Below are 288,358 nucleotides of genomic sequence, written 5' to 3'. Positions count from 1 at the left end.
TTGTACTAGTGGCCCCACATGGGCAGCACCAAAGGTGTAAGGTCTAGCCGTAGGGCATGGCAGCAGCACCCTCCCCCCAAGACTTTCCAGATAGTGAGCATGTCCAGCATGAAGGGGGAAGTTAAAAAGAAATAAAATTAAATATTATGAGCACATTATATGATACACCTTCAGAATTTAGGAAACTATATCATTCTTAAGAAAGATATATTTTCTTGCTTATTACACCAACCGTATCCCAATCACTATCCACTTAATCTTATATGTCAGCCAAGCAGGCAGACAGAGCATACACTAGATCATCTGCAATCACAGGCTAAGTGGCAAAGTCATTTTCATATATGCAAATTATTTTGCATCTTATTCATTATGTCTATAAAAAGGACCACATGTCCTCAAACAAAACAGGCCCCACGGGTGCATCGGACCACCGGGAATCTTCCCTGTGGACCCTATGGCCAAACCGCCTCTGCATATGGGTTTTTCTGTTGATTTTATCTACTACTTTTTTTCAAATGTTCTGATGCTACTTGATCTTTATCATTCATCTATTGTTCCATTTTTCAGAAAATGTAATGGAGTTGGGTGGGTTGACTCAGGATGAGCATGTGGGGTACATGTTGATCTAGGACAAGGGATTCCCTTCCCCGGTTCCAGTTTATGGGTCCTAAAATACCTGGGATTACAAACAGTAAATGTATCATGGGATTCCAAAATTACTGCACTGGGCCAGGAGGCCCGTATTGTCTAGTTCTCTACTAGCTGTCCACAGTAGAATAGAAGGAATTCCATGATGGGCCTGCTCTCAGTCAGTAATAGGCTGGGAGCATACCATGTGGTAACGTCATCACCACGCGGCGCACTCCCAGCGACTAGGGACTTGGAACTCCAGCTTGTCTACTGATGCAGGGCCTGGGCGGGGGGCTGCTTAACGCACCTGCTGAACAGAGAAGCTTCTTCTGAACACAACTGTGTGAATAAGGAAAATGAACGGGGAGGATAAGGGCGGTGGTTTTGGGGGGTGGTAGAGGGTGGAATAGCAGAGAGGACATAAGGGGGAGAATGATACAAGGTAGAGAGGAGGGGAGAGATGGGTTGCAGGGAGGATGGGGGGGAGATATTGGTTTTAGGGAGGACAGGAGGGGGATAATAGGGACGACAGGAGGGGGGTGATGGATAGCAGGGAGGACAGGTGGGGAGAGATGGATTGCAGGGAGAATAGGTGGGAGGCATGGATTGCATGGAGAACAGGAATTGGGAGAAGGATTGCCAGGATGGAAAGGTGGTTGGATATGGATTGCATGGAGAACAGAAGGGGGAGATGGATTGCTGAGAGGAGGGTGAAGAAGGATAGCAGAAAGGATAGGATGGGAGATGGATAGCAAGGAGGACAGGAGGGGGAGATGGATTACAGCGAGGTCAGGAAAGGGAGATGGCTATTAGGGAGGGCAGGAGGGGGAGATGGATTCCAGGGAGGACAGGAGGGTGAAAAAGGATATCAGGGAGGACAGGAGGGGGAGATGGATAGCAGGGGAGGACAGGAGGGGCAAATGGATTGCAAGTACACTAGACGGCAGAAGGATATTAAGGAAGATGCATAGTAAGGAAGACAGGAGGGGGTAGAAGAGTTGCAGGGAGGACAGGAGTAGGGTATTTGTGGCATCCCACTGCAGGGACTATGAGGCTGTGACTGTGCTCCATGCCGCTTGTGAACTTATTAGGTTGTGACTGTGGGGACTGGTGTCCTTCACCTGGTTGCTAGGCAACCCTCTCTTCCGGCAAGATGTAATCTGGCGGGTACTGAGACCCCGCAGAGAGGACCAGCCTGGAAGGAGAGAGCGGGAAGGGAGAGAACAATGAGATTGGCTAGAGAGTGGTGTGATGTAGAACAGCAGGGAGAGAGTGAGCAGAGTGAAGGGAGCAGCACTCACATGCGCAAGAGAGACGCTCTGCTGGAATTTACCGCGTGTGACTGGACAACCAGCTACTCAAGCTGCGGTTGAAGTGATCATAGGGGTGCACCTTGTCCGGTGACCCCGCGATTGTGGAGAGGGCACTTGAGCGTGGCATGGTGGGGAATGGACAGCCATACGGAGGAGAGTGCCCAAGAGCTTGACGGAGTGCGCAGCTGCAAGTGACACACAGCCAGACCAGCAGCTGCTGCGGACAGGCTTTGGAGGCTTCCGACACCTAGCACAGGCTGATCGTGTGAGGCCTGTGGTCCGCAGAATGAGGGGAACGTCCGGCCACGTGAGTGTGGGCAACTATAGCCTGGAAAGACACTGAACTGCACTGCATGATTGAGACAGCCTGGGATAGACTCTCATTGACCTTAAGCAGGCTGAAGCTGGAGGGGTATAGCTGTGTCACTCCCTATCATTAACCAGCTAGAGACAATAGTCCCGGCTGTATATACATATAAAGACTGTAGAAAACACCCCACAAATTCCTCAGTTGCATCCCCTGTGGAGTACCAACCGCGAGGGTCCTATATTAATGCACATTCCTAACATTACAAGACCACCTACATGGAAGAAATTCACCAAATCTCTGATACCCTTATTTATGAGACTTGTATTGAATGCCTCACCTGACAAGAGGCTATAAAAAGGAGGCCTTTATCCCTCAATTAGAGATTAACAGAGAGGTTACACTATCTAGTGACTGTTTTTGGAATCATTTACACTGCAAAGAAAGATTCAATATTGAACCCCGCTCTCCCTACTTAATACATTTCCCTTGTTTGAGAATTGTTGACTTTGATTCAGCCGGACAGTATCCTGGAAAGATTCCTCAGTTAGTTGGAAACCGGAACTACTTCACATTTATTACAAGAGTAAATCCTGTGGACAGGTCACGTCTCATATTCGAAGTTCAAAACTGATAATCACATTCGGGTACCCGATAACAGAGTGATACACTGTTTACAGTTGTAAGTTATTGTCCAATGTATATTGGGGGTCATTCCGAGTTGTTCGCTCGTTGACGATTTTCGCTATACTGCGATTAGTCACTTACTGCGCATGCGCAAGGTTCGCAGAGCGCATGCGCTTAGTTATTTTACACAAAAGTTAGGTATTTTACTCACGGCATAACAAAGCTTTTTCATCGTTCTGGTGATCGTAGTGTGATTGACAGGAAGTCTGGGCGGAAACTGGCCGTTTTCTGGGAGTGTGCGAAAAAACGCTGGCATTTCTGGGGAAAACGCGGGAGTGTCTGGGCGAACGCTGGGTGTGTTTGTGATGTCAAACCAGGAACGAAACTGACTGAACTGATCGCAATGTAGGAGTAAGTCTCGAGCTACTCAGAAACTGCTAAGAAATTTCTATTCGCAATTCTGCTAATCTTTCGTTCGCAATTCTGCTATGCTAAGATGCACTCCCAGAGGGTGGCGGCTTAGCGTGTGCAATGCTGCTAAAAGCAGCTAGCGAGCGAACAACTCGGAATGAGGGCCATTGTGCGAAATTGATAGTGTTAATAATAGCTTCACTGTATTAACCAATAATACACGTGTCGTCAGTAAAGCTAGTGTTTGCCTCTGGTGATATTGCTGGCCTGCACACGAGTAACAAATTCCGCAAAGTGGAGTTTATACTCATCTGGGAAACTGTTTGCTATCTCACACCCAACCAGTGTATCCAGCTGTACCATATGAGAAATAACCCTATTGTGATTAACACCCAGTGTTACCGTGACCATTACTTATAATCATACTTGACTGTTGCATTATCATTTGTGTTCGTGACTCATTACCTGATTGTCATTGGAATTAAGAAATTACTTTCTACTCAGATGTGATATTATTTGCCTTTGCATATTGATGATTGAATTGAGTACTATACATACTGTTTATTGAGTTGAATAAACTTGAAACTTTGGAAATTGTTGTCTCCCATCAATACAAAGGGAAAGGTGCGAGATTATTATACTTACCTCTCTGTGAAGAAAACTGGACACCAGCAGTCCAAGTACGAACGGTAAGACCAGGAACGTCACATAACTCTTTAGAGCAGGCATGTCCAAACTGCGGCCCTCCAACTGTTGAGAAACTACACATCCCAGCATGCCCTGACACAGCTTTAGCATTCTCTGACAGCAAAACTGTGGCAGGGAATACTGGGATACGTAGTTTCACAACAGCTGGAGGACCGCAGTTTGGACATGCCTGCTTTAGAGTGTCACAGAGATGGATAGCAATGAGGACAGGAGGGGCAGATGGATTGCATAGACAACACACGAAGGGGTAGATGGAGTGCAAGGAGGACGGGGGGGGGGATAGCAGGGAGGACAGGAAGGAGGAGATGGATAGTATGGGAGGACAGGAGTTCCCAATGGATTGCAAGGTGCACACTAAAGGGCAGAAGGATAGTAAGGAAGATAGGTAATAGGGGGGACATTAGGGGGAGATGGGTTGCAAGCAGGACAGGATCAGGGAGATGGATAGCAGGGAGGACATAAGGGGAGAAGGATACAAGATGGAGAGGAGAGATGGGTTGTGGGGAGGACAGGAGGGTAGAGAAGCAAAGCTGGGAGTACAGGAGGTCAATAGTATAGCAGGGAGGGCAGGAAGGAGCAGAAGGATAGCAAGGAGGACAAGAGTGGGGTAGATAGCATACAGGACAGGAAGGGGTAGATGGATTGCAAGGAGGACAGGATAGAAAAGACTGATAGCATGGATACCATGAGAAGGGAGATTGGAGGGAGGAGTTAGATAACAAGGGAGAACAGGAGGTGCAAATGGATTGCAAGGAGGACATGCAAGGCCAGAAGGATAATAAGGACAGGAGTAGGCAGACTCATAGCAGGGAGGACAGGAGGGGGAGATGGATAGCAGGGAGGTCAGGAGGGGGAGATGGATTGCAGGTAAGACAGGATGGGGAGATGGATTGCAGGGAGTACAGGAGGGAGAGATGGATAGCAATGAAGACAGTAGGGGGAGATGGATTGCATAGACTACAGGAAGGGGAAAATGGGTAGCAGAAAGGTCAGGTGGGGAAGAAGTATAGCAGGGAGAACGGGAGGGGGAGATGGATTGTAAAGAGGACAGGGAGGGGCAGAAGGATAGCAGGGAGGACAGGAGGGTAGAGAAGGATAGTGTCACAACTGAGGGCCTGAGCTGACAGGAGGAAGCCTCAGTTGTAGGGGCTGAAGTGAAGCTAAACTTCGGAGGTTTAATCAGACCCCTGGACATATGAGTAAGCTGTAGAAAGGTTGCCCGAAGGCGTGACCACGACAACCAGGATTAAAAGTCAATAAAAGTTTATTAACAGAACTCCATGTATTCACAGCAGTGATAAATGAATGAAGATATACAGCAGATATGATAAAACAGTTCCTGGATAACTATGGGTTTGGCAATGGCCACAGGGTACTGGTAGCAGTAGGTACAGTTCTTAATGTCCCAGAGATGGAATGTCCTTACCAGACCCGTCCGTAGTATTAAATGTAGCCAAGGAACACACCAGCTGATGTATCACTGGAAGCCGGTAACACTGTATTGAGGTAGCTGCTGTGGACGCTGGATGGAACCAGCCAGGTGTTAGAACATGGAGTGGATGCTGGATGGAACCAGCCAAATAGTAGAATGAAGCTAGGGAGCAAGGATATAGGAACCGATGGTGTGCAGGTACCGATGGTTTGCGGGTACCGATGGTATGCAGGTAACCGCTGGAGAAGCACCGGCTCTTTAAGGAAGCTGATCACTGCTGGAAGCTGACCGCTGGAAGCAGATGAAACTGTAGCTGGAAGCTGGAGCAAACACAGAAGACTGCAAAGTCAGGCTGCACCGCAAGGTGGTAAGCTGGTGCGGGTCTCTTAGTGGTAACTGGAAACAGGAGCTGGAAACCTGGAATGAAAACAACCACAGGAGAGAGAGACTGGAAACAAGGTTTGACAACCAAAGCACTGACGATTTCCTGGTGCAGGCTCAATCCCTTTATACCCTTAGGTATGCAGGGATTGGATGAGCAATTAGGCAGACTTCAGCGGAGCTATGGATTGGAGGTCAGGATCATGTGACTAGAACTAAGATGGCTGCGCCCATACCGGCCAGTGGAGGGAAACCTTGTTTGTAACACCACATGGAGATTCCTCTGTAATGGCGGCGGTGAACACAGAGAACGCCGACTTGCGTCTCAAACCTCCAGCATGGATGGCCGCGGCCGCAGTAGGTGAAGAGTGCCACATACCCTGTAGTGCATTGAGAATAGGAGACGATGCCCGAGGCCCCGCCGGCAGGTGACGCCATGCCAGTCGCCCGGGCATTGGAAGGGCAATATCCACGGATCAGCAAAGGTGAGACATGACATATGAATGCTAGCAACATAGCTGGGAACCGGGCCTAGGACGCTGAGCCAGCCTTAGGAGACACCTGAAAGACAAATAATGGCGTCCAGATACCCGGATCGTGACAGCACCCCCCCCTTTAGGAGTGGCCCCAGGACACTTCTTAGGCTTCTGAGGAAATCTGGAGTGGAAATTCCGGACCAAGGTAGGAGCATGGACATCTGAAGCATTGGTCCAAGAGCGTTCCTCAGGGCCATAGCCCTTCCAATCAATAAGATATTGTAACTGACCATAACGGAATCGTGAATCCAGAATCTTGGCAACTTCATACTCAACTCCCCGTTGAGTCTGGACTTTAGGAGCCGAAGGTAGTGCAGAATGGAATCGATTCAGGATCAGCGGTTTTCAGAAGGGAAACATGGAATGTCCTAGGAACTTTCAAGAATGGGGGTAACTGGAGTTTGTAAGCAACAGGATTGATAACTTGTTCAATTTGAAAAGGACCGATGTAACGGGGCGCAAACTTCATGCTTGGAACTCTCAATCTCAAATTCTTTGTAGACAACCACACACGATCACCCACTTTGAGGGCAGGAACTGCCCTACGCTTCTTATCTGCAAACTTCTTGTATCTAAATGATGCTTTGAGCAGGGCCGCTCGAACATTTTTCCAGTTGTTTGAAAACTGGCGCAAGGTGATATCAACTGCTGGTACAGAAGTCGCTGGAAGCGGCTGGAATTCTGGAACTTTAGGGTGGAATCCGTAGTTGATGAAGAATGGTGTTGAAGAAGATGAGGAATGATATTGGTTATTATGGCTGAACTCGGCCCAGGGAAGAAGTTGAACCCAGTCATCTTGAGAGGAAGACACATAGATGCGGAGGAAGGCCTCCAAGTCCTGATTCACCCTCTCAGTTTGACCATTGGTCTGAGGATGGTAAGCTGTAGAGAACTTTAATTTGACTTGGAGGGCTTGACACAAACTTCGCCAGAATTTGGCTACGAATTGTACTCCTCTATCAGAGATGATCTCCTTGGGAAGACCGTGTAGTCGGAAGATTTCCTGAATGAATACTTGAGCCAACTTGGAAGCTGACGGAAGACCGGTGAGGGGAATGAAATGTGCCATCTTGGTAAACCGGTCTACCATTACCCAGATGGTATTAAACTTGTTGCACATAGGCAGGTCTGTGACGAAGTCCATCGACAAATGGGTCCACGGTCGACGGGGAACAGATAATGGAACCAGTTGCCCCGCAGGCGACTGGCGGGATACTTTGTGTTGGGCACACTTTGGGCAAGAAGCAATAAACTCCATGACGTCCTTCTTCAGAGTTGGCCACCAATAAGACCTAGAGATGAACTCAAGGGTTTTCTGAATGCCTGTATGTCCGGCAAAACGGGAAGCATGTGCCCAATGCATGAGCTTCTTCCTTAACACCGACTTCACAAAACTTTTCCCTGGTGGGGGCGTAGAGTCCATCCTTACCGTGGAGAATGCCAACGGATTGATAATAGGATGCTTGTCAGAAGACTCCGACTCATTTTCTTGCTCCCAAGAGCGGGAAAGGGCATCGGCCTTGCGATTCTGAGAATCCGGACAAAACTGGAGTTTAAAGTTAAACCTAGAAAAGAAAAGTGCCCATCTGGCCTGACGAGGATTAAGACATTGTGCGCCTTTCAAATACAAAAGATTCTTGTGATCGGTAAGTATGGTAACAGAATGAGAAGCTCCCTCCAGCAGGTATCTCCACTCCTCCAAAGCGAGTTTGATTGCCAGCAACTCCTGATCGCCAATGGCATAGTTGCGCTCAGCTGGAGAAAACTTCCGGGAGAAGAAGCTGCAAGGATGTAGATGACCATCTTTAGCTCTCTGGGATAGCACCGCCCCTACTCCAACGGAAGAGGCATCCACCTCAAGGATGAAAGGTGAGTTGATGTCGGGCTGTTTCAAAACCGGAGCAGAGATGAATCGTTGCTTTAATAGATGAGAGGCTTGCATAGCTTCTTCAGACCACTTGGACGGGTTAGCACCCTTCTTGGTTAACGCAGTGATAGGTGCCACAATGGTGGAAAAGTCTCGTATAAACTTTCTGTAATAATTGGCGAAACCTAAAAATCTCTGGACCCCTTTGAGGGTTAAGGGTATCGGCCAATTCTGGATTGCTTGTAGTTTCTCAGGATCCATCTCTAGTCCGGAACCGGACACAATGTAGCCTAGAAACGGAATGGATTTAACTTCAAAAACACACTTCTCCAATTTGCAATAGAGATGATTGACACGGAGTCAGGATAGAACTTCCTTTACCCAGAAACGATGTTCTTCCAGATTGTTGGCAAAGATAAGTATATCATCCAGATAAACCACGACATGGCGATATAAGATGTCTCTGAAGATCTCGTTCACGAAATGCTGGAAGACAGCTGGAGCATTACTTAATCCGAAAGGCATGACGAGGTACTCATAATGTCCATCACGGGTGTTAAATGCGGTCTTCCACTCGTCACCCTCTCGGATCCGGATGAGGTTGTAGGCACCCCTCAAATCTAATTTCGTGAAGATGGTTGCTCCGCTAACTCGATCGAAGAGTTCTGTAATCAAGGGTAAAGGATATCGGTTCTTGACAGTGATGTCGTTCAAGCCTCTGTAGTCGATGCATGGCCGCAGGCCACCGTCTTTCTTCTTAACGAAGAAGAAACCTGCGCCAGCTGGGGAGGAAGAAGGTCGAATGAAACCCTTCGCCAGATTCTCCTTAATATATTCTTCCATAGAATGCGTTTCTGTTAAAGACAACGGATAGGTTCGGCCTCGAGGTGGAACCTTCCCCGGGATGAGATCGATTGGACAGTCCCATTCCCTATGAGGACGAAGGATATCGGCAGAAGCTTTACTGAACACGTCCGTGTAATCTTGATACGGAGGAGGTGGAACATCAAACGACTTGGAGGAGGAAGAACATACAGGAAGCACTTTGGACAAACAGGTCTCAGTACGGGAAGGACCCCATGCCAGGATTTGAGTAGTCGTCCAGTTAATCGATGGGTTATGGAGACGAAGCCATGGAAGGCCCAAAACCACTGGATGTGTGGCTCTTGGAATAACTAGAAAAGAAATTAATTTTGAGTGAAGAACTCCTACTCTCAGACGAACTGGTAGAGTTCTTAAAGAAATAACTGTATCAAAAATCTTACTGCCATCCACGGCAGTCAAAGATATGGAAGAGGAAAGTCTCTCAGTGGGTAGGGACCACCGTTTAACATATACTTCAGTTATGAAATTCCCAGCTGCTCCGGAATCTAGGAAGGCAATGACGTTCCTATAACGTTGAGCAATTTGAAGCGAGACTGGGAGATTACAATCCTGAGGAGATGGAGAGGAGAGCATTACTCCTAGCCGGCCCTCTCCTTGGCGGGCTAGGACTTGAAGTTTCCCGGACGTTTGGGACAGGCATTGATTGCATGAGACGGAGCTGCACAGTAAAGACAGAGGGACTCAGAAAGACGTCTTTGACGCTCAGCTGGAGATAGACGGGAACGACCAATTTGCATGGGCTCATCTTTAGATGGAGACGGTTGACGAGGAGGAGGAGCAGAAGATTTTGGGATAGATGACCTTCCCCGCTCAGTTGCTCTTTCTCTGAACCGTAGATCAACTTTTGTACATAGAGATATTAGCTCATCCAACTTAGAGGGCAAGTCTCTGGTAGCTAATTCGTCCTTGATGCGTTCAGATAAGCCATGCCAGAATGCAGCATACAGGGCTTCATCGTTCCATGCCAGTTCGGATGCCAGGATCTTGAACTGTATTAGGTACTGTCCCACAGTACGCGTTCCTTGGCGTAAACGAAGAATCTCAGTAGAAGCTGAAGTTACACGGCCTGGCTCGTCGAAGATGCGCCTGAATGTCGTTACAAAGTCAGTATATGAGGACAACAGGGTGTCGGATTTCTCCCATAAAGGTGATGCCCAATCAAGGGCTGAGCCACTAAGGAGGGAAATAATATAAGCAATTTTAGTGCGTTCACTAGGGAAACTGCCAGGTTGTAGCTCGAAATGTATTTCACATTGATTGAGAAATCCCCTGCAAGATCTTGGAGATCCATCAAATTTTGCTGGCGTTGGAAGATGAAGACGTGGAGCAGAAATGGGCAAGGTGGGTGGGGTCACAACTGGTGTCACTGTGGTGGACGCACCGGACGCCCCTGATCTACGGAGGGTCGTTTGGATCCCATCCAGCCGAGTAGAGAGATCCTGGAGACAGCGGATGATGTGGCCTTGTGCAGCCTCCTGATGTTCGAGTCTGGCTGCCAGTTCATGCATTGGCCTGGCCGCTTGATCCTGGTCTCCGGCTGGATTCATATGGTCAGTGCTTACTGTCACAACTGAGGGCCTGAGCTGACAGGAGGAAGCCTCAGTTGTAGGGGCTGAGGTGAAGCTAAACTTCGGAGGATTAATCAGACCCCTGGACATATGAGTAAGCTGTAGAAAGGTTGCCCGAAGGCGTGACCACGACAACCAGGATTAAAAGTCAATAAAAGTTTATTAACAGAACTCCATGTATTCACAGCAGTGATAAATGAATGAAGATATACAGCAGATATGATAAAACAGTTCCTGGATAACTATGGGTTTGGCAATGGCCACAGGGTACTGGTAGCAGTAGGTACAGTTCTTAATGTCCCAGAGATGGAATGTCCTTACCAGACCCGTCCGTAGTATTAAATGTAGCCAAGGAACACACCAGCAGATGTATCACTGGAAGCCGGTAACACTGTATTGAGGTAGCTGCTGTGGACGCTGGATGGAACCAGCCAGGTGTTAGAACATGGAGTGGATGCTGGATGGAACCAGCCAAATAGTAGAATGAAGCTAGGGAGCAAGGATATAGGAACCGATGGTGTGCGGGTACCGATGGTTTGCGGGTACCGATGGTATGCCGGTAACCGCTGGAGAAGCACCGGCTCTTTAAGGAAGCTGATCACTGCTGGAAGCTGACCGCTGGAAGCAGATGAAACTGTAGCTGGAAGCTGGAGCAAACACAGAAGACTGCAGAGTCAGGCTGCACCGCAAGGTGGTAAGCTGGTGCGGGTCTCTTAGTGGTAACTGGAAACAGGAGCTGGAAACCTGGAATGAAAACAACCACAGGAGAGAGAGACTGGAAACAAGGTTTGACAACCAAAGCACTGATGATTTCCTGGTGCAGGCTCAATCCCTTTATACCCGTAGGTATGCAGGGATTGGATGAGCAATTAGGCAGACTTCAGCGGAGCTATGGATTGGAGGTCAGGATCATGTGACTAGAACTAAGATGGCTGCGCCCATACCGGCCAGTGGAGGGAAACCTTGTTTGTAACACCACATGGAGATTCCTCTGTAATGGCGGCGGTGAACACAGAGAACGCCGACTTGCGTCTCAAACCTCCAGCATGGATGGCCGCGGCCGCAGTAGGTGAAGAGTGCCACATACCCTGTAGTGCATTGAGAATAGGAGACGATGCCCGAGGCCCCGCCGGCAGGTGACGCCATGCCAGTCGCCCGGGCATTGGAAGGGCAATATCCACGGATCAGCAAAGATGAGACATGACATATGAATGCTAGCAACATAGCTGGGAACCGGGCCTAGGACGCTGAGCCAGCCTTAGGAGACACCTGAAAGGTAAATAATGGCGTCCAGATACCCGGATCGTGACAGCACCCCCCCCTTTAGGAGTGGCCCCAGGACACTTCTTAGGCTTCTGAGGAAATCTGGAGTGGAAATTCCGGACCAAGGTAGGAGCATGGACATCTGAAGCATTGGTCCAAGAGCGTTCCTCAGGGCCATAGCCCTTCCAATCAATAAGATATTGTAACTGACCATAACGGAATCGTGAATCCAGAATCTTGGCAACTTCATACTCAACTCCCCGTTGAGTCTGGACTTTAGGAGCCGAAGGTAGTGCAGAATGGAATCGATTCAGGATCAGCGGTTTTCAGAAGGGAAACATGGAATGTCCTAGGAACTTTCAAGAATGGGGGTAACTGGAGTTTGTAAGCAACAGGATTGATAACTTGTTCAATTTGAAAAGGACCGATGTAACGGGGCGCAAACTTCATGCTTGGAACTCTCAATCTCAAATTCTTTGTAGACAACCACACACGATCACCCACTTTGAGGGCAGGAACTGCCCTACGCTTCTTATCTGCAAACTTCTTGTATCTAAATGATGCTTTGAGCAGGGCCGCTCGAACATTTTTCCAGTTGTTTGAAAACTGGCGCAAGGTGATATCAACTGCTGGTACAGAAGTCGCTGGAAGCGGCTGGAATTCTGGAACTTTAGGGTGGAATCCGTAGTTGATGAAGAATGGTGTTGAAGAAGATGAGGAATGATATTGGTTATTATGGCTGAACTCGGCCCAGGGAAGAAGTTGAACCCAGTCATCTTGAGAGGAAGACACATAGATGCGGAGGAAGGCCTCCAAGTCCTGATTCACCCTCTCAGTTTGACCATTGGTCTGAGGATGGTAAGCTGTAGAGAACTTTAATTTGACTTGGAGGGCTTGACACAAACTTCGCCAGAATTTGGCTACGAATTGTACTCCTCTATCAGAGATGATCTCCTTGGGAAGACCGTGTAGTCGGAAGATTTCCTGAATGAATACTTGAGCCAACTTGGAAGCTGACGGAAGACCGGTGAGGGGAATGAAATGTGCCATCTTGGTAAACCGGTCTACCATTACCCAGATGGTATTAAACTTGTTGCACATAGGCAGGTCTGTGACGAAGTCCATCGACAAATGGGTCCACGGTCGACGGGGAACAGATAATGGAACCAGTTGCCCCGCAGGCGACTGGCGGGATACTTTGTGTTGGGCACACTTTGGGCAAGAAGCAATAAACTCCATGACGTCCTTCTTCAGAGTTGGCCACCAATAAGACCTAGAGATGAACTCAAGGGTTTTCTGAATGCCTGTATGTCCGGCAAAACGGGAAGCATGTGCCCAATGCATGAGCTTCTTCCTTAACACCGACTTCACAAAACTTTTCCCTGGTGGGGGCGTAGAGTCCATCCTTACCGTGAAGAATGCCAACGGATTGATAATAGGATGCTTGTCAGAAGACTCCGACTCATTTTCTTGCTCCCAAGAGCGGGAAAGGGCATCGGCCTTGCGATTCTGAGAATCCGGACAAAACTGGAGTTTAAAGTTAAACCTAGAAAAGAAAAGTGCCCATCTGGCCTGACGAGGATTAAGACATTGTGCGCCTTTCAAATACAAAAGATTCTTGTGATCGGTAAGTATGGTAACAGAATGAGAAGCTCCCTCCAGCAGGTATCTCCACTCCTCCAAAGCGAGTTTGATTGCCAGCAACTCCTGATCGCCAATGGCATAGTTGCGCTCAGCTGGAGAAAACTTCCGGGAGAAGAAGCTGCAAGGATGTAGATGACCATCTTTAGCTCTCTGGGATAGCACCGCCCCTACTCCAACGGAAGAGGCATCCACCTCAAGGATGAAAGGTGAGTTGATGTCGGGCTGTTTCAAAACCGGAGCAGAGATGAATCGTTGCTTTAATAGATGAGAGGCTTGCATAGCTTCTTCAGACCACTTGGACGGGTTAGCACCCTTCTTGGTTAACGCAGTGATAGGTGCCACAATGGTGGAAAAGTCTCGTATAAACTTTCTGTAATAATTGGCGAAACCTAAAAATCTCTGGACCCCTTTGAGGGTTAAGGGTATCGGCCAATTCTGGATTGCTTGTAGTTTCTCAGGATCCATCTCTAGTCCGGAACCGGACACAATGTAGCCTAGAAACGGAATGGATTTAACTTCAAAAACACACTTCTCCAATTTGCAATAGAGATGATTGACACGGAGTCAGGATAGAACTTCCTTTACCCAGAAACGATGTTCTTCCAGATTGTTGGCAAAGATAAGTATATCATCCAGATAAACCACGACATGGCGATATAAGATGTCTCTGAAGATCTCGTTCACGAAATGCTGGAAGACAGCTGGAGCATTACTTAATCCGAAAGGCATGACGAGGTACTCATAATGTCCATCACGGGTGTTAAATGCGGTCTTCCACTCGTCACCCTCTCGGATCCGGATGAGGTTGTAGGCACCCCTCAAATCTAATTTCGTGAAGATGGTTGCTCCGCTAACTCGATCGAAGAGTTCTGTAATCAAGGGTAAAGGATATCGGTTCTTGACAGTGATGTCGTTCAAGCCTCTGTAGTCGATGCATGGCCGCAGGCCACCGTCTTTCTTCTTAACGAAGAAGAAACCTGCGCCAGCTGGGGAGGAAGAAGGTCGAATGAAACCCTTCGCCAGATTCTCCTTAATATATTCTTCCATAGAATGCGTTTCTGTTAAAGACAACGGATAGGTTCGGCCTCGAGGTGGAACCTTCCCCGGGATGAGATCGATTGGACAGTCCCATTCCCTATGAGGACGAAGGATATCGGCAGAAGCTTTACTGAACACGTCCGTGTAATCTTGATACGGAGGAGGTGGAACATCAAACGACTTGGAGGAGGAAGAACATACAGGAAGCACTTTGGACAAACAGGTCTCAGTACGGGAAGGACCCCATGCCAGGATTTGAGTAGTCGTCCAGTTAATCGATGGGTTATGGAGACGAAGCCATGGAAGGCCCAAAACCACTGGATGTGTGGCTCTTGGAATAACTAGAAAAGAAATTAATTTTGAGTGAAGAACTCCTACTCTCAGACGAACTGGTAGAGTTCTTAAAGAAATAACTGTATCAAAAATCTTACTGCCATCCACGGCAGTCAAAGATATGGAAGAGGAAAGTCTCTCAGTGGGTAGGGACCACCGTTTAACATATACTTCAGTTATGAAATTCCCAGCTGCTCCGGAATCTAGGAAGGCAATGACGTTCCTATAACGTTGAGCAATTTGAAGCGAGACTGGGAGATTACAATCCTGAGGAGATGGAGAGGAGAGCATTACTCCTAGCCGGCCCTCTCCTTGGCGGGCTAGGACTTGAAGTTTCCCGGACGTTTGGGACAGGCATTGATTGCATGAGACGGAGCTGCACAGTAAAGACAGAGGGACTCAGAAAGACGTCTTTGACGCTCAGCTGGAGATAGACGGGAACGACCAATTTGCATGGGCTCATCTTTAGATGGAGACGGTTGACGAGGAGGAGGAGCAGAAGATTTTGGGATAGATGACCTTCCCCGCTCAGTTGCTCTTTCTCTGAACCGTAGATCAACTTTTGTACATAGAGATATTAGCTCATCCAACTTAGAGGGCAAGTCTCTGGTAGCTAATTCGTCCTTGATGCGTTCAGATAAGCCATGCCAGAATGCAGCATACAGGGCTTCATCGTTCCATGCCAGTTCGGATGCCAGGATCTTGAACTGTATTAGGTACTGTCCCACAGTACGCGTTCCTTGGCGTAAACGAAGAATCTCAGTAGAAGCTGAAGTTACACGGCCTGGCTCGTCGAAGATGCGCCTGAATGTCGTTACAAAGTCAGTATATGAGGACAACAGGGTGTCGGATTTCTCCCATAAAGGTGATGCCCAATCAAGGGCTGAGCCACTAAGGAGGGAAATAATATAAGCAATTTTAGTGCGTTCACTAGGGAAACTGCCAGGTTGTAGCTCGAAATGTATTTCACATTGATTGAGAAATCCCCTGCAAGATCTTGGAGATCCATCAAATTTTGCTGGCGTTGGAAGATGAAGACGTGGAGCAGAAATGGGCAAGGTGGGTGGGGTCACAACTGGTGTCACTGTGGTGGACGCACCGGACGCCCCTGATCTACGGAGGGTCGTTTGGATCCCATCCAGCCGAGTAGAGAGATCCTGGAGACAGCGGATGATGTGGCCTTGTGCAGCCTCCTGATGTTCGAGTCTGGCTGCCAGTTCTTGCATTGGCCTGGCCGCTTGATCCTGGTCTCCGGCTGGATTCATATGGTCAGTGCTTACTGTCACAACTGAGGGCCTGAGCTGACAGGAGGAAGCCTCAGTTGTAGGGGCTGAGGTGAAGCTAAACTTCGGAGGATTAATCAGACCCCTGGACATATGAGTAAGCTGTAGAAAGGTTGCCCGAAGGCGTGACCACGACAACCAGGATTAAAAGTCAATAAAAGTTTATTAACAGAACTCCATGTATTCACAGCAGTGATAAATGAATGAAGATATACAGCAGATATGATAAAACAGTTCCTGGATAACTATGGGTTTGGCAATGGCCACAGGGTACTGGTAGCAGTAGGTACAGTTCTTAATGTCCCAGAGATGGAATGTCCTTACCAGACCCGTCCGTAGTATTAAATGTAGCCAAGGAACACACCAGCAGATGTATCACTGGAAGCCGGTAACACTGTATTGAGGTAGCTGCTGTGGACGCTGGATGGAACCAGCCAGGTGTTAGAACATGGAGTGGATGCTGGATGGAACCAGCCAAATAGTAGAATGAAGCTAGGGAGCAAGGATATAGGAACCGATGGTGTGCGGGTACCGATGGTTTGCGGGTACCGATGGTATGCCGGTAACCGCTGGAGAAGCACCGGCTCTTTAAGGAAGCTGATCACTGCTGGAAGCTGACCGCTGGAAGCAGATGAAACTGTAGCTGGAAGCTGGAGCAAACACAGAAGACTGCAGAGTCAGGCTGCACCGCAAGGTGGTAAGCTGGTGCGGGTCTCTTAGTGGTAACTGGAAACAGGAGCTGGAAACCTGGAATGAAAACAACCACAGGAGAGAGAGACTGGAAACAAGGTTTGACAACCAAAGCACTGATGATTTCCTGGTGCAGGCTCAATCCCTTTATACCCGTAGGTATGCAGGGATTGGATGAGCAATTAGGCAGACTTCAGCGGAGCTATGGATTGGAGGTCAGGATCATGTGACTAGAACTAAGATGGCTGCGCCCATACCGGCCAGTGGAGGGAAACCTTGTTTGTAACACCACATGGAGATTCCTCTGTAATGGCGGCGGTGAACACAGAGAACGCCGACTTGCGTCTCAAACCTCCAGCATGGATGGCCGCGGCCGCAGTAGGTGAAGAGTGCCACATACCCTGTAGTGCATTGAGAATAGGAGACAATGCCCGAGGCCCCGCCGGCAGGTGACGCCATGCCAGTCGCCCGGGCATTGGAAGGACAATATCCACGGATCAGCAAAGATGAGACATGACATATGAATGCTAGCAACATAGCTGGGAACCGGGCCTAGGACGCTGAGCCAGCCTTAGGAGACACCTGAAAGGTAAATAATGGCGTCCAGATACCCGGATCGTGACAGATAGCAGGGAGGACAGGCAGGGGGAGAAGAATAGCAGGGAGGATAGGAGGGTGGAGAGGAATAGCAAGGAGGACAGGTAGGGGTGCAGATAAGTATAGAAGAGAGAACAGGAGGGTGAAATGGATTGCAGGGAGGACAGGAGTGGGTAGATGGATAGCAAGGTTGACAGGAGGGGAGATGGATAGCTGGGAGGACAGGAGTTCAATAGCTGGGAGGACAGGAGGGAGATATCGATTGCATAGAGAACAGGAAGGGGGAGATAGATTGCAGGGTAGACAGGATGGGGAGGAAGGATAGCAGGGAGAACTGGAGGCAGAGAAGGATAGCAGGGAGGACAGAAAGGGGCAGAAGAATAGCATGGAGGACAAGAGGGGGATGGATAGCATACAGAACAGGAAGGGCTAAATGGATTGCAAGGAGGATAGGATGGAAAAGAAAGATACTGTAGCAGCGAGAAGGGAGATGGATTGGAGGGAGGCGTTGGATAGCTATGGAGAACAGGAGGGGCAAATGGATTGCAAGGAGGACATGCAAGGCCAGAAGGATAATGAGGACAGAAGTAGGCAGAATACCAGGGAGGACAGGAGGGAGAGATGTATAGCAGAGAGGACAGAAGGGGGAGATGGATAGCAATGAGGACAGGTGTGGTAGATGGATTGCATAGACTACAGGAAGGGGTAAATGGATTGCAAGGAGGACAGGAGGGAGGAGAAGGATAGCAGGGAGGAACGGTGGAGGAAGAAGTCTAGCAGGGAGAACGGGAAGGGGGGGGGGGTGGATTGCAGGTAGGGCATGAAGGGGCAGAAGGATAGCAGTGTGTGGTCTAATGTAAATACAGAGCAATATGGTGTGGTGTAATGTGAATAAGGAGCAATTCAGCGTGATGTAATGTGAATAAGGGGCACTACTGTGAGGAGTAACGTATATAATACTACTGTGTTATGTAACGTGAATTCGGGACACTATCACTTGATAAAATGTGAATAAAGTTGCAGTAATTTGAATTGGGGTGCTATTGTTTGGCCATGCCCCTTCCCAGCAAGAACATACCCCTTCTTGGGCTGCAGAGTGAATGTGCGCACTGTTACTATTTAAAATATAGGGGGTAGCAACACCAACATAAGGACTGCTATGGGTGAGGGGTGATGGTGCTGGGAAAGGGGCGCAGGGACAGAGGCAGAACTAGCTGTGGTGCCAGAGGGCACCAGCCAAAATCTTGCCTAGGGCATCATATTGGTTAGGCCCCACTCTGCGCGCAGGACCTGCTCTGCGCATGTGCAGGCAGGGAGATGCGATCACATCTCAGTTATGTGAATGCCTCTGTCTGATTGACAGGCTGAGGCATCGCGGGGTGGTACTGGGTGGTGAGGCGGCATTGCGAGGGCAGTGACGCAGCTGTGGGGGACGTGGTGACAACAATGGGGATGGGTTCGGGGTGGACGCATGCTGTCACATTCACCATCTGCGACCTGGAAAATGGCAGGGGCACATCCACAAATCAGTGATCGGGAAACTGTATAGGACCCTTTCTGCGCATGTGCAATACTATGAATGTCTCTGCCTGATTGACAGGCAGAGGAGTTCAGGGGGAGGGATGGGGGTGGCCAGCGTTGCCAGAAACGGGGGGGTGGCCCCCATTTTCTGGGAGGCCAAGGACTGTGTTGCGAGCCGTAGTTTCCTTGGCCTCGCAAGCTGCCCTGTGATGACCAGCTTGTTTAAGCTGAGGGCTTACTCAACTTGCTGTTGCAGATGACCATCGTGACCGATGGTCGCAATGTTTGATCAGTCGCAGTGCTGCGATCATAAATGCAGCAAGGAAGTGTGTTACACCTCCTACTGCATTTGCATTGCTATGGATTGCATTTGCAATGCTGCTGCGAGCAGCTTTACAAATGCGATCCATACTAAATGAGGGCCTAACATAAGAAATCCAAGGTGAGTTTAAATTAAATAGGGGTTTGGGCCAAAATCAAAGTAGTGATCTGTAAGTGAGGAATGCTGTGCCGGATGTGCAGATTTATTCACCATCACAAAATATAAAAATCAGCTGCATATATGGCTAAAAACACCAACAATAATAATTATTTATAAATATAAAAAATATTGCCTACAATTATAGAATAAAAAACTGAATTCAAATAATGTTAAATAAAATAAGGGTGCACAGTACTGATGATTGGTAGTGGAATAATATATGTGAACCATCTTGAAGTCATGCACAGATCTACAGTGGTAGAATGGGAGTGTAGTTAGCTTCAATTTTGAAGTTAACGCACCCATTACCTTCCCAAGACCACTGCTTCTGGTTGGATATGCTATGACTCCATGACTATTATGGTGTTCTGTTATGGTGTCACTGCCCGTGTCAGTATTAGGTTTATATTATCTATGTCAGTGGTTCTCAAACACGGTCCTCAGGATCCCACACAGTTCATGTTTTCAAGGTCACTTGTGAATATTTAAAATGTGACAGTTGGTGATACACCCCTGTCTGTCTGCGCCTCCCCTTTAGAATGTAAGCAGGGTCCTTTTCCCTCATTGCCTTTCCTTCTCTTACTTAAACCATCTTCTACTTCATGCTCCCCTCGATGGCACCAAATCCCTTGTTTTCTGCCACCCTAATACTTATTTCAGTGTCTTCTGCTGATGCAACTAGATTTATATACCCTGAAATTGTCCTATTCTGTCTTGAACTGTAAGTCACTGTTTTCTAGTTTTGCTTATTACCGTATGTACTCTGTAACTGGGCGTCGCAGATCCCTTGTGGTGCTATATAAATAAAGGAAAATTATAATAATACACGGTGCACTTGCTGGGTTACCTGGAAAACGTGAACCATGTGGGGTCCTGAGGATTGAGTTTGAGAACTTGTGATCTATGTTGATTAAGTAGAGGTGTAGTCACTTCTTAGAATGACCTAAGGCACCTGTAAGTGCATCCAGGAATTTAGAAACCCCAGGCAATTATGGACATAAGTGTGTGAAAAAAAGCATAAAGTGATGCAAAAAGACAGATTTTTGTACTTCATCAGCCCCTTGTATATAACCTCAATGACAAAAACAAAACTGAACATTACCTAGTGGAAAATTATATACTGTAGCATAGCAAGCTATTACAGATTTGTCCACATACACCTATCCTCAAATTGTATCAAATAACCGTATTTGGTATGTTATGGACTTTGCGATTTGCCACTAATAATACTATATTAGTGCATTAGTGACCTGATTCAGAGGTGGACACATGCATGGCTGTAGCTGTGGGGGTCATTCCGAGTTGATCGCTCGCTAGCAGTTTTTAGCAGCTGTGCAAACGCTATGCCGCCGCCCACTGGGAGTGTATTTTAGCTTAGCAGAAGTGCGAACGGTTGTATCGCAGAGCGCCTGCAATACATTTTTGTCTAGTTTCAGAGTAGCTCAAAACCTACTCAGAGCTTGCGATCACTTCAGACTATTCAGTTCCGGATTTTACGTCACACACCCGCCCAGCGTTCGCCTAGCCACGTCTGCGTTTTACCTGGCATGCCTGCGTTTTTCCGAATTTCCCTGAAAATGGTCAGTTGCCACCCAGAAACACCCACTTCATGTCAATCACTCTGCGGCAACCAGTGCGACTGAAATGCATTGCTAGACCCTGTGCAAAACTGCATTGTTCGTTGTGTCAAACAAATGCAGCTAGCGATCAACTCGGAATGACCACCTGTGTCTTTTGGTGGTCACCCATCTGCGACTTTATGCAAATGCTGCTACAAGGCCCAGTGTGTATGAATGTGCAAGGACTGAACTGTACACTGTCAGTGTCTGTACATGCTGTAATACCGCCTGGTGTGTCTTTTAACGCCACCATCTGTCGCACCACATAAACTGGCAGCAGCCCAATGCATAGATGCCTACCCTCCCGCATTCTACAGGAGACTCCCTGAAATAGTAGCAATGTCCCTGACTCCCTGAATAGACCAGCAATCTCCCTGATTACACCCTACCCCATACTTGCCTACCTGGCCCTCTCCATGAGGGAGAAAATGCTCTGTTCCTGGACTTTCCCGGTAATGTATGATTGCCATCACCTGTGGTGAGCTAGTTAATTGATAAGAAAGGTGTTTCACCACAGGTGATGGCAATCATACATTACCAGGAAAGTCCAGGAACAGAGCATTTTCTCCCTCATGGAGAGGGTCAGGTAGGCAAGTATGCCCTACCCCATTATGTAGCTGTTACATTCTTGGGGGGGGGAGAAATCAGTGATAATACATTCAAATGTGTTCATCAGTGCGATTTCCCTGCATTGGTTATAAGGCACAATAATGCCTATGGCTACATGCAGTATATGGAATCTCTCGTAAAACACAAAACACTAACAATTCCTAAAAAATATCAGTGTCTTTTATTCGACAAGTGGCTCTTACTAACTTTAGGGCTCATTTTCATTTTGATGTAAGTTATTTTCATGACACGCCTCTCAGATGTAGCAGTACACTTCCACGCTGATGGGTGTTGCTTTCACAATCTCCCTGAAATGCTGTTTCAAAAGTAGGCAAGTATGGCCCAATGGCAGGTGCAGATGTTCAGTCTGAGGGGCCGATTCAGACCTGATTGCTAGGCTGTGTTTTCTCACAGCCTGTGATTAGATCTGAACTGCACATGCGTATGCACTGCAATGCGCAGGCTTGACGGTCCGCAGCAACGGGGTTCGCTGGTCAGCGACGGGATGGTGCGAAAATTCTGAATGAACCAGCGATCGCAAGGAGATTGACAGGAAGAGGGTGTTTGTGGGTGGCAACTGACCGTTTTCAAGGAGTGTTCGGGAAAAACGCAGTTACCAGGTGTTTGGAGGGAGGGTTTATGATGTCAGCTCCGGCCCCAATCATAGCAGTGGCTGAGTAAGTCCTGGGCTGAGCAGAAACTGCACAAACTTGTTTGTGCAGTTCTTCTACACATGCGATGCACACACTCCATACCCTCCCCCTGTAGGTGGCGACTACCTGATCACAGGGATGCAAAAAAATGCACCATAGCGATCAGGTCTGAATTACCCCCTAAGTGTGGTCTACAAAGTGAACTACTGAGCATCTGAGTGTGCAAACACTTCAGCAGTAAGCCAGTAACATTCCCATATCACACCCAGAAGATGGACCGTTTGTGTAGACACCTCCCAGTCACCGCCTAGGTACTCTTCCAAGACACTTTCTTGCTGTTTCCTAAAGTGTGCTAGCAACAGTTCCATTGTAAGTACATGCTGTGTGTCAGGAGTTTCTAGATCAACATGAACATCTGAATCAGACCCTAATACTGATATTTGCAGAAATAGTCATGGGCCTAAGTCGCTGCAAAGTCTCACAGTGCATGCTTCCCATGTACGCACAGAGCCACAGGTACAATGAAGACACACAGGTCCAGATTCAAATGATATCGCACCCACTATCTCCTGTCTAAAGTTACAGGATATAGAGGGGTGATATTCAAATGTAATCTATTATCGCGCCGATCGCGCTTATTATAGTCTGGTTTAGGTGAGCCAAGAGCCTAAACCCAATTAAAGTAATGGGTGCGATTGTGAAGAGACCCGTTTGGGCGCTCAAACGAGTCTCTTTACACGCATTTCAGCTCTCTACCTCTGGGGGTTAGCGAGCTGAAATGACGTTGTCGCGCCCGTCGCTAGTAACATTAGAATACCACCGGCAGGCGCGATGGCGGGCGGGAGGGGGACGGAACATTTAAATCCGGCCCACAGTATCCTAAGTGTCTTGAAAATGTGATGGGCATCCTAGGCAGTGACTGAGAGGCGGCTATTCAGATGCACAAAGATGGTCTTATGGTTGTGTTATGGGAGAATCACAGGGGTGTTGTTGGACTAGTGGTGAGCTCAGATGCTTAATTGCACAGATTCTACATTTAGCATGGGGCTGGTGTTTAGATGCTGTCAAGAATGGTAGTCATAGGTCTTTTTAGGGGTTTTCTAAAGACGCATCAAGCAGTACTGTATTTCAAATTGAGCATCTTAGTCGCTACACGTGCAGAGGCAGGGATGTACCCCAGGGAAGGAATTGTAGAAGCATTAGCATTTGTCACACTTGCTACACTTATGCTTAATCTGCTACTTTATATCAATTCCCAGGCCATCCCTGACCAACTTGATTCCCTAGGCAGGATTTTAACTGGTGGCCACTATAACACTTACTCACACTTATGCCTGGAGAGACTGGACAGGGGAGGAAAGCGACTGTCTAAGGGGCATATTCATTATCACTAAAATTTCACAATTTCTACACTCCGCAGGAAATGTAGAAATTGTGACATTCATCAAACTCCGGAAAAGCATTTTTTCCGGAGTTTGATGGTGAAACTGTTCGCCATCTTGAGATGGCGAACAGCTTCCGAATCTCAGCACAAGCTGCTGTTTACACGGCAGCTAGTGCTGCAGGGGTCACTTAGCAAAGTCATCCAGCTACCTCATTGCACCTCTTTTTCTTCTTTTCATGATGTGCTGTTTGGTGCCTTTTTTAAATCTGCCAACCTGTCTGACACTGCAGTGCCACTCCTAGATGGGCCAGGTGTTTGTGCCGCACACTTGTGTCGCTTAGCAAAGTCATCCAGCTACCTCGGTGAAACCTTTTGGCCTAAAAACAATATTGTGAGGTGTTCAGAATAGACTGGAAATGAGTGGAAATGAATGTTATTGAGGTTAATAATACTGTAGGACCAAAATTACCCCCAAATTCTGTGATTTTAGCTGTTTTTGTGTGTTTTTCAAAAATCATCCAGATCCAAAACCCGAAAAGGGTGATTTTGGCAAAACCAATCAAGATCCAAAACCAAAACACGAAACGTGCCCACCGCACATCTCTAATAATTATCACTTTCCAAAAAACTGTCTTTTCCAAAAGCACCGTTTTTCTGAAGTGATACTTTTCTCATTGGGGTATATTGAATACTGAAAAAATTGTGAGAGAATTCACTGAGAACTGAAAACTAAAAATTCTCATTGCACAATTTTTTCATGATGAACATGCCTATTCATATTCAATATCCATCAACTGTTACAATTTCTACACTCCCCAGGGAATGTAGAAATTGTGACATTCATCAAATTCCGAAAATACTTCATTTTTTAAGTTTGAATAAGAAACTTTTTGCCATCCTGAGGTTTACACAGCACCTTTTGGAAGGGGAGTGACTGTAGCCCTGACAATGCAATGCGTGCGGCGGATCCATTGTGCAGCCAGGCTGCAATGGCAATTTGGAGCTGTCGGGAGTTGGGGGGTTCAGGTGCCGCTACAAGTGACTCTGTAGCCAGGCAGCACCAGCAATTTGGAGCTGACACGAGGTGGGAGTGGGGGAGAGATGAGATGGGGGGGAGCTGCAGTGACTGTAGCATTCCAGCTCCGGTGAAAAGATGCAGCCGGTGCCTGCGGGGGTTGGGGGGGGGGGCTATGCATGCTGCGGCTCAGACACATGCACAATGCGTGAACCAACCAATTTGCATACAATTTTCCCAGAGGGAACATAAATATATAGTAATGCCGCATAATAATAGACATATACAGTAGTGTCTCACATTACAGCAATATATAGTAATGCTCAATAATAATATACATATAAGTAGTGTCCCACATTACAATATAAATATATAGTAATGCCACCATGATAATAGACATATATATTAGTGTCCACATTACAATAGAATTATATAGTAATGTCCCATAGTAATAGAAATACATAATAATACTCCTATAATAGACATATATAGTAGTGTCCCACATTACAATAGGAATACATAGTAATCCCCCATAATAATAGACATATATAGTAGTGTCCACATTGCAATAGAAATATATAGTAATGCACCCATAATAATAGACATATATAGTAGTGTCCACATTACAATAGAAATATATAGTAATACCCCATAATAATAGACATATATAGTAATGTCCACATTACAATAGAAATACATAATAATACCCAATAATAATAGACATATATAGTTTTGTCCACATTACAGTAGAAATATATAGTAATCCCCCATAATAATAGACATATACTGTATAGTAGTGTCCCACATTACAATAGAAATATATAGTAATGCACACATAATAATAGACATATATAGCAGTGTCCCACATTACAATAGAAATATATAGTAATGCCCCATAATAATAGACATATATAGTAGTGTCCCACATTACACTAGAAAAATATAGTAATGCCCCATAATAATAGACATACAGTATATATTCAACTCGCTGGGGCCGGCAGCCAATCGCTCCATTAGGCACCATCTGCTGGCTGCCAGCACTAATAACAACTGAATTCCCCTCACGTTTCTAATTAAGCAATAATCTCCTGCAGCAAAGGTTCATAATTACACCTGCATTTGAGAAGTCTGTGAGAGCCTGGGTTACAATAGCAACATGCCATTATAATATTACATATGCAGGGGCATAACTAGAACTTTGTGGGCCCCATAGCAAACACTTGAAAGTCCCCTATGAAAACAAATAGGATTTTAATTGCCTACCAGTAAATCCTTTTCTCGTAGTCCGTAGAGGATACTTGGGGTCCATATTAGTACCATGGAGTATAGACGGGTCCACTAGGAGCCATGGGCACTTTAAGAAATTGATAGTGTGGGTTGGCTCCTCCCTCTATGCTCCTCCTACCAGACTCAGTCTAGGAAACTATGCCCGAGGAGACGGACATACTTTGAGAGAAGGATATAAAAGGATAGTGGTGAGATTCCGATCCAGCACACACAAACTAGCCAAGCTAACCAAACTTTAAAACAGGAACAGCAACCGCTGAACCAACAATACTTAACCAAGTAACAGTGCAGGAAGAAACAAAGCACTGGGCGGGCGCCCAGTATCCTCTACGGACTACGAGAAAAGGATTTACCGGTAGGTAATTAACATCCTATTTTAACTTACATCCTAGAGGATACTGGGGTCCACATTAGTACCATGGGGATGTACCAAAGCTCCCAAACTGGGTGGGAGAGTGCTGAGGTTCCTGCAGAACTGATTGACCAAACTGAAGGTCCTCAGAGGCCAAAGTATCGAACTTGTAGAACTTAGCAAACCTGTACGAACCTGACCAAGTAGCTGCTCTGCAGAGCTGTAAAGCTGAGATACCCCAGGCAGCCACCCAGGAAGAACCCACCGACCTAGTAGAGTGAGCCTGTATAGATTTTGGACACGGCATACCTGCTGTGGAATAAGCATGCTGGATAGTAAGCCTGATCCAGTGTGCAATTGTCTGCTTTGAAGCAGAACAGCCATTTTCATTGGGATCTTAGAAAACAAACAGCGAGTCAGATTTTCTGTGACGAGCTGTCCGCTTCACATAGATCTTCAAAGCCCTCACAACATCCAAGGACTTTGAAGTAGCAGAGGTGTCGGTAACCACCGGAACCACAATAGGTTGGTTGATATGAAACACAGACACCACCTTTGGAAGAAATTGCTGACGAGTTCTGAGTTCAGCCCTATCTTCATGAAAAATAAAATAGGGGCTTTTGTGAGACAACGCCCCCAGCTGCGACACATGCCTCGCAGAAGCCAAGGCCAACAGCATGATGGCCTTCCATGTAAGAAACTTGACGTCAACATCCTGTAAAGGCTCAAACCATTCCGAATGCAGGAACTGCAAGACCACGTTGAGATCGCAAGGGCTGTTGGATATGCAGAACCCCCTTCAATAATGTCTGAACCTCAGTGAGAGAAGCCAATTGTTTCTGGAAGAAAATGGATAAGGCCGAAATCTGGACTTTTATGGAGCCCAAACGTAGGCCCACATCCACACCTGACTGCAGAAAAAGGAGAAAACGTCCCAGTTGAAATTCCACCACAGGAAATTTCCTGTACTCACACCAAGAGATGTATTTTTTCCAAATACGGTGGTAATGTTTAGACATTACCCCCTTTCTGGCTTGGATCAGGGTTGGAATAACCCTATCCGGGATCCCTTTCCAGGCTAGAATTTGACGCTCAATCTCCATGCCGTCAAACGTAGCCATGGTAAGTCTTGATAGACGAACGGCCCCTGTTGGAGAAGGTCCTTGCGAAGAGGTAGGGCCACGGGACCTCTAGGAGCATCTCCAGTAGATCCGCATACCACGCCCTTCTTGGCCAGTCCGGAGCAATGAGAATTGCTTGAACCTTTTCCCTTTTTATTCTTTTGAGAATATTTGGGATCAATGGGAGTCACCAGAGTGTCCACCGCCACTGCTTGTGGGTCCCTCGACCTGGAACAATACCGATTGATCTTCTTGTTGAGACGAGAGGCCATCATGTCAATTTTTGGCATTCCCCACTGACATGTCAAGCACCTGAACACCTCCGGGTGAAGGCCCCCTCTCCTGGGTGGAGGTCTTGTCTGCTGAGGAAGTCTACTTCCCAGTTGTCTACTCCAGGAATGAAGATCGCGGACAATGCCACAGCGTGTCTTTTTTCCCAGAGGAGAATCCTTGTTACCTCTGACATTGCTGCCCTGCTCTTCGTTCCGCCTTGTCGGTTTATGTACGTTACTGCCGTCACATTGTCCGACTGAACCTGAATGGCTTGATCTTCAAGAAGATGCGATGCCTGTAGAAGGGCGTTGTATATGGCCCTTGGTTTCAGAATGTTGATTGAAAGAATGGCTTCCTGACTTGACCATTTTCCTTGGAACTGTTCCCACTGGGGGACTGCTCCCCAACCTCTGAGGCTTGCGTCTGTGGTTAGCAGAATCCAAATTTGAATCTCGAACCTTCGGCCCTCGGTCAGGTGAGTAGTCTGAAGCCATCACAGAAGATAAATCCTGGCTTTTGGCGACAGACAGATCCTCTGGTGCATGTGAAGATGCGATCCAGACCATTTGTCCAACAGATCCAGCTGGAAGGGCCTTGCGTTAAAATCTTCCGTACTGCAAGCGGCTACCATCTTTCCCAGAAGATGAATGCATAGATGCAATCGATGTCCGGGTTTGTCTTAGAGCATTCCACACCATTGACTGGATCACCAATGCCTTTTCCAATGGAAGGAATACCTTATGCACCTCCATATCCAATATCATCCCCAGGAACGGAAGCATCCGTGTTGGTTCCAGATGAGATTTTGGAAAGTTCAAAATCCACCCGTGATCCTGGAGTAGTCAGGTTGAGAGGGCAATGTTGACTAACAGCCTCTCCCTGGATGGTGCTTTTATCAGCAGATCGTCCAGGTACGGTATTATGTTCACTCCCTATTTGCGGAGGAGAAACATCATCTCTGCCATTACCTTGGTGAACACCCTCGGTGCCATAGAGAGGTCAAATGGCAGGGCCTGGAACTGGTAGTGACAGTCCTGTAATGCAAACCTTAGATAAGCCTGATGAGGCGGCCAAATCGGAATATGAAGGTACGCATCCTTGATATCCAGAGACACCAAGAATTCCCCCTACTCCAGACCTGAGATCACCGCTCTCAGAGACTCCCTCTTGAACTTGAAGTATGGATTCAATGACTCGAGATTTAAAATAGGACATACTGAACCGTCCGGTTTCGGAACTACAAACAGATTGGAATAATAACCCTGGTTTTGCAGCTGAAGTGGACCTGGAACAATGACCTGCGTCTGTACTAGTTTCTGAATTGCTTCCTGTAAAGTCATACTTGCTTCTTGAGAAGCTGGTAAACCTGATTTGAAGAATCTGTGAGGTGGGAGTTCCTGAAACTCCAGTCTGTAGCCCTGGGCTATAAGAACTTTGACCCAGGGATCCTGGCATGACGTTGCCCATATGTGACTGAAGAATCTCAAACGGGCTTCCACGTGCCTGTCTTCCAGGCAGTGCAGTCCACCGTCATGCTGAAGACTTAGAGGAATCAGAACCGGGGTTCTGTTCCTGTGAACTTGCAGTTGCTGGTTTTCTGGGTTTACCTCTATTGCCTTTGAAGGCCGTAGAAGAACCTTTGGTTTTGTTTCTAAACTTCACTGTCCGAAAGGACTGCAGAGTTGGAGCAGTGTAGGATTTTCTAGCCGGGGGAGATGTAGAAGGAAGGTATGCAGACTTACCCACCGTAGCCTTGGATATCCACGTATCCATTTCATCTCCAAAAAGGGCTTCACCTGTGAAATGTAGGCTTTCCACGCCTTTCCTGGAATCCACGTTTGCAGTCCACTGGCGTGCTGACACTGCCATGGCAGTGGTGCATGCATTGTGTAAACCAATTTCCTTTATGGCCTCCACCATAAAATCCCCCCTGGATAAGGAATCTAACCTGTCAATTAGATTACCTGACCGTTTTGCAATGGCCCTAGAGATCCATGCACAAGCTATAGTGGGTCTCTGGGCCACCCCCGCAGCTGTGTACAGAGATTTGAGAGTGGTCTCAATCTTGCGGTCAGCAGCATCCTTCAAGGAAGCTGCCCCAGGAACAGGTAAAACTATCTTAGGTGACAGCCTAGAAACCGATGCATCAACTATTGGTGGGTTTTCCCATTTTTTCCTGTCTCCTGAGGAAACGGGAAGGATGTGAGTAACCGTTTTGGGACCTGAAACTTTTTGTCAGGATTTACCCAAGTTGCTTCAAATAGGGAATTTAATTCCTTAGATGCAGGGAAAGTAGCTGAGGATTTCCTTTTCATATTAAAATAAGATTCCTCCTCGTCCTCTGATACCTTATCAGGGATGTGCAGGACATCTCTAATAGCTTCTATCAGGGCCTGTATTCCCTGTGACAAAGCTGCATCCCCTCCTCCCGAGTCCAACTCACCCTCCGGTTCTGATACATCATCATCATCGGTATGAGCCTGCATGATTTGGGCCAGAGTACGCTTCTGTGGACAAATGGTAGGGGTCTGAGACGCTGGAATGACCACTGAATCTCTATTCATCAGGTCATCAACAGATTGCCTTAAGTATTGCTTTTCCTTCTCATTTTGGGATAATTTATTCAAAATATTTGAAATCCTCCCTTTTAATGAATCTAACCATACTGGTTCAGATCCACTAGCCTGAGAATGTGTACTGTCCTGAGTACACGGCAGTGATCCCCCAGATTGAGAAAAACACTCTGCTGTGCATGATACACACTCCTTTGACGTAGTAAATGTGAAAGAATACACACACACACAGCCAGCAAAATAGGGTAAAACACAGTTGACCCACACAGAGCCCTCTAGGGAGACACAGAGTATAATGGGGCCAGCCACAGCACCCTATAGCTAAAGTACAAGTTTAGCTGGGTCACAAACTAAGTATCCTTAATAGGGTTTAGTACACCAAATGTTGCTCCCCCCCCCCCCCCCCCTTCCTTGCTCTGACCCCCTGGTACGGCTGAGGTGCTCTGGAGTCCTTGTGGAGGAGCTGCGCTTCCATGCCAGTCTGCCTGTGTATAGCTGCAGAGGGAAAATGGCGCTGGTGAGCTGCTGGATCTGCTCATAGTGAAGCCCCGCCCCCTTAATGGCGCGCAGTCTTCCCATTTTTTTTATACTGGGTGAGGTAATTTCTGTTCTACAGTGGGTTAAAAACCCCTGTAGAATTGCTGCCAGTGTGGGTATATGTGTGTTGTGGCTTCAGCTCGCCCCTCACAACGGAACACACAGCACCTTGTATGCCTCTGAAGCCTGGATCCGCAGCCTGCTTGCCAGCACTGCGCTCCTGCCCCTTGGGCCGCCATTACAGCCGGTGACCCGCTAACCGGGACGCTGGCCACCTACTCACCACTCTTCTTACTTCTGGCTCTGTTAGGGGAGGCAGCATGTTGCAGGTCTGTACGCTTGCCGTGGTGGGGCTTGCGAATAGGACCCTGATGAGCTCAGCGTCCTGTCAGCGGGGAATGGGACCATTAACCCTAGGGAGATTGGGCCATTCCCCCCCTAAGTCCCACGAAGCAGGTAGTCTGGTGCTAGCCAGACCTGCCTGAAAACAATAAAAAAGAAAATAAATGCAGAAAACTCTTCAGGAGCACATTTTCTAAACTGAGTCTGGTAGGAGGGGCATAGAGGGAGGAGCCAGCCTACACTATCAATTTCTTAAAGTGCCCTAGTGAGCCCATCTATACCCCATGGCACTAATGTGGACCCCAGTATCCTCTAGGACGTAAGAGAAAAACACATTGGCCCAGCGTGTCCATGATTCTGTGCACAACATCCAGAAGGTGAGGATGGAAAGTCACATTTTCGTATGTACTTACCTACATCCACCGGGTCTCCGCTGCGCAGGGTTAACCTGTAGAAGCCTATGGGGCTTCTTCCGCAATGCGATGTAAAGAGGGTTCTGCCACAGAACCCACCCAGCAGGACACTGCTGGTCTGCTCATGCGCAGTTGGACTACCGGGTCACAGACCCAGAAGTCCAGCAGCCGCAGTGCATCGCAAAGGAGAGCTCTGATAGCAAGAGCGTCCCTCCGTAACATTAATCGCATATGTTAGTACATATGCAATTAGGTGCAGCATGGTGTGTGGCGGGATCTACTGCAACAGGTTTGTACATCCAACCCATAAAGAGGGGACAAGGGGAGAAATGGAAGCCATGGGGAGGGGGGAGATGTGGTATGAGAGCAAAGTGATACAGTGGATGAAGAATGATGGGGAACAGAGGGGATAGGGAGAAAGATGGTATAATATGACACAGAGGCATACTTACCGACTTTGCAGCTGCTCTCTCCGGGAGAGAGCAGCCAGGTCAGATCAGCAGGGGGCGTGGAAGGGTAGTGACTAGGAGAGGGGGCGGAACGGAGGTGGAAAGGAGGTGTGGTAGAGGTGGGGTGGGGGCGTGGCTGAGGTATTGCGTCATTTAAGCCATGCCCCCTACTGCATAATGCCGCTATTTCCGGCATTATACTGCAAGGGGAGTGGCTATGATGACGCGATTCAACAAGAATCACGTCATCGACTGCCCAGACCGCCCACTTTACTCACTAAGTGGACGGCCGGGCGGGGGGGAGCACAGGAATCGGGAGACTTGCCTGCTTTTCTGGGGGACTGGGAGGGTCACCCGATTTTCGGGAGCCTCCCGGCCATTCCGGGAGAGTAGGCAAGTATACACAGAGGAAGAAAGTAATAGGCTGCTGTGGAGTGAAGGAGGGGCAGAGACACATGTGGGAAGTGGAGAAAGGACAGAGACACACATGAGACAAACATGTGGTTTGGAGTAGGAGGCAGAGACACATATACTAAACTGCATAGTATAGGGATAAAGACGAGGAGACAGGGGCAGACATGCAGGGCGGTAGGGAGGGAACATAGAAATGCAGGGCAGTAGGCAGGGAATAAAGAGATGCAGAGAGGTAGGACGGGAATATAGAGACGGAGGGAGGATATATAGAGATTCCAGGGTGAAAGAGAGATGCAGGGTTTTAGGGAAGGTATAAAGAGATGCAGGGTGGTAGGGAGGGCATAGAGAGAGGCAGAGTGATAGGGAGGGCATATAGAGACGCAGGGTGGTAGGGAGGGGATAGAGAGATGCAGGGGAGTTTGGAGGGGACAGAGAGACGCACGGCGGTTTGGAGGGCATAGAGAGGCGCAGAGTGGTAGGGAGGTCATATAGAGATGCAGGGTGGTAGGGAGTGGATAGAGATACGCAGGATGGTTGGGAGGGCAAAAAGAGATGAAGAGTGGTAGGGAGGGCATATAGAGACGTAGGGCTGTAGGGAGGGGATAGAGAGGTTCAGGGCAGTAGGGAGGGGATAGAGTGATGCAGGGCAGTAGGGAGGGCATAGAGAGACGCAGGGAGGTTGGGAGGGCATAGAGAGACGCAAGGTGGTAGGGAGGGGATAGAGAGACGCAGTGCGGTAGGGAGGGCATAGAGAAATGCAGGGCGGTTGGGAGGGGATGGAGAGACGCAGGGTGGTTGGGAATGGATAGAGAGACGCAGGGTGGTTGGGAAGGCATAGAGAGACGCAGGGTGGTAGGGAGGGGATAGAGAGATCCAGGGCGGTACGGAGGGCATAGAGAGATGCAGGGCGGTAGGGAGTGCACAGAGAGACGCAGAATGGTAGGGAAGGAATACAGAGATTTAGAGATGCAGTATTTTTCTTGGGCTGGGTGCCTGAAAAAAGTCCCCACTGAGGAAGCTGAGGGAGAAGAAAAGGGAAAGTAATGGAGGGGGTGGGCTCTGGGAGCAGAGACCTAGTGAACAGAGACGAGTAACCGATTAGATGGAGCAAGATCAGCACACTGCGCTTAGTCCTGCGGGAACCTGAAACTATGGTGGCCCTGGTGGTTGTGACCAGCGGTGGAAGTGGTGACAATCTGACCCCACGTACATCAACAGTGTTCAGGGTGTTAGTATGTGTGCCCCCAGCAGTGCTCTTTCCTGGCCCCAGTTCGCACCTGACAATGCACAGCGGAACACTCTCACCTTTAAAATCTGTGCAGCGTCCAGACATAACACGCTGCGGGGTCACCCACTCTGCCTGTTCCATTGCCCGCCTCAGGGTTTTCGGGCCGCCTAGGTGCTGTGTTGTGGAGCCTGGGAGTGGGCCTCTGGAGATCTGGGCGTGGCTGTGGTGGGGAGGCGGGCACCTATGTAGCGTGACGTGCGCGGAGTCCCAGTGAGTATGCGGCGCAGGGATGGCTATGAAAGCTTTCAGCTGTGCCGCTATCATAGACATCTGCAGTATGCCAGCGGCTGCAGCAGCTGTTGTTCCACAGGCACTATGGCTGGGGAGTGGGAGTTGTTGATGCCGAAGGGGACAGCAGGGCCTAGGATGCTGCTATAAAAGGATTTTTATTTCCCATTTACAGCTCAGAAACTCTGTCCATATGCGGTGGGCCTATTTTGGAGTGGTGGCCTGGAGCTGCAGTTCCATCAGCCCCATTATTAATCTGGCCCTGGACCCATGGGGCCCCGTACGGTTGTCCCCTTTGTCTTCCCCTGTCACCGGGCCTGCCTGTAGCCCTGACAAAGTGGGAGATACTGTCATGCTGCTGAACACCATGGTCTTGTTGCTCAGCAGCCGGGTCCCGCTGCCACAATTCCTGCCGCGTTGCACCGCCGCATGTGCCCGCTGGCCAGCGGATCCTGGATCCGCTGGTCCAATCGCATCTGCGTGTCTGACAGGGGCATGCTTTCAGGAGATCCGAATGCACGTCCCTGACATTGAGGCAAAAATAGGATTTTAATACCTACCGGTAAATCCTTTTCTCCTAGTCCGTAGTGGATGCTGGGGACTCCAAAAGGACCATGGGGTATAGACGGGATCCGCAGGAGCTTGGGCACACTACAAAGACTTTGATTGGGTGTGAACTGGCTCCTCCCTCTATGCCCCTCCTCCAGACCTCAGTTATAGGAACTGTGCCCAGGAGAGACGGACATTTCGAGGAAAGGATTTTTGTTTAAACTAAGGGCGAGAAACATACCAGCCCACACCACAAACATACCGTACAACTGGAGTAGTATGAAACCAGATAACCGTATGAATTAACAATAGCAACAAGCTGAATAAAACTAATACACAACCCATGTGTAAACAAATACAACCAGTAATAATACAACTGCAAGTAACAGTCCGCACTGGGATGGGCGCCCAGCATCCTCTACGGACTAGGAGAAAAGGATTTACCAGTAGCTATTAAAATCCTATTTTCTCTTACGTCCTAGAGGATGCTGGGGACTCCAAAAGGACCATGGGGTCTATACCAAAGCTACAGACTGGGCGGGAGAGTGCGGACGACTCTGCAGCACCGATTGAGCAAACATGAGGTCCTCATCAGCCAGGGTATCAAACTTGTAATACTTAGCAAATGTGTTTGAACCCGACCACGTAGCTGCTTGGCAAAGCTGAAGTGCCGAGACCCCTCGGGCAGCCGCCCAAGAAGAGCCGACCTTCCTAGTAGAATGGGCCTTTACCGACTTCGGCAACGGTAGCCCAGCCGAATAATAAGCCTGCTGAATCGTATTACAAATCCAGCGAGCAATAGTTTGTTTAGAAGCAGGATTTCCAATCTTGGTGGAAGCATACAGGACAAACAAAGCCTCTGTTTTCCTGGTAAGAGCCGTTCTGGCGACATAAATTTTCAAAGCTCTTACAACATCAAGAGACTTTGGAACCGCCACAGCATCCGTAGCCACAGGCACCACAATAGGTTGTTTAATATGAAACGAAGAAACCACCTTCGGCAGAAATTGTTGACAAGTCCTCAATTCCGCTCTATCCCAATGGAAAATCAAATAAGGGCTCTTGTGAGACAAGGCCGCCAACTCTGACACTCGCCTGGCCGACGCCAGAGCCAAAAGCATGACCACTTTCCAAGTGAGAACTTTAACTCAACCTTACGCAAAGGTTCAAACCAGTGAGACATAAGGAACTGCAAGACCAGTTCAAGATCCCACGGCGCCACCGGCGGCACAAATGGAGGGTGGATATGCAACACTCCCTTCACAAAAGTCTGAACCTCGGAAAGGACGGCCAATTCTTTCTGAAAGAAAATAGATAAAGTCGAAATCTGCACTTTTATGGAACCCAATTTCAGGCCTGCATCTACGCCTGCCTGCAAAAAATGGAGAAACCGACCCAAGTGAAACTCCTCCGCCGGAGCTACTTTGGTCTCACACCATGAAACATATTTCCTCCAAATACGGTGATAATGTTTTGCCGTAACCTCCTTCCTAGCTTTAAGGAGAGTGGGGATGACCTCCCCGGGAATACCCTTCCGAGCTAAGATTTGGCGCTCAACTTCCACGCCATCAAACGCAGCCGCGGTAAGTCCGGAAACATGCAGGGCCCCTGCAGCAACAGGTCCTCTCGTAGAGGAAGCGGCCAGGGATCTTCCACTAGTGAGTCTTGAACATCCGGATACCAGGCCCTCCGTAGCCAATCTGGAACGACGAGTATCGCCTGAACCCCTGTTCGTCGAACGATCCTCAGCACCTTCGGAATGAGAGGAAGCGGAGGGAACACATACACCGACTGAAACACCCACTGCACTGGCCTGGGGGTCCCTTGACCTGGAACAATACCTCGGAAGCTTCTTGTTGAGGCGAGACGCCATCATGTCTATCAGAGGAATTCCCCAACGCTTTGTCACTTCTGCAAATACCTCTTGATGAAGAGCCCACTCTCCCGGATGGAGATCGTGTCTGCTGAGGAAGTCTGATTCCCAGTTGTCCACTCCCGGTAGGAAGACTGCTGACAGAGCGCTCACGTGCTGTTCCGCCCAGCGTAGGATTCTTGTGGCCTCCTCCATAGCCACCCTGCTCCTTGTTCCGCCTTGGCGGTTTACATACGCCACTGCTGTTATGTTGTCCGACTGGATTAGGACAGGGAGACCCTGAAGAAGGTTCTTTGCTTGCAGCAGGCCGTTGTAAATGGCTCTCAACTCGAGAACATTTATGTGGAGTCAAGATTCCTGGCTTGACCACTTTCCCTGAAAATTTCCTCCTTGCGTGACTGCGCCCCAGCCTCGGAGACTTGCATCTGTTGTCAGCAGGACCCAGTCCTGGATTCCGAATCGGCGTCCCTCTAGAAGGTGAGAGCCTTGCAGCCACCACAGGAGAGAAATCCTGGCTCTGGAAGATAGAGTTATTTTCCGGTGCATGTGCAGGTGAGACCCGGACCATTTTTTCAGCAGATCCCACTGAAACACCCGGGCATGAAACCTGCCAAACGGAATGGCTTCGTAAGCCGCAACCATCTTCCCTAGTACCCGAGTACATTGATGAATCAACACACTTGTCGGCCTCAGGAGCTTCCTGACCATGGTCTGGATTTCCAGAGCTTTGACCTCTGGAAGAAACACTCTCTGTATCTCCGTGTCCAGGACCATGCCCAGGAAGGGCAGCCGAGTGGCCGGGATCAACTGAGACTTTGGCAAATTTAGTATCCAACCGTGATGTCGCAGAACCGACAGGGAGAGATCCACATTTCTTAACAACTGCTCCTTGGACCTCGCCTTTATCAGGAGATCGTCCAAGTACGGGATAATTGTGACCCCTTGCTTGCGCAGGAGGACCATCATCTCTGCCATTACCTTGGTGAAAATCCTCGGGGCTGTGGAAAGCCCAAACGGCAACGCCTGAAATTGGTAAGGACAATCCTGCACCGCGAACCTCAGGAAGGCTTGATGAGGAGGGAATATCGGGATGTGTAAGTAAGCATCCTTTATGTCGACTGATGCCATAAAATCCCCCCCTTCGAGACTGGAGATCACCGCTCGAAGAGACTCCATCTTGAACTTGAAAGTTTTCAAGTATGAATTGAGGGATTTTTGGTTCAGAATCGGTCTGACCGAACCGTCCGGCTTCGGTACCACAAAGAGGCTCGAATAGAACCCTTTCCCCCGATCTGACGGGGGAACCGGCACCACGACCCTCTGTTGACACAAATTTTGTATCGCATCCCTTACCACCTCTCTTTCGGGAAGAGAAGTTGGCAAGGCCGATACGAAAAACCGGTTGGGGAGCATCTCCTGAAACTCCAGTCTGTATCCTTGGGACACTATGGGGTATATTTACTAAAATTCGTATTTTCCCGACTGAGGTTAAAGATCTAACACGAATGACATCGAAAGTGTAAATTTGCAACTTTTTGAATTTTTTACGACTAATTTACTAAGCTGTCGTATTTTTCAATTTCGTGTTTTGCCATGTCGATGTCATTCGTAGTTTTGTAAGGTAGAATGCGGCCGATTTAGTGGTTTTGCGGCCGTGTTATGAGGTTTTTTTACGACTACATCACATTTTAGTCACGGCAGTGTTTGTCCGTTCACGGCCGCGTTTTTTTCCTAAGTTTCGTTTTTGTCACTCGTCCGTGATTGGTTTGATTCGTGATGGAGGAGTGTCTGTGCACATTACTATAAAAACGCCCCAAACCGTCCGCACCTCGTGGGTTTAGCTAGTGGAGAGGAGAGAGGAAGGTGTGTTAGGAGTTGGTGAGTTTTGTGGAGTTTTTGGAGGATTTGTAGCGGATTTTTGCGATTGTTGAGTGCTGTACTGTGTGTGTATGTAGTCTTGTCATACTTGTTGTGTAGTTTTTTCAAAGTTTGACTACTTTTTTGTCCTTGTTTTTTTCTTCAAGTCTATTGTCATTGTTTGTGAGTGAGTGTGTGTGTTGGGTGTGTGGTGTGTAGTGGTAGTGGAGGAGTGTGTTTTCTGTTTTTTTTTCTCTGTGTTATTTGTAGTTTGTCCTGATTATGTCCCAGTCAGAGGTCAGTGTGTTGGAGGAGGTGAGTGAGAGGGAGGAGGTGAGTGAGGTGGAGGAGGTTAGTGAGAGGTAGGAGGTGAGTGAGGTGGAGGAGGTTAGTGAGAGGGAGGAGGTGAGTGAGGTGGAGGAGGTTAGTGAGGAGGAGGGGGTGGCTGCTGCTGCGTTCTCCAGTGATAGTGATGGTGTTGTGGCTCCGCAGCCACGCACCACTACAAAGACTGGGCGCAATGTGAAATTCAGCTATTCAGAAAATATGGCTTTGGTGCGGGAGCTGATGAGGCATCATCGGCAGTTGTTTGGCCATGATGCTGCCAAGGTGTCCACACGTAGGAAGTCTGTTCTGTGGGGGAAGGTCATTGCGGCTGTGAATAGTGAGGGTGTGGTGAGGCGGACCGAGGACACGTGTCGCAAGCGCTTTTATGACATAAAGCGCCGTGTCAAGGCAAAGATGGCCAAGGAGGCTAAATCAGCCCGCCAAACCGGGGGTGGACACCCCTTCCGTGCATCTTATCGGGATTGGGAGGAGCCTGTGCGTTCACTTATTCCACCCGAAGTGGTTGGTGCGACTCATGTCCGGGATTCTGACCGGCCAAGGCAGGATGGTGAGTTGTTTTTATTAATTTAAAAGTGTTAACATCTGTGTGTTGTCCTTTGTTGTTTGTAATTTCATCCAGCTAATTGTGATTGTCAGTTTGTTAATTGTTACAATATGTTGGTGATGTCGTGCAGGCCTGAGCAACCTGTGGCTCTACAGGTGTTGGCAAACTACAAGTCCCATTATGCATTGCCTCAGTTTTGTTATTAGTGAATGCTACATCTGTTGCAGTGCATGCTGGTATGTGTAGTTTTACTACATCTTGAGAGGCCCAGGTTGTCCATGACTGATGTAGTGTTAATATTAACTGGTTGCCTTGGCCTTTTCCTTCCATTTGATATCAGTACTAAATTTTTCCAGGTGTCTTTAAAAGAAGTGTGTTGAATATGTTGTTTGCATATTTTTTTTAAAAATAGATTTCTTTGGATTTATGTTTATTGTGTGTTGTTGTGTGTTGTCCTTTGTTTTTTTTGTTTTTTTATTGCATATTTTTTAATTTGAAAACATTTTTCTGCAGATATTTGAGTTTAGTGTTGTATTTGTTGAATGAAAATTGGTACCTTAGCGTGCAATATTGTGGTTGTGTCAAGCTATGTTTTTAAAAAAAAAACCATTATAATATTGTGCATTATTTGGCTTTGTGTATGGATTAATTAGTGAAATTGAATCTTATTTAAAGTATACACACCCAATGAAGTCACCCAGAAAAGCTTAAGCATCGATTAGTTTACTTATCATCAGGTTCCAGATGTTTACATCACAATAAGGAATTTCAGAAAACAATGATAAATAAAAGTATGTTCATAAGGTAATTCTTCATATTTCTACAGTACGCCAGAGAAGCAGCACAGCCAGGCCACAGCCAACACTGCCAAGTGATGCAGATGGTGGGAATGCAGGTAAGAATTCACTGTAATCACATATTCAGCAAACACATAGAAGCACAAAATATAAATGTTGCTCTTATCACATAGGTTCTTCTTCTGCAAACCCCCCTCCACTAAGGCGCCCATCACAGGGCTCGGTGAGTGTGCCTAGGAGGCCAACCAAGAGACGTCATCTTGAGGCTGAGTCTGCTGCTCCATCATCACCACCCCAACGGCGCATCTCCGCAGTGTTGTCCCTGCCACCACAAGCAATTTTGGCAAGTCCACAAAGCGAGGATCCACAATCACCTCAGCTGTCTGGTGAGTAAACATAAAAGATAATTGTCACAAAAATTTAAAACAGTGTGGTCTATGAATTAACCTGGATAAGGCATAATGATTTCAAAAACCACTGATATGTGCAAGGTGATCAAGGTAGAAAAAAAAAAATATCCTAACAGTAAAAATTCTGAACGTCCCTGTTTGGCTTGTGCCTTTATCACCTTGCACATATCACTGGTTTCTCTGACGTCCTAGTGGATGCTGGGGACTCCGTCAGGACCATGGGGATTAGCGGCTCCGCAGGAGACAGGGCACAAAAATAAAGCTTTAGGATCAGGTGGTGTGCACTGGCTCCTCCCCCTATGACCCTCCTCCAAGCCTCAGTTAGGTTTTTGTGCCCATCCGAGCAGGGTGCAATCTAGGTGGCTCTCCTAAAGAGCTGCTTAGAAAAAGTTTTTAGGTTTTTTATTTTCAGTGAGTCCTGCTGGCAACAGGCTCACTGCATCGAGGGACTTAGGGGAGAGAAGTGAACTCATCTGCGTGCAGGATGGATTGGCTTCTTAGGCTACTGGACACCATTAGCTCCAGAGGGAGTCGGAACACAGGTCTCACCCTGGGGTTCATCCCGGAGCCGCGCCGCCGACCCCCCTTGCAGATGCCGAAGATGGAAGAGGTCCAGAAGCAGGCGGCAGAAGACTTTTCAGTCTTCCTGAGGTAGCGCACAGCACTGCAGCTGTGCGCCATTGTTGTCAGCACACTTCACACAGCGGTCACGGAGGGTGCAGGGCGCTGGGGGGGCGCCCTGGGCAGCAATGTATAATACCTTTTTATGGCTAAAAATACATCACATATAGCCCTTGAGGCTATATGGATGTATTTAACCCCTGCCAGATCTCACAAACTCCGGAGAAGAGCCCGCCGAAATAGGGGGCGGGGCTTATTCTCCTCAGCACACAGCGCCATTTTCCTGCTCAGCTCCGCTGTGAGGAAGGCTCCCAGGACTCTCCCCTGCACTGCACTACAGAAACAGGGTAAAACAGAGAGGGGGGGCACTTTTTTTGGCGATATTACTATATTTAAGCTGCTATAAGGATACAACACTTATATAGGGTTGTTCCCATATATATTATAGCGCTTGGGTGTGTGCTGGCAAACTCTCCCTCTGTCTCCCCAAAGGGCTAGTGGGGTCCTGTCTTCAATAGAGCATTCCCTGTGTGTCTGCTGTGTGTCGGTACATGTGTGTCGACATGTATGAGGACGATGTTGGTGTGGAGGCAGAGCAATTGCCGGTAATGGTGATGTCACCCCCTAGGGAGTCGACACCGGAATGGATGGCTTTGTTTATGGAATTACGTGATAATGTCAGCACATTACAAAAATCAGTTGACGACATGAGACGGCCGTCAAACCAGTTAGTACCTGCCCAGGCGTCTCAGACACCGTCAGGGGCTGTAAAACGCCTTTTACCTCAGTCGGTCGATACAGACCCAGACACGGACACTGAATCTAGTGTCGACGGTGAAGAAACAAACGTATTTTCCAGTAGGGCCACACGTTATATGATCACGGCAATGAAGGAGGCTTTGCATATCTCTGATACTACAAGTACCACAAAAAGGGGTATTATGTGGGGGGTGAAAAAACTACCTGTAGTTTTTCCTGAATCAGAGGAATTGAATGATGTATGTGATGAAGCGTGGGTTAACCCAGATAGAAAAGGGCTAATTTCAAAAAAGTTATTGGCATTATACCCTTTCCCGCCAGAGGTTAGGGCGCGCTGGGAAACACCCCCTAAGGTGGATAAGGCGCTCACACGCTTATCAAAACAAGTGGCGTTACCGTCTCCTGATACGGCCGCCCTCAAGGATCCAGCTGATAGGAGGCTGGAAACTACCCTAAAAAGTATATACACACATACTGGTGTTATACTGCGACCAGCCATCGCCTCAGCCTGGATGTGCAGTGCTGGGGTGGTCTGGTCGGATTCCCTGACTGAAAATATTGATACCCTGGATAGGGACAGTATTTTACAGACTTTAGAGCAATTAAAGGATGCTTTTCTTTATATGCGAGATGCTCAGAGGGATATTTGCACTCTGGCATCGAGAGTAAGTGCGATGTCCATATCTGCCAGAAGAAGTTTATGGACACGACAGTGGTCAGGTGATGCGGATTCCAAATGGCATATGGAAGTATTGCCGTATAAAGGGGAGGAATTATTTGGCGTCTGTCTATCGGATCTGGTGGCCACGGCAACGGCCGGGAAATCCACCTTTTTACCTCAGACCCCCTCCCAACAGAAAAAGACACCGTCTTTTCAGCCGCAGTCCTTTCGGTCCTATAAGAACAAGCGGGCAAAAGGACAGTCATATCTGCCCCGAGGCAGAGGAAAGGGTAAGAGAGGGCAGCAAGCAGCTCCTTCCCAGGAACAGAAGCCCTCCGCGGGTTCTGCAAAGCCCTCAGCATGACGCTGGGGCTTTACAAGCGGACTCAGGAACGGTGGGGGGTCGACTCAAGAATTTCAGCGCGCAGTGGGCTTGCTCACAGGTGGACCCCTGGATCCTGCAGGTAGTATCTCAGGGTTACAGGTTGGAATTCGAGAAGTCTCCCCCTCGCCGGTTCCTAAAGTCTGCTTTGCCAACGTCTCCCTCAGACAGGGCGACGGTATTGGAAGCCACTCACAAGCTGTTTTCTCAGCAGGTGATAGTCAAGGTACCCCTCCTACAACAGGGAAAGGGGTATTACTCCACGCTATTTGTGGTACCGAAGCCGGACGGCTCGGTAAGACCTATTCTAAATCTGAAATCTTTGAACCTGTACATACAAAAATTCAAGTTCAAGATGGAATCACTCAGAGCAGTGATAGCGAATCTGGAAGAAGGGGACTTTATGGTGTCCCTGGACATAAAAGATGCTTACCTGCATGTCCCAATTTGCCCTTCACATCAAGGGTACCTCAGGTTCGTGGTGCAAAACTGTCATTATCAGTTTCAGACGCTGCCGTTTGGATTGTCCACGGCACCTCGGGTCTTTACCAAGGTAATGGCCGAAATGATGATTCTTCTGCGAAGAAGAGGCGTATTTATTATCCCTTACTTGGACGATCTCCTGATAAGGGCAAGGTCCAGAGAACAGCTGGAGGACGGAGTAGCACTAACCCAAGTAGTGCTGCAACAACACGGGTGGATTCTGAATTTTCCAAAATCTCAGTTGACCCCGACAACACGTCTGCTGTTCCTGGGAATGATTCTGGACACGGTTCAGAAAAAGGTGTTTCTTCCGGAGGAGAAAGCCAAGGAGTTATCCGAACTTGTCAGGAACCTCCTAAAACCAGGAAAAGTGTCTGTGCATCAATGCACAAGAGTCCTGGGAAAGATGGTGGCTTCTTACGAAGCAATCCCATTCGGCAGATTCCACGCACGAACTTTTCAGTGGGATCTGCTGGACAAATGGTCCGGATCGCATCTGCAGATGCCTCAGCGGATAACCTTATCGCCACGGACAAGGGTGTCTCTTCTGTGGTGGTTGCAGAGTGCTCATCTGTTAGAAGGCCGCAGATTCGGCATACAGGACTGGGTCCTGGTGACCACGGATGCCAGTCTGAGAGGCTGGGGAGCGGTCACACAGGGAAGAAACTTCCAGGGAGTATGGTCAAGCCTGGAGATGTCTCTTCACATAAATATACTGGAGCTAAGAGCGATTTACAATGCTCTAAGCCTGGCAAAACCCCTGCTTCAGGGTCAGCCGGTGTTGATCCAGTCGGACAACATCACGGCAGTCGCCCACGTAAACAGACAGGGCGGCACAAGAAGCAGGAGAGCAATGACAGAAGCTGCAAGGATTCTTCGCTGGGCGGAAGATCATGTGATAGCACTGTCAGCAGTGTTCATTCCGGGAGTGGACAACTGGGAAGCAGACTTCCTCAGCAGACACGATCTACACCCGGGAGAGTGGGGACTTCATCCAGAAGTCTTCCACATGATTGTGAACCATTGGGAAAAACCAAAGGTGGATATGATGGCGTCTCGCCTCAACAAAAAACTGGACAGGTATTGCGCCAGGTCAAGAGACCCTCAGGCAATAGCTGTGGACGCTCTGGTAACACCGTGGGTGTTCCAGTCAGTGTATGTGTTTCCTCCTCTGCCTCTCATACCCAAAGTACTGAGAATTATACGGCAAAGGGGAGTAAGAACGATACTCGTGGCTCCGGATTGGCCAAGAAGAACTTGGTACCCGGAACTTCAGGAGATGCTCACGGAAAATCCGTGGCCTCTACCTCTAAGGCGGGACCTGATTCAGCAGGGACCGTGTCTATTCCAAGACTTACCGCGGCTGCGTTTGACGGCGTGGCGGTTGAACGCCGAATTCTAAGGGAAAAAGGCATTCCGGAAGAGGTCATTCCTACTCTGGTTAAAGCCAGGAAGGAGGTGACTGCACAACATTATCACCGCATTTGGAGAAAATATGTTGCGTGGTGTGAGGCCAGGAAGGTCCCCACGGAGGAATTTCAACTGGGTCGATTCCTGCATTTCCTACAAACAGGATTGTCGATGGGCCTCAAATTGGGGTCCATTAAGGTTCAAATTTCGGCCCTGTCGATTTTCTTCCAGAAAGAATTGGCTTCAGTTCCTGAAGTCCAGACTTTGGTTAAAGGAGTACTACATATACAGCCCCCGGTGGTGCCCCCTGTGGCTCCGTGGGACCTTAATGTAGTTTTGGATTTTCTCAAATCCCATTGGTTTGAGCCACTCAAATCGGTGGATTTGAAATATCTTACGTGGAAAGTAACCATGCTACTGGCCCTGGCTTCAGCCAGGAGAGTATCAGAATTGGCGGCTTTATCGTATAAAAGCCCATATCTGATTTTCCATTCGGACAGGGCAGAACTGCGGACGCGTCCTCATTTTCTGCCTAAGGTGGTGTCAGCGTTTCATCTGAACCAGCCTATTGTGGTGCCTGCGGCTACTAGCGATTTGGAGGATTCCAAGTTGCTGGACGTTGTCCGGGCATTGAGAATATATATTTCAAGGACGGCTGGAGTCAGAAAATCTGACTCGCTGTTTATACTATATGCACCCAACAAGCTGGGTGCTCCTGCTTCTAAGCAGACGATTGCTCGTTGGATTTGTAGCACAATTCAACTTGCACATTCTGTGGCAGGCCTGCCACAGCCTAAATCTGTCAAGGCCCATTCCACAAGGAAGGTGGGCTCATCCTGGGCGGCTGCCCGAGGGGTCTCGGCATTGCAACTCTGCCGAGCAGCTACGTGGTCGGGGGAGAACACGTTTGTAAAATTTTACAAATTTGATACCCTGGCTAAAGAGGACCTGGAGTTCTCTCATTCGGTGCTGCAGAGTCATCCGCACTCTCCCGCCCGTTTGGGAGCTTTGGTATAATCCCCATGGTCCTGACGGAGTCCCCAGCATCCACTAGGACGTCAGAGAAAATAAGATTTTACTTACCGATAAATCTATTTCTCGTAGTCCGTAGTGGATGCTGGGCGCCCATCCCAAGTGCGGATTGTCTGCAATACTTGTACATAGTTATTGTTACAAAAAAATCGGGTTGTTATTGTTGTGAGACGTCTGTTCAGAGGCTCCTACGTTTGTCATACTGTTAACTGGGTTCAGATCACAAGTTGTACGGTGTGATTGGTGTGGCTGGTATGAGTCTTACCCGGGATTCAAAATCCTTCCTTATTGTGTACGCTCGTCCGGGCACAGTATCCTAACTGAGGCTTGGAGGAGGGTCATAGGGGGAGGAGCCAGTGCACACCACCTGATCCTAAAGCTTTATTTTTGTGCCCTGTCTCCTGCGGAGCCGCTAATCCCCATGGTCCTGACGGAGTCCCCAGCATCCAATACGGACTACGAGAAATAGATTTATCGGTAAGTAAAATCTTATTTTTTCAAATCCTTAGGTCTTCTCCAGGTTAATTCATCTGCACCACTGTTTGTGTACTGGCAAAATTATTATATTTGTGTTAATTCTTATTCCAGGCAATAATCACAAACAACAAGCACATGGTATTTTTGACATTTTTGTGGTTACATTTTCAGATGTGATGTTGCCCATAGCAACCATTTAATTTTCCAGAAATTTAAACAAGAAACAGCAACCTAAATGTAATCTATAAGCCAATTGTTTGCCATGGCCAACATCACCATTTCTAAACATAGGCCACCTTAAGACATTTACATGTTTATTTTATTTTTTTAAATGTGTGCTTTATTTATTTGGAGTAATTTTCACACACAACACTGACTGCCTTGATCAATTTATGAGTGTGTACCAAAACACATTTAATGTATTGTGTGTGTTTAACAAAAGGAAGGGTCATACACAATCTGTAAATGCATTAATTTAAAATGGCGAAAGTTCTTCGTGTTTGCAAATTCATTATGGCTTAGAGTCCGACAATTCCCTAATTCATTTTTCAATTGAGTATGGAAAGTTAGAAGGCACATATGTGCTTCAAAAGGTAAGATTCCTAGGTAATTTTAGGCCACAATCTCTGTTACATTTTCAACATGAATATTATTAAGTAAGCCATGTTTTGGTCAAGCAAAGAAATATTATAAAAACTAAATAGTGGCTGTTATCAACCCCATACAGAACCACCCATCATGGTCGAGGACGCACAGCAGGAAAGTGACCAGCAGCCTACCTACACACTACACCTGCAACCCATCGATCCTACCCAGCCAACCACGCAGCAGGACATAACACAAACACCCCAAACATCCCATAGCCCCCAATTGAGGCCAACACCACCCCAGCAACAAATGGCCCCTGAGTTTTGGAACAGTTGGGCCACACAACAGGCACAAAACTATGCCTGCCTGAACACCCACACCCAATACCTTGCCAGTCTGCCCCATCATCTTCCTCGCCTCAGTCGGAACTCAGGCAGACTGATATATCAGGTTGGCAGAATTGCCAATTCAATGGAGCAGATGAGGGCAGACAACAGTCAAATACAAGCCAATTTGCTCAGAATCATCGATGAACAACAGCGGCAGCAACAAGCCCTCATACAAATAATACAACACAACCAAGTGGTCAACGAAAACCTATCCAGAATTATTGCCAGCAACACTGCCACAAATACCCAACTGACTGCAAGCATACACAACCTCAGCCAAAGCATTAATGTGTTGGCATCCCAACAAATCAGCTCAAGCTCCGGAACTACTACACCAAGCCAGACCCCAGTTACCTCCCCTGTTAGACGCTCCAGCAGAACACGGACCAACGAACCAGGTCAATCCTCTGCACCCAGCACACACAAAAAAAATAATGAAGGATGCATCAAATGGTTGTAACAAAATAAAGTTTTTGGAATTGTTACCCAAAAAATGCCTGTGTCCAAGCAAATCATTTAAAAACACGCAATATGTGTATGGTTTAATGTGCTAATGAGTGACACTGTAAGTTATTTTAAATTACAGTATAACTGTAAAGAACAGTATAAATAACAAACACTAACGCAACACAAAAAACATTCACACCTACAATACATTTTATAAAAGTGGTTAGGCAAGGTTATTTAAAACTAAATAATACTTACCGTTAAAATAACACTGAATAACTTCTTGCCTTACCTGCCTCGCTACATCTGTAATCACACTGTCACCAGATGTTTCTAACTCACCTACTTGCTGGCTATTTTCTTCATCACCAACATGTGGCAGATGTTGGCTCAAACACAGATTATGAAGAAAACAGCAGCAGAACACAATCCTAGTCACCTTTGAGGGACTATACAACAAAAGCCCAGCAGATTTATCCAGACACTGAAACCTAGATTTCAGCACCCCAAAACATCTTTCTATCACATTCCGCGTAGACTTATGTGCATGATTGTAATTGTGTTCAGCAGGAGAATCAGGTTGGGACAATGGAGTAAGGAGCCAAGAGTAGCAGCCATAACCACCATCACCTGAAATACAGATATAGCCAACATTAGGACATGTGTATTCTGAAAAAACACATACAAAAAACAGGAGTTTGAAGTTAACACACATACACACAACACACTTGGAACATACCCAGCAGCCAGCCATCAGGCATTTGTCCGTCCTCAAACTTATCGAAGAGTGATGACTGACTGAGGATGAAGGAGTCATGGCAGCCGCCAGGGTAACCTGCAACCACACTCATAATTTTGAGATTTGCATCACAAACCACCTGGACATTAGTGGATTGGCGAAAATGTCTATTGGTGAAAACATATTGCCTGCCCCTAGGTGGTCTCAGCTCAACGTGTGTGCAATCTATGGCACCCAGCACATTGGGCATGCCAGCAACCTCATAGAAAGCTACCCTGACTGCATGCCACTGCGACTCCTGGGTAGGGAAGCAGATAGAGGCATCTATATGGGGTTCCAAGACATCCAAAACCTGAGTGGACATTACAAAATATAAGGTGAGTGTCATGATCTGTAATCAATACAATACTGTGTTATAAGACATAACAGAAGCAACACTTAGACATAGACGTGTATGTATGTTTCAACTCACCTGATTTAAATATTTGGAAAAGGTGGGCTGGGAGATACCAATTACGTCGCCTGTCACAGCCTGGAAGCTGCCAGTAGCCATAAAGTGCAACACAGCCAGGAGTTTGTGCAGGCCTGAGACAGAGCGAGAGCGTGCTGTCTCAGGGTCTAGGTCCAGTTTGACAAGGTCATACAGACGGAAAATGTTGTTTCTATTTAGCCGAAACATCTGTATGACCCTATCATCAGACAATGCGTTTAAGTTTAAACGACCCCTAAAAAAACGAGGCCTGCGCAGCCTCCGCGGCACCTGTACAACCTGCTGACCATGGCCCTCATTCCGAGTTGTTCGCTCGCAAGTGAATTTTACCAGATTTGCTCATGCTAAGCCGCCGCCTACTGGGAGTGAATCTTAGCATCTTAAAAATGCGAACGATGTATTCGCAATATTGCGATTACACACCTCGTAGCAGTTTCTGAGTAGCTCCAGACTTACTCGGCATCTGCGATCATTTCACTGCTTGTCGTTCCTGGTTTGACGTCACAAACACACCCAGCGTTCGCCCAGACACTCCTCCGTTTCTCCGGCCACTCCTGCGTTTTTTTCCGGAAACTGTAGCGTTTTTTCCCACACGCCCATAAAACGGCCTGTTTCCGCCCAGTAACACCCATTTCCTGTCAATCACATTACGATCGCCAGAACGATGAAAAAGCCGTGAGTAAAATTCCTAACTGCATAGCAAATTTACTTGGCGCAGTCGCAGTGCGGACATTGCGCATGCGCATTAAGCGGAAAATCGCTGCGATGCGAAGATTTTTACCGAGCGAACAACTCGGAATGAGGGCCCATGTTCACTTACCTGGCCCTGATTTCTTGTAGACTCATGGAGCAGTCTCAGGTATCCCCCAGCAAACAGAAAATCTGTAGTACACACAGCAGCAGCCATTTCAGAGTGAGAGTTGCTCAAAATGTGCCTGGGACCCTTTTATAGGGCCAAACATTCAGGTGTGACTAATGGATAATTGAATACACATGTAAACACGCTTATCAAAAGCAGGTCTACTTTTTTTTAGGACTTTTTTACGATTTGTATTTTTTCACGACCGCAAATGCATTTTCACGGTACACATTACAAATACGAATGGTTAGTAAATGACCGTGAACCATACCTAAACAGCCGCGTTTGACCGAAGGTGTATTCATTCGTATTTTTTAACTAGAACTTCCAAAAAAATACGAATGCTCTCATCACTGCCGTAATTTGAGTTTAGTAAATTCCCGAGATGACACTTTGAAGAAAAAACACCATCTCGGTCAAAATCGGGATCTTAGTAAATATACCCCTATGTCTAAGACCCAAGGATCCAGAGCCGAACGAACCCAGACCTGACTGAAGAATCGGAGACGGCCCCCCACCGGTAGGGACTCCCCCAGGGGAGCCCCAGTGTCATGCGGTGGACTTGGCAGAGGCAGGGGAGGACTTTTGGTCCTGGGTGCCTGACACTGCAGGCGACTTCCTTCCCCTACCTCTACCCTTTGAAGCGAGGAAGGACGAGCCCTTACCTCTTTTGTATTTATTAGGCCGAAAGGACTGCATCTGCTGATGGGGTGCCTTCTTCTGTTGTGTGGGAACATAAGGAAGAAAAGATGACTTACCCGCCGTAGCGGTCGACACCAGGTCAGCCAGGCCTTCACCGAACAAGACACTACCTTTAAAAGGGAGAGTTTCCATATTCTTCTTGGAGTCGGCATCAGCATTCCATTGGTGAATCCACAGCGCCCTCCTGGACGAAATCGCCATGGCATTGGCTCTTGATCCCAAGAGGCCAACATCCCTCGCCGCATCCTTTAGGTAATCTGCAGCGTCCTTGATATAACCAAGAGTCAAAAGAATATTATCTTTATCAAGAGCATCCATATAAGAAGCCAAATTTTCAGCCCACTTTGCAATAGCACTACTCACCCATACGGACGCCACAGCAGGTCTGAGCAATGTACCAGTATTAACGAAAATGGACTTCAAAGTCGTCTCCAGCTTGGGATCCACCGGATTCTTGAGGGCCGCCGTGTCAGGAGACGGAAGCGCCACCTTCTTGGACAATCGAGATAGAGCCTTGTCCACATTTGGAGACGACTCCCATTTTTCCCTATCGTCAGAGGGAAAAGGATATGCCATAAAAATTCGCTTGGGAATCTGCCACCTTTTTTCAGGCGACTCCCAAGCCTTTTCACAAAGCGCATTCATTTCATGAGAGGGGGGAAACTTTACCTCAGGTCTTTTCCCCTTAAATAAACAAACTCTTGTGTCAGGAACGGCAGGTTCCTCAGATATATGTAAAACCTCTTTAATGGCTATAATCATGTACTGAATACTCTTGACAACCCATGGATGTAAAGAAGCCTCATTCAAATCGACATCGGAGAAAGAGTCCGTGTCGGTACCTGTATCTGCCATCTGGTTAAAAGCACGCTTCTGTGACCCTGAAACTGTTTGTACCTGAGACAAGGCGTCCTCCACCGACTGTCTCCATGTTTGTGTCTGAGAATCAGATTTATCCAGTCTCTTTGACAATAAAGCCACATTCGCATTCAGTGTATTCAGCATAGTCATCCAATCAGCAGTCGGCTGTGCCGACAGACACATACTTAAATCCTTTTCTGCAGCCCCCATAACTTCCTCCGGGGAGGAACACCCAGGCTCAGACATGTCGACACCTCGTGCCGACACACCCACACTCACACAGTCCACAAGCCCAGGGACAGACCCACAGAGAAGCCCTTAGGGAGAAACACAGAGAGAGTATGCCAGCTCACACCCCAGCGCCCATACACTAACACAAGCCAGTAATATGATCAGCCCTGTTAACATAGAATGAAAAAGCACCAAATTTATGTGCCCCCCGCCCCCCCCCCCCCCCCCCCCCCCCCCCGTTTTTCCTCCCTGTGTACTTGCGGGAGCATGGAGGTCCGGGCCATAGTCTCTGCAGTACTGAAGAGATACAAGAAAATGGCGCTGGTGAGCAATGTGTGGCTAAGCCCCGCCCCCTTCCCGGCGCGCTGTAGCCCGCTAAAATTTGAATCTGCAAACTGGCGGGGGTACCCTATACTGTGATCGGACACCGTATAGCCCTTTTTAGCCAGCCAAAAACCTCAGTAACTGCTGCCCAGGGCACCCCCCCTGCCCCCACCCCCCCAGCGCCCTGCACCCTGTTGGTGAAGTATGTGGGAGCATGGAGTGCAGCGTTACCGCTGCGCTGTACCTCCGTTACTGAAGTCTTCTGCTCTCACTGAAGTCTTCGGTTCTTCTAATACTCCCTCGGCTTCTTTCTTCTGGCTTCTGTGAGGGGGGTGACGGCGCGGCTCCGGGAACAAGCAGCTAGGCGAACCAAGTGATCGAACCCTCTGGAGCTAATGGTGTCCAGTAGCCTAAGAAGCAGAGCCCTTAACTAAGAAGAATTAGGTCTGACTTCTCTCCCCTCAGTCCCACGATGCAGGGAGCCTGTAGCCAGCAGGTCTCCCTGAAATTAAAAAACCTAACAAAAGTCTTTCTAGAGAAACTCTGTAGAGCTCCCCTAGTGTGTGTCCAGTCACTCCTGGGCACAAAGTCTAACTAAGGTCTGGAGGAGGGGCATAGAGGGAGGAGCCAGTTTACACCCAGTCAAAGTCTTTTTAGTGTGCCCAAGCTCCTGCGGATCGCGTCTATACCCCATGGTCCTTTTGGAGTCCCCAGCATCCTCTAGGACGTAAGAGAAAGTATATGTGCCACTTACATTGATTTTTCAATGACCTTTTACAGCCCATGGCTTGTCCCTGCCCCTTGCCCGCCCCCCGCTTCCCGAACTTTAGTATTAGCAGCGGAAGGCACCTCTCCTGCTGCCTCCCATCCCCAAATGCAGGTATTTTCTAGGGGGGGGAAATTATTAGAATAGTAAAAGAAGATATCTATATCACAGAATCTGTTATAAATATCTTCTTTGTATTATTTTAATCATTATGACAGGGGAGGCACTGCCTCCCCTGACTGCATGTCCCTGCTGGCCATAGGAACGCCCACTGCTGTTGCATCATTTCTGTCAGACGGCGTAAAACTGCTGATACATTGTTACACAATTCGGGTAACGTCGCAGATTGCTGAGTGCCTCTGAAGACATGCTGGCTTTGCTGCTCTCCTCGGACGCAGAGGGCTCTCCAAAAGCAAGTAAGATTGCAACTGCTAATTTATGCACGCCAAGAAAATGGCGTCTGAACGGCCATGACACACCTGCATTTGGCCAACCACTCCCCAATCCCACCCTTAAATGCTGTCTTCTTGTCACTCACTTTGCGACTAATTCCTCGGTGCAACCGCCATCGCAATTCACATGCTGCACAGTAAGTAAATGCACAGTATGTAAACAAACCAATTTGCATACAACAGCCACTTTGTGACTGCGTCTGAGTTAATCCCTAGGTGTATGTAGGAAAAAACGCACAAAATAAATGATATGTTAAGTCAGATGCTTCTCACGGTGTGTCAAGCCAGTCACAGCAGCATTTGTGCAAGTTGTACATAAGGCATAAAGATGTGTGTACTTACACATAGAGATGCCGCTTCACAGGATCCAGTCACTGGGTGCCGCCATATTTAAAAGTGTCACTTGACTGTGGGGCTCATTCCGACCCGATCGCTCGCTGCAGTTTATCGCAGCGCAGTGATCGGGTCGGAACTGCGCATGCACCGGCGCCGCAGTGCGCCGGCGCATCCCGGACGGCCGAAGGCCATCGTGCCCTAGCAATCGCCTCTGCCTGATTGACAGGCAGAGGCAGTCGCTGGGCGAGAGGTGGCGGCATGGTGGCGTTTGGCCGCCGTTATGTGGCAGCGACCAGTGGCAGCGACGATCAACTCCCGGCCAGCCGCAGGAGCTGCACTGGCCGGGAGTTACTCCACAAGTACAAAAGCATTGCCGCTGTGCGATGCTGTTGTACTTGTGCGGGGGGGGGGGGGGGGGCGGACTTAAATGCAGGGCGGACTAGCCCTGTGCTGGGCATCCCCACGCATGTCTGGGAACATGATCGTGGCTGTGTTAAATTTAGCACAGCTACGATCAACTCGAAATGACCCCCTGTATCTCAGCCAATCGTGAGTCTACTTCTGGTCCCGTGACCCTGGTCCCCAATCACTGCTCAGTAGTCCCTATGAAAGTGTTTCCTGAAGACCTGACCAGCTGCCAGTGCAACATCACTATACCCCAGTGTACATATCTTGACAACTAGTCCTCCTGATCAGTTTCTAGATTCTGTGAATCCGCATTCCAGTTCCAGTCTGGTTGATACGCTTCCAGGTCTGACCAGCTTAGCAGCACTACAGCTCTCAGTAGTTCCACCAGTCTAGTCAATACAGCTTCTAGCTCTGACCTGCTTAGCCACACCATAGTTCTCATCAATTCTAGCTCCAGCCTAATTACTGCAGCTACCATCTCTGACCTGCTCAGCAGGAACATAGTTCTCAGCAATTCCAGCTCCAGTATGGTTAATAAAGTTTCCTGCTTTGACCTCTTCTGCAGCGCTACTGCTCCCAGCAGTACCAGTCTGGTTAATAGAGTCTCCAGCACTTATCTGTTCTGCTGCGCTTCTTTGCCTAGCCATACCAGTTCCAGCATAGTGAACTCAGTGTCACTCCTAATTTTCCCTGCAGTACTACTGGCTCCAGCAAATCTGCTTACAGAACTTGTATCCAGCATAGCCGGTCCCAGCTCAGTAATCAGCATAGACGTTCCAGCCCAGTAACTACTGTAGCACAGCCGGTCCTAGCCCGGCAACTAGCATAGACGGTCTGAGTCCGGCATCCGGTTTAGCCAGTTACAACCCAACTTTCAGTTTAACCAGTCCCAGTATGACACTCTACTCCCATAACCCAACGCCTTTTCCTTGACTCTCCTCTCCTGCGTAGCAGCTTCATTAAGCCACCTAGTTTCCTACTTTCAACTGATATACCAGCTCCAACCCAGAGTTCAAGTCTGGGAACACAAGTTCTTCCACTTCTGACAACTACTGTATTTGCCAAAATGGACCTCTTTAATCTGGTCCTTCCTCCCCAAATATAGACACTGCAACATGAATGAAGAGAGTTGAGAGTCTGATTGAGGATTTTCACTGGTAAGATGTGAAGCAGATACAGTAATCCTTTTCAAGCTGTTCCTTTTAACCACAATTTTATTGCCTATACTCTCTTAATATAATATATATCTGCTAAATCATAGCTGATTTGCTGATAAGAAGGGACCAGCCTGTCACAGTTGGTTATCATTTCTTGTAACTGAAGAGTTCAGAATAACTATCGGTCTCTACCAGAATTTAAAACTGAGCTCCAACAATTTGTCCACATGGCTAGGGCTGTGAAGAGCAAGTGCTGCTGATTTCTGAGAATGATTTTATACTAGTGGAGGAATCCATAAACAGTATGGTCCCAAAATAAGGGGCAATTCATAGATGGACGCAGCCGAGCGTCTGTAAGCAGTGGCCGCATCCATCTGGTCTGCGTATGTGCACCGGCCGCAGTGCACGTGCGCATCCCTACTCCTTCCGGCCGCATTCTGGAGGGATCTGGCTGCAAGTTGATTGACAGTGATGGCTGTTCGGTGGGCATAGTTTCAGTATTTCATGGGCCTGGCGGCCACAACGGAAGCATGTTGCAAGCATTTTTGGGGCGGCTGCATTAGATCACACGCAGCTGTTCTGATAAAAAAATAATGGAGGCGGACCCCTGCCAGCACAGCAGGGGTCGACTTTAAATTCATGCAACCGCAACTAAATTGCGTATGCATCGTGAGACCGTACCACACATACTGGGTGGGCTTGCCTTCTACTGGGCGGCCCCCAGCATATGAGGAGATGGATGCAGATTGTACTGCAGATGCAACGATCCGTGTCCATTTCTGAATAACCCCCTAAATCCGAAAAGTGGTTTGGTTAGAGATATGAGATAAAAATGCTATATTGTACTGGTTGTCTGTAAATTTCACCCCTCTATGTCAGGGTTTAGATTAATTTAATATGTGGGAAACAGGGCAACCCTATCTGATAGGTGGAAAACAGGGCAACCCTATCCTTTCCCAATTTGATGTGTTTGACATGCTTTTACTATGACTAATAAGCATATTGTTGCATCTTTAGGGATTACAATTAATTCTGAAGGGCGAAATTGATCTTTTTGTATGACTTAATTAAATATACCTGCACTGAATGAGGAGTTGTTAGAAAAAGTAAGATATCAAGAAGCTGTCTGGGACAGGAGCCTTTGATGTCTCTTTTGCCTGTAATGCTTCTTTAACTCCTCCTTCTGATATTTTTTATTACATCTATGAAAAGAATTCATATCCCTGGGAAATTACAAGGTACTTTTTAAATATGGTGAATTACTTCACAATCCTGTTGTGGAGTCTCCTGAATGTTATCATTAAGTCATAGAATTCTTTGAAAATGTTAATTTGACAGGAGTCATAACACAACTTGCCCTTTTGTTCCCCAGGGCTGGGTGAATTTCCCTGCTTTCCATTTTTTTTCACTTTGTTGCCTTTTTTTATAATTTTGCTTATTTAAACAATTTACACACATTCTTTTCTGATTTTTCCCCCTAAAACGGATGACCGTCATCTCTTAGATTGTGATCTCTTATTGGATTGTTCCAGACACTGAATATGTACTATTGTTGGGTTGAGCAAAACTCTATTCAATGAATTGAATGGATTCCTGCAAGGACCCTTTTACATTCTGGGAATACTAAATATATACACATATATTCCATGAAAAATTATTGTGATAAATGTGCCCCTTGGAGTAAAATTATAATCTCAAAATTGTTGACTCTAACGACACATTAACAATATTTTTTTCATTTGTAGATAATGTTTGAGACTCTTAAAAAAACATTAAGATAACATATGAACCAGCAATACATGATTTAATTGCAAATTGGTTCATAGAAAATAGAATGATTGGTCCAATACTGCAATACACAGTACCCCCAAACCGAGAGAACGCTACGTTCCTGTTCTGCAGATAAACCCAATAAGTACTGTGCAATCCAGTCCAGATTACTACTAAAATGTCGTTACAAAACTACATACATAAGGCAAAGTAGACAATAGGCTAACTACAATCTGAAACACCCAGAAGACTAGTGGCAAATGGATCTAAGGCTCAAGTGCATTCCTCAGTGACAGCTCCATTCTACAAAACTATTTTAGCCTCCAGGTTTTGCCTCTGCTAACGCTACTATCCTGACCACAGCTGGCTTAGGGATTGAAGTCCTCCATGCTGCTAAACAAGTAGTCAAATATTTTAAGCGTGAACAACAGCTGCTTTTTATGAGCACAGCTTTAGTAGGAATGGCGGGCAGTCATTTAAATGACGGAAATTTTTGTTGTAAGTATCAGTTAAAACTGTAAGTTCCGGGTACAAGGTAACACTTGGGGAAGTAGTATATATGTTTGTATAGTACATATAAAGTGATGGGCAATTGAAGCACTGTAATAAAAGCAAGACCAAAGGAACCAAAATATAATAGGTGGAGTAGCTGCTAACTTAAAGATTACATTGCTTTCTACTAATGGATTTCACACTGATGGCGAGTTTTGGCATGTAAGGCACTAGATGAATAACACTTTGATCCTTTTTTTTAATATATATTCTGCCCTGTGGTATATCAATACAGGCTGTCACGCAGACACATGGAAAAGATAGGAGTGAGATAAGTAGAGCATTCCCTGAGTTGTCTAGTTTCACAATTATTAAAGCCAATAGTTTATAGTGGCCTGACAGCGGAAATAAAGAAGTGCAAGAGCCAGTCATTGCTATTATAAATGGATGCAGTGATGGGAGCTAAATCAAGATTTATATTTCCACTGGGCTTTACACTTAATGTTAATGTCACTTTAAATTTTCACCCGATATCCGCATCACATTGTAAATATATATAGCTACTAATCTTCATCAGCGTTTTTGTCACATGATTTACTTTGGAGGAATGAAGATTAGAGATGAGCGGGTTCGGTTTCTCTGAATCCGAACCCGCACGAACTTCATGTTTTTTTTCACGGGTCCGAGCGACTCGGATCTTCCCGCCTTGCTCGGTTAACCCGAGCGCGCCCGAACGTCATCATGACGCTGTCGGATTCTCGCGAGGCTCGGATTCTATCGCGAGACTCGGATTCTATATAAGGAGCCGCGCGTCGCCGCCATTTTCACACGTGCATTGAGATTGATAGGGAGAGGACGTGGCTGGCGTCCTCTCCGTTATAGTAGAAAAGAGTAAAGACTGAGTGACTTAGTTATAATTGTGGGGAGGATTGGGGACGGGGAGCAGCTGTTAGGGAGTACAGTGATTTAGATTAGGAGAGAGAGAGAGAGAGAGAGAGAGATTGACCTGATTTACTGGAGCTTAGGAGTACTGTAGAAGAGAGTGCAGAGTTTACTAGTGACTGACCACAGTGACCACCAGACAGTGCAGTTTTATTTAATATATCCGTTCTCTGCCTGAAAAAAACGATACACACAGTGACTCAGTCACATACCATATCTGTGTGCACTGCTCAGCCCAGTGTGCTGCATCATCTATGTATATATTATATATCTGACTGTGCTCAGCTCACACAGCTTATAATTGTGGGGGAGACTGGGGAGCACTGCAGTGCCAGTTATAGGTTATAGCAGGAGCCAGGAGTACAAGACAGTCACATACCATATCTGTGTGCACTGCTCAGCCCAGTGTGCTGCATCATCTATGTATATATTATATATCTGACTGTGCTCAGCTCACACAGCTTATAATTGTGGGGGAGACTGGGGAGCACTGCAGTGCCAGTTATAGGTTATAGCAGGAGCCAGGAGTACAAGACAGTCACATACCATATCTGTGTGCACTGCTCAGCCCAGTGTGCTGCATCATCTATGTATATATTATATATCTGACTGTGCTCAGCTCACACAGCTTATAATTGTGGGGGAGACTGGGGAGCACTGCAGTGCCAGTTATAGGTTATAGCAGGAGCCAGGAGTACATATTATATTAAAATTAAACAGTGCACACTTTTGCTGCAGGAGTGCCACTGCCAGTGTGACTGACCAGTGACCTGACCACACTGACCACCAGTATAGTTAGTAGTATACTATATTGTGATTGCCTGAAAAAGTTAAACACTCGTCGTGTGACTTCACTTGTGTGGTGTTTTTTTTTTTATTCTATAAAAAACTCATTCTGCTGTCAGACAGTGTCCAGCAGGTCCGTCATTATATAATATATATACCTGTCCGGCTGCAGTAGTGATATATATATATTTTTTATATCATTATTTATCATCCAGTCGCAGCAGACACAGTACGGTAGTTCACGGCTGTAGCTACCTCTGTGTCGGCACTCGGCAGTCCGTCCATAATTGTATACCACCTAACCGTGGTTTTTTTTTCTTTCTTCTTTATACATACATACTACGACATCTCTTTATCAACCAGTCTATATTAGCAGCAGACACAGTACAGTACGGTAGTTCACGGCTGTGGCTACCTCTGTGTCGGCACTCGGCAGTCCGTCCATAATTGTATACCACCTAACCGTGGTTTTTTTTTCTTTCTTCTTTATACATACATACTACGACATCTCTTTATCAACCAGTCTATATTAGCAGCAGACACAGTACAGTATGGTAGTTCACGGCTGTGGCTACCTCTGTGTCGGCACTCGGCAGTCCGTCCATAATTGTATACCACCTAACCGTGGTTTTTTTTTCTTTCTTCTTTATACATACATACTACGACATCTCTTTATCAACCAGTCTATATTAGCAGCAGACACAGTACAGTACGGTAGTTCACGGCCGTGGCTACCTCTGTGTCGGCACTCGGCAGTCCGTCCATAATTGTATACCACCTAACCGTGGTTTTTTTTTCTTTCTTCTTTATACATACATACTACGACATCTCTTTATCAACCAGTCTATATTAGCAGCAGACACAGTACAGTACGGTAGTTCACGGCTGTGGCTACCTCTGTGTCGGCACTCGGCAGTCCGTCCATAATTGTATACCACCTAACCGTGGTTTTTTTTTCTTTCTTCTTTATACGTACATACTACGACATCTCTTTATCAACCAGTCTATATTAGCAGCAGACACAGTACAGTACGGTAGTTCACGGCTGTGGCTACCTCTGTGTCGGCACTCGGCAGTCCGTCCATAATTGTATACCACCTAACCGTGTTTTTTTTTTCTTTCTTCTTTATACATACATACTACGACATCTCTTTATCAACCAGTCTATATTAGCAGCAGACACAGTACAGTACGGTAGTTCACGGCTGTGGCTACCTCTGTGTCGGCACTCGGCAGTCCGTCCATAATTGTATACCACCTAACCGTGGTTTTTTTTTCTTTCTTCTTTATACGTACATACTACGACATCTCTTTATCAACCAGTCTATATTAGCAGCAGACACAGTACAGTACGGTAGTTCACGGCTGTGGCTACCTCTGTGTCGGCACTCGGCAGTCCGTCCATAATTGTATACCACCTAACCGTGGTTTTTTTTTCTTTCGTCTTTATACATACATACTACGACATCTCTTTATCAACCAGTCTATATTAGCAGCAGACACAGTACAGTACGGTAGTTCACGGCTGTGGCTACCTCTGTGTCGGCACTCGGCAGTCCGTCCATAATTGTATACCACCTACCCGTGGTTTTTCTTTCTTTCTTCTTTATACATACATACTACGACATCTCTTTATCAACCAGTCTATATGTTAGGGTCTCCTGCCCTGTGCTGCCACGTCGTCATGGCAACCGGGAGACAAGTGCTAGTGGAGTAACCTGAGCGCAGCTGATACTCCGGTTCGGGTCTTTTGCTGTGCAGTGGTTATAGGCTCTGTGCACGGCAGGGGATCCGGTGCTGGGTTTTGTGCTCACAGTCTGTGAGGTCTGAGTGGGGCGTGGACAGCACCTGCTTTATAAGGCCTCTTTTCAGGGTAAGCAGATGCTGCTGAATCTTTGTTGGTTAGTCAGTTCATGAAAGTTAGCCAGTACTGTGTAGCTTTGTATTTGTTTGTTGCTTACTGCAAATAGGCCTGGGGATTTGGTATTACACTCTGCCAATCCAGACCTAGCAGTAAGACTGGAGTCAGTCGTTTAGCTTGCTGGGGTTCTGTTACTACTCTGTGAACTTAGCAAGTTTGCGGCTGTATTCTAAGACTTGCCTGTCTAATCCTGTCTCACTGTGCTAGGTGTCAGGGGTCAGTTTAGTGGCAGTAAGCTAAAACCTGTGCACTGCAAGTGAGAAATAGGATTGTGGAGACTCTCCTTGTGTCTATCATTCCACCTCTGACCAAGGAGTTTACTGCCACACCCGTTGGTAACCCTTTAGGGTTTTGCTGTTGCCCTTAGCAACAGCATTTCAGGTTCTCTACGTATTAAAACACAACATCTTGCTTTTTCCATCTGTGCAGTTCTAATACAAGGGAGATACCCAGTTCCTTAGCCTCTGGGCTTCTCTGTTCACTTTGTGTGTATTTTGTTACCCTATTACCTTCTGTGTACGTTATGTCATATTCCCCAGTTTGTCTGTGAGTCCATTTGTTTTGCATAACAGTTCAAACACCAGTACATTCCTGCAGACACTGGAGTGCATAACAGTTCTGACACCAGTACTTTCCTGCAGGCACTGGTGTGCATAACATATTCAGCAGCCTAATACTCCTGTTGAAATTTTGTGGGAATATGGAGCATACCCCTCAAAATACATTGCAACAGGTGGTCGATCAGGTGCAGGTCCTGACTCGACAATTTAATGATTTGTCCATTAAAATGCACACCTCCCAGGCTGCTGGCGGAGCTCCCGCAGCAGCAGCACCTGCAGGGGTTAAGGAGCCGAAAGTAAATCTCCCGGATCGTTTTTCTGGAGATCGCTCGCAGTTCTTTTGTTTCAAGGAGAGCTGCAAGCTATACTTCCGGCTTAGGCCTCAGTCTTCTGGGTCGGAGATTCAGCGGGTGGGCATAGTGATTTCCTTGCTACAAGGAGACCCACAGGTCTGGGCATATGGGTTGCAGCCTGACTGTCCGTCGCTTAAAAGTGTTGATGCTTTTTTTACGGCACTGGGCATGTTGTATGATGACCCTGACAAGACGGCCTCAGCCGAGGCTCAGATTTCGATCCTTAAGCAAGGGCGAAGGCCAGTTGAGGTTTACTGTACGGAGTTTCGGAGGTTGGCCCATGATACCCAGTGGAATGACCCAGCCCTGAGACACCAGTACCGAAGAGGTCTTTCTAACCAGATAAAGGACCAACTGGTACAATATCTCTTGCCTGATAGTTTGGATCAGCTCATGCAGCTATCCATCCGGGTGGATAGACGGCTGAGAGAGCGTAGGCTTGAATGGGAGACTGAGATTTCCTTCCTTCCCAAGGGAACCTCAGACTCTGAGGAATTTTCTGAGGAGCCTATGCAGATTGGGGCTACCCGCCTCTCCTCGCGTGAGAAGACGCGGAGGAGACAGCAGGGGTTGTGTTTGTTCTGTGGGAATAAAGGTCATGTGGTAGTATCATGCCCAGAAAAGCCGGAAAACTTCAGGGCCTGAGGGTGATGGGAAATATCCTGTCAGGCCAGAAGTCAGAATTTCCCAAGAAGACTGTTATCATTCCGGTGACCTTGAAGATCCTCGGTCAAACTGTCAAGACTGAGGCCTTTGTGGACAGTGGGGCCGATGGGGTTTTTATGGACCGCCAATTCGCCCTGAAACACTCTGTTCCCTTAGTACCCTTGGCATCGGAAATTGAGATTTGTGGGTTAAACGGGGAACCATTATCCCAAGGTAAAATTACCTCTTGCACTAGCCAGATTTCTTTGTTTATTGGAGCCACACACTCTGAAAAATTGTCCTTTTATGTGACTGTCTGTACTTTTGCCCCATTGGTGTTGGGGTTACCCTGGTTAAGGGCCCACAATCGTCAATTTGACTGGGTCTCTGGGGAGATTCTTAGTTGGGGTACTGATTGTTTCAGGAGTTGCTTGAGCCTTCCAGTCAGGCTCTCGCAGCTAAGTTTGCCAGGATTGCCAGGGTGTTATGCAGATTTTGCGGACGTGTTCTCCAAAAAAGTTGCAGAGGTACTACCTCCCCATCGCCCCTATGACTGTGCCATTGATTTGTTGCCAAATGCTAAGCTTCCCAAGAGCAGGTTGTACTCCCTGTCACGTCCTGAGACTCAGGCTATGGCAGAGTACATTCAGGAGAACTTGGCTAAGGGATTTATCAGACCTTCACAGTCTCCAGTTGGGTCGGGGTTCTTCTTCGTGGGTAAAAAGGACGGTTCGTTGCGACCCTGCATCGACTTCAGGGAATTGAACCGCATCACGATTAAAAACTCATACCCACTGCCTCTCATTTCGGTCTTGTTTGACCAGCTTCGTACTGCCACCATTTTTTCTAAGATTGACCTACGCGGTGCGTACAATCTAATCCGAATAAGAGAGGGGGATGAATGGAAGACTGCCTTTAATACCCACTCAGGGCATTATGAATATTTGGTGATGCCTTTTGGGCTCTGTAATGCCCCGGCAGTCTTCCAGGATTTCATGAATGATGTGCTCAGGGAATATTTGGATAGATTCTTAGTTGTATACTTAGATGACATCCTAATCTTCTCCCATTCCCTGGAGGAACATCGGAAGCATGTACGCTTAGTCCTCCAGAAACTCAGAGACCACCGGCTTGGGGCGAAGTTGGAGAAGTGCGAATTTGAAGTTCAGCAAATCGCATTTCTAGGATATATTATCTCCCCAAAAGGTTTCCAAATGGAGGGTTCCAAGGTACAGGCAGTCCTGGATTGGGTGCAGCCCACTAGTTTGAAGGCGCTTCAGCGTTTCCTGGGCTTTGCGAATTTTTATAGACGATTTATCGCTGGATTTTCGTCTATAGTGGCTCCCTTGGTGGCACTCACTAAGAAAGGGGCGGATGTTGCTCACTGGTCTTGTGAGGCTAAAGCGGCTTTTGCCCGTCTCAAAAGGGCATTTGTTTCGGCCAAGGTGCTGCGACACCCAGATCCAGAGCGTCCTTTTGTGGTGGAGGTGGATGCCTCTGAGATGGGTATTGGGGCAGTGCTTTCTCAGATGGGAGTGTCTGATAATCGCCTTCATCCCTGTGCTTACTTTTCCCGTAAATTTTCGCCTGCCGAGATGAATTATGACGTGGGTAACCGGGAATTGTTGGCTATTAAGGATGCACTCGAGGAGTGGAGACACTGGCTTGAGGGGGCTAAGTTTGTGGTCTCAATTCTCACTGACCATAAGAATCTGGCATATTTAGAGTCAGCGAAGCGTCTCAATGCCAGGCAGGCACGATGGGCTTTGTTTTTTGCTCGCTTTAATTTTTTGATAACATATCGCCTTGGGTCAAAAAACATCAAGGCTGATGCGCTCTCGCGGAGTTTTGCTCCAATCCAGGAGACCACCGAGGAGCCGTTGCCCATTGTTTCCCCATCATGTATTAAAGTGGGCATTACCCAGGACCTCTTATCATTAGTCCTTAGAGCACAGGAGCAGGCTCCTCCAGACCTTCCGGTAGGTCTTTTGTTTGTGCCTCCTAGGTTAAGACAGCGAGTGTTCCTGGAATTCCATGCCAAGAAGTCGGCAGGTCACCCGGGTATTGCCAGAACTCGGGAGTTGCTATCTAGGGCGGTGTGGTGGCCCTCGGTGGCTAAGGATGTGGATCAGTGGGTTCGGGCATGTGACATCTGTGCCCGAAATAAGACTCCTAGAGGGGTTCCTGTTGGCCCATTACATCCACTCTCTATCCCATCTAAGCCATGGACCCACATTTCAATGGATTTTGTGGTGGACTTGCCCAAATCCTCGGGGATGACAGCCATCTGGGTTGTCGTTGACAGGTTTTCGAAGATGGCGCACTTCGTTCCACTGGTTGGGCTGCCATCAGCCAGACGCCTGTCTGAATTATTTATGCTGCATGTTGTGCGTCTCCACGGGTTGCCACTTGATGTGGTCTCTGACCGCGGATCCCAGTTTGTGGCCAAATTCTGGAGGGCATTTTGTTCCGATCTCCAGATTTCTGTCAGCTTGTCGTCAGGCTACCATCCGCAGTCTAATGGGCAGACTGAAAGGGTGAACCAGTCCTTGGAGCAGTTCCTCAGGTGTTATGTCTCCAAGTGTCAGACTGACTGGGTTGCTCATCTGTCCATGGCGGAGTTTGCCTATAACAACGCGGCTCACTCTGCTACAGGGATCTCTCCCTTCCTTTGTGTGTATGGGCATCATCCTAAGGCCAATTCTTTTGACCCCCTGGACTCCACGCCTGGTGGTTCCTCTGTGGTTTCGGTCCTTAGAGGTATTTGGCGGAAAGTGAAGAAAGCCCTTGTGTCTGTGTCATTAGTGACCAAAAGGGTTTTTGATAAGCGGAAAAGACCCTGCAGCTTCAAATTAGGAGACTTCGTCTGGTTGTCTACCAAGAATTTGAAGTTGAGACAGCCATCTCATAAGTTAGGGCCCCGGTTCATCGGCCCTTATAAGATCACCAGGGTTATCAATCCGGTGGCATTTCAGTTAGATCTGCCCCGTTCTTTGGGTATCAATAAAACATTTCATTGTTCCCTTTTAAAACGGGCGATTAGTAATCCTTCTTCCAGTGGAAGACCTTCCCCTCTTCTGATACGTGGCCAGAGGGAGTTTGTTGTTGAAAGGATTCTTGACTCCAAGGTGGTTCGGGGTCGGCTGTCATTTTTGGTGCACTGGAAGGGGTATGGCCCGGAGGAGCGGTCGTGGGTGCGCAGTTGTGATCTTCATGCCCCCAGACTGATACGCTCTTTCTTCTCGCAGTTCCCCGATAAACCCGGTGGTAGGGGTTCTTTGACCCCTCGTCAGAGGGGGGGTACTGTTAGGGTCTCCTGCCCTGTGCTGCCACGTCGTCATGGCAACCGGGAGACAAGTGCTAGTGGAGTAACCTGAGCGCAGCTGATACTCCGGTTCGGGTATTTTGCTGTGCAGTGGTTATAGGCTCTGTGCACGGCAGGGGATCCGGTGCTGGTTTTTGTGCTCACAGTCTGTGAGGTCTGAGTGGGGCGTGGACAGCACCTGCTTTATAAGGCCTCTTTTCAGGGTAAGCAGATGCTGCTGAATCTTTGTTGGTTAGTCAGTTCATGAAAGTTAGCCAGTACTGTGTAGCTTTGTATTTGTTTGTTGCTTACTGCAAATAGGCCTGGGGATTTGGTATTACACTCTGCCAATCCAGACCTAGCAGTAAGACTGGAGTCAGTCGTTTAGCTTGCTGGGGTTCTGTTACTACTCTGTGAACTTAGCAAGTTTGCGGCTGTATTCTAAGACTTGCCTGTCTAATCCTGTCTCACTGTGCTAGGTGTCAGGGGTCAGTTTAGTGGCAGTAAGCTAAAACCTGTGCACTGCAAGTGAGAAATAGGATTGTGGAGACTCTCCTTGTGTCTATCATTCCACCTCTGACCAAGGAGTTTACTGCCACACCCGTTGGTAACCCTTTAGGGTTTTGCTGTTGCCCTTAGCAACAGCATTTTGGGTTCTCTACGTATTAAAACACAACATCTTGCTTTTTCCATCTGTGCAGTTCTAATACAAGGGAGATACCCAGTTCCTTAGCCTCTGGGCTTCTCTGTTCACTTTGTGTGTATTTTGTTACCCTATTACCTTCTGTGTACGTTATGTCATATTCCCCAGTTTGTCTGTGAGTCCATTTGTTTTGCATAACAGTTCAAACACCAGTACATTCCTGCAGACACTGGAGTGCATAACAGTTCTGACACCAGTACTTTCCTGCAGGCACTGGTGTGCATAACACTATATTAGCAGCAGACACAGTACAGTACGGTAGTTCACGGCTGTGGCTACCTCTGTGTCGGCACTCGGCAGTCCGTCCATAATTGTATACTAGTATCCATCCATCTCCATTGTTTACCTGAGGTGCCTTTTAGTTGTGCCTATTAAAATATGGAGAACAAAAATGTTGAGGTTCCAAAATTAGGGAAAGATCAAGATCCACTTCCACCTCGTGCTGAAGCTGCTGCCACTAGTCATGGCCGAGACGATGAAATGCCAGCAACGTCGTCTGCCAAGGCCGATGCCCAATGTCATAGTACAGAGCATGTCAAATCCAAAACACCAAATATCAGTAAAAAAAGGACTCCAAAACCTAAAATAAAATTGTCGGAGGAGAAGCGTAAACTTGCCAATATGCCATTTACCACACGGAGTGGCAAGGAACGGCTGAGGCCCTTGCCTATGTTCATGGCTAGTGGTTCAGCTTCACATGAGGATGGAAGCACTCATCCTCTCGCTAGAAAAAAGACAAGACTTGCGGCAAAAGCACAGCAAAGAACTGTGCGTTCTTCGAAATCCCAAATCCCAAAGGAGAGTCCAATTGTGTCGGTTGCGATGCCTGACCTTCCCAACACTGGACGGGAAGAGCTTGCGCCTCTTTTTTTCTTTGCGTCATGTGCTGTTTGGGGAGTATTTTTTGGAAGGGCCATCCTGCGTGACACTGCAGTGCCACTCCTAGATGGGCCAGGTGTTTGTGTCGGCCACTAGGGTCGCTAATCTTACTCACACAGCTACCTCATTGCGCCTCTTTTTTTCTTTGCGTCATGTGCTGATTGGGGAGGGTTTTTTGGAAGGGCCATCCTGCGTGACACTGCAGTGCCACTCCTAAATGGGCCCGGTGTTTGTGTCGGCCACTAGGGTCGCTAATCTTACTCACACAGCTACCTCATTGCGCCTCTTTTTTTCTTTGCGTCATGTGCTGATTGGGGAGGGTTTTTTGGAAGGGACATCCTGCGTGACACTGCAGTGCCACTCCTAAATGGGCCCGGTGTTTGTGTCGGCCACTTGGGTCGCTAATCTTACTCACACAGCTACCTCATTGCGCCTCTTTTTTTCTTTGCGTCATGTGCTGATTGGGGAGGGTTTTTTGGAAGGGACATCCTGCGTGACACTGCAGTGCCACTCCTAAATGGGCCCGGTGTTTGTGTCGGCCACTAGGGTCGCTTATCTTACTCACACAGTCAGCTACCTCATTGCGCCTCTTTTTTTCTTTGCGTCATGTGCTGTTTGGGGAGGGTTTTTTGGAAGGGACATCCTGCGTGACACTGCAGTGCCACTCCTAAATGGGCCCGGTGTTTGTGTCGGCCACTAGGGTCGCTAATCTTACTCACACAGCTACCTCATTGCGCCTCTTTTTTTCTTTGCGTCATGTGCTGATTGGGGAGGGTTTTTTGGAAGGGACATCCTGCGTGACACTGCAGTGCCACTCCTAAATGGGCCCGGTGTTTGTGTCGGCCACTAGGGTCGCTTATCTTACTCACACAGTCAGCTACCTCATTGCGCCTCTTTTTTTCTTTGCGTCATGTGCTGTTTGGGGAGGGTTTTTTGGAAGGGACATCCTGCGTGACACTGCAGTGCCACTCCTAGATGGGCCAGGTGTTTGTGTCGGCCACTAGGGTCGCTTAGCTTAGTCATCCAGCGACCTCGGTGCAAATTTTAGGACTAAAAATAATATTGTGAGGTGTGAGGTATTCAGAATAGACTGAAAATGAGTGGAAATTATGGTTTTTGAGGTTAATAATAATATGGGATCAAAATGACCCCCAAATTCTATGATTTAAGCTGTTTTTTAGGGTTTTTTGAAAAAAACACCCGAATCCAAAACACACCCGAATCCGACAAAAAAAATTCGGTGAGGTTTTGCCAAAACGCGGTCGAACCCAAAACACGGCCGCGGAACCGAACCCAAAACCAAAACACAAAACCCGAAAAATTTCAGGCGCTCATCTCTAATGAAGATTATTGCCTCAAAGACAAAAGTGTGCAATGTCCAACCAATCAACAATTAGCTATTACCTGCCTAATGCAAATGAGTGCTAGTTAGACAATGAAAGCCAATGTCTGGCTGGTTCTTACGGGTTAGGGGATTTTTAAAACTATGAGCATTGATAGTAACAACCCCACTGACTCCATTCCCCAGTGATGGCTAAACATATTAAAGGATAAATGTATCACTTCTTCATCTACCTGATGTCATAGGTATACAGACCTCCGTACAGAAAGCTGTTCCCACTGAGGATAAAGATCACTGTGGCATTATGAGGAAGATTCATCAGGTAGGGGGAGGTTCCCCAAAGAACAGAAGGATTTCTACAGAAGTCAGACAGGGGCATAAATGAAAAAAAGGATGAGTAGGAAAGTAGTGGACATGGATCTGGGTTCACACCAATCTACTAGTCTTCCTTCTTGGATGACACCATTGTGTGACATGCTGTTAAATTAATCTTATCATATATTGGATAATTTATAATGGTATGTGTTATACTGTAGTCATATTGAATGTAATTCTTTAATATTATTAGTGATGTGCACCGGAATTTTTCGGGTTTTGTGTTATGGTTTGGGATTCGGTTCCGCGACCGTGTTTTGGATTCAGATGTGTTTTGGCAAAACCTCCCTGAAAATTTTTTGCCGGATTCGGGTGTGTTTTGGATTCGGGTTTTTTTTTTTTACAAAAAACCCTCAAAAATAGCTTAAATCATAGAATTTGGGGGTCATTTTGATCCCATAGTATTATTAACCTCAATAACCATAATTTCCACTTTTTTCCAGTCTATTCTGAACACCTCACACCTCACAATATTATTTTTAGTACTAAAATTTGCACCAAGGTCACTGGATGACTAAGCTAAGCGACCCAAGTGGCCGACACAAACACCTGGCCCATCTAGGAGTGGCACTGCAGTGTCAGACAGGATGGCACTTCAAAAAATAGTCCCCAAACAGCACATGATGCAAAGAAAAAAAGAGGTGCACCAAGGTCGCTGGATGGCTAAGCTAAGCGACCCAAGTGGCCGACACAAACACCTTGCCCATCGAGGAGTGGCACTGCAGTCAGACAGGATGGCACTTCAAAAAATAGTCCCCAAACAGCACATGATGCAAAGAAAAAAAGAGGTGCACCAAGGTCGCTGGATGGCTAAGCTAAGCGACCCAAGTGGCCGACACAAAAACCTGGCCCATCTAGGAGTGGCACTGCAGTGTCAGACAGTATGGCACTTCAAAAAATAGTCCCCAAACAGCACATGATGCAAAGAAAAAAAGAGGTGCACCAAGGTCGCTGGATGGCTAAGCTAAGCGACCCAAGTGGCCGACACAAACACCTGGCCCATCTGGGAGTGGCACTGCAGTGTCAGACAGGATGGCACTTCAAAAAATAGTCCCCAAACAGCACATGATGCAAAGAAAAATTAAAGAAAAAAGAGGTGCAAGATGGATTTGTCCTTGGGCCAGCCGGCATACCGACACTTATTCTCCCTCGTGGGGGTCCACACCCCCCTGGAGGGAGAATAAAATAGTGTGGCGCGCGTAGCACTCCACCGTGCCCGTAGCGTGGCGAGCGCAGCAAGCCCGCAAGGGGCTCATTTGCGCTCGCCACACTGTCGGTAAGCCGGCGGTCGGCCTCCCGGCGCCGGTATGCTGGTCACCGGGAGCCCGACCGCCGGCATACCATAGTGAACCCCTCCCACCCACCCTTATGTTGTATAAACAGGACATGCACACTTTAACAAATCCATCATTTCAGCGACAGGGTCTGCCACACGACTGTGACTGAAATGACTGGTTGGTTTGGGCCCCCACCAAAAAAGAAGCAATCAATCTCTCCTTGCACAAACTGGCTCTACAGAGGCAAGATGTCCACCTCCTCCTCATCGTCCGATTCCTCACCCCTTTCACTGTGTACATCCCCCTCCTCACAGATTATGAATTCGTCCCCACTGGAATCCACCATCTCAGGTCCCTGTGTACTTTGTGGAGGCAATTGCTGCTGGTGAATGTCTCCACGGAGGAATTGATTATAATTCATTTTGATGAACATCATCTTCTCCACATTTTCTGGAAGTAACCTCGTGCGCCGATTGCTGACAAAGTGAGCGGCTGCACTAAACACTCTTTCGGAGTACACACTGGAGGGGGGGCAACTTAGGTAAAATAAAGGCAGTTTGTGCAAGGGCCTCCAAATTGCCTCTTTTTCCTGCCAGTATACGTACGGACTGTCTGACATGCCTACTTGGATGCGGTCACTCATATAATCCTCCACCATTCTTTCAATGGTGACACAATCATATGCAGTGACATTAGACGACATGTCAGTAATCGTTGGCAGGTCCTTCAGTCCGGACCAGATGTCAGCACTCGCTCCAGACTGCCCTGCATCACCGCCAGCGGGTGGGCTCGGAATTCTTAGCCTTTTCCTCGCAGCCCCAGTTGCGGGAGAATGTGAAGGAGGAGCTGTTGACGGGTCACGTTCCGCTTGACTTGACAATTTTCTCACCAGCAGGTCTTTGAACTTCTGCAGACTTGTGTCTGCCGGAAAGAGAGATACAACGTAGGTTATAAATCTAGGATCGAGCACGGTGGCCAAAATGTAGTGCTCTGATTTCAACAGATTGACCACCCGTGAATCCTGGTTAAGCGAATTAAGGGCTCCATCCACAAGTCCCACATGCCCAGCGGAATCGCTCTGTTTTAGTTCCTCCTTCAATCTCTCCAGCTTCTTCTGCAAAAGCCTGATGAGGGGAATGACCTGACTCAGGCTGGCAGTGTCTGAACTGACTTCCCGTGTGGCAAGTTCAAAGGGTTGCAGAACCTTGCACAACGTTGAAATCATTCTCCACTGCGCTTGAGTCAGGTGCATTCCCCCTCCTTTGCCTATATCATAGGTAGATGTATAGGCTTGAATGGCCTTTTGCTGCTCCTCCATCCTCTGACGCATATAGAGGGTTGAATTCCACCTCGTTACCACCTCTTGCTTCAGATGATGGCGGGGCAGGTTCAGGAGTGTTTGCTGGTGCTCCAGTCTTCGGCAAGCGGTGGCTGAATGCCGAAAGTGGCCCGCAATTCTTCGGGCCACCGAAAGCATCTCTTGCACGCCCCTGTCATTTTTTTTAAATAATTCTGCACCACCAAATTCAATGTATGTGCAAAACATGGGACGTGCTGGAATTTGCCCACATGTAATGCACGCATAATATTGGTGGCGTTGTCCGATGTCACAAATCCCCAGGATAGTCCAATTGGGGTAAGCCATTCTGCGATGATGTTCCTCAGTTTCCGTAAGAGGTTGTCAGCTGTGTGCCTCTTCTGGAAAGCGGTGATACAAAGCGTAGCCTGCCTAGGAACGAGTTGGCATTTGCGAGATGCTGCTACTGGTGCCGCCGCTGCTGTTCTTGCTGCGGGGGGCAATACATCTACCCAGTGGGCTGTCACAGTCATATAGTCCTGAGTCTACCCTGCTCCACTTGTCCACATGTCCGTGGTTAAGTGGACATTGGGTACAACTGCATTTTTTAGGACACTGGTGACTCTTTTTCTGAGGTCTGTGTACATTCTCGGTATTGCCTGCCTAGAGAAGTGGAACCTAGATTGTATTTGGTACCGGGGACACACTAACTCAATAAATTCTCTAATTCCCTGTTAATTAACGGTGGATACCGGACACACGTTTAACACCACCCAGGCTGCCAAGGCCTGAGTTATCTGCTTTGCAGCAGGATGACTGCTGTGATATTTCATCTTCCTCGCAAAGGACTGTTGGACAGTCAATTGCTTACTGGAAGTAGTACAAGTGGTCTTCCGACTTCCCCTCTGGGATGACGATCGACTCCCAGCAGCAACAACAGCAGCGCCAGCAGCAGTAGGCGTTACACTCAAGGATGCATCGGAGGAATCCCAGGCAGGAGAGGACTCGTCAGATTTGACAGTGACATGGCCTGCAGGACTATTGGCTTTCCTGTCTAAAAAGGAAATTGACACTGAGGGAGTTGGTGGTGTGGTTTGCAGGAGCTTGGTTACAAGAGGAAGGAATTTAGTTGTCAGTGGACTGCTTCCGCTGTCACCCAAAGTTTTTGAACTTGTCAATGACTTCTGATGAATGCGCTCCAGGTGACGTATAAGGGAGGATGTTCCTAGGTGGTTAACGTCCTTACCCCTACTTATTACAGCTTGACAAAGGCAACACACGGCTTGACAAATGTTGTCCGCATTTCTGTTAAAATAATTCCACACCGACGAGGTGATTTTTTTTGTAATTTGACCAGGCATGTCAATGGCCATATTCGTCCCATGGACAACAGGTGCCTCCCCCGGTACCAGACTTAAACAAACCACCTCACCATCAGAATCCTCCTTGTCAATTTCCTCCTCAGCGCCAGCAACACTCATATCCTCATCCTGGTGTACTTCATCAGTGACATCTTCAATTTGACTATCAGGAACTGGACTGCGGGTGCTCCTTCCATCACTTGCAGGGGGCGTGCAAATGGTGGAAGGCGCCACCTCTTCCCGTCCAGTGTTGGGAAGGCCAGGCATTGCAACCGACACAATTGGACTCTCCTTGGGGATTTGTGATTTAGAAGAATGCACAGTTCTTTGCTGTGCTTTTGCCAGCTTAAGTCTTTTCATTTTTCTAGCGAGAGGATGAGTGCTTCCATCCTCATGTGAATCTGAACCACTAGCCATGAACATAGGCCAGGGCCTCAGCCGTTCCTTGCCACTCCGTGTCGTAAATGGCATATTGGCAAGTTTACGCTTCTCATCAGACGCTGTTAATTTTGATTTTTGGGTCATTTTACTGAACTTTTGTTTTTTGGATTTTACATGCTCTCTACTATGACATTGGGCATCGGCCTTGGCAGACGACGTTGATGGCATTTCATCGTCTCAGCCATGACTAGTGGAAGCAGCTTCAGCACGAGGTGGAAGTGGATCTTGATCTTTCCCTATTTTACCCTCCAAATTTTTGTTCTCCATTTTTTAATGTGTGGAATTATATGCCAGTAATATATCAATAGCAATGGCCTACTGTACCGTACTGCTATATATTATATACTGGTGGTCAGCAAAATTCTGCACTGTCCTCCTACTATATATACTATGCACAACTAAAATGCACCACAGGTATGGATGGATAATATACTTGACGACACAGAGGTAGGTAGAGCAGTGGCCTACTGTACCGTACTGCTATATATTATATACTGGAGGTCAGCAAAATTCTGCACTGTCCTCCTACTATATATACTGCGCACAACTAAAATGCACCACAGGTATGTATGGATAGTATACTTGACGACACAGAGGTAGGTAGAGCAGTGGACTACTGTACCATACTGCTATATATTATATACTGGTGGTCAGCAAAATTCTGCACTGTCCTCCTACTATATATACTGCGCACAACTAAAATGCACCACAGGTATGGATGGATAGTATACTTGACGACACAGAGGTAGGTAGAGCAGTGGCCTACTGTACCGTACTGCTATATAATATATACTGGTGGTCAGCAAAATTCTGCACTGTCCTCCAACTATATACACTGCGCACAACTAAAATGCACCACAGGTATGGATGGATAGTGTCACGATCCGGGTATCTGGACGCCATTTCTTACCCATCAGATGCCTCCTAAGGCTGGCTCAGCGCTCCAGGACCGGATCCCATCTGTTATTCTAATGTTCACATTCCTGCATCCTCTCCTGTCTCTCTGAGACGCTGTCACAGTAACGCCTTATTACATCTGGCATGGCGTCTCCCGCGGCCTCCGCCGCCGTCCCTGAGCTTCTGCATGCAGAGTGTCAGAGTGGCGATTAAGTCAGCCGCGGCCTCCGCTGTGTCCGCGTGGTTGGATGTGCACTTGTCAGCCTGGCGTCTCCTGTCTCCAGTGGCCGGCGCCGCCATTACTGTTTTCATTACCACATGGATTACAAACCAAACTTCCCTCCAAGTGTCTGCATGGGCGCAGCCATCTTGGATTCTGTCAGCTGATCATTTCCTCCAATCTGTTGTCAGTATTGTTAATCTGCATAATTGCCTAGCCAATCCCTTCCTTGCTGCAGGTATAAATACACTGTGCCTGAGCAAGGAAGGCGTCAGTGCTTTGGTTGTCAAACCTAGTTCCTGTTTGTCTCTCTCCTGTGATTGTCTTCCAGGTTCCAGCTCCTGTCTCAAGACTTCCACCATAGAGACCCGCACCAGCATTCCACCTGCGGTGTAGCCTGACTCTCCAATCCATTGTGGATTCATCTGTTTCCAGCTACAACATTACCTGCTTCCAGCTCAGCTTCCAGCAGAGTACAGCTTCCCTTAAAGGGCCGGTGTCCTTTCTACACTTTACCACTCTCCACCGGTATTATTATTTCTCCGCTCTCAAGTTCTACATTTCAGTTCATATTTCATCGCTCCCAAGTTCATTTATTATTTAACTGGTTCCAGCCAGTATCCACTCCGTGCTAACAACAGTCTGGTTCCAGCCAGTATCCACAGCAGCTGTTTTACCTTCAGCAACCCAGCTTTTCCTGGAACACCAGCTGGCACAATCCTGGGTTATCTCCATTGCTACAGTCGGGCCTGGTAAGGACTTTCCATCTAGAAGATCATAAGAACTATCTCACACTACCAGTGCCCTGTGGCTCCTGCCATCCTGTAGTACTCAGGAACTGTATTTATTATTTGCTGACTTTTACGTTTTCTTTTACTGCTGCTGTGTTGCGGAGTTGTCATAATAAACATAATTGACTTTTATCTAAGTTGTCGTGGTCACGCCTTCGGGCAGTTATTATTCATGTTACTTACATGTCCAGGGGTCTGATACAACCTCCCAGGTTCCGGTACATCTCAGCCCCTACAACTGAGGCTGCCTCCCGTCAGCTCAGGCCCTCAGTTGTGACAGTAAGCACTGACCTAATGAATCCAGCCGGAGACCAGGATCAAGCGGCCAGGCCGATGCAAGAACTGGCAGCCCGACTAGAACATCAGGAGGCTGCACAGGGCCACATCATCCGCTGTCTCCAGGATCTCTCTACTCGGCTGGATGGGATTCAGACAACTCTCCGTGGATCAGGCGCATCTGGTGCGTCAACCACAGTGACTCCAGCTATAACCCCACTCACCTTACCCATTTCTGCTCCACGTCTTCATCTTCCAACGCCAGCAAAATTTGACGGATCTCCAAGATTCTGCAGGGGATTTCTCAACCAGTGTGAGATTCAGTTTGAGCTACAACCTGGCAATTTTCCCAGTGACCGTACAAAAATTGCCTACATCATCTCTCTTCTCAGTGGCTCCGCCCTTGACTGGGCATCACCGTTATGGGAGAGGTCCGACACCCTGCTATCTTCTTACACTGCATTCGTGTCAACATTCAGGCGCATCTTCGACGAGCCAGGCCGGGTAACCTCAGCTTCATCCGAGATTCTCCGTTTACGCCAGGGGTCACGTACTGTAGGACAATATCTGATACAGTTCCAGATCCTGGCATCCGAACTGGCATGGAACGACGAGGCCCTGTATGCTGCATTCTGGCATGGCTTATCTGAGCTTATTAAAGATGAGTTAGCTACCAGAGACTTACCTTCTAAGTTAGATGAGCTAATTTCACTCTGCACGAAAGTTGATTTACGTTTCAGAGAGAGAGCAACTGAGCGTGGAAGATCATCTGCTCCAAAATCTTCTGCTCCTCCTCCTCGTCAACTGTCACCATCTAAAGATGAGCCCATGCAAATTGGCCGTTCCCGTTTAACTCCTGCTGAGCGCCGAAGACGTCTCTCTGAGTCTCTTTGTCTTTACTGTGCAGCTCCGTCTCACACCATCAATGCCTGTCCCGAACGTCCGGGAAAACTCCAAACCCTAGCTCGCCCAGGAGAGGGCCGGCTAGGAGTAATGATCTCCTCTCCATCTCCTCATGATTGTAATCTCCCAGTCTCGCTTCAAGTTGCTCAACGTTATCAGAACGTCATTGCTCTCCTTGATTCCGGAGCAGCTGGGAACTTTATTACTGAAGCCTATGTTAAACGGTGGTCCCTACCCACCGAGAGACTTCCTTCCTCCTTTTCCTTAACTGCCAAGGATGGCAGTAAAATTTTTGATACTGTTATTGCTCTAAGGACTCTACCAGTTCGTCTGAGAGTGGGAGTTCTTCATTCCGAACTTATTTCACTTTTAGTGATTCCAAGAGCCACACATCCTGTGGTCCTGGGCCTTCCATGGCTCCGTCTTCACAATCCTACAATTGATTGGACGACTACGCAAATCCTGGCATGGGGTTCCTCCTGTGCAGAGACATGTTTGTTTAAAGTATTGCCTGTCTGTTCTTCCTCCCCCAGGTCGTCTGATGTTCCACCTCCTCCATATCAAGATTTCACGGATGTGTTCAGTAAAGCTTCTGCTGATATCCTTCCTCCTCATAGAGAATGGGACTGCCCGATTGATCTCGTTCCAGGGAAGGTTCCACCTCGAGGCCGAACTTATCCGTTGTCTCTGCCTGAGACGCATTCTATGGAGGAATACATTAAAGAGAACCTAGCAAAGGGGTTCATTCGACCTTCTTCTTCCCCAGCCGGCGCAGGCTTCTTTTTTGTAAAAAAGAAAGATGGTGGTCTGCGGCCGTGCATCGACTACAGAGGTTTGAACGACATTACCATCAAGAACCGTTATCCTTTACCCCTGATTACTGAGCTCTTTGACAGAGTTAGCGGAGCTACCATCTTTACAAAGCTGGACTTGCGAGGTGCATACAATCTCATCCGGATCCGTGAGGGTGACGAGTGGAAGACCGCCTTTAACACCCGTGACGGACATTATGAGTACCTCATCATGCCCTTCGGATTGAGCAATGCTCCAGCTGTCTTCCAGCATTTTGTCAATGAGATTTTCAGAGACATTCTATACCGTCATGTCGTGGTCTATCTAGACGATATCCTCATTTTTGCCAACGATTTAGAGGAACATCGTTTTTGGGTTAAAGAGGTTCTGTCCCGTCTCCGTGTCAATCATCTCTATTGCAAATTAGAAAAATGCGTCTTTGAAGTCAAGTCCATTCCGTTTCTAGGGTACATTGTGTCCGGTTCCGGACTAGAGATGGATCCTGAGAAACTACAAGCAATTCAGAATTGGCCGGTACCCTTAACCCTCAAAGGGGTCCAGAGGTTCTTAGGGTTCGCCAATTATTACCGAAAGTTTATACGAGACTTTTCCACCATTGTGGCGCCTATTACTGCTTTCACCAAGAAGGGTGCTAACCCGTCCAAGTGGTCTGAAGAAGCCATGCAAGCTTTTCATCTTTTAAAACAGAGGTTCATCTCTGCGCCTGTCCTGAAACAGCCTGACATCGACTCTCCTTTCATCCTAGAGGTGGATGCCTCCTCCGTTGGAGTAGGAGCGGTGTTATCTCAGAGGGCTAAAGATGGCCATTTACATCCTTGCAGTTTCTTCTCCCGGAAGTTCTCCCCAGCTGAGCGCAACTATGCCATTGGCGACCAGGAGTTGCTAGCCATCAAGCTCGCTCTAGAAGAGTGGAGGTATCTGTTGGAGGGAGCTTCTCATTTAATCACCATACTTACAGACCACAAGAACCTTTTATACCTGAAGGGCGCACAATGTCTCAACCCTCGTCAGGCCAGATGGGCACTTTTCTTTTCCAGGTTCGACTTTAAACTCCAGTTCTGTCCGGGCTCTCAGAATCGCAAGGCCGATGCCCTTTCCCGCTCATGGGAGCAAGAAAATGAGTCGGAGTCTTCAGACAAGCATCCTATTATAAATCCGTTGGCATTCTCCACGGTAGGGATGGACTCTACGCCCCCATCAGGGAAAAGTTTTGTGAAGCCGATGCTAAGGAAGAAGCTCATGCATTGGGCCCATGCTTCCCGTTTTGCCGGACATACAGGTATCCAAAAAACCCTGGAGTTTATCTCTAGGTCCTATTGGTGGCCAACTCTGAAAAAGGACGTCTTGGAGTTTATTGCATCTTGCCCAAAGTGTGCCCAACATAAAGTATCCCGCCAGTCGCCTGCGGGGCAACTGGTTCCACTATCCGTTCCCCGTCGACCATGGACCCACTTGTCGATAGATTTCACCCATGTGCAACAAGTTCAATACCATCCGGGTGGTAGTTGACCGGTTCACCAAGATGGCACACTTCATTCCTCTCACCGGTCTTCCGTCAGCTTCCAAGTTGGCTCAAGTATTCATACAAGAGATCTTCCGACTCCACGGTCTTCCTGAAGAAATTATCTCAGATCGAGGAGTTCAATTCACAGCCAAATTCTGGCGAAGTTTATGTCAAGTCCTCCAAGTCAAGCTAAAGTTTTCCACGGCTTACCATCCTCAGACCAATGGTCAAACCGAGAGGGTGAATCAGGACTTGGAGGCCTTCCTCCGCATCTATGTGTCCTCCTCTCAAGATGACTGGGTTCAATTACTTCCCTGGGCCGAGTTCTGTCATAACAACCAGTATCATTCTTCATCTGCTTCAACACCATTCTTCACTAACTTTGGATTCCACCCTAAAGTCCCTGAGGTCCAACCGCTTCCAGCAACTTCTGTTCCCGCAGTGGATATCACCTTGCATCAGTTTGCCAATATCTGGAAGAGCGTACGATCAGCTCTGCTCAAGGCATCGTTCAGGTACAAGAAGTTTGCGGATAAGAAGCGTCGAGCAGTTCCTGCTCTCAAGGTGGGTGATCGGGTATGGTTATCCACGAAGAATTTGAGGTTAAGAGTTCCCAGTATGAAGTTTGCACCTCGCTATATCGGTCCTTTCAAGATTGAACAAGTCATCAATCCTGTTGCTTACAGACTCCAGTTGCCTCCCTTCTTAAAAATACCCAGGACATTCCATGTTTCCCTGTTGAAACCGCTGATCTTGAATCGGTTTCATTCCTCACTTCCTCCAACTCCGAAAGTCCAAACTCAACGAGGCGTTGAGTATGAAGTGGCCAAGATCCTGGACTCACGTCACCGTTACGGTCAACTACAATATCTTATTGACTGGAAGGGTTATGGTCCTGAGGAACGTTCATGGACCAATGCTTCTGATGTCCATGCTCCTGCCTTGGTCCGGAGATTCCATTCCAAGTTTCCTCAAAAGCCAAAGAAGTGTCCTGGGGCCACTCCTAAAGGGGGGGGTGCTGTCACGATCCGGGTATCTGGACGCCATTTCTTACCCATCAGATGCCTCCTAAGGCTGGCTCAGCGCTCCAGGACCGGATCCCATCTGTTATTCTAATGTTCACATTCCTGCATCCTCTCCTGTCTCTCTGAGACGCTGTCACAGTAACGCCTTATTACATCTGGCATGGCGTCTCCCGCGGCCTCCGCCGCCGTCCCTGAGCTTCTGCATGCAGAGTGTCAGAGTGGCGATTAAGTCAGCCGCGGCCTCCGCTGTGTCCGCGTGGTTGGATGTGCACTTGTCAGCCTGGCGTCTCCTGTCTCCAGTGGCCGGCGCCGCCATTACTGTTTTCATTACCACATGGATTACAAACCAAACTTCCCTCCAAGTGTCTGCATGGGCGCAGCCATCTTGGATTCTGTCAGCTGATCATTTCCTCCAATCTGTTGTCAGTATTGTTAATCTGCATAATTGCCTAGCCAATCCCTTCCTTGCTGCAGGTATAAATACACTGTGCCTGAGCAAGGAAGGCGTCAGTGCTTTGGTTGTCAAACCTAGTTCCTATTTGTCTCTCTCCTGTGATTGTCTTCCAGGTTCCAGCTCCTGTCTCAAGACTTCCACCATAGAGACCCGCACCAGCATTCCACCTGCGGTGTAGCCTGACTCTCCAATCCATTGTGGATTCATCTGTTTCCAGCTACAACATTACCTGCTTCCAGCTCAGCTTCCAGCAGAGTACAGCTTCCCTTAAAGGGCCGGTGTCCTTTCTACACTTTACCACTCTCCACCGGTATTATTATTTCTCCGCTCTCAAGTTCTACATTTCAGTTCATATTTCATCGCTCCCAAGTTCATTTATTATTTAACTGGTTCCAGCCAGTATCCACTCCGTGCTAACAACAGTCTGGTTCCAGCCAGTATCCACAGCAGCTGTTTTACCTTCAGCAACCCAGCTTTTCCTGGAACACCAGCTGGCACAATCCTGGGTTATCTCCATTGCTACAGTCGGGCCTGGTAAGGACTTTCCATCTAGAAGATCATAAGAACTATCTCACACTACCAGTGCCCTGTGGCTCCTACCATCCTGTAGTACCCAGGAACTGTATTTATTATTTGCTGACTTTTACGTTTTCTTTTACTGCTGCTGTGTTGCGGAGTTGTCATAATAAACATCATTGACTTTTATCTAAGTTGTCGTGGTCACGCCTTCGGGCAGTTATTATTCATGTTACTTACATGTCCAGGGGTCTGATACAACCTCCCAGGTTCCGGTACATCTCAGCCCCTACAACTGAGGCTGCCTCCCGTCAGCTCAGGCCCTCAGTTGTGACAGATAGTATACTTGACGACACAGAGGTAGGTAGAGCAGTGGACTACTGTACCGTACTCCTATATATTATATACTGGTGGTCAGCAAAATTCTGCACTGTCCTCCTATATATACTGCGCACAACTAAAATGCACCACAGGTATGGATGGATAGTATACTTGATGACACAGAGGTAGGTAGAGCAGTGGACTACTGTACCGTACTGCTATATATTATATACTGGTGGTCATCAAAATTCTGCACTGTCCTCCTACTATATATACTGTGCACAACTAAAATGCACCACAGGTATGGATGGATAGTATACTTGACGACACAGAGGTAGGTAGAGCAGTGGACTACTGTATTGTACTGCTATATATTATATACTGGTGGTCAGCAAAATTCTGCACTGTCCTCCTACTATATATACTGTGCACAACTAAAATGCACCACAGGTATGGATGGATAGTATACTTGACGACAAAGAGGTAGGTAGAGCAGTGGCCTACTGTACCGTACTGCTATATATTATATACTGGTGGTCAGCAAAATTCTGCACTGTCCTCCTACTATATATACTGCGCACAACTAAAATGCACCACAGGTATGGATGGATAGTATACTTGACGACACAGAGGTAGGTAGAGCAGTGGACTACTGTACCGTACTGCTACATAATACTGGTGGTCACTGGTCAGCAAAATTCTGCACTGTCCTCCTACTATATATTACAATGCAGCACAGATATGGAGCGTTTTTCAGGCAGAGAACGTAGATATTTTCAGCACACTGAGCACACATATTTGCAAGCACACTGAGCACAGATATTTGCAGCACACTGAGCACAGATATTTGCAGCACACTGAGCACAGATATTTGCAGCCCACTGAACACAAACTGAGAGAACGCTGGACGTCCTCTCCCTATCATCTTCAATGCACGAGTGAAAATGGCGGCTCCTTATATAGAATACGAATCTCGCGAGAATCCGACAGCGGGATGATGACGTTCGGGCGCGCTCGGGTTAACCGAGCAAGGCGGGAGGATCCGATTCTGCCTCGGAACCGTGTAAAATGGGTGAAGTTCGGGGGGGTTCGGATTCCGATGAACCGAACCCGCTCATCACTAAATATTATATGTGTAATTGTCATGCTTCAATAAAGAAAACTTTGCTTAAAAATAAGTATGGTATAGGTGGACTTAAAAAATGTATATACTGTAGTAAAGGTTATTAGGTACTTATAGCGTAAAGATGTGGTATTGCACTTGGAATACAGACTGAACACTGGGGCTAATTCAGATCTGATCGCTGCTGTGCGTTTTCACACAGCAGGCGGTCAGGTCTGAACTGCGCTTGCATATGCACTGCAATAAGCAGGTGCGACGGTCCGTAGCAACGGGGAGCGCCGGGCAGCTACGGGATGGTGCGACAAATCCGATTGTGCCGGCGATCGCAAGAAGATTGATAGGAAGAGGGCGTTTGTGGGTGGAAACTGACCGTTTCTAGGGAGTGTCCGGAAAAACGCAGGAGGGACCCGGCGTTTTGTGGGAGGCTCTGTAAGTCCTGGGCTCTGCAGAGACTGCACAAACTGCTGTTTGTGCAGCTCTCCTGCACATGCGATCGCACACCTGCACAGTGAATTCCCCCTCCCCCTGTAGGCGGCGATTACCTGATCACAGGGATGCAAAAAACGCACCCTAGCGATCAGGTCTGAATTACCCCCAATGATAGCACCACCGCCACCCACGATTACAATGAACATTCTAAATGTAGAGTAATTATGCAATTCTAGATACTGCTCCATCTGTAGGATGACCCCTTACATCTGGGTCTACTGGAGGGCTTTACATACCAGTCTGACCATGAGGCCTGTAATGTTTTCCTCAATTCCACAATTATACTGTTACTCTAAATGTACAGGAACTGTCATAAAAAACATTATAGTCTATTCCATGTCTCTGTCAACCCCATTATTGGATGTACTTAAGTCCACTGCATCGTTTAGTGTTCAGTAATATGTTTTGTCTATCACTCAATGTATGTGAAGACACAGATTGTAATACTATAATTACAGATCACAGTGGTTATGCAGAAAAAGATAGGAAAATGTAACAATGACAAGGGCAGAGAGAACACATTTTCTTTATAGTTGAGCAATGAGGGACTGCTGAGACAATCAAGGGGAAAATTTACTAAAGCTTCTAAAAGTGAAAAGAGGTGATGTTGCCCATAGCAACCAATCAGATTCTGTCTATGATTTTCAAGGATGCAATAGAGCGAGCCTGGCCAACCTGTGGCTCTCCAGCTGTTGTGCAACTACAAGTCCCAGCATACCCTGTCAGAGTTTTAGAATTTCCTGATAGCAAAACTGTGGCAGGGCATGCTGGGACTTGTAGGTTTACAACAGCTGGAGAGCCACAGGTTGGCCAGGCCTGAAACAGAGAAATGACAGACAGAATCTGATTGGTTGCTGTGGGCAACATCACCTCTTTTCACGTTTAGAAGCTTTAGGAAATGTATATCCAGGCCAGGAAGTCCTAAATGTTGGTCCAGTATTAGTGAACTTGTATGCGATAGGAAGTGACAGGACAGGGAAAAAAGAACATGGATATTTGTATAAATGGAAGAGGGTTTACTGACTGTATGAAATATTAATTATATATTTTCATTATCGTCTAATGGTGGGTACACACTATGCAATACACTTTTTGAGCGATATTGCATAATTTTTCCCCTCCCGGGCCCTGCCGCCGACATAGGCCCTCATTCCGAGTTTTGCTATATTGCGATTAGTCGCTTACTGCGCAGGCGCAAGGTTCGCAGAGCGCATGCGCTTAGTTAATTTACTCAAAAGTTAGGTATTTTACTCACGGCATAACGAGGATTTTTCATCGTTCTGGTGATCGTACTGTGATTGACAGGAAGTGGGTGTTTCTGGGCGGAAACTGGCCGTTTTATGGGAGTGTGCGAAAAAACGCTGGCGTTTCTGGGAAAAACGCGGGAGTGTCTGAAGAAATGGGGGAGTGTCTGGGCGAACGCTGGGTGTGTTTGTGACGTCAAACCAGGAACGAAACTGACTGAACTGATCGCAATGGCTGAGTAAGTCTGGAGCTACTCAGAAACTGCTAAGAATTTTCTATTCGCAAATCTGCTAATCTTTCGTTCGCAATTCTGCTGTGCTAAGATACACTCCCAGAGGGCGGCGGCTTAGCGTGTGCAATGCTGCTAAAAGCAGCTAGCGTGCGAACAACTCGGAATGAGGGCCATAGTGCATACATACGATATTGCAAGTGATATTGCATAGTGACGTCATGCTGTGGCCAGCCCGAACATGCAGCATCTGATAATATAGCCAGATTGAGCTGCATGTACAGGAGACAGCGGGGGTTGGAGCGCGCAGCGGACACTGGGCTATATTGTATACAATATAGCCCAGGAGGGTAAAAATGAGCGATATTGTTTACAAAATCGCCTAGTGTGTAACCACCAATAGATGTAAAAAAGTACAGATATTAAATATTGGGAATAAACAGAACACTTTTCACACAGAGGAAGTCACACTAAACCAAGCTTTTAAACCTACCGGTAAATCTATTTCTCCTAGTCCGTAGAGGATGCTGGGGACTCCGTAAGGACCATGGGGTATAGACGGGCTCCGCAGGAGATAGGGCACCTAAAAAGAACTTTGACTATGGGTGTGCACTGGCTCCTCCCTCTATGCCCCTCCTCCAGACCTCAGTTAGAGAACTGTGCCCAGAGAAGATGGACAATACAAGGCAGGATTTAGCAATCCAAGGGCAAGATTCATACCAGCCCACACCAATCATACCATGTAACCTGGAACATACATAACCAGTTAACAGTATGAACAAACTACAGTAACGGTCCAAGACCGATGTCAACTGTAACATAACCCTTATGTAAGCAACAACTATATACAAGTCTTGCAGAGTTTCCGCACTGGGACGGGCGCCCAGCATCCTATACGGATTAGGAGAAATAGATTTACCGGTAGGTTTAAAATCTTAATTTCTCTTACGTCCTAGAGGATGCTGGGGACTCCGTAAGGACCATGGGGTTTATACCAAAGCATCCAATCGGGCGGGAGAGTGCGTATGACTCTGCAGCACCGACTGAGCAAACGCTAGGTCCTCATCAGCCAGGGTATCAAACTTGTAGAATTTAGCAAAAGTGTTTGACCCCGACCACGTCGCCGCTCGGCAAAGTTGTAAAGCCGAGACGTCTCGGGCAGCCGCCCAAGAAGAGCCCACCTTCCTAGTGGAATGGGCCTTAACCGAATTTGGTACCGGCAATCCAGCCGTAGAGTGAGCCTGCTGAATCGTATTACAGATCCAGCGAGCAATAGTCTGCTTTGAAGCAGGAGCGCCAATCTTATTGGTCGCATACAGGACAAACAGAGCCTCTGTTTTCCTAATTTTAGCCGTCCTGGCTACATAAATTTTTAAGGCCCTGACTACGTCCAGGGATCTGGAATCCTCCAGGTCACCAGTAGCCACAGGCACCACAATAGGTTGATTCATATGGAACAACGAAACCACTTTAGGCAAAAATTGCGGACGTGTCCTCAATTCAGCTCGATCCACATGAAAAATCAAGTAGGGGCTCTTGTGTGATAGAGCCGCCAATTCTGACACTCGCCTTGCTGATGCTAAGACCAACAACATTACCACCTTCCAGGTAAGAAATTTCAATTCAACCTTGTTAAGCGGTTCAAACCAGTGTGATTTTAGGAACTGCAACACCACGTTCAGGTCCCATGGTGCCACTGGAGGCACAAAAGGGGGCTGGATGTGCAGCACTCCCTTTACAAACGTCTGGACTTCTGGAAGAGAAGCCAATTCCTTCTGAAAGAAAATCGAGAGGGCCGAAATCTGTACCTTAACCGAGCCTAATTTCAGGCCCATATCCACTCCTGTCTGTGAAGTGGAGAAGACGACCCAAATGAAAATCTTCCGTAGGTGCATTCTTGGTCTCACACCAAGAGACATACTTTCGCCAGATACGGTGATAATGTTTTATCGTCACCTCCTTCCTATCCTTTATTAAAGTAGAGATGACCTCTTCCGGAATCCCCTTTTTTGCTAGGATTCGGCGTTCAACCGCCATGCCGTCAAACGTACCCGCGGTAAGTCTTGAAATACACAGGGCCCCTGCTGCAACAGGTCTTCCCTCAGAGGAAGAGGCCAGGGGTCTCCTGTGAGCATCTCTTGTAGATCTGAGTACCAAGCCCTTCGAGGCCAGTCTGGGACAAAGAGTATCGTCTGTACTCTTCTTCGTCTTATGATCCTCAACACTTTCGTGATGAGAGGAAGAGGGAACACGTAGACCGAGTCGAACACCCACGGTGTTACCAGTGCGTCTACTGCGACTGCCTGAGGGTCCCGAGACCAGGCGCAATACCTCCGAAGTTTTTTGTTGAGGCGTGACTCCATCATGTCTATTTGAGGAGTTCCCCAATGACGTGTTACGTCTGCAAAGACTTCTTGATGAAGTCCCCACTCTCCTGGATGGAGATCGTGTCTGCTGAGGAAGTCTGCTTCCCAGTTGTCCACTCCCGGAATGAAGACAGCCGACAGAGCGCTTACATGATTTTCCGCCCAGCGAAGGATCCTTGTGGCTTCCGCCATTGCGACTCTGCTTCTTGTCCCGCCTAGGCGGTTCACATGAGCCGCTGCTTTGACATTGTCTGATTGAATCAGAACCGGAAGGTTTCGAAGAAAACTCTCCGCTTGTCGAAGGCCGTTGTAAATGGCCCTGAGTTCCAACACATTGATGTGTAGACAGGACTCCTGGTCTGACCAAAGACCCTGAAAAGTCTTTCCCTGTGTGACCGCTCCCCATCCTCGGAGGCTCACGTCCGTGTTAACCCGGATCCAGTGCTGAATCCCGAACCGGCGACCCTCCAGCAGGTGAGCACTCTGCAACCACCACAGGAGGGACACTCTGGTTCCTGGGGACAGAGTTATTTTCCGATGTAAATGCAGATGGGACCCGGACCACTTGTCCAGAAGGTCCCATTGAAAAGTCCGTGCATGGAACCTTCCGAAGGGAATGGCCTCGTAGGCCGCCACCATTTTCCCCAGAACTCGAGTGCATTGGTGAACTGACACCCTTTTCGGTTTTAGTAGGTCTCTGACCATGTTCTGGATGTCTTGGGCTTTCTCTATTGGGAGGAAAACCTTCATTTATTCCGTATCCAGTATCATACCTAGAACGGTAGACGAGTTGTCGGAATCAACTGTGACTTCGGTAGATTTAGAATCCAACCGTGTTTGCTGGAGCACTCTCAGAGAGAGCGCCACACTGCTCAGTAATTTCTCTCTTGATCTCGCTTTTATCAGGAGATCGTCCAAGTATGGGATAATTGTGACTCCATGCTTGCGCAGGACCACCATCATTTCCGCCATTATCTTGGTGAAAATCCTCGGGGCCGTGGAAAGTCCAAACGGCAACGTCTGAAATTGGTAATGACAATCCTGTACAGCGAATCTCAGGTATTCCTGATGGGGGGCATATATGGGGACATGAAGGTACGCATCATTTATGTCCAGAGACACCATAAACTCCCCCTCCTCCATGTTGGCTATTATCGCTCTGAGTGATTCCATTTTGAATTTGAATCTTTTTATGTACAGGTTTAGGGATTTCAGATTCAAAATCGGTCTGACCGAACCGTCCGGTTTCGGGACCACAAATAGGGTTGAGTAGTAACCTCTTCCCTGCTGGTGCAGGGGAACCTTGATTATCACTTGCTGTATACACAGCGTTTGAATTGCAGCTAACACTACATCCCTTTCTGATGTGGAAGCTGGTAGGGCCGACTTGAAAAATCGGCGCGGGGGCACCTCCTCGAATTCCAGTTTGTAACCCTGTGAAACTATTTCCAACACCCAGGGATTCAGGTCCGATCTGACCCAGGCCTGACTGAAAAGTCGAAGACGTGCCCCCACTGTTGCGGACTCCCTCAGGGGAGCCCCAGCGACATGCTGTGGGTTTTGGAGCAGCCGGGGAGGACTTTTGTTCCTGGGCACCTGCCGAAGCAGGTGCTCTCTTGCCTCTGCCCTTACCTCTGGCGAGGAAAGAGGATCCCCGACCTCTTTTGGACTTGTGCGACCGAAAGGACTGCATCTGATAAGGTGTTGCTTTCTTTTGCTGTTGGGGAATACATGGTAAAAAATTTGATTTACCTGCTGTAGCTGTGGAAATCAGGTCCGTCAGCCCATCCCCAAACAATACATCACCCTTATAGGGTAGTACTTCCATATGTTTTTTGGAATCCGCATCACCCGTCCATTGGCGAGTCCATAAGGATCTTCTTGCGGAGATAGACATGGCATTGGCCCTAGAAGCTAGCAATCCAATGTCCCTTTGAGCATCCCTCATAAACAAGACTGCGTCTTTTATATGTGCTAGAGTTAGGAAGCTAGTATCCTTCCTTATCCATAGTATCAAATTGATCTGTCAGCTCATCTGTCCAAGCTGCAATTGCGCTACACACCCATGCCGACGCAATCGTCGGTCTTAGCACATCACCCGTATGAGAATAAATGCCCTTTAAGGTAGTTTCTTGCCTGCGATCTGCAGGGTCCTTAAGGGCCGCTGTGTCAGGAGACGGTAGCGCCACTTTCTTGGACAAGCGCGTCAGGGCCTTGTCCACAGTGGGGGGTAATTCCCAAATCTCCCTGTCCTGCTTAGGGAAAGGGTATGCCATAAAAATTCTTTTGGGGATCTGCGGTCTTTTATCCGGAGTCTCCCAAGCTTTTCCAAAGAACTCATTTAATTCAGGAGATGTGGGAAAATTAATAATCTGTTTCTTTTCTTTAAACATGTGTACCCTTGTGTCGGGGACCGAGGGTTCATCCACAATATGCAACACATCCCTTATTGCCACAATCATACACTGAATAGTTTTAGTCACCCTAGGGTGCAATTTTACTTCATCATAGTTGACACTGGAATCAGAATCCGTGTCGGTAGTAGTGTCTTGTGTTAAGGGACGCTTTTGAGACCCCGACGGGCCCTGTGAGTCGGTCCAATCCGAGGATTGACCGCCTGATGTCCCCCCTAAACCAGCCTTATCAAGCCTTTTATGTAAAGATGTCACACTTGCATGCAACGTATGCCACATGTCCATCAAATCTGGAGTCGGCACAACCGACGGGGACACACCACTCATTTGCTCCACCTCCTCCTTGGAGAAGCCTTCCGCCTCAGACATGTCGACACACACGTACCGACACCCCACACACACAGGGAGTTACCTATAAGGGGACAAAACCCCAACCAGGCCCTTAGGAGAGACAGAGAGATAGAGTATGCCAGCACACACCCAGCGCTTAAAAACACTGGAATATATGACCAGATAGCGCTGTTATATGTTTATAATTGTAATCTCCACTCACTGCGTCGCCAAAGTGCCCCCCTCCTCCTTTTTCCAACCTGTGAAGCTCAGCAGGGGAGAGAACAGGGAGCCAGTGTTTTCTCGTGCAGCCTCTGTGGAGAAAATGGCGCTGGTTAGTGCTGAGGATCAAGCCCCGCCCACCCGACGGCAGGCTTCGGTCCCATCATCATATACTAATAAAATGGCGGGGTCCGCGGATTTACTGTCCCACAGCCTAATCCATCGTATTTATGACCAAATTGAGGTTTATTGCTGCCCAGGGCGCCCCCCCCCTGCGCCCTGCACCGTTCAGTGCCTGCTTGTGTGTGTGTGACTGGGAGCAATGGCGCGCAGCTTACCGCTGCGCGCTTACCTCATGAAGATCTGATGTCTTCTGCCGCCTGAAGTCTTTTCCTCAATACTCACCCGGCTTCTATCTTCGGCATCTATGAGGAGGACGGCGGCGCGGCTCTGGGACGAACCCCAGGTGAGACCTGTGTTCCGACTCCCTCTGGAGCTAATGGTGTCCAGTAGCCTAGAATCAGTGCCCAACTTTACAAGCCAGCTCTGCTTTTCTCTCCTCGGTCCCACGATGCAGGGAGCCTGTTGCCAACAGGACTCCCTGAAAATAAAAACCTAACAAAATTATTTTTCCACAGAAAACTCTGGAGAGCTCTCTGCAGTGCACCCATTCTCCTCTGGGCACAAGATCTAACTGAGGTCTGGAGGAGGGGCATAGAGGGAGGAGCCAGTGCACACCCATAGTCAAAGTTCTTTTTAGGTGCCCTATCTCCTATGGAGCCCGTCTATACCCCATGGTCCTTACGGAGTCCCCAGCATCCTCTAGGACGTAAGAGAAAAGGGGGCTGTGGCCTATGGAAAAGAGTAGAGATGTGCACTTGAAATTTTTCGGGTTTTGTGTTTTGGTTTTGGGTTCGGTTCCGCGGCCGTGTTTTGGGTTCGACCGCGTTTTGGCAAAACCTCACCGAATTTTTTTTGTCGGATTCGGGTGTGTTTTGGATTCGGGTGTTTTTTTCAAAAAACCCTAAAAAACAGCTTAAATCATAGAATTTGGGGGTCATTTTGATCCCAAAGTATTATTAACCTCAATAACCATAATTTCCACTCATTTTCAGTCTATTCTGAACACCTCACACCTCACAATATTATTTTTAGTCCTAAAATTTGCACCGAGGTCGCTGGATGACTAAGCTAAGCGACCCTAGTGGCCGACACAAACACCTGGCCCATCTAGGAGTGGCACTGCAGTGTCACGCAGGATGGCCCTTCCAAAAAACACTCCCCAAACAGCACATGACGCAAAGAAGAAAAAAAGAGGCGCAATGAGGTAGCTGTGTGAGTAAGCTAAGCGACCCTAGTGGCCGACACAAACACCTGGCCCATCTAGGAGTGGCACTGCAGTGTCACGCAGGATGGCCCTTCCAAAAAACACTCCCCAAACAGCACATGACGCAAAGAAGAAAAAAAGAGGCGCAATGAGGTAGCTGTGTGAGTAAGCTAAGCGACCCTAGTGGCCGACACAAACACCTGGCCCCTCTAGGAGTGGCACTGCAGTGTCACGCAGGATGGCCCTTCCAAAAAACACTCCCCAAACAGCACATGACGCAAAGAAGAAAAAAAGAGGCGCAATGAGGTAGCTGTGTGAGTAAGCTAAGCGACCCTAGTGGCCGACACAAACACCTGGCCCATCTAGGAGTGGCACTGCAGTGTCACGCAGGATGGCCCTTCCAAAAAACACTCCCCAAACAGCACATGACGCAAAGAAAAATGAAAGAAAAAAGAGGTGCAAGATGGAATTGTCCTTGGGCCCTCCCACTCACCCTTATGTTGTATAAACAGGACATGCACACTTTAACCAACCCATCATTTCAGTGACAGGGTCTGCCACACGACTGTGACTGAAATGACGGGTTGGTTTGGACCCCCACCGAAAAAGAAGCAATTAATCTCTCCTTGCGCAAACTGGCTCTACAGAGGCAAGATGTCCACCTCATCATCATCCTCCGATATATCACCGTGTACATCCCGCTCTTCACAGATTATCAATTCGTCCCCACTGGAATCCACCATCTCAGCTCCCTGTGTACTTTGTGGAGGCAATTGCTGCTGGTCAATGTCTCCACGGAGGAATTGATTATAATTCATTTTAATGAACATCATCTTCTCCACATTTTCTGGAAGTAACCTCGTACGCCGATTGCTGACAAGGTGAGCGGCGGCACTAAACACTCTTTCGGAGTACACACTTGTGGGAGGGCAACTTAGGTAGAATAAAGCCAGTTTGTGCAAGGGCCTCCAAATTGCCTCTTTTTCCTGCCAGTATAAGTACGGACTGTCTGACGTGCCTACTTGGATGCGGTCACTCATATAATCCTCCACCATTCTTTCAATGGGGAGAGAATCATATGCAGTGACAGTAGACGACATGTCCGTAATCGTTGTCAGGTCCTTCAGTCCGGACCAGATGTCAGCATCAGCAGTCGCTCCAGACTGCCCTGCATCACCGCCAGCGGGTGGGCTCGGAATTCTGAGCCTTTTCCTCGCACCCCCAATTGCGGGAGAATGTGAAGGAGGAGATGTTGACAGGTCGCGTTCCGCTTGACTTGACAATTTTCTCACCAGCAGTTCTTTGAACCCCAGCAGACTTGTGTCTGCCGGAAAGAGAGATCCAAGGTAGGTTTTAAATCTAGGATCGAGCACGGTGGCCAAAATATAGTGCTCTGATTTCAACAGATTGACCACCCGTGAATCCTTGTTAAGCGAATTAAGGGCTCCATCCACAAGTCCCACATGCCTAGCGGAATCGCTCCCTTTTAGCTCCTCCTTCAATGCCTCCAGCTTCTTCTGCAAAAGCCTGATGAGGGGAATGACCTGACTCAGGCTGGCAGTGTCTGAACTGACTTCACGTGTGGCAAGTTCAAAAGGTTGCAGAACCTTGCACAACGTTGAAATCATTCTCCACTACGCTTGAGACAGGTACATTCCACCTCCTATATCGTGCTCAATTGTATAGGCTTGAATGGCCTTTTGCTGCTCCTCCAACCTCTGAAGCATATAGAGGGTTGAATTCCACCTCGTTACCACTTCTTGCTTCAGATGATGGCAGGGCAGGTTCAGGCGTTTTTGGTGGTGCTCCAGTCTTCTGTACGTGGTGCCTGTACGCCGAAAGTGTCCCGCAATTCTTCTGGCCACCGACAGCATCTCTTGCACGCCCCTGTCGTTTTTTAAAAAATTCTGCACCACCAAATTCAAGGTATGTGCAAAACATGGGACGTGCTGGAATTTGCCCATATTTAATGCACACACAATATTGCTGGCGTTGTCCGATGCCACAAATCCACAGGAGAGTCCAATTGGGGTAAGCCATTCCGCGATGATCTTCCTCAGTTGCCGTAAGAGGTTTTCAGCTGTGTGCGTATTCTGGAAACCGGTGATACAAAGCGTAGCCTGCCTAGGAAAGAGTTGGCGTTTGCGAGATGCTGCTACTGGTGCCGCCGCTGCTGTTCTTGCGGCGGGAGTCCATACATCTACCCAGTGGGCTGTCACAGTCATATAGTCCTGACCCTGCCCTGCTCCACTTGTCCACATGTCCGTGGTTAAGTGGACATTGGGTACAGCTGCATTTTTTAGGACACTGGTGAGTCTTTTTCTGACGTCCGTGTACATTCTCGGTATCGCCTGCCTAGAGAAGTGGAACCTAGATGGTATTTGGTAACGGGGGCACACTACCTCAAGAAATTGTCTAGTTCCCTGTGAACTAACGGCGGATACCGGACGCACGTCTAACACCAATATAGTTGTCAAGGCCTCAGTTATCCACTTTGCAACAGGATGACTGCTGTGATATTTCATCTTACTCGCAAAGGACTGTTGGACACTCAATTGCTTAGTGGAAGTAGTAAAAGTGGGCTTACGACTTCCCCTCTGGGATGACCATCGACTCCCAGCAGCAACAACAGTAGCGCCAGCAGCAGTAGGCGTTACACGCAAGGATGCATCGGAGGAATCCCAGGCAGGAGAGGACTCGTCATAATTGCCAGTGACATGGCCTGCAGGACTATTGGCATTCCTGGGGAAGGAGGAAATTGACACTGAGGGAGTTGGTGGGGTGGTTTGCGTGAGCTTGGTTACAAGAGGAAGGGATTTACTGGTCAGTGGACTGCTTCCGCTGTCGCCCAAAGTTTTTGAACTTGTCACTGACTTATGATGAATGCGCTGCAGGTGACGTATAAGGGAGGATGTTCCGAGGTGGTTAACGTCCTTACTCCTACTTATTACAGCTTGACAAAGGCAACACACGGCTTGACAAATGTTGTCCGCATTTCTGTTGAAATACTTCCACACCGAAGAGCTGATTTTTTTGGTATTTTCACCAGGCATGTCAACGGCCATATTCCTCCCACGGACAACAGGTGTCTCCCCGGGTGCCTGACTTAAACAAACCACCTCACCATCAGAATCCTCCTTGTCAATTTCCTCCCCAGCGCCAGCAACACCCATATCCTCCTCATCCTGGTGTACTTCAACACTGACATCTTCAATCTGACTATCAGGAACTGGACTGCGGGTGCTCCTTCCAGCACTTGCAGGGGGCGTGCAAATGGTGGAAGGCGCATGCTCTTCACGTCCAGTGTTGGGAAGGTAAGGCATCGCAACCGACACAATTGGACTCTCCTTGTGGATTTGGGATTTGAAGAACGCACAGTTCTTTGCGGTGCTTTTGCCAGCTTAAGTCTTTTCATTTTTCTAGCGAGAGGCTGAGTGCTTCCATCCTCATGTGAAGCTGAACCACTAGCCATGAACATAGGCCAGGGCCTCAGCCGTTCCTTGCCACTCCGTGTGGTAAATGGCATATTGGCAAGTTTACGCTTCTCCTCCGACAATTTTATTTTAGATTTTTGAGTCCTTTTTTTACTGATATTTGGTGTTTTGGATTTTACATGCTCTGTACTATGACATTGGGCATCGGCCTTGGCAGACGACGTTGCTGGCATTTCATCGTCTCGGCCATGACTAGTGGCAGCAGCTTCAGCACGAGGTGGAAGTGGATCTTGATCTTTCCCTAATTTTGGAACCTCAACATTTTTGTTCTCCATATTTTAATAGGCACAACTAAAAGGCACCTCAGGTAAACAATGGAGATGGATGGATACTAGTATACTTATGGATGGACGAGCGACTGCCGACACAGAGGTAGCTACAGCCGTGGACTACCGTACTGTGTCTGCTGCTAATATAGACTGGATGATAATGAGATAAAATTAAAATATATATATATATCACACTAGTACTGCAGCCGGACAGGTATATATTATGTAATGACGGACCTGCTGGACACTGTCTGTCAGCACTGCAGACTCCTAAAGTAAGCTACTAGTATCAAGAAGATAAAAAAAATAAATAAACCACGGGTAGGTGGTATACAATTATGGATGGACGAGCGACTGCCGACACAGAGGTAGCTACAGCCGTGGACTACCGTACTGTGTCTGCTGCTAATATAGACTGGATGATAATGAGATAAAATTTAAATATATATATATATCACACTAGTACTGCAGCCGGACAGGTATATATTATGTAATGACGGACCTGCTGGACACTGTCTGTCAGACTCAGCACTGCAGACTCCTAAAGTAAGCTACTAGTATCAAGAAGATAGAGAAAAAAAAATAAACCACGGGTAGGTGGTATACAATTATGGATGGACGAGCGACTGCCGACACAGAGGTAGCTACAGCCGTGGACTACCGTACTGTGTCTGCTGCTAATATAGACTGGATGATAATGAGATAAAATTAAAATATATATATATATCACACTAGTACTGCAGCCGGACAGGTATATATTATGTAATGACGGACCTGCTGGACACTGTCTGTCAGACTCAGCACTGCAGACTCCTAAAGTAAGCTACTAGTATCAAGAAGATAGAAAATAAAAAATAAACCACGGGTAGGTGGTATACAATTATGGATGGACGAGCGACTGCCGACACAGAGGTAGCTACAGTCGTGGACTACCGTACTGTGTCTGCTGCTAATATAGACTGGATGATAATGAGATAAAATTAAAATATATATATATATCACACTAGTACTGCAGCCGGACAGGTATATATTATGTAATGACGGACCTGCTGGACACTGTCTGTCAGCACTGCAGACTCCTAAAGTAAGCTACTAGTATCAAGAAGATAGAAAAAAAAAATAAACCACGGGTAGGTGGTATACAATTATGGATGGACGAGCGACTGCCGACACAGAGGTAGCTACAGCCGTGGACTACCGTACTGTGTCTGCTGCTAATATAGACTGGATGATAATGAGATAAAATTTAAATATATATATATATCACACTAGTACTGCAGCCGGACAGGTATATATTATGTAATGACGGACCTGCTGGACACTGTCTGCAGAATGCGTTTATAAAAACACCACACGACGAGTGTTTAACTTTTTCAGGCAGACAATCACAATATACTGGTGGTCAGCAGACAATCACAATACTGGTGGTCAGTGGTCACTGGTCAGTCACACTGGCAGTGGCACTCTGGCAGCAAAAGTGTGCACTGTACTTAAAATATGTACTCCTGCTATAACTGCTCCCCAGTCTCCCCCACAATTAAGCTGTGTGAGCAGTGAGCACTCAGCACAGTCAGATAATGATATACAGTATATGATGCAGCACACTGGGCTGAGCACAGATATGGTATGTGTGACTGTGTCACACTGTGTATCGTTTTTTTTCAGGCAGAGAACGGATTAATTAAACTGGTGGCACTGGTCACTGGTCACACTATCAGCAGCAAGTAGTACTCCTCCTATATGCTCCCCAAAATTTGTGTCTCTCTCTAGTACTAGTCACTCTAAACGGAGAGGACGCCAGCCACGTCCTCTCCCTATCAATCTCAATGCACGTGTGAAAATGGCGGCGACGCGCGGCTCCTTATATAGAATCCGAGTCTCGCGATAGAATCCGAGCCTCGCGAGAATCCGACAGCGGGATGATGACGTTCGGGCGCGCTCGGGTTAAACGAGCAAGGCGGGAAGATCCGAGTCGCTCGGCCCCGTGTAAAAAAAACTGAAGTTCGGGCGGGTTCTGATTCCGAGGAACCGAACCCGCTCATCTCTAGAAAAGAGATGTGGCTTCATGGGACTACCCCTATCGCAAGCCATGCCTTTGTTTTCCGTCACTGTGGGGGCATGCCCAGCGCTCTATGAACTGCTGGCATGCCCCTAGTACCTCTGTCTCCCATGAATAGACTCTGTGTGCTCATGGCGTCTATTAACCGCTGCTGCAGCTAGTGACTGGAGAATCCCAACTGCGCCCCCCCACCGCATAAGCAAACACAAGGAGGATTTCTGGTTGCCCGGAAGCCCCCCTCTTATTGGCCAGTGGCTCAAATGATAACAATACCTTATTATACAATCCCTATAGCTGCCATTACAAAATGCAGTTTAAGGGACAGAGTAGAGCTGGTGCACATGACCAGAGTAGCAGCTTATACCAAGTTTGTTGTGTGTGTAGATCTGAGTGGTCAATCACTGCACTGGGCCAGAGAGCAGCTGTCAGGAAGAAGAGACAGGCACTTTACCATGAGTCTATACTATAGACCATCTATAGTGCTAATTATTAATACTGTATTTCATACACTAATGTTTAAAAAGACTAATGTGCACATACAGTATATGTTCCAGGGTTGGTACTAGTTTCTTCTACTGCTCCCTCAGACTGCCACACTTGCTCCAATGTTCTGCAGAGTGGGAGATTGTGGAATGCATTTGGAAACCCCCCTCCATAAATCCTGCGTTTGCCACTGCACCGCAGGACACTGCAGCCCACGGGAGGTGCAGCGTGACAGTCCCAAAAAAACGGGACTGTCCCGTGAAAATCGGGAGAGTTGGGAGGTATGTACTATACATAAAGGTACCTAATATATAAGTGAGTATATTTTGATTTATTTTGGAATAAGTTTGGTTTTGAACACATCAGAGGTCTCATTTGTGGATTTTCTCAAAGGTTCAAAAAATACATATCTAACAAATGGATATCTAACAATTCAGGAAAAAGTGAGGGTAATAAATAAATACATAACTGTTATACTCTGACTTCATTTGCAATTTCAGTGCAAAGAATGGAGACGTAATAGGGTGTATGAGTATTAAATACAGTATTACCACTGATGGGTTGCAGTTATGTAACCGGTGGTCAGGAGACCACCGGTCACAATACCGGCCCCACAATCCCACCCACTCACAATCCCAATGGTTGGTATGCTGACCAACAGGGACTGTTCCCACTCGTGGGTGTCCATGAGTGGGAATAGAACCTGTGGCGGTTACGCATACCCAACCCCCACTTACAGCTATAAACTATTCTAATAGACAGGAACATTGAGTATGCCAACAAGGGAAAAGCTTACAGATGCTAGAGGGAAGAATTGTCAATGAGACTGTCTAGTTGGTGATTTTACTTGGGATTCTGTTGCCCTTAATCGGGCCTGGCCAACCTGTGGCTCTCCAGCCATGTGCGTTTTAACAGAGGAGGGGGCCCATGTGCAGAATCTGGGTGGGCCCCCTCCTCTCCACAGAGCAGAAGACTTCGGCATTGTGCTGTAGTCTACTGCACATGTGCAGGTCTCAGGAAACATGGTGCCTGCTATATTCCAGAGACTATTTTCACTACTGCGCATGCGCGGTGTCCATTTTGGCTGTGGTTATTGCAGTGGCTACAGCGCCCGGCAAGTATTAGAGAATGGGTACAGTGTGTGCAGTGTGGGCCTCTCCTAGATCCAGGGGCCCATGTGCACCGCACACATTGCACCCATTATAGAAATGCCAATGTCTCCAGCTGTTGTGAAACTACACATTCTAGCATGCCCTGCCACAGTTTTAGCATTCCTTAATAGCAAATCTGTTGTAGGACCAGGAGAGCCACAGGTTGGTCTGGCCTGCTCTAAATGAACAAGATACAGTATACATGTTCTCTTAGATCAACTTTTTTCAATAAGAGGGTTTATTTATCAGCATATTGTAAAATTCACTATTTAATCACCTACTGTATGTCCTCAAAAACACTACATTGGTAATAAAGTCATGTTTTGGTAGCTGTTAATAGGCCTTTAGCTTTTCAGACAGGATTTGCTTAGTGTTTATAATAGCACCAGTTTGAAATGAGGGGTTGGGTGTGCCACCTGCTAGGACGTATAAACAGAGCAACCTGTCCTGACCTGTGCAGTGCCAGTAGTGATGGTTCTAGGTGGCCACCTATGACATACACACAGAGCTTCCTATGACTGGCCCTGCTTAGGGTAGGCAAGCTAAAAAAGAAAACATTAGACATCCAAGGGTGCAAATAAAGAGGTATACTATTACCAGGTACTTCAGAAGGTATCACTGACAGGTGTGGTAAATTGGTTCCAGGGCCATTGCAACTCATCCTCTGTCGAAACATCACAATGACCGGCACCCACTCCTCATTCACTCCTCACACACATAAATGGGAGCTTCGCGTATTACACATACCTGTCAGGCGCCATAGGCAAACACAGGGGGGTTCTGGTTGCCCAGAAACCCCCCTCCTCTTGGCAAGTGGCTCAATTTATGACAATAGCAATGGTATATAGGCCCTCATTCAGCTTGGATTGCAGATCACCGAAAATTGCAAACAAGCTCTCTCAATCAGTGCACTGGACCAGACAGTAGCTACCAGGAAGAATAGACAGAAGCCTTACCATAATGTGAGAGAATGTGAATGTGTGCTTAGAAAGTGCAGTACTGGCTCTATTATGTTTGTGTATTTATTTATTTATTTATTTATGTATTTATTTATTTATTATGGTATGTTTAGCCTTTTCCTGACCACTTATCTTATTTAAATGATTTAAATATGTTTGATACATCCTATACTATAGACAATATATAGTGTAAAATATTAATACTGTATTCAATACAGTATCCAGTGTATAAAAAGACCATTGTTTACATTAATGTCCAGGGTTGTTAAGGGGACCTTATACCACTCCCCCAGACTCCAGCACTAGCTCCAATGTTCTGCAGAGTGGGAGATTGTGGATTACATTTGGACCCCCCCTCTAGAAATCCTGCGTATGCCACTGAGGCATGGTAAATTAGTCCCGGGGCCGCTGCAGCTGAGCCTCTCTACACACACCACGCTTGCCACCATCCTCACTCCTCACACACAAGCACACACAGTTGGAAGCTCCGCCCTCAACTCTTTCTGATTGTGCGGCTGATGCCCTCTATAGGAGGAAGGAAGCGTCAGAGTCCATCAACCAATCAGCTCTGGTGCTCCCAAGCCACCGCCTGGTCTGTGGAGACTGTTGGTAAGCCACTGGTCCAGAATGTGAAATTATATATTGTAGAAACGTATTGTAATTATTGTAAACTCATAAAAATATCAGCCTGCAAGGACTGTGTGGATGCACTGTGCCGGCCCTATGTATGTCTAAGTCCTTATCCATTGGAAGACCTTAAAGTATTTATCAATCTATACTAATGCTCAGGATCCCGACACCTAGTAGGTTAGTATACTATCCCTAATCCCCAAACCCCATAACCCTCCTTTTCTGCAGCCTGACCCTAACCCCCCCTTCCCCCGCAACCTAACCCTAACCGTCCCCAATGGTGCTTAACCCTAACCACCCATTCCCGCAGCCTAAACCTAACCCTCTCTCCCCTGCAGCATAACCCTCCCCAGGGGAGCTTAACTCTAAGTCCTCCTCTCCACATTCTAGAGGCTGCCCCGCAACGTAACCCTCCCCCTACAGCCTAAACCTAACCTCTCTCTCCCACGGCTTACTGCTCTGCTGGCCCAGCATATCCTCTGAATATTTCAGTCCTGTAGTGACATCACGACGCAGCTGGTGTCACGATGTCACTGGAGTCCACAGTCAGGTGGGGGAGTTGCTTTGCAACCATTCCCTCACCATTACTGCCAGGACCCACAGCGGACAGGCCGGACCCCCAGCTGATGTGCCGGACCAGCCTCGGACCCCATCCGAAGACGCGCTGGACCCGCCGCCGACTCCAAGAAACACTGCATCCCCCCCCCCCCCCCCCGACAACGCACCGGTCCCACTACAGACCCCGGGAACCATCTGTATAACAGGTATTCTGTTATCTGAAAAAAAAAAACATACCTGGAATGCTCCTGGTCCCAAGCATTCCGGATATGGGATACACCTGTATCAGAAAGCTCTGTCTCAGTCAAAGGTCATGAGCCCTCCAACATGACAGTGTCCCAAAATACACAGGTAAAAGCACCCAAGAAAGGATAAGAACAGAACATTGGTTTGTACTGAAGTTGCCTTCTATGAGCCCTGATCTGAATCCTATATAACATCTAGGGAAAGAACTGAAACATGCAGTCTGGAGAAGGCACCCATGAAACCTGAGACAGCTGCAACAATTTTCTAAGTACAAGTGGGGCAAACGACCTGCTGACAGCTGCAGAAGTCTCATTGAGAGCAACAGAAATCGCGTGATTCCAGTGGACTGCATCTAAAGATTGTGCAACACAATATAAATTTAAAGGTCCAATCAAATTTTGCCGGTAAATTCAGTATGCTTTACTGGCAAATGGAATGCCAGCTGTCCATATCCCGAAAGCGGCATCCTCTGCCCGCCAGAATGCCTGCAGAGGGGCGAGCACTAAAAGTCCCCTTGCGGGTTCACTGCGCTCACAATGCTGCGGGCTTGGTGGTTCGCTGCACTCGTTACAGGATCTATTCCCACTCTATGTCTTGGACACCCACTAGTGGGAATAGCCCTGCTGCACCGAGATTCTAGCTAGTGGCATTGCCAGCTAGCGGGATTTAATCCGGAATGCCAGGATCCTGACAGCCGGCAAATTAAACGCATCCCTCTTTTTGCCCATGACATTTCATTTGTTTTATTATTTCAAATATTCTGTTGAATCAAAAATCAGATTCCCTTTGTCACTTTCAAGCTAGTTCAGAGAAAAACATGGGCCCTCATTCCGAGTTGATCGGTCGCAAGGCGAATTTAGCAGAGTTACACACGCTAAGCCGCCGCCTACTGGGAGTGAATCTTAGCTTCTTAAAATTGCGACCGATGTATTCGCAATATTGCGATTACTAACTACTTAGCAGTTTCAGAGTAGCTTCAGACTTACTCTGCCTGTGCGATCAGTTCAGTGCTTGTCGTTCCTGGTTGACGTCACAAACACACCCAGCGTTCGCCCAGGCACTCCCACCGTTTCTCCGGCCACTCCTGCGTTTTTTCCGGAAACGGTAGCGTTTTCAGCCACACGCCCCTGAAACGCCGTGTTTCCGCCCAGTAACACCCATTTCCTGTCAATCACATTACGATCACCGGAGCGATGAAAAAGCCGTGAGTAAAATTACTTTCTACATAGCAAAGTTACTTGGCGCAGTCGCAGTGCGAACATTGCGCATGCGTACTAAGCGGATTTTCATTGCGATGCGATGAAAAATACCGAGCGAACAACTCGGAATGAGGGCCATGGGTTCTTCTTTTCCCGTGAAATGGTAGCAACACATTTGACCACTTCTGTACATAATTAGTTCTATACTTATTCTTCAGAGTTACTACTCACATTTTATAAGTGTCTTCAGGTCTCAGCTATTCAGTTCTGTCCTTCAGCACATTGCTGCCTGGACAGTAGTACTATGGGAATGCAACTAGAAAGGAAGTAGTATTAATGTGAGTCTGGCTTGCAGCACAGATGATACAGTGTTTCTTAATAGATCAGCTGCATGCATGTGTGTGGGCTACCTAGTGTTCTGCCTCAGGCCACATCAGAAATAGTAATCCTCTCATCACTCAAATCAATATCAATATTAACTGGTGTTAAGTACTGTATACATTCAACATATATTGGGGAAATGTGTCAATCATTCTAAAGAGAACAGGTGGAGAAGTTTTCCATGCCAACCAATAAGCTTATAGCTATCATTTTATGGAATGTAATTCATAAATTATGGCTAGAAGGTGATTGGTTTTAATGGTCAACTTCTGTAATTGTCCTCTTTAGAAGCTTTGATACATACAGTATTCCCCACTGTCATCAGTAAGATAGAAGGCAATAATACTGCAGCACACCTATACCTGCATGGTCAACTGAACACTGAATCTTTTTGTTAATAAAAGTTGGTCTTATTTACCCATAAAATGTAGATTCTAAAAGTAAATTCACAGACTATTCATGTAGTCAGGTTCTAGTACACATAACTTACTGATTTATATACACAGTGAGTTATTCTATTATCAGTCATTTACGGGAAATACATATGTATTCCTAGCAGACGGGATGGGCTTGGTGCTTCGCTGCACTTGCCACAGGATCTATTCCCACTTTATGGGTGTCGTGGCATCCACGAGTGGGAATAGCCCCTATGAACCGGTATTCCGACTGGCGTCATTGCCAGATGCGTGATTCCGGCGTTGGTATCCTGACCGCCGGGATCTCGACAGCCGGCAAATTGATTGCCTCCCATTTACATACTGTAGCACCACAATTTTAATCCAAATTCATAACATTCCCGGCCCAATTTGAATAGTTAGTGTATACAATACAAGCATACACAAGCTAAGGTACATGTCTTCCAGCATCTAATTATTCCATTAGTATGTTTTTTTGTTGGAGAAACAAGAACAGCCAGAGAATCCCACACAAAAATTGGAGAACATACAAGTTCCGCATGAATAGGGCCCTGGTGGAGAAATGTTACCCATGTAACACATTTTGTTGGGTTATATACAGTATTTCATTTTCCAGGCTATATGGCAGGAGCGTAGCTACCTTAGGTGCAGGGAATGCAGCTGCTATGGGGGCCAGAGCTGAGAGAGGGGCCCTCCTTTCCTGTCATAGTTAAATGTGTTATATTTATTTTTCACCTTTGGGTGGTACATAGGGAACCCTACAAACTTCTGCAGTGGGGCCTACAATATATCTAGTTACATCACTTGACCTGTTCATTGTAATGTTTTATAAAATGAACTGGAGGGCATTATAATGTTACATAATATGAACTGGGGAATTGTAATGTGGCAAAACTTGAAGTGGAGGCACTATAGTGTGGCATCATATGAACTGGAGGCACTGTAATGTGGCATACCATTAACTAGAGGCACTGTAATGTGGCATAATATGAACCTAGGGCACTGTAATGTGGCATAATATGAACTGGGGACACTATGTCATAATGTGAATTGGGGGTACTGTGTTGCATAATGTGTACTGGCAGTCCTATAATGTGAAATAATGTGAACTAGGACACTACCATGGTTCAGAAAATTAACTAGGTCACTATTTTGGGGCACAAAATTAACAACTACTGCGGCGAGTGGTCTCTCTTGAAGCATTGGGAATGGGGCCCCATCAAAATTTTGCTATGGGGCCCACAAAGTACTGGTTACGTCCCTGGGCAGTGGTAAGAAACACGTTACCCTTGGGTCACCAGAGTCCAGTGAGCCTTTAGCTGCCTCCCCCAGCTAGCTGATCCCAATCTGACTAATTCTCAGCTTTATTATTAAGCATAAAGTAAGTCTGGGTACACAGTAATAGATATATCACCCATTTCATCGAATGGGTGATATATCTGTAGGTCATTGGCGGGTGTGTACACACGATATGTCTGTGAACATAAGTACTTCTTTTTAAATAAATTAGATCAGATAAAGATACATGTACTATTCAATTTCTCAGTATTTTGCAGTAGCAAAAGTACAAACATCCATAAGTAATTCACATTCATAACAAGTTTAACAATTTTATTTAATAGGAATGCAGCAATATCTGGAAATTTCTTCAGTCACCTACTGTAGACATTACCTAACCCTTTTTTATCACAAACTAGGTTCCATTTTGCAAATATAAATATTTCTTCCAAGTATTAGTATATGACTGTGTGCATTACTATCAACATTTACACTAATAAGCCTTCAAACGAACTGATATGATGCTCACTATCTAATGATGTAATTACAATATCAGGAACACTTCAACTCAGTTTACATCACTATATGTTTCTATGGGTGTAGTATGGTTTGCTGGCGGCCGGGTTCCCGGCGGCCAGCACACCAGCGCCAGGATCCCGACCGCTGGCATGCCGACAGCGGGGTGAGCGCAAATGAGCCCCTTGTGAGCTCGCTGCGCTCACCATGCTGCGAGCACAGTTGTGCGCTATGCGTGCCACGCTATTTATTCTCCCTCCAGGGCGGTCGTGGACCCCCAAGAGGGAGAATAGGTGTCGGTATGCCGGCGCCGGTATACTGAGCGCTGGGATCCCAGCAGCTGGCAAACTGAATACCACCCGTTTCTATACCTCTGCTCCATATTGTAATTTAGAATAGATAGCACATTAAATGAAACAATGTCCAGAGGGGTCTTTAAAGGTGGTGCACTTGCATAGATGATGTTGGTTTCCAGTTACATATACTATTGGTGTCACCAAAAGTGGATACACAGAGCTGTTTATTTATAATGTTAGCCTCCCTGAGCTGCTGACAGAAATTATGAATTCCTTTTACAGGTGTAGTTTAATACGTTGGTTCCGTTAGAACTGTTATAACAAGTAAAGCACTTCTGTAACTTAAAATGAATGGGCAGTGTTCAAATGATATATCACGCCCAATCTCCTTACTAAAGTGATCCCCGTTATCGCACGTATCGTGCTCATAGTAATCAGGTTTAGCTGCGTAAAGGGTTGGGCGCCATGCTAGCCCAGGGGTAGCGAGCTGAAATGATGATACCACACCCCTCAGCAGAAACAGAATGGGTGTGAATTGAATACCGCCCTATGTATTCTCCTCAGAGACAACTGGTGAACAACCAATAATATGTATTTATTTATTTATACAATTGGTGCAATTTTCTTTATCCTTCAGCAGCCAATTAAGATTCCTTTGCAGTCTGTTAGCCTTATAACTTTATTAAACATACTGTAAGCTTGCATACCTCCCAACATCTCGAGCTTGGAATGAGGGACACCCTCGTGCAGCCAAAAAGGGGTGTGGTCTATGGGAAAGGCTGTGTGGCTTTGTGGGAGTGCCGCGATCACAAACCACAACCTCATTTTTGTCTGAGAGCAGCTGACATGCCCCTGTCTCTGTCTCACGTGAATAGATGCTATGTGCATGCACACAGTGTCTATTCACCGCTGCTCTGCTAAGCAGGGTGTCAAGTGACAGGAGCCTCCCAACTGCCCCCCCACCGAGGGACACTGCGCCCCGTGGGTGGGACAGCGGTACAGTCCTGTGAAAATCGGGACAGCTAGGAGGTATGAGCTTAGGAAAGATCTGTGCTGGCAAGTCTTTGCAGTAGGATATTTGAAGAGAATCCCTTTTAAATATAAATATATCACCTTAGTTTCTCCTGTCCTGAGATTAGCAGTGAAAAAGGGAACAAATAGGCTTTAAAAACAATTAGCCTTAATTAAGCTGACACCTGTCTTCAGTCGCTCCAGAGGGAACTGGTTTACTTCACCACGTTAAATGCTGTTTGCAACTAAAGAGTTAGGGGTCTATATTCATGAAGCAATGACAAGTATGGAGAAGTGAGCCAGCATTTAAGTAACATTTCTAATTTGCATACTATACAATTGTACAGAGCAGCTGATTGGATGCCAACTTTACCACAGGCTCACTTCTCCACTGTTTTCACTGCTTCATGAATAGACCCCTTTTACTATACAGTCTGGGGTTGCCTTTGTTTACATTAAAAACACAGTTTACTGTGGCACACTTGTAGCAGCTGTGAGACTCTCAGAGAGGGAAACCACCTCGCTCCTCATGGCTGCTCCCCTTAGCACATAGCGGTCAAGCTTTGCCGGAAGGAGCCTGCACATGGGCGCCTATGCAAGCACCCACACATGTGCGGCAGTCCGATGACAGAACGGTGGGATTTCAGGACAGGACGATGGGATTTCAATGTGAACACATACATTTCAATGTATGTGTTCACACAGTGCGGATGTGCCGCACTGTGCAGCCGCACTGTGTTCTATTGAAATCCCATGTGTCACTGATGGATCCTGTTCTGCGGAATCCCATAGAACAGGATCCGTGTGAACACAAAACCCCCCTCCCGGCCAAGCGTGTCCCGTTCAGCGGGACCCGCTTGGCCACTTTGTGTGGAAAGAGCCTTAGTGTGTCTGTCCCTACAGCTACTGCCCACTGCCTTGTAGGTAGAAGGACCGCCTCACGGTCTGTCTCTGGTGGGTAAAGGGTCTGCCCAGTACCTGACACAATTGCCAGAAACTACTGGGTTTTGCTGCTGGGAGAGGTTCACTACTCGGTCCTGACATGTAGCACTACGTTTCCCTGACTAACCGCCAGTAACAACAGGGTCTCGGGTAAGCTGAACTGCGCATGTCTGCTCTCTGTCTGCCACCTCATGACTTCCCACTAGTGCAGCTCTGCCCTCTCAGACAGTTACGTCAGAAGTCTATCCAACTGTCTGTGCTGGGCTCCCATTTATACTCTGCAGTCATGTGATGGTCAGTTTCCCACCAACTGTATGTGCTGCTGTAACTGTAAGCTGCCTCTCAGCACACAGTGCAGGCAGGTCTCCCCTCTCTGGCACCAATCGGAGAGTCCCATCGCACAGCATTGCAGTGTCTAAGCTGACCAGATCACTCCATCGCTGCCCATTGGGAGCGGGTGTGACATATCAGTCCTGCACAGACATATGTTGTGATAGACACACTCCGTGCCTCTCAGGGAACTAGAGTGGGACCACACAAGCAAAAAAAAAAAAAAAACATTTTGGGTAAAATTATAATCCCTTTAAAATGTTTCCTCACTGTGTAGGAACTTTTCCCTGAAATGTGGTGCAATCCTAATTGGTTGTGAAATAAAGTGGGTGGTTGTATGCTTTTAATTTTTTATGATGTTACAAATTAAAACAAGAGTTTGACATGAAGGAGGAAAAGGAAAAAAAGGGAGAGTAGGCTGCTATTTCTAAGCCATACAAGCCTCACCCCCAAAAACCTGGTCATCCCCACATTAAGAAATAAATAAATATTAAGCAATTGTTGACGTTTGTGGCACAATTATATTAACTTTTTAGGATATTTTGATCCCAATGTTCTTTAACTGTGAAGAGCCTGGTAGGTTAAGGTCTAATGGTTACATACCCTCCAATATTTTACACATAAAAACTGGTACAAATTAGGAAAGTGGGCATGGCCATGCCCCCTTTCCTATACTTTCAATGTAAATTTGGAGAGTTAAAAATTGGTACAAAGCCCTTTTTGGCCGGTACGGACCATAAAAAAAAGGTACTGTACCTGCCAAAAAAGGTACAGTTGGAGGGTATGTGGTTAGCATTACTGCCTCACAGCACTGAGGTCATGGGTTTGTTTCCCACCATGCTCCTGTGTGAAATTTGTATATTCTCCCCATGCTTGCGTGGGTTTCCTCCAGGTTCTCCAGTTTCCTCCCACAATGCAAAAATATAGTGGTAGGTTAATTGGCCCCTAGCAAAAATTACCGTAGCCTAAAGTGAAGGCACCAAATCCCTTGGTTTTCTGTTAGTTATTTCAGTGATGTCTATTGAGGCAGCTATGTTAATACAGTATCCGGTCTCTAGGTCGACCACACTTAGGTTGACAATGTCTTGGTCTACAACTATTGGTCGACAGGGTTTCTAGGTTGACAGGGTCTCTAGGTCGACATGTTCTAGGTCGACAGGTCAAAAGGTTGACAATAATTTTTCAATTTTTTTTTCTTTTTTTAAAACTTTTTCATACTTAACGATCCACGTAGACTATGATTGGGAATAGTAACCTGTGCCAAAACATGATGAGAGAAGCGAGCCATGCGAGAGGACACGGTGCACTAATTGGGGTTCCCGGTCACTGTCTGGAGAAAACGACACCAATTTTTTTTTAACTCATGTCGACCTTTTGACCTGTCAGCCTTGAACATGTCGCCCTAGAGACCCTGTCAACCTAGAATCCCTGTCGACCTAGTTACTGTCGATAAATAGTGGTCGACCTAGACACTGTCGACCTAAGTGTGGTCGACCCTCCATACCACACCCATTCATATACAGGGATGCAGTGGTAGGGGCCCATGCTTAAAGGACCGAGAATTGAGGACAGAGTTTGAGAACCACTGGTCTAGACCAGAGGTTCTCAAACTCGGTCCTCAGGACCCCACACGGTTCACGTTTTGCAGGTCACCTGTAGATTTTAAAAATGTGACAGTTGGTGATACACAGTGCACCTGCTAGGTGACATGGAAAACGTGAACCATGAGGACCGAGTTTGAGATCCACTGGTCTAGACCCTTAAATATATATAGTAAATACTGCTAGTGCATGCATGATAATGTACCAGAATGATAACAATGCACTGTAGAAAATACACCATAGTCCTGTGCAGTGTAAGGTAACATATGTATAATTCAACTGCAAAGTCTGGTGCCTGATCCCTTGATGAGGGGGTGGGGCTCATCAGGTGTGAGCCAGTCTGACCCATATGTGTGCAGTTAGTTAAAGGAAGGGCTGCAAATATCCCAGAACAGTTCACTGAAAATGTATTTCTTTGTACTTTGGGACCCATTTATCAATGAGTTTTAGCTGTTAAAATGGTGCTCCAGCCAATCAGTTCCTGTAATGTGTTTGATTGGCTGGAGCACCATTTATCATATGGAAGAGTTTTAAATAGCTAAACTCATTGATAAATGGGCCCCTTTCTTGGTGCTGACTCCTGAGCGACACCCACTCTTTATATGTCATTGTGTTTGCTCTCAGGTTACAGTAAAGGTGGGTACACACTGGAAAGATATATCTGCAGATCAATTGATCTGCAGATATATCTATGGACGGACTGGGCAGTGTGCTGTGCATACACACTGCCTGATCCGTCGGGGACTGACGTCATGAACTGGGAGGGCATGTACACATGCCCGCCCAGTTCAGCTGTCAATCACCGCCGGCCGCCGCAGCATGTGTACGGGCGGTCGGCCGACCGCCGTACACACACAGCGTCATGCCAATATAACGTTAGATATATTGGCTGTCGGCTGTGCTGCAGGGCCAACGCGTCGTTCACAGACGTATCGGCCATACACACTGGCCGACGGACCCGCGATATATCGGCCGTTCAAGAGAACGTCCGATATATCGGCCAGTAAGTACGGGCCTTTAGATGCACTCTAGTTGCAGAAACACCTTGAACATGGCAGATGGCTTATACCGACTAATTCTAATTCTGGTTCTAAAATATTTGATTTTGCAGCCTTTATTATATATTGATCAGGTGCAGGGGAATGTTGTTTAAGTATTCCTTAACTTATGTATAAAAGAAACCTTGGTACCATATTTGCACATTTTTTTTTCAACCCATTACACTTTAATAAATAGTATGTATGTTCTGTGCTTTAATCTATATCTTCACTACTCAGAAAAACGTAGATATTAATATTCCTGAATGTAGCTATAGTGCAAAGATTCCTTTGCATTATAATCTCACACCTTCCAATGGGTAAAGCCTTCCCACTTGTATATTTGCATAAACCCCTATAACAATAATCCTTCAATTCTCCTGACAGTTACAGGAGTTGTCCGGCCCCCACTTATAAGACTACATTTGAAGAACCCTTTAGTTCAGAAGTAAGAAGGGTGTATTTGCAGTAACATGGGAAAGCGACCCTCTGGCTATTAACATCTGCAGCACAGCTCTGCGCTACTACAGCCCTGCTCAGCCTGACATTCCACAGCATCTGCAGAATCACCTCTCAGGTAAGACCTAGCACACTTACTTTATAATAATGTAGCAATTGCGTGTATATGTGTTTTGTCATCCGTCACTATATATAGTACATAGGGCAATGCTTTGCAGAATCTGGAAAAAACAGCAAGCGACTCTAACAATCTCCAGTTAATAAGTATGATTACAGAAGTACAAGGTTTTATACTATTATAGTAAGTACCTGTAAAAAATGTAATCTTACTTCACATCTAAATGTATAATGATTTACCATAATGAGAGCAACTCATACTTGCCTACCTGACCCTCTCCATGAAGGAGAAAATGCTCTGTTCCTGGACTTTCCTGGTAATGTATGATTGCCATCACCTGTGGTGAGCTAGTTAATTGACAAGAAAAGTGTTTCACCACAGGTGATGGCAATCATACATTACCAGGAAAGTCCAGGAATAGAGCATTTTCTCCCTCATGGAGAGGGTCAGGTAGGCAAGTATGGACCAACTCATAGCTGCCGTCCAACCTGTCCTAACGGAAGGTTACGTAAATATGGCCAATATTTCAGGTTCTTACATTTTATTTAGAAGTGATACAGGCAACTAGTTATAAAACCTGTTGTCCCGTGGTAACTAGCCTCTCATCTTCAGTAGTGGGATTTTCAAAGTTCTGATAAAATATAGTACATTAATATTAGGACAATATAAGATAAGACTGTGGGCCTGATGGCAAGTGAATACTGTGCCAGTCGGCATTAGGTGCCATGTGTGAATCCACTCTGCCCACACATACCCACCCATCTAATCTCTATGATTCTACCACTTACACCTGAATAGATGCAATGGAGGAACATTAATATTTGCAGTGACATGCAGTGGAAACAAGACACATATACATCCGAGATAGCTAAATTATTCCAAGTGATCTGGGGCAGATGCAAATAGCGGACCATGGGGGAGATGAAGCAGTAAAAAGATTGGAGAAGTGTACCAGTAGAGAAGTTGCCCATGGCAACCAATCAGCTTTGAAGTAACATTTATCAAGGGCATGCAATAAAATTATAGGTAGCAGCTGATTGGTTGCCATGGAAAACTTCTCCACTTGCTCACTGCTCCACTTCATACATCTCCCCCAATGATTGGCTGTGTTTGAATGCTCCGATGAATGTTGGTTTCTTTGTTGCTCATGCATATATATTACTAGTTGTTTTGGACCCATCTTATGATGTGTCCAGGTCTGCCCCCACCCTGTCCACATCCTGCTATACTTACCTGTGGTGGGTTCTCCTGTCCTGGTTAGTCCTCCCTCCATCACCAGTAGTGAGAGTTCGCCCCAGATCACACTGAGCATGACAGAGACATGACAGCCATCCTCAATTATCATATAGATGCCTCTTAGTATGTTTAAGCAAAACTTTTTTTCCACTGGAGATTGGGAGTTTTTTGCTGCTGTAAAGCAGAGGGTTTTTTTTTTTTAAGTTTCATTTAAGCAAATGCGATTGTTGCACATAAAAAATGCATACATAGGACTCATAACACAACTACTGGGTGCACAGGTGTATCCATTACTGACTGACACATTTAAAAAGAATCCACAGGTGGAGCTAATTATTTCAATAGTGATACTAAGGAGATCTGTGAAACGTGACTGAGGATATCTGTGAACCGTGCACTGTACACCGAGGACTGGAGTCAGGAAACACTGGTCTACAGAATAACAAATTGTTGGATTATTAGATTAGTAGCATTTGTGATTTGTACTCCAATGTTATATAACCTCTTTCTTTATTATATAATCATTCTTGCATTTATCCATTGTTGTGTTACAATATGAATGGAAATGAAGCAATAATTATTATTTTTTTTACCAAAAATGTTTTTTATTCCACTGCATATTATGGTTTCTATTCCTCTTCACATTGCACGTTGCACGCTGGGCCATAAGGAGGGTGGGGGCAACACCCTCACAGACCCGCTACCGTCCGGTACCCTATGAACAGTTTCACTGCTGCAGTGTCCTTTGGACATTCCAGCCTCACACCCTGCAGACTGTACAGCTGCTCAGAGCGTCCTTAGCATGCTTGGACCGGTGTAGTAGTGAACCAATGAGTGTGGTCCCTCCCACCCACCGTATGACTGCATGTGCTCAGGGGGGTGGGCGGTGATTGCACAGGGCGGGCTGCCAGGCAGTTACAGGGCTGGATAAAAGACACTTTAAATTAATAATATATAGTTGCATATCATGAATTGGAGAATGTGATTTCAGCACAGTAAGAGGATAATGATGGGTTGCAAGCAACTCTCTTATGGGCAGATCTTGGAATTTTTAGCATTGTGCGTGTTCCATGGCTGAAGATACACTACTACTATGAGTAACTACAGGCGATTCCACGTTAATCCAAGTTCCAAGTGCCTAAGTGTCTCTAACTGAGTGGTAAAGGGGAGTTTACTTGAAGACTAAGTGTTCTGAGGGCGAGTCGTGGGCATGTAAGCAGAATTGCGGTTTTGCAGAGTAGAGAGTATGTGTAGATCCATCTGATTTTCGATTTTGCACCAGGTATAGGACTGGTGCAAATGCAAGGTGGTAGTGATGAATGCAATGCCGCCGCACTGCATCTGACTTGCAATTCAGCATAACCCCCTATTCATTTTTTAACTGAAAAATTAATAAAAATGTTTTCAAAGTTTCAGTCTTTAAATTCAGTCGTTAGTAGAAATATAACTATTTACAGGTGGAATACAAATATAAATGTGTAATTATAAGCCACGTGGGTTTGCTTGTTTCTTAGACTTAGACCGTAATACAGTCTCTACTGTTCATGTACATTATTTTGAAAATTTATATAGAAAAAAAAAGGAGAAAATATTATTTCCAGATAAAAATGTAAAAAAAATGCTATATTTAAAAAAAACTATTTTTAAGTGACAGTACTTGAGGTTCTTAATACATTTTTGTATCGAAGCTGTGATGCCCATCTCCCACAACAAAGTCACCTAATACAGATGGATCACCATACTAATTAATTATAATTGTTTTTGTTTGTGCCTCTATATTACACAGCGTATACTTCTAGTAACTAAACTGGTTTGTCATTAAACTAATTACCACTGTAAATATAGAGGCTTTCTAGTTGGAATCACTGTGGCTTCTGCAAACCGTTGGCTATTATATTTGTCCCTTACATATGGCTAGATGGGTAGAGTGCCAAAAAGAAGGCAGTACCACCTTCAAATTTATACACACAAAATACCAGCTGAGTAGCTTTCAGTATTCATTTGAAGGTAGTGACTGCAGTCTGCACACTCTAGAACAAATATATAAATCTAGCATTAATACATTTTCTGTTTAAAGAATAAGAACTGACATAGTGGGGATCTTATTTTGCTACTCACAAAGTAGGAACCAGGGGCCTAATTCAGATCTGTTCGCTCGCTAGCGTTTTTTGCTGCGCAGCGATCAGAGCACTTCTGCGCATGCATATGCACCGCAATGCGCAGGCACGTCGTACGGATATAAAGCGGATCGTTGCTGTGCAATTGATTTAACGTAAAATCCATTCGCACAGCCTATCGCAAGGAGATTGACAGGAAAAAGGCGTTTGTGGGTGGCAACTGACTGTTTTCAGGGAGTGTTTGGAAAAACGCAGGCGTGTCCAAGCGTTTGCAGGGCGGGTGTCTGACGTCAATTCCGGCCTCGAACAGGCTGAAGTGATCGCAGCGGCTGAGTAAGGTCAGACCTACTCAGAAACTGCACAAACTGTTTTTGTACAGGGCGGCTGCACATGCGATCGCACACTTGCACAGCTAGAATACACTCCCCTACAGGTGGCGACTATCTGATCGCAGCGCTGCAAAAACTAGCTAGCAGGCGATCAGATCTGAATTAGGCCCTCAGGCCATTTAGGATCACTCCCAATGAGCTATCTATTCTTAAAACTGTTATATATCGCCAACAAATAAACCAGTTGGTTATAAAATAATGAAATATTACTTTATACAATTATGTAACTTTCCAAAAAAATCAGACACCTAAAGGGTGTATCAAGCAAGGACGGTGACCTGACAACTGCTTCCAGAAATGCTGAAAATGTAATTGAAATTCATGATTTATAGGTAATTACGTGATCACTGCTATTTGATAAGACAGGAAACTTCCTTCAAATCAATTGGTTGCAATTTATATAGTCGTAATTTATATATTTTTAGATATTTAAAATATTATTTTTTATTCCCATTTTGTTGAAAGTGCAATGTTAATTTCTTCAGGAGGCAGTGCTGTCCGATAAAGTAACAGACTTAAAATATTTGTAAAGAACATTTTTAAAGGATCCTGTTTAAATTCATTTCAATGTTACCGAGTAATGAAGACTGTAGCTGTGCTTGTCACAGCATGCCTTAGTCGGTGTCTTACAAGGCGGGCTGCTTTGTAAAATTTCCAAATCAGTTTTCATAGCAATAGAACTCAGGTTCTTGCATCTTAAATAAGTATCTGTCCAATTACAGCCAAAGCATCTAAACATGTGTTCTGTAATATGACCAATTTATATATCTGCAAATGTTTTCAGGAGGAAGCAAGTGCAAGGGCCAAATGGAACAGAGTGAGAGTTTCAAAAAGTGAGACATTTGGTAAGGTTTTGCAGGTTTTTTTTAAAGTGGCAGTCATTTACACAGCAAGATCAACCTGGCTTTGCAGTGTAAATGATTGCCACTTTAAAAAAAGCCTGAAAAACTTTACCAAATCTCTCACTTTCTGAAACTATCACTCTAAATTACATTTGGCCCCATGAGTTTTCAGGACGAAAGCTCAAGTACCAGCAGTGAGAATCTAATTGCACAGTGTTTAAGGGGCCCTACTCACTGGCCGACCCGCCGCCAAGCTGCCCGACGGCGGATACGGCCGACGAGCGACCCGGCGGCGGGGGGGCAGTGACGGGGGGAGTGAAGTTTCTTCACTCCCCCCGTCACGCGGCTGCATTGAAGTGCAGGCAAATATGGACGAGATCGTCCATATTGGCCTGCATGCACAGCCGACGGGAGACCAGCGATGAACGAGCGCGGGGCCGCGCATCGTTCATCGCTGGAGTCTCCACACTGAAAGATATTAACGAGTTCTCGTTCATTTATGAACGAGATCGTTCATATCTTTCTAAAAATCGGCCAGTGTGTAGGGCCTATAACTCTCAAGGCCTAGTTCTAGATCAGAAGGTGGTAATTACAGTAAATGATGAATACACCATGGTACACAAAATTTGTATTTATCATTAAGATCCCTTACACACTGGCATCAACAATCTTGATAGTATTTCTACTTCTAGTGTTTTTTAATGCTAATAAAAGCATGTAAATAGTACTAGGAAATAATTGATCCTAATGTCTTAGTTCCAGTGACCCACTTGTGTTTGTGCATGCATTTAGGACTGGGAGTAGTATATCCCCCCAACAACAATATGCCAGCTCTGGTTCCCATTGTCAGAGGGTGATCAGTCTTATGCTGGATTTAAGTAAGAATTCATACATTTAAAGTTAATTACAGGTTGAGTATCCCATATCCAAATATTCCGAAATACGGAATATTCCGAAATACGGACTTTTTTGAGTGAGAGTGGGATAGTGAAACTTTTGTTTTTTGATGTCTCAATGTACACAAACTTTGTTTAATACACAAAGTTATTAAAAATATTGTATTAAATGACCTTCAGGCTGTGTGTATTAGGTGTATAAGAAACATAAATGAATTGTGTGAATGTACACACACTTTGTTTAATGCACAAAGTTATAAAAAATATTGGCTAAAATGACCTTCAGGCTGTGTGTATAAGGTGTATATGAAACATAAATGCATTCTGTGCTTAGACTTGGGTCCCATCACCATGATATCTCATTATGGTATGCAATTATTCCAAAATACGGAGAAATCCCATATCCAAAATACCTCTGGTCCCAAGCATTTTGGATAAGGGATACTCAACCTGTATTCACTGAATGTACTGTGCTATATATCATGCTTTCGTTTTACGACATGATCTCTGTTTATATTTAAAGATAGAAATGAATAGTGCAAATTTGGCTTATCGTGGTTAAGGGCCCTGCAAAATAAAGAACCTAGAGGAGATGTATCAAAGTTTGGAGCAGAGATAAAGTGGAGAGATATAAACCACTAACCAATCAGCTCCTAACTGTCATTTTATAGGCTGTACTTGAAAAATGAGAGGAGCTAGTTGGCTGGTACTTTATCTCTCTCCACTTTATCTCTCTCCAATGTTTGATACATTTACACCACTTTGAAATATCTTTGTCCTTTGAAATATCAAACAAGTATTTATTGCATTAACATCTGTATTGTATATTAGAATCATGTGACATTCATTAGAGTACATCATTCTATGCTTGTAATTGTAATATTGGTGCAGCCTGCTGTACATTCTAGGATAATATTCCGACACTGATTGGGTGCCACTGGTAAAGAATGTGTATTGTGCATTCTATGAGAATGCAGCTTGATCAGCTATGGAAATCAACTAGATGGTAATGAATTGATTAAACATTGGACTGTAAGCTAGCACAGACATCACCATGACTTACATTTGTTTTGTAAATGTATAAACATGAAGTTCTGCATTACACTAATGTAATGTACATGCTGTGCAGAACATGTTCTATAAACATCCATCATATATATTTTTTTTTTATTACTAGACAGAAAGTGAAATGACACTATATAATCTTGATATCATAAAAATATTTCTATAAGACATAAAATAATACAGGTTTAAACATGACAATGTAAGAATTTTAAAACATTTCTTCAATATTTAAGTTTCCCCAGCACTGAGACATTCCTAGTAAAACGTATGAGCTGCCCCCGAGACTATTCAAACACGTATCATGGAGATTATCCCTAGGGCTGATGACTGAAGATTAAGTATCTAATACATTTTATTGCATGCAGAGTACTAAAATATGTGCACTATTGTATTACTAAGCATCTATGTGGCACATTCCGGAGACTATTAACATACATATACTTTCTGTAAGGGTGAGTACCTACATGAAAAAAACTACCCACAGCACCTAAATGAAGCAGCATTGTAATACCTTGAAATACTCAGTAATATATAGCAATACACTGTTGTGTGTGTAGAGTTTATATGTGCTCCTTTAATATGTAATCATGAGTTCCCTGCCCCTGTGTTTATATTCTGTATTGAATTAATTCAGGGCTAGAGATAAGTCAGGTCAGGGGAACTAGGTTTATGCCTATGTTACAACTGCAAAAAATAGCAATCTTTTTAGGATACGGGTGACAATGAATCACATTGGGGAGATGTATCAAGCCTTGAAGAAAGATAAAGTGAAGAGAGATAAACGGCAGGATGTAATGGAGTCCGAGACCGCCAGAGGTGCGGGATGCCGGCCGGTCTTTGACGTTTTTTTAAAGGGGCAATCAGTTACAAGGCAAAACCATGCCTTGTAAGTGATTGCCACTTTAAAAAAACATCCGAGATCGTCCGGCATCCATCACCTCCGGCGATCTCGGACTCCATTATATCCCACCAAAAGTATCAACCAATCAACTTTTGTCATTTTTTAAACACAGCCTATAAAATGACAGGAGCTGATTGGCTGGTACTTTATCTCTCTCCACTTTATCACTCTCCAAGGTTTGATACATCTTCCCCATTGTGTTCCAGCCAGTCATTATACTAGTACTCAATGCAGATATAGCTGGAAGTAAAGTCACCCTAAAAATATCTTTAGGTTAACATTGTAAAATGATAGCTGGTTTAGCTAATGTACATATTTTGAATATGATGTATAATTTAAATAATATTACATCTTTAGTAATGCACACATATAAATATATCATAACACAAACTGTTCTACCAATGGAAATATGTAATTCAGAATTTTGGTTTTAGCATAATTCAGATTTCTCCTGTATGTGGTTTAAGATAATTAATGGGAATACATTCTCATCAGTGTTATTCTACCAGCCAAAATAAGGCAAACTAGTTTTATGGACTCATTACGCTTCATGGCTGTGCAGTTTAAGTAATATATTTTACATAAGTATCTACTTTCCTAATTGTTAGTTATACTTAACAGTAATTATGTTAATCTATGGACAAGAGCAAATAAACTAGGAAACTGATTTCTAATAAAGAACTGTCATTTTTGAAGTTTATCTGTAAAAAAAGGCTGCCCATCTGTGTTACCTGGATTATATACAGTATATAGGAATATGGATGGGAGAACATTCTGAATTCCTTCTGCACCCTCTTCTGGCTGAAACGTGTAGAAAAATGCAGCAGACCAATAGAAACAGACCTCTGTCACTTTTAGCTACGTGACTGTCATATATACTGTAAATGACCTGAAGGTATTTGGCCTCACATATGACCTCAGTTAAGACAGCAACACACGTAATAAAGCTAATTAGTTAATTACAGCAGGAGCCGGTAAATTAAATAGTACATTAATTAAAGTAGTTATTAGTACTTTTCAATAGATATAAATATTAGTATTATTATCCTTTATTTTATATAGCACCATCATGTGTGGTATGTAATATCAACAATTCACTCATTCATTTTGTCAACACCGTAATTGTGACATATTCAGAATGTCGACATTCAAAAAGAGGACACTGACAAAATGGGTTATGTTAACACATAAAAAGGTCGACATGACATTTTTTGTAATGTTTTTGGTGTCATTTTTTGTGTAGCATGACCAAGAACCTCAATTAGTGCACCGCATCCCAGCATGAGAGCCATTGCAGGTTACTATTCCCAATCGTAGTCTACATGGATGGTAAAGTATTCAAAAGTTAAAAATAAAAAACAAATAGTAAAAAAAGCCATGTCGACATTTCATGTGTTGCCTGCCCTGTGTCGACCTGCCCAGGGTCGACCTTTTAATGTAACCACCTTTTTACCATGTCAGCCTTGCCCATGTTGACCAATAGTGTTTAACCTATTGACTATCATCCTAAAAACTGTTGATCTACCATCCGGATACCAACAAAATGTTAACCTTTTCAATATATCGAGATTATGAATGTCAATAGTCAGGATGTTGACACTCATATTTTAGCCTAACTCTAATCCTAATTCTAACTTTAACCTTATTCCAGCAAAAACCAAACCCTAATTGCAGCCAAACCCAAACCTAAACCAAAATTCCATCTGTCGACACTGTAACTGTCAACATTCATAATTACGAGGTGTGGCTATTAAATAACGAGACTGTACTTGCAAAAAATAACTCACACTGCTTGAGTTAACAGGGAGTGGGGGAACAATGACCTTGGACTATTCCAAAACAGTTTTGCAAGTGTCACCCCTCTCGCCCAGATAGTTTGCTGTCACAGAGTAGAAGAAGTTGTGTTTACCCGTGCGTTGTAAAAATGCTTAGTTCAAAAGTAGAGCGACACATTAACTTAACATTTTTGGTTAAAATGAGCAAAACTCCCACTGAATGTTTCCATATGCTACCCGAGGCTTGCGGGGCAGACTGAATGTCACATACAGTACACGTGTGTTTGAGTGGCACAAAAGATTTAGTGAGGATGTCGAAGATGATGAAGGACTTGTACATCAAAAGCAAATGAAAATTGAGAAAATTGTTCGAACTGAAATGATATCAGAGATGGTAAATATTGACAAAGAAACTACTCGTATTAGGCAAGTTTTGCACCAAGATCTTAACATGACAGAAGATAAGCTAAGATGGTTCCAAGGCTTCTCACTGCCAACATGGATCTTCCAGTATTATCCTGAGACAAAACGCCAATCCGTGTACTAGAAAACACCATCATCACCAAGAATGAAGAAAGCTTGTCAAAGCAAATCCAAAGCCATGTTAATTGTTTTCATTGACATCAAGGGTGTTATTTTGGCAGACTGGGTACCAGAAAGCACAACAGTGAATCAATATCACTACAAAAATGTTCTAGAAACTTTACAGGAAAGAATCAGAAGAAAGAAGTCAGAGTTGTGGAAAAATGGTTTCATCCTCCATCAGGACAACGCACCAGTCCACACAGCTTTCTCTGTGAGCAGTTTTTGGCAGAGAAACAGATAGCAGTGCTAGAACACCCTCTATACTCACCACCGTGTGACTTTTGTCTTTTCCCTAAAGTCTTTACTAAAGGGAACCCGTTTTGCACAGTTACTGAGGTAAATAAGAAAACGGCAGAGCAGTAGAGACAGCTGATAGATAATGAGCTACAGTACAGCTTTGACCAATGGAAAATAAGAATGCAGCGGCGTGTGGATGCAGAAGGGGAGTACATAGAAGGAGAATGGAGTTAAAATGTACTTAATATAATTAAACTTAAATTATAGCATCAGTCTCATTATTTAATAGCCACACCTTGTGTAATGGTGTCTACATGTTACCTACATCCAGCACTAACACTTTCATTCCAAAATTACACAAACACACTTATGGCAAATTAACCCATCAGAACCACAGGAGAAAATCAAAGGGAATGCATAGAGAACATATTACAAACAATCATTAACCAGGCCGAGTTCACTGAGCCTAGTTCTGGTAACTGGAAAATAGGGGAACCTCATACTGCTTTTATTATTACTATTATTATTATTATTATTATTATTATTTGGGCCTGTTTTTCCAACAGCTTTGCAGCTGGTTCTAAACCCAGTGCTTAGTAAATCTATGGTTTCTATTGTCAATAGTTGGTCCGATGGTTTATTGCTATTTAAAGTTGTTGTTTTTCCCCCAAAATCAACTCTTAGTAAATTTACCCCATAACTACTGTATGTACTAAGCCTTGGAGAGAGATAAAGTTCCAACCAACCAGTTCCTGTCAATTTTCAAACACAGCCTGTAACATGACAATTAGGAGCTGATTGGCTGGTACTTTATCTCCATCCACGTTATCTCTCTACAAGGCTTAGTACATATTGGGGGTCATTCCGAGTTGTTCGCTCGCAAGCTGCTTTTAGCAGCTTTGCACACGCTAAGCCGCCGCCTACTGGGAGTGAATCTTAGCTTAGCAAAATTGCGAACGAAAGATTCGCAATATTGCGAAAATACTTCTCTGTGCAGTTTCTGAGTAGCTCGAGACTTACTCTGCCAGTGCGATCAGTTCAGTGCTTGTCGTTTCTGGTTTGACGTCACAAACACACCCAGCGTTCGCCCAGACACTCCTCCGTTTCTCCAGCCACTCCCGCGTTTTTCCCAGAAACGGTAGCGTTTTTTCACACACACCCATAAAACGGCCAGTTTCCGCCCAGAAACACCCACTTCCTGTCAATCACATTACGATCACCAGAACGAAGAAAAAACCTCGTAATGCCGTGAGTAAAATACCTAACTGCATAGCAAATTTACATTGCGCATGCGCATTAGCGACTAATCGCTCCGTTGCGAGAAAAAAATAACGACCGAACAACTCGGAATGACCCCCATAATTCAGAATTGACCCATTGCTGTGATAAAGTGATAGTAGTATCTATCTTCAATTAAAATTATATATTAGAAAAGTGAAAAATGTAGACTGTACTTGATCTTGATAACATAGTGATGATTTATGTACTAACATTGCTGACAGGTGCAGATCTAAAGTATACAGTAGCAATAAATCAGAGATGAGCTTTCGTCTTGCTAGAGCACTGTAATTGGATTAAGCAAATTTGTGATTGTGTGCTATCTATAAATAATCTCTCTTTTTTTTGGCATTTTAGGTCAAGCATGTTTCCCCGGGTTTGGTGGCTTTTGTTCTTGTTAGATGTCCAGACTTATGTGGCACAGAATTTCTTTGAAGAGAAAAGAGTTGGAAGATACAAGCCCAGAGCTTTAACATCAGGTCCAGTGGACAAGGTTCCCAGCCTCAGTGATCAAGGTGAGGCATCAATACAAAAAGTCATAACATATGGTTAGGGATCCAAAATATGGGTTACAAAGACATTTTCTGTCAAAGCCTATTTTGTACTACTAACTGATAAACTATTATGTTTGGAGATGCACTTAGCCTTGCTTATGTTTGGGATTCAGTGAAATTTGTGTTTGTCCAAATCGTTATGGAACTACTGTACCAACTAAGTGGAATCAGTAGCAGGAAAAAAGAAGTGATAATGCCACTGTATAGGTCATTGGTGCGGCCCCATCTGGAATACTGTGTCCAGTTCTGGAGACCATATCTCCAGAAAGATATAAATACATTAGAGAGTGTACAAAGAAGGGCAACTGCATGGCCTACATCACAAAACTTACACAGAAAGGCTAAAAGATCTTAACATGTATAGTTTGGAGGAGAGAAGGGAAAGGGGGGACATGATAGAAACTTTCAAATATATCAAGGGTCTTAAAAAAGTTCAGGAGGGAAACATTCTTCAAAGGAAGAGAAGTATTAGAACACAAGGACATACACTTAGACTGGAGGGGGGGGGGTCAGGGGAAATTTAAGGAAAAATTACTTCACAGAAAGGGAAGTGGAATAGCCTCCCATCAGAGGTGGTAGAGGCTAAGACTGTAGAGCAATTTAAACATGCTTGGGATAGACATATGAATATCCTTACAAAGAATTAAGGATCAAAAAGGGTTGAGATTACCTAAAGGATAAAAAAAAGGGGCAGACTAGATGGGCCAAGTGGTTCTTATCTGCCGTCAAATTCTATGTTTCTATGACTGTTTAGCAGAATTTAAAGCTTCTGCTCCCTCGTGTTGATGATCATCACCGGCAGTAGCCATCATTGTGTTGCCTCCCCATGACAAGCATAGTCTAGCCTATTTATTTATGGACAGCTGCCTCTGATTGCTAATGCCATCTCAGGGGTAGCCGACAGGAAAAAAGCTTTATTATTAAAATAAAGTATTTTGTTTCCAGTTTATTTATTTTTTCTATTATTATTATTATTATTATTATTATTATTATTATTATTTCTGTTGTTGTTGTTGTTGTTGTAGATCTGGATCTAGAAGCCTAAGGAATTCAATTGCCCATAGTAATTTACCACAAGCTAATTGATCCCCGGGGCTATCCAATTAGTCCGAAAAGCAGACTGAAGCCAGCACTTAGGGATTTTTTTCAAGACCCGCTGAGATTCCCCCCCCCCCAAAAAAAAAATCCACAATTAGTTCCATGAAAATACATAGAACCAAGAACTTATCCCAGATCCTATGTGTTTTTGCCTGAAAATGGAACAATTTTCAGGAGACAAAAATGGGCTACAATTGAATTGCCCAACAAAATACGGAAATTGCATAAAAAGTCAGTTTTTTCTCTCCCAAAAAATGATCAGGCTGATTACATTCTCCCCTAAGTCTGGCCATTGAGTTCCAGTAAGCATATGGAAGCTGGGGGGCTGCGTACTTGGGAGAATGAGTGCAGGGGGCTCTGCATACTTGGGAGAATGAGTGCAGAGGGGGCTGAGTACTTGGGAGAATGAGTGCAGAGGGGGCTGCGTACTTGGGAGAATAAGTGCAGAGGGGGCTGTGTACTAGGGAGAATGAGTGCAGAGGGGGATGCATAATAGGGAGAATGAGTGCAGGGGGGCTTGGTACTTGGTAGAGAGGGGAAGAGAGGGGTTGCATACTTGGGAGAATGAGTGCATGGGGGTCTGCGTACTTGGGAGAAAGAGTGTAGAGGGGGCTGTGTACTAGGAAGAATGAGCGCATGGGGGTCTGCGTATTTGGGGGAATGAGTGGAGAGGGGGCTGCGTACTTGGGAGAATGAGTGTAGAGGTGGATGTGTACTAGGGAGAATGAGTGCATGAGGGTCTGCGTACTTGGGGGAATGAGTGGAGAGGGGGCTGCATTTTTGGGACAATGAGTGCAGAGGGGGACGTGTACTTGAGAGATTGAGTGCAGAGGGACTGCATACTTGGTAAAATAAGTGCAGAGGGACTGCATACTAGGTAAAATAAGTGCAGAGTGGGTTGCGTACATGGGAGAATGAGTGATGGGGGGCTGCGTACTTGGGAGAATGAGTGCAGAGGGGGCTGTGTACTTGGGAGAATGAGTGAAGAGTGGGGCTGTGTATTTGGGAGAATGAGTGCAGGGAGGTCTGCGTACTTGGTACAGTGAGTGAAGAGTGGTTGCGTACTTGGGAGAATGAGTGCAGAGGGGGCTGCGGACTAGGAAGAATGAATGCAGAGGGGCTGCATACTTGGGAGAATGAGTGCAGAGGAGTCTGCGTACTTGGGAGAATGAGTGCAGAGGGGGCTTTGTATTTGGGAGAATGAGTGCAGAGGGGGCTGCATATTTGGGAGAATGAGTGCAGAGGGGGCTACGTACTTGGGAGAATGAGTGCTGAGGGGGCTGCAAACATGAAAGAATGAGTGCAGAGGGGGCTGCGTACTTGGGAGAATTAGTGCAGGGGGGCTGTGTACTTGGGAGAATGAGTGCAGGGGGTCTGCGTACTTGGGAGAATGAGTGCAGGGGGGCTATGTACTTGGGAGAATGAGTGCTGAGGGCGCTGCAAACATGAAAGAATGAGTGCAGAGGGGGCTGTGTACTTGGGAAAATGAGTGCAGGGGGGCTGTGTACTTGGTACAGTGAGTGAAGAGTGGGGCTGTGTATTTGGGAGAATGAGTGCAGGGAGGTCTGCGTACTTGGTACAGTGAGTGAAGAGTGGGGCTGTGTATTTGGGAGAATGAGTGCACGGAGGTCTGCGTACTTGGTACAGTGAGTGAAGAGTGGTTGCGTACTTGGGAGAATGAGTGCAGAGGAGTCTGCGTACTTGGGAGAATGAGTGCAGAGGGGGCTTTGTATTTGGGAGAATGAGTGCAGAGGGGGTTGCATACTTGGGAGAATGAGTGCAGAAGGGGCTACGTACTTGGGAGAATGAGTGCTGAGGGGGCTGCAAACATGAAAGAATGAGTGCAGAGGGGGCTGCCTACTTGGGAGAATTAGTGCAGGGGGGCTGTGTACTTGGGAGAATGAGTGCAGGGGGGCTGCGTACTTGGGAGAATGAGTGCAGGGGGGCTATGTACTTGGGAGAATGAGTGCTGAGGGCGCTGCAAACATGAAAGATTGAGTGCAGAGGGGGCTGCCTACTTGGGAGAATTAGTGCAGGGGGGCTGTGTACTTGGGAGAATGAGTGCAGGGGGGCTGCGTACTTGGGAGAATGAGTGCAGGGGGGCTATGTACTTGGGAGAATGAGTGCTGAGGGCGCTGCAAACATGAAAGATTGAGTGCAGAGGGGGCTGTGTACTTGGGAGAATTAGTGCAGGGGAGGCTGTGTACTTGGGAAAATGAGTGCAGGTGGGCTGTGTACTTGGTACAGTGAGTGAAGAGTGGGGCTGTGTATTTGGGAGAATGAGTGCAGGGAGGTCTGCATACTTGGTACAGTGAGTGAAGAGTGGGGCTGTGTATTTGGGAGAATGAGTGCACGGAGGTCTTCGTACTTGGTACAGTGAGTGAAGAGTGGTTGCGTACTTGGGAGAATGAGTGCAGAGGGGGATGCGGACTAGGAAAAATAAGTGCAGAGGGGCTGCATACTTGGGAGAATGAGTGCAGAGGGGGCTTTGTATTTGGGAGAATGAGTGCAGAGGGGGCTGCATTCTTGGGAGAATGAGTGTAGAGGGGGCTACGTACTTGGGAGAATGAGTGCTGAGGGGGCTGCAAACATGAAAGAATGAGTGCAGGGGGGCTGTGTACTTGGGAGAATGAGTGCAGAGGGGGCTACGTACTTGGGAGAATGAGTGCTGATGAGGCTGCAAACATGAAAGAATGAGTGCAGGGGAGGCTGTGTACTTGTGAGAATGAGTGCAAGGGGGTCTGCATACTTGTGAGAATGAGTGCAGGGAGGTCTGCATACTTGGGAGGATGAGTGCAGAGGAGGATGCATTTTTTTGAGACAATGAGTGCAGAGGGGGCTGTGTACTTGGTAGAATGAGTGCAGAGGGCTGCGTACTTGGGAGAATGAGTGCAGAGGGGCTGTGTACTTGGAAGAATGAGTGCAGGGGGGCTGTGTACTTGGGAGAATGAGAGAAGAGAGGGGCTGCGTACTTGGGAGAATGAGTGCAGAGGGTGCTGTGTACTTCGGAGAATGAGTGCAGAGGGCTGCGTACTTGGGAGAATGAGTGCAGAGGGGCTGTGTACTTGGGAGAATGAGTGCAGAGGGGCTGTGTACTTGGAAGAATGAGTGCAGAGGGGCTGTGTACTTGGAAGAATGAGTGCAGGGGGGCTGTGTACTTGGGAGAATGAGAGAAGAGAGGGGCTGCGTACTTGGGAGAATGAGTGCAGAGGGTGCTGTGTACTTCGGAGAATGAGTGCAGAGGGCTGCGTACTTGGGAGAATGAGGGGGGCTGCGTACTTGGGAGAGTGATGATATCAGAACTCCCTGCTTAAATAGATAGAATTACAGTAGATTAAACATATATTACCATGACTTAATTAATAAAATAATAATAATACAGGTTGAGTATCCCATATCCAAATATTCCGAAATACGGAATATTCCGAAATACAGACTTTTTTGAGTGAGAGTGAGATAGTGAAATCTTTGTTTTTTGATGACTCAATGTACACAAACTTTGTTTAACACACAAAGTTATTAAAAATATTGTATTAAATGACCTTCAGGCTGTGTGTATAAGGTGTACATGAAACATAAATGAATTGTGTGAATGTAGACACACTTTGTTTAATGCACAAAGTTATAAAAAATATTGGCTAAAATGACCTTCAGGCTGTGTGTATAAGGGGTATATGTAACATAAATGCATTCTGTGCTTAGATTTAGGTCCCATCACCATAATATCTCATTATGGTATGCAATTATTCCAAAATACGGAAAAATCCCATATCCAAAATACCTCTGGTCCCAAGCATTTTGGATAAGGGATACTCAACCTGTAAAAGATCATTCAAAGTACTATACTTGAAAAAAAAAGAAATAGTCAGATGGTATAGACAATGAAAAATCCAATTATCCAGATGTCACCCAGGCACAGAAAATGTTACTAGTAACGAAAACTTAATGAAAAATAACTAGAATCTAGCATAGGGGTTAATTCGTTTTTGATGACGCAACATCAAATCAATATCCAGTTCATATTATGGGTCTGATTCAGTCTCACGCTGCTGTGACTGCTTTAGAATCTTTTGATGTAGTCACGCCTACGGGTTTATGCTAATGCTAGTAGAAGTCCTTCCCTGGTGTACAAACGTGCGTCTGACTGTGATAGTACTGGGATGCCTACTACAACAATCCCACTTGATGTGTCTTTAGACGCTTCCATTGGGTGCAGCATCAAATTTTGCTAGTGCCCCATGCTCGGTGCAGAATCTCCTTTAGATTATTGGCCTCCAATTTATGCAGTTAAGTCTCTGAGGGGGTCATTCAGATCTGATCGTAGATGTGGTAAATTTAGCACATCTACGATCAGTTACTCAGACATATGGGGGGGATGCCCAGCACAGGTCTAGTCTGCCCTCATGCCTGGCCCTACCCACCTCCCATCCCCTTGCACGGTGGCCATGCTTTTGAACCCACCGAGTAGCTCCACAATGGTCTGGACACGCCTGCATAGTCTGGACCGTGCCCCACCAACAGCATTCTAACGCCGTTGGGACACCCGCTCCCACCCTGCGACCACCTCTGCCTGTCAATCAGGCAGAGGCGATCGCAGCCTTGAGATGCTTTTGCATCTCACTGGGCTTCACGGGGTGCCCACGCGCAGTGGCCTGCTGGGCGGGAGCACTCCCCAAAGGGATTTAGACTGCAATCGCTGCCGCTGCAGCGTTCCAGTCTGAATGACTCCCTGAATTCGTAACCACACTGCAACACTTCCACAACACGCACATCAGACAGGGCATCTCAGTGTGTATGAATCGTCACCTCTTAGTCAGCCTTGCACATTTTCAATACACTTCCATGAATGTGTCTTAGTTGCTGTTGTGACTCTGCACAAATACACTGTGGGACACATGCACTGTGCGACTTCTTAGCTGAATATTCTCTGTAAAGCTCTACACATAAGCACTATATAAATTGGTTACAGACATCTCCACTTGGGTATCGGGATGGTAGATAGACAGTAATTAAGTCGACCACTATTTGTCAACCTGGAAAAGGTCGACATGGGAAAAAGGTTGACACATTAAAATGGGCGACACGGGACACGTAGACACATGAAAATGTCAACATGACTTTTTTACTATTTTTTATTTTTAACTTTATCAAACTTTACCATCCACGTGGACTACGGTTGGGAATAGTAACCTGTGCCGAGCGCAGCAGCAGCAACGTGAGGCACCTTTCACTCACCATGCAAGGGTACACGGTGCACTATTTGGGGTTCCTGGTCATGATATGCAAAAAAAAACCCCATCAAAAACAGTCAAAAATGTCATGTCAACTTTTTAATGTGCCGCCATGTCCTGTGTCAAACCATTTCACTGCGTGGACATTTTTCCCATGTCGAACAATAGTTGTCGACCTATTGACTGTCGACCTTAACTAGGTTGACCATTTGAACCATAACCCTCTACTTGATATACAGATAGGCATTGCAAAATGTATTTCTACTTCAGATCTGATTAAGACAATGTGGATCCATAAAAGGGTAGATTATGGATAATAAGCCTTGTAGGCAATTCATTTTGATATTTCAAGAAATGTAAGGCTGCTCGTAGCTGTCTAGTATCGATGAACATAATGAAACATACAACCACTGATTCTGTAATAGTTTCATGAATAAATGTCCCTTGTTATGTATCAACAATTATATTTTAGGCGTCAAAACTGTTTATGTCATATATTACTCAATATGTGTCATATGATCTCTTGTATCAGATGAAGACTGCCTTCTGGAGATGGCTTTCCTCCTGGACAGCTCAGAAAGTGCTAAGGAATATAATCACAACCAGGAGAAGAGGTTTGTGTTGCAGATGGTGGACAAGCTGAAAGGCATTGAACTGGACTCCAAGAGGGCGTTCAGCTGGAGAATGGCCTTATTACAGTACAGCAGTACGGTGCTCATAGAACAGACATTCAGAGACTGGAAAGGACCTGAGAACTTTAAAGCTCGCGTTACTCCCATAGCATACATTGGTCATGGTACATTCACATCCTATGCCATCACCAACTTAACCCAACTGTATATGAATGAAGGGACACACAAGAGTGTGAAAGTGGCCATACTTCTAACGGACGGGGTAGATCATCCGAGAAATCCTGATATTTTTGCTGCTACTACTAATGCAAAACAGCATGACATTAAGCTCTTCACTGTTGGAATGACATCTGTATCCAAGGAAACGGCCAATGCTGCTAAACTCCGCTTACTGGCGAGCGTGCCTGCTACCAGATTTGTGTTCCATTTACAGGAAACCACTGTGGTGGATTCCATTCTGAAGGAAGTGGTATGTATGGATTTTATGACTACAGCTATCATTTATTGTATGCGTATAAGAAGGTCTGTCACCTACAGATAGCATGGTGGCAGCCGCTTGGTGCACATCATGGAGCTCACCAACTTACAAAGCACCAGGGACGTCATTGAATCCCAATATGCTTGCATCCACTAAGTTAAGGCAATGTATTATCTTATAATACTACAGTAACTGTTTTTATACCATTTTGGTAAATGTATTTTTGAAGAAAGATGATAAAAAAACACCTTAATCAACCAGGTACCAGGTGTAGAAATGGAAGACCATGTAGCAGAATGACAAGTCAGCTGGAGTCCATAATTTAGCACATATTAAATCTGCATACATTTTTAAACATAAATATAAATGAAACATAATTCTTAATTATAAGGCTGTGAAAAACTATTCTGGATCGAGTCCCTGAACTATTATATGTATATTTATATGGGATGGTCCTGCTGTGTTAGTGGAAGTTGTTATCTGTATATAGGGACAGGACCCTCAGCAAGTTAGAACAGTACCAGTACATTTTCCATATTGCCAGTATCTGGGTTGGAAACATTTTTAAAATTAGTAAATAGAGACAACTGTGATGTTGCCCATAGCAACAAATCAGATGTGTGCCTTTATATTGTATACTGCAATACAAAAAATATAGCTTAATTATGATTGCTACTCCAAAGTTGTCCTGTGTTCAAGTTTATAAATGTTCCTATAGAGCACCCACTTATGTATTTATATGCCTTCCCAAAGTAGTCTTATGTAGTTACATCCCAGCCCAGAGCCCCACTTATGTATTTTTATGCCAGAAAATAGTCCACACTAATGTATTTATATACCAGCCAAAGTATCCCTTATGTATTTATATGCCAGCCAAGAACCCCCCTTATGTATGCATATGCCAGTCTAGAGCCCCCTCTACTGTATATATGTATATACAAGCCTAGAGCCCCCTTTATGTATTTATATCCCAGCCCAGAGACCCAACTTATGTATTTATATATCAGCACAGAGCACCCACTTATATATATATTTATATACCAGAAAAGAGCCCCCACTTATGTATTTATATACCAGCCAAAATCCCCATTATATATTTATATACCAGCACAGAACACCCACTTATATATATTTATATGCCAGAAAAGAGCCCCCATTAAAGTATTTATATACCAGCCAAAGTCCCCAATATATATATATATATATATATATATATATATATATATATATATGCCAGACCAGATCCTCACTTATGTATTCATATTCCAGCCCAAAGCCTCCACTTATGTATATGCCAGACCAGATCCCCACTTATGTATTCATATTCCAGCCCACAGCCCCCACTTATGTATATTCCAGCCACAAGCCCTAATTTATGTACTGTATGTGTATGCCTGTCCAGAGCCCCCATATGTATCTATATGCCAGCCAAAGTCCCCATTTATGTATGTATATGCCAGCCAAGAGTACCCCTTATTTGTTTCTATGCCCAGAGCCTCTCATGCATTTATATGCCAGACCAGAGCCTCCCTTATGTAAGCATATGCCAGTCCAGAGCCCCCTTATTTATATGCCAGCCCAGATCCCCCACTTATGTATATATATTTGCCAGTCTAGAGCCCCTATGTATGTATATGCCAGCAAAAGCCCCCATTTATGTATGTATGTATGTATGTATGTATGTATGTATGTGCTATCCCAGAATTCCCCTTATTTGTTTCCCTGCCAGCCCAGGACCTCTTTTATGTATTTATATGCCAGCTCAGAGCCCCCCTTATGTATTTATATGCCAGCCTCGAACCCACGTTATATATGTATAAGACAGCCCAGAACTCCCACTTATGTATAGATGTGTCCACATACGCCTTTCCTAAAAGCTTACATTCTGAAGGAGTTGGGCAGACAGACACGAACACAGAGGGGTACAAGTGAGCATGTAACAGAAGGTTAGGATGAATGGCAGCCAAAGCCCTGTTATGTATTTATATAGTAGCCCAGAGCCCCCCTTATGTATGAATATGCCAGCCCAGAGCCCCCTTTATGTAGTTATATCCCAGTCCAAAGCCCCCCTTTATATATGTATATGCCAGAACAGAGCCAGCACTTCTGTATGTATATGCCAGAACAGAGCCAGCACTTCTGTATGTATATGCCGTCCTGAGCCCCCCTTATGTTTATATATTTGCCAGTCCAGAGTCCCAACTTATGCATGTACAGTATATGCCAACCAAAGCTTCCTTTATGTATTTATAAGCCAGTCAAGAGCCCCCTTCTGTATTATATGCCAGCCCAGAGACCCCACTTATGTATTTATATACCAGCCCAAACTGCACTTTTCACGGTTGTGAGCACTAGTTTAATCGGGTTTAGCTGCTTCATGTGGCTAAACCCAACACTAATGGGCGCGATCGGCGAGATAACGGGCATCAATTGAATATTGGGCCTAATTCAGACCTGACCCGTGCTGTGCGTTTTCGCACAGCACCGATCAGATCTGAACAGTGCATGCGCCGGCACCGCAATGCGCCGGCGCATGCCACACAGCCGTCCCAGCCTTGTGACCGCCTCTGCCTGATTGACAGGCAGAGGAAGGTCGCTGAGCAGGTGGGAGTGGGCCAGCAGCATTTGCCCGCTGTTTAGGGGGGCACAGTCCGGGCAATGCAGGCGTGCCCGGACCTTTGGGGCGGCGGGCTGTAGCGGCAGCGTTGCGTCACGCGCAGCCGCTGCGTCCCTCACAGTGACGAGTAGCTCCTGGCAGGGAGCTACTCTTCCAGTACAAAAGCTTCACCGCTGTGCGATGCTTTTGTACTTGTGCAGGGGGGGGGGGGGGAGGGTAGGGCCTGACATGCGGAGTGGACTAGCCCTGTGCCGGGCGCCCCCCCCCTCCCCCCCCGCATATCAAGGAAGCTGATCGTAGATGTGCTAAATTTAGCAATTCTACGATCAGGTCTGAAACACCCCCATTGTCCCTGTATCACTTTAGACAGGAGATCAGGTTGCAATAACAATTGAATTCCCCCCATAGTGTGTCTCCGAACACATGCGCCTGACGTGTTTAATTTTACACTGAAACATTTTCAAATGCTAACCATTATCCTGCTTGTAGTACAATGCAACATATATGAATATGTATAGGTGAAATGGAAGATAGAGTAGATCACGTATGTGCAGATTATGACTCTTTTGTATCATATGTTAGGTATAATATGGTGCTCGATTAAATTGTCACAAGAGTTAAAAATTCTTGCCTCTTTCTTTTAAGTAAGCTTTTCTTGGATTCAACATAGGTGATGACTTGTAAGATATATAGGGAAACTAAAACAGAGAAGGTCTACATATTGTGAAGTCAATAAAATGATATTATTTGGTGTTATACATTGGGAAGAAGTAGGATTATTGTAACTAAGTTGATAGAAAAAACCCCCATAATTTTTGCTTGTTAACTTTAAGCTCTAAATGAAATTATTTTTGTAACATATATAGTAAAGACTGCATGTGAGGTACTATATGAAACTCAGAATTTACTTTATTGACACTTCCAATCACTGATTTGCATCACATCTCGGTTTTTCTTTTTGTTTTGTTTTTTTACAGAAAGAGCTTGCAGAGGAAGGGGTAAGTGCTCCAATTGTCAAATGACCTACAGTGTATATCTTTAGCTTTCCTGGCAGACAACAGAAACAAATGTTTTGGGTGAGATGTAATAAAGCGCCGTGGAATATGTGTGTGCTATATAAATAACTGGAAATAAGTCAGAGTTTGACGGCTGTGTGGGATGCCTGGTCGAACTCTGACGTTTTTGTAAAGTGGCAATCATGTACAAGGCATGGTTTAGTCTTGTGGATGTTTGCCCCTTTAAAAAAAAATGTCCGAGTTCAGGCGACATCCTGCATGGCCGCTGACCTCGGACTTCATTACATCCTGTCCTTTGTATAGCACAAATACATACAATCTGCAAGTGTTATAAACAGTCCCTTTTATATTTTTATTGAGATTTCAAGGAGGGGAATAAGCATCATTTCTTTTTGTTAATACTGAGACAGGGAGAAAGCAGCCCGTTAACTATACTCTCTCACTCAAATGTTGAACAATGTTCTTGCTTGCACTAATAGTAAAAATTTAACATAATTTTAAAATATCCTTATGTGGCTGCTTTAAGTACTGGCATCTACTACAACTGTCTGAGTAGGATAATGAGAATATCATAGGACTCTTCTCTCTGTGGGTGCCCGCTGCACAGCAGACAGGGGAGTAGGGAGGGCGGTTCCGGCGGAGCGCGAGCTCCAGGCGCTGAAACTGTCAGGGGGCGCCGGCGGGTCTCGGAGCTCAGGAAGTGTGAGGAGAGCGGTGGGTCCCAGAGCTGCAGGGAGCGTGAGGAGAGCAGCGGGTCCTGGAGCTGCAGGGAGCGGGAGGAGCAGAGCGGTGGGTCCCGAAGCTGCAGGGAGGGTGAGTAGTGGAGCGGCGGCCAGCTACCTGGCACAGTGTGTATAATGGGCTACCTGGCACAGTGTGTATAATGGGCTACCTGGTGCAGTGTGTATATGGGGCTACCTAGCACAATGTGTATATGGGGTTACCTTGCACAGTGTGTATATGGGGCTACGTGGCGCAGTGTGTATATGGGGCTATCTGGAGCAGTGTGTATATGGGGCTACCTGGAGCAGTGTGTATAATGGTCTACCTAACACAATGTGTATAATGGGCTACCTGGCGCATTGTGTATATGGGTCTGCATGGAACAGTGTGTATATGGGGCTACCTGGCACAGTGTGTATATGGGGCTACCCGGCGTAATGTGTATAATGGGCTGCCTGGTGTAATGTGTATAATAGGCTACCTGCTACAATGTGTATATGGGGCTACCTGCCGCAATATGTATAAGGGGCTCTACTGAGGTGTAATGTGTGTAAGAGGCTTTAACTTGGCATAATTCAGGTTGCCGCTGCAGAGAAGGTGATGGAGCTGGGGTCTGAGGAAGGTGAGGGCTGAGGTTGGTGAGGGGGTTGTGGCTGAGGAAGGTGAGGGGGCTGTTTTTGAGAAAGTTGAGGGGGCTGGGAGCTGAGGAAGGTGATGGAGCCAGGGGCTGAGGAAGGTGATGAGGGCTGAAGATGGAGCTGTGGCTGAGGAAGATGAGTGTCTAGGTGCTGAGCAAGGTGATTGAGGCTGTGTCTGAGGAAGGTGATGGGTATGTGTTTGAGTATATATGGGGGGGGGGGGGGGGGGGGCATCGCGATATGAGCTTGCTCCGGTTGGCTTTGGCTACACGCTACGCCTCTGACAGCAGGTCTCCAGTCTTTGGGGCAGATGTACTGAAAAGTGATAATGTGGAGAGACATAAAGTACCAGCCAATCAGCTCCTAACTGTCATGTTACAGGTTGTGTTTAAAAAATGACAGGAGCTGGTTGGTTGGTAGTTTATCTCTCTCCACTTTATCACTTTCAAGGCTCAGTACATCTGCCCCCTTAATATAAGAACAGCAGGTATTCTAGCGAGTGCTGCTCAGCTGCAGCAGATCTCTTACACTCTAGTACCAGGCACCAGGGCCTGCCGGAACTTGTAGTTCCAATCTGCTGCATAGCCATAGCAGCGTCGAGGCAGTTGGGGGCCTAATGTCTGGGTCAAGGATTAAGTTGCCTCCGGACTCCAGGGAGATTTTCGGATACCTGGACATTCCGGAGTAAAGTTCAAGGATTACATCATTGATAAGTAGAATTTCTGGGCACCATTCCTGAGCTTTCCTCCTGAAATATAGCACCACATGTAAGTTATGATTACAGGATGCATTAAAATCACATGGTGAAAGAAACAAACCGAATTACGTTTCTCCTGTGTACAGTATGTTCAAGAACAAACAAAACGCGTGACTTCTAAATTAAATTGCGTCATCCTTTTTTCCAGTGCCGACAGTCACCTGTCTGTACCTGTGAGAAAGGTGAAAAGGGACCTTCAGGACCAGCTGTAAGTACATCTGATTATTAATACAACTGCTAATTGCTGAACAAGTGTAAACATATTTTAACAATATATCTTCTTGTAACCATGAAACAGTAAGAGTGAGGAGGAGTCCAGATGTATCAGTATACCTTAGGGGGCTGAAGTATGGTTGGATCTTGCAGTTCCTAGCACTGCACTTGCTCTGTATCTGCATTTCAGAGTCATACACATTTCAGTCACATCATGACTTGCAGCTTAGTGGGCATAACTGGGCAGCAAAGAGCGTTCACATGTAAGATGAGTGCGGACGTGTAAAGGGTGTGAAATAATAATTGTGAAGCTGTTTCAGATGGATCTCATGCTTCAGGTATAGTTGGTGCAAGTGCACAGTGATAATGATGATGATTATTATTACATTTTATTTATAAGGCACCGCAAGTGTTTCACAGCGCCATACAAAGGACAGCACAGGGAGACAAAACTTAACATTACAGTAAATAAATAATAAAAATAGAGTACAGGTAACAAAGAGCACCACAATTCTCAAAACATAATATAGCATAGATGTAAGTAGTGAGTGAGTGATCAGCGTACTATTAGGAGCTGGTGGCCATAGATAGAGATGAGCCTTTACCAGCAAGAGAAAAAGTGGGTAAAGATGGTCACTGAGTAGGAGAGGGCTGTGAGTGAAATGTGTCGAGAAGAGGGTTTTGACAACAAGAGGAAAGAGGGCCCTGCTCTGAGGAACTAACAATCTAGTAGGAAGTGGTGACAGACAGATGACATGAGGTGCAAGCAAGCGGGAGGTAGTCTGATGACAGGATTTAAGCAAAGCAGAGATGGTCAAGGCTGCAGCAGAAGGATGGAGGAGCCACCTCATAGGTGAGTTTTCAGTGCCCGTTTGAAGCTTTGCAAGGCTGGGGAGAGTCTAATGGAGCGGGGGAGCGCTTTCCACTGATAGGGTGCAGCACAGGCAAAATCTTGAAGTCGAGCATGGGAAACAGTGACCAGGGTGGAGGAGAGGCGCCGGTCATTGGCCGACCATAAGGGGCTGGAGGGAGTATGAAGGGAGAGGAGGTTGGAGATGTAGGGAGTAGTGGAAATAGAGATAGCCTTATATGTGAGGGTGAGGAGTTTGAAGAGGATTCTGTAGGAGAATGGGAGCCAGTGTAGATTTTTTCGAAGGGGATGGCAGATGTGTAGCGGCGGGAGAGGAAGATAAGCCTAGCTGCGGAGTTGAGGACAGATTGGATGGGAGCAAGTGAGGCTAGTGAGGAGAATGTTGCAGTAGTTGAGCCATGAGATGACCAGTGAGTGGATGATAAGTTTAGTTGCACTCTGGGAGAGAAATGGCCTGATGCGAACAATGTTGCGTAGCTGGAACTGACAGGATTGCGCCAGAGCTTGGTTGTGAGGTGCAAAGGAGAGGGAGGAGTCAAGATTGATGCCCAAGCAGTGGAGTTGGGGAACGGGGGAGATGATGGTGTTGTCAGCAGTGATAGAGATATTGGTAGGGGGTGTTACTCTGTCTGGGGGAAAGATAATGAGTTCAGTTTTGTCCATGTTGAGCTTCAGAGATAGCTCAGACATCCAGGAGATGGCGGAGAGGCACCTGGAAACCTGAGAGAGGACAGAGGGGGACAGATCAGGACAAGAGAGGTAGAGTTGTGTGTCATCAGCATAGAGGTGGTATTGAAGGCCAAAGGAGTTAATGAGCGCACCCAGGGAAGAGGTGTACAGGGAGAACAGAAGTGGGCCGAGGACAGAACCCTGAGGGACACCAACAGGAAGGATGGAAATGTTTAAGGTAGTGGTGCAGGCAGACACAGAGAAGGAGCGGTTAGTGAGGTAATAGGTAAACCAGTCAAGGACAGTGCTAGAGAGACCAATGTTTTGGAGTGTGCGGAGGAGGAGAGGATAATCCATGGTGTCAAAGGCAGCAGAGAGGTCCAGAAGGATAATCAGAGAGAAGTGGCCCCTGGATTTGGCTGAAAGCAGGTCATTGGTGACTTTCACCAGGGCAGTCTCAGTGGAATGGGCGAAAGCTAGATTGTAGTGGATCAAGGATGGAGTTATCAGAAAGGTAACTTGTGAGATGGCTGTAGACCAGTTGTTCAAGTAATTTGGAGGAGAATGGGAGAAGAGAGATGGGGCGGTAGCTAGTGGGTGATGAAGGGTCGAGGTTGGGTTTTTTTGAGAATAGGTGAGACCAGAGCATGTTTGAATGATGAGGGAAAGATGCCGGTAGAGAGTGATAGGTTGAAGAGGTGAGCAATGTGGGAGCAGGCAGTGGGGGAGAGGGAGCAGAGAAGACAGGAGGGGAGGGGCTCCAGGGGGCAGGTTAAGGTGGGGAAGATAAGATAAGGGAGTGGACTTCCTTGTCTGTATTGGCTATTTACGATGTGGGTGGTTGAGAGTAGGGCAGTCACATAGATATGGTATGCTGGCTGCCGGGATCCCGACGGTCAGCATACCGACGGCGGGATCCCGGCCACCGGAATGCCGGCAGAGGAGCGAGCATAACGAAGCCCCTTGCGGGCTCGCTGTGCTTGTCACGCTGCACACGCCACACTGCACTCACCACGCTGTGGGTTTGGTGGCTCGCTGCACTCGCCGCAGGTTCTATTCCCAATCTATGGGTGTTGTGGACACCGACGAGTGGGAATAGCCACTGTTAGCCGGGATTCCGGCAGTCTGCATTGTCAGTGGTCGGAATTCAGGCGTCGGTATCCTGACCGCCAGGATCCCGACTGCCGGCAATGTAACTGCATCCCAGGCATACAACTAAGTATATAACTAAGTAAGGGATTTCCAACTTGTAATTACCATAATATAATACAAAACTCAGAATCTTAAATAATTAAAATTAGGTGGTCCATTAGGGGTGACATGCCACTACACATTGCATTAATGTAGGGATGCACACATATTGGCCTATAATGGTACCACGCACACATTGCTTTTAATGTACACAGATACGATAGATAGATAGATAGATAGATAGATAGATAGATAGATAGATAGATAGATAGATAGATAGATAGATAGATAGATAGATCAGAACATGTATTATATACTATACCATACTGTATATAACATGTTGTTTGGTTACCGGTATTCTACCATATAAAATATAAAATACTTTTACTTACATACAAGGCTATTAACCAAACTGCACCAACATACATCTCTTCACTCATCTCAAGATATCTTCCTAACCGACCTCTTCGCTCTGCACAAGATCTATGTCTCTCATCCACATGTATTACCTGTTCCCACTCAAAATTACAGGACTTTACCCGGGCTTCACCCATTCTGTGGAATGCCCTCCCACGCACAATAAGACTCACTATTAGTCTCCAAACCTTTAAATGTTCCCTGAAAACTCACCTCTTCAGACAAGCCTATCAAATTCCAGACCCAGCTGCTTAAACCTTCAATGCTTCCCTATCTAATTACATCCTCTGTGGGGGTCATTCAGAGTTGATCGCTAGCTGCATTTGTTCGTAGCGCAGCGATCAGGCTAAAAAATTGCAGTTCTGCGCATGTGGCGCAATGCGCACGCGCGTTGTACGGGCACAACGAACAATGTGGTTTTGCACAGGGTCTAGCATTTCAGTCGCACTGGTGGCCGCAGTGTGATTGACATGAAGAGGGCGTTTCTGGGTGTCAACTGACCATTATCAGGGAGTGTTTGGAAAAACGCAGGCGTGCCAGGAAAAACGCAGGCATGGCTGGGCGAACGCTGGGTGGGTTTGTGATGTCAAAACAGGAACTAAACAGTCTGAAGTGATCGCAAGCGCTGAGTAGGTTTTGAGCTAATCTGAAACTGCACAAAAAAACTTTGTAGCCGCTCTGCGATACATTCGTTCGCACTTCTGTTAAGCTAAAATACACTCCCAGGGGGAAATTTACTAAGCTCCCGATTTTGACCGAGATGCCGTTTTTTCATCAAAGTGTCATCTCGGTAATTTACTAAACACTAATCACGGCAGAGATGAGGGCATTCGTAATTTTTTGCAAGTCCAAGTAAAAAATTACGAATGAATACACCATCGGTCAAAACGCGGCTGTTTAAGTATGAATCTCGGTCATTTACTAAGAAGTGCAAAGCAAAAAAAAAAAAAACACTGCCGTGAAAAATTACAACTCGTAAAAAAGTGCTAAAAAAAAACAGACCTTTTTTTTTTATTCGTGATTGGATAGGCATGCACGGATCCATGAGATCCGTGCATGTATATCAGTGGGAAGGGGTGGGAAAGTGCTTATTTTTTCAAAAAAAATTGCGTGGGGTCCCCCCTCCTAAGCATAACCAGCCTCGGGCTCTTTGAGCCGATCCTGGTTGCAGAAATATGGGGAAAAAATTGACAGGGGTTCCCCCATATTTAAGCAACCAGCATCGGGCTCTGCGCCTGGTCCTGGTTCCAAAAATACGGGGGACAAAAAGAGTAGGGGTCCCCCGTATTTTTAAAACCAGCACCGGGCTCCACTAGCTGGACAGATAATGCCACAGCCGGGGGTCACTTTTATATAGTGCCCTGCGGCCGTGGCATCAACAATCCAACTAGTCACCCCTGGCCGGGGTACCCTGGGGGAGTGGGGACCCCTTCAATCAAGGGGTCCCCCCCCCCAGCCACCCAAGGGCCAGGGGTGAAGCCCGAGGCTGTCCCCCCCCATCCAATGGGCTGCGGATGGGGGGGCTGATAGCCTTTGTTGTAAAAGAAAAGATATTGTTTTTAGTAGCAGTACTACAAGTCCCAGCAAGCCTCCCCCGCATGCTGGTACTTGGAGAACCACAAGTACCAGCATGCGGCGGAAAAACGGGCCCGCTGGTACCTGTAGTACTACTACTAAAAAAATACCCAAATAAACACAAGACACACACACCGTGAAAGTATAATTTTATTACATACATACACACATACATACATACTTACCTTATGTTCCCACGCAGGTCGGTCCTCTTCTCCAGTAGAATCCAAGGGGTACCTGTTGAAGAAATTATACTCACGAGATCCAGGGGTCCAGGGTCCTCGGGGAATCCAGGTGTAATCCACGTACTTGAAAAAAATAACAAAACGGACACCCGAGCCACGCACTAAAAGGGGACCCATGTTTGCACATGGATCCCCTTTTCCCGACTGCCAGAAACCCACTCTGACTGATGTCTAAGTGGGTTTCTTCAGCCAATCAGGGAGTGCCACGTTGTAGCACTCTCCTGATCGGCTGTGTGCTCCTGTCCTAACTGACAGGCAGCACACGGCAGTGTTACAATGTAGCGCCTATGCGCTACATTGTAACCAATGCTGGGAACTTTCTGCCCTGCGGTTGACCTAAAGTGACGTCACCGCTGAGCAGAAAGTTCCCAACATTGGTTACAATGGAGCGCATAGGCGCTACATTGTAACACTGCCGTGTGCCGCCTGTCACTCAGTACAGGAGCACACAGCCGATCAGGAGAGTGCTACAACGTGGCACTCCCTGATTGGCTGAAGAAACCCACTTAGACATCAGTCAGAGTGGGTTTCTGGCAGTCGGGAAAAGGGGATCCATGTGCAAACATGGGTCCCCTTTTAGTGCGTGGCTCGGGTGTCCGTTTTGTTATTTTTTTCAAGTACGTGGATTACACCAGGATTCCCCGAGGACCCTGGACCCCTGGATCTCGTGAGTATAATTTCTTCAACAGGTACCCCTTGGATTCTACTGGAGAAGAGGACCGACCTGCGTGGGAACATAAGGTAAGTATGTATGTATGTGTGTATGTATGTAATAAAATTATACTTTCACGGTGTGTGTGTCTTGTGTTTATTTGGGTATTTTTTTAGTAGTAGTACTACAGGTACCAGCGGGCCCGTTTTTCCGCCGCATGCTGGTACTTGTGGTTCTCCAAGTACCAGCATGCGGGGGAGGCTTGCTGGGACTTGTAGTACTGCTACTAAAAACAATATCTTTTCTTTTACAACAAAGGCTATCAGCCCCCCCATCCGCAGCCCATTGGATGGGGGGGGGACAGCCTCGGGCTTCACCCCTGGCCCTTGGGTGGCTGGGGGGGGGACCCCTTGATTGAAGGGGTCCCCACTCCCCCAGGGTACCCCGGCCAGGGGTGACTAGTTGGATTTTTGATGCCACGGCCGCAGGGCACTATATAAAAGTGACCCCCGGCCGTGGCATTATCTGTCCAGCTAGTGGAGCCCGGTGCTGGTTTTAAAAATACGGGGGACCCCTACTCTTTTTGTCCCCCGTATTTTTGGAACCAGGACCAGGCGCAGAGCCCGGTGCTGGTTGCTTAAATATGGGGGAACCCCTGTCAATTTTTTCCCCATATTTCTGCAACCAGGATCGGCTCAAAGAGCCCGAGGCTGGTTATGCATAGGAGGGGGGACCCCACGCATTTTTTTTTATGAGTTTACATTGTTTAATTTTTTTACAAAAAAAAATGAACCCCAGCACGGATCACACAGATCCGGCCGAGATTCATTGTAAAAAAAAACGGCAGTGTTTTGCTAATCACTGCCGTAAAAATAAAAAAAAAAACATGAATGACATCGGAAGAAAAGAAAAACCCGAATACGACAGCTTAGTAAATTAGTCGTAATAAATTCAAAAAGTTGCAGTTTTACACTTTCGATGTCATTCGTGATTGAACTTTGACCTTTTTCCAAAAATTACGAATGTTAGTAAATTTACCCCCCAGTGTGCGGCGGCATAGCGTTTGCGCGGCTGCTAAAAACTGCTAGCGAGCGAACAACTCGGAATGACCCCCTATGTACAGTACACATAACAGACATATAACCTCACATATTTTGTCTTTCTTTACTCTCGCACCCTCCTGACCATTTGCCAAAATTTCTGGGTGATCATATCATACAACCCATTAAGAACCTAGCAATCTGGTGGACCATTATGCAACCTATCCTTGTGTATCAATGCCTATTTCCCTATAAATTGTAAGCTTGCAAGCAGGGCCTTCCTACCTCTGTCTGTCTGTTTTTACCCAGTTTTGTTCTATTACTGTTGTTCTAATTGTAAAGCGCAACGGAATATGCTGCGCTATATAAGAAACTGTTAATAAATAAATAATAAATAAATAAAATGTTGTATGTAGCAGATTTGAAGAGTTATATTGTAATGCTGCTCTTTCTGTTCTCCAGGGTAAAAAGGGTCGGCCAGGTGATGATGGTATTCCTGGATTGAAGGGTAGCAAGGTACATTTTTAAAATTCTTTCTTTTATATAAAAAAATAACATAATGTAATTTCTAGTTTTAAATATCAGCTGTTTAGTAAAAATATATTATTCTCCTCTATATGTCACCCTGTTTTCCATGCCAAAAATGTTGACATTAAAAAGAGGGGGAATAAAGAAAGTTTGAAGTCATTTAGGGCTTAAATGGAAGATGGTTCCAGGTTTCTACAGTATATCTGTGTCAAACAGACCTGAAAGCAATTATGCAAATGTATTTGTTAGGAACATTCCTGCAGTACCAGCTCCCTTCCTCACTGTACCTTATAAGGACACCCAATTCTCATGGTCAGTAGCAGTTAAGAATGCTTTTGACCAGTTGACTTTTTTTTATATCAGCTTCAGTGTTGGCTAGATACTATCTTTAATTCATCCTCAAAGCTGATACATCCGACATTGCATTTGTGGTCATTCTAACATGGCAAAATAATTGATATAGAAGTAGCTTTTGAAGAATGGTAACATCCACAAGTAGATACTTCCTGTCTGGTTATTAATTATCATATTACATTGCAGTACCTGGCTCAAGTAGCTTCTTTATCAAGTTCCACTATAAGTAGTATTTTGACCAGGGTCAAGTGAAAAGTAAAGTTGATATCTTGTGAACACAGTTTGACATCCAAGTAAGAACGCCTACTGTGTCTTTACTACAACTTGCTCCAGACAAAGAAAATCTTGCTGTAGCCGGCACACTTTATACCCATATCCAGCAAATACTGATACACATCACGTAAACTTTTCAGCAAGCCATATATACAGATCTTCATGTATAACAGTTTCACCCAGAGTTGTTACTAAAGTCTGGAGAATATCTCTAGCTTGTGTAAATTATCTGTATGTTCCATCTGGGATCATTAAGCTGGAAGTTTTGAACATGTATAATGAGTTGGAAACTGACGCTAATTACAGTATGAGGAAGTAGCATGACCTACAGTAGTATTTGTAGGCAAATCTGTGAGGGAAGGATAGTACAAGGTTCTCTGATGTATGTATTGCAGTCAGATTTCCTGGTGTTGTACAACCAGGCTCCTATAGCCGTATGCCAGAGATGGGTATTCATGTCTGTGACATTCATTGTAGAATTCCCAAAGTATTAGGGTCACTTAATATTATGGTAGTAGTGTCCCAGCTGATCAAGTAGAACTATGTTATTCCCATTAATCTTATGCTTACAGCCTTCTGTGCCTTGTCAAATACTGATGTGCATCTCACTACAGCTACGTCAGCAGTCAAATGGACAGACTAAAAGGATACATAATATGCCGAAATTATTAGCAAAAAGATTGTCTCTCAGCTGCAGAATTATCTTATATTTGCCCCAACCCAGCATCCGCAGTCATGCCCTGATCACTCTGACAAAGGTCTCAGTCCAAGCATCAGGCTTAAGATATTAAGAACTACCCAAAAGAAATTTAAACTTTACAAAGAAGCACAGCTCCCACCCCCCTAAAGTTTACACCAATATTAGCAATGTTATGAAGTTGAAAAAAGTGTGATTTTCCCTCTCAATATTTATGTCCAAAACGCCTTGAGGCCAAACTTAGTGAAATGTTACTAGGCCATTTAAAATGACGCAACAAGTCAATTACAATTCCTTATGCAATGACTTATCTGATATTCTATATATTCCTTTGAAAATGATACAGACAAATACATTTTCAGGATGTATACCAGCTGCTGGTGAGGAAAAGGAGGACAGGAACTCATGTTGCTGTAATTATTATAGATTCTAATTGAAGAACAATAGACAGTGGGAACAATATATGCTAATATTTATTTCTCCAGACTTCTAAAATAGTTAATAGTAAAATTTCTCATCATTGGGGTTCTAAGACACCTATGGGTAAATTTACTAAGATGGGAGTTCTATTTAAGATGGGATGTTGCCCATAGCAACCAATCAGATTCTATTTCTCATTTATCTAGCACCTTCAAGAAGATAATACATGGACTCTGATTGGTTGCTATGGGCAACATCCCATCTTAAATACAACTCCCATCTTAGTAAATTTACCCCCTAGATGATTTCCCGAGAAGAGTGATGATGCATTTCATGCATTGGCAGCAGTTATGCTTCTAATCAGCCTGACCCTCCATACTATAAGGATCTGATTAAGAAATTCTGCCAGGAAGCAGAAAGACAGTAAGAAGTGCTTTTTTTTTAGCAAAGGAATGGTGCCCCAGTATCAGTGCTACACTGCTAGTAACAACAAGCTTCCAGTACTGCTCATCTGCATCTATGAAGGAGATGTCCCAAGTGTAATTATTTCAAATTATCTAGCAAGAGATTAGGCAGATAGAAGAACACCTTCAAGATCCTGCTTGAATGTGCACCAGGAATATCCTCCACGTAAAGCTGGGGTAGTGGGAGTCAGTGTCAGGAGTCAAAGTACTGAATTGTGACTCTCAATAATCTCACAAACTGGTTTGGCCTGAGGAAATTATTGTAGCTTGTAATGTTTGCACAGTTGGGCCTGATCTAATTGCGCTAGCGATCAGAAGTCAGACTCATCAATTCTGCAGAAGAGCAATCCATCTCGCTCCATGTTTCATTCCTTTAGAGATAAACCCTTCTGAGTATTTGTGTCTGAAGCAAGCACTATAAGGAACCATGGGGGTAATCCTGAGTTGATCACAGCAGGAACTTTGTTAGCAGTTGGGCAAAAACCATGTGCACTGCAGGGGAGGCAGATATAACATGTGCAGAGAGAGTTAGATTTGGGTGTGGTGTGTTCAATCTGCAATCTAAATTGCAGTGTAAAAATAAAGCAGCCAATATTTACTCTGCACAGAAACAAAATAACCCATCCAAATCTAACTCTCTCTGCACATGTTATATCTGCCTCCCCTGCAGTGCACATGGTATTGCCCAACTGCTAACAAAGTTCCTGCTGCGATCAACTCAGAATTACCCCACATGTCTCCAGCCTTCCTGTGACAGAGTAGTGGTCATCCAGGACTGTATCTAATTTCTGTTACACATGAACAGCTACTGCTGTTCACCTGTGTGCCAGACACATTGCTTATTTTCTCTGAAATCTTCCTTCTCTAGCTACCTGTTTCAATTTGACAGTACTTCTACTTGTACCCTCTTGTGGCTTACCAGTCTCAGGAGTCCTACTACTCTTGCCTTTGATTTCCTTTAGATCCTGTCATCCGCCCTCTCCCCGGGGCTTGCATTAACCTGACAAATTATTAAAGACAGATATCTCTGTTTTTGCCACTGTTTACCATCACTAGTCATGAAATACAACAAATCTTTCACTACAGTGTCCATTTTGAGACGTTCCTGGTAAAAGTTCAGCATGACAAGTGTAAAAGCATATTTCACACATGCCAATACTCTATATTTGACCAATACAAACTGCTTCTCTGCTTTACAAGGGGTGTGCAATAAGTTTGCGGATGTACAGTGCATAGGTGGGATATGATTGTCTGGTTGTGAACTGTAATCTCTGACTAAAGTTCTTGTGAAATGTCAAGGCACAGAACTGTATATAAGCAGCACTGCACACCTAAGAAGTCAACATGTTCACTTCCCTTAACATACTCATTATGGAGCTAAACAGAGGCTACTGGAGAGCCATGATCCCTCTACTACTACAAGAGTGGTCTGCATCAGCAGGAGAGCTTTGACCGATTGTGAGCTGCTTTTGGAGAGGAAGCACTGGCTTGAACCACTGTGTTTGAGTGGTTTACAGAATTTCATTGCATTGGTACCATGCAGGCCATAGTTGAGGTGGACACCAAAGTGACTGTGGCCCAGGTAGAGAAGGAGATAGGTATCTTCATTTTTAATCCAAAACCAAACAACAGTCAGCCCAGTGAACCCCAATTGGAGGTGTGCTGCCACAAAAGTTCTGACATGAGCGCAGGCCAAGTAGATGGTGGCTGTTTTATAGCTAAGACTGGTCATGTATCTACCATCATGTACCACTCGTACAGCAGCGTACCGTCACTGGTATACCAACCAATACCTGCTGGAAGCCATTTCCAGGCACCATTCAAGAATTCGCACTTCTGGTGCCCTTCTTCATTACGACAATACACCTGCCCACAAGTCCAGGAAAATGGTGGATTTTTTGGCTAATGAACACATCCAGGAGCTTGGTCATCCACAGTACAGTCTAGACCTGGTCACTTTGTATTTCTCTCCTACTCCCATCTTGTTATTACAGGCAGTGATAACACAAGTCATTATATACCCAGGGGAGATTCAAACTAATATAATTATATCTTCTACAACCCACTGTCGCTCCTTATCCAACCTGTTGTCGCTCCTCATTCAGTCTGTTGTCACTCCTCACCCAACCTGTTGTTCCTCCCCGGCCAACCCATTTTGCTTCTCATCCCACCCACAGTCACTCCTTATTCCAACCACTATCACTCCTTATCCCACCCACTGTCACTCCTCATCCCACCCACTGTCGCACCTCATCTATTTCGCATAGACAGATTAATCTCACAAATCACGACTGTGTGATAACATTCATTTCTCTTATTTAACACAGCTTTTCATCAGAGAGATGGAACTTTTTTTTAAAAAAAGTATGAATGTGTTTCAGTCAAGGCTGACTTTCTTCAGGATGCTTCTGAAGAAAGTCACCGCAGACGGAAACACTGTTGGCCCACATGTGATTTCATGAATTTTAAACACATTTATTCTTATTAAAACAATTAGTGAAGAACATTGCTTCTCATGCAAGACTGGGTGAGTGAGTTACATTCTCCTACTCAAAGTAAAAAAAGAAACTATACATTTACAAAATAAACATATCAAAACATAATTAGTAAAAAAAATAATAGAAACAGACTAAACTGGTTGATTAATTTATTAATAATAAAGTTTAAAAGGTGTTTTTAATAAAATAGTAAAATATTGTATTAAAAATAAATAAATCTATGGGGTGTTTTGCCCCATGTCCATAAATCCCCCATTATAAAGTAACTTCCCACCCCCCTTTTGGCAATAGACCCCCCAGTGGTCTCAAATTCTAATAATATTGCCCCACACACACATCCTTAGTAGTAAAAGAACGTTTAATAAACCACCACCCCTCCCCTTGTTAAAAAGCAAACAAACCTTTTTCTGAACCCCCTTCCTCCCCTCAATACCTTGTGACCAGAGTATTTTTTTAATTACATTTTAACACCCCTCCCAGCACAATTATCTCCCCCATCCCCACTGGTCAAAGTCGTCCCCCCCCCCCATTCCCCATGTGGAGCATTGCAGAGTGTGTGTAGGGGGAACTGACGCTCAGTCCATCCTGCTGCAGCTGTTCCCACGCAGAGATCAGCTAAATTGTGCAGGGAGAGGAATTAAGTTCTGCTCTCTGCACTGTACCTCTCTGGAGCATGCACTCCAGAATGAAGGGCGCATGGCATTCTGGGGCGTGATTCTGGCAGTGATGTCAGCGGTCAGAGACCACAGCGTCAATGCCGGGTTCGGGCACATTAATGGGGCTGCTGACCGCTGGGGGACAGTGGGTTGCATTTGATGCGACCAAGCCAGCTAACGGACTCCTGCCTTTGTCGCATCACATGCGACCATACCAGGCAAGGGGTTAAAGGCTTGCTCTAACATAGCTGATTAAAGCAAACCTCTTTTGTGTTAATAAATGCATAAAAATAAATTACAATTGTGTATTATAAATAAATTATGAAATTATATTCTAAAATCTCAACGTTGCATTACAATTTGAAAACGCCGCATGTGCTATTTCTTATACATTAATGCCCACACTCTAACACAAGGGATTATGGCCCTCATTCCGAGTTGTTCGCTCGCTAGCTACTTTTAGCAGAAATGCAAACACAAAGCCGCCGCCCTCCGGGAGTGTATTTTAGCATAGCAGAATTGCTAACGAAAGATTAGCAATTCTGCTATTGAGTATTTCCTTGCAGTTTCTGAGTAGCTCCAGACCTACTCCTAGATTGTGATCACCTCAGTCCGTTTAGTTCCTGGTTTGACGTCACAAACACGCCCAGCGTCCGGCCAGCCACTCCACTCCTCCGTTTCTCCAGCCACTCCTGCCTTTTTACCTGGCACGCCTGCAGAGCCGGCCCTAACCAATATGATGCCCTAGGCAAGATTTTGGCTGGTGCCCCCTAGCACCGCCGCTAGTTCTGCAGGAGATGCCTGGTGTGAGTCAGCTGGCAGCGCTGCTAACGTCGGGCGCCTTTTGTTTATGAAAATGCATCTTATTTGAATTACTATGTGGCTAGGATACACAAGCAGCTTCTGCTGATTAAACTGATATGCAGCATGCCTATATACTGTATGTGACTGTGGCTGTATCTGCATACGAAATGCTACATTACAGTGATTTCCAGGAATACACACAGAATATAGGCATGCCGCATATCATTTTAATCAGCAGAAGCTGCTGGTGCCCCTAAGCATACCAAATGCCCTAGGCATTTGCCTAGTTTGCCTATGCCTAAGGCCGGCTCTGCACGCCTGCGTTTTTTTTAGCACAGTCCCTGAAAACGGCCAGTTTCCACACAGAAACACCCACTTCCTGTCAATCACACTACAATCAGCAGAGCGATTGAAAAGCTTTGTTCGCCCGTGAGTAAAATAGCATAGTTTTGTGTAAAATTGCTTAGCGCGTGCGCCCTGCTGTGCATACGCATGTGCATAACTGCCGGATTTTAGCCTATTAGCAATTCTGCTAAAAATAGCAGCGAGCGAACAACTCAGAATGACCACCAATGTGCATTATGTGTGGAAAAAGAATGACACAATGCAACTACAGCAGCTTTTATCTCCTGGCAGTTTTATGCTTTTTTCCAATAAATATGAGCAAGCCATAACATGTCCTTGGAGCTAAACCACTGACTGCCCAAAATTATTTATCTAACACCTGCATTGTTCTATTGGATTGTTTCTGTGTTCTCATCTAATTTCTACAGAATGGAAATCAGTAATTGGATGTAAAATATGTTGCATCTTTGTTCATTTTAGGGTGAATCTGGACTTAACGGTATTCCTGGACGAGATGGACTAGAGGTAGGATTTTAATTCCAAAACAATATGCTTCATGTGGATTATACACAAATAAAAAGATAATAGCAGGATGATACCCTATATACAGTAGCATGGGTGGTGGGGACACTGAGAAGCATCTCACATAAGCTAGTTGAAGCTAACAAAATCTAATCATCCAAAGCCATTTGTAAAGATAAAAAAACAAAATGGGCAGAAGAATTGAGCCAATTAGTGACATCTTACTGTAATTATATTATTGCACACATTGATGGCATGAAACATCTACTGTTTGCACCCATCGATGACCATTCCTGTCGATGGAAATGGCAGATGGGGCTTAGTGAGCCTGCCAGGGGCAAGACTAGTCTCATTGCCCCCAGCACCAAGAAAACAAAAAAACATTAGCGGTGATTCAGACCTGACCGTAGCTGTGCTAAATTTAGCACAGCTACGATCATCCACACTGACAGGTGGGAGGACGCCCAGCACAGGGCTAGTCCGCACCGCATGTCCGGCCCGGCCCCACCGCACAGGTACAAAAGCATCGCACAGTGTCGATGCTTTTGTACTTGAAAAGTAACTCCCAGCCAGTGCAGCTCCTGCGTGCTGGCCGGGAGTTACTCGCCGTTGTGATGATCGCAGTGGCTGCATGTGATGTCACACAGCCGCCCGCCCCCCGCATGGTCCGGCCACGCCTCCGTGCCACCCCCTCCCGCCCAGAGACCGCCTCTGCCTGTCAATCAGGCAGAGGCGATCGCTAGGCAATGACAGCCATCAGCTGTCAGCCATGTGCCGGCGCACTGTGGTGCCGGCGCATGCGCACTTCTGACCTGATCACTGCACTGCGATGAACGTCAGCGTGCGATCAGGTCAGAATGACTCCCATTGTCACTTGACAGAAATTGATGACTGAGAACCACTGGATCTCGGTCATTGATGGCAAAAGCATTGACCATCGGTGGCAAACTGTCAAAAGCTTTTAGCCATAGATGATTCAGGGCCATCCCTAAATTGGTGGCAAAGCAATGCCTAGTTCTGTTAAAAAGCTTTGAAGGACATACATTGTAATAGAATACTTACAGTCACAATTTTCATGTTTCAGATTTGTTCAAGATCTTGAGAATTAGTACTGACAAACAACGTATTAACTCGCACATCAGTTCTGCCTCTTACAGTTGTCTTATTAACTTGTCGAAATTCACTAGATCAGGGGTGAATTTCTCATTAGCACATGAGGCATGAGCCTAGGGGCGCCACTTGCTGGCGATCGGCACTTGGACGCTTGTTTTATTATTGTGAGTCTAAAATTTATCAGTAACTACAAAATATTTCCACTTAACTGTACCGTATGTCATCTTGAGTGGAGTATGGATGGTTAGGACATGCACAGATTGCTACTGTAAGCTGTTCTACTTAGTAAATACTAAATATGTATAAATAGACTTACCATACTAACCCTTTAAACCGGTACACTTGTGATTTACACAGGAACAGAGGCTGCTGACTCCAAGCCTGCATTTCACCTGGTTTAATCAGCCACAGAACCTATGTAATACATGAGCCTCCCAGTTTAAAGGGATGGTATGGTAAGCCTATGCATACATACCTCCCAACTGTCCCGTTTTCGCGGGACAGTCCCGTTTTTTGGGGACTCTCCCGATGTCCCACCCGCGGGCCGCAGTGTCCTGCGGTGGGGGGGCAGTTGGGAGGCTCCTGCATGCGCTGCTCTGCTAAGCATCTATTCAATGGAGACAGGAGTAGAGGGGACATTCCAGCAGCTGACGGAGCGAGGGCATGCCCCCTCACTGACGAAAATGGGGCGTTACTTGCGAACGTGGGTCCTCCCGTGAAGCTACCTTTTCATAGGTCACTCCCCCTTTTTGGGAGCGTGTGTGTCCCTCTTTCATAAAGAGGAAAGTTGGGAGGTATGTGTATATATATATATATATATATATATATATAAAAAAATAAAAATAAAATGTCATTGGTCGTGGCTTGTTTCATTATTACTTTATATCCAAGGGATATAATAAAATTGGGCAACAGGAGTGGCTGTTACTATTATGCCTAGGAAGCCTTGATTCCTAAATCCACCCTTGTAGCAGATGTACTATATGGCTTTTAATGTGTTTACACAAATATATTTATGCCTTATGATTACAATTAGTGCATTAGGTCATGCCATACATTAATTTCACATGCGCAGGTTTTGAATGCATGTTTAGCAGTTTTTCATAAATTGGCACAGACATAGAAGCTTGTGATGCTGCCCAAATGAGCAATCAAAATCAAGTAGACAAACCAAAACAGTGAGCTAATGACCTCCAATGGTACCTGTATGATGTGGTCTGTGAACTTGCATTAGAAACTGACCCATTTACTTTGCAAATTGGAAGATCAGCCTCATTCCAAAACAGTTATTTGCAACTTCCCCTGCATAACCGATCCACCCAAAAAATTCATGGTACATGGATGTGATTTAGGAAGGCTCCAGTAGGGGGCAACCTTACAATTGACGTGTAGTAGTGGATGTGTATACAACAAAATCAAGAACCTTCTACCTTTTAATTACTTAACTGGCTAATATTTTAAAAAAACAAACTAGAAATTGTTTAAAAAAAAACCCCAAAACAATAAAAAACAGGAAGCAGAGGGGCTGAGAGGTCCCTCTGAGAGAGGCAACTGAGAGAAGATCTTCCAGCAGCCGCACAGTGAGCTGCGACCATGTCAGGGTAAGCCTAACCTGGTGTGGTCACTTCTGATGCGACCACACCAGGCAAGTGGCTAATGCACTTTATGAATTACAGCTTCAAAACGGTTTATTTGGAAAATAATTAGCCTGTGTCATGAGAATAGTAAGAGAAACTCAGATAATGTCTAGTGATTGGGGAGGAAAAAATCCAAATAAATAAATAAATAAATAATAATAATAGAGAAATGATTTGACCCCTTATGGAAATACGTGAGGATTCCACATTTTTTGAGACACGAATTTAAACATTCAGCATTATAAAGTATTCTACTATATTTCCAGAATGATTATTATTAATTATAAAAAAAAACTGCATTCGATTAGTCACAATTTAAAAACAAATGCTTGCTGTGTAAATTTTTTAACTTTATTATCTGTCTTACAGGGGAAGCCTGGGTATAAAGGAGAGCAGGTAATGTAGTCACTGCATCTAGATGATATATGCTGTATTATACACTGTGCATGTGATAAATGTGCTTGCTCACTAACCAAGCTCTGCTATCCTTACACACAAATCAAAGGTTGGGCCTGACTCAGAGGCACATACACAACCTTCGCTATTTCCATATTCACATACTGTAGGTGAGAGATTGTTTGCTACTGTGAAAAACCCATGCAGCGCATGCGTTACTCAGAGTGTATGCACAAAGGTGCTATTGCAAATGGGACCAGTGGTATCAGAAATGGAGCGGTAAAGTGGTGAGCGGCAGTGGTGCAAGTAGAAAAAATGTCTTATAGGTACTATGTGAGCGCGCAAAAGGCGTGTGCGCCAAAAATGGGTGTGGCCAAATGCCACATGGGGTGTGGCCAATGAAAATGGGGGCGTGATACACATATGGGGGGAGGGGCAGATACACATATGACCCCAATAGTGCCAGATACACGTTGCCCCACAGTGCCAGATACACGTTGCCCCACAGTGCCAGATATACATTGCCCCACAGTGCCAGATATACATTGCCCCACAGTGCCAGATACACATTGCCTCACAGTGCCAGATACACAAATGCCCCCAGAGTGCCAGATTACATTGCCTCACAGTGCCAGATACACATTGCCCCACAGTGCCAGATACACAAATGCCCCCAGACTGCCAGATATACATTGCCTCACAATGCCAGATACACAAATGCCCCCACTGTGTCAGATATACATTGCCCCCTAGTGCCAGATACAGAAATGCCCCCACAGTGCCAGATATGCCCCCAGTACCAGATCCAGAAATGCCCCCATTGCCAGATACACATGTCCCCCCAGTGCCAGATATGCCCCCAGTGCCAGATACACATGTACCCGCAGTGCCAGATATGCCCCCAGTGCCAGATACACATGTCCCCCCAGTGCCAGATATGCTCCCAGTGCCAGATATGCCCCAGTGCCAAATACACATGCCCCCCCAGTGCCAGATATGCCCGCAGTGCCAGATACACATGTCCCCCCAGTGCCAGATATGGCCCCAATGCAAGGTACACATGCCCCCCCCCCCCACCTTTCCCCTGCTGCTCACCGCTGCTGCTGTCCAGTGGGTGAGGGGAGGAGAGAGCAGAGTGCGCCTCTCCTGCCCCTCAGTGTTCGGCGGCGGTGCGGGTGTCTACCTTCTATTCAGCGCTGATCCGTGAGCCCATCAAAGCTCACGCTACGGCAGCCAATCAGGAGCCTTGGCTGCCGGTCCGCAAGCTTTGATTGGCTCACGGGCCGGCGCTGAATTGAAGGGAGACACTGAGGCGCATGCTGCGGTCTCCTCCCCTCAAGCAGCAGCAGCGGTGAGCAGCAGCAGAAGGAGGGAGGGAGGGAGCGACAGCCCATCGGCTCTGGGTACAGCGTACCCACTGCTAAATTCTTAAGGGCATGCCGTACCCACCCACTTGCACCGCTGGTGAGCGGTGACTGGGAGTGAACGCAAGAAAATTCTTCTCATGTGCGTGTTGTGGGAGTGTCGCGGATGGACTGCTTTCTCAGACGCATTGCAGCTACAATAGAGGCCATGTTCAGACTAATACTTGCACCTATGGCAGGTGCAAGTGTCAGTGATGCATACGATGGTGTGCCGATGGTGGAGTGTGTAGAACCACCAGCAGTGTTACCATGTGCAGGGGCACAGAAAGCGGGCGTCTCAGGACTAGCACAGTCAGGCACACGTTAATGAGCTGGGGGTAGTCTAAACTAGCATCTGCATATTATCACACTTGTGGCTCTGGCAACAGGAGCTACAGCAGGCACAGCACCGCGCATCTCTGAATCAGGCCCATTAACTCTCATCAATCAGGCTGGTTAGGGTAAACAGCTTTACTATTAATATTGTCATTTTTATTAACAAACTTTTTGTGCTGTTCAAAGGAAACACACATTGATTACAACAAAGAAACATACTGTATATTAAAACCATATGAAAGGGTTATGTACTGTATATTGTGATTGTTGCTATTGCTTGTTCCAGGTTTGCAATTTTTATAAATAATTACTGTATAACCAGTGGCGGCTCCAGAGATGAGGCTGCAGTACAGTCCAAAATTCAAATAGGGGAGCCACACCAACTGCCAGTGAGTCTTGTCCAGTGATGTCCACAATTCAGTTGTTGTTTGGGTGCACATGTAAAGCACTCATTTTGCACCCAAACAGACAGGATTTAGCCGCATAAAACAGCTAAACCCTTCTAAGTCCTGCTTTATGCGTCCAAACTCTCAATTGAACGCCCAATGTGCCGATTTTAGCGCACATTTCTTCTCGCACCTCAGAAGGCTGCATGAAGAAATGTCATCCCCGCAGGTACCGGGCATCTAAATAGAGCAATAATTTAATTGATTCATTTTGCGCCCCCTAGTTGTAGCCGTGGGGAAAAAACAATTGAATCGGCCACTAAGAATGCACATTACAAATATAAAAAAATGAATAGTCAGGTGTAGGAGCCCTAAAAGATTGATTGATGTATCAAGCAGTGAAAGAATGGAGAAGTGAACCAGTGGAGAAGATGCCCATAGTAACTAATCTTCATGGAATCATTCTATAAAGTGATAGGTAGCTGCTGATTGGTTGCTATGAGCAACTTCTCCACTGGCCCACTTCTCCACTCTTTTCACTACTTGATACATCAACCCAAACGGAGAATTGCATCAAACCTTACCAGTGTATAAAACTTGACAAGTGGAGAAGTTGTCCATAGCAATCAATCAGCTTAAACCTATCATTTTATAGAATATAGGCCCTCATTCCAAGTTGTTCGCTCGCTAGCTACTTTTAGCAGAAATGCAAACACAAAGCCGCCGCCCTCTGGGAGTGTATTTTAGCATAGCAGAATTGCTAACGAAAGATTAGCAATTCTGCTATTAAGTATTTCCTTGCAGTTTCTGAGTAGCTCCAGACCTACTCCTAGATTGTGATCACCTCAGTCCGTTTAGTTCCTGGTTTGACGTCACAAACACGCCCAGTGTCCGGCCAGCCACTCCTGCATTTTTTAGCACACTCCCTGCAAACGGCCAGTTTCCACCCAGAAACACCCACTTCCTGTCAATCACACTACGATCAGCAGAGCGATTGAAAATCTTTGTTCGCCCGTGAGTAAAATAGCATAGTTTTGTGTAAAATTGCTTAGCGCGTGCGCCCTGCTGTGCATACGCATGCGCAGAACTGCCGGATTTTAGCCTATTAGCAATTCTGCTAAAAATAGCAGCGAGCAAACAACTTGGAATGACCACCTTAGAGCCTAATTCAGACCTGATCACAAAAGCAAAATCTTTCTCTAATGGGCAAAACCATGTGCACTGCAAGTGGGGCAGATATAACATGTGCAGAGAGAGTTAGATTTGGGTGGATTATTTTGTTTCTGTACAGGGTAAATAATACCCACATCTTAAGGCCCGTACACACTGGCCGATATATCGGCCGTTCTCTTGAAGGGGCGATATATCGCGGGACCATCGGCCAGTGTGTACGGCCGATACGTCTGTGAACTCCGTCGTTCACAGACGTATCGCGTCGGCCCCGCTGCACAGCCGACGGCCAATATATCTACCGATATATTGGCGCGTCGCTGTGTGTGTACGGGGCGGTCGGCGACCGCCCGTACACATGCTGCGGCGGCCGGCGGTGATTGACAGCTGAACTGGGCGGGCGTGTGTACACGCCCGCCCAGTTCATGACGTCAGTCCCCGACGGATCGGGCAGTGTGTATGCACAGCACACTGCCCGATCCGTCCATAGATATATCTGCAGATCAATTGATCTGCAGATATATCTTTCTAGTGTGTACCCACCTTAACTCTCTCTGCACATGTTATATCTGCCCCACCTGCACTGCACATGGGCCCACATTCCGCGTTGTTCGCTCGCTAGCTGCTTTTAGCAGCATTGCACACGCTAGGCCGCCGCCCTCTGGTAGTGTATCTTAGCATAGCAGAATTGCGAACGAAAGATTAGCAGAATTGCGAATAGAAAATTCTTAGCAGTTTCTGAGTAGCTCCAGACTTACTCAGCCATTGCGATCAGTTCAGTCAGTTTCGTTCCTGGTTTGACATCACAAACACACCCAGCGTTCGCCCAGACACTCCCCCGTTTCTTCAGACACTCCCGCGTTTTTCCCTGAAACGCCAGCGTTTTTTCGCACACTCCCATAAAACGGCCAGTTTCCGCCCAGAAACACCCACTTCCTGTCAATCACACTCCGATCACCAGAACGATGAAAAATCCTCGTTATGCCGTGAGTAAAATACCTAACTTTTGAGTAAAATAACTAAGCGCATGCGCTCTGCGAACCTTGCGCATGCGCAGTAAGCGACTAATCGCAATATAGCGAAACTCGGCAACGAGCGAACAACTCGGAATGAGGGCCATGGTTTTGCCCATTAGAGAAAAAGTTTGCTGTTGCGATCAGGTCTGAATTAGGCCCTTAGTTGATAAATACTAGGTATGGGAAATCTGTCCATTTATCCACTCTTTAGATGGTTTGATACATTTATGGCCCTCAATTCCGAGTCGTTCGCTCGGTATTTTTCATCGCATCGCAATGAAAATCCGCTTAGTACGCATGCGCAATATTCGCACTGCGACTGCGCCAAGTAATTTAACAATGAAGATAGTATTTTTACTCACGGCTTTTTCATCGCTCCGGCGATCGTAATGTGATTGACAGGAAATGGGTGTTACTGGGCGGAAACACGGCGTTTTATGGGCGTGTGGATGAAAACGCTACCGTTTCCGGAAAAAACGCAGGAGTGGCTGGAGAAACGGGGGAGTGTCTGAGCGAACGCTGGGTGTGTTTGTGACGTCAAACCAGGAACGACAAGCACTGAACTGATCGCACAGGCAGAGTAAGGTTGAAGTTACTCAGAAACTGCAAAGTAGTTTGTAATCGCAATATTGCGATTACATCGGTCGCAATTTTAAGATGCTAAGATTCACTCCCAGTAGGCGTAGGCTTAGCGTGTGTAACTCTGCTAAATTCGCCTTGCGACCGATCAACTCGGAATGAGGGCCTATATTTTTAGGTGGGTTCCTGTACCACCTGAAGTGGGCCTAAGTTTGCATCAAATAAGTACAGTAACAGTTTCATTACTTAATGCCCTCAATTTGAATCGGCCTCAAAACCTGCTTTCTGTGACAGCTGTCTCAGTTTTCCTCATTATAGACATACCAAAGGCGCTTTAAGAGAGGAGGGGGGCCATGTGCAGGCTCCAATTTGGCCCCCTCCTCTCAGGCGGTGCAGTAGACTCTGGCATTGTGCAGGTCTCCGGGACCATGGCACCTATGCCGTGTTTCCGGTATATGGTGGCGGCTACCATTTTCCCAGTGGTTTCTGCAGCTCCGCAGACATCGCCGAGCTGACAGAGTAGTATGTTTAATTACATAGGTGCATGGTGTGCGGTGTGTGGGCCCCCCTGGACTTAGGGGCCCGTGTGCACTGCACATCTTGTGCCCATTATAGGTACGCCAGTGAGACATACCCTTAAACACTAATATAGTTGTGTATACAGTATGTAGCCTATAAAATAGGCAATTAAGGCTAAATACTCATATGAATTCCATGCTTTGCAATCATATGTTTTCCATATAAGAAGGCTGATTAAATATAAATTCTTCAGCATATACTGTATATTGCGTGTTTTCGCACTCCGCATGACCCGGACCAGTGTGTACACAATACAGGCAAGAGAGAGCTGGATGCATTTCAGACACAATTATACATATGTCTGAAGAGGCGGAACTGAACTGTAACAGGGAAAGTCTGTCTCCAGGGTAATATTTACACCTGGTACAGTCCTGGTGAGAGCGCACACTGATGATTATGACAAGTAGCAAACAAAGTGTACAATAAGAAACCTAGGGGGAGATTTATCAAAGTTTGGAGAGCGAAAAAGTACCAACCAGTCAGCTCATGTCATTTTACAGGCTATGATGTAGATTTACAGCATCAAAGCTTGGAGAGAGTTAAAGTACCAACCAACCAGCTTCTAACTGTCATTTTGCAGCCTGAAAAATGACAGAAGCTGATTGGTTGGTAGTTTCTCTCTCTCTCCACTTTATCTTTGTCTAAGCCTTAATAAATCTCCCCCATAGTCTGTCACCTCAGTCACTGAATAAAGCCTTTGATCGGTTCAGGAGACTGACGCCAGGAACCCGACAGTCAGAATCCCGGCAGCGAGCACAGCATGTCCCCTCGTGGGCTTGCTGTTCTCACCACGCTTCAGGCCCGGTGGCAAGACTATTATATTCCCCCTCGGGTGGTGGCATGGAACACCAGCTGAGTGGGAATACCGGGGCATGGGTCGGGATTCTGACCGCTGGCATTTCCCTGGATGTCGGGATTCTGGCATCGGGATCCTGACTGCTGGGATCCCAACAGCCGGTAATTTACCCACATACCCTTTGATCAACAAGAGTTAGGATGGTTACATATCTAATTGACCCCCAGTCTTGCCGATGGTCGGGCAAATTCCCTTCATCCCGGACCTGCAAGATTGCTGCTCCATCCTTCATTAACATGCACCGTGCCGCATACTATATCTTTTGATCCACCGTGCAGCACGGGCAACCAAAAGATCTCGTATGCAGCATGCAGCAGCGCGCGTTCGTACATACAGACTAAACGATGTGCATTATTTGTTGCTCTAATGTGACAAACCAGAGCCGGATAAGGTTGTAGGGGCCCAAGGAGAACTAAGTCATGGGGGCACCCACTAAAAAGTACACACACGCACCCCGAAGCGTTACCTAACTAGATCGGCCACTGACAACATGGACCCGGCAGCAATGGGAAAGCAGGGAGCCAGAAGAGCACACTGACACAGTTGCCACTCAGCTCTTCCATTGTTGCAGCGCCCAGCTCCAGTGCAGTGTCTCGGGGGTTTTGCTGCCACTATCCAGCGAGACTGACTGTAGTAAAGTGCTACTCGGTTTCACAGCTACCAGCGAAACTCGTCATTTACCTGTCTGGTCGACTGTGCAGGCACGCTTGTCCCAGCGGCAAGCGCTCTGTTTGGCCATGGCACTGTTCCCGGAGGTGGTCAGTGGCAGGGCACAGGGGAGACTGCGTCTTGCTGCTGCGGCGTTCTCCGTGGCTCTGGTCTATTGGAACATGTGCTGTGGACGGCACCTTGCTTCAGGTCACCTATCCGGGATCAGCCCAATCCCAGGGAGGTTGTGAGTCAGCTGATTCCTGCAGCCATTCCGGATCGACTTGAGGGCATAAAGCTTCCTGCTTCACAGGACTCTGGTGCCAGTTCCACAGCAGCCTCGGTTCTGAGTTCCACTGCGGAAACCCAGCATTACAAACTTTACTCCAAAAAAACCAGTCCGGTTCCAGTCCAGCTCCGGTCCAGTTCCATTCCAGTCCAGGTCCAGTCCGGTTACGCCCAGTCTGGTTCCAGTTCGGTCCTAGTCCAGCTCCGGTTCGGTTACACTTCAGTCCGGTTGCACTCCAGCTCGATTCCAGTATGGTTACACTCCAGCCCGAATCCAGTGTCATCATTCTAGTACCAGCCCAGTCAGCACTCCAGTCTGGATCCAGTGTCATCATTCTGGTACCAGCTTGGTCAGCATTCCAGTCCGATTCCAGTTGGTCAGACCACCAGTCTAAAGCCAAACCTTTCCCGAACATCTAGACCAGGTAACCCAGGCGGGGGGCTGCAACCATCTCACTGGGTGTAGTGAAGCCCAAAGTTCCTCTCGGGGCTTCCTGGTGAAGACCACCAGTGGGGTAAGACTCCGCACCACTGTTCTGGGTCTCGTCAACCTCCTGGTACTAGTTCTGCCCATATTCCGTAACCACCAAGGGCTAATTCATTCTATGCGAAAGCACTATCTCTGGCCTCCCAGCTTCCAGTTCAACAATACCCAGAGGACCAGCATCTCTGTCACCAGACCGATGATATCCGAAACCAAGAATCAGACAATCGGCAGACGCTGTTAAAGAACAGATTAGCTGCCAAAGAGGCGGGCAAACGGAGAACAACTAAATGCTGTGGTCCTGATTTAATACTGCCAGTGGGCGATTCTGGGGGACTGGGTGTGGGGGCCCATAATGTGTGGGGGCCCCAGGACAACCACCCCTGTCGCCCCTCCTATAATCCGGCCCTGTGACAAACCATGTCGTTAACGTTTAGGAGTGTATCCGACCTTATTCTTTAGACACGATTCTGACAGGTGCTTTTTGGATGAAGCAGAACTGCAAGGGTGGAGGATAGAGGGGTTGTTTATATTTTACAACCATAGGGTCATTGCCTACTCTGTACTGAGCAATTTGGGAATTGTAGTGCTAAAACAGAACTTGCTTAATACATCCAATACAGTAAGGATGCAAGGAACAGTGGCTTCTCAAAGCACTCTATTAGGGTGTAATTCTCATTACATAAACCTCTGAACATGGCCATACTGCTAATCTGGCACTTTTGGCAAATGCCAAAAGGGCTGATGGGCTGGTCCGGCCACACAGAGAGACTGAGATTGGCTAAGCAGCTCAGCCTATTGGAACTCTGCTCAGTTTCCCGGCTCACGTAGACGGGGTAGGCCAAGCAGCTCTGCCTCCCGGTGCACAGACAGGTGTGTGCCATGAGGCCAGGTCCCCGTGACTTGTAGACTGCCCCAGTGACCCGTGACCTGCGGCACAATAATATGATGGGGCTGTTATACAGCCCTAATCTGTCTCTACATCTGAATGTTTCATTTCCTGTTTTCACATGGAGCCTTGGAATATATTATGGTTGTCCTAGCAATCATCTGACACTGTCCACTTTTAGTACTAGAAGTTGGCTCTGTGACAATTTATCTCACTGGAGGAACCCTAGACTGTGATATTGTGGTTTTAATCTTTATTTTTCATTTATTATAATTTATTATTCTTTATTAATTCAAAAGTGCAATAATTAGATACAAATAAGAGAATTACTATTGTTTATTTTTTCCATCTTTTTATTTGAAGGGAGAGAGAGGCGAATGTGGTATTCCTGGTATCAAGGGAGATCGGGTATGTACCAAAACAATGACATTGGTATGGAAAGGTCTATTTGTCACAGGCGGCTTTAGATTTACGTTAACATTTTGATTTTGATATTTTAGGGCCCTGAAGGTCCAGCTGGTGCTAGAGGACTGAGAGGTGTGCAGGTGAGGAAACACTATGGCAACAGAGTCAGACTTGCCCACAGGAGCACAGAGGAAATCTCCAGTGGGAGTCACTTCCTCACCACCCTCCTCTAATGTCAGGTTCCAGAGGATACACTCTAATCACTGTTAGTTACTCTATTAGTGGGCTAGTTATGCAGTGGAGCAGAAACATGGATGAACCTGGGTGCTTGATTTGTTTCTAAAGAAACTACTATCAAAATTAGTATAGCTAATGTTTTCTTGTGTGAAAATAACATTAAAATATAGTATATTGCATGCTAAGAATGTACTTGTAAAAAAAAATAACCAACACTTTAGTCATACCAGTGGTAATGACTTACATAACAACTGTTTTTCCCAGTGGTATGTATTTTGGCAACCGCATGAAATATCAGTGTTTACGATATATATCTTTATAAAGGGGTACAGACCATCCACTGTAGAATTCAAGTTGTCTGTATGCTTTGTCCTCTGTAATGGTTGGTAAGCCTCTGTACCACTACATTCCTCTGGTGTGCCCTTTATGCCCCAGTCAGACACTGTGTGGCAAAGATTGATGGAGAGAATGGCATACATTACAGATGTGTTCTCCTACATCATAGGTCTGCAAACTCGGTCCTCATTACCCCACACAGTGCATGTTTTGCAGGCAAACCAGCAGGTGTACATGTGTATTAATTACTCACAGACACATTCTAAAAGGTCCGCAGGTGGAGTTAATTATTTCACTTGTGATTCTGTGAGGAGACCTGCAAAACATGCACTGTGTGGGGTAATGAGGACCGAGTTTGCAGACCTATGTCCTACATCCTTGCTGCAGTCACATTAAACAGTCCTTCTAGTCGTATCCAGATATAACCGCAGTCGCACACCAAATATAGGCATGCCACATATAATTTTAATCAGCAGAGTCTGCTTGTGGGTCTTAATCACATAGCGATGCAAATAATATGCATTTTGGGGGAATGCACAAAAATACGCTAGACATTAGTAAACGTGTTTGCGACTAAGGAGGTCATTCTGACCCGATCGCACGCTGCAGTTTATCGTAGCAGTGTGATCGGGTCAGAACTGCGCATGTACAGAACTGCGCAACTGCCGAAGGCCGTCGGGTCGCTATGATCGCCTCTGCCTGACTGACAGGCAGAGGTGGTCGCTGGGTGGGGGGCAGACTGGCGGATCGTACAGGGGGCGGCCCGCAGCGGCTGCGTGACGTCACACGCAGCCGCTGCGGGCCGGGGAGCGATGAGTAGCTCCCGGCCAGCACGCTAAAGCTGCACTGGTCGGGAGCTACTCTTGACATGCGGGGGGACGCCCAGCACAGGGCGATGCCTTTGCACTTCCGCGGGAATGGGGGGGGGGAGGCACTGACAAGCAGGGCGGGATAGCCCTGTGCTGGGCGTCCCCCTGCATGTCAGTGTGAATGATCGTAGCTGTGCTAAATTTAGCACAGCTACGATCAACTCGGAATGTCCCCCTAGAAGGGCTGTTTACCGTGACTGCAGCAAGGATGTAGGAGGACACATCTGCATAGTGATGCGAATAAGATGCATTTTTGACAAAAAAAGACGCCAATGTTAGCAGAGCTGGCCGGGAATTGTCGTCTCTCTCACCCCAGGCATCTCGCAGTGCATAGCGTATTGTGGTTAGCTGTAAAAGGACACATCTGTACATCCAGTGGTCACACTGAAGTAGACATTTAAAAGTTCTTAACAGTTACCCATTCCTTATATATTGAAGCATCTATATTGTGGTCTTAAAACAATATTAATGAGAATATAATCTATGAATTCATAAGGCCTATTCATGTAATTGCTTACTCAATTTATTGGCTCTCAGAATGGATGCTTCTAATTTAATTTACTTGTAGGGTATGGGGATGAATTGTAATAGTATACTATATACTGTAAGACACTGCATAGTCAGGGCTAATTGTATCACCTATGCCTGGGCACCCCCTTAAAAAATACTTTTTTTTGTGTGTACGAAATAAAAAACACCTTACCTATGTGGTGGTTTCTCTGCAAGACAGTGTTGGAATGTTCTTGTTCCACAAGTGGCACAAAATCACATGATCTGGAAGATGCCTGTTTGAGTAGGAATATAACCAATGTCATTATTAGATGACAAATTGAGATGCAAATTGGAGGTAGTGCCTCAGTGAAGACCCACTGGCTTCTAGTGCCCAACTGCTGTTGGCAGGCGTTACACAGAGGCAGCATGGAGCGTATCTCTAACAATGCCCTGGGCAAAAGTCCTGACAGCCTCCCCCTAGAGCTGCCCCAGGCCATAGCTACAAAATAATGGGTGGCAAAGGTATGACTAGAGGATGGGATGTGGCATAAAATGCTAAGGATGGTGTCTACAGTTTCATTTATATAAGGAAGAATGAAATGACAGCAGATCTTAGAAATAACGTTGTAACTTTCCACTGTATTCTCAAGTTTTTAATTGTTTTATATGTGTCAGAAGATGGTTTGTATGACAAAACCAAAAATATCCAAACTGTAACATATTTAAATTTTAATAGGGTATCCAAGGACCTCCAGGAGATCAGGGCCCTGAAGGATTTCAAGGACAAAAGGTAAGGAATTAAAAATAAACACATAGTTCCTAAAGAAAACATAAACGTGTGTGTGTGTGTGTGTGTGTGTGTGTGTGTGTGTGTGTGTGTGCGTGTGTTCAGCTACCACACTGGGAAGGGAAGCGGTACAGTATAATAACCACACCATACATCTGCCAGAAATATCACTTCAACCTCATTGTAAACCTGAGCAAGTGTTTTGCTGTTTCACAAATGATCATACCTAGATGCAGTTTGGTTACATCATGCACATAGGGGGCTCATACTGTGTCAGGCAAATGGCGAGTATTAGCATGATGGGAACTTTTGCGTTCTCCATAGTAGTCTGACAGATCTTTGCCAGATCTGTCTTTCCGTGAAATGGGCATTTCGGGGTGGTAACTGGGCAGCAAAAATGCGATTGCACATAACTGTTCTGACTTGTGGGAGTGTCAGGGGCATGTAGCCAAGGCCATAACTATCTGTGTGCCAATGGGGCTTTGCCCACAGCGCATATGCACTGTGGGCGCACCATCTGGCAGCCTCACACGCACGGCCACTCTCTCAAGTATCAGTCACCGCCTCCCGCTGCTGATGCGCCGCTGACCAGTTTGTGCTGTGCGCTCAGCACCTCTGCTGCTGAGCAGCGAGCACACCCACAATACAAGTTGCAGGCAGCGTCTCTAGAGATACTCACTACTGCCTCCCGCCGCTGCCCAGTGGTGGAACTACTAATGGTGCATTGCACCAATGCCCGACAGAGTGAAGGGGCCCACAGTTGCCAACGGTATTACAATGAGTCCCAATGACTCATTGTAATGCCGCCGCCAGCACTGTGCCCACTGCCAGTGCTCCAGAGTCTCTATGCAGCACAGACGATAACGGGTACGGAAAGCACAGTCAGTCAATATTTGCCTGTTGGGTCCCGGCCAGAGCGGGAGGAGGGGTCGCTCTAGGCCCGCCATCAAGGGGGGACGGTGGGGACTCCAGTCCTTGACTGAGAGGGGGCCCGGGTGGCAGCAATGAGGATCGCGGGGACAAGCCAGCTGCCTGCGCACCGGCAGGTCAGGCAGCCACAGAGGCACAATGAGCAGCAGTGTGTATTCTTTCTACTGAGCCGGCCGTGAGCAAATTGGAGGTCATGGACCGACAGCCAATCAGGAGCTGCCAGCTCCTAATTGGGTGCCAGTCCGTAAGCTCCGATTGGCTCACGGCCCCACCGGTGAACCAGTTGTTGGAACACCTGAGGGTGAAGCCCCATTCCCCCGGATGGAGGTCGTGCCTGCTGAGGAAGTCCGCTTCCCAGTTGTCCACTCCTGGGATGAATATGGCTGAGATGGGACTTGCATTATCTTCCACCCAGAGGAGTATCCCTGACACCTCTCACATTGTGGCCCTGCATCTTGTTCCTCCCTGTCGGTTGTTGTATGCCACCACCGTTGCATTGTCCAACTGCACCTGGATGGCTTGATTCCGAAGGAGATAGGCTTGCAGAAGAGCATTGTAAATTACCCTGAGTTCCAGGACATTTATGGGAAGGGCAGATTCCTGACTCAACACTTCCCCTGGAACTGGGCCCCCTCGGTCACAGCACCCCAACCGCTAAGACTGGCATTCGTTGTCAGTAGGGTTCAAGACTGGGTGCTGAAAGATCGACCCTCCACAAGGTGAGAGATTTGTAGCCACCATAACAGGGATATCTGTGCTTTTGGTGAAAGAGTTATACTCTGGTGCATGTGCAGGTGACAACCTGACCACTTGTCCAGCAGATCCAGCTGGAACGGATGCGCATGAAACCTGCCGTACTGTATTGCCTCGTAGGAGGCTACCATCTTTCCCAGCAATCGAATGCAAAGATGAATGGAGATTTTGCAGAGTCTGAGCACCGAGCGGATCATAGCCTGGATAGTCAAGGCCTTGTCCATCGGAAGGAATACCTTCTGAGACACCGTGTCCAGGATCATTCCCAGGAACCGAATCCTCTTATATGGTTCCAGGTGAGACTTCTGGAAATTTAGGCTATAGTCGTAGTCCGTAAGCAGGAGAGTGGTCAAATCAATGCTGTGTAGCAACTTTTACTGGACATTGCCTTTATCAGGAGATCATCCAAGTATGGGACTATGTTGACTCCCATCTTGCGTAATTGCAGCGTCATCTCCGCCATGACTTTGGTGAATACCTTTGGAGCTGTGGAGAGACCAAAGGGTAAAGGTCTGGAACTGGAAGTGGTGATCCAGAACAGGGAACCGAAGGTGGCCTTATTGGGATATGAAGTAGTGATGTGCACCGGACATTTTTCGGGTTTTGTGTTTTGGTTTCGGATTCGGTTCCGCGGCCGTGTTTTGGATTCGGACGCGTTTTGGCAAAACCTCCCTGAAAATTTTTTGTCGGATTCGGGTGTGTTTTGGATTTGGGTGTTTTTTTACAAAAACCCCTCAAAAACAGCTTAAATCATAGAATTTGGGGGTCATTTTGATCCCATAGTATTATTAACCTCAATAACTATAATTTCCACTAATTTTCAGTCTATTCTGAACACCTCACACCTCACAATATTATTTTTAATCCTAAAATTTGCACCGAGGTCGCTGGATGACTAAGCTAAGCGACCCAAGTGGCCGACACAAACACCTGGCCCATCTAGGAGTGGCACTGCAGTGTCAGGCAGGATGGCACTTCAAAAAAATAGTCCCCAAACAGCACATGATGCAAAGAAAAAAAGAAGTGCACCAAGTTCGCTGGATGGCTAAGCTAAGCGACACAAGTGGCCGACACAAACACCTGGCCCATCTAGGAGTGGCACTGCAGTGTCAGGCAGGATGGCACTTCAAAAAATAGTCCCCAAACAGCACATGATGCAAAGAAAAATGAAAGAAAAAAGAGGTGCAAGATGGAACTGTCCTTGGGCCCTCCCACCCACCCTTATGTTGTATAAACAGGACATGCACACTTTAACAAACCCATCATTTCAGCGACAGGGTCTGCCACACAGCTGTGACTGAAATGACTGGTTGGTTTGGGCCCCCACCAAAAAAGAAGCAATCAATTTCTCCTTGCACAAACTGGCAAGATATCCACCTCCTCCTCATCGTCCGATTCCTCACCCCTTTCACTGTGTACATCCCCCTCCTCACAGATTATTAATTCGTCCCCACTGGAATCCACCATCTCAGGTCCCTGTGTACTTTCTGGAGGCAATTGCTGGTGAATGTCTCCACGGAGGAATTGATTATAATTCATTTTGATGAACATCATCTTCTCCACATTTTCTGGAAGTAACATCGTATGCCGATTGCTGACAAGGTGAGCGGCTGCACTAAACACTCTTTCAGAGTACACACTGGAGGGTGGGCAACTTAGGTAAAATAAAGCCAGTTTCTGCAAGGGCCTCCAAATTGCCTCTTTTTCCTGCCAGTATACGTACGAACTGTCTGATGTGCCTACTTGGATACGGTCACTCATATAATCCTCCGCCATTCTTTCAATGGGGAGTGAATCATATGCAGTGACAGTAGACGACATGTCAGTAATCGTTGGCAGGTCCTTCAGTCCGGACCAGATGTCAGCACTCGCTCCAGACTGCCCTGCATCACCGCCAGCGGGTGGGCTCGGAATTCTTAGCCTTTTCCTCGCACCCCCAGTTGCGGGAGAATGTGAAGGAGGAGCTGTTGACGGGTCACGTTCCGCTTGACTTGACAATTTTCTCACCAGCAGGTCTTTGAACCTCTGCAGACTTGTGTCTGCCGGAAATAGAGATACAATGTAGGTTTTAAATCTAGGATCGAGCACGGTGGCCAAAATGTAGTGCTCTGATTTAAACAGATTGACCACCCGTGAATCCTGGTTAAGCGAATTAAGGGCTCCATCCACAAGTCCCACATGCCTAGCGGAATCGCTCTGTTTTAGCTCCTCCTTCAATGTCTCCAGCTTCTTCTTCAAAAGCCAGATGAGGGGAATGACCTGACTCAGGCTGGCAGTGTCTGAACTGACTTCACGTGTGGCAAGTTCAAAGGGTTGCAAACCTTGCACAACGTTGAAATCATTCTCCACTGCGCTTGAGTCAGGTGCATTCCCCCTCCTTTGCCTATATCGTAGGCAGATGAATAGGCTTGAATGGCCTTTTGCTGCTCCTCCATCCTCTGAAGCATATAGAGGGTTGAATTCCACCTCGTTACCACCTCTTGCTTCAAATGATGGCAGGGCAGGTTCAGGACTGTTTGCTGGTGCTCCAGTCTTCGGCACGCGGTGGCTGAATGCCGAAAGTGGCCCGCAATTCTTCGGGCCACCGACAGCATCTCTTGCACGCCCCTGTTGTTTTTTAAATAATTCTGCACCACCAAATTCAATGTATGTGCAAAATATAGGATGTGCTGGAATTTGCCCAGATGTAATGCACGCACAATATTGCTGGCATTGTCCGATGTCACAAATCCCCAGGAGAGTCCATTTGGGGTAAGCCATTCTGCGATGATGTTCCTCAGTTTCCGCAAGAGGTTGTCAGCTGTGTGCCTCTTCTGGAAAGCGGTGATACAAAGCGTAGCCTGCCTAGGAACGAGTTGGCATTTGCGAGATGCTGCTACTGGTGCCGCCGCTGCTGTTCTTGCTGCGGGAGGCAATACATCTACCCAGTGGGCTGTCACAGTCATATAGTCCTGAGTCTGCCCTGCTCCACTTGTCCACATGTCCGTGGTTAAGTGGACATTGGGTACAACTGCATTTTTTAGGACACTGGTGACTCTTTTTCTAAGGTCTGTGTACATTTTCGGTATCGCCTGCCTAGAGAAATGGAACCTAGATGGTATTTGGTACCGGGGACACAGTATCTCAATCAAGTCTGTAGTTGCCTGTGAATTAACGGTGGATACCGGAAACACGTTTCTCACCACCCAGGCTGCCAAGGCCTGAGTTATCCGCTTTGCAGCAGGATGACTGCTGTGATATTTCATCTTCCTCGCAAAGGACTGTTGGACAGTCAATTGCTTACTGGAAGTAGTACAAGTGGTCTTCCGACTTCCCCTCTGGGATGACGATCGACTCCCAGCAGCAACAACAGCAGCGCCAGCAGCAGTAGGCGTTACACTCAAGGATGCATCGGAGGAATCCCAGGCAGGAGAGGACTCGTCAGACTTGCCAGTGACATGGCCTGCAGGACTATTGGCTTTCCTGTGTAAGGAGGAAATTGACAGTTGGTGGTGTGGTTTGCAGGAGCTTGGTTACAAGAGGAAGGGATTTAGTGGTCAGTGGACTGCTTCCTCTGTTATCCAAAGTTTTTGAACTTGTCACTGACTTATGATGAATGCGCTGCAGGTGACGTATAAGGGAGGAAGTTCCGAGGTGGTTAACGTCCTTACCCCTACTTATTACAGCTTGCCAAAGGCAACACATGGCTTGACACCTGTTGCCCGCATTTGTGTTAAAATAATTCCACACCGAAGAGGTGATTTTTTTTTGTAATTTGACCAGGCATGTCAATGGCCATATTCGTCCCACGGAAAACAGGTGTCTCCCCGGGTGCCTGACTTAAACAAACCACCTCACCTTCAGAATCCTCCTTGTCAATTTCCTCCTCAGCGCCAGCAACACCCATATCCTCATCCTGGTGTACTTCAACAGTGACATATTCAATTTGACTATCAGGAACTGGACTGCGGGTGCTTCTTCCAGCACTTGCAGGGGGCGTGCAAATGGTGGAAGGCGCCACCTCTTCCCGTCCAGTGTTGGGAAGGTCAGGCATCGCAGCCGACACAATTGGACTCTCCTTGGGGATTTGTGATTTAGAAGAACGCACAGTTCTTTGCTGTGCTTTTGCCAGCTAAAGTCTTTTAATTTTTCTAGCAAGAGGATGAGTGCTTCCATCCTCATGTGAAGCTGAACCACTAGCCATGAACATAGGCCAGGGCCTCAGCCGTTCCTTGCCACTCCGTGTCGTAAATGGCATATTGGCAAGTTTACGCTTCTCCTCAGACGCTTTTAATTTTGATTTTTGGGTCATTTTACTGAACTTTTGTGTTTTGGATTTTACATGCTCTCTACTATGACATTGGGCATCGGCCTTGGCAGACGACGTTGATGGCATTTCATCGTCTCGGCCATGACTAGTGGCAGCAGCTTCAGCAAGAGGTGGAAGTGGATCTTGATCTTTACCTATTTTACCCTCCACATTTTTGTTCTCCATTTTTTAATGTGTGGAATTATATGCCTGTATCAATAGCAATGGCCTACTACTATATATACTGCGCACAACTGAAATGCACCACAGGTATGGATGGATAGTATACTTGACGACACAGAGGTAGGTAGAGCAGTGGCCTACTGTACCGTACTGCTATATATTATATACTGGTGGTCAGCAAACTGTGCAAAACTGAAATGCACCACAGGTATGGATGGATAGTATACTTGACGACACAGAGGTAGGTAGAGCAGTGGCCTACTGTACCGTTCTGCTATATAGTATATACTGGTGGTCAGCAAACTGTGCAAAACTTAAATGCACCACAGGTATGGATGCATAGTATACTTGACGACACAGAGGTAGGTAGAGCAGTGGCCTACTGTACCGTACTGCTATATATTATATACTGGTGGACAGCAAACTGTGCAAAACTTAAATGCACCACAGGTATGGATGGATAGTATACTTGACGACACAGAGGTAGGTAAAGCAGTGGCCTACTGTACGTACTGCTATATATTATATACTGGTGGTCAGCAAACTGTGCAAAACTTAAATGCACCACTGGTATGGATGGATAGTATACTTGACGACACAGAGGTAGGTAGAGCAGTGGCCTACTGTACCGTACTGCTATATATTATATACTGGTGGTCAGCAAACTGTGCAAAACTGAAATGCACCACAGGTATGGATGGATAGTATACTTGACGACACAGAGGTAGGTAGAGCAGTGGCCTACTGTACCGTACTGCTATATATTTTATACTGGTGTTCAGCAAACTGTGCAAAACTGAAATGCACCACAGGTATGGATGGATAGTATACTTGACGACACAGAGGTAGATAGAGCAGTGGCCTACTGTACCGTTCTGCTATATAGTATATACTGGTGGTCAGCAAACTGTGCAAAACTTAAATGCACCACAGGTATGGATGGATAGTATACTTGACGACACAGAGGTAGGTAGAGCAGTGGCCTACTGTACCGTACTGCTATATATTATATACTGGTGGACAGCAAACTGTGCAAAACTTAAATGCACCACAGGTATGGATGGATAGTATACTTGACGACACAGAGGTAGGTAGAGCAGTGGCCTACTGTACCGTACTGCTATATATTATATACTGGTGGTCAGCAAACTGTGCAAAACTTAAATGCACCACTGGTATGGATGGATAGTATACTTGACGACACAGAGGTAGGTAGAGCAGTGGCCTACTGTACCGTACTGCTATATATTATATACTGGTGGTCAGAAAACTGTGCAAAACTGAAATGCACCACAGGTATGGATGGATGGTATACTTGACGACACAGAGGTAGGTAGAGCAGTGGCCTTCTGTACCGTACTCCTATATATTATATACTGGTGGTCAGCAAAATTATGCACTGTACTCCTACTATATACTACAATGCAGCACAGATATGGAGCGTTTTCAGGCAGAGAACGTATAATACTGGTGGTCACTGGTCAGCAAAACTCTGCACTGTTCTCCTCCTATATAATACTGCTGGTCCCCAGTCCCCACAATAAAGCAGTGTGAGCACAGATATATGCAGCACACTGAGCACAGATATGGAGCGTTTTTCAGGCAGAGAACGTATAATACTGGTGGTCACTGGTCAGCAAAACTCTGCACTGTACTCCTCCTATATAATACTGCTGGTCCCCAGTCCCCACAATAAAGCAGTGTGAGCACAGATATATGCAGCACACTGAGCACAGATATGGAGCGTTTTTCAGGCAGACAACGTATACTGGTGGTCACTGGTCAGCAAAACTCTGCACTGTACTCCTCCTATATAATACTGCTGGTCCCCAGTCCCCACAATAAAGCAGTGTGAGCACAGATATATGCAGCACACTGAGCACAGATATGGAGCGTTTTTCAGTCAGACAACGTATACTGGTGGTCACTGGTCAGCAAAACTCTGCACTGTACTCCTCCTATATAATACTGCTGGTTCCCAGTCCCCACAATAAAGCAATGTGAGCACAGACATATGCAGCACACTGAGCACAGATATGGAGCGTTTTTCAGGCAGACAACGTATAATACTGGTGGTCACTGGTCAGCAAAACTCTGCACTGTACTCCTCCTATAATACTGCTGGTCCCCAGAATAAAGATATGCAGCCCCCTGAAACAAAGTGAGAGGACACCAGCCACGTCCTCTCACTATCATTTCCAATGCACGAGTGAAAAATGGCGGCGACGCGCAGCTCCTTATATAGAATCCGAATCTCGCGAGAATCCGACAGCGGGATGATGATGTTCGGGCGCGCTCGGGTTAACCGAGCCATACGGACCCGTGTAAAATGGGTGAAGTTCGGGAGGGTTCGGATTCCGAGGAACCGAACCCGCTCATCTCTAATATGAAGGTATGCAGCCTTGATATCCAGAGATACCAGGAACTTCCCCTCCTCCAGACCGGAGATCACGGCCAGTAGGGATTCCGTCTTGAATTTGAACACGCAAAGATACAGGTTCAGGGATTTGAGGTTCAAAATCGGCCGTACCGAGCCGTCCAGCTTCGGAACCACAAAGAGACTTGAGTAAAATCCTTTTGTTTGCAGCGGAGAAGATACTGGAACAATAACTCCTGTGAAAAGCAGTTTTTGAATGGCTTTTTGCAAGGTAACTCTTGCTACAGGTGAAGCTGGTAAGGCCGACTTGAAGAATCTGAGAGGAAGTCGTTCTTGAAATTCCAGTCGGTATTCTTGGGATATGAGCTTCCTCACTTAAGGATCGTGGCAGGACTTTCCACATATGGGCGTAGTGCTGAAGGCGAGCACCTACCTGGAAGTTGCCTTGCTGCTGGGGCCAACCGTCCCGCGGAGGGCTTTGCCGATGAGGATCCGGAGGCCTAGTCCAGAGCTCCAGCAGCTGCTGGTTTAAGGGACTTACCTTGAGTTCCTTTAGCAGCATTGGACGCACCTCTGGTTCTGCCTCTGAATTTTGCCACATGAAAGGACTGCAGAGAGGGTCCAGGGTATGGACGTCTAGTAGGAGGTGCAGCAGACGGCAGATAGGTAGACTTACCTGCCGTCGCCTGAGATATCCACTTTAGTTCTTCTCCAAACAAGGCATCCCCTGTATAAGGAAGGTTCTCAACACCCCTTTTGGAATCAGCATCTGCTGACCATTGTCGCAGCCACAGGGCTCTGCGAGCCGAGACCACCATAGCCATGGCACGGCCATTAATGAGACATAATTCCTTAACTGCCTCACTTATAAAGTTTGCAGCATCTTGGATATGCTGCAGAAGTGTAATGATCTCATCCTGAGGTAGGGAGTCGAACCCATTTATTATATTATCGGACCATTTAACAATTACCCTAGAAATCCAGCCGCAAGCAATAGTGGGGCGTTTGGCTACGCCCACTGCAGTGTAAATTGATTTGAGCGTAGTCTCAATTTTGCGGTCAGCTGGGTCCTTGAGGGAGATAGCCCCAGGTACAGGCAGTACGATTTTACGTGACAGCCTGGATACTGAAGTATCCACGGACGGTGGGTTTTCTCAAAATTTCCTATCCTCAGCAGGAAGGGGAAATGAATTTAGTAACCATAAAGGAGTAATACATTTCTTATAAGGATACCCCCAAGCCTCTTTGGAAAGGGAGTTTAATTCTTTTGAGATAGGGAAGGTGACAGAGGATTTTGGTTTCACATTAAAAAATAATTCCTCTTCTAGTTATGTTTTCTTATCCTGTATGTTGAGGGCTTCTCTAATAGCAAAAATCAGGGCCTCAACCCCCGGGGACAGAGCATTGTCATCTTTCACCTCCAGTTCTCAAGTTCTCCCTCATCTAACTCTGGTATTTCAGTATCAGAGTCAGACTGAAGCACCTGTGGGAGTGCGCGTTTATGAGAGACAACCAGAGGGGGCTGAATAGCTTGTCTGTGGTCAGCAGTCTTAACCAAGAAATTATCTAGACTGTTTTAGGGTCTGCTTTTCTTGCTTTGCAGCAGCTAACTCTGAATATATATTAGTAATTATTTTTTTAAATGACTCTAACCATTCTGGTTCCTGCTAGGCACTACCTTGTGAAGGCAGAGAATACTGGGTACATAGTGGAGACCCTTGTGAAGAGGGTGTAAACTTGGTGTTGCAAGAGGGACACACATACTTTTCCCAGACATGCTTATAGCAGAAAACACAGAGTTATAACATAGGGGGTCATTCCGACCCGTTCACGCGCAGCGGTTCTTCGCTGCAGTGCGAACGGGTCGGAACTGCGCATGCACGGCGTGCGCATTGTGCACGCGCGTCGTTGCCCGCCGACGGACATCAGCAGGCAACAGAGCGCCCAGCAAAAAAAAAAAGACGCTGCGCTGAACGGAAGAAGATTGACAGCGGAGAGGCGTTCCGGGGCGGATACTCACCGTTGGAGGCCATTTTCGGGGAGTGGTAAGAAGAACACAGGCGTGTCCAGGCAAACGGAGGGCGGATGTCTGACGTCAGGACCGGGACCTTTATCGCTGGATCCGTCGCACAGGGTAAGTAGCTGCAGGGCTGGTCTTGTTTTGCAGGAAACTTTTTAAGCATAGCAGGGCTGCACAAGCGATCGCAGCCCTGCTATGCTAAAATACACTCCCCCATAGGCAGGGATTAGTTGATCGCAGCAGCAGCAAAAAGTTGCTGGCTCCGATCAACTCGGAATGACCCCCATAGTGCAGTGACAACACGTTAGTGAAACAGCACAATAAGCCCAGACAGCCCTGAATGGAGTGACACAGAGAGGATTGGGACCAGCACACAATACCTCAGGCCAGAGCAGCGCTCCGCTGGGTGTGTATATATATATATATATATATATATATATACACTGTATGTTTGTTATTAGCACAGCAGTGTAACCACTGTATATATGCTCCCTCCTTTCTATAAGACCCCCTGGTACCAGTAGAATCGGTGATTCAGTGGGCTCTGTGGAGGAGCAGTCACAGCGTGCAGCCTGTAGTCAGCAGCAGCAGGAAATGTCGCCTTTCAGCTTCAGGTCCCGGTCTCTGGGAAGCCCCGCTCCTTCCATGGTGCGCGGTCCCTATATAGATTATATTGTTTTTAATGTCAGATTGTTTTAAAAAAAGGAGATTAGGATCCCCCTTTTACTCACCGCCAGTGTGGGTCCCCAGTGGGCACTGCAGCTCGAGCCAGTGATCACCGCGCCCTAATGCTGCCATTGTCACCGGGGACCCGCTAACAGGGACCCCGGTGTAGTACTCACCGCACTGTGTCTACTACGGCATCTGTTAGGGGTGGCGGCATGTTGCTGGTGTGGGCTCACACCCTGGGGTATGAGAAACAGCCCCTCAGGAGCTCAGTGTCTTGTCAGTGGGGATACGAACCATTAACGCTATAGGAAGTTGGTTCGGCCCCCCCAAGTCCCACGATGCAGGCAGACTGGTTGCCAACCAGTGTTGCCTGAAAATAATAAAATAACATAAAATCTGAAGAAAACTCTCTGGAGCTCCAGAGAATGCACCTGGCTCCTTGGGCACATTTTTCTAAACTGAGTCTGCTAAGAGGGGCATAGAGGGGAGGAGCCAGCACACACTAATGATTTCTTAAAATGCCAGGCTCCAGTGGACTCGCTCTATACCCCACGGTACTAATGTCACCCCAGTATCCTCTAGGACGTTAGAGAAAATGAAAAGCTGCAATAATTAAGCATTACACACTACACAACTATGCTCATATAACCTGGAGCAATCACACATAACCAAAACTGTATCTGTGGAGGCTCCAGATTTGCAACTTCATTTATGACCCTTACAGAAACAAATATGCTTCATTGTTGGTTTTACACCATACAGATAAGTTATAATGTAAATCATCTTGCTGCCAATTTGATGTTTGATTGTTTATGGTATTGATATTTTAATTTTAATCAGTTGAATCTGTTAAACTAGGAGATAGTTTATACATTTCTAATCCATATGTTCACTTTACACTTGCTTCATTTCAACATTCCCTATCACGCAATTGTATTTGTTGGACTTTCTTCACAGGGTGATAGAGGTATCACCGGTCCACCTGGATTTCAGGGAGAAACAGGAATAGGACTGCCAGGCCCCAAGGTAACATAAAAACATAAGTCTGTGTAATGGGATTTACACCCACATTAACATAGATAATGGTGCTATAGTTATGTGATTCTTATTTCATAATAATGATTATTTACAAACCGGTCCATGGTGGTAAATTGTATTGGTATACTTGTGTGAACAGCTACATGTGTTATATAGATCCTTAGGTTTGCTGTAAAAATGTTTCATGTCCTTCCAGTTCAGAACAACCCGGAGAACAATGGACAATATATGTATGAAAGAGCTCTCAGTTGTCTGACATCAGAGGGCAATAGCCTGCAGGCAGCTGCATAACCGATATTATACTAATATGTCTTGTTTTTATATACTGTATACTGTATGTATATATACATGGTAAAATATGCCTTTCTCACCTTATGCCTTTTTCATCTGGTATTTTATATTTTTATTAGGCTGTTTAAAAAAAAATGAATGCCCTTGAGCAGCTGAGGCAAAGAGCTCCTATAATGAAAAATACAAACAGACTTAATAATACAGCCATGTCAGCTTCAGAGCTTCAAATGATGATTTATACATTTAATCAGATTTAATTGTCACTTTCCAATTGTAGATCTAAAGTTACTAGATATAACAATGAGATCTTCGTTGTATTATGGAAAAGCAGTAACAAGTCAAAATGATTGAATATTAAATATCCCAATTACTATGACACAGAAAGAACTAAAACTTAATCATATTTGGACCAAGTTGGGAAAGACTGATTAAACATATCTATAGTTGTGATTGCTCCAAAAATTACTTTACACAAGAATTGTCTTTATCCTCTAAAATGGGTTAACTTGTCTTTCTTTACAGTTGTTTTTCTTAGTACAGGTTGAGTATCCCATATCCAAATATTCCGAAATACGGAATATTCCGAAATACGGACTTTTTTTGAGTGAGAGTGAGACAGTGAAACCTTTGTTTTTTGATGACTTATGTACACAGACTTTGTTTAATACACAAAGTTATTAAACATATTGTATTAAATGACCTTCAGGCTGTGTGTATAAGGTGTATATGAAACATAAATGAATTGTGTGAATGTAGACACACTTTGTTTAATGCACAAAGTTATAAAAAATATTGGCTAAAATGACCTTCAGGCTGTGTGTATAAGGTGTATATGCAACATAAATGCATTCTGTGCTTAGATTTAGGTCCCATCACCATGATATCTCATTATGGTATGCAATTATTCCAAAATACGGAAAAATCCGATATCCAAAATACCTCTGGTCCCAAGCATTTTGGATAAGGGATACTCAACCTGTAATATATTGATTGTCTATTTTCCACTGCTTCTGTTTCATCTTAAGCCAACGAGTAGATATCAGCAACATTTTGGAAATATTTCACAAAATTTGCGTTTTGTGGTGTAACATGCAATTTTACAGAGGTGCGATGTTGTGGCAGCTAGATATTCTTCAAGTTCCACATCTGCCATTCCATACTACATTTGTAAATTTGTATGTATTGTGCTCTAATTATAGTCCTATGAATAAAGCTGATACAGCGGTTAATTCAAGCTGCTGCATATGGTGAAGTTGGATCAGTAACGGAGCATATTTAATCCCAAATTCCACCAGCAAAATATGCAATTTTTTTGCAACAAAATACAAGATAAGTTTACTATTTTGTGGAATGTTTTTGAAAATGTAGAACTACATGTAGTTAGTAAAAATGTTGCTTTTAGATTGCGTCTGAAGAGACTAGAATATAACTATTAAAGAAGTACATTAGAAATCAGTAAAATTATTTTTTTAAGGAATACAAAAAGTCACTTTTTAATGGAACATGATGAAGTAAGTAACTATTTCTTTGATGGACTGATTAAACTAGTTATTAATTTAGTCAGTCTATCGAATACATATTTCTGAATATAGGTTTTAATTTTCTTACCCTATCATTTAGCTTTAGTAAATCTTTTATGAAATTATTTTCTTTTATGATTGATGTGTTAATAATATCAATGTTTTAGGGAGACATTGGTCTACAAGGAAGACCAGGACCAAATGGCCCACCAGGAGCTGGAGAGCCTGGATCACCAGTAAGTACTCCCAGACACTTGCACAGTGATTGGCATCATGGCACTCTAGTTGTTGTGATGCAGATATCCATTTGTCTATGTTGATGCAAATCTAAGATAGTATAAGTTAAAATGAACAAACCTATGCCAGAAACAATTGTATGGGTATAATGAGTTCACTATTGGTATACCACTTCAAATATATTAACAGCTGACTATCCCATATAGAACATTGACTTTATGACATATATAGTCTGCAATATTTGTTTAATTAAAAAAAAGATATATATATTTTTTTTTTTTTACAAATCTCTCTTGCTGAATACAGGTGAAACTCAGAAGATTAGAATATTGTGCAAAAGTTCATTTATTTCAGTAATTCAACTTAAAAGGCGAAACTTATACTGTATATTATATAGACTCATTACATGCAAAGTGAGATATTTTAAGCCTTTATTTGTTATAATTTTGATGATTGTAGCTTACAGTTTAAGAAAACCCCAAATCCAAAATTTCCGAAAATTAGAATATTGTGAAAAGGTTCAATATTGTAGATTCAAGGTGTCACACCCTAATCAGCTAATTAATCCAAACCATCTGCAAAGGGTTCCTGAGCCTTTAAATGGTCTCTCAGTCTGGTTCAGTACAAATCACAATCACGGGAAGACTGCTGACCTGACAGTTATGCAGAAAACCATCATTGATACCTTCCACAAGGAGGGAAAGCCTCAAAAGGAAATTGCAAAAGAAGTTGGATATTCTCAAAGAGCTGTATCAAAGCACATTAATAGAAAGTTAAGTGGAAGGGAAAGGTGTGGAAGAAAAAGGTGCACAAGCAGCAGGGATGACCACAGCCTAAAGAGGATTGTCAGGAAATGGCCATTCAAAAGTGTGGGGGAGCTTCACAAGGAGTGGACTGAGGCTGGAGTTGGTGCATCAAGAGCCACCACACACAGACGGATCCTGGACATGGGCTTCAAATGTCGTATTCCTCTTGTCAAGCCGCTCCTGAACAACAAACAACGTCAGAAGCGTCTTACCTTGGCTAAGGAAAAAAAAGAATTGGTCTGTTGCTTAGTGGTCCAAAGTCCTCTTTTCTGATGAGATCAAATTTTGCATCTCATTTGGAAACCAAGGTCCCAGAGTATGGAGGAAGACTGAAGAGGCACACAATCCAAGATGCTTGAAGTCCAGTGTGAAGTTTTCACAATCTGTGTTGATTTGGGGAGCCATGTCATCTGCTGGTGTTGGTCCACTGTGCTTTATTAAGTCCAGAGTCAGCGCAGCCGTCTACCAGGACATTTTAGAGCAGTTAATGCTTCCTTCAGCACACAAGCTTTATAGAGATGCTGACTTTATTTTCCAGCAGGACATGGCACCTGCCCACACTGCCAAAAGTACCAAAACCTGGTTCAATGACCGTGGGATTACTGTGGTGGATTGGCCAGCAAACTCGCCTGACCCGAACCCCATAGAGAATCTTTGGGGCATTGCCAAGAGAAAGATGAGAGACATGAAACCAAACAATGCAGAAGAGCTGATGGCCTGCTATTGAAGCATCCTGGTCTTCCATAACACCTCAGCAGTGACACAGGGTGATAGAATCCATGCCACGCCGCATTGATGCAGTAATTCATGCAAAAAGGGGCCCAAGCCAAGTACTGAGTGCATATGCATGATTATACTTTTCAGAGGGCTGACATTTCTGTATTTAAAATCCTTTTTTTTTTAATTGATTTTATGTAATATTCTAATTTTCTGAGATTTTGGATTTGGGGTTATCTTAAACTGTAAATCACAATCATCAAAATTATAACAAATAAAGGCTTGAAATATCTCACTTTGCATGTAATGAGTCTATATAATATATTAGTTTCACCTTTTAAGTTAAATTACTAAAATAAATTAACTTTTGCACGATATTCTAATTTTCTGAGTTTCAACTGTAAATGTAAGTGTTTTGATATGGAAAAGATACAATTGAAAAGTAAAACGTATTAAAAAAATAAATAAATGGAGCAACTATGTGAAATGCTTATTTATTCATGCTGCATACTGTTAAATTATTTCTAGTTTTAAAACTGATCTACAGTCTACAGTACTCAGTGGTGCAAATAGAAAAAATGTCTCATAGGTACTGTGTGCGCGCGCCGAAGACGCGCGCACCAAAAAATGGTTGTGGCCAAATACCACATGGGACATGCCCAATGAAAATGGGGGCATGATACACATATGGGGGGAAGGGCAGATACACATATAACACCAATAGTGCCAGATACACGTTGCCCCACAGTGCCAGATATACATTGCCCCACAGTGCCAGATATACATTGCCCCACAGTGCCAGATACACATTGCCTTACTGTGCCAGATACACAAATGCCCCCAGAGTGCCAGATATACATTGCCTCACAGTGCCAGATACACAAATGCCCCACAGTGTCAGATATACATTGCCCCCCCCCCAGTGCCAGATACAGAAATGCCCCCACAGTGCCAGATATGCCCCCCGTCCCAGATACAAAAATGCCCCCAGTGCCAGATACACATGTCCCCCAGTGCCAGATATGCCCCAGTGCCAGATATGTCCCCAGTGCCAGATACAGAAATGCCCCCATAGTGCCAGATATGCCCCCAGTGCCAGATACAGAGATGCCCCTAGTGCCAGATATGCCCCCAGTGCCAGATACAGAAATGCCCCCAGTGCCAGATACGCATGTTCCCCAGTGCCAGATATGCCCCTGTGCCAGCTACAGAAATGCCCCTACAGTGCCAGATATACTCCCAGTGCCAGATATGCCCCCAGTGCCAGATACAGAGATGCCCCCAGTGCCAGATATGCCCCCAGTGTCAGATACAGAAATGCCCCCAGTGCCAGATACACATGTCCTCCCAGTGCCAGATATGCCCCCAGTGCCAGATACACATGCCCCACAGTGCCAGATATGCCCCCCAGTGCTAGATATGCCCCCTGTGCCAGCTACAGAAATGCCCCTACAGTGCCAGATATGTTCCCAGTGCCAGATATGCCCCCAGTGCCAGATACAGAGATGCCCCCAGTGCCAGATAGGCCCCCAGTGCCAGATACAGAAATGCCCCCAGTGCCAGATACACATGTCCCCCCAGTGCCAGATACAGAAATGCCCCCACAGTGCCAGATATGCTTCTAGTGCCAGATAAGCCCCCAGTGCCAGATACAGATATGCCCCCCGTGTCAGATATTCCCCCAGTGTCAGATATGTCCCCAGTGCCAGATACAGAATTGCCCCCAGTGCCAGATACAGAAATGCCCCCACAGTGCCAGATATGCTCACAGTGCCAGATATGCCCCCAGTGCCAGATACAGAGATGCCCCAGTGCCAGATACAGAAATGCCCCCACAGTGCCAGATATGCTTCTAGTGCCAGATAAGCCCCCAGTGCCAGATACAGATATGCCCCCCATGCCAGATATTCCCCCAGTGTCAGATATGTCCCCAGTGCCAGATACAGAATTGCCCCCAGTGCCAGATACACATGCCCCCACCCCTCCTGCTTACCGCACTGCTGCTACCTGTTCCTGTGTGTGAGTAGAGGAGAGAGCAGTGTGCGCCTCTCCTGCCCCTCAGTCTCCAGCGGTGGTGCGGGTCACGGTGTCTACCTTCAATTGGCTCACGGGCCGGCGCTGAATTGAAGGTAGATACTGAGGGGCAGGAGAGGCGCACACTGCGCTCTCCTCCCCCCGCATCAGCACGGTGTGAGCAACAGCGGAGGGAGGGAGCGGCGGCCCGGCGGCGGTGGGTACGGCGTAGACAACGGCTAAATTCTTAAGGGTACGCCAAACCCACCCCTACCTGCCCACTTGCACCGCTGACAGTACTGCATACCTCCCAACTTCCTATTTTCTAAAGAGGGACACACGCGCGGCTTTGTCGCGCGCACTCCCGAAAAGGGTCGTGGCCTATGATAAAAGGGGCATGACTTCGCGGGAGGACCCGCGATCGCGAGCCAAGCCCCTGTTTTCGTCACTGAAGGGGCATGCCCAGCGCTCTGTGAGCTGCTGGCATGCCCCCTCTCCTCCTGTTTCCAGTGAATAAGTGCTAAGCAGGGCAGCGATGACAGGAGCCTCCCGACTGCCCCCCCACCGCGGGACACTGCGGCCCACGGGTGGGACAGCGAGACAGTCCCAAAAAAACGGGACTGTCCCGCGAAAATCGGGACAGTTGGGAGGTATGGACTGTATGTTGCTTACTGTGGAATATACTGAACTGAATAATTATACATTTAAACATTTTCCATGTAATAAAGATACTTGCTAGCCAGTCTTTTCAGCACAACGTTTGTATGGAATGTAAAATCCCAATGACACAACTAAATGTAGCTCATGCTGGGGCAGGTTTCTTTCCAGCAATCTATTTTGTTTCTGACAGGTCTTTACAGAAAAGAGAACTTTATGATAAACCATATGTACTGTTTTAAAAGTAAAAGCAACAAAATATTTTATGCATTTTTCTCAAAATTATTATTTATCTTCAATTAAGTGTTATTGAAAGCTGTGATAATTTAGCACTACAACTACAAACTCTTACCAGGTAAGTCAGCTGACAAAAATATTTTAAGAGTTTCTGTCCTATCAACACTAACAGCAAAACAATAGAGTATATTAGCTCCAAGCCATGCCGCTTTAGTCTTGCGTATTCTTTGAAGTAACACTGCAGTATTATTGTATAACATGTTGCAACTGGATGGTCTACAAAGACTGCAGTGTTCGAGCATTATGATGCCAGCTCAGCAAATATCGTACATTGAGCTTGATACATTTTAATGATTCCGTTCTAACAGGGTCCTCAGGGAGCTCAGGGGCTTCCAGGTGAGAGAGGACAACCAGGAGAAGGCCTACCAGGATCAAAGGTAATGCTTGCGCCATAATCTTAAAAGTGAACAGGGGTAGTAAAGTGCAGTGGCATCACTCGGGGGGAAGGGAGGGCGGGCTGCACTGGGTGACAAATATGTGAGAATGGCACTAAAATAACAGAGCTGCTCTGCTACTATGGTGTCACCCCCTTGGATTGTGTCACAGAGCAGCCAGGAGTCCAGGGAGAGGCTGGGGGCTGCCGGAGCACTGGGCAAGCCCCCAGCGTGATGAGAACTGGACAGTCACACCCCCTAACGCATCACAGCAGGCCACACCCCCTTCTTCCCCACAGAACACAGGAGCCACAGCGCCAGAGGCACGCCAATACTCTTAGCTATTGCACTGGGTGTCACCACACCTGGTGATGCCACTGGTAAAATGTAGCTATGAACTACATGGGCCTAGGCCTGCCTTGGGTCCTAGCAATAGTGGATTATACTGGGGGAAAACAATCGGGAACAGGATTTCCAAGACTCTGTACCATCTGCTTTGGACATATTCAGAGAGAGATTATTGGTGGGGAGAAAATAGGGGTAGATGATGGTCTAGTTTAAGTGAACCAATACCTCTCAATTGGCACTTGCAGTCACACTACCCCAGGACACACCCAACTCTGTTTTTGCTGAGATTGTCTCACACCCTAGAGCTGATGGGGCAGAAGAAACTGTCCTCCTACAGCCCCAACTTTCACTCAGTGGCCCTGCAAGTGACATCCTACTGAACATCAGTCTTTGTTTCTTTGATATTAGTATTAAGGACCTAATACAGACTGGATCACTGTAGCAGCAGCGATCGCAGTCTGAATCCCTTTGCGGAGTGCGCACGTGTAACCCGGGAGCACAGTGATCATCTCAGGGCTGCGATCGTGGGGCGGGAGGGGGGTGCCAACGGCGCTAGAATACCGTTAGCAGGGTACGGTCCAGACAACGCAGACGGGTCCGGAGCGTTGTGGGGGCAGGCCGCGGCCGCTGCATGATGTCACACGCCAGACGGGCAAGAAGGACTAGCCCTGTGCTGGGCGAACCCCCGCATGTCTGAGAAACTGATTGTAGATCAGATCTGGATTACCCCCTATGTCATGTTTAAAATATAACTGCAATGAAAACATATGCTAGTATATATGAAGCAGTAATGTTAGATGTATAAATAGTTTCCTTGAGGAGAGATGAAATGTGTAATATCACTGTCATAAATTGACTGCCAACTCTGATCAAAATATGCTAAAGGAGATAGTCCTCTGGCCAACATAAGGCAAATCTGTGTAGCGCTTTCAAAACAATGTAAGTTAGTTATTAAATTGTGACTAATAGAGATACTTCTACCACACAACTACCGAGCTGATGATTTATTTAATAAAACAGCATGCATTTAATGTGTTGTCATCTTTTAATGATTAAAGTGTAACGTACTGTTTACTTTCCTAGGGAGACCGGGGATTTGAAGGACCCAGGGGACCTCGGGGGCAAACAGGCGCTGGTATTAAGGGTGACAAAGTGAGAAGTAAACACACTCTGCCTATATAATTTTATTTCCATTATTGTGCCTACATTATATGAATACATTTGCCACACTAATATTACCTTATTACACAGCCAGCGAGGAAACTTAGAGCATTTGTAACTAAATCCATATAGCCTTCTTCTGATTCAACCATGCTTCTATTTACATTGTACCATATCCTGGTGATGTAGTGCTTTCTCTTCATCATTAAGCTAGCCACGCAGCCCAATACATTTTACCAGTGTCCAAATCACCCATAATACTTGGCCAAAATGGAGAAAATCCAAACTATTGGCACACAGGCCAAACAGTCAGGTCTCTCCTGGCATCATTGGCGCCTGTTAGTGCTATCAGAAGGTGACTGCACAAACAGATCCGTAGTGATTATGTTTTAGGACCAGATTCACCAATACTGTATAACGAATACAAATGTTCAGGTGTCAGAGTTGTTTTGAGGTTATTTTAAGTTACATTAGAAGGTGGTGTATTGAGAGATAGTTCTCATACATGAAAAGCATTACCAAGTGGGATTTGGGAGGATAATGGGTAAGACTAAAGCTATAGTTATGTTGAGCATATAAACATTACAAGTTGTGTTTTTAATTATGTTTCATGTATACATACTGTATGCAGGCAGCAAAGAGGTGGATAGCAAAGTTTATTAGTAGCTGATAATATATGTAATACACATTCTCATCAACATCATATTTCCTAGGGAGACTTTGGACCTCCTGGTTTGCCGGGCCCACTTGGTTTACCTGGCATTGGGACGCAAGGAGAAAAGGTAAGACTTTCCATGACATAAAGGTTCAAACAGTGCTGCAAGTAGAATTTTTTTCTTAGTGGTTCTGATAGTAAAAATGGGCGTGGTCACATGTCATAAGGGGGTGTGGTCACACAAAACTAGGGAAGTGGCTACATGACAATAGGGGCATGGCCACATTATGCCCCACACCATACTGCCCCTTACACATTACGCCAAACACTGTAATGCCCATTACACATCATGCCACGCACCGTAATGCTTATTACACATTATGCCACGCACCATAATGCCTATTACACATTATGCCACACATCGTAATGCCTTACATATTATACAACACACCGTAATGCCTGTTACATATTATGCCACACACAGTTATGCCACTGACACCATTTTATGTCCCACACACATAAATGCCCATTATAAATTATGCCCCAGCGGTGGGCTGGTGGTACTGGGTATCACCACTGTATTTCTTAATGGTACACTGTACCACCCTACTTTCAGCACTGAGTTCAAATAATATATTAACTAGGTACAGTAAGGAAACACAAAGGGTTTGTTTAAAGAAATACGCTGGAAATAGGGAGGAATGTAACTATTCAAGGTCCTCCAAACCAAACTTTTGATATTAATCCTCAACAGAATGTATGTAATATCATATGTGACAAATTACTGTAAAAAAATTCTTATTGTTTCTTAGGGAGTCCAGGGTCCTGTGGGGCCACCAGGAATGAGGGGACCACCAGGAGAAGGGCTTATGGGGCCTAAGGTAAGAATATGCAAGCATGTTATAGATAAGATTGCAATAAAATACATTACAATTATGGGCTTTAAAATTCTAAAACATAATCAGTGACTGCTGTCCAGCTTTGGTGAGCTATATGCTGATTGACTGCACAGCTCACACATGAGATCAGCCTGCATCGTCAGGCTGCTGATTGGGAACACTAGGAATATACTCCATGTAGTATGTTTTCCAGTTCTGACAAAGAAACAGACTGAAAGAAAACCAAAGGCCTTCCGCTTGTTGTCATGTAACCATGGCTCCTTACTGGTGTTTCTTAGGGGCGGATTGGGAACAAAAAGCGGCCCTGGAAAAATTAGTACTAGTGGCACTGGCCCACATGGGCAGCACCAGAGGTGTAAGGTCTAGCCATGGGCCATGGCAGCAGCACCCTCCCCCCAAGACTTTCCAGATAGTGGGCATGTCCAGCATCAAGGGAGAAGTTTAAAAGAAATAAAATTAAATATTATGAGCACATTATATGATACACATTCAGAATTTAGGAAACTATATCATTCTTTAGAAAGATATATTTTCTTGCTTATTATACCAACCGTATCCCAATCACTATTCACTCAATCTTATATGTCAACCAAGCAGGCAGACAGAGCATACACTAGAACATCTGCAATCACAGGATAAGTGGCAAAGTAATTATTTTGCATCTTATTCATTATGTTTATAAGAAGGACCACATGTCCTCAAACAAAACAGGCCCCACGGGTGCGTCGGCCCACCGGGAATCTTCCCTGTGAACCCTATGGCCAATCCACCTCTGGTGTTACTAATATATTCAGATGTGTTATAGACTTTTCTCAGTGATTATATTCAACTATCTTAGATGTAGTTGATCAGGTTGGATGTTATCCTATTAGTGTATAGCTCTTGCATTACCATATTTGTAATGCTAATATAGATTACATGATAATCATACGGGTGTGGTATGTAAGGTAGACAGTAAGTAGGTCGACAATGTTTGGGTCGACCACTATTGGTCGACAGTAAGTAGGTCGACAGGGATCCTAGGTCGACAGGGTCTTTAGGTCCACATGTTCCTGGTCAACAGGTCAAAAGGTCGACATTAGTTTTTGATTTATTTTGTGTCATTTTCTCCGTGCAGTGACCAGGAACCCCAATGAGTGCACCGTGTCCCCTCGCATGGCTTGCTTCACTCGCCATGCTTCGGGCACGGTGCCTCGCACCACTACCACTGTGCTGGGCACAGGTTACCGTTCCCAATTGTAGTCCACGTGGATCTTAAAGTATGAAAAAGTAAAAAAAAATTGAAAAAAATTGTGAAAAACTCATGTCGACCGTTTGACCTGTTGACCTAGAACATGTCGACCTAAAGACCCTGTCGACCTAGAAACCCTGTCGACCTACTTACTGTCGACCAACAGTGGTCGACCCAAACATTGTTGACCTACTTACTGTCGACCTAAAGACCAGATCCCAATCTTACGCAGTAAGTGGGTAATTCCAAGCTGATCGCAGCAGGAAATTTTTTAGCAGTTGGGCAAAACCATGTGCACTGCAGGGGCGGCAGATATAACATGTGCAGAGAGAGTTAGATTTGGGTGTGGTGTGTTCAATCTGCAATCTAAATTGCAGTGTAAAAATAAAGCAGCCAGTATTTACCCTGCACAGAAACAAAATAACCCACCCAAATCTAACTCTCTCTGCAAATGTTATATCTGCCCCCCCTGCAGTGCACATGGTTTTGCCCAACTGCTAAAAAATTTCCTGCTGCGATCAACTTGGAATTACCCCCTAAATGCAATGTGTTGCTAAATTGCATGCCATCCATCATTATCCCTACAGATATGTAAAACATTGCCTGTCAGGAATGACATACTGTAGCACTCTGGTATTACCAACTAGCACCACACCAGTGATTTTCGGTCTGAATCTTATTTTCAGTCCCTTGATCCATTTTCCACTGCAGACTAATATTAAATATGTTTGATACATTTCACAAGACATTTGTCAGTATTTTTAAGCACTGAACACACTGGCAACTGCGTGGACAAGTACATGTACAGTAATGATGTTATCATAAATAACATTCTTATTTAATTTCAGGGAGATCAAGGTTTGCCAGGAGAATCTGGAGTACCTGGAGAAAGAGGGATTGGTGAAACTGGCGCAAAGGTATTGTGAGAAATGCCCCGTCAGGGCTGTCTGAGTCTTTTGTACCTACACTTGCATTCTGCATTTTTACCTACTATTCAACGCGATTATTCCTGAGCTCCAACCCTATCTGAAACCCTTGCCAGGAAAAGGAAATCCTCAGACACTTCTTCACGCTTAATAATAATAAACAAAAACTTATTATATGCACATTAGACATGGCATTCATCTTAGAGATGAGCGGGTTCGGTTCCTCGGAATCCGAACCCGCCCGAACTTCAGCTTTTTTTACACGGATCCGAGCGACTCGGATCTTCCCGCCTTGCTCGGTTAACCCGAGCGCGCCCGAACGTCATCATGACGCTGTCGGATTCTCGCGAGGCTCGGATTCTATCGCGAGACTCGGATTCTATATAAGGAGCCGCGCGTCGCCGCCATTTTCACACGTGCATTGAGATTGATAGGGAGAGGACGTGGCTGGCGTCCTCTCCATTTAGATTAGAAGAGAGAGAGTGAGATTGAGACAGAGACACTTGATTTACTGGAGCTTAGGAGTACTAGAGAGTGCAGAGTTTACTAGTGACTGACCACTGACCAGTGACCACCAGTGCAGTTTTATTTAATATAATCCGTTCTCTGCCTGAAAAAAACGATACACAGTGACTCAGTCACATACCATATCTGTGCTCAGCCCAGTGTGCTGCATCATCTATGTATAATATCTGACTGTGCTCACACAGCTTAATTGTGGGGGAGACTGGGGAGCAGTTATAGGTTATAGCAGGAGCCAGGAGTACATATTATTAAAATTAAACAGTGCACACTTTTGCTGCAGGAGTGCCACTGCCAGTGTGACTGACCAGTGACCTGACCACACTGACCACCAGTATAGTATACTATATTGTGATTGCCTGAAAAAGTTAAACACTCGTCGTGTGACTTGTGTGGTGTTTTTTTATTCTATAAAAAACTCATTCTGCTGACAGACAGTGTCCAGCAGGTCCGTCATTATATAATATATACCTGTCCGGCTGCAGTAGTGATATATATATATTTTTTATATCATTATTTATCATCCTGTCGCAGCAGACACAGTACGGTAGTTCACGGCTGTAGCTACCTCTGTGTCGGCACTCGGCAGTCCATCCATAATTGTATACCACCTACCCGTGTTTTTTTTTTCTTTCTTCTTTATACATACTACATCTCATTATCATCCAGTCTATATTAGCAGCAGACACAGTACAGTACGGTAGTCCACGGCTGTAGCTACCTCTGTGTCGGCACTCGGCAGTCCATCCATAATTGTATACCACCTACCCGTGGTTTTTTTTTCTTCTTTATACATACTACATCTCATTATCATCCAGTCTATATTAGCAGCAGACACAGTACAGTACGGTAGTCCACGGCTGTAGCTACATCTGTGTCGGCACTCGGCAGTCCATCCATAATTGTATACCACCTACCCGTGGTTTTTTTTTCTTTCTTCTTTATACATACTACATCTCATTATCAACCAGTCTATATTAGCAGCATACACAGTACAGTACGGTAGTCCACGGCTGTAGCTACCTCTGTGTCGGCACTCGGCAGTCCGTCCATAATTGTATACCACCTACCCGTGGTTTTTTTTTCTTTCTTCTTTATACATACTACATCTCATTATCATCCAGTCTATATTAGCAGCAGACACAGTACAGTACGGTAGTCCACGGCTGTAGCTACCTCTGTGTCGGCACTCGGCAGTCCATCCATAATTGTATACCACCTACCCGTGGTTTTTTTTTTCTTCTTTATACATACTACATCTCATTATCATCCAGTCTATATTAGCAGCAGACACAGTACAGTACGGTAGTCCACGGCTGTAGCTACCTCTGTGTCGGCACTCGGCAGTCCATCCATAATTGTATACCACCTACCCGTGGTTTTTTTTTCTTTCTTCTTTATACATACTACGTCTCATTATCATCCAGTCTATATTAGCAGCAGACACAGTACAGTACGGTAGTCCACGGCTGTAGCTACCTCTGTGTCGGCACTCGGCAGTCCGTCCATAATTGTATACCACCTACCCGTGGTTTTTTTTTCTTTCTTCTTTATACATACATACTACATCTCATTATCAACCAGTCTATATTAGCAGCAGACACAGTACAGTACGGTAGTCCACGGCTGTAGCTACCTCTGTGTCGGCACTCGGCAGTCCATCCATAATTGTATACCACCTACCCGTGGTTTTTTTTTTCTTCTTTATACATACTACATCTCATTATCATCCAGTCTATATTAGCAGCAGACACAGTACAGTGCGGTAGTCCACGGCTGTAGCTACCTCTGTGTCGGCACTCGGCAGTCCATCCATAATTGTATACCACCTACCCGTGGTTTTTTTTCTTTCTTCTTTATACATACATACTACATCTCTTTATCAACCAGTCTATATTAGCAGCAGACACAGTACGGTAGTCCACGGCTGTAGCTACCTCTGTGTCGGCACTCGGCAGTCCGTCCATAATTGTATACCACCTACCCGTGGTTTTTTTTTTCTTTCTTCTTTATACATACATACTACATCTCTTTATCAACCAGTCTATATTAGCAGCAGACACAGTACAGTACGGTAGTCCACGGCTGTAGCTACCTCTGTGTCGGCACTCGGCAGTCCATCCATAATTGTATACTAGTATCCATCCATCTCCATTGTTTACCTGAGGTGCCTTTTAGTTGTGCCTATTAAAATATGGAGAACAAAAATGTTGAGGTTCCAAAATTAGGGAAAGATCAAGATCCACTTCCACCTCGTGCTGAAGCTGCTGCCACTAGTCATGGCCGAGACGATGAAATGCCAGCAACGTCGTCTGCCAAGGCCGATGCCCAATGTCATAGTACAGAGCATGTCAAATCCAAAACACCAAATATCAGTAAAAAAAGGACTCCAAAACCTAAAATAAAATTGTCGGAGGAGAAGCGTAAACTTGCCAATATGCCATTTACCACACGGAGTGGCAAGGAACGGCTGAGGCCCTGGCCTATGTTCATGGCTAGTGGTTCAGCTTCACATGAGGATGGAAGCACTCAGCCTCTCGCTAGAAAAATGAAAAGACTCAAGCTGGAAAAAGCACAGCAAAGAACTGTGCGTTCTTCGAAATCCCAAATCCACAAGGAGAGTCCAATTGTGTCGGTTGCGATGCCTGACCTTCCCAACACTGGACGTGAAGAGCATGCGCCTTCCACCATTTGCACGCCCCCTGCAAGTGCTGGAAGGAGCACCCGCAGTCCAGTTCCTGATAGTCAGATTGAAGATGTCAGTGTTGAAGTACACCAGGATGAGGAGGATATGGGTGTTGCTGGCGCTGGGGAGGAAATTGACCAGGAGGATTCTGATGGTGAGGTGGTTTGTTTAAGTCAGGCACCCGGGGAGACACCTGTTGTCCGTGGGAGGAATATGGCCGTTGACATGCCTGGTGAAAATACCAAAAAAATCAGCTCTTCAGTGTGGAAGTATTTCACCAGAAATGCGGACAACATTTGTCAAGCCGTGTGTTCCCTTTGTCAAGCTGTAATAAGTAGGGGTAAGGACGTTAACCACCTCGGAACATCCTCCCTTATACGTCACCTGCAGCGCATTCATAATAAGTCAGTGACAAGTTCAAAAACTTTGGCCGACAGCGGAAGCAGTCCACTGACCAGTAAATCCCTTCCTCTTGTAACCAAGCTCACGCAAACCACCCCACCAACTCCCTCAGTGTCAATTTCCTCCTTCCCCAGGAATGCCAATAGTCCTGCAGGCCATGTCACTGGCAATTCTGATGATTCCTCTCCTGCCTGGGATTCCTCCGATGCATCCTTGCGTGTAACGCCTACTGCTGCTGGCGCTGCTGTTGTTGCTGCTGGGAGTCGATGGTCATCCCAGAGGGGAAGTCGTAAGACCACTTTTACTACTTCCACCAAGCAATTGACTGTCCAACAGTCCTTTGCGAGGAAGATGAAATATCACAGCAGTCATCCTACTGCAAAGCGGATAACTGAGGCCTTGGCATCCTTGGTGGTGAGAAACGTGGTTCCGGTATCCATCATTACTGCAGAGCCAACTAGAGACTTGTTGGAGGTACTGTGTCCCCGGTACCAAATACCATCTAGGTTCCATTTCTCTAGGCAGGCGATACCGAAAATGTACACAGACCTCAGAAAAAGAGTCACCAGTGTCCTAAAAAATGCAGCTGTACCCAATGTCCACTTAACCACGGACATGTGGACAAGTGGAGCAGGGCAGGGTCAGGACTATATGACTGTGACAGCCCACTGGGTAGATGTATGGACTCCCGCCGCAAGAACAGCAGCGGCGGCACCAGTAGCAGCATCTCGCAAACGCCAACTCTTTCCTAGGCAGGCTACGCTTTGTATCACCGGTTTCCAGAATACGCACACAGCTGAAAACCTCTTACGGCAACTGAGGAAGATCATCGCGGAATGGCTTACCCCAATTGGACTCTCCTGTGGATTTGTGGCATCGGACAACGCCAGCAATATTGTGTGTGCATTAAATATGGGCAAATTCCAGCACGTCCCATGTTTTGCACATACCTTGAATTTGGTGGTGCAGAATTTTTTAAAAAACGACAGGGGCGTGCAAGAGATGCTGTCGGTGGCCAGAAGAATTGCGGGACACTTTCGGCGTACAGGCACCACGTACAGAAGACTGGAGCACCACTAAAAACTACTGAACCTGCCCTGCCATCATCTGAAGCAAGAAGTGGTAACGAGGTGGAATTCAACCCTCTATATGCTTCAGAGGTTGGAGGAGCAGCAAAAGGCCATTCAAGCCTATACAATTGAGCACGATATAGGAGGTGGAATGCACCTGTCTCAAGCGCAGTGGAGAATGATTTCAACGTTGTGCAAGGTTCTGATGCCCTTTGAACTTGCCACACGTGAAGTCAGTTCAGACACTGCCAGCCTGAGTCAGGTCATTCCCCTAATCAGGCTTTTGCAGAAGAAGCTGGAGACATTGAAGGAGGAGCTAACACGGAGCGATTCCGCTAGGCATGTGGGACTTGTGGATGGAGCCCTTAATTCGCTTAACAAGGATTCACGGGTGGTCAATCTGTTGAAATCAGAGCACTACATTTTGGCCACCATGCTCGATCCTAGATTTAAAGCCTACCTTGGATCTCTCTTTCCGGCAGACACAAGTCTGCTGGGGTTGAAAGACCTGCTGGTGAGAAAATTGTCAAGTCAAGCGGAACGCGACCTGTCAACATCTCCTCCTTCACATTCTCCCGCAACTGGGGGTGCGAGGAAAAGGCTCAGAATTCCGAGCCCACCCGCTGGCGGTGATGCAGGGCAGTCTGGAGCGACTGCTGATGCTGACATCTGGTCCGGACTGAAGGACCTGACAACGATTACGGACATGTCGTCTACTGTCACTGCATATGATTCTCTCAACATTGAAAGAATGGTGGAGGATTATATGAGTGACCGCATCCAAGTAGGCACGTCACACAGTCCGTACTTATACTGGCAGGAAAAAGAGGCAATTTGGAGGCCCTTGCACAAACTGGCTTTATTCTACCTAAGTTGCCCTCCCACAAGTGTGTACTCCGAAAGAGTGTTTAGTGCCGCCGCTCACCTTGTCAGCAATCGGCGTACGAGGTTACATCCAGAAAATGTGGAGAAGATGATGTTCATTAAAATGAATTATAATCAATTCCTCCGCGGAGACATTGACCAGCAGCAATTGCCTCCACAAAGTACACAGGGAGCTGAGATGGTGGATTCCAGAGGGGACGAATTGATAATCTGTGAGGAGGGGGATGTACACGGTGATATATCGGAGGATGATGATGAGGTGGACATCTTGCCTCTGTAGAGCCAGTTTGTGCAAGGAGAGATTAATTGCTTCTTTTTTGGGGGGGGTCCAAACCAACCCGTCATATCAGTCACAGTCGTGTGGCAGACCCTGTCACTGAAATGATGGGTTGGTTAAAGTGTGCATGTCCTGTTTTGTTTATACAACATAAGGGTGGGTGGGAGGGCCCAAGGACAATTCCATCTTGCACCTCTTTTTTCTTTTATTTTTCTTTGCGTCATGTGCTGTTTGGGGAGGGTTTTTTGGAAGGGCCATCCTGCGTGACACTGCAGTGCCACTCCTAGATGGGCCCGGTGTTTGTGTCGGCCACTAGGGTCGCTTATCTTACTCACACAGTCAGCTACCTCATTGCGCCTCTTTTTTTCTTTGCGTCATGTGCTGTTTGGGGAGGGTTTTTTGGAAGGGACATCCTGCGTGACACTGCAGTGCCACTCCTAGATGGGCCCGGTGTTTGTGTCGGCCACTAGGGTCGCTTATCTTACTCACACAGTCAGCTACCTCATTGCGCCTCTTTTTTTCTTTGCGTCATGTGCTGTTTGGGGAGGGTTTTTTGGAAGGGACATCCTGCGTGACACTGCAGTGCCACTCCTAGATGGGCCCGGTGTTTGTGTCGGCCACTAGGGTCGCTTATCTTACTCACACAGCTACCTCATTGCGCCTCTTTTTTTCTTTGCGTCATGTGCTGTTTGGGGAGGGTTTTTTGGAAGGGACATCCTGCGTGACACTGCAGTGCCACTCCTAGATGGGCCCGGTGTTTGTGTCGGCCACTAGGGTCGCTTATCTTACTCACACAGCGACCTCGGTGCAAATTTTAGGACTAAAAATAATATTGTGAGGTGTGAGGTATTCAGAATAGACTGAAAATGAGTGGAAATTATGGTTTTTGAGGTTAATAATACTTTGGGATCAAAATGACCCCCAAATTCTATGATTTAAGCTGTTTTTTAGGGTTTTTTGAAAAAAACACCCGAATCCAAAACACACCCGAATCCGACAAAAAAAATTCGGTGAGGTTTTGCCAAAACGCGGTCGAACCCAAAACACGGCCGCGGAACCGAACCCAAAACCAAAACACAAAACCCGAAAAATTTCCGGCGCTCATCTCTAATTTATCTACAGTATGTGTACAAGTAGCAGCAGTGGCGTAATTAGACATTTTCGTGCCCTGTGCCAGAAAGAGATTTGGTACCGTCCATATTCGAAAGAGGATAAAAAAAAATAAAGGAGTGTGACTTTGTGTGGAAGGGAGCATGGCCACAGAATAGTACCAATTCACAGTGTCCATTATTCACATTACACCACACAGTAGTGTCCATTATTTACATTACATCACAAGTAGCATCCGTTATTCACATTACACAGCACAGTAGTGTCCATTATTCACATTCACATTACACCTCACAGTAGTGTCCATTATTCACATTACACCACACAGTAGTGTCCATTATTCACATTACACCTCACAGTAGTGTCCATTATTCACATTACACCTCACAGTAGTGTCCATTATTCACATTACACCTCACAGTAGTGCCCATTATTCACATTATACCACACATGTAGTGTCCGTTATTCACATTACACAGCACAGTAGTATCCATTATTCACATTCACATTACACTTCACAGTAGTGTCCATTATTCACATTACACCGCACAGTAGTGTTTGTTATTCACATTACACCTCACAGTAGTGCCCATTATTCACATTACACCTCACAGTAGTGCCCATTATTCACATTACACCACACAGTAGTGTCCATTATTTACATTACACAGCACAGTAGAATCCATTATTCACATTACACCTCACAGTAGTGTCCATTATTTACATTAAACAGCACAGTAGTGTCCGTTATAATTATAGGAGGGCATGTGACCCGGGCGTTGGGTCAGACGGGGCATCAGGACAGTCACTTCAACCCTCCTAAAACCCCCTCTCCCCCTGTGCCCCCGGCTCCTTGCAGTGAAGAAACTGAAATTAAACTACAGTTCCCAGCAGCCTTTGCAAGGGCTGTAATTTACTTTCAGTTTACCCATTGCTGTGCATCCAGCTCCTTTCAACCGCAGCCGCAGAGGGAAGGGGTGTCAGGGGGAGCCAGATTAAGAGGGGTCACTGGGGGCAAGTTACTTCAGCCCCCAAGTCTTTCATCAGCCACAGTGCAGCCAGAGGTGCAGTCAAAAAGTGGGTGGGGCTACAAGACACTGCACTGTCAGTGCAAGCCCAGCCAGTCAGCATGGGGGAGAGGAGGGGAGGAGAGTGGAAACCTCATTATCCAGCATCATCCTGAGCCTGCCTAAATAGTGAGTGTGACACAGGAAAGGGGCACTGTATGTACTTAGATGTGTGATTACTCTCACCTCTCTCTCCCTCACCCCTCTCTCCCATCTCTCTCTCTCCCTCTCTCCACCATAGGGCGGCGTAATGAGGAGTACTACTGTGCAATTATTATAAGTTTGCACTACTATGTGGCGCAGTTGTAATTTTTTAATTATATTATTTGCTCTTTTGTATTTTTATTATTATTTTTTATTTATGTATTTATTTTTGTATTTTAATTTATGAAAATCCTAGTTTTGGCCTTGTCTTGAGGAAATCCAATCTGAACTAGTTTGAATCTTTCTGCGGATCAGAATTTGGATTTTAAATGCAAATGTTTGAATTTTGGATGATTTTAGCTGTTTTTATTGATTTTTATACATTTTTATAGATTTTTAATTGATTTTAAACTGAACCAAAATCCAAATCCGAACCAAAACACTTGAGGGTGGAAACCAAAACGCGATGATGACTTAGAACCAAAATCAAAAAACGGGGGTTTGCATATTTCTCTATTTCAGAGTGAGCCTGTGAGAAAGCTGGCCAATCACATTGTCTCTTACTGTCATTTGGAACAAGACAATTTATGAGCTAGAAAATGGAATTTGTTGCAGTTCCTTTTTGGAATTATTGCTGCTTTAGAGCCTTGATTGGAATATATATACCGCTTCATACAGTACAAATTAAAATTAAAGGCCAGATGTAATGAAGTCCGAGTTGACCGGAGGTGCGGGTTTCCGGCTGAACTTGGATGTTTTTTTAAAGCAGCAATCATTTACAAGGCATGGTTTTGCCTTGTACATGATTTCCGCTTTATGAAAATGTCTGTGTTTTGCCCAGGAACCCGCACCTCCGGCCAACTCGGTCTTCATTACATCCAGTTCCACATGTTTGTTTTTGAAAACCCAAATAGTGGAGTCTAGATAATACCCGTTTCATATCGCATTTGCCGGGTCCCACCTGGTAATTGGAAACGGGTCCTTACCGGGTGGGACCCGGCGTTTGACCCTACATTCTGCCATCCCAACCCGGGGACTGCAGCATCATCAGGGGCGGGGGAAGAGGCGGCGCTGGAGAAGAGCTCATCTCCACGCCGCCTCTCCCTATGTATTGAACGGATCCTGGGTCGCATTGACCCGGCAACCCGTTCCGTTCACACTGCCACTGACCCAGTATTCAACCCGGGAATAACATTGCTTTATTCCCGGATTGAATTACCACATCAGGCGACCCGGGAATTCGCCATGGGCCCTTTCACACCGCACAGTGACCTGTGTCGACCCAGAAATATGCCAGGTCGATACTGGGTCATTTGTGCTGTGTGAAAGGGGTATAACAAACTGATCAAAATAAAGTTGCAATGCATTTGATTATAATTATCTATAATAAATCAGGCTGCTTTGAGGCATAAGTGGATACAAGGCAAAGATCACATTTGTGAGTCCTGGTAGCAGTTAGCTAAACAGGGGATGGAGGATTCATGCAGGTGCTAATTTAATGTTAATGTTTGGGTACATTCAAATGCTGACATACTGTTCTCCATTGTTAGGACTATATAAGAGTCAGGATACAGGGCTTAATTCATGTTTCCACACACATGCCTACGCAGTTGCAATTTTTCTGGCTACAGACTTGCTAATCATCACAAGTGATCTGCCACCCAGAAATAAATATAGACGCCCACTGAGCCATCGCAAAGTCCTCAGCAACTGTGTACACATATGCAGCATCAATGCACTAGGAAGATCTACTCACCGCGTGAGTCTATGATCATGCAGACTGACTGCGGCAATCAGTGGCGTAAGTTCGTCACAGATGCCCGGAGGCAAGATAAATATTGGTGCCCCCCTATTTCCTATATTAAGATAAATATATGCATGTGTGTGTGTGTGTGTGGTGTTCTGAAAATTTTTTATATACTGTATTTATACATTTAATTGTCTTTTATTTTAAATCACACATTGCTCATCACTATTCTTAGCAGTCATAACCAGGATTAGAACCCATGACCTGTTACACTGACAGCAGACATCTTACTGATGGAGCTATTTGCTCATGTAGCGGAAGCATGAGAATTCTAACTACATGAAGTTATGTGTAATTGTCAGAGAAGTAACTTCATATAGTTAAAATTCTCATATTTCCTATACAGGAGCAAACAGCTTCATCAGTAAGGTGTCTGCTTCCAGTGTAATAGGTTGTGGGTTCTAATCCTGTTTGTGATACTTGTAAAATGTGCATATTCAGTATAATAAAGAGGGTGTGATCTGTAAGGTGCAGGGACCAGTGAGGAAGTCGGTGTTAGGGTCTCCTGCTCTGTGCTGCCACATCGTCATGGCAACCGGGAGACAAGTGCTAGCGGAGTAACCTGAGCGTAGCTGATACTCCGGTTCGGGTCTTTTGCTGTGCAGTGGTTACAGGCTCTGTGCACGGCAGGGGATCCGGTGCTGGTTTTTGTGCTCACAGTCTGTGAGGTCTGAGTGGGGCGTGGACAGCACCTGCTATATAAACCCTCTTCTCAGGTTAGGCAGATGCTGCAGAATCTTTGTTGGTTAGTCAGTTCCTGAAAGCTAGCTAGTACTGTGTAAACTTTGTATTTGTTTGTTGCTTACAGCAAATAGGCCTTGGGATTTGGTATTACACTCTGCCAATCCAGACCTAGCAGTAAGACTGGAGTCAGTCGTTTAACCTGCTGGGGTTCTTTTGCTACTCTGTGAACCTAGCAAGTTTGCGGCTGTATTCTCAGACTTGCCTGCCAAAATCCTTTCTCACTGTGCAAGGTGTTCAGGTGTCAGTTTAGTGGCAGTAAGCTGAACCAGTGCACTGCAAGTGAAGACTAGGATTGTGGAGACTCTCCTTGTGTCTATTATTCCATCTCTGACCAAGGAGTTTACTGCCACACCCGTTGGTAACCCTTTAGGGTTTTGCTGTTGCCTTTAGCAACAGCATTTCGGGTTCTCTACGTATTAAATCACAACATCTCGCTTCTTTCCATCTGAGCATTCCTAATACTAGGGAGACACCCAGTTTCTTAGCCTTTGGGCTTCTCTGTTCACTTTGTGTTTATTTTGTTACCCTATCACCTTCTGTGTATGTAATGTCATATTCCCCAGTCTGTCTGTGAGTTCATTTGTTTTGCATCCCTCTCCGTTCAGACACCAGTACATTCCTGCTGGCACTGGTGTGCATAACATATTCAGCAGCCTAATACTCCTGTTGAAATTTTGTGGGAATATGGAGCATACCCCTCAAAATACTTTGCAACAGGTGGTCGATCAGGTGCAGGTCCTGACTCGACAATTTAATGATTTTTCCATTAAAATGCACACCTCGCAGGCCGCTGGCGGAGCTCCCGCAGCAGCAGTACCTTCAGGGGTTAAGGAGCCGAAAGCAAATCTCCCGGATCGTTTTTCTGGAGATCGCTCGCAGTTCTTTTGTTTCAAGGAGAGCTGCAAGCTATATTTCCAGCTTAGGCCTCAGTCTTCTGGGTCGGAGATTCAGCGGGTGGGCATAGTGATTTCCTTGCTACAAGGAGACCCACAGGTCTGGGCATATGGGTTGCAGCCTGACTGTCCGTTGCTTAAAAGTGTTGATGCTTTTTTTACGGCACTGGGCATGTTGTATGATGACCCTGACAAGACGGCCTCAGCCGAGGCTCAGATTTCGATCCTTAAGCAAGGGCGAAGGCCAGTTGAGGATTATTGTACGGAGTTTCGGAGGTTGGCCCATGATACCCAGTGGAATGACCCAGCCCTGAGAAACCAGTACCGAAGAGGTCTTTCTAACCAGTTAAAAGACCAACTGGTACAATATCCCTTGCCTGATAGCTTGGATCAGCTCATGCAGTTATCCATTTGGGTGGATAGACGGCTGAGAGAGCACAGGCTTGAAAGGGAGACCGAGGTTTCCTTCTTTCCCAAGGGAACCTCAGACTCTGAGGAATTTTCCGAGGAGCCTATGCAGATTGGGGCTACCCGCCTCTCCTCGCGTGAGAAGACGCGGAGGAGACAGCAGGGGTTATGTTTGTACTGTGGGAATAAAGGTCATGTGGTAGTATCATGCCCAGAAAAGCCGGAAAACTTCAGGGCCTGAGGGTGATGGGAAATATCCTGTCAGGCCAGAAGTCAGAATTTCCCAAGAAGACTTTTATCATTCCGGTGACCTTGAAGATCCTCGGTCAAACTGTCAAGACTGAGGCCTTTGTGGACAGTGGGGCCGACGGGGTTTTTATGGACCGCCAATTCGCCCTGAAACACTCTGTTCCCTTAGTACCCTTGGCATCGGAAATTGAGATTTGTGGGTTAAACGGGGAACCATTATCCCAGGGTAAAATTACTTCTTGCACTAGCCAGATTTCTTAGTTTATTGGAGCCACACACTCTGAAAAATTGTCCTTTTATGTGACTGTCTGTACTTTTGCCCCATTGGTGTTGGGGTTACCCTGGTTAAGGGCCCACAATCCTCAATTTGACTGGGTCTCTGGGGAGATTCTTAGTTGGGGTACTGATTGTTTCAGGAGTTGCTTGAGCCTTCCAGTCAGGCTTTCGCAGCTAAGTTTGCCAGGATTGCCAGGATGTTATACAGATTTTGCGGACGTGTTCTCCAAAAGAGTTGCAGAGGTACTACCTCCCCATCGCCCCTATGACTGTGCCATTAATTTGTTGCTGAATGCTAAGCTTCCCAAGAGCAGGTTGTACTCCCTGTCACGTCCTGAGACTCAGGACTCAGGAAGGGATTTATCAGACCTTCACAGTCTCCAGTTGGGTCGGGGTTCTTCTTCGTGGGTAAAAAGGACGGTTCATTGCGACCCTGCATCGACTTCAGGGAATTGAACCGTATCACGATTAAAAACTCATACCCACTGCCTCTCATTTCGGTCTTGTTTGACCAGCTTCGTACGGCCACCATGTTTTCTAAGATTGACCTACGCGGTGCGTACAATCTAATCCGAATAAGAGAGGGGGATGAATGGAAGACTGCCTTTAATACCCACTCAGGGCACTATGAATATTTGGTGATGCCTTTTGGGCTCTGTAATGCCCCGGCAGTCTTCCAGGACTTCATGAACGATGTGCTCAGGGAATATTTGGATAGATTCTTAGTTGTATACTTAGATGACATCCTAATCTTCTCCCATTCCCTGGAGGAACATCGGAAGCATGTACGCTTAGTCCTCCAGAAACTCAGAGACCACCGGCTTGGGGCGAAGCTGGAGAAGTGCGAATTTGAAGTTCAGCAAATCGCATTTCTAGGATATATTATCTCTCCAGAAGGTTTCCAAATGGAGGGTTCCAAGGTACAGGCATTCCTGGATTGGGTGCAGCCCACTAGTTTGAAGGCGCTTCAGCGTTTTCTGGGCTTTGCAAATTTTTATAGACGATTTATCGCTGGATTTTCGGCTATAGTGGCGCCCTTGGTGGCACTCACTAAGAAAGGGGCGGATGTTGCTAACTGGTCTTGTGAGGCCAAAGCGGCTTTTGCCCGTCTCAAAAGGGCATTTGTCTCGGCCAAGGTGCTGCGACACCCAGATCCAGAGTGTCCTTTTGTGGTGGAGGTGGATGCCTCTGAGATGGGTATTGGGGCAGTGCTCTCTCAGATGGGGATGTCTGATAATCGCCTTCATCCCTGTGCTTACTTTTCCCGTAAATTTTCGCCTGCCGAGATGAATTATGACGTGGGTAACCGGGAATTGTTGGCTATTAAGGATGCACTCGAGGAGTGGAGACACTGGCTTGAGGGGGCTAAGTTTGTGGTCTCAATTCTCACCGACCATAAGAATTTGGCATATTTAGAGTCAGCGAAGCGCCTCAATGCCAGGCAGGCACGATGGGCTTTGTTTTTTGCTCGCTTTTATTTTTTGATAACATATCGCCCTGGGTCAAAAAACATCAAGGCTGATGCGCTCTCGCTGAGTTTTGCTCCAATCCAGGAGACCACCGAGGAGCCATTGCCCATTGTGTCCCCATCATGTATTAAAGTGGGCATTACCCAGGACCTCTTGTCATTAGTCCTTAGAGCACAGGAGCAGGCTCCTCCAGACCTTCCGGTAGGTCTTTTGTTTGTGCCTCCTAGGTTAAGACAGCGTGTGTTCCTGGAATTCCATGCCAAGAAGTCGGCAGGTCACCCGGGTATTGCCAGAACTCGGGAGTTGCTATCTAGGGCAGTGTGGTGGCCCTCGGTGGCTAGGGATGTGGATCAGTGGGTTCGGGCATGTCACATCTGTGCCCGAAATAAGACTCCTAGAGGGGTTCCTGTTGGCCCATTACATCCACTCTCTATTCCATCTAAGCCATGGACCCACATTTCAATGGATTTTGTGGTGGACTTGCCCAAATCCTCGGGGATGACAGCCATCTGGGTTGTCGTTGACAGGTTTTCGAAGATGGCGCACTTCGTTCCATTGGTTGGGCTGCCATCGGCCAGACGCCTGTCTGAATTATTTATGCTGCATGTTGTGCGCCTCCACGGGTTGCCACTTGATGTGGTCTCTGACCGCGGATCTCAGTTTGTGGCCAAATTCTGGAGGGCATTTTGTTCCGATCTCCAGATTTCTGTCAGCTTGTCGTCAGGCTACCATCCGCAGTCTAATGGGCAGACTGAAAGGGTGAACCAGTCCTTGGAGCAATTCCTCAGGTGTTATGTCTCCAAGTGTCAGACTGACTGGGTTGCTCATCTGTCCATGGCGGAGTTTGCCTATAACAACGCGGCTCACTCTGCTACAGGGGTCTCTCCCTTCCTTTGTGTGTATGGGCATCATCCTAAGGCCAATTATTTTGACCCCCTGGACTCCACGCCTGGTGGTTCCTCTGTGGTTTCGGTCCTTAGAGGTATTTGGAGGAAAGTGAAGAAAGCCCTTGTGTCTGTGTCATTAGTGACCAAAAGGGTTTTTGATAAGCCGAAAAGACCCTGCAGCTTCAAATTAGGAGACTTCGTCTGGTTGTCTACCAAGAATTTGAAGTTGAGACAGCCATCTCATAAGTTAGGCCCCCGGTTCATCGGTCCTTATAAGATCACTAGGGTTATCAATCCGGTGACATTTCAGTTAGATCTACCCCGTTCTTTGGGTATCAATAAAACATTTCGTTGTTCCCTTTTAAAATGGGCGATTAGTAATCCTTCTTCCAGTGGAAGACCTTCCCCTCTTCTGATACGTGGCCAGAGGGAGTTTGTTGTTGAAAGGATTCTTGACTCCAAGATGGTTCGGGGTCGGCTGTCATTTTTGGTGCACTGGAAGGGGTATGGCCCGGAGGAGCGGTCGTGGGTGCGCAGTTGTGATCTTCATGCCCCCAGACTGTTACGCTCTTTCTTCTCGCAGTTCCCCGATAAACCCGGTGGTAGGGGTTCTTTGACCCCTCGACAGAGGGGGGGTACTGTTAGGGTCTCCTGCTCTGTGCTGCCACGTCGTCATGGCAACCGGGAGACAAGTGCTAGCGGAGTAACCTGAACGTAGCTGATACTCCGGTTCGGGTCTTTTGCTGTGCAGTGGTTACAGGCTCTGTGCACGGCAGGGGATCCGGTGCTGGTTTTTGTGCTCACAGTCTGTGAGGTCTGAGTGGGGCGTGGACAGCACCTGCTATATAAACCCTCTTCTCAGGTTAGGCAGATGCTGCTGAATCTTTGTTGGTTAGTCAGTTCCTGAAAGCTAGCTAGTACTGTGTAAACTTTGTATTTGTTTGTTGCTTACTGCAAATAGGCCTTGGGATTTGGTATTACACTCTGCCAATCCAGACCTAGCAGTAAGACTGGAGTCAGTCGTTTAACCTGCTGGGGTTCTTTTGCTACTCTGTGAACCTAGCAAGTTTGCGGCTGTATTCTCAGACTTGCCTGCCAAAATCCTTTCTCACTGTGCAAGGTGTTCAGGTGTCAGTTTAGTGGCAGTAAGCTGAACCAGTGCACTGCAAGTGAAGACTAGGATTGTGGAGACTCTCCTTGTGTCTATTATTCCATCTCTGACCAAGGAGTTTACTGCCACACCCGTTGGTAACCCTTTAGGGTTTTGCTGTTGCCTTTAGCAACAGCATTTCGGGTTCTCTACGTATTAAATCACAACATCTCGCTTCTTTCCATCTGAGCATTCCTAATACTAGGGAGACACCCAGTTTCTTAGCCTTTGGGCTTCTCTGTTCACTATGTGTTTATTTTGTTACCCTATCACCTTCTGTGTATGTAATGTCATATTCCCCAGTCTGTCTGTGAGTTCATTTGTTTTGCATCCCTCTCCGTTCAGACACCAGTACATTCCTGCTGGCACTGGTGTGCATAACAGTCGGCCACTGAAAAGACAGCGACAGCTATCAATTAACTTAATTCAATGGTGTCACAGAATGGGAGGAGAGGTGCCCCCCTTCAGAGAAGGAGCCCGGCGGCAGATGACTCCGTTGCCTCCCAGAGTTCTGCCTCTGTCGGCAATGGTGACGCTGACGCCATGTTTCTCTATGTACATGATCGCAGCTTTGGGCAGATACACGCCCCAAAAACGTCTGTGACATGCCTCCTTTCTTGCCACCACTCCCCGTTACATCCCCCAAATGGTCCCTTCCTGTCAATCACTCTACAAATAAATCCTCACCATGAGCGGCATCGCAAAGGAACCTCTGCACGTGTGCATTGCGATCCCAGCGCATTCGCAGTATGCTGATAATCACTCAGTTGCATTAACATCGGCATTGTGTACAAACATGAATTAGGCACAACGACTCTTCCCTTTGACCCAGGAGATTTTAATCAACTAAGTTAAGCAGCTCACTAAAGAAGGAGACTGCTGCCCTCTCTGACACAAGTGGCTAGCATAGGATCTCTTTATGTCTTCTTATAACCAAACACTATTACTATTAATTATCAGCCCTCTGTGTTGTTGGACAATAGTCAGTCCTGATAATGACAAGAGCGTGTACTTAAAATTGTAGATTCCATGTTATCTTGGCTTACCCAGACATCATGACATTCAGTTCTAATGGACTAAGGCCCTCATTCCGAGTTGTTCGCTTGCTAGCTGCTTTTAGCAGCATTGCACACACTAGGCCGCCGCCCTCTGGGAGTGTATCTTAGCTTAGCAGAATAGCAAATGAAAGATTAGCAGAACTGCTAATAAATAATTATTTGCAGTTTCTGAGTAGCTCCAGACCTACTCACAGATTGCGATTAGCTCAGTCCGTTTAGTTCCTGGTTTGACGTCAGAAACACGCCCTGCGTTCGGCCAGCCACTCCCCTGTTTCTCCAGACACTCCCACGTTTTTCCCTGACACGCCTACGTTTTTAGCACACTCCCGGAAAACGCTCAGTTACCACCCAGAAACGCCCCTTTCCTGTCAATCATTCACCGATCAGCAGTGCGACTGAAAAGCGCAGCAGAATCCACAGCAAATCTACTAAGTTTTTAGTTAAATAACTAAGCGCATGCGCCCTGCGTGCCTTGTGCATGCGCATTTTGCAACAAATCGCAGCATAGCGAAAATCGGCAACAAGCGAACAACTCGGAATGACCCCCAAAGTTTCTAGAAAATAAACTATTTCACACTATTTTTATGCTAAATGCTGCAAATGTTTCATCAAATCTATCTGTGGGACTTCAACACGGAGCTCTACAAAACATTGGCTCTAGTGAGTATTTATACATTTTACATGCTTTTAGTACATTTTGTGATTAATCCATATTGAAGTGGGAAGGACTAGGACTAATTTGTGGTCAATCAAATCAAAATAATCATTTAGTGAATAAGTCATTATATACAATAAATATAAAGATCTTATACTAAACTCATCTATTTATTTTTTTTATTTCAGGGTGAACCAGGGTCTTCAGGATTGGCTGGTTTACCTGGTTTACCAGGAGAAGATGGCGCCCCAGGACAAAAGGTTTAATAACCAAACAATATTCGTCATTTATTTCTTTTTAACATTCAGGCTCATTTAATTTGGACATGTTTTATTGCTGCTGAAAGTTCTCATTTATAGTTATATTTAGCCTCATATTTTGCTTATATATGTACCTTGATATATAGAGAACCGCTTCCTGAACTGATGTTTGCAATGATTAGAAAGTGAGACAAACTGCAATCATGTCTAGTAATAATAATAATAATAATAATAATAAAAAATAAATCATTAACAGTATTCTCATATTCAAGAATGTTCTATAAAGTAATCTCCATTTCTCTAAATTATACAATTGTTAAAATAGAGAAAACACACTTTCAATGAAGAAAGTTTTTATTACAAAAGTTTGTGTTTTTCTTTTAATATAGGGCGAGTCAGGACTTCCAGGTATCAGGGGCCCTGAAGGTAGCCCAGGCATTGGAATACAAGGTGAAAAGGTGAGCGCCAAGTATTTCAAATAACTGGCATAAGCTGGTATATCTGGTAAATACGATCCAAAAGGAAAAAGCTAAACCAAACACCAGAACACTTCCAAACCAAAGACACTGTCAGAAATTGACTTCACTTATGGTAAAACAAATTGGAAGATCCCAAGCCACTGGCTATCTGCACTGATCAGGAAATAACAGTTCAAAACTTAAACCAATAAGCACTGCTTCCAGAAGGTCTGTATTCAGAGTTTAGTGGTTGTAACACGGTCACATCCACAGCTGGCTGGAAAAGCACAAGGAAAAGGAAGCCAGTGTGGTTTCCGAAAGAAGTAGCAAATATTGTGAAAGCAAAAAAGATGGCTTTTAGGAAATATAAGCAGACACAAAATAATGAAGACAAAGAGATATATCTTGTTAGAAGGAGACTAAGACGGTAATCAGATGTGCAAAGGCACGAGCTGAGGAGAAAATAGCCCAGTCAGTGGGTAAAGGAGGCAAAAATTTTTTAGGTATATAAGCGAAAGGAGAAACACAAAGGCGGAATAATAAAACTAAAGACAGAGACTGCAAGTCTTGTTGAGGGAGAAAGTAGCGGAACTACCGCCAGTGCAAGCTGTGCCTTGCACTGGGGCCAGCCACTGTCAAGGGGCCTAAAGCCAGCGGCATGTAATGGGTCAAACTGACTCATTACATGCCACTGTGTGCTGCGGGCCACCGCCGCCCGCAGCACGCAGCCGCCTGCCGAGGAGAGGAGCGCAGTGGCCATGGGGGGAAGGAGGAGGAGGGAGCCGCAGCAGCGCTGTGTAATTGGTGGAGGCGCTGCTGCAGCTGTCCCGCTCCTTCACCATAGGCTGTCCTCCGCCGCTGTGAATGCTGGGAAGTGCATCCCAGCATTCACAGTGGCGGAGGACAGCCTATGGTGAAGGAGAGGGACAGCTGCAGCAGTGCCTCCACCAATTACACTGCGCTGCTGCGGCTCCCTCCTCCCCCTCCCCAGAAGCGTTTTAAGACAGGAGGAGGCCTGTGTGCAGCCTTCTGTATCAGGGGCCGCCTCCTCTCTGACGATGCACAAGGATTTAATACTGAGCACAGACTCTATTGTGCATGCGCAAACCTCTGGGAAAATGGTGCGGCAGCCATTTTCCTGAAGATTTTCTTAATGCGCATGCGCAAAACTCCAGAGAAATGGCCGCCGCACCACGTTTCTGGAGTTTTCAGCAAGTGCAATAGAATATGTACCCTCTAGTGTTCAGACTCTATTGCACTGCCGAGAAGGGATGGCTCCGACGGAGGACTCCAGAGAGGTAAGTATTAAACAAATGGGTGCAGTGTGTGCGGGGTGGGCCCCCTGGACCTCGGGGCCCGTGTGGCCCGCACGCGCTGCACCCACTATAGATACACCAATGCCCCTCCCTCCTCCTCCTTCTCCCCTGCACAGGATCTGCCAGAAGAAGCTGCACCAAGGAGCCTGACTGCCAACGGAGACAGTAAGTATAATCTATTCTTTCTTTCTTTCTTTCTTTCTTTCTTTCTTTCTTTCTATTCTGTCTGCCTGCCTTAATGTGTAAAAAGGGGGACGCTGTCTGCCGTAATGTGTAAAAAGGGGGATGCTGTCTGCCGTTATGTGAAAAAGGGGGATGCTGTCTGCCGTAATGTGTAAAAAAGGAGACGCTGTCTGCCGTAATGTGTAAAACGGGGATGCTGTCTGCCGTAATGTGTAAAAAGGGGGACGCTGTCTGCCGTAATGTGTAAAAAGAGGTGGCGCTGTCTGCTGTAATGTGTAAAAAGGGGACGCTGTCTGACGTAATGTGTAAAAAGGGGATGCTGTCTGCCGTAATGTGTAAAAAGGGGGACGCTGTCTGCCATAATGTGTAAAAAGAGGGGGCGCTGTCTGCCGTAATGTGTAAAAAGGGGACGCTGTCTGCCATAATGTGTAAAAAGGGGACGCTGTCTGCCGTAATGTGTAAAAAGGGGACGCTGTCTGCCGTAATGTGTAAAAAGGGGACGCTGTCTGCCGTTATGTGTAAAAAAGGGGACGATGTCTGCCATTATGTGTAAAAAGGGGACGCTGTCTGACGTTATGTGTAAAAAGGGGATGCTGTCTGCCTTTATGTGTAAAACGGGGACGCTGTCTGCCGTAAAAAGGGGACGCTGTCTGCCTTTATGTGTAAAAAGGGTATGCTGTCTGCTGTAATGTGTAAAAAGGGGACGCTGTCTGCGTAATGTGTATAAATAGGACGCTGTCTGCCGTAATGTGTAAAAGGTGGACGCTGTCTGCCGTAATGTGTAAAAAGGGGAATCTGTCTGCCGTAAGGTGTAAAAGGGGATCTACCTGGTGTAGTGGTGCTACTGTGTGGTGTAATTTGAATAATGGAGACTACTGTGCACGGTTATATGAATTTGTATTATTTTGTGGCCACACCCCTTCCATATTAAGCCTTGCCCCTATATTTTTTGCGCGCTCAAAAAAAAGAGGGGGGACTCCGATGCCGTTTCTTGCACATAGTGCTAAAATGTCTAGTTATGGCACTGTTGCTAGGTATCCATTTCTCTGGCCCTGAGCAGGTCCCCCTCACCAGATCCTCTCCAGGGGTGAGGGGGTGGACTTGGATGGGATGAGGGGGGGGGGAGCCCAAAGCATTTTGTCGCACCTGGGCCCACCGCTCGCTAGTTCCGCCACTGGAGGGAGGCAATGTAATAGCAGCTCATCTTAATTATTTTTGCTCAGTATACACTACTGAAAGAGATGGGAAGGGGCCACAGTTAAGTTGCAGGGATATTCAGGAAAATAAAACAAGTACATTTACAGAGGAGAGGGTCCTAACAGTACTCTCAAAGCTGAAAGTGGATAAATCTATGGGGCCAGATGGGATACATCCAAGGATACTAAATGAACTTAAAGAGGTGCTGGTAGCACCATTAACAGAATTATTCAACCAGTCATTAGCTACAGGAGTAATTCCAGAGGACTGGAAAAGAACAAACGTAGTCCCACTGCACAAAAGTGGAAACAAGGAAGAACCATACAACTACATACCAGTGAGTCTTACATCAGTAGTAGGGAAATTGATGGAAACACTCTTAAAAGATAGAGTTGTAGATCATCTCAAATCCAGCAATTTACAGGATTCCAAACAGCATGGATTCACTGGGGGGAGATCATGTCAAAAAAATCTTATTGACTTTTTTTGACTGTGTGACTAAAGTAACTCATAAAGGTGGAGCCGTGGATATAGCTTATCTAGACTTTAGTAAGGCTTTTGACACTGTTACACATCACAGACTGCTAAATAAACTTGAAAGCTTGGGATTGGATACTAAGATTGATGAATGGATAAGATCTTGGTTGCAGGATAGAAAACAGAGAGTTGTGGTAAATGGAGTGCATTCACAGGAGGAAAATGTTACCAGTGGAGTACCCCCGGAATCTGTACTTGGACCAGTGCTTTTTAATATCTTTATTGGTGACATTGCAAATGGCATTAAAGGGAAAGTATGCCTTTTTGCAGATGACACAACAGGGTAGACACACCAGGAGGGGTTAAACAAATGATTGAGGATCTAGGCAGACTAGAGAATTGGTCAAGAGTGTGGCAATTACAGTTTAATGCCCCCTAAAAAATGCAAAATCATGCACTTGGGTCTCAAAAATCCAAAGGCTAAATATAGTATTAATGGCACTATACTGGAAACTACTCAGGAGGAAAGGGATCTAGAAGTCACTATTTTAGGTGACTTAAAGGCAGGTAAGCAATGTAACAAAGCAATGAGGAAGGCTAGTCAGATGCTTGGCTGCATTGGGAGAGGAATCAGCAGCAGAGAGAAGTAATAATGCCACTGTATAGGTCATTAGTACGGCCTCATCTAGAATACTGTGTTCAATTCTGGAGGCCATATCTTCAAAAGGATATTAATACATTAAAGACTGTACAAAGAAGGGCAACTAAAATGGTGCATGGCCTACATCACAAAACATACCCAGAAAGAGTAGAAAAATCAATATGTATAATTTGGAGCAGAGAAGGGAAAGGGGGGACATGATAGAAACTTTCAAATATATCAAGGGTTTTACCAAAGTCCAGGAGGGAAATATTCTTCAAATGAAGAGAAGCAATAGGACACGAGAACATGCACTGAGACTGGAGGGAGGGAGGTTCAGGGGGAATTTTAGAAAAAATTACTTCACAGAAAGGGTATTGGACAAGTGGAATAGCCTCCCATCAGAGGTGGTAGAGGCTAAGACAGTAGAGCAATTTAAGCATGCATGGGATAGACATAAGGATATCCTTACAAAGAAATAAGGATCAAATAAGGTAATAATATGGTAAAAGAAAATGGGCAGACTAGATGGGCCAAGTGGTTCTTATCTGCTGTCAAATTTTATGTTTCTATGTTAAGTGATGACTGCGACCCCAGCCCACATTGTGAGTCGAGTTACTAGCCTTAAGGTGGGTACACACTAGCCAATATATCGGGCGTTCTCTTGAACGGCCGATATATCGCGGGTCCGTCGGCCAGTGTGTACGGGCGATATGTCTGTGAACTCCGTCATTCACAGACATATCGCGTATGCCCCGTAGCACAGCCGACGGCCAATATATCTACCGATATATTGGCGCGTTGCTGTGTGTGTACAGCATGCTGCGGCAGCCGGCGTGATTGACAGCTGAACTGTGGTCCAGTTCATAATGTCAGTCCCCGACGGATCGGGCAATGTGTATGCTCAACACACTTCCCGATCCGTCCATAGATATATCTGCCGATCAATTGATCGCAGATATATCTATCAGTGTGTACCCACCTTTAGACAAAGGGCCTATTTCTGAGCTTAATATGATCACAATTCTCACTATTTCCTGTGAATGGAAGTGTCATTTGAACATGCGCAAGTATTCAGTTGGACATATTTATTCCATGGCACCTCCCCTAGTCCTCCGCTTGTGAGAGCAGCCGTCATAGCTATATCAGTAATTGCACAAGTCCTAGCCTTGGAGGAATGTGATGGATCTCTGCAAAAGCTCAGCTCAGAATAGGATGCATCTCTGTGGAAATGCCCTTACCACTACTTCCATTGATGCCCATCCAGTTGCAAATAAGAAATAGCCAAACTGAAGAATTGCTTGTAAGAACTGGGAACTGTGCGCAGTTTGCTAAACATTGCTTGATCCATCCATATTCTGAACTGCATGCAACTCAGAATCCGTCCCAAAGTGTATTGTGCCAGTCAGTGAAATAATGAAACAAGGGTAACCAGTGGCGGATATTACCAATGGGCTGCATCTCCCTCCCCCCCCTCCCCCTTCCGAACAGTAGAATCATCTGCAGTGAGCCAGCTTCAGTCTGTGTCTCTCTCTACACTGGCTCAGTGGCTTCAGTCTGACTGGCAATGACTTCCTATTAGAAGTCCTACCTGCTAGTCGCCTGCAGGACAGAGAGTCCCATTGGGAGGTGTTTCTTCCAGGACTGCCAGACCGGGCTGCGATTAGTACAGCTGGCTTCCTGTAGGAAGCCTCTCCCTGCCTGATCATCAGCCCAGTCCAGTTCCTATGGGTTGTTTCTCTCCTCTCCCTCTTTTACATGGGCAGCGGCAACAAATAATAACAATTTTAGAGCAAATTTTCAGTAATGTAAGCATTTCAGGCTGGTTACAAATCAATGAATAAGAATGTCTATATAAGTGTGAAAGAACTGTTATTTGGGGATGCAGTTAAGATGCTGGCTGTCAGGATCTCGACAGTCGGAATACCTACGCTGCAATCACGACACCCATCAGAAAACCTACGCTGGAATCCCAACAGGGTCAGGGAACCAATGCTGGAATCTCGACAGCCGGCATGCCATCTGTAAGTATAGTGGGCGGGCTAGGGTTAGGACCGGGGAGGGGGAGAGAGGTTACATTTAGGAGCCATCTGCCAAGGATGGGGAGTCAAGGTTAGGCTGCGGGTGGGGGGTTCTTAGGGTTAGGCTGCGGGGAGGGGGGGGGGGGGTTAGGGTTAAGCACCACCGGGGCACCACTAAGGGGGTGAGGGCTTATGGATAGGCTGCGGGGAAGGGGGGGTTAGGTTTAGGCACCATCATCGGGAGGTTAGGGTAAAGGCACCAAGGGGGGAGGTTAGGGTTAGGCTGCGGGAAGGGAGGGTTAGGGGTAGAGGAGAGGTGGGAACATACTTAATTTGCCCCTGTCAGGATTTCAAACATTGGGATGCCAGCGTCAGTATTGTGACCACCGGCAGACAGTCAATCATACTGAAGCCATTATTTGAGTCTGCATTAAGAACTACTTATCTGTCATACTATTGATCCATTTATTCAGATTTACTAATAATTTAGCTAATAACCTGATAATCGTGTTCTACATGGCGTTTAGTGGTGGTTTCTCCATACTGCTGGTTGCATTTTCAACTACAGGCCAGGATGGAAAACTTTATTTTGTTGTTGTACATAAGTTCATTTGTGTAATTTAGAACTGCATTGTGCAACAACGCTTGCACACTTATCTGGAGTTATACATATATGTGTCTTGCACTTGTGGCCTCTTGTGCCTGGGTCAGGGTTACTAATATTCAAACAGAGTATAGTAATGGCATAAGGCACACCCCACAGAGGTGTGTCCTACACAGAGGTAAATTTATGTTTATATGCACCTTTTTAGTGGCATATCTGTAATGCATGTAGGGTGAGTGGTGCATATGGGCCCATGTGCAGGGGGACCACTCCACCTGCATCCAGAACAGAAGCTCCACAGCGCCATGCAGGGGCAACCTATACTTGCTGCCGGTGGTAACATCTTTACTGGCAATGTCTCGGAAAGATAGCTCTGGCGCTGTGCCACAGCATTTGCTATCTTCTGCGCATGCACCCACTCCTAAAATGCCCATGCACTTTTTCGATAGTTAATTATTGAGCCTCCATAAACCTGGTATAACTTGTATGTGTTGATAATGTGTATTTGTTCTAAAAACTATATTTTAGAAAAAGTGTGACATATGATATAAGAACACAAGCATGCAGTGCATGTATATTCTCTGGCACTTTTATGCCCAACTATAAATGAGGTCCTCAGTGTTCATTTTAGTAGTTTAAAAGGATATATGGTCTCTGCCCTGTATTCTGGGGAGAGGATGTGCAATTTGATTTATTCATTTACTTTAACATACATGCAAATCAATATACGTGGCTGATGTACTAAAGAGTTTCTACAACTGATATTTTCCTATGATTGAATGTGTTTTAAGAGCACCATCTAAATACATAACATACAATTTCAGACATATACTGTATGAAAACTGAAATACAGGCAGTGATGTCACTAGGGTTTGTGTCACCCAGTGCGGTAAATGGATCCCCAAAAGGGGCGTGGTTTGGTGTGAGGGGGCGTGGGCGTGGTCTCACTGCACCCCTTCACCCTGTTTTCATCAGCGGGGGCATGCCCAGCACTCTCGGAGATGCTGAGCCACCCCCAGAGACTCTTCCCACACTACCGCCTCCTCCTCAGTGACCAGGAGCTGTGTGCTGAGCTCCCGGCTTCTGTCATTTCGGTCTCACCCGGTACGGTCTGCACTCACCACACCCCCTTCCCCCCTAGTGATGCCATTGTGTACAGGGCAAGCTTACTGACACCCTTAAAAACAAATCAGACATTAGAATTTCTCATCTAAACCTTACTACTATTTTCTATAGCATTTTTCCATGTGTGCTATTTTTGATCATTCACCGTTTGTTTAATTGCATACATACTTATTTGATGATAAGCCTTGTGGTAAAATCTTCTTTTTTTTCAGGGTGATCAAGGACAACGTGGCATCCGTGGGTTAACAGGACCTCCTGGACCTGCTGGCCCATCAGGACCAAAAGTAATCAAATGTTATTGTTATTGCAATATCCGCACCTCAACACATATTTCTATGTTGCATAATTGTAAATTACAAATAATATGACAACACGTTACCAGTTACCGTTGTTAATATGAGATACATCAATCAGAAGTCATTAACAAACAGCATTAACAAGGCAACAGCAGTTCCTCATGTAGCCTGTAGGAGTGCTGTGTGCTATTGTTGAGAGCACCTACTGTATGTTGCCAGTAAAAATTCCAAACAAGAATATACCATAAACAGTAACATTATTCAGCATGAATGTGCTGGTATGGATATCATTTTAACTTATCTTTGCATTTAGAAACATGTTACATGTCATAAGGGCATGATCATATATTTAAATCACCATGTAAGTCGATAATTATTATTTATAATATAAATTTAAAAAGCCAAGGTCAGGAACCAGCTATGACACTTTTATTTCATTTTCATTGTGTATTATTGAATATGATTGTCTCACTAAATGTTAGGGTGAACCTGGAGCTACAGGCCGCCTTGGAATGCCAGGTCCCCCCGGACGTGCTATTGTTGGTCCTAAGGTATGTATTACTATTACAGTAGTTGCAATAGAATCACTGAGACTTTGTCATTTATGGAGTGTAAAAGCAATGTTCCATGGTACAAAATAAGTTTTATGCACTTGTGACATCATTCAACTGTCTGGAGCGCATGTGCAAAGCATGATGAGTCGGCTAATTGGCCTAAGATTTCAAAGTGTGGGAACACAAATGACCATAGGATCATCTAGCTATGTGTGGCCTGTTCCAACTCAGCCAAAAGGGTCCAGTGATGCTGGGGGTAATTTGGACTCTCCAGAGGGACATACATTTGTGGTCAAATTAAACAGTGGCTCTGTTGCTTAATTGTCGTCATGAGCAGAAGGACCTCGGAATGTGTAGCCAACTTTATTCAAATTACTGTAACTCTTAGTGCCACAAACACCATAGAGAGAGTATAAATTACTCAGGGCAGCCCAACTGTACTTGCACTTAGTTCTATAGAACATTTGCATTATTAGGATTTGGCAAACATTCCAATGTCAATATTTACATCTTAAAATATTTGTATTATTCAAGGGAGATCTCGGCCCACCTGGTCTACAGGGTCTAATTGGAGAACCTGGAATTGGCATTGCTGGCCCGAAGGTAATATGACAGATGGTGAGGTATGCTGGGACTACAAGGGGGTAGAGGAAATGTCTTGATAATCTTTGTTACGACTCTACTTTATATTTGCCTGTTCCATAGTTTATGTGCTTATGTAAAATATACATATTGGAATTATCACAAGCTGGGAATTTATATTTGGATGGATTAAAACAATCCTCCACCATACTGATTAAAGTGACATAACATATTTTTGTATTCCATACATCATTCAAAAGTTATATATATATTAGTGATGAGCGAGGTTCGGTTTTACTCGGTTTTACTCGGTTCTCAAAACGGCATCTTATTGGCTATCCAAAACACGTGACATCCGTGAGCCAATAAGATGCCGTTTTGAGAACCGAGTAAAACCGAGTAAAACCGAATCCGCTCATCACTAATATATATATATATATATATATATATATATATACATCCCCTGAGGACGGGGTGCTTTCTCCGAAACATGTAGGCTCATTAAATTGACTTCTGACTTCTTCAACTCATGGTATCAGCCTGTTGAGTGCTGCCATTACTACGCTGGATGTTTGGTGATTCCCTATGAATTCATGAGGAGGGCACCGCAGCATTATAAAAGTGGTGACTAGAATGCTGGGTTATTTGGACTGTACATACATATATATATATATATATATATATATATATATATATATATATATATATATATAAAACTCTTGGTTTAATTGGAAAATAATAAAATACAAAAAAATATATTTTCTACACTGTAAATAATAAAAGCTAAATGTATTTTTATCTCCTATAGGGTGATAGGGGCAATCCGGGACCACCCGGACCATACGGACCTAAGGGAGATGGATTTGCAGGCCCAACTGTAAGTACACAAAACAGCTGGGAAGCAAGCTGAGTGAGGGAGTATTCAGCAAAGGGTGGAAGCTGTCTCCAATAGTGACGGCGAGACTACAAGGAGAAGAGCTGCGGGAAGAGACAAATGGCTATGAGCGAGAGGAATTCGGGGATAAATGGCAGCAACATAACAATTGTTCTGTATGGTCTTTAAGCTGTAAAGTGAAACCTTAAAAATAATATAAAGTCCTATCAACCTTGCTAATCCTCAACTATCTATATTCTAATTTAGGGAATGACTGGCCTTCCAGGACCTCAAGGTGAACCAGGACCAGAAGGCTTTGGATTACCAGGACCAAAGGTACCATATAAATCAGACATAATAACAATTCACTAGCAACTGGCAATAGTACATATTGATAAAGCTACTATGCATTGTAGGGAAATTAGTGACTGTGTTCAAGGTTAGATATTGTAGACACAGTAGGCATTCGGCTATCAATCAACAGACCATTTTTTGTCAGTGCTCACAGTGTGGGTTTTGTTGGAATAAGAAATTAATATTAAGCTAGCTACCATTTGTCTTTATCTATTCCTGATCATAATATTTTTAAAAACCATGTCAGTGGAATTACTTTCAATATGACTGCACTATCAGCATCACTAGGTGGTGCAGAGGGTGTGGACCACAAGGGGGGTGAAAGGTGTTACACCAAAATCCCAAGTTCTCCTCCTCAGTGATCGGGAGACGGTGCTGCACTATTACGTTATCATGCAGCACACAGCGGCTGTCACTGAGGAGGAGCCAGCAGTGCAGTAAGTCTCCAGGAGCAGCCCAGCATCTCCAGGAATGCTGGACATGCCCCCAGAGTGCTGAAAAAGGGATGTCCCATGATGCCATGTCCCTTCATTATAAGGCTACAGCCACTTCTCAGGTGCACGTGCCTTCAGCATGCAGATGGTTACTAATTGGAACTTTGGGTGTCACCGATCCCAGTGACGCCACTGCCAGAATCTGCTGTTAATAAATACCCTAGACCAGGCCTGGCCAACCTGTGGGTCTCCAGCTGTTGTTAAACTACACATCCCAGCATTACCTGCTACAGTTTTAGCATTCCCCAATAGCAAAATTGTGGCAAGGCATGCTGGGATTGTAGTTTTATAACCGCTAGACAGCCACAGATTGCAAGGCCTGCCCTAGACAATGGATTTTTCACATCAGTTTCAGTTTTTCACAGTATAAATTCCAGATAATGTATCTTAGATGAACTATGGCTGGTCAAAGACTTCCATGTGTGAGCTTAACAGGAAGTGCATAAGCTGGGAAGAGCATAGAGTGGCACATTACATGTTGCAGTCCAATGACTTGGGGGTCTATTTACCAAAGGCCAGTACACACAGGGGAGATGTGTGCTGAGCGATCTTAACACAGACTGCTCAGCACACATATCTCCGCCTGCTCAGCACAGCACAATGTTGCTGAGCGAGGGGGGGGGGGGGGGGGGCTCACTTCACACAGCGCTGAAGTGAGTGACCCGCTATCTAGCACCAGCGATAGCGATGCGCAGGGCCGTGCATCGCTATCGCTGGGGGCATACACATGATAGATCCGTGCTTAAAATCTAAGCAATCTAGTCACATTGATTCAATTTTAAACACGTATCTCCGCCTGTGTACCCCCCCTTAAGCCTTGGATGGAGTCGGAGATAAAGTACCAACCAACTAGCTCTTAACTGTCATTTTTCAAACCCAGCCTGTAACGTGGCAGTTAGGAGCTGATTGGCTGGTATCTCCGTCCACTTTATCTCTATTCAAGTCTTAGTAAATAGACCCCTTGGCCTGGCTCCTGAGTATGCTTTCTGTATATTTTAGCCCATAAGCATGTTCCCAAATTGCTCACAGATCCGTCATTTGTGTTGCACCATGTCTGCACAACTTTAGAAAAAGCAGACTAATGTTGGGCACACACTGTGAAATACAATATATCTGTAAGGTTGACAGATTTTTACAAAACAAACTAAAACCCATCAGCTATTGTGGCCATACACAGTGAGATATCTCACATGTATAGCCACGATATCAGCGTTCCTCTCTTGGGGAGGAAACATTTCCCCATACCTCCTCTGTGACGGAACAGGGGAAATGTCAGGCAGGCGGCCACAGCAGTGCATATACTGGCAGATGCAGCCGACCAATTATCACATCTATCAGACATGCTGGACGATTTTGCATGTCCGACGAGACTGATGATTACTGATTGGACATGGCATATACTGTTCAGTTATCGGCTTGATCAGCCAAACTGCTTTAAAAGACCTTCATAACTGAACAGTGTATGCCCAGCATTAGTTTGATTGATTCTGAATGAACGATTGTTCAACAACATTTGATACCATTAACTAAATGAGATGTTAACCGAGTACAGAAGGGTCACAATTACAGCACACAACATTTGACATTATTACAGCTGGACGTAAGACAGCTGTAACTACTTTAAAAGACCTTAAAATTGTAACACATAATATGTCAGATTATAAAAAGAAAAAATCCTGTTGATCTTGTCATAATTACAGAAATTGGGACTATTCGAAATGCTTCATTTATTAATACCATATATTCATTTTTAGGGTGACCAGGGTTTCAGAGGTCCTCTTGGTCTCCCTGGTCCCCCCGGTGAAGGGTTACAAGGATTAAAAGTAAGTAAAGTGATTTTCAAAGTCCACTCCATTGATGATGTATTTATTTAAAAGCAAAAACCTACCACTGCACTCATTTTTTATCTCAATATGAACAATGTTCTGCAACATGGATAAGGATTGATTTCAAAGACTGTTCCTTACATAACAATGTATAATTGCTGTTGTGGTAGGCTGATTGTTGTTTTCAGTTTTGCTGTTACTGTGGTTTTGGTATAGTTGTTTGGTACAGTTTTGATGCAGGTAGTTATTCTTGGAAATAATATTATTTCTATCTACTGTACAATTTTCTACATATTTGATTATCTTTTAGGACTGTATATGTTATGTCAGTGAAATGCTGCATGATGTGTTTCCTAGAGACTAATTAAGGAAGAAGCACTAGAAGGTGTACCTACTGCCTGCACATAATGGAGATAGAACATTTGTGGGTTGAAACAACATTCAAAAGAGTTCATCCTATGAATTTACTAAGAACCAGATAAAGAGAGAATGATAAAGTGCAACGTAACTCAATGCTATTTCTTATCCATGGTGAATTGACTGGCTGTATTATCAGAGTAGAAGTTCCACCTACAATATGCCTAACTAAATTACCTTTAGGTGATCAGCATGTTCTCTATATTTTGTCTACCCAACCTTTACCTATGGTATTCATAAATAAAACAATGTTTGTCTTTAAAAAGGGAAACGTGGGAAAAACAGGATTGCCTGGCGCTCAGGGACCACCAGGTGAAGGCATACAAGGAGCAAAGGTAAAGGCAATACTAACTTCTGTGTACCCATGTCCTTTATATAATGTCTTTGAAAATATGGTCTACGGCCAAACCTTCACTCAAGTTTTTGCATTTAGATGTTTACAAACATTAATCATATTATGCTTTCAGGGAGAACAAGGAACTCAAGGTGTGGCAGGACCCCGTGGTCCCCCAGGAGAAGGTCTGCTAGGTCCAAAGGTCAGAATTATATTTATGTTAGATGTTTAAGCCAAATTTTAAGTGAAGCTGAACCCCAAAAATGTATTCTGTTAAATATCATTCATATGTGTGAAAGTGATGAATATACATTTTATACTGACCAATTTGACCATCTCAACTGTCGCTGACTAGGAGCTGCCATGTTTGTTAAAGTGGCTGTAACATTCTGGCTGGCTTCTAAATAACTTGTAGCTGGCTTCTTGGCTGGCTTCCGCTGACTTCTGGCACTTGCAGTACCTCCACATTAAACATACAGGTATGCTATACACCGTGGAGGCTGAACCACGGCGGGAAAAAATAAGAATTTACTTACCGATAATTCTATTTCTCATAGTCCGTAGTGGATGCTGGGGACTCCGTAAGGACCATGGGGAATAGCGGCTCCGCAGGAGACTGGGCACATCTAAAGAAAGCTTTAGGACTATCTGGTGTGCACTGGCTCCTCCCCCTATGACCCTCCTCCAAGCCTCAGTTAGGATACTGTGCCCAGACGAGCGTACACAATAAGGAAGGATTTTGAATCCCGGGTAAGACTCATACCAGCCACACCAATCACACCGTATAACCTGTGATCTGAACCCAGTTAACAGCATGATAACAGAGGAGCCTCTGAAAGATGGCTCACAACAATAATAACCCGATTTTTGTAACAATAACTATGTACAAGTATTGCAGACAATCCGCACTTGGGATGGGCGCCCAGCATCCACTACGGACTATGAGAAATAGAATTATCGGTAAGTAAATTCTTATTTTCTCTAACGTCCTAAGTGGATGCTGGGGACTCCGTAAGGACCATGGGGATTATACCAAAGCTCCCAAACGGGCGGGAGAGTGCGGATGACTCTGCAGCACCAAATGAGAGAACTCCAGGTCCTCCTCAGCCAGGATATCAATTTTGTAGAATTTTACAAACGTATTTGCTCCTGACCAAGTAGCTGCTCGGCAAAGTTGTAAAGCCGAGACCCCTCGGGCAGCCGCCCAAGATGAGCCCACCTTCCTTGTGGAGTGGGCATTTACAGATTTTTGGCTGTGGCAGGCCTGCCACAGAATGTGCAAGCTGAATTGTACTACAAATCCAACGAGCAATAGTCTGCTTAGAAGCAGGAGCACCCAGCTTGTTGGGTGCATACAGGATAAACAGCGAGTCAGATTTCCTGACTCCAGCCGTCCTGGAAACATATATTTTCAGGGCACTGACAACGTCTAGCAACTTGGAGGCCTCCAAGTCCCTAGTAGCCGCAGGCACCACAAATAGGTTGGTTCAGGTGAAACGCTGAAACCACCTTGGGGAGAAACTGAGGACGAGTCCTCAATTCCGCCCTGTCCGAATGGAAAATCAGATAAGGGCTTTTTCAGGATAAAGCCGCCAATTCTGACACGCGCCTGGCCCAGGCCAGGGCCAACAGCATGACCACTTTTCATGTGAGATATTTTAACTCCACAGATTTAAGTGGTTCAAACCAATGTGACTTTTGGAACCCAAAACTACATTGAGATCCCAAAATGCCAGTGGAGGCACAAAAGGAGGCTGTATATGCAGTACCCCTTTTACAAACGTTTGAACTTCAGGGACTGAAGCTAGTTCTTTTTGGAAGAAAATTGACAGGGCCGAAATTTGAACCTTAATGGACCCCAATTTCAGGCCCATAGACTCTCCTGTTTGCAGGAAATGTAGGAATCGACCCAGTTGAATTTCCTCCGTCGGGCCTTACTGGCCTCGCACCACGCAACATATATTCGCCAATTGCGGTGATAATGTTTTTGCGGTTACATCCTTCCTGGCTTTGATCAGGATAGGGATGACTTCATCCGGAATGCCTTTTTTCCTTCAGGATCCGGCGTTCAACCGCCATGCCGTCAAACGCAGCCGCGGTAAGTCTTGGAACAGACAGGGTCCTTGCTGGAGCAGGTCCCTTCTTAGAGGTAGAGGCCACGGATCCTCCGTGAGCATCTCTTGAAGTTCCGGTTACCAAGTCCTTCTTGGCCAATCCGGAACCACGAATATAGTGCTTACTCCTCTCCATCTTATCAATCTCAATACCTTGGGTATGAGAGGCAGAGGAGGGAACACATACCCTGACTGGTACACCCACGGTGTTACCAGAGCGTCTACAGCTTATTGCCTGAGGGTCCCTGGACCTGGCGCAATACCTGTCGAGTTTTTAATCATGTGGAAGACTTCTGGGTGAAGTCCCCACTCTCCCGGGTGGAGGTCGTACTGAGGAAGTCTGCTTCCCAGTTGTCCACTCCCGGAATGAATACTGCTGACAGTGCTATCACATGATTTTCCGCCCAGCGAAGAATCCTTGCAGCTTCTGTCATTGCCCTCCTGCTTCTTGTGCCACCCTGTCTGTTTACGTGGGTGACTGCCGTGATGTGGTCCGACTGGATCAACACCGGCTGACCTTGAAGCAGAGGTCTTGCTAAGCTTAGAGCATTGTAAATGTCCCCTAGCTTCAGGATATTTATGTGAAGTGATGTCTCCAGGCTTGACCATAAGCCCTGGATATTCCTTCCCTGTGTGACTGCTCCCCAGCCTCGCAGGCTGGCATCCGTGGTCACCAGGACCCAGTCCTGAATGCCTAATCTGCGGCCCTCTAGAAGATGAGCACTCTGCAACCACCACAGGAGGGACACCCTTGTCCTTGGTGACAGGGTTATCCGCTGATGCATCTGAAGATGCGACCTGGACCATTTGTCCAGCAGGTCCCACTGGAAAGTTCTTGCGTGGAATCTGCCGAATGGGATTGCTTCGTAGGAAGCCACCATTTTACCCAGAACCCTTGTGCATTGATGCACTGAGACTTGGCTCGGTTTTAGGAGGTTCCTGACTAGCTCGGATAACTCCCTGGCTTTCTCCTCCGGGAGAAACACCTTTTTTTTTTTTTTGGACTGTGTCCAGGATCATCCCTAGGAACAGAAGACACGTCGTCGGAACCAGGTGCGATTTTGGAATATTGAGAATCCAATCGTGCTGCCGCAACACTACCTGAGATAGTGCTACACCGACCTCCAACTGTTCCCTGGATCTTACCCTTTTCAGGGAATTGTCCAAGTAAGGGATAACTAAAATTCACTTCCTTCGAAGGAATATCATCATTTCGGCCATTACCTTGGTAAAGACCCGGGGTGCCGTGGACCATCCATACGGCAGCGTCTGAACTGATAGTGACAGTTCTGTACCATAAACCTGAGGTACCCTTGGTGAGAAGGGTAAATTGGGACATGAAGGTAAGCATCCTTGATGTCCCGAGACATCATGTAGTCCCCTTCTTCCAGGTTCGCAATCACTGCTCTGAGGGACTCAATCTTGAATTTGAACCTCTGTATGTAAGTGTTCAAAGATTTTAGAGTCCGGCTTTGGTACCACAACAGTGTGGAATAATACCCCGTTCCCTGTTGCAGGAGGGGTATCTTGATTATCACCTGCTGGGAATACAGCTTGTGAATGGCTTCCAAAACTGTCTCCCTGTCAGAAGGAGACATCGGTAAAGCCGACTTTAGGAAACGGCGAGGGGGAGACGTCTCGAATTCTAATTTGTACCCCTGAGATATCACCTGAAGGATCCAGGGGTCTACTTGCGAGTGAGCCCACTGCGCGCTGAAATTCATTAAGACGGGCCCCCCACCGTGCCTGATTCTGCTTGTAAAGCCCCAGCGTATACTGAGGGCTTGGCAGAGGCGGGAGAGGGTTTCTGTTCCTGGGAACTGGCTGATTTCTGCAGCCTTTTTCCTCTCCCTCTGTCACGGGGCAGAAATGAGGAACCTTTTGCCCGCTTGTCCACGAAAAGACTGCGCCTGATAATACGGCGTCTTCTCATGTTGAGAGGCGACCTGGGGTACAAACGTGGAATTCCCAGCTGTTGCCGTGGCCACCAGGTCTGAAAGACCGACCCCAAATAACTCCTCCCCTTAATAAAGCAATACTTCCAAATGCCGTTTGGAATACGCATCACCTGACCACTGACGTGTCCATAACCCTCTACTGGTAGAAATGGACAACGCGCTTAGACTTGATGCCATTCGGCAAATATTCCGCTGTGCATCACGCATATATAGAAATGCATCTTTTAAATGCTCTATAGGCAAAAATATACTGTCCCTATCTAGGGTATCAATATTTTAAGTCAGGGAATCCGACCACGCCAACCCAGCACTGCACATCCAGGCTGAGGCGATTGCTGGTCGCAGTATAACACCAGTATGTGTGTAAATACCTTTTAGGATACCCTCCTGCTTTCTATCAGCAGGATCCTTAAGGGCGGCCATCTCAGGCGAAGGTAGAGCCCTTACAAGCGTGTGAGCGCTTTATCCACCCTAGGGGGTGTTTCCCAACGCACCATAACCTCTGGCGGGAAAGGATATAATGCCAATAACATTTTAGAAATTATCAGTTGTTATCGGGGGAAACCCACGCATCATCACACACCTCATTTAATTTCTCAGATTCAGGAAAACTACAGGTAGTTTTTCCTCACCGAACATAATACCCCTTTTTTGGTGGTACTCGTATTATCAGAAATGTGTAAAACATTTTTCATTGCCTCAATCATGTAACGTGTGGCCCTACTGGAAGTCACATTCGTCTCTTCACCGTCGACACTGGAGTCAGTATCCGTGTCGGCGTCTATATCTGCCATCTGAGGTAACGGGCGCTTTAGAGCCCCTGACGGCCTATGAGACGTCTGGACAGGCACAAGCTGAATAGCCGGCTGTCTCATGTCAACCACTGTCTTTTATACAGAGCTGACACTGTCACGTAATTCCTTCCAACAGTTCATCCACTCAGGTGTCGACCCCCTAGGGGGTGACATCACTATTACAGGCAATCTGCTCCGTCTCCACATCATTTTTCTCCTCATACATGTCGACACAAAAGTACCGACATACAGCACACACACAGGGAATGCTCTGATAGAGGACTGGACCCCACTAGCCCTTTGGGGAGACAGAGGGAGAGTTTGCCAGCACACACCAGAGCGCTATATATATATAAAGGGATAACCTTATATAAGTGTTTTTCCCCTTATAGCTGCTGTATAGTTAATACTGCGCCTAATTAGTGCCCCCCTCTCTTTTTTAACCCTTTCTGTAGTGTAGTGACTGCAGGGGAGAGCCAGGGAGCTTCCCTCCAACGGAGCTGTGAGGGAAAATGGCGCCAGTGTGCTGAGGAGATAGGCTCCGCCCCCTTATCGGCGGCCTTATCTCCCGTTTTTCTATGTATTCTGGCAGGGGTTAAATGCATCCATATAGCCCAGAAGTTATAAGATTTTACTTACCGATAAATCTATTTCTCGTAGTCCGTAGTGGATGCTGGGGACTCCGTCAGGACCATGGGGATATAGCGGCTCCGCAGGAGACAGGGCACAATAATAAAAGCTTTAGGATCAGGTGGTGTGCACTGGCTCCTCCCCCTATGACCCTCCTCCAAGCCTCAGTTAGGATACTGTGCCCGGACGAGCGTGCATAATAAGGAAGGATATTGAATCCCGGGTAAGACTCATACCAGCCACACCAATCACACCGTACAACCTGTGATCTGAACCCAGTTAACAGTATGATAACAACGAAGGAGCCTCTGAAAAGATGGCTCACAACAAGAATAACCCGATTTTTGTAACAATAACTATGTACAAGTATTGCAGACAATCCGCACTTGGGATGGGCGCCCAGCATCCACTACGGACTACGAGAAATAGATTTATCGGTAAGTAAAATCTTATTTTCTCTGACGTCCTAGTGGATGCTGGGGACTCCGTCAGGACCATGGGGATTATACCAAAGCTCCCAAACGGGCGGGAGAGTGCGGATGACCCTGCAGCACCGAATGAGAGAACTCCATGTCCTCCTCAGCCAGGGTATCAAATTTGTAGAATTTAGCAAACGTGTTTTCCCCTGACCAAGTAACTGCTCGGCAAAGTTGTAAAGCCGAGACCCCTCGGGCAGTCGCCCAAGATGAGCCCCCTTCCTTTTGGAATGGGCTTTTACCGATTTTGGCTGTGGCAGGCCTGCCACAGAATGTGTAAACTGAATTGTATTACAAATCCAGCGAGCAATCGTCTGCTTAGAAGCAGGAGCACCCATCTTGTTGGGTGCATACAGGCTAAACAGCGAGTCAGATTTTCTGACTCCAGCCTTCCTGGAAACATATTTTTCAGGGCCCTGACAACTTCAAGTAACTTGGAGTCCTCCAAGTCCCTAGTACCCGCAGGTACCACAATAGGTTGGTTCATGTGAAAAACAGAAAACACCTTAAGGAGAAATTGAGGACGAGTCCTCAATTCTGCCCTGTCAGAATGAAAAATTAAGTAAGGGCTTTATATATGATAAAGCCGCCAATTCTGACACACGCCTGGCTGAAGCCAGGGCTAATAGCATCGTCACCTTCCATGTGAGATATTTTAAGTCCACAGTGGTGAGTGGTTCAAACCAATGTGACTTTAGGAAACTCAAAACAACATTGAGATCCCAAGGTGCCACTGGGGCACAAAAGGAGGCTGTATATGCAGTACCCCTTTTACAAACATCTGAACGTCAGGCACTAAAGCCAGTTCTTTCTGGAAGAAATTCGACAGGGCCGAAATTTGAACCTTAATGGACCCTAATTTTAGGCCCATAGACAGTCCTGTTTTCAGGAAATGTAGGAAACGACCCAGTTGGAATTCCTCTGTAGGGGCCTTCTTGGCCTCACACCACGCAACATATCTTCGCCAAATGCGGTGAAAATGTTTTGCGGTTACATCCTTCCTGTCTTCGACCAGGGTAGGGATGACTTCATCTGGAATGCCCTTTCAGGATACGGCGTTCAACCGCCATGCCGTCAAATGCGGCCGCGGTAAGTCTTGGAACAGACAAGGCCCCTGCTGGAGCAGGTCCTTTCTTAAAGGTAGAGGCCACGGGTCTTCCGTGAACATCTCTTGAAGTTTCGGGTACCAAGTCCTTCTTGGCCAATCCGGAACCACGAGTATCATTCTTACTCATCTCCCTCTTATGATTCTCAGTACTTTTTGTATGAGAGGCATAGGAGGGAACACATACTCTGACTGGTACATCCCCAGTGTTACCAGAGCGTCCACCGCTATTGCCTGAGGGTCCCTTGACCTGGCGCAATATCTAGTTTTTTGTTCAGGCGGGACGCCATCATGTCCACCTTTGGTTTTTCACAACGGTTTACAATCATGTGGAAGACTTCCCGATGAAGTCCCTACTCTCCCGGGTGGAGGTCATGCCTGCTGAGGAAGTCTGCTTCCCAGTTTTCCACTCCCGGAATGAACACTGCTGAGAGTGTTATCACATGATTTTTCGCCCAGCGAAGAATCCTTGCAGTTTCTGCCATTTCCCTCCTGCTTCTTGTGCCGCCCTGTCTGTTTACGTGGGCGACTGCCGTGATGTTGTCCCACTGGATCAATAACGGCTGACCTTGAAGCAGAGGTCTTGCTAAGCTTAGAGCATTGTAAATTGCCCTTAGCTCCAGTATATTTATGTGGAGAGAAGTCTCCAGACTCGATCACACTCTCTGGAAATTTTTTCCTTGTGTGACTGCTCCCCAGCCACTCAGGCTGGCATCCGTGGTCACCAGGACCCAGTCCTGAATGCCGAATCTGCGGCCCTTTCATAGATGAGCACTCTGCAGCCACCGCAGAAGAAACACCCTTGTCCTTGGAGACAGGGTTATCCGCTGATGCATCTGAAGATGCGATCCGGACCATTTTTCCAGCAGATCCCACGTAAAGGTTCTTGCGTGAAATCTACCGAATGGGATCGCTTTGTAAGAAACCACCATTTTTCACAGGATCCTTGTGCAATGATGCACTGATACTTTTCCTGGTTTTAGGAGGTTCCTGACTAGCTCGGATAACTCCCTGGCTTTCTTCTCCGGGAGAAAACATCCTTTTCTGGACTGTGTCCAGAATCATCCCTAGGAACAGTAGACGTGTCGTCGGAAAAAACTGCTATTTTGGAATATTTAGAATCCACTCGTGCTGTCGTAGAACTACTTAAGATAGTGCTACTCCGACCTCCAACTGTTCTCTGGACCTTGCCCTTATCAGGAAAGCGTCCATATTTCTTTTAAGAAGAATCATCATTTCGGCCATTACCTTGGTAAAGACCCGGGGTGCCGTGGACAATCCAAACGGCAGCGTCTGAACTGATAGTGACAGTTCTGTACCACGAACCTGAGGTACCCTTGGTGAGAAGGGCAAATTTGGACATGTAGGTAAGCGTCCCTGATATCCAGTGACACCATATCGTCCCCTTCTTCCTGGTTCGCTATCACTGCTCTGAGTGACTCCATCTTGATTTGAACGCTTGTATGTAAGTGTTCAAATATTTCAGATCTCACCTAGCCGTCTGGCTTCAGTACCACAATATATTGTAGAAGGGGTACTTTGATTATCACCTGCTGGGAATACAGCCTGTGAATTGTTCCCAATACTGCCTCCCTGTCGGAGGGAGACGTTGGTAAAGCAGACTTCAGGAACTTGTGAGGGGGAGATGTCTCGAATTTCCAATGTACACCTGGGATACTACGTGTAGGATCCAGGAGTCCACTTGTGAGTGAGCCCACTGCGTGCTGAAACTCTTGAGATGACCCCCTACCGCACCTGAGTCCGCTTGTATGGCCCCAGCGTCATGCTGCGGACTTGGCAGAAGCTGTGGAGGGCTTCTGTTCCTGGGAATGGGCTGCCTGCTGCAGTCTTCTTCCCTTTCCTCTACCCCTGGGCAGATATGACTGGCCCTTTTGCCCGCCTGCCCTTATGGGGACGAAAGGACTGAGACTGAAAAGACTGTGTCCTTTTCTGCTGAGATGTGACTTGGGGTAACAAAAGGTGGATTTTTCAGCTGTTGCCATGGCCACCAGGTCCGATGGACCGCCCCTTTATACGGCAATACTTCCATGTGCCGTCTGGAATCTGCATCACCTGACCACTGTCGTCTGGCAGATATGGACATCACATTTACTCTTGATGCCAGAATGCAAATATCCCTCTGCGCATCTCGCATATATAGAAATGCATCCTTAAAATGCTCTATAGTCAATAAAATCTTGTCCCTGTCAAGGGTATCAATATTTTCAGTCAGGAAATCCGACCAAGCCCCCTCAGCGCTGCACATCCAGGCTGAGGCGATTGCTGGTCGTAGTATAACACCAGTATATGTGTATATACTTTTAGGATATTTTTTCAGCTTCCTATCAGCTGGCTCCTTGAGGGCTGCCGTATCTGGAGACGGTAACGCCACTTGTTTTTATAAGCGTGTGAGCGCCTTATTCACCCTAAGGTGTGTTTCCCAACTCGCCCTAACTTCTGGCGGGAAAGGGTATACCGCCAATAATTTTCTATCGGAGGAAACCCACGTATCATCACACACTTCATTTAATTTATCTGATTCAGGAAAAACTATAAGTAGTTTATTCACACCCTACATAATACCCTTATTTGTGGTACTTGTAGTATCAGAAATATGTAACACCTCCTTCATTGCCCTTAACATGAAACGTGTGGCCCTAAAGGAAAATACGTTTGTTTCTTCACCGTCGACACTGGAGTCAGTGTCCGTGTCTGTGTCGACCGACTGAGGTAAATGGGCGTTTTTACAAGCCCCTGACGGTGTCTGAGACGCCTGGACAGGTACTAATTTGTTTGCCGGCCGTCTCATGTCGTCAACCGACCTTACAGCGTGTTGACATTATCACGTAATTCCTAAATAAGCCATCCATTCCAGTGTCGACTCCCTAGAGAGTGACATCACCAATACAGGCAATTTGCTCCGTCTCCTCACCAACATCGTCCTCCTACATGTCGACACACACGTACCGACACACAGCACACACACAGGGAATGCTCTGACAGAGGACAGGACCCCACTAGCCCTTTGGGGAGACAGAGGGAGAGTTTGCCAGCACACACCAAAAACGCTATAATTATACAGGGACAACCCCTTATACAAGTGTTTTCCCTTATAGCATTTTTATATATGTAATCATATCGCCAAATAAGTGCCCCCCCTCTCTGTTTTAACCCTGTTTCTGTAGTGCAGTGCAGGGGAGAGCCTGGGAGCCTTCCTCACAGCAGAGCTGAGCAGGAAAATGGCGCCGTGTGCTGAGGAGAATAGGCCCCGCCCCCTTTTCGGAGGGCTCTTCTCCCGGAGTTTGTGAGATCTGGCAGGGGTTAAATACATCCATATAGCCTCAAGGGCTATATGTGATGTATTTTAGCCATAAAAAGGTATTATACATTGCTGCCCAGGGCGCCCCCCCCAGCGCCCTGCACCCTCAGTGACAGTTGGTGACTGTTGGTGAAGTGTGCTGACAACAATGGCGCACAGCTGCAGTGCTGTGCGCTACCTTATGAAGACTGAAAGTCTTCTGCCGCCTGTTTCTCTGGACCTCTTCAACTTCGGCATCTGCAAGGGGGGTCGGCGGCACGGCTCCGGGACGAACCCCAGGGTGAGACCTGTGTTCCGACTCCCTCTGGAGCTAATGGTGTCCAGTAGCCTAAGAAGCAAATCCATCCTGCACGCAGGTGAGTTTTCTTCTCTCCCCTAAGTCCCTCGTAGCAGTGAGCCTGTTGCCAGCAGGACTCACTGAAAATAAAAAACCTAACTTAAACTTTTATTCTAAGCAGCTCAGGAGAGCCACCTAGATTGCACCCTTCTCGTCGGGCACAAAAATCTAACTGAGGCTTGGAGGAGGGTCATAGGGGGAGGAGCCAGTGCACACCACCTGATCCTAAAGCTTTTATTATTGTGCCCTGTCTCCTGCGGAGCCGCTATATCCCCATGGTCCTGACGGAGTCCCCAGCATCCACTAGGACGTCAGAGAAATGTGATGCATTTTTTGCCATCCAAGGTGTTTTTATTGCGTCTCAGGGCGCCCCCCCCCAGCGCCCTGCACCCTCAGTGACCGAAGTGTGAAGTGTGCTGAGAGCAATGGCGCACAGCTGCAGTGCTGTGCGCTACCTTGTTGAAGACAGGACGTCTTCTGCCGCCGATTTTCCGGACCTCTTCTGCCTTCTGGCTCTGTAAGGGGGCCGGCGGCGCGGCTCTGGGACCCATCCAAGCTGGGCCTGTGATCGTCCCTCTGGAGCTAATGTCCAGTAGCCTAAGAAGCCCAATCCACTCTGCACGCAGGTGAGTTCGCTTCTTCTCCCCTTAGTCCCTCGATGCAGTGAGCCTGTTGCCAGCAGGTCTCACTGAAAATAAAAAACCTAAACTAAAACTTTCACTAAGAAGCTCAGGAGAGCCCCTAGTGTGCACCCTTCTCGTTCGGGCACAGAGATCTAACTGAGGCTTGGAGGAGGGTCATAGGGGGAGGAGCCAGTGCACACCAGATAGTCCTAAAGCTTTCTTTAGATGTGCCCAGTCTCCTGCGGAGCCGCTATTCCCCATGGTCCTTACGGAGTCCCCAGCATCCACTTAGGACGTTAGAGAAACAAGCTTTTATATAGCGATATTTGGCACCACCCCATGTACGGCTGTTGAAGTGGGCGTTAAGTCGTTGCTAATTGGATACCTGCGCAAAGTCGAAACCGAAAGTAATATTTTTCGACCGAATGCACCGAAAACACATTTCACCAGAAAACGTGTGGCGCAGTTCGATGAATTGAATATACCCCTGTGTATACTGAATGAAAATTCTACAGTAATGACTAAGATTTGATCTGATTATTTTTAAAATATAAAATGGTAAATACTGTAGAAATATGTCTGTTGATCCACGAGGCATTGCATTTATCAGTAGAAGTCACTGATTATGTGTGTGTGAGAGTGAGCGACTTCTGAAGGACTATGAAGGTGTACACAGTTCCAGGTATAGGAGCTTTCATTTATATGAGTCAGGAAATGGAAATATATTTTGCTTTTCAGGGTGATCGTGGATCTGCTGGTGAAAGAGGAAGAAAGGGAGATATAGGTGATAATGGAGAACCCGGTGCAACTGGCGAAACGGTAAGACGTCTTGTAACCTATTGAGCAGAGATGAGCAAAGCTTACGTTTTGGATGAATGTGATTTCCAAGCACAGCAGGCCATTTCACAAAGGTGCAAAACTCCACCAATAAAATCATTCACATGCTGTTTTTAATTGGCTCCCTGCTTACTGGTGTGACTGGGGTAGAACTGGGAATTCTGGGACATAAATGGTAGGGGGGAGTCAATTAAATATAAATTCTTCCACAATACATGCAAAATTACACAGCAGGGTAAATTTTCTAAGATGGGAGTTCTATTTAAGATGGGATGTTGCCCATAGCAACCAATCAGATTACAGGTATTATATTCTAGAAGGTGCTAGATAAATGAGAAGTAGATTCTGATTGGTTGCTTTGGGCAACATCCCGTCTTAAATAGAACTCTGTTCTTAGTAGATTTACCCCAGCCAGTGTGGAATAAGACAAACATTTTGTGGAACAGTTAATGTTCTCGTCTCTATACTTGGTATAGTATAAACCATGAATGTGTTATATAAGGTAACTTTTTATAAGCTTGTAATAGAGCAGGATAGGACTTTGCATCCAGAGTTACAGTATAAGTGAAATAATGGGAGTGAGATCTCAGGCACACAATGCCTCTTAAAATGTCTATCATAGACTGTTCTTCATTCATGCGCATACCCCAACATCCATAAATAAATAACTGACACTGACACCAGGATATGTTTGCCAATAAAATTGTCAGCTTTTATTAACCAAATGGTATGGTGGCAAGGAGGGACGGCCTATTTAAATGTCCCTATTTATTCTACCCTTTTAACTGTGGCTGATAACAACACAAGAGGAGGCAAGGGCCCAACTTCAGCCCGGCCTCCATCGCATAACAAATGGGGGTTATTAAGGGCCCAATTTCAGCCCAGCCCCCATACATCCCAAGGGGAGGCTCTTAAGGGGCCCAATTTCAGCCCAGCCCCCCACTCATCACAAGGGGCCACCATGGGCCATTTGCCACCCCTTGTGTTCTTTCTCCTTATCGGGAATACCGTGGCCAACTCTCCACTCAAGGTATTCCCCAACTTCAACCCAAAGGTGCTCAGGTGTGTACAAACTCCACCGGAGACCGAAGCCCACCTGGTCCGATGGAACTCCGGCCCCGTAATGTATCAAACTCCACCACCTTCACATCTCCTGAGCACCTATAAAACTCTTTAAATTACAGCCACAATTTAAGGCCGTCCCAACCCGCCAAGCCGACACCAATAATAAACTCCTCAAGGGCGGGTGGGTGGGTCAATTTTCACTGAGGAAAAAGGGAGGGAGAACCTAATCAGTCCTCTCCTTATAAGGCCTAAGCCCCTCCCATCACCAGACTCCTCAGTCACCTCATAGGCCCATCGTTACCATGGATACTACCACTTCTCCAGCTGCTTCATTCAGCCTGCTATTCAGAATTTTATGTCACTACAGCCATATAAAATGTCCTCCGTTCTCTTAAAATGTCTATCATAGACTGTTCTTCATTCATGCGCATACCCCAACATCCATAAATAAATAACTGACACTGACACCAGGATATGTTTGCCAATAAAATTGTCAGCTTTTATTAACCAAATGGTATGGTGGCAAGGAGGGACGGCCTATTTAAATGTCCCTATTTATTCTACCCTTTTAACTGTGGCTGATAACAACACAAGAGGAGGCAAGGGCCCAACTTCAGCCCGGCCTCCATCGCATAACAAATGGGGGTTATTAAGGGCCCAATTTCAGCCCAGCCCCCATACATCCCAAGGGGAGGCTCTTAAGGGGCCCAATTTCAGCCCAGCCCCCCACTCATCACAAGGGGCCACCATGGGCCATTTGCCACCCCTTGTGTTCTTTCTCCTTATCGGGAATACCGTGGCCAACTCTCCACTCAAGGTATTCCCCAACTTCAACCCAAAGGTGCTCAGGTGTGTACAAACTCCACCGGAGACCGAAGCCCACCTGGTCCGATGGAACTCCGGCCCCGTAATGTATCAAACTCCACCACCTTCACATCTCCTGAGCACCTATAAAACTCTTTAAATTACAGCCACAATTTAAGGCCGTCCCAACCCGCCACAGTTTCAACGAAACCCCGCCACCATACCTCTACCTTACAACTAACCTTAACTATTCCTAAAACCCCTCAACCTATCAATAAAAATCCTGAGAAAAAATTGCTAACCACAAATCACCCATAAAAATTTCAATGCCCCTCAAATTCAGATGGACACCATCGGCCATATAAAGATGAGGAGCAGAAACTGAAATTGAGGGATGTGGGACCACAAACCCCCAATTCTCGCTAACAGCTCTGCCAACCACAGAATTGATCCGGCGCCGGATCAACTCAATGGCAGCGGGTCTGTCTGCACCCCTCCACACTAAACGAGGGATTATCTCCGACCAACCTACACTCAAAAAACACAACCTGTTCTGAAGACTAACTACATCCCTAACTATGGTTTTCCGAAGATCTAAACCAGACCTCCTGGTCAGATCATTCCCAGCAACATGGAACACCACCCTCAGGGGGTATCCCGACCTCTCCACTTGCTGCCAAAAAAGCGGGATGACTTGCTCCCACCGAAGTCCCCTCACTCCAATCCATCTGACCAGATTAGCTTCCGGGGACTGAAGGCACTCAACACCAGACCTTTCACCATAATAAATGTATGAGTGCCCCATGATCCAAATCGGACACCCATCCAAGCGCAAATCTGAAAATACAAAAGCATTCACAAATCTTATTGAACAAAAAACCCCTAAAACAAAATCTTGCAACAATATTACCCCAAAAACATCCCTTTAAAATCTTGCTAAAATGGTTTAACATTTTTTTTTTTTTTTTTTTTACATATTTTAATTTGGCCTCTAATGTGATTATTTTTTTAAGAGAATTGCTCTCCTTTTACAAAGGGAGTTAGATAAGGGGGGGGGGGGGGATCAGACTTGACGAGATGCGAAAAACACACCTGCCAGGCGGGTTTGAATCCCCCAGGCTTAAGGCACCTGACAGGATAAAAAATTCCTCAAGACCCCCAAATATGGCGAGTGGCTGAAACCTCAAGTCTGATTTTCTTTCTTTTTTTTTTTTTTTTTTAAAAAACAGGTCAAAACCTGATATATTTCCGAAATACATCAGACTTCCACCTTCCCAAGGCTCTAATTTTCCCGTTCGAACAGCCTTCCGCAGCTGCTGTTGTCGCCGCACCTATTCGAAACGAATGGGTACCATATCTCGATACCAGCAAACCCATCGCGCAAATACAACGTTCCATCACCCGTCTAAATTGAAATTGAGTCACCGGCATACCATCCAAATGCTGCAACCATGGACCTGGCACATCAGACCTTGTCTTCGAATAAATCCTCGCCAAAGACACAGGACAAATCTCTATGTTATTAACACAATTCAAAACAACCCAACAACCTTTGCCCCATTGGTCCGTTTTGGAACGTTGTACTTTGCACCATAAGCTTCCCTCTTCCAATGACACGTGTTCACGAAGCATAGGTGACCTTGCTGATTTCGAAGCAGCCACCAGTTCACTGACTCTAAAGGCCCCAAAAAAGGCCATGACGAAACACAATGTAAATAAAAGTGTTTCGTAATCCGATGCACAGACATCCTGCAACACGACCGCCATGCGCCGCAATATTGAAATAGTTCTTGGTCTACGTGCATCTTGTACAGGGGACATAAGTCGAGTCCAACCTTTAAAAATCTTTGCTCGAAAGAAAGATTTAGTAAAATCATGCCGGCCATAAAGTCTCAAGAAATAAGAAAGAGCAGACAGTAAACGTGTTACGAACCCTCTTGGTCTGCCTGCTCTAAAACATTCCCACACCTAATCCAATAACATTGCGTAATCGGTCTTACCTTGATCTTGATGCAGGCGCACATATCTTTCCCACTCTCCCATGGCATTTTTGTACCCTCGAAGAGTGGAGGGAGCCAGGGCTCGAAAAGCTAATCCCTCCAATCCGGGCGAATAACCTGCCAGGCATAAAACGGGCAAGGGTCACCAGATACCTTCGCATCCGGAGCTAGCACCCTAAACCTGTGACACTAGAACGCGATAGCGCCTCTGCCACTTCGTTTCCAATGCCCGGAACATGCTTAACGCAAGTTACTAGTGAGACCCCTTTCCACCCAAAATTTTTTGCCATGGGGCAGAGAACAATCTCCCTAAAACATGCTACTGGAAATGATGAATGCTAAATTAATCGGAATTAACCTGAAATCTTTTTAAGAACAACCCCAACTGTGAAAAATTAAATAAGGCAAAGGAGGGCAACTAAACTGTAAACTGCAAGCCCCACGTTAATTGTAAACCTGTTAACTTAACTGAAGCAATTGCCTTACTTGGACACTGCCGCGGCTGGGATTCGTTGATCCTGCTTTTGCCAACTACCTCTTCCACTAACTGTTTGCTGGCAGTTTTTTATGGGATGTGTTCCTTCACAGCGGATACAAGCATGACGAAAACGACACTTGAACCCTAGGGTACATTGACTATTATTGAAGGCATAGCACTTGCCTGCCCGATTCTTACCCAACAACCATTTATTGCTGGAATTACCTTGTTTGTCCACCAGACCCTCTAAACCACTCTTAAGAGGCTGGGTAACATCTACAAAAATCTCCACATCTTTTTTACCAAAATCCATAATCTCCTTCCCATTTTGTTTTCTACGAAATTCCTCATCATAGGACCTCCAAGCTGTCCCGCGCCAGGATCTGGCCAATTCGTGTAGCAAATACATATATTTAATAATGTTCATGTGCTCCTGAGGCCTGTATTCCAAATAACAGGCTGCAAAGATAAGCATGCCCTTCTGCCAGTTAGAGTAAGACTTATAAGCCTCCTCACCTATACCTGATTTCTTTTTCGCCTCTTCTAATGCTTTTCTCCCTTTGCTGGTTAAAGCAAATATATTAACGAATTTTCCTAGTCTAATACGCTCCCTAATTCTAGGTCGAACTCCTCTCAACACTGCAGTATTAGCGCATTGCAAAGAATCCTCAGGACCCTCCTCCGAGGACATACTGGAGCTACTATGTCTGCGCCTCCTTTTATTTTTTCCCTTGCAACCCCTGCATCTGCTATCACATGAACCCGTGGACTCAGAGGAAGAAGTAGATGAGTCCCTGTGCCCTCTGCGCCTATGCTTACGCTTTTTTGACGCTTTTTTACCACATACTTTATCTGTGACTGCTCCCCTGTTACCTGACCCTACCGCTGAATCATTCTGGCGCGCTGCAGGGTGCACCATCGACTCACCATAAAGACCACCCTCGTCCAGGGCAGATTCTACCACCGCAGCTGATTCCCCAGAATCGTCCTGCACCTCAGGTGCTGCAAGGGACTCCTCTGTAGAAAAGCAAGGAGAAACATCTACCAAAAATTCACTAACATTCATATTGCCCCTATTACCTCCACCCGATCTGGCCTGTAAAACAGCCGCCCCTGATTCATCAACTCCATCCCTCTGCAAATCGGCAGGATTCTGCCCCCACAAAAAATTCCTTTCAGCATTATTGGCATTCAGCACCGGGACCAGCGCTGATATAACCGAGGTGCATATAGACGCTACCTCAGACGAATTGAATCCAGCTCCATTACCTCCCAAGCATACCGCATGAGCATCAGATCTCCCCGGTACTGTGCCCCTCATACCACGTAGCTCCCCTGTTCCTTTTTTACTCCTAATATTACCCGTGGAGGGCCTTACAAGCTGTCTTCCCGCATTACTAATACCCAAATGTGCTCGCGCCCTGTCCCGCTACAACCGTGTCAGCGCTGTTGTTTATATCACTAACCGATCCCATTGTAATGCCACTATTGGGTGCCCCCTCTCCTTGCACCGACTCATGAAATCTTGTACATCTCCCAATGTGCTCACCTCTATTAAGAATCGAACTTCTTCGACCACCTCTGGCATCCACGGACCCCCGCGGGCCCACGGGGCGACCGCGGCGTACCTCCGGCACATGAACTCCTGAGGTAACACCTCGGGATGTTAATATTCTCCTTAACACCCCGCTCGACGACTCCCCCATAGCTCCCACACTTCGCGACATGTTATTCACGGAAACTGGTTCCTTTGAGAAGTTTCTAGAATTGTCACTCCCAACAGCAGCTCGTGTCACAGACTCGCTACTGACCCGGCCTCTGCGTGACGCACCTTTGCCCGCCAAAAGCCTCACAGGCGGTCGAGCCCGACCCCTGGTGGCGACATTCCCCACATTATTTCTAACCTGACTTCTTGTCTGTACTGACCTCTGCTGCCCACTACCTGACACTAAGCCAGCAGCATCCCTTACCCCACTGTCGATAAAACGAACAGGGGGACGCACAGCACGACTGGGCCTCGGCATGTTAAAAGATAGGAAAGATAAATAAGAGAAAGTTCAAGAATAAAAGGAGGATGAAAAGCTTAAAGATTAGTAAAGATGGAAAGGAAATGAGAAGAAAAACACCACAAAATAACAAATAATACACAATACAGTACAACAAATGCAGAGCACTTCACTGTTCAATTTTCACTGAGGAAAAAGGGAGGGAGAACCTAATCAGTCCTCTCCTTATAAGGCCTAAGCCCCTCCCATCACCAGACTCCTCAGTCACCTCATAGGCCCATCGTTACCATGGATACTACCACTTCTCCAGCTGCTTCATTCAGCCTGCTATTCAGAATTTTATGTCACTACAGCCATATAAAATGTCCTCCGTTCTCTTTCCATTAGACATCATTTCCAACACTCAATGAACATGTTCCAATCCAGGAATACTGAATGAAACATACAGCATTGCTAACAGCAGATGTTAGAGATCACATGCTAACCACATACATGGTGGACCATACTGACTAGAACCGATCTGTCACCAGGCAGGCCAAATCACATGTTGCTCAAGCAGAGCAGTTAGACTATTATACACACATGCAGATTGACACTTTACAGCTCGTTTGATAAAAACTAGACTGACCCCAGTCAGATTTTGACCATATCTACCATCATGTGAGTTGACATATTTCTGTTTGTGTTCTTTTAATTCATCACAGGGTAGAGCCGGATTTAAAGGAGAAGCGGGATTAACAGTAAGTCTACAATTAATATTTGATGACAAAAACACTGAATAAGCATGACAGAGATCCATTAGGTGCCTAATATACATTAGCTGTCCATTGTGTACATTTATTTCCATCAGTCACTGATATTTCCAAAAATCACAGAATAACAGACCATGCTTAGAAGTGCTACGATGATGAATTCTGCATGGACTATTTTACAATATAATAAAGCTAAGAGCAGAGAACAACATCCTACACATGGTTAATATTAAAATATTCCTTCTCAAATTAACAAAAAGTAGTTGACATTAGGGGGCCCTTTAAACACGTTGAATACATTTATTTAATAGCAGCATTTGCCCATGGCTTCGCTGGCATGATATCTGTTCTTGTTCAGAAGAACTAATATTAAAAAGACAGTAGTGCCATTTATTATTGTGATGTATGTTTTATATTGTACACATTGATCACATAATTTCTTTGTAACAATATTTACAGTATTTCCTTCAGGTTTTTCATTATTTGCTCTTCTCCCTGATGTCACATAGAGATCATACATACCTCAGTTTCTTTCTATGTCACTAAGCTGTACAATAGTGAAAATGCGATCGAAATTCATCCAGTAGTTTTTGCGTGATGTCGTAACAGACAGACAAAAATTCACAAAACATGTTTTTTCCGTCTCCATAGTTCCTAAACAGACCCTAGAAGTATATTTCTTAATAAAAAAACAAAACATTCTATGTACAAACACATATGTATCATGTTATTAATCTTTACAATTGTTCTCTTCTACTAAATATCATATATTTACCCTTAATCTAATAATTGTCCCCATATAAAATGACCCTAGAAGTGAAATAATGAAACAGAGTGAATTTATTTTTACAACTTTTTAAAAAAACAAATTTGTCTGCAGATATATTTATTGTAGCAATTTAAAGTATAAGTATTAAAACAATCATGTTTTGAAAATCCTATAGAGAGAAGATATCATTAAGATGATAAAAGAGATTTGTGGTAAGTAATAACATTGCTTCATGATTACATTAGGTCTATTCTGATTAAAACGAGCTCCAAAATAGGCTTAACTGATACATTATTAATAAAATAAAATTCATTTTGCAATGACATGCAGTACCCTTCAATAGCCTGTATGGGGTAGTGTTTTAATCTATATATATATATATATATATATTATATATATATAAATGCTAAAGCCCTCACTCACTGACTGACACACTCACCTATGAGTGCTTGTGCATGTCGGACTTTAACTTTACCCTTTGGTAAGAGGCGAGTGTGTTTATATATATATATATATATATATATGCGAAAGCCCCCACTGACTGACTGACTGACTCATCACTAATTATTTTACTTCCTGATATGTTTGGAAGCTGAAATTAAACATACGTTTTCTTCAGGTGGGAAATATGAAAACTACGTAATTAGAATTTTAATAAACCTCCCATAAGGGGATGAAAAGGGGGTTGACATAATGATGTCATTACCGATGCGTGGCTTGCGTTGCATGAACGATAATGCCCAAACAGACAATCAGATTAAAATTTGGATTACACCTCCACTGTGTAGAATGTAATAAACTACAAAAATGGTCCTGTCACTTTTTACCGTATCTGCAACAGGTGCTCCTCGGGTAACGCCAAGAACAATGGATTAATATTTACTTGCATTAAGACGTCTCACATTTACATGTCTATAGATGTGTCAAATTTTTAACTCTCATTTATATGTACAACTGTGAAATTCAGAAACTCCCATGCGAAAAATGGGTAGAACAGCTAGTTTGTAATATAGACTAGAGTGATAGTAAAGTACCTGAAATACATACAGTGCCTAAATGGAACCTTTAAGCTTTGAATGAATGTATATATTTGTTCCCCATAGGTTGTGGTGTTAAATGTAAAGAGATACCCATGGAACTTGTGCTGGTAATAGACAGTTCTGAGAGTGTCGGACCAGAAAACTTTGAAATAATCAAAGACTTTGTGACAAATCTTGTCGACCGAGTTACAGTAGGTCGAAATGCCACCCGTATAGGACTTGTTCTGTATAGTTTAGAAGTACGTCTAGAGTTTGGCCTGAACAGGTTTACTACACAGCAAGATGTAAAGCAAGCTATCAGGAAGATGCTGTACATGGGAGAGGGAACCTACACCGGAACCGCCATACGGAAAGCTACGCAGGAAGGATTTTATGGCGCGAGGAATGGTGTCAGGAAAGTAGCTATCGTCCTCACAGATGGTCAGGCAGACAAGAGAGAAGCTGTGAAACTGGACATAGCTGTCCGGGAGGCTCAAGCCGCCAATATAGAAATGTACGCCATTGGGATTGTAAACGCTACAGATCCAACACAACAGGAATTCATAAGGGAGCTAAATCTGATTGCTTCTGACCCTGATGCAGAGCACATGTACCTAATTGATGACTTCAACACGCTCACAGGTACAAGAGTACATTCATTTAATACTGAACTTTTCTTGGCGTTAAAGATGTTTTACACCTATGACCCAAATGTCACAGTCTGTGATTTGCAGTCACCAGCGCCGTTTCAGCTATTCAGCCACTACATTTATAGCGGCAATTAGTTTTAAGACAATTTCAGTTTGGCTTTTGCCTTAAAACAAACTGGCCCTTTAATATCTAGCGACTATATCACCAAAATGGTGCCTGCAAATCACAGACTATTACATTTAGGCCTAAATATCTATATTTGTAATGATTTTACAAAGACTTTGAGTTTGGACAATTTTATACTCCATGGGATGCTTCCATTAGATTATTATGTAAACCAAAGTAACAGTTAATCTAACAGGAATATTCCCCCTTTAGATGCCTATATAGTATTGGGTTGTACAACCCTCCTTCGGCTTTTATTATACACACTGCTTTTTCTTCTTAGCTTCCATCTGTACTTTTCAATAATGCATGTATTTGACCAGCCAGAGCAGCTTATTTTCATTGTCTTTGCAAAAAAAAAGAAAAAAAAAAAAGAAAAAGATGGCTTTCTGGAAAAATTTGTTTGCTATACAGAGAAGACAGAAGTGATTATGCTTATAATTTAGGGTCACAAAAAAGAAACAACTACTATATTTGATTATATGAACACATGGCTGAAAATCATAGAAGTAAGCAATAAGATGAAACAGTGTGGGACATTGGTTATGATGTATACAAAGTGAAGAGGTGGCATTGCCTCTAGCAACCAATGACATGTTGCCATTTTTCTAGTATGGTGTAGAAAATTAAAAGCTGCCTGTGATTTGTTGCTATGATTAAAACCTTATTTTCTTTTCTACACTGGTTATTACTGCATGTACTATATGACCCAAAATGTATTTAGTAGAAATTCCTTTTCCAGGATGCCTATACAAGTTAGTCACTGAACATAATAGGAATTGGAACAATCTCTTTAATGCCTTTGTTTTAGCAGTTTGGTCATGTATGTTCTTACTTTTCCCATGTCTTATAGCCCCCTTAGAAAAATATTTCACAGTGGCTGTTGAGGGACTTTCAGGCAACGGGTGTAGTATGTTATGCTGGTGGCTGGGATCCCGGCGCCCAGCATATCGGCATCAGAATCCCGACCGCCGGCATGCCAGCAGCAGGGCGAGCGCAAATGAGCCCCTTGCCCTTGCTGTGCACGCCACGCTATTTGTTCTCCCTCCAGGGGGGTCGTGGACCCCCAAGAGGGAGAATAGTTGTCGTATGCCGGGTGTCGTATGCCAGGTCTCGGGATTCCGGCGCCGGTATACTGAGCGCCGGGATCCCAACAGCCGGCATACTGAATACCACCCCAGTCAACAGCTGAGAAAAGTCCCCCATACATTACCGACGAAATGTGGCAAAGTCCTGATGTGCCGAAGGTCGGGGAATCGGGAATATTAAACATGTTTAAAAATCACAATTCCCCATTCCCAATTGAAAATGGCTAGCATCGGCAAACTGAGGATTTTAAAATAAATAGTTTCCCCCAATTTTGAGACAGATCATCGATGGCTGCTAGTCGGTACATCCGATCAGCAGCTCGGTAGCTCCAGTCGGGTCAGGGAAGTGGGGTTCTGAAGTATGGAGGCCTTACAACTGTTAATATGACTAGCTGTTTCCTTCCCTTTCCACAGCTTTGGAGTCAAAATTGGTTAATCAATTCTGTGAAGATGAAAATGGTGCTCTTATCTATAATCGAGTCGGAAGCAAAATCAATCCAGTGTACAATCAGAAAGGCTCTTCCAGTCCTACCAACACCATCAACCGGGAGAAAGTTGATGCCGAGGAAACCATTAGATTAGAAGAAAGACGTCGATTAGAAGAAAGACGCAGAGTCGAAGAAGAAGAAGAAAGACGCAAAGTCGAAGAAGAAGAAAGACTTAGACTTGCACAAGAAGAAAGACGTAGGATTGAACAAGAGGAAAGACAAAGGATTGAACAAGATGAAAGACGTAGACGTGAAGAAGAAAGGAAAAGAGTAACTCAGCCTGAGGAAACATTTATTGTTCCACGGGAGCCAAACATTTCGGTACGAAAATTGTTTATCTAATTAAAGTGGATCTGTCACCTAAACACAGTTGAGGTAGACATCTATCATTTGCTAGGAACCAGTAGAGTACCTCATGAATATAAATCAGATCTTGTGACGGCAGTCGATGATAGAAAATTGATGGGCTGTATACTGACACAATAAATTGACGCTCCAGCTGTGTGTTGGTGACACAACATTGATTTTTTTATACGGGTTAAATAAAAAAAGTCACAGTGACAAAGAGCACTCAGCAAATAGTAGCACTGATAGACACTTGCATGAGTCATGCTGCACAATCGCTATCCAAAGTAAAGCACACAAAGTGTAGCTTAGTGTAACTATGTGGCATCCTTGCGTCTTGCGTTAAATCGCTCTATGGATGCATAGAATAGTGGCGCAACAGGGGTGTTCTGCCTAAAGACAAGTGCAGTAATGGCCAGCGCAAGCAAGTGCATACATATGCAGACTGAAATATGCCTGTAAAATAAAAGATCTGTTTTGGGTTGACCAGACCTAGGGTGATTTAGCAAATTGCTTGATATTGGCTGCGTGTGAACATACCACCAACACCGCTTGGTGCTTCCTTCGTTGCCTGGCACAGAATGTGCTCTTCTTGTTTTTATTTGTTAGACAAGATGGGGGGGGGGGGGAGTTTAACCCCTTCAGTGGTATGCACATAAATCTTCTGGGGTAGCCAGCGCTGTCAGTGCTGTCAACCCCGGAAGATTTCCGTGCATACTACTAGTACTGGCTAATTCCCCTGCGGACAGCCGTGCAGTGCGGCGCCCGGGAATCTTCATAAGCTATTATGGAATTAAGCCCACCCCCAGACTCCTATTGGCCTTAACTGTATAATAGCTTATGCTGATTCCCGTGCGCCGTGCGCGCTGCACGGTTGTCTCCGGAAAATCAGACAGTAATTAGCAATGATGCTGGTGATGCTCGCGGGTGTTCCCGTGCGGGCGATCGCACCTCTTCACCTCCCCACCGGCACTTTAACTCCTGCATCCCTGTATTGAAAAACACACTATTGGTAGGTGTGTATTTTTTAAATAAAACCCACTGTGCAAGGGTTTTTGCAATTAGCACTGACGCTAGCGATGCCCGCGGGTGTTCACCCGTGGACAATCGCCCCTTCACCCCCCCTCCCTGTACTTTAACCCCTGCACTCCCTAAATTTAAAAAACATACCATGGGAGGTGTGTATATTTCATATTAGAAATATTAAATATGAAATAAAAATATTTTTTTTTAAATTGTTGTAATTATGTCACTTATACTTGTAGCTACAGTCGGCGGCGTAACCAGAACTCTGTGGGCTCCACAGCAACAGATTGAAGGGGCCCCTGTCCCAGTGATTATTGAGAGACCTCTCCTCAGAAGTTGTTAATTGTATGCACCCTAATAATGCCATACTTCATTTTATGAACCATAATAGTGCCCTAGATAATGTTATGCCCTATAGTAGTGCCCAAGTTTATTTTATGAACAATCATAGTTCTCTAGTTTACATTATGACATATCGTAGTGCTGCCAGTACACATTATGCTACACAGTATGCCCAATTCACATTATGACATATTGGCCCTCATTCCGAGTTGATCGGTCGCAAGGCGAATTTAGCAGAGTTACACACGCTAAGCCGCCGCCTACTGGGAGTGAATCTTAGCTTCTTAAAATTGCGACCGATGTATTCGCAATATTGCGATTACTAACTACTTAGCAGTTTCAGAGTAGCTCCAGACTTACTCTGCCTGTGCGATCATTTCAGTGCTTGTCGTTCCTGGTTGACGTCACAAACACACCCAGCGTTCGCCCAGGCACTCCCACCGTTTCTCCGGCCACTCCTGCGTTTTTTCCGGAAACGGTAGCGTTTTCAGCCACACGCCCCTGAAACGCCGTGTTTCCGCCCAGTAACACCCATTTCCTGTCAATCACATTACGATCGCCGGAGCGAAGAAAAAGCCGTGAGTAAAAATACTTTCTTCATAGTAAAGTTACTTGGCGCAGTCGCAGTGCGAACATTGCGCATGCGTACTAGGCGGATTTTCACTGCGATGCGATGAAAAATACAGAGCGAACAACTCGGAATGAGGGCCATTGTTCCCGGTTCATATTATGCAATATTATAGTGCTCCCTGTTCATACTGTGCCATATTATAGTGCCCTCCAGTTCAAATTATGCCACATTACAGTGCCCCAGTTCATATTATGCTACATTATACTGCCTCCATTTCATATTGTGCTGCACGCATTACAGTGCCCCAATTCTTATTATGTAACATTATAGTGCCCTCCACAATACACATAATCCAGGTTGGGCAGTGGAACAGACCTAATTACTTATCAGGCACATCTGGGAAATTGGTATGCAACTTTATAACCTGGGTCCAGGTCCCCATAAGCCTCTAGACTGCATAGCAATGGCATCCCTTTCCCTCACTATAGTTATGCCCATGGCTACAACATTGAGTGCTTTGTGATTCTTAGTGGCTATTAGAACAATATTAGTATCAAGTAATGTATACTAAAGGTAGTAACAAGTACTGCCACTATCTGAGGTATCAGGAGGACTGATATTACAACATATCACGTATCTGCTAAACCTCTTTGTCTTATATTATGCACAACTGCCTAATATACTGTAAGTGGCTGACTGCAATTCCATATGAGCAATTTAAATGCTTAGGTGTTAACCTCACATATATTGATGGTTACAAGTCACAACTAAACCAGAAATTGTATCAAAGTGTGTTAATCTACTGTACATTGCTATTATAGGGAGGAAGAGTTGTGCCAAAAAAAGATGAAGAAGAGGAAGATTATGGTGATGAGGATGAAGAAATAGAACAACCACCTTCTAATACTAAAGGTAAGTGATGAGATTAAAGTGAAACTCTTTGGCTTGAATATTAATTGGTATTATGCTTAGCACAAATCAAGCACTGCACACCAGCAAGGTAACACCATCCTCACGCAGAAATACTGCAAGAGTAGCATCATATTATAGTAATGTTTTCACTGTCAGGAACTGGCAATCATGTTATTAGAGAAGATGAAGGGTGCACATTACAGATATACTTGCACAATACAGAAATACTGGTAGGGTCACCAAGATATTGGCCTTTCCCCGGTACTAGGTGAGGGGTTGTAGCATTGCAGAGGAGGAAAGGGGATGTGGTTATGCCACCCCTGCACTCCCAGGAAACTATCGAGGCTAGGGCTTGGATAATTTGTACTGCCTCCTCCCTCTCGGAGCCTCTGCATACAGGATGCAGAATACTTTTGCCTCTCCACTTTAGAAGTTGTTGTGACTGGTCCTGATGGCATGGGTTTACAGCCAATAATAAGATCTAGGCCAATCCTGTTGCACATCTAAGTGAAATAGTACAGATGTGTTCTCATGCATCTAGCCTGAATACGCCATGCACCACGAGAGTGAGCCGGCAGTTCCCGGGCAGCTCTTCTAATCTTTTTCCGATGAAACTGCATTTTAGTCACATTGCAAGTAAAATGCACAAGCAGACTGCTGATTAAAATGATATGCAGCATGCCTATATTATGTGTGTGGCTGTATCTGTATAGAAAATGCTACATTACAGTGTTTTCCAGGCAGTTTAACATGACTGCAGCAAGGATGTAGGAGGACACATCTGTACATAGAAGGTCTCTTTGGTACTGGTCTACCAAGAAAAACAAAAACAAAACACTGTGTATATCTTTCAGCATCAATGGCTTGCGTTTTACTTCCCTACATGGTCAAAGAAGGTTTAAACCTTTGTAGAATGAACCGATTGACAATAATTTCCATAAAGCACTAGTCCTCATAATATCATTTAAGTAAGCATTATGGGCCAGATGTAATACCGCCAGAGTTAGGCAGCCATGCTGGATGCCGGCCAAACTTGGACTTTTTTTAAAGGGCCAATCACTTACAAGGCAAAACCATGACTTGTAAATGATTGCCCCTTTAAAAAAAAAAGTCAGAGTTTGGCCGGCGCCCGCACGGCATTACATCCGGTCCTATATGTTATATTTGTCTTTCTCTGTACACCTGCACCAAAAAGACCTTCTATCACTAGGCATACTGCACAAGATCCTGCTGCTCTCCATTAAAAATAAATACTGGGATAGTAGTTTGTCTTTAAACAGGACAATGATCTAAAGCACACTTCAAGAGCAACACTGAGGCGGCTTAAAGTAAAGTAAACAGATGTCATTTTCAGCAACACGCTCAGTCCTCTAGGGGAGGCCTAAAAACTGTCAGGACCCTTTACCTAGAAAATACCAACACACTGCAATATAGAAGTGCACCCTTTTAGTGCCCCTGGTCATTAAGTACCAAGGTAAATAATATTTCTAGCATCAGATTAATAAACAATACTAATAAATACTGAATGTGGAATATTATAAGAAAGAAGTTACAATTGTAGAAACACTAACAATGCCTGTTTTTGGTGTATGCGTGTTGTCCTACAGTAGGTTCATCTTCAGTCGAAATTTCATCTTCTTCATCCTCCTCTTCTACCATCATACTATCTCCACCAAGTTCAGCAGAGAAATTTGATACATTAATACCAGAAACAGGTAAACCTTTTTCCTACCACCTACTATTCTACACGTGTGTATCTTATCTTAAGAACAAGAATAGTTTTACTGTGCTACAACTACCAGTATAGTTTGCCAGCTCGTGACTCCTATATTTATGTATGTATATCTATCTATCTATCTATCTATCTATCTATCCAGGGGCGGATCCAGAAGAAAATGAAAGGGGGGGCACCATAATATGGGAACAGTAATAGTTATATTTACATGCACCTAAGGCACGCGTGCTCCCAGATAAGGAGTGTGGTTCTCCTTTTGAAAAAAAATAAAAAAGAAGTGTCAGTGATCGCGCTGAGCCCCAAAAAAAGTGGGTCCCACGGACCCCTCACTTTTAAAAATTGGGGTCCTATCTGTCCTTTTCTGGGTCCCGTCGGAATGAAGGTTCATATTAATCTTATTAATTATTCAAATATAAAAACAGACTTGATTTGGACACTACAAAAGTATTGCGTGGGGGAGGAGGGGGTGACAATGCTGCTGGGCTGTGTAGCCAACAGGACACTCTGCCCCAGAGCTGTAACTAGACATTTCAGTGCCCTTTGGCAGAAAGTAAATTGGTGGTCCCCCTGCCATATTTCAAACCAAGGACAGTGCGCGGCGAAGGCGCGCAACAAAAATTTAGGGGTGTGGCTTCATGGGGAAAGAGCATGGCCACATAACAGTACCAATTCACATTACACCACACAGGTAGAGCACGTTATATACACATTGCACTAGGTAGAGCACGTTACACACATTGCGCCAGTTAGAACACCCTATACACATTGCGCCAGGTAGAGCACGTTACACACACTGCACCAGGTAGAGCACGTTACACACACTGCGCCAGGTAGAGCACGTTATACACACTGCGCCAGGTAGAGCACGTTATACACACTGCGCCAGGTAGAGCACGTTACACACACTGCGCCAGGTAGAGCACGTTACACACACTGCACCAGGTAGAGCACGTTATACACACTGCGCCAGGTAGACCACATTATACACACTGCGCCAGGTAGAGCACATTATACACACTGCGCCAGGTAGAGCACATTATACACACTGCACCAGGTAGAGCACATTATACACACTGCACTAGGTAGAGCACGTTATACACACTGCGCCAGGTAGAGCACCTTACACACACTGCGCCAGGTAGAGCACGTTACACACACTACAACAGGTAGAGCACGTTACACACACTGCACCAGGTAGAGCACGTTATACAGATTGCGCCAGGTAGAACACGTTATATAGATTGCGCCAGGTAGAACACGTTATATAGATTGCGCCAGGTAGAACACATTATACACACTGCACCAGGTAGAACACGTTACACACATTGCACCAGTTAGTGTTCTATACACATTGCGCCAGGTAGAGCATGTTATACACATTTTATATGGTACTAGGGAGTAGCGACAGAGGTAGCAGGGAGAAGGGACAGAGAGAGGCACCAGGGAATAGGGACAGAGGTAGCAGGGACAGAGATAGGCACCAGGGCATAGGGACAGAGAGAGCAAGGAGTAGGGACAGAGGCACCAGGGGGTAGGGACAGAGAGAGGCACCAGGGGGTAGGGACAAAGGTAGCAAGGAGTAGGGACAGAGGCACCAGGGGGTAGGGACAGAGGCACCAGGGAGTAGGGACGGAGCCGGCACCAGGGGGTAGGGACGGAGGCAACAGGGGGAAGGGACGGAGGCAGCAGGGGGTAGGGACTGAGGCAGCAGGGGGTAGGGACGGAGGCAGCATGGGGTAGGGACAGAGGCAGCAGGGGGTAGGGACAGAGGCACCAGGGGGTAGGGACAGAGGCACCAGGGGGTAGGGACAGAGGCACCAGTAGGTAGGGACAGAGGCACCAGTAGGTAGGGACAGAGGCACCAGGGGGTAGGGACAGAGGCACCAGGGGGTAGGGACAGAGTCACCAGGGGGTAGGGATAGAGAGGCAGGAGAGTGTGCAACCAGAAACCCCACCAAATAACTCCCTCCAGGGACCAGGCCCCCACCGCTTACCATGGACACTGTGAGCAGCAGCGCTGTCAGGCCGGGGGATATAGTCCGATCCGTATGAGGCCACAATGCCGCCAGCATGGAGTCACAGGATGCGGCCAGGAGGGAGCGGAAAACACGGAGGGGGCGGCCGCATGGTTGAGGAGGGAGAAGAGGGGAATCAGAGGGGAGTGCGGCGGCATCCAGCCGGGGGACCAGGGACCGAACTGCCCCCACCTCAGGTACAGCAGCGGAGTTCATCGTGGGGGGGAGAGCATGCGGAGCAGAGGAGGAGGGGAGGGCGGGAGATCACACTCTTCATGGTCTCCGCCTCTTCCAAGTTCCTCCCTCCGTTCCGTCCCTCCCACCGGACTGATTGACAGGACAGGACAGCACTGCGGCTTACAGCGCGTCCTGAGTGAGTCGGGACCCGGCGTTTTTTTATGTTTTGTGTCCCCATATCAATTCCTGGGTAACGACAGAGGGGCACGGGCCCGAGTGCCCCCCCCCTGGATCCGCCAATGTATCTATCTATCTATCTATCTATCTAATATATATATAATATATATATATATATATATATATATATCTAATATGTGATAAAAAAATTATGTCATAACATTGGCTTGTAATGACTGTTGGTCTGAAGCCTGACCCCTCCCGCCAGTGTCAGTTCAGGAATAACACACTTCTGCAGTCTTCAAACCCTTCTTTTACTTTCCAAACTTAATCTCACATACCACCTCATGATGAAAACACACACACCTGAAAATCAGGAAATAAGAACATCACATTATCGACAACCAAAAATGCCTAATTGTATAGGATAAAGAATAAAAAGGCACACAGAGTATAGGAAAAAAGATGAGTAGGTCCCAAAAAATACAATAGTAAAGATAACAAAAAAAAAATGTAATGCTAAGAATACTCTGCATGCTCCTGATCTTACTCTCTTGGTTCGTTATAATAAATGGGAAGTTTGTAATCCATAAAATAAAATAAAAAATTCAAATGAAAAAACTCCATGAAGGAAACGGGTGGTTCCTGATGACCACATGTGCAAAATAAGCCTGGCTAGTAAATTACCAGGCAGCCAAGCAGAAGAGGCCTGTTATGGCACTCATCCAATTACTGATCATTGCTGCTTAGCCAATGATAAGATGTATCCCTAATCTGACCGGCGAAACAGCTAAATGGCATGCGGAAACTATTTAGCAGTGGTTTGTCATGAGCTGTGGGAAACCGTTGCTTGATAAATACAATTGGCATGTGGGTTTAGTGCTACTTGACATGTAGTTTTTTGTTTAATAACTGAAACAGCATGAAACCCTGCATTGTGGTGAAAGCACACTTTAGTAAATCTCATCCTTAAAATCTAAAAGTAGATGCTTGTCATCACTGGCCGTGCACAGCTCCATATGCCGCCACATTCATAATACAAATAATTTGCTAACTAAATGCTAATGCAACTATACACACAACTTTGTGCATATATATTGCGCCACCACATGACATCTGTTCAAAGACTCTGTTGTCATCATAAGTGTCTGGACTTACTACCACCGTACCCTGGGTGCAAGAGATGTGAATTAGGTGTCCCTTCGGAATGTCCCTTCGGAATGTATGCGAATAGGAAGCAACTCTTCCCAGTTAACATGCAGAAACATCATGTACAGTATGATGCCAAAAATCAAGATCCATCTAACTTGCAATCGCACGGAAACGCTAAGATGCGTATGTTTGCTGCTGTGCTTGGGCAGTTTAAAAAAATTCAGAGTAAGTAACCGCATATAGGGCTGCCTATAACTCAAAATAAGGACCAAGATCTTCCCTGAGAAATGATCCCTAATTCCAGCAATATATAACTACTTTACAATATAAATATTCCATCTCGTGATATTCTGAAGACTTATAAAATGTATTTAATTTTCTGTATGATTGATTTTTAGTCAAGAAGATTTCGATCTGGTTAGGGTTCTCATTACTGAACTAAAACTGTGTATTGCAATGAATAAAATATATATAGAACAACATAAAAAAAAGACAAAATGAAATATAAATACACTTGGGCTAAATATATTTCCTTATTTACATTTGTCTTCTGGTTGTGTGGTCTAACTGTAGTTTCTCTAGCATCCATAATGGATATTGGGGAGACTTAGTATGATGGGGTATATACGGGGTCCAAAGGAGCCGGTGCACTTTAAATTTCTTCACTGGGTGTGCTGGCTCCTCCCCTCTATGCCCCCTCCCACAGACAGTTTAGAAAAAAGTGCCCTCAGGAGAGAATGCACATCTCTGCAGCTCCAGGGAGTTTTCTTCAATTTCTTTGATTAAACTTTTATTATTTTCGGTATGCTTTTTGGGCAACAGCATACCTGCACCGTGGGAGTTATAGGGGGAGGGGGGGTGGGGGCGGTCACCGGCCTTGCAAGGTGCAGAGCCGCTTCCCCACTGCAGGACCACTGTCCTGAGAGGTTGTTTGTTCAGCGCAGTGCAGTTGGCTGTCGCAATCGCAGCACGCTGCACACCCCTAACACTAGCATGAAGGTGACGTATGTGGTGAGTACAAGCCGGTTCAAAGTGCGATTGAACACAGACACGGCATATGGGACCCTCCTGGGGGGGACCCGCTAGAGCCCCCATGTAAACAAACTCAAGGTGGCTTAAACTAGCACTGGTGCAATGTTTTTAAGTATGATAGGAGACATTGCCAGTATAAAAAATGCTGTAGCTTCTGCGCCATTGGGAAGGGGGGGGGGGGGAGCTACCTCAAAGTGGGACCAGAGGCATTTTGGTGCCTTCCTCTTCTTACTGTAGCAGCAATCAGCACACACAGCTCTTCCTGACTCCCAAGACACGCTGGAAAACTGGTACAGGGTGTAGCAAAGGGGTAGAGCCGCTATTGTACACAGTCTGGGTCCTCTACAGAACAGAATTTACCAGTGTTTCACTGTAATATAATTAGCTGACAGCCTCACTGGAGCTGTACAGCTAGGGGTGTGCTGGTGTCTCTCTCTGTGTGTCTCCTCTCACATACAGTAAGGGCAGGCTATATCAGTATTACTGTCTGTGTGTATGTGATTGTGATTACTGTAAACATGGGTAAACACAAACACTGTTTCATGTGAACAATGCAGCCAATATTCACAACTCAGTGAAGGGACCGGGGGAGAGGGTCCAGAGCCCTCCTGGCTAGGGGCTCTTAAAACTATGATGTCTGATATGTCATCACAACTGTCTGCTAATGTTCAGAAAACCCAGATACTACAACAGGCTGTTGCAGACTTAGCTGCTAGGGCAGATGTTACACCGCCCTCCATCTCTCATGCAGGTCCACAAAAGCGTGGTTTACCTACCCTACTCTCTGATGCAAATGAGGATATACAGGAGGATGGGGAGGACTTAGATCCCATTAGTGGGGATCTTGATTCTGCTCAGGGTATTGAACCCCTCATTCTGGCTATATGGGACGTGTTAAAGCTCCCTCTAGAGGACGCTGCATCACAGCAGTCGATTTTCTTTACACAAAACAAGCCTAATGTCACTTTCCCTGATTCTGCACAGTTAGATGACCTATTAAATTTGGCCTGGAAAAATCCAGACAAAAAATTCCAAGTGTCAAAAAAGTTTTTGCGCACTTTCCCATTTGCTCCTGAAGGTAGGAAATTCTGGGAAGAACCCCCAGGGGTTGGCGTATCAGTCTCTCGACTGTCCAAAAGGCGGTGCTGCCTGCCCCGGGCTCCTTTACCATGAAGGATCATAGGGACAGAAAAATAGAGACTACATTCAAATCTATTTACATGGCACCAGGTATATCACAGAGGCCGGTCATAGCAGGTTGCTGGATGACCCATGCCATTCATACGTGGGCTACTCAGATTCAGGAGGGCCTCTCCGGGGCTATGCCTCTGGTCACTATGGTGACTCTCCTCAAGCACATTCAGGACACTACACACATTCTGTGTGACTCACTCAATTAGATGGGAAATACAAATGAAAGGACTTCTGCCATGGCAGTGTCGGCGCGCAGGGCTTTGTGGTTGCATCAGTGGGCAGCGGACGCAGAATCAAAGCGCAGCATGGAATCCCTCCCCTATTCGAGGGAATGGCTCTTTGGGGTTGATTTGGATACATGGATTTCCAAAGTCACTGTTGGGAAATCCACGTTTCTCCCCTCTGGGGCCCTGTCGGCTAGGTGTTCCTACCCGGGGCTATCTGTTCAGTCCTTTCGGTCTAACAGATTTCGTTCTAGGGCCAGAGGTACCTCCAATGCAAATAGAGGCGCCAGAGGTAAGTCAAAAAGGCCTGCAACCACCGGTTCTCAGGAACAGAGGACCAGTTCTGCTTCCATTAAGTCCTCAGCATGATGGTGCCCACCCACCCTGAGAAGATCTCGATGTTGGAGCCCGACTGCGTCACTTCAGCCGCATCTGGGAAAGCTCCTGCCAGGATTTTTCAAATCAAGCTTACCAGCTTTGGAGGATACGCAAGTTACATTGCAACAGGCCATCCGAAAGTTGGTCCAGCCCCACGTCAGTATCGATACCACAACGAGGCAGGGGTTATTACTCCAACCTGTTTGTGGTACCAAAGCCGGATGGCTCGGTACGGCCCATTTTGGATCTAATGTCCTTGAATCCTTACCTAAAGGTTTTCAAGTTCAAAATGGAAATCCCTGAGGGCAGTGATTGCGGGTCTGGAAGAACAGGAATTCCTGGTTTCCCTGGATATTAGGACGCCTACCTTCATATTCCAATTTGGCCACCTCATCAGGCTTATCTGAGGTTTGCCCTACTGGACGATCACTACCAGTTCCAGGCACTACCCTTTGGCCAGTCGACAGCTTCGAGGGTATTCACAAAGGCGATGGCAGATATGATGTTCCAACTCCGGGACCAGGGGGTCAATGTTGTCCCTTAGCTGGATGATCTTCTGTTAAAGGCAAGATCCAGGGAGCTTTTATTGCTCCATATTGACCACACTATCCAACTTCTGTCACGCCATGGGTGGATTCTCAATCTACAAAAGTCCCACCTGGAACCGACTCAGCGGCTCCTGTTCTTGGGGATGTTACTGGATACGGTGGCCCAGAAGGTAATCCTCCCAGAGAACAAGGCAAGAATACTTCAGGAGATGGTCCGCATGGTGCTCTGACCTGCTTGTGTATCCATCCATCTTTGCATCGGATTGTTGGGGAAGATGGTCACCTCATACGAGGCGATCCATGCCAGAACATTTCAATTGTATCTCCTGCGCAAGTGGTCCGGATCACATATACAGATGCACCGGATGATTCGGCTGTCACCTCAGGCCAGGATTTCCCTCCTGTGGTGGATGCAGCCCTCCAATCTCCTGGAAGGCCGGAGTTTCGGGATTCCTCCTTCCGATCAACATTCTGGAACTTCAGGCGATCTACAAAGCTCTGCTTCAGGCCTCTCCTCTGCTCAAGGATCACACAATCCAAGTACAGTTGGACAACGCCACAGCAGTGGCGTACATCAATCAGCAAGGAGGGATAAAAAGCAGAGCCTGCATGCAAGAGGTGTCAAAGATACTCCTCTGGGCGGAAAGAAATGCAAGAGCCATGTCGGCAATCTTCATTCTGGGTGTAGACAACTGGAAAGCAGACTTCATCAGTCGTCACGACCTCCACCCAGGAGAGTGGGGACTCCACCATCAGGTGTTCCAGCAGATCATCCACCAGTGGGGCTGCCCGCAGATAGACATGATGGCTTCTCGTCTCAACAAGAAGCTTCACTGGTGTTGCTCTCGAACCAGAGACCCTCAGACGAGGGCAATGGACGCACTGACGTTGCCTTGGCCTTACAGGCTCGTCTACCTGTTTCCTCTGATTCTGTTGCTCCCACTGGTGCTCAAGCGAATCAGAAATCAAAGCGTCCAGGCAATTCTGATTGCCCCAGATTGGCCTCGGAGGGCGTGGTACGCGGATCTTCTGGACATGTCCGTCGAAGACCCTTGGCCTCTGTCACTAAGAAGTGATCTTCTTCAACAAGGACCGTTCGTCTACCCGGACTTATGGCGATTTTGTTTGATGGCATGGAGGTTGAGCGGAACATCCTAGCTCACAAGGGCCTTTCCAAGAAGGTTATTGATACCATGGTTCAGGCCAGGAAACCTGTGACATCAAAACACTATCATCATATCTGGAGAAGATATGTCTCTTGATGCGAGGAATGCATGTATCCACCTGCAGAGTTCTACTTGGAGCATTTCTTACATTTCCTGTAGGCTGGTGTGGACAAGGGCCAGATTTCAGCTCTCTCCATTTTCTTCCAGAAGATATTGGCACTGTTGCCAGAAGTTCAGATCTTCTTGCAAGGGGTACTCCACATACAACCTCCTTTTGTACCGCCTACGGCGCCCTGGGATTTAAATGTGGTGTTGGGATTTCTTCAGTCCTCCTGGTTTGAGCCCCTGATGATGGTAGAAGACAAGTACCTCACGTGGAAGACAGTGATGTTACTGGCCCTGGCTTCTGCTAGGCGTGTCTCAGAATTGGGGGCCTTATCATGTAAAAGTCCATACTTTGCAGCAGTTCCTGTCGAAGGTTGTCTCTACGTTTCACCTGAATCAACCTATTGTGGTTCCGTCCAGTTCTGACACTTTAGCTCCTCCGGAGGCATTAGATGCTGTGTGAGCCTTGAAGATCTATGTCAAGCGAACGGCTCGGATCAGAAAGACGGATTCCTTGTTCTCTCTCTTTGATGCGCAGAAAAAGGGTTGTCCTGCTTCGAAGCAGTCCATTGCTCATTGGCTTAGGCTTACTGTCCAACAGGCCTATGTGTTGGCAGCCTTACCTGTTCCTAAGTCTCTGAAAGCCCACTCTAAAAGATCTGCTGGCTCTTCCTGGGCAGCTGCCCAAGGAGTCCTGGCCTTGCAACTATGTCGAGCTGCTACCCGGTCGGGGAAGAACACCTTTGTGAAGTTCTACAAGTTTGATACTCTGGCCAAAGAGGATACCCAGTTTGGGCAGGCGGTGCTGCAGCAGTCTCTGCACATTCCCGCCCGTTCTGGAAGCTTTGGGATGTCCCCATCATACTAAGTCTCACCAATATCCCTTATGGATGCTAGAAAAAATAGGATTTTAATTACCTACCGGTAAATCCTTTTCTCATGGTCCATAAGGGATATTGGTCGCCTGCCTCAGTGCGTTGACTTTTCTGCAGGTTCTCTGTTATGTGGTTACCTGTTCAGCTCTTGCTGTTATTGTAACCAGCCGTTGCTGGTTGTTATATGTTTGTGGTGTGCTGGTATTAAATCTCACCACTCTTTGTTTCTTGTTCCTTCTCTCATATATGTCCTTTCTCCTTTGGGCACTGTTTTACCTATTACTGCTTGTGGGAGTGGGCATAGAGGGGAGGAGCCAGCACACCAAGTGAAGAAATTTAAAGTGCACCGTCTCCTTTGGACCCCGTCTATACCCCATCGTACTAAGTCTCCCCAATATCCCTTATGGACTACGAGAAAAGGATTTACCGGTAGGTAATTAAAATCCTATTTTTGTAATTAGCTGAAATGTGATCTCCTTAAACAGTGATTACTTATTAGTTGTAAACATAGATGGGATGACAAATGTTTTTTTGGGAATAAAATTTGGGGGGTCATTCAGATCTGATCGCTGCCATGCGTTTTCGCACAGCGGGCAATCAGAACCAAACTGCGCATGCACCGAACTGCAACGGCACATCGCACGGCTGCAACGGGTAACGGCGCGATGGTATGGTGCGAAGAATCCATTTCAACGGGAGTTCGCAAGGAGATTGACAGGAGGAGCCGTTTGTGGGTGGCAACTGACCGTTTTCAGGGAGTGTCCGGAAAAAAGCAGGCAGGCTCAAGTGTTTTCAGGGAGGGTGTCTGACGTCAGCTCCGGTCCCGATCAGCCTCTTCTCATTGCACTGGAAGAGTAAGTCCTGTGCTGCGCAGAGACTGCACAAAATCAGTTAGTGCAGCTCTGCTACACATGTGATCTCACACTTGCACAGCGAAAAAACACTGCCCCTGTAGGCGGCGACTATCTGATCGCAGGGCAGCAAAAAAACTCAGCCCAGTGACCAGATCTGAATCACCCATTGTTTAATTGATTCTGTGTTAACATGATTGTGGAGACAGCTTAGTCCTCAAACACCTTGTATTTTCTCCTTTAAGAATATATCCAGGACGCACGCTGCAAGCTGCCATTAGACCAAGGTCCATGTCGGACATATACGATAAAATGGTATTATGACAAACAAGCCAATTCCTGTGCCCAATTTTGGTATGGGGGCTGTACCGGAAATGGTAATCGTTTTGATACTGAAGATGCATGCAAGAAGTCCTGTGTCATTAACCTAGAAGACGGTAAGTCATCCCAAAGTTTATAAATTAAAACTAAGTAATTCTATTATGTCTTCTATGGAAGACGATATCAAGGTGGATTTAATGACATAGGAAAGTAGGAAATTTACAGTTAAAAAGAAAAATCTGTTAATTGATATGTACGTGTATATATCATATTCTTATATATAAGAATTTATTTTTGCTTGCAAAAATATGGTTAAAATACTTTAATTGCTGATGTCATCTTTTCATAAATTGTTATGACTTGCCCTTTAACCTAAATAATATTTCACTAATAGAAGTCTCAACCTAACCACTAAGCTTTTCAAATTACTATAATCAATGGATGCTTGTCACGGTTGAGGCTAAATTCTACCACGGAAAAGGACGTCTGATGTCATGGCCACTACGTGGCCCACAACAAGTTGGGGGGAGCAAGGTCGGAACATGGCACCCTAAATGTACCCTTGTGGGCTCGCTCGCCACTCTTTCGGCTCGGTGGCTTGATTCACTTGCCACCAGGTTATTAAGGAAATAGATGTTGATGTGGACAGTGAAAGTGCAGCCCACCGATCTGGTCCCCCCCCCCCCGTGACATCAGAGGTCCTTTAGCCCACTTGAATCTAGCATCTACGTATAGTATAGTAGTATAAGCACCTCCCCCCACATCTTATTATTCGCTCCTGTCCTAATTTACACTTGCCACATTAACCTCTATTGTGTTCTGAGTTAATATTAACGAGAATGCATTCTCAATTCACAACAGACCATTGGTATAATTGTGGCACTATGACTAACGTTCACATGGTCTTATTAATAATAATTATGATCACTGGACCCTAATGCAACCTCAACGTTATCACAGTCATACTCAACCGGGATGGAGGTTAAGGTTGAACATTTCCTCTCTGACAATACCTGGGGAGATGAGGGTAGGACTTCCATTTGTTCAACCAAAAAGAAATTTTGCATATAATTTCCTACTGCTGGAACTACACACACTCCAGTCTAGCTCATATACATATGAAATGAACTTTTATAAATTCAACTATACCAGACAATTCTTATATAAGCGCTGCTACTTGGCTTTTTATTGTTTTATAGCTCATATTTGAAGTCCTTGGGCAAACTTAAATGTTTATAACTTTAGATGTACACACAATAGAAGGATACTTTGAATGGCATAAAAAGGTCAAACCATAGAGTTGTAAAGTAATGCAGTTTGTTTTTTTAATCAATAACTCATAGTTGACCTTTTCTTCAGCGGTCTGTTTTTTCAATCAGTTGAAGGATCTGAAAAGATATATAAATGAATTAGCCAAAATTTAACAACACATAAAAAACCCTGTAAGAATTCACCTTTTATATGCAGTATCATGTGTACGTCCAAAGGTATTAAAGTTCAAATTTGATCAAGGACTTTATAAATACTCAATATATTATACTATCGGTACTTCAGTGTGTTTTAGATTTTGACCTGTATTCTATTTCACATCTGGTAGTCCAGCCAAGTTGTGTAGTGCTGGCGGATGACCTCAGATTTACATGCTAAGGTTTTTGGGGTCCACAGCCAACTCATCATAGGCATGAAACTGAATTCTCTAACTCTTCCAAAGTACTATAGGTTAGCAGGTCACAATTTGACAGCAGTGAGATCTCTTCTCGATGCCCAATAAAAGAGAGCCCCCTTCCTAGGAGTCGGACCAAACACCCTGATCAGCAAACCAGATTTGGAATTATGGAATGCACTATATACAGTATAGCAGCTTATTTGGAAAATCTATTACTTTGAACTTGGTCACAGTTTATTGATACCAGGAACGCTACTGGTTAAATGTACACTTCCATCTATTGTTGGCTTCACTTACCCCCTTACATTCCTTTTGCAGTCTTCTGATTTGCATTTGGAGAAAGTTTGCTATTGCTAACGCATGCTGCATACTTGCCTACTCTTTTGGAATGTCCAGCAGTCTCACGAATTTCAGGGAGATCTCCCAGGTTTCTGAAAAAGTTAAGGCCAGTACTCACTGGCAGATGTGGGGAGAGATGTGTGCTGAGCGAACCGCTGAGCATACATCTCTCAACCCACTCAGCACAGCGCGATGTGTGCTGAGCATGCGGGGGGAGACGGGGGCGCTCATTTCACCCAGCGGGTGAAGTCAGCGACCCGCTAGATTGGCCTGCATGCAGGCCAATCTAGCACCAGCGATAGCGATGCGCGGGGCTGCGCATCGCTATCGCTGTGAGGGGTACACACAGAGTGATCGCTGCTTAAAATCTAAGCAATCTGACTAGATTTTAAGCAGCGATTGCTCCGTCAGTACCCCCCTTAACACATCCTATCAGATGCACTCACTTCCCCAATGAGTACGCTGCCTTGGGTATTAGCGATGCAGATCATGGAGCCACAATGATGCAATTGACCATGCCATGCCCCCTGAACTTCCCACCTGTGCCTTTCCTCCTGTATATGCGGGAGGTCTTTTCAGCAACTACAACATGCTGTATGAATTGTGTAATCTTTATATACTTGCTACATTTTCCTTATCTGTCATGCATTACAGTAACTTGTTCTCTTACCTTATTGGATTTAAAGTCAATAATATATATACTATTTAAAAAGTGTTAATTCAGTCATAAGTAACACTGTACTATGGCCCTCATTCCGAGATGATCGTAGCTGTGCTAAATTTAGCACAGCTATGATCATGCACACTGACATGCGGGGGGGGGGGGACGCCCAGCACAGGGCTAGTCCGCCCCGCATGTCAGTGCCGCCCCCCCCCCCCTCGCAGAAGTGCAAAGGCATCGCACAGCGGCGATGCCTTTGCACTTCCAGAGTAGCTCCCGACCAACGCAGCTTTAGCGTGCTGGCCGGGAGCTACTCATTGCTCCCCGGCACGCAGCGGCTGCGTATGACATCACGCAGCCGCTGCGGGCCACTCCCCGCACAGTCCGGCCACGCCTGCAATGGCCGGACCATGCCCACAAAATGGCGGCCAAATGCAGCTGTTCCGCCACCTCCCGCCCAGCGACCGCCTCTGCCTGTCAATTAGGCAGAGGCGATCGCAGCCCCGCTATGGCCTTCGGCCGTCTGGCATGCGCCGGCACACTACGGCACCGGCGTATGTGCAGTGGGTACCCGTTTGCTCGGCTGCGATAAAAAGCAGCGAGCGACCTCGGCAGAATGACCCCTAATGTCACTAGTTTTGGCCTATGTTTTAAGCTGGCATCATAAAGAGGGAACCTTTTATATTATGCAGGATGCATTTAACTCTAGATTGCCCTATGTATATTATTTATTAAGTATGATATGATAAGTCATTAATGGCCGCATTTATCAAAGAGTGATAAAACTCATTGTGTACGATAAAACTCATTGCGTATAATAAATGGTGCTCCAGCCAATCAGCTCTTAACTGTGGTGTGTTCAGCTCTTAATTGTCATGTGCTTGAAACATGACAGTTGGGAGCTGATTGGCTGGATATGCAAAGAGTTATCATTCTCAACAAGTTTTATCACTTGTTGATAAATGGGTCCCTAAGTATGATAAATCATTGCATTCAATACTCTACACTCTGAAACCTCCTTTCTTTCCTTTACAGAGAATTTGAAATAATGTGACTTTTGCAGTCCTGATATAAGAGGTGCTACTCACTACACAGGAAACTGAAGGATTCAATTACATGGACACATCTTAAACATTTCCTTGAATTTGATAATTCGCCATCCGCGCTGTTTATGATGTTGTAACTGCGATGTGACACGTTTTTAGCTAAAAAAAAATAAAATAGAGCAGAAATCTTTATCCGAAAGTCATATTGACGTCAACATCTCAGGGGTTCCTGTTAACAAAGAGGCTGTATCATTATATTTTAGCAATCAACGGGCCTAATTGTTTAGGTTTATAGTGTGAAAATAGTAGCTTGAAACTGAATTATGTCTCTGTTTAAATTGTATGTGTATTTCTATAAGGCTTGAAGGGGAGTTCAGGTCTACCTATCAGAAGGACAGATAACTTATAACTCACAGGAAAGGTATATATTTTCAAAGCATCATCAATGTAGCAGTATAATGTAATCATGAACAGTTTCATATAGTGATTCTAAAATAAGTGTATTGTAATAGTAAATATTTTTCTAAATGTATAACTGAATAGTTGTCTGATAAATATAACTTATATTTAAAATATCAAATCAATCATTCACTGCAGCACAGCCACTCCCATGGTGTCAAATACATGTATATGTACCCTTTGATGTCTGTATTGTTTATTATTCTGCTTAGTGTATAGATCTTATTATTGTACGTGCTGCTGTTTTAATCCAATTAAAATATTAGTGTCATGTTAAAACAGAAAAGATTAAATTAAATCTATCATTATACACTATTATCACGACTAATTGGATACGCCCCCTATATATTTTATATAACTCTCAGTCAATAAATTACTCAATTTTTAATTTTTAGGATACCTTTCCTTTTTCCCTCTATATATTTCCATTCAATTTACAATAATATTTCACTTGGTTCTATAGTGAACATCATTTTGAGATTAAAACCCAGGTCACTACAGCCAGAAGTTTGCTCAGGCCGTACCATCAAACCACAATTCTTTTAAGGTCCCAAATAAGACAAAACAGTTCTTGGAAGCTATCCCCACTTCTAATAATTTTTGGTTCACCAATAATCTGAATTATGTGAAATGAATCGGTGTGCGTTGAAGAGTTTTAGTGGAAAAATTAAACTGTCTTGATTGTAAATCCCAGCTCTATTTATACCTTGCATCATCAAGTTTTCCAATTATGTTTACATGTGTGTATACAAGAACATAGCTTGTTTGTCTTTATATTTTTATGCATGTTCCATTGTCTGATCTAGCAATTCCTCCACAAACCAGGGTGGGTAGAATTAGGCCAAAGTGCTGTGTATTACCTAACATTTATCAAATATAAAAATATACATTTAGTTATCATTTTTCACAAATCCCTGTCCGTTTTTAAGTCCTGATGACTTTTCTATTACATTCATCCACTTGTTTTTTTAGTACAACAGGTTAAACTGACACAACATTGTTTATTTAAATGTGATGTACTTTCTTTTTTTTGGGGGGGGGGGGGTGGTATTTTTTAAAGCTCGGAAAGAGATAAAATTGTGAGAGATAAAGTACTAGCCAATCAGCTTCTGCCTTACATTTTATAGGCTGTGGATAAAAAATTAGTTAGAAGCTGATTGGTTGGTACTTTTTCTTTCAAAATTTTATTTCTCGCCAAGCTTTAATAAATACTCCCCTTAGTGTTAATTAATTATATGTTTTTGAATGTGCCCTCAATTTCATCTACCAACCACCATATAGAGAGATATTTCCAAATATCATACCAATTTACTGACAATTAGTAAAAATGTACTCAAATTTTCTTACGGTGTTTACACATGGTGAGATTCGGGCTAACCCCAATTCTCACTGTGCGACAAGGGACTAAGTCAGTATCATAAGCACATAATGATGTGCTTGCGATACTGACTATGTGCGATTTTGGCTAAGTGTCAATTTTGACTATCTTTTCTACGATATAGTCAAAATTGACTTGCCTGCACAGTCTATCTATGCTTGCGATGCGACCGCGCATCGGCATTGCATCGGGATCGCAAGGTGACTTTCACCTTGCAATCTGTACTAACTTTTCTTACGATTTTGACTATATAGTCAAAATCGTAAGAAAATATCTCACTGTGTGTACACACCATAACTCTGAACAAAAACAAAAAAATGAATCTGTAAAAATGTGATATTCTCCTTAAAATACTACACATGGAAAAAACAAAAATTATGTGTAACGTTGTGAGAATCTTACATACAATCCTCGTTTACCAATTTAGAATCTGCTAGCATATGACTGTTGGTGTAATACTGATATAACAAAATACTGTTTATCACTACAATTTCCATGATGTCTGTTTATTTTATGCCGTTGTCTGTAAAATAAATATTACAAGGGAATAAAATGAAATGTTTAACGTGTGGAAATTACATTTTTTAAAGAAAATTCTTACGTGTTTTTTTATATAACATCATGGTGGAAATTAAATTGTTTTTCAATTCAATTGTTGCTCCGTCGTTCAGCCGCGGATAGCCGCTGGTGCCAACATTTCTTTTCGTAGCCCGTGCTGGTGAAAAGTGACCTGTTTGGGCACTCAAACAGCACATTTTGCATCATACCCAGCACTTTAGTCGGGTTTAGCACTTCTGGATGCGATCAGCGTGTAAAAAAAAATAAAAAATGAAATGCACCCTGTGACCTCCCGTCACTTTAGATCGGAGATCAAGCGCGCCTGGGTGCGCATAAACAACTGAATTTGTAAAACTTAACAAAAGTGTGAATACAAGACCAAGTTGTCGTCCAGCAGAGTTGAGTTGTGGTGGCTCCACGACCAGCAGCTACAGAACGTGTGGAGTGAGCAGAAATGGACACTGACGGCATTGAACCTTTTGAAGATAAGCCTGACGAATCGTCATACGAATCCATTGCGCCAAAGTCTGCTTCGTAGCCAACCACCCCCGGCTTGGTGCATCATAAAGAACAAATAAAGCATCCGACTTCTGTAAGTGTGCTGTTCAGGCCACATAAATCTTCAAAGCTTGAACTACATCCAAAGCAGAAGGCGTATCAAAATCATCCCGTAATGATAGATATGGCTGATAGATATGGAAAGACAAAACGACCTTCGGAAGAAAAGACGATTGTGTCCTTAATTCAGCTCTGTCTTTGTGGAAGATGAGGTAAGGTAGTTTGCAGGACAAAGCACTAAACTCAGAAACCCTCCAAGCAGAAGCCAATGCCAGTAAAAAGACAGTCTGGGGTCATTCAGACCCGATTGCACGCTGACTTTTTTTGCAGCTGTGTGATCGGGTCTGAACAACGCATGCATGCAGGCCGCAATGCACAGGCGCATCACTAGCCGGCGATGGGGGTCGCCGGACAGCGACAGATTCAACGAAAAAGCGATTGCAGCGGCGATTGCAAGAAGATTGACACGAAGAAGGCGTTCGTGGGTGGCAACTCATCGTTTTCAGGGAGTGTCCAGGAAAACGCAGGCATGCCCTGCCGTTTTCAGGGAGGGTTTCCTGATGTCAGCTCCGTCAAGGATCATCGCAGTGGCTGAGTAAATCCTGAGCTGTGCAGAGACTGCACAAACTTTAGTTTTTGCAGCTCTCTGCACGAGCGTTCGTAACTCTGCACAGCGATTACCCCCCTCCACTGTAGGGAGTGATTACCTGATCGCTGCAGTGCAAATAATAGCCTGCTAGCAATCAGGTCTGAATCACCCCCAGTCTTCCATATTAGGTATTTGAGGTCTACCTCCCCCAGAGGCTCATAGAAACTAGACTGGGGGAAAGCAAGCACGAGATTCAAGTCCCAAGGTGCCATGGATGGCACAAACGGAGGCTGTACCCTAAGAACTCCTTGCAAGAAAGTCTGATCTTCTGGAAGAAGCGACAATGGCCCTCATTTCGAGTTGATCGCTAGCTGCCATTTGTTGCGTAGTGATCAGTTAAAAAAAACGGCAAAACTGCGTATGCACTGCAATGCGCACGCGCGGCGGATGGGTATAAAGAGCTTTGTGGTTTTGCACAGATTCTAGCGACGCTTTCAGTCGCACAGCCCATTTAAAGGAGATTGACAGGAAGTGGGAGTTTCTGGGTGTCAACTGACCATTTTCTGGGAGTGTTTGGAAAAACGCAGGCGTGGCCCGGCGTTTGCTGGGCGGGTATCTGACGTCATTACCGTGTCATTCGTCGCAGCAATCATTGCACAGAATAAGTAACTACAGGGCTGGTCTTGTTCTGCACAAAATGTGTTTGCAGCCGCTATGCTGCACAGGCGTTCGCACTCCTGCAAAGCGAAAATACACTCCCCTGTGGGCGGCGACTAGGCGTTTGCACGTCTGCTAAAAGTTGCTAGCGAGCGATCAACTCGGAATGAGGGCCTATAAGCGCTGAAAGAAGATTCACAACGCAGAAACTTGAACCTTCAGAGATCCCAGATGGAGTTTGAAATCCAATTCTGCTTGAAGAAAAAGTAGAATCCAGAACAGTCGAAAGGACCTAGTCGGAAAACTGTTAGAGATGAGCGCCTGAAATTTTTCGGGTTTTGTGTTTTGGTTTTGGGTTCGGTTCCGCGGCCGTGTTTTGGGTTCGAACGCGTTTTGGCAAAACCTCACCGAATTCGGGTGTGTTTTGGGTTCGGGTGTTTTTTTCAAAAAACACTAAAAAACAGCTTAAATCATAGAATTTGGGGGTCATTTTGATCCCAAAGTATTATTAACCTCAAAAACCATAATTTACACTCATTTTCAGTCTATTCTGAATACCTCACACCTCACAATATTATTTTTAGTCCTAAAATTTGCACCGAGGTCGCTGTGTGAGTAAGATAAGCGACCCTAGTGGCCGACACAAACACCGGGCCCATCTAGGAGTGGCACTGCAGTGTCACGCAGGATGTCCCTTCCAAAAAACCCTCCCCAAACAGCACATGACGCAAAGAAAAAAAGAGGCGCAATGAGGTAGCTGACTGTGTGAGTAAGATTAGCGACCCTAGTGGCCGACACAAACACCGGGCCCATCTAGGAGTGGCACTGCAGTGTCACGCAGGATGTCCCTTCCAAAAAACCCTCCCCAATCAGCACATGATGCAAAGAAAAAGAAAAGAAAAAAGAGGTGCAAGATGGAATTGTCCTTGGGCCCTCCCACCCACCCTTATGTTGTATAAACAAAACAGGACATGCACACTTTAACCAACCCATCATTTCAGTGACAGGGTCTGCCACACGACTGTGACTGATATGACGGGTTGGTTTGGACCCCCCCCAAAAAAGAAGCAATTAATCTCTCCTTGCACAAACTGGCTCTACAGAGGCAAGATGTCCACCTCATCTTCACCCTCCGATATATCACCGTGTACATCCCCCTCCTCACAGATTATCAATTCGTCCCCACTGGAATCCACCATCTCAGCTCCCTGTGTACTTTGTGGAGGCAATTGCTGCTGGTCAATGTCTCCGCGGAGGAATTGATTATAATTCATTTTAATGAACATCATCTTCTCCACATTTTCTGGATGTAACCTCGTACGCCGATTGCTGACAAGGTGAGCGGCGGCACTAAACACTCTTTCGGAGTACACACTTGTGGGAGGGCAACTTAGGTAGAATAAAGCCAGTTTGTGCAAGGGCCTCCAAATTGCCTCTTTTTCCTGCCAGTATAAGTACGGACTGTGTGACGTGCCTACTTGGATGCGGTCACTCATATAATCCTCCACCATTCTATCAATGTTGAGAGAATCATATGCAGTGACAGTAGACGACATGTCCGTAATCGTTGTCAGGTCCTTCAGTCCGGACCAGATGTCAGCATCAGCAGTCGCTCCAGACTGCCCTGCATCACCGCCAGCGGGTGGGCTCGGAATTCTGAGCCTTTTCCTCGCACCCCCAGTTGCGGGAGAATGTGAAGGAGGAGATGTTGACAGGTCGCGTTCCGCTTGACTTGACAATTTTGTCACCAGCAGGTCTTTCAACCCCAGCAGACCTGTGTCTGCCGGAAAGAGAGATCCAAGGTAGGCTTTAAATCTAGGATCGAGCACGGTGGCCAAAATGTAGTGCTCTGATTTCAACAGATTGACTACCCGTGAATCCTTGTTAAGCGAATTAAGGGCTGCATCCACAAGTCCCACATGCCTAGCGGAATCGCTCCCTTTTAGCTCCTTCTTCAATGCCTCCAGCTTCTTCTGCAAAAGCCTGATGAGGGGAATGACCTGACTCAGGCTGGCAGTGTCTGAACTGACTTCACGTGTGGCAAGTTCAAAGGGCATCAGAACCTTGCACAACGTTGAAATCATTCTCCACTGCACTTGAGACAGGTGCATTCCACCTCCTATATCGTGCTCAATTGTATAGGCTTGAATGGCCTTTTGCTGCTCCTCCAACCTCTGAAGCATATAGAGGGTTGAATTCCACCTCGTTACCACTTCTTGCTTCAGATGATGGCAGGGCAGGTTCAGTAGTTTTTGGTGGTGCTCCAGTCTTCTGTACGTGGTGCCTGTACGCCGAAAGTGTCCCGCAATTTTTCTGGCCACCGACAGCATCTCTTGCACGCCCCTGTCGTTTTTTAAAAAATTCTGCACCACCAAATTCAAGGTATGTGCAAAACATGGGACGTGCTGGAATTTGCCCATATTTAATGCACACACAATATTGCTGGCGTTGTCCGATGCCACAAATCCACAGGAGAGTCCAATTGGGGTAAGCCATTCCGCGATGATCTTCCTCAGTTGCCGTAAGAGGTTTTCAGCTGTGTGCGTATTCTGGAAAGCGGTGATACAAAGCGTAGCCTGCCTAGGAAAGAGTTGGCGTTTGCGAGATGCTGCTACTGGTGCCGCCGCTGCTGTTCTTGCGGCGGGAGTCCATACATCTACCCAGTGGGCTGTCACAGTCATATAGTCCTGACCCTGCCCTGCTCCACTTGTCCACATGTCCGTGGTTAAGTGGACATTGGGTACAACTGCATTTTTTAGGACACTGGTGAGTCTTTTTCTGACGTCCGTGTACATTCTCGGTATCGCCTGCCTAGAGAAGTGGAACCTAGATGGTATTTGGTAACGGGGGCACACTGCCTCAATAAATTGTCTAGTTCCCTGTGAACTAACGGCGGATACCGGACGCACGTCTAACACCAACATAGTTGTCAAGGACTCAGTTATCCGCTTTGCAGTAGGATGACTGCTGTGATATTTCATCTTCCTCGCAAAGGACTGTTGAACAGTCAATTGCTTACTGGAAGTAGTACAAGTGGGCTTACGACTTCCCCTCTGGGATGACCATCGACTCCCAGCGGCAACAACAGCAGCGCCAGCAGCAGTAGGCGTTACACGCAAGGATGCATCGGAGGAATCCCAGGCAGGAGAGGACTCGTCAGAATTGCCAGTGACATGGCCTGCAGGACTATTGGCATTCCTGGGGAAGGAGGAAATTGACACTGAGGGAGTTGGTGGGGTGGTTTGCGTGAGCTTGGTTACAAGAGGAAGGGATTTACTGGTCAGTGGACTGCTTCCGCTGTCACCCAAAGTTTTTGAACTTGTCACTGACTTATTATGAATGCGCTGCAGGTGACGTATAAGGGAGGATGTTCCGAGGTGGTTAACGTCCTTACCCCTACTTATTACAGCTTGACAAAGGGAACACACGGCTTGACACCTGTTGTCCGCATTTCTGGTGAAATACCTCCACACCGAAGAGCTGATTTTTTTGGTATTTTCACCTGGCATGTCAACGGCCATATTCCTCCCACGGACAACAGGTGTCTCCCCGGGTGCCTGACTTAAACAAACCACCTCACCATCAGAATCCTCCTGGTCAATTTCCTCCCCAGCGCCAGCAACACCCATATCCTCCTCATCCTGGTGTACTTCAACACTGACATCTTCAATCTGACTATCAGGAACTGGACTGCGGGTGCTCCTTCCAGCACTTGCAGGGGGCGTGCAAAATGGTGGAAGGCGCATGCTCTTCACGTCCAGTGTTGGGAAGGTCAGGCATCGCAACCGACACAATTGGACTCTCCTTGTGGATTTGGGATTTCGAAGAATGCACAGTTCTTTGCTGTGCTGCTTTTGCCAGCTTGAGTCTTTTCATTTTTCTAGCGAGAGGCTGAGTGCTTCCATCCTCATGTGAAGCTGAACCACTAGCCATGAACATAGGCCAGGGCCTCAGCCGTTCCTTGCCACTCCGTGTGGTAAATGGCATATTGGCAAGTTTACGCTTCTCCTCCGACAATTTTATTTTAGGTTTTGGAGTCCTTTTTTTACTGATATTTGGTGTTTTGGATTTGACATGCTCTGTACTATGACATTGGGCATCGGCCTTGGCAGACGACGTTGCTGGCATTTCATCGTCTCGGCCATGACTAGTGGCAGCAGCTTCAGCACGAGGTGGAAGTGGATCTTGATCTTTCCCTAATTTTGGAACCTCAACATTTTTTGTTCTCCATATTTTAATAGGCACAACTAAAAGGCACCTCAGGTAAACAATGGAGATGGATGGATTGGATACTAGTATACAATTATGGACGGGCTGCCGAGTGCCGACACAGAGGTAGCCACAGCCGTGAACTACCGCACTGTACTGTGTCTGCTGCTAATATATAGACTGGTTGATAAAGAGATAGTATACTCGTAACTAGTATGTATGTATAAAGAAAGAAAAAAAAACCACGGTTAGGTGGTATATACAATTATGGACGGGCTGCCGAGTGCCGACACAGAGGTAGCCACAGCCGTGAACTACCGCACTGTACTGTGTCTGCTGCTAATATATAGACTGGTTGATAAAGAGATAGTATACTCGTAACTAGTATGTATGTATAAAGAAAGAAAAAAAAACCACGGTTAGGTGGTATATACAATTATGGACGGGCTGCCGAGTGCCGACACAGAGGTAGCCACAGCCGTGAACTACCGCACTGTACTGTGTCTGCTGCTAATATATAGACTGGTTGATAAAGAGATAGTATACTCGTAACTAGTATGTATGTATAAAGAAAGAAAAAAAAACCACGGTTAGGTGGGTATATACAATTATGGACGGGCTGCCGAGTGCCGACACAGAGGTAGCCACAGCCGTGAACTACCGCACTGTACTGTGTCTGCTGCTAATATATAGACTGGTTGATAAAGAGATAGTATACTCGTAACTAGTATGTATGTATAAAGAAAGAAAAAAAAACCACGGTTAGGTGGTATATACAATTATGGACGGGCTGCCGAGTGCCGACACAGAGGTAGCCACAGCCGTGAACTACCGCACTGTACTGTGTCTGCTGCTAATATATAGACTGGTTGATAAAGAGATAGTATACTCGTAACTAGTATGTATGTATAAAGAAAGAAAAAAAAAACCACGGTTAGGTGGTATATACAATTATGGACGGGCTGCCGAGTGCCGACACAGAGGTAGCCACAGCCGTGAACTACCGCACTGTACTGTGTCTGCTGCTAATATAGACTGGTTGATAAAGAGATAGTATACTCGTAACTAGTATGTATGTATAAAGAAAGAAAAAAAAAACCACGGTTAGGTGGTATATACAATTATGGACGGGCTGCCGAGTGCCGACACAGAGGTAGCCACAGCCGTGAACTACCGCACTGTACTGTGTCTGCTGCTAATATATAGACTGGTTGATAAAGAGATAGTATACTCGTAACTAGTATGTATGTATAAAGAAAGAAAAAAAAACCACGGTTAGGTGGTATATACAATTATGGACGGGCTGCCGAGTGCCAACACAGAGGTAGCCACAGCCGTGAACTACCGCACTGTACTGTGTCTGCTGCTAATATATAGACTGGTTGATAAAGAGATAGTATACTACTAATATTATATATACTGGTGGTCAGGTCACTGGTCACTAGTCACACTGGCAGTGGCACTCCTGCAGCAAAAGTGTGCACTGTTTAATTTTAATATAATATTATGTACTCCTGGCTCCTGCTATAACCTATAACTGGCACTGCAGTAGTGCTCCCCAGTCTCCCCCACAATTATAAGCTGTGTGAGCTGAGCAGTCAGACAGATATATAATATATATAGTAGAGATGAGCGGGTTCGGTTTCTCTGAAACCGAACCCGCACGAACTTCATGTTTTTTTCACGGGTCCGAGCAGACTCGGATCCTCCCGCCTTGCTCGGTTAACCCGAGCGCGCCCGAACGTCATCATGACGCTGTCGGATTCTCGCGAGACTCGGATTCTATATAAGGAGCCGCGCGTCGCCGCCATTTTCACACGTGCATTGAGATTGATAGGGAGAGGACGTGGCTGGCGTCCTCTCCATTAGAAATTAGATTAGAAGAGAGAGAGAGATTGTGCAGAGTCAGACAGAGTTTACCACAGTGACCAGTGCAGTTGTTGTTAGTTAACTTTTATTTATTTTAATATAATATATCCGTTCTCTGCTATATCCGTTCTCTGCCTGAAAAAAAACGATACACAGCAGCAGCCAGTCACACAGTGTGACTCAGTCTGTGTGCACTCAGCTCAGCCCAGTGTGCTGCACATCAATGTATAAAAGGCAAAGCTTATAATAATTGTGGGGGAGACTGGGGAGCACTGCAGGTTGTTATAGCAGGAGCCCCCAGGAGTACATAATATTATATTAATTTAAAATTAAACAGTGCACACTTTTGCTGCAGGAGTGCCACTGCCAGTGTGACTAGTGGTGACCAGTGCCTGACCACCAGTATAGTAGTATATTGTTGTATGTATTGTATACTATCTCTTTATCAACCAGTCTATATTAGCAGCAGACACAGTACAGTGCGGTAGTTCACGGCTGTGGCTACCTCTGTGTCGGCAGTCGGAACTCGGCAGGCCAGTCCGTCCATCCATAATTGGTATTACAATATATACCACCTAACCGTGGTATTTTTTTTTCTTTCCTTTATACCGTCGTCATAGTGTCATACTAGTTGTTACGAGTATACTACTATCTCTTTATCAACCAGTGTACAGTGCGGTAGTTCACGGCTGTGGCTACCTCTGTGTCGGCAGTCGGCAGGCAGTCCGTCCATCCATAATTGTATTATTATTATAATATATACCACCTAACCGTGGTTTTTTTTTTCATTCTTTATACCGTCATAGTGTCATACTAGTTGTTACGAGTATACTACTATCTCTCTTATCAACCAGTGTACAGTGCGGTAGTTCACGGGCTGTAGGGCTACCTCTGTGTCGGCAGTCGGCAGGCAGTCCGTCCATCCATAATTGTATTATTATTATTATAATATATACCACCTAACCGTGGTTTTTTTTTCATTCTTTATACCGTCGTCATAGTGTCATACTAGTTGTTACGAGTATACTACTATCTCTTTATCAACCAGTGTACAGTGCGGTAGTTCACCGGCTGTGGCTACCTCTGTGTCGGCAGTCGGCAGGCAGTCCGTCCATCCATAATTGTATTATTATTATAATATATACCACCTAACCGTGGTTTTTTTTTCATTCTTTATACCGTCGTCATAGTGTCATACTAGTTGTTACGAGTATACTACTATCTCTTTATCAACCAGTGTACAGTTGCGGTAGTTCACGGCTGTGGCTACCTCTGTGTCGGCAGTCGGCAGGCAGTCCGTCCATCCATAATTGTATTATTATTATAATAATATACCACCTAACCGTGGTTTTTTTTTCATTCTTTATACCGTCGTCATAGTGTCATACTAGTTGTTACGAGTATACTACTATCTCTTTATCAACCAGTGTACAGTGCGGTAGTTCACGGCTGTGGCTACCTCTGTGTCGGCAGTCGGCAGGCAGTCCGTCCATCCATAATTGTATTATTATTATAATATATACCACCTAACCGTGGTTTTTTTTTCATTCTTTATACCGTCGTCATAGTGTCATACTAGTTGTTACGAGTATACTACTATCTCTTTATCAACCAGTGTACAGTGCGGTAGTTCACGGCTGTGGCTACCTCTGTGTCGGCAGTCGGCAGGCAGTCCGTCCATCCATAATTGTATTATTATTATAATATATACCACCTAACCGTGGTTTTTTTTTCATTCTTTATACCGTCGTCATAGTGTCATACTAGTTGTTACGAGTATACTACTATCTCTTTATCAACCAGTGTACAGTGCGGTAGTTCACGGCTGTGGCTACCTCTGTGTCGGCAGTCGGCAGGCAGTCCGTCCATCCATAATTGTATTATTATTATAATATATACCACCTAACCGTGGTTTTTTTTTCATTCTTTATACCGTCGTCATAGTGTCATACTAGTTGTTACGAGTATACTACTATCTCTTTATCAACCAGTGTACAGTGCGGTAGTTCACGGCTGTGGCTACCTCTGTGTCGGCAGTCGGCAGGCAGTCCGTCCATCCATAATTGTATTATTATTATAATATATACCACCTAACCGTGGTTTTTTTTTCATTCTTTATACCGTCGTCATAGTGTCATACTAGTTGTTACGAGTATACTACTATCTCTTTATCAACCAGTGTACAGTGCGGTAGTTCACGGCTGTGGCTACCTCTGTGTCGGCAGTCGGCAGGCAGTCCGTCCATCCATAATTGTATTATTATTATAATATATACCACCTAACCGTGGTTTTTTTTTCATTCTTTATACCGTCGTCATAGTGTCATACTAGTTGTTACGAGTATACTACTATCTCTTTATCAACCAGTGTACAGTGCGGTAGTTCACGGCTGTGGCTACCTCTGTGTCGGAACTCGGCAGGCAGTCCGTCCATCCATAATTGTATTATATACCACCTAACCGTGGTTTTTTTATACCACCTAACCGTGGCAGTCCGTCCATAATTGTATACTAGTATCCAATCCATCCATCTCCATTGTTTACCTGAGGTGCCTTTTAGTTCTGCCTATAAAATATGGAGAACAAAAAAGTTGAGGTTCCAAAATTAGGGAAAGATCAAGATCCACTTCCACCTCGTGCTGAAGCTGCTGCCACTAGTCATGGCCGAGACGATGAAATGCCAGCAACGTCGTCTGCCAAGGCCGATGCCCAATGTCATAGTACAGAGCATGTCAAATCCAAAACACCAAATATCAGAAAAAAAAGGACTCCAAAACCTAAAATAAAATTGTCGGAGGAGAAGCGTAAACTTGCCAATATGCCATTTACCACACGGAGTGGCAAGGAACGGCTGAGGCCCTGGCCTATGTTCATGGCTAGTGGTTCAGCTTCACATGAGGATGGAAGCACTCAGCCTCTCGCTAGAAAAATGAAAAGACTCAAGCTGGCAAAAGCAGCACAGCAAAGAACTGTGCATTCTTCGAAATCCCAAATCCGAATTCCGAGCCCACCCGCTGGCGGTGATGCAGGGCAGTCTGGAGCGACTGCTGATGCTGACATCTGGTCCGGACTGAAGGACCTGACAACCATTACGGACATGTCGTCTACTGTCACTGCATATGATTCTCTCACCATTGATAGAATGGTGGAGGATTATATGAGTGACCGCATCCAAGTAGGCACGTCACACAGTCCGTACTTATACTGGCAGGAAAAAGAGGCAATTTGGAGGCCCTTGCACAAACTGGCTTTATTCTACCTAAGTTGCCCTCCCACAAGTGTGTACTCCGAAAGAGTGTTTAGTGCCGCCGCTCACCTTGTCAGCAATCGGCGTACGAGGTTACATCCAGAAAATGTGGAGAAGATGATGTTCATTAAAATGAATTATAATCAATTCCTCCGCGGAGACATTGACCAGCAGCAATTGCCTCCACAAAGTACACAGGGAGCTGACATGGTGGATTCCAGTGGGGACGAATTGATAATCTGTGAGGAGGGGGATGTACACGGTGATATATCGGAGGATGATGATGAGGTGGACATCTTGCCTCTGTAGAGCCAGTTTGTGCAAGGAGAGATTAATTGCTTCTTTTTTGGTGGGGGTCCAAACCAACCCGTCATTTCAGTCACAGTCGTGTGGCAGACCCTGTCACTGAAATGATGGGTTGGTTAAAGTGTGCATGTCCTGTTTTGTTTATACAACATAAGGGTGGGTGGGAAGGGCCCAAGGACAATTCCATCTTGCACCTCTTTTTTCTTTTATTTTTCTTTGCGTCATGTGCTGTTTGGGGAGGGTTTTTTGGAAGGGACATCCTGCGTGACACTGCAGTGCCACTCCTAGATGGGCCCGGTGTTTGTGTCGGCCACTAGGGTCGCTTATCTTTCTCACACAGTCAGCTACCTCATTGCGCCTCTTTTTTTCTTTGCGTCATGTGCTGTTTGGGGAGGGTTTTTTGGAAGGGACATCCTGCGTGACACTGCAGTGCCACTCCTAGATGGGCCCGGTGTTTGTGTCGGCCACTAGGGTCGCTTATCTTTCTCACACAGTCAGCTACCTCATTGCGCCTCTTTTTTTCTTTGCGTCATGTGCTGTTTGGGGAGGGTTTTTTGGAAGGGACATCCTGCGTGACACTGCAGTGCCACTCCTAGATGGGCCAGGTGTTTGTGTCGGCCACTAGGGTCGCTAATCTTACTCACACAGCTACCTCATTGCGCCTCTTTTTTTCTTTGCGTCATGTGCTGTTTGGGGAGGGTTTTTTGGAAGGGACATCCTGCGTGACACTGCAGTGCCACTCCTAGATGGGCCCGGTGTTTGTGTCGGCCACTAGGGTCGCTTATCTTTCTCACACAGTCAGCTACCTCATTGCGCCTCTTTTTTTCTTTGCGTCATGTGCTGTTTGGGGAGGGTTTTTTGGAAGGGACATCCTGCGTGACACTGCAGTGCCACTCCTAGATGGGCCCGGTGTTTGTGTCGGCCACTAGGGTCGCTAATCTTACTCACACAGCTACCTCATTGCGCCTCTTTTTTTCTTTGCGTCATGTGCTGTTTGGGGAGGGTTTTTTGGAAGGGACATCCTGCGTGACACTGCAGTGCCACTCCTAGATGGGCCCGGTGTTTGTGTCGGCCACTAGGGTCGCTGAGCTTAGTCATCCAGCGACCTCGGTGCAAATTTTAGGACTAAAAATAATATTGTGAGGTGTAAGGTGTTCAGAATAGACTGAAAATGAGTGTTAATTATGGTTATTGAGGTTAATAATACTATGGGATCAAAATGACCCCCAAATTCAATGTTTTAAGATGTTTTTTAGGGTTTTTTGAAAAAACCACCCGAATCCAAAACACACCCGAATCCGACAAAAAAAATTCGGTGAGGTTTTGCCAAAACGCGGTCGAACCCAAAACACGGCCGTGGAACCGAACCCAAAACCAAAACACAAAACCCGAAAAATTTCAGGCGCTCATCTCTAATATATAGATGATGCAGCACACTGGCCTGAGCCTGAGCAGTGCACACAGATATGGTATGTGACTGACTGAGTCACTGTGTGTATCGCTTTTTTCAGGCAGAGAACGGATATATTAAATAAACTGCACTGTGTGTCTGGTGGTCACTCACTATATAATATATTATGTACTCCTGGCTCCTGCTATAACCTATAACTGGCACTGCAGTAGTGCTCCCCAGTCTCCCCCACAATTATAAGCTGTGTGAGCTGAGCAGTCAGACAGATATATATAATATTATATATAGATATTATGATAATAGATGATGCAGCACACTGGCCTGAGCCTGAGCAGTGCACACAGATATGGTATGTGACTGAGTCACTGTGTGCTGTGTATCGCTTTTTTCAGGCAGAGAACGGATTATAAATAAAACTGGTGGTCACTATCAGCAAAACTCTGCACTGTACTGAGTACTCCTAATGCTCCCCAAAATTAGTAAATCAAGTGTCTCTCTAATCTATTCTAAACGGAGAGGACGCCAGCCACGTCCTCTCCCTATCAATCTCAATGCACGTGTGAAAATGGCGGCGACGCGCGGCTCCTTATATAGAATCCGAGTCTCGCGATAGAATCCGAGCCTCGCGAGAATCCGACAGCGTCATGATGACGTTCGGGCGCGCTCGGGTTAACCGAGCAAGGCGGGAAGATCCGAGTCGCTCGGACCCGTGAAAAAAAACATGAAGTTCTGGCGGGTTCGGATTCAGAGAAACCGAACCCGCTCATCTCTAAAAACTGTGACGTTTGCACCAAGCCACATAAGAATGCCATATGCGATGGTAATGGGCTGCTGTAACTGGTTTTCTAGCCTGCAACATTGTGGGAATAACAGCATCCGGAATCCCATGATGGCTCAAGATGTCGACCTCAATAGCCACCCAGTTAAATGCAGTAGCGGTAAATCAAGGTGAACGAAAGGACCCTGTTGTAACTGATCCCGACGTAGAGGCAGTGGCATGGATCATCCACCAGAAGTGTGCGCAGGTCGGAAAACCAAGCTCTCCTAGGCCAATCTGGTGTCACCAAAATCACTGTAGCCAATTCTCTATTGATCTTCTTGAGAACTCGAAGAAGCAGGTAGACGAGGTCATACAGCCAAGGAACCGTTAGTGCGCCCACTGCTTCTGTCTGAGGGTCCCGTGTTCTGCCTGAGGATCCCGTGTACTGGACACGTACCGAGGAAGTTGATAATTCAGTCTGGAAGCCATGAGGTCCACCTGTGGGCAACCCCACCGTCGCACTAGTGCTTCGAAAACTTCTGGGTGTAGAGTCCATTCTAACGTATGAAGAAACTGGCAACTGAGGTAGTTTGCTTCTCAGTTGTCCACACCCGGAAAAAACACAGCGCAAAGAATGACATTATTGTGTTCAGCCCAACATAGAATCCTGCTCGACTGCGAGTACCACCTTGTTTGTTTACATAGGCAACAGCAGTCGCATTGTCTGACTAAATTCTTACCGCCCTTGAGCACAGAACGTGGACGTCATCTAGTAGCGCATTGTAGATCGCTCTCAGTTCCCACACATTTATCTGTAACTGAGATTCCTGAGACGACCAATGACCCTAAAACTGCAAATCCATTACCACTGCACCCCAGACTGGCATCTGTCGTAAGAACAACCCAATCCCATATTTCAAATCCCCTGCTGGCTGTGAGGTTGTTCATCTGAAGCCACCAAAGGAGTGACACTCTGATTCGAGGAGTTAAATGTATCAATAGATGAAGGGTTTAGTGAGACCCCAACCATTGATGCAATAGGTCCAGTTGAAAAGGATGGAAATGACCGAACTGTAGGGCTTCTAAGGCCGCAACTATCTTCCCCAACAAGTGAATGCAAAAGTGTAATGAAACTGTCCTTGGCTTGAGTAGTTTCTTAACCATAAAGTGGATGCTCTGTGCTTTGTCCTCCGGTAGAAAGACTTTCTAAGCAGAGCAGAAATCTTTATCCGAAAGTCATATTGACGTCAACATCTCAGGGGTTCCTGTTAACAAAGAGGCTGTATCATTAAATTTTAGCAATCAACGGGCCTAATTGTTTAGGTTTATAGTGTGAAAACAGTAGCTTGAAACTGAATTATGTCTCTGTTTAAATTGTATGTGTATTTCTATAAGGCTTGAAGGGGAGTTCAGGTCTACCTATCAGAAGGACAGAGAACTTATAACTCACAGGAAAGGTATATATTTTCAAAGCATCATCAATGTAGCAGCATAATGTAATCATGAATAGTTTCATATAGTGATTCTAAAATAAGTGTATTGTAACAGTAAATATTTTTCTAAATGTATAACTGAATAGTTGTCTGATAAATATAACTTATATTTAAAATATCAAATCAATCATTCACTGCAGCACAGCCACTCCCATGGTGTCAAATACATGTATATGTACCCTTTGATGTCTGTATTGTTTATTATTCTGCTTAGTGTATAGATCTTATTATTGTACGTGCTGCTGTTTTAATCCAATTAAAATATTAGTGTCATGTTAAAACAGAAAAGATTAAATTAAATCTATCATTATACAGTATTATCACGACTAATTGGATACGCCCCCTATATATTTTATATAACTCTCAGTCAATAAATTACTCAATTTTTAATTTTTAGGATACCTTTCCTTTTTCCCTCTATATATTTCCATTCAATTTACAATAATATTTCACTTGGTTCTATAGTGAACATCATTTTGAGATTAAAACCCAGGTCACTACAGCCAGAAGTTTGCTCAGGCCGTACCATCAAACCACAATTCTTTTAAGGTCCCAAATAAGACAAAACAGTTCTTGGAAGCTATCCCCACTTCTAATAATTTTTGGTTCACCAATAATCTGAATTATGTGAAATGAATCGGTGCGCGTTAAAGAGTTTTAGTGGAAAAATTAAACTGTCTTGATTGTAAATCCCAGCTCTATTTATACCTTGCATCATCAAATTTTCCAATTATGTTTACATGTGTGTATACAAGAACATAGCTTGTTTGTCTTTATATTTTTATGCATGTTCCATTGTCTGATCTAGCAATTCCTCCACAAACCAGGGTGGGTAGAATTAGGCCAAAGTGCTGTGTATTACCTAACATTTATCAAATATAAAAATATACATTTAGTTATCATTTTTCACAAATCCCTGTCCGTTTTTAAGTCCTGACGACTTTTCTATTACATTCATCCACTTGTTTTTTAGTACAACAGGTTAAACTGACACAACATTGTTTATTTAAATGTGATGTACTTTCTTTTTTTTTTTTGGGGGGGGGGGGGGGGGGGGGAGGTATTTTTTAAAGCTCGGAAAGAGATAAAATTGTGAGAGATAAAGTACTAGCCAATCAGCTTCTGCCTTACATTTTATAGGCTGTGGATAAAAAATTAGTTAGAAGCTGATTGGTTGGTACTTTTTCTTTCAAAATTTTATTTCTCGCCAAGCTTTAATAAATACTCCCCTTCGTGTTAATTCGTTATATGTTTCTGAATGTGCCCTCAATTTTATCTACCAACCACCATATAGAGAGATATTTCCAAATATCATACCAATTTACTGACAATTAGTAAAAATGAACTCACATTTTCTTACGGTGTTTACACATGGTGAGATTCGGGCTAACCCCAATTCTCACTATGCGACAAGGGACTAAGTCAGTATCGTAAGCACATAATGATGTGCTTGCGATACTGACTATGTGCGATTTTGGCTAAGTGTCAATTTTGACTATCTTTTCTACGAGATAGTCAAAATTGACTTGCCTGCACAGTCTATCTATGCTTGCGATGTAACCGCGCATTGGCATTGCATCGGGATCGCAAGGTGACTTTCACCTTGCAATCTGTACTAACTTTTCTTACGATTTTGACTATATAGTCAAAATCGTAAAAAAATATCTCACTGTGTGTACACACCATAACTCTGAACAAAAACAAAAAAAAATGAATCTGTAAAAATGTGATATTCTCCTTAAAATACTACACATGGAAAAAACAAAAATTATGTATAACGTTGTGAGAATCTTACATACAATCCTCGTTTACCAATTTAGAATCTGCTAGCATATGACTGTTGGTGTAATACTGATATAACAAAATACTGTTTATCACTACAATTTCCATGATGTCTGTTTATTTTATGCCGGTGTCTGTAAAATAAATATTACAAGGGAATAAAATGAAATGTTTAATGTGTGGAAATTACATTTTTTAAAGAAAATTCTTACGTGTTTTTTTATATAACATCATGGTGGAAATTAAATTGTTTTTCAATTCAATTGTTGCTCCGTTCAGCCGCGGATAGCCGCTGGTGCCAACATTTTTTATCGTAGCCCGTGCTGGTGAAAAGTGACCTGTTTGGGCACTCAAACAGCACATTTTGCGTCATACCCAGCACTTTAGTCGGGTTTAGCACTTCTGGGTGCGATCAGCGTGTAAAAAAAATAAAATAATTAAATGCACCCTGCGACCTCCCGTCACTTTAGATCGGAGATCAAGCGCGCCTGGGCATTGTGTGAATGCAAAAGTATAATGAAACTGTCCTTGGCTTGAGTAGTTTCTTAACCATAAAGTGGATGCTCTGTGCTTTGTCCTCCGGTAGAAAGACTTTCTAAGCATTCGTGTCCAGTATCATCCCTAGAAACTGAAGATGCTGTGACGGTAGAGGGTTGGATTTCTTGAAACTGATTATCTAACCGTGTCTTACTAAGACGTTGTAAGCTAACAGAGCATGCTCCTGGAGAAGAACTTCGGATGGTGCCATTATTAGCAGATCATCCATGTAAGGGATGATTGTAACTCCCAATGACCTGAAATGAGCAATCATGACTGACATGATTTTGGTAAATACTCTGGGAGCTGTAGATAGTCCGAATGGTAAGGGTCTGAATTGAAAAAGGTCCTATTGTATCGCAAATCGGAGAAACACTTGGTGTAGTTCCCATATCGGGATATGTACAGTAGGTAGGCATCCTATATACAGAGATACTAGATATTTCATGGGTTCTAAGCTTGTGATGACTGAAGTGATCGATACCATCTTGAATCGGTATTAAGCCAGAAACTGATCCAGGGACTTTAGAATCAGGATTGGTCTTACCGATCCGTCCAGATTTAGAACTACAAAAATATTTGAATAGAAACCCTGCTTCCTTTGGTGAAGTGGAACCAGCATTAACACTGTACGAGGGATTGTACTGCCCCTTGGAGGGCAATCCTTTTGTCTTGCGATACGGGCAAACCTGTTGCGAAAAACTTGGCTGGCGGTAAAACTTCGATATCTAGTTTGTATCCCATGGATACGAGATTGCAAATCCACAGATCCATGGACAGGAGAAACCAAGTGTCCTGAAAATTTTGAAGGCAGGCACCCACCGTGGATACTCCCTGGTAGGAGAGGAGCCCATCATTTCACAGTCTTTTCTTTAGGTTCCTTGTTCTAGGCAACTGGTTGCAGTATACCACGTCCTCTACCTCTCTAAGTTGTAGCTTTTCATCTTCCTCGAAAGGCCTGTGTTGTCCCAAAGGAAGTCCCCGCATAGTGACATCTTGTATGTGTAGTCATTGTTGGGAGATAAGTGGATTTTCCTCCCGTGGCCTGAGAAATTCACTTGTCTAATTCCTTACCAAAAAGGAAATCTCCAGCAAATGAAAGAGCCTCTGCAGCCCTCTTGGATTCTGCATCAACCTGCAATGAACGCAGTCACAATGCTCTTCTAGCTGCGATAGCAGATGCAGATATTCTGGAATTAACCTGACCAATATCTTTAGCAGCTTCATCTAAGTAAAGCTGCCTGTAGATCCCTGTAACTTCACCCTGCCTGTAGATCCTTGATTAACTTCATAGCCCAGTGTTCTACTGCCTTATTGACCCAGGAGCTGACTAAAGTAGTGTCTTTCAGAGTCGCAGCCCCTGAGACTGTTAACGCTGTCTTCTTCGACAGAATTGAAACCGATGAATCCACCTGTTGCGGGGGGATTCCCATTTTTCCATCGTAGAGGGTGAAAAAGGGTCATTTGCCTGGAATCTCTTTGGTATCTGAAAACGCTTATCAGGGTTTTTCCAAGCCTCTGACAGTTGATCATCGAGTTTTTGAGATAAAAGATAGGTGACTGACGAACTTTGCTTTTTTCCCCAAACAAGGTTGTGTCTGGCGAATCCGTTGCTACTGTGTAAGTTATGTTTAATATCTGTCGCACTGCCAAAATAAGGGGTTCTACCCAATGTGCGGAATCCTGAGATAAATCCTCTGATCCCGAGATCTCACCTAACTCATGATCGTCCTCATCTACTTTGTCTTGGGACACGAGTTCTTCCCCCCCGACTCATCTGATTGTAGGACCTGAGATGCTTTAAGCTGGGTACACACTACAGGATGTCGGGCAGATGTGACATCACAAATGATACATCGTAAGTGCAAACACAATGTACGATGTACCGGCTGCAACCACATCCCGGAGTATGCAGGGCAGTCACATATCTTTTGCTCCCAAGTACAGAACAAAAGATGTGATGTCGTATACAAGCAGCGGGACTGCGCATTGTATACAAGATCACCCGTACACCTTGTCCTATGGTACTGATATATCGTACGAGCTGGCAGCTCGTACGATATATCGGGTGCACATCGGACAGTGTGAACCCAGCCTTAGACTGTTTCGTAGAAGATTCTAGAAGCTTTGTTAGACCTTCTACCCACTTGCCAAGACCATCAACCCAAGGTGGTTCAGCAGCAACAGAAGTGGAAGGTGATCTGGACACCTGTGTGAGATCAGCAGCCTCACGAGACGTATACACTATGTAATTGTTTGTGACACAGTACCTGAGAGAGCTACTGCCCAGGGGGGGGAAATGGTGTCCTTAGAGGAGTCAGATTGACCCATCTCCGCAGCACAAACCTCACACAAGAAAGAATCATCAGTGTGAGCTTTTTTTTATATAGCATTTGGAGTAAATAAACTAGTTTTGTGTTGCCTTTGCAGTTGTTCCCCTGCCTGTCATTGTAAAGGCTGAGAACACACACTTACAAAACACACCCAAACACAGTAGAGTTTTGTAGATTTAACAGCTAGCAGGAGATAGAGGGGGATGTGGTCAATTTACCTACAATCAAAATCCAGACGGTCAAAATCCCGACAACCATTGACCGACTGGGGGGCATCAGTCCTACAGTGAAGAGCGAGAGAAAATTGCAACATGTTAGCACACTGCTGTAGCTAAGGGAGCCTGGTCCTAATTGACAGGGAAAAGCCTGCTCTTTACTGGCTCCATCCCCCTCTGCCTTTATTACAAGGATCCAGTGTGGAACCTGAAATAAAGTAAAAACACTATGAATCAGCGCTAATAGTAAATGGCTGCCAGCTGTAGCCTTCACAATAAACAGCCGTCATGCCAAACAGTCCCTCTCCTCTTATGTGAGAGGGAGGGAGGAGGGGGGAGAATATGCCGCTGTGTTCCTCCGTCTATTGTGTGTGCTCTGATGGGGGAACAGGTGAACAGTTATTCACCACTGCCGAATGCCTCAAGACGGCAGCTGTCTGATGTGGGTAGAGATGAGCGGGTTCGGTTCCTCGGGATCCGAACCCCCCTGAACTTCACCCATTTTACACGGTTCCGAGGGAGCCTCAGATCTTCCCGCCTTGCTCGGTTAACCAAAACGCGCCCGACGTCATCATCCCGCTGTCGGATTCTCACGAGATTTGTATTCTATATAAGGAGCCGCGCGTCGCCGCCATTTTCACTCGTGCTTTGGAGATTGAATGGAGAGGACATGGCAGCGTTCTCTCCCTGAAAAGCTCCATAATCTGTGCTCAGTGTGCTGAAAATATCTGAGCTCAGTGTGCTGCAAATAATCTGTGCTCAGTGTGCTGAAAATATCTACGTTCTCTGCCTGAAAACACTCCATATCTGTGCTCAGTGTGCTGCAAATATCTGATCAGTGTGCTGCATTGTGGGGACTGGGGACCACCAGTATATAATATATACTTTTCTATAGCTCCTATACTGCTTGTCAGGACACACATGGGTCACAGTTACACAGCTCTGTACTGATATATACAATAATATATATACTTTTTTATAGCTTCTATACTGCTTGTCAGGACATGTGTCACAGTTACAACGCTCTGTACTGATATACAGTAATATTATATATACTTTTCTATAGCTTCTATACTGCTTGTCAGGACACACGTGTCACAGTTACACCGCTCTGTACTACTACTGATATACAGTAATATATATAATTTTCTATAGCTTCAATACTGCTTGTCAGGACACGTGTCACAGTTACATCGCTCTGTACTGATATCCGAACCCCCCCGAACTTCACCCTTTTTACACGGGTCCGAGGCAGACTCAGATCCTCCCGCCTTGCTCGGTTAACCCGAGCGCGCCCGAACGTCATCATCCCGCGGTCGGATTCTCGCGAGATTCGTATTCTATATAAGGAGCCGTGCGTCGCCGCCATTTTTCACTCGTGCATTGGAGATGATCGTGAGAGGACGTGGCTGGTGTCCTCTCAGTTTCTATGTTCAGTGGGCTGCAAATTGTGCTGCAAATATCTGTGCTCAGTGTGCTGCAAATATCTGTGCTCAGTGTGCTGCAAGTGCAAATATCTACGTTCTCTGCCTGAAAAACGCTCCATATCTGACTGTGCTCAGTGTGCTGCAAATATCTGTGCTCAGTGTGCTAATTGCTTTATTGTGGGGACTGGGGACCAGCAGTATTATATAGTAGGAGGACAGTGCAGAGTTTTGCTGACCAGTGACCAGTGACCACCAGTATTATACGTTCTCTGCCTGAAAAACGCTCCATACCTGTGCTGCATTGTAGTATATAGTAGGAGGACAGTGCAGAATTTTGCTGACCACCAGAATAACTATATATATATATAGCAGTACGGTACAGTAGTCCACTGCTCTACCTACCTCTGTGTCGTCAAGTATACTAACCATCCATACCTGTGGTGCATTTCAGTTTTGCACAGTTTGCTGACCACCAGTATATACTATATAGCAGTACGGTACAGAAGGCCACTGCTCTACCTACCTCTGTGTCGTCAAGTATACTATCCATCCATACCTGTGGTGCATTTCAGTTTTGCACAGTTTGCTGACCACCAGTATATACTATATAGCAGTGCGGTACAGAAGGCCACTGCTCTACCTACCTCTGTGTCGTCAAGTATACTATCCATCCATACCTGTGGTGCATTTCAGTTTTGCACAGTTTGCTGACCACCAGTATATACTATATAGCAGTACGGTACAGTAGGCCACTGCTCTACCTACCTCTGTGTCGTCAAGTATACTATCCATCCATACCTGTGGTGCATTTCAGTTTTGCACAGTTTGCTGACCACCAGTATATACTATATAGCAGTACGGTACAGTAGGCCACTGCTCTACCTACCTCTGTGTCGTCAAGTATACTATCCATCCATACCTGTGGTGCATTTCAGTTTTGCACAGTTTGCTGTCCACCAGTATATAATATATAGCAGTACGGTACAGTAGGCCACTGCTCTACCTACCTCTGTGTCGTCAAGTATACTATCCATCCATACCTGTGGTGCATTTCAGTTTTGCACAGTTTGCTGACCACCAGTATATACTATATAGCAGTACGGTACAGTAGGCCACTGCTCTACCTACCTCTGTGTCGTCAAGTATACTATTCATCCATACCTGTGGTGCATTTCAGTTTTGCACAGTTTGCTGTCCACCAGTATATAATATATAGCAGTACGGTACAGTAGGCCACTGCTCTACCTACCTCTGTGTCATCAAGTATACTATCCATCCACACATGTGGTGCATTTCAGT

General features: G+C 45.7%; 1 protein-coding gene across 1 annotated transcript; it reads left to right on the top strand.

The window, feature by feature from the left end:
• The first annotated feature begins 122,055 nt into the window (after positions 1-122,055).
• On the top strand, positions 122,056-264,716 carry COL28A1 (collagen type XXVIII alpha 1 chain). The gene is made up of 36 exons (XM_063933569.1): positions 122,056-122,206; positions 129,107-129,675; positions 133,279-133,299; positions 135,584-135,643; positions 142,771-142,824; positions 149,828-149,872; positions 152,989-153,015; positions 162,013-162,057; positions 162,150-162,194; positions 164,725-164,778; positions 176,953-177,021; positions 179,012-179,080; positions 183,880-183,948; positions 185,377-185,445; positions 186,168-186,236; positions 186,922-186,990; positions 189,088-189,156; positions 207,113-207,184; positions 207,574-207,642; positions 215,418-215,489; positions 215,984-216,052; positions 216,590-216,658; positions 217,446-217,514; positions 217,779-217,847; positions 220,114-220,182; positions 220,869-220,937; positions 221,070-221,138; positions 233,031-233,111; positions 240,187-240,222; positions 241,179-241,215; positions 242,107-242,664; positions 244,341-244,735; positions 247,520-247,610; positions 249,218-249,325; positions 259,485-259,676; positions 263,262-264,716. The coding sequence occupies exons 1-36, from the start codon at positions 122,056-122,058 to the stop codon at positions 263,273-263,275; spliced, it is 3,762 nt and encodes a 1,253-aa protein (XP_063789639.1). The 3' UTR covers positions 263,276-264,716.
• The last annotated feature ends 23,642 nt before the right edge of the window (positions 264,717-288,358 follow it).

Source organism: Pseudophryne corroboree, chromosome 7, assembly GCF_028390025.1.
Source record: "Pseudophryne corroboree isolate aPseCor3 chromosome 7, aPseCor3.hap2, whole genome shotgun sequence".
Classification (NCBI taxonomy): Eukaryota; Metazoa; Chordata; class Amphibia; order Anura; family Myobatrachidae; genus Pseudophryne; species Pseudophryne corroboree.
The sequence above is the reverse complement of the archived record's forward strand: the minus strand, read 5'-3'. Positions and strand labels throughout refer to the sequence as shown.

What these genes read in the sequence shown, in the direction of transcription:
- COL28A1 (XM_063933569.1), top strand. Translation starts at nt 122,056, where the DNA reads ATGTTTCCCCGGGTTTGGTGGCTTTTGTTCTTGTTAGATGTCCAGACT. An exon ending in AAGAGCTTGCAGAGGAAGGG is followed by an intron (nt 133,300 to 135,583) that starts GTAAGTGCTCCA and finishes CCTTTTTTCCAG; the next exon opens with TGCCGACAGTCACCTGTCTG. An exon ending in CTGGTATCAAGGGAGATCGG is followed by an intron (nt 162,058 to 162,149) that starts GTATGTACCAAA and finishes TTGATATTTTAG; the next exon opens with GGCCCTGAAGGTCCAGCTGG.